This window comes from Pecten maximus, chromosome 4 (assembly GCF_902652985.1).
Source record: "Pecten maximus chromosome 4, xPecMax1.1, whole genome shotgun sequence".
In the NCBI taxonomy this organism is placed as follows: domain Eukaryota; kingdom Metazoa; phylum Mollusca; class Bivalvia; order Pectinida; family Pectinidae; genus Pecten; species Pecten maximus.
In genome coordinates, this window is record NC_047018.1 from 9417726 (window position 1) to 9706083 (window position 288358).

The window sequence follows — 288358 nt, forward strand, 5'->3', positions numbered from 1 at the left end:
ACACTTGCATTATGACAATTTTTATTGATGTCGCCATAACGTGTGAAACAAATTCGAAAAGAGACAATCAATATACAAAGTAATAGTAGCACAATAAAGAATCAAACTAAGATATAAGTCAAGGATTCTCCTTAAACACAAACATTTATTTGGTGATAAAAGTTCGACCTGTTAATGAAGATAAACTAGATATATAATGTTTAGACTCTGTGAGCATGACTTTGAACTAGTCCATAGTCGAATAAATATCATACAAAGAGTTTGTAAAATTGGTAAAGATTTAGAAAACGGAAAGCACATTTTTTATCAATGTCCCTAATTTAATAAACAGTTTCCACTTATATTGTTACATCGTTATGCAGATATGTAACCATATTGTCATCAAATTATTTGTGTAATTAGAATTGTGCAATAAAGATTTTAAGGTGAACTTTATCTTATTACTTTATTTATTTGAAGGTGCTGTTCACTTTTCCTGGTGTTGTCTGTTGTAAACTCGTTTGGGTCACATCCAATACTTGTTTTGCAACATCCAAGTGTTTGTATTCTTTGATTGAAATTTTACGCCTGTTTAATCTATACAAAGACCTGTATTTATATTTTGAAATTTGTTAGATTAAAAGTAGGCAACTATGCGCCTACGTTGTACAGATGTTAACACATCGTGAATACATTTCATCCATGCAATATTGAGCAATGAATGAAATATGTGTGTAATATATATAAACATATACAAAGCATGCAACTCGAGGAAAACTACGTAAGTAAAACGGAATACAAAGTGTTTTAAATGTATAACCAGCACGCGATCAGGGAAAACAGTCCAGGTAACCATGATTAAACAACAATACCTACATTGTTTTTTTCTCTTCGTCAGAGTCGTCGTGACGTGTGCTACCCGTGGGCCTGAGAAATGATGTCACAAGCCACAGGAGGTCCAAACCTCGGGAGGTCCAGTCCAGTCATTCTAAGCATTTTACTTACACAATCTGACGTTATTTAGGCCACATTATCAAAACATTGTTTAGTTCTGGGTAAAAACTGCATATACTAAACAAACTCTACATTAAGGTATACTTGTTACAATACTTTATGCACATTCTATATACATATGATTTTGCAAGATGAAAGCTTATTATATATATGAATATACGTTAAATATAGATAAATAGACATAAATGTCTTTACTTTAATTAATATATGGTTATTTCATTGGAATTAGTCATGATTAAAACAGTAAGGGATTGTACATATGATTGTATATAGGTAAATTAACCATATATATCTCACTCAATCATTATACAATCATATAGTTTTTTTTAAATATATAATCATCACATATTTGACCTAATAAGGGCGCCTGCCTTAATAAGGGCGCCCCTACCTTTTTTCAAGGAAATAAATCTTTGACTGAGTGTCAAAATGGTGTTCAAAAGTAATAATTCATGTGAAATGTTTTGCTACTTATGTGTTCAGTTTTCTTCAGCAAATTAAGTAACTGGAACACATGTTTTCGCCACATTTTGTGTATTCCTACAGGCTACAGATGACATGTCCGTGCAAAGTGCACCCAAAACTAACACACATACAAATAATAACTTACCATCTTTATTTGAAGATAAAGTAAAAGACTTCATTCTTGTTGATAAATAACTTTCGTTCAGAACAGAAAGCTAGTAAAAGACATTGTAAATCAATTATTAGGTCAAAGAAAACGATGTCTGATATGATCTGGGAAATCACCTGTTTCTATAAATAGAACACAAAAGAGTTCCATTTGAACATAAATGGTGGAACACACGTTCTCTGGTCTAAAGATCAGCTGGCATGGTTTACAAGTTTACAGGAGTATTCAAGTGATGTTTAAGCTTAATATATGATAATGAATAGATATCTTCATCTGGAATATTTTTATGACTGAATATTTTACCGTTTCCACAACCTTGGGTATTCTGCTATAAGGTATAATCTGTTTCATAAAACTTCAGAATAACTAATCTTAATAAGGGCGCCCCCACTGTCAATTACCCGCGCCCTGCGCCCTTATTAGGTCAAATAGGTATTTTATAATTTTGCAAATCTCCGTATTCTATAGATATATAATTAATAGTAGTTTTTATGTCTTGAAGAATTATTCATAGCCTATGATATGGTCGAAAAACATATGAACATTTATTTATTTATTTATTTTTCATATTTCAATTCATTTCCCGAACCATGTATAGATAATACTCACTAAGCTGAATGCGGCTAGGCACTAAAGTTTTTGACAACCATATTTCATTACATCAATATATATAGAGTTGGTCTTAATATAATGATGGGGAAAATACAGTTCGTCTTAATATACTGATGGGAAAAACGGTGTTTCTATAAATAGGTTACCGAACTAGACTATGTAACGAATTCTACTTTCGATTTTGATCCCGCTTACATCGAGAATCACTACAGATCTGCATGTATAAACCTATAATCGATATACATTGTATCTGTGTTTTAAACAATAGGAAATACTTTCACATATGGAATAAACTTTTGATATTCTATATGTACACTGTATTCTTTTTTTCGAACAAGTACCTAAAAACCTAGTTATAAGCATACACACATGTAAAAGTACACAAACTTTCGATTTCTATATTGTCAACAGTTATCATTTCATGGAAAAATTGGCATAGATTCTTCCATGGAAGGAATATTGTTCCTAAAAATTAACTGTAAAAAATAATTGTTTCCATAAATAGAATTCACGGAAAATATCAATAGACTCGCATGTATCAAAGGATATGTATAATATGCACTTCCCTAAATATAGACATCGGAAAATTAGACAATCTAAATAGAAAGTAAATATACCTATATATAATTAATGGAAAATCCCTTCATTGTAAAGTTGGGAATGACGCCAAACGTTAATGCTATAGATAATTTTTTACATCTACGACAATTATTCCAGGATTTTCATCAAATGTAGTGATGGGGGCAATTATACACTTACATAGAAGCGGTAACGTTTAACGGGATTTGGTTATCTTCCACTAAATGGGCATCGTTACGAACAACTTTAGACAAAATGTACATTCTCTATCCCATTACATATGTCTGCCAAGCTGTAAATACGTTGAAGAAATATTGACGTATTTCCATTCCCTGTCAAACTCTGAATTCTGGATTGTTTCAATGTTCGAGTAAACTACCTATGCGAAACCACATAATAACTGTTTGGCCTTGATACACCCTCCATGTAGCTAATAAAAACTTCTGTTTGTGTCTCTTAAATGAAACAATAGTCATTTACCTCATACAACCTCGATTTGGAAAACTATAGAGAGTCGCACTGAGCATAGTTATACTAGTGGAAAAATACAGATCATAGGTCTTTTTCTGCTATCTACTTCATACACTGCTACTATAACACAGCAAAATGTTTATTACAGTCATAACCATATTCTATAAATACATTTCATATACTGCGGTCAATCGACTGACATCCACTCTGTTCTGCTGACTACACTAATCATATATAGTAACTTCACTTAACGAAATCAGATTTTGGATAAGAACCTACATATTTTCAGTCTGTGTACAGTTAAAGCGACGTTTTTAAGCATATTGACAGGACAATTAACGTTTTTATAAATAGATTTCACGGAATGGTAAAAAAAACAGTAGACTTACGGTTTACAACGAGCTTTTACGCCAAGGATAATGGCACATATTACACAATGCATTAAGACTAAGTAACCCAATCACAACCAAACCTAACCCAATCACAACCAAACGTTTAATTGGGATATGACAAAATGTCAATATAACTACTTCCTTAATGATAGGAAAAGTGATATGGGTCATTTCTCAGCATTCCTAAAATATATTTCAGTAGTAACGATAAATACATACTTAAATGGTTTTCGGAAATGATATCCATAATCGTATATCTGAATTACAAATAAACGTGGTTGCCATATTATCATTTATAGATAATCAAACAATACTTTGTTTCCAAAAATAGAATTCAAAGAAATCTGAACGTTATATTTTGTATTATTGAAGATAAGGATATTAACCGGCTACCACGTGATAAATGAATATATATAATATATAGTATAGTGATTGAAATATACGAAGAGCAAGGTTCCATGTGTTCTATAATACTTTGTAAAGCACATGTTTTAAAGCACAAAATTGTTAAGTTGTTAATCTTTTGAACATGAACTAATTTAGCTACTCTGCTAAAAGCTTATAAAGCATGCATCTGGCAAAACCTTTATACAATGTGATGAATGTATATTTAGAATGCAGATATGGAATTTTACTTGGAATGAAGTTACCTGAGTATATATTTACCGGGAAAATGTTCAGCTATTTGCTTGCAATCTGCCAGAATATGAATCACTGATCATGCTTAATTTGTATTGTCACAGGGAAATGCTATGTCAGACTCGCCTGACTATGGTTTGAGATTCAGAAGAAATCCCAGTACAGTCTAAGGGAGGTCACTAGGTAAATTTAACCCCCGTATTTACTCCAATGTTTAAATTACTCTTATCGGTACGATCTGAAGGCTGTTCCTCGTGCCCGGGAATCTATTTTAAGAAATGATGTCACATTTTTTTCAGTAAGGTCACGATTTTTCACACCTTTATCTTAAGTTATTTTCATGTAAAGTTTCAGCTTTGTCTTTTATACATGGTTGATGCAGACCAATGACAATGGCCAATAAATCTCGCCAGCAATACTGTCACGAAGTAAATTAAACAAATTTCGCATGATGGATGGTATCTAGTTCATACCTGTACAGCTGACGTATATCACTTTAAGGGACATCCTTTCTGTCCCTACTGAGCTTTTTTTTGCGCTTTTATTATTTTACCAATCACTGCCTTGTTTACAAGCTTTATCTTCTAATTGCTATGCATGTTTTTTTTTAAAACAAAGACCAGGTTTATTAAGATAAATCAGGATGTTGGTTCAGAACCGTCATGATTGATGAATGGCGAGCTATATCTACCTTGATAAATAGATATCACGTTTATTCTAAGAGACCCATTGCTGAGAAATAGACGAACTCCTTTGTTATTTACCGGATATTGGCATGTTTAAGTTTGATATAAATATATAGTGTTTCGTGTCAAGGTATAAATATAAGGCTTGGCCGATATTGTAGTATCTATATACATGTGGTCCTTTTATTGTGTTAATGAGTCAAGATACTGGTTTAATTACCAAAAACACAGTTTAACATCAGACTAAAGTCTTTCACATATAAGTCACACTCATTATTGCACCGTTGGGTAATGTGCATTATTAGTAACTTCTTTTGTAACTTGTCGGACTATTTACCCTGTGGCTTAGATAATATTAGATTGCAATCAAGTGTCTGTGATATCATCAAACCCATATAAGTATGCTAAGATTCTGTGATATCATCAAACGCATAGAAGTATATCAAGATTCTCAATCTATAAGATTCAGCCCGTAAATATGACGATTATACCGAAATCTAATATATTTTTAGATTTCTGTATTAAAAAGTTTGATGCATGAAAATGTATGTTAAACTTAAACAAAAGTTGCTAATTCTGTGTCAGATCACAATTAGTTAGTTAATTAATTAAGCCGTTTTGAACAATTATATTAAAGAAGCTAATTGAATATCTTTGACATGATGAATTCTAAGTGGTCACATCATGCCAGCGAACGTTGATTCTATTATTATAAATTGCCTCATCTCATTGGTGCCTGGTTAAGACGTCATCAGTATAAATAGTCCATGCAACGTCCACTCAACTACAGACACGTTACAATCAACTTGTCTATTTATTATATATAATTCGACGTAAAATTAATTTTCAAATATATAATTTATATATTATAATCATCGTGATAATTTAACCATGAAATATTTGTAAGCGAGCATATTTGTATTTAAGTGAACTCTTTCAAAGGGGGATAACTCGTCCGTTACTCTAGTAGATAGACACAAATTCACCACACCAATCATATGAGATGCAAATAGTGTTATTGTTTATCTCTTGACGACCTGTTTTACGTATCTATTTACATGTTCTTGTCTTGTTTACGTTTAATTATGTTTATATTTTCAAGATTGATAACCGTTCTACGTAAATGATATCATTCAAGATTGATAACCTTTCTATGTTAATGCAATCTTTGAAAATGTAAAATAGATACGAGGGTAAACATAAAACTATTGGTATGATTTCATTGATTTCAATTCAACATATCCACACTGATGCTGTCGTGAAATGACCTACATCAGAACCCTATAAAAACTGCTTAGTGGAGCTTAATAGAATATGTTATAACAGTTCTTCAGTTAACACGTTATAGATATTGAAACTATACAGCAGTCTCGTCTTTAACCGATCACAAACTGTATCACCGACACCGTTACCTAATAATATACATTGTTCTTTTGTAACAGCCTATCACAGACACTTTCACACTATAACAACTTGTGGCCTTACCTATACAAACATACAATGTTGTACTATAGGAACTATACAATATAACATACAATATTATACTATAGGAACTATACAATATAACATGCAATGTTATACTGTTATACTATAGCAGCTCATGACCTTATATATACAATATAACATACAATGTTATACTATAGCAGTTAATGACCTTATATATACAATATAACATACAATGTTATACTTTAACAGCTGATGGCCTTACCTATACCATATAACATACAATGTTATACTTTAACAGCTGATGGCCTTACCTATACCATATAACATACAATGTTATACTATAGCAGCTCATGACCTTATATATACAATATAACATACAATGTTATACTATAGCAGTTAATGACCTTATCTTTACAATATAACATACAATGTTATACTTTAACAACTGATGGCCTTACCTATACCATATAACATACAATGTTATACTTTAGCAGCTGATGGCCTTACCTATACCATATAACATACAATGTTATGCTTTAGCAGCCCCGTGACCTGATCTATACCATATAACATACAATGTTATACTATAGCAGCCCCGTGATCTGATCTATACCATATAACATACAATGTTATACTATAGCAGATGATGGCCTTACCTATACCATATAACATACATCAATGGTATACTATAGCAGCCCCGTGACCTGATCTATACCATATAACATACAATGGTATACTATAGCAGCCCCGTGATCTGATCTATACCATATAACATACATCAATGGTATACTATAGCAGCCCCGTGACCTGATCTATACCATATAACATACATCAATGGTATACTATAGCAGCCCCGTGACCTGATCTATACCATATAACATACATCAATGGTATACTATAGCAGCCCCGTGACCTGATCTATACCATATAACATACATCAATGGTATACTATAGCAGATGATGGCCTTACCTATACCATATAACATACATCAATGGTATACTATAGCAGCCCCGTGACCTGATCTATACCATATAACATACATCAATGGTATACTATAGCAGATGATGGCCTTACCTATACCATATAACATACATCAATGGTATACTATAGCAGCCCCGTGATCTGATCTATACCATATAACATACAATGGTATACTATAGCAGCCCCGTGATCTGATCTATACCATATAACATACAATGGTATACTATAGCAGCCCCGTGATCTGATCTATACCATATAACATACAATGGTATACTATAGCAGCCCCGTGATCTGATCTATACCATATAACATACATCAATGGTACACTATAGCAGCCCCGTGACCTGATCTATACTGTCACACTATCGTATATATACGTGGCCTTGATTATCAGATAATATCCTCGTGGTATGACCTATTACTAACACATTATACCAGCTACGTTAACTACCATACCAGGACTTGCAAACTTGTGACCAAAAGGCGTTACTTTACAGATGAACGTTGCACCGCTTTTAACTTTCTAGAACAAAACTTTCAAATATGCTTTGGGTAACATGTACCTAATAATTTAGTTATAATCTGATATTAGAGTTACACCAGGCTGGTAGTCCTTATACACTATCTATGCAACGACCTACAGACAGGGATAGTTTAACTAGTGACAAAAATTCAATCATTACACTGTCTTCTTTGGAAAGTTACTGTCCTATAATTACCACAGAATTGCAAATTGAACAACGCGCGTTACCGCATTGTGATTGTCTGCAATCGTGTGAGAATTATAGGACAACTTTTCAGAGGAGGCAGTTAAATACTTACGATGCCACTTCAAATTAAAGTTTTTCTGATATGCAACCGTTACAGTATTATTACTTTCCAAATCCAAGTTTCGTGCTGTCTACGGGACCTGTTCTTATAACGTCACAGCTACAGACGAGTTTAACATCAATTTACCTTCAAAATTTTAACAAAGTAAAAAAGATATATACATATATATAGTGACGATAGCCAAAACGACATTATTTAGTGATGATGCAAGGAACATTGTTCTTTATATCAATACACTAATGGGAATCATATACGAATTATGGTCTGATAACCTCTTATAAGCTGAAATAGCTAGTAATCGAATAAACATAACTTGACAAGTATTCACTATGTCCCCGCTTTCATTTGTCTTCGATTCATTAGAATAAGCTGCTTATTTGATATGTCTACTCAGACTATATGCATTGTTATCCGCATCGACAGCTGGAATTATGACAAAACGTGTTTTCCGTCAACTTATATCTATGACAGCAAAGGCAGTTTACAACTAGGCTGTATGATAACATGATTTCCATTTCCCAACTGTAAATTTTCGATTTCTAGAAAGTGACATTCCTGCTTCCCTTACCTACGTTGTTTACGTGTGAGAAGGTGACGTAGCCCAGATTAAACCTAGATTTGTATGGCGTGTGTCGTTGATGAAGTAGGAGACGCTCATCCAATGGAACAGCTGGTCTTAGTCTTCCTGTACCTTATCAGGGGTCGTCTCCGTGCAAATCTATATTTTCGTTCATATCTTGAACTCGTTTTATCAGTTTTGAGTCAGAATTAGAGTTTCAATTGAACGGCTATATTCTCTGTTGTTTTTTACACTAAAATGCATTATGTCATATAGTAGAGAAAAAAATATAAAGCTGAATATGAATGATTATACATTTATTGAAAATACATGTATATTACATCTGAATAACACACGTTAGCATGCATGTAAATCTTTTTAATGTCATAATTTGATATACTTTTCAAGCAAGAGGACTTCGCACTTATATCTTATACATTACTAGTAAGAATATTATACCTCTGAATAATATAACAATACACTGGCATATAAGCAGCCGAATTTCAGAGAAGTAAAATGTCACCAACTTAAAGACCGCACATCTTTTAGTATAAAGTGTAAACTTCCGACATTTTTACTTTACTTTATCACGAAGTCTTGCATCACATAAGTAAACACTTTGCTATGACATAGCAGTTTTTAGCAGTTGCTATGGAGTTCAACTTTATGTTCCACGATATCTTCGTATTCACGTATTCTTTGCCGCTGCATTGACATCATAACTGTCGAGGAGTTCTGCTTCGTGTTCCAACGAAGCATGACAAGGCCATGACGTAATACTTCCTGGGGCACATATAGCTTCGTCTGGTACGATGTCTATCCTGGCCGGAGTGCCGCTTGACCACAATGACCTAGATCTGGTGTCCAGTGTGTCATCGCCGTGATGTCTGATTTCATAAAGATGATGACTCTAGGAAAGCCCTCTGAAAAAAACCAACATTAAGTATTAGTTTGTAAAGTTCAGTATGATTGCGTCAGATACGCGATAGTTCTGATGTAACTGTATATTTAACACAGAATCTTTCCGAAGGACCGATTGATAATGGTTCAGTTGTATGGGACAAGGTTCTCTCTGAAGTCTGTAATGAGTCATAACTTTCGCGTGTTAGGATCTACTTCAGGTGATCCTTACTTTTGGTCTTACCTGTTATTTACAGGGTTGATGACAACTGTCAATCTGGTGTATGGATATCAATGTATTGTACTACGTCATGCTTCAAGCACCAGTTGCAAAATCGCTCGATGGTCAGCCACTCACATTCTTCTTTGACTTCCTTTGGGTACTGCAATCATACATTAAGATTTCATTGCAATTTACTAGTTGATATGTTTTGTACTTTATTGGTAGTATCTTCCCTGAATTTTACCTCAGCTCAAGCTGTTTGCTTATATTATTTTGTGTAATGCCTTTTTTTGGAATGAAATTTTATAAATTCTTTTTTTGCGACTGTTGATGAAAACAGTGTATAAAGTCATGTTCTGTCGATTTGCCGTCACAAATTAGCATATCAGAGATGCTTACCTTAACAAGGAGACAGGAAAAATCAGCGTCATGTGGCTGTTGTCGTGAGGTCTTCTTCCTCTCTCTCAAGGATACATCACTTTGTAGCACTTTGTTCAAAGCATGGGCGTTACCGACCTGTAAAAGAATGAGCTTTGCATATAAACTATGTCATAATTGTCCAGAAATGTTTACAAAGTGGAATATTTAAAACTATGTATCATGGTTAAATTGATGAACAAATTTCATGTGTATCTGATGCAATATCCTCCTAATCATATTTCATTGCGCCAGCGTGCGTACCTTCAGAACTGTGACGTCATTCTCCCAACAGTGAGCTTCTATAAGCGTGTGCTCTATGTCAATTGTGACGTCGTGGCCCGGTCCGGAATCGGGTAGGACGCATAGCATTACCTGATCTGGGCACCTGCAATAACAATAACAACAACACATTCAGCCGATAGTGCAAATAGATTCATCATCATTTAACCTTTTTACGTTTGTATAAATGTATACGATGTTTTAATCCTATTGAATATACAAAACATATATTGTTTGTAAATATGTAATCAAAATACGTATATATGTATATATTCACATTCCCTTTTTTGCACTTTATACATTTCATTATCATCAACATAAACAAATCTTACCTTTGTAACATTTCAGCACAGTTATAAACACCAGTGGTCAGTCTAAGGTCAACATGAGCGTCCTGTAGTAACTTTTCCAGTGACCGACTTACTTCATGCAGAACCCTAAAACAAATCAAAAGGGTTAAGTAATCCACCAAAAAAATCAACAACTACTAGCTTCTGGAATGAACCAGACAGCCTGGCATACAGCCATTACTAAGGTACAGTACGAATCTATTTTTAGATTTACTTCTGCGCATGTATGCAATGACATGTGATTTTAGGTTCGGGAGTTAAATATCCTTCGATACAGAATCAAAGGTTAATTAATTACCTTTATTGACCAAACGTCAAACCATTTCTACAGAATTAACAAGTTAGTTAATAACACGATAATATATTGCATCATAAAATCTTCTTACAAATTTGGGGCAATATATCATATAGTTTATATTTAAATGAAATGTCACTTACTGTTCACTCAGGGCCCCAGTATCCTCTGGGTATTCGTCCGGTAAAGTCATTCTTTGAAAACGATAGGAAAATAACTGTCTTTTGCCACAATATATGAATTCTAGCTTCGGCAATTCAAGATACGTCCGCTCAGATCGCAATCGGAGTGAAGAATGCAGAACACAGTCACGAGCTTGGTGTTGTCTGGTGCGGTGGGAATTCCCCCAGCAACAACGAATCTCATTGGCTGATACACATATAGTCGTGACCTCAACGTAGAATTTACCTGGTTAGCCAGGGACTACCTGGTTTCTTATGTAATATATAATCATATTTCTTATATAAATCTTTTGTGATATGCAGTTCAATCAAATGTTATATTAATTATATTCATATTTACCATAATATTCATTTCTTTACAAGAATGCACAATCAATTTGGAGCATAGAATAATCGCGATCCATATTATTTAACCGACATTTCAAACCTTACCTTATTTGATACTAAAATAGGTAGGGGACTTCCCATATAAGTATATAACCTGTTTGAGTCATGTATATTTTTCCCTTCTTTGGGTATATCTCCATTAGCTGTATTACATAGGTACAAATATAGAAGGAAACCATACACCCTTTAATAAATTACTGTCTGTATATATATAGGCATTACAATGTCTATCCAGAAGGTAGAAGAACCTTCGAATGTTCACATAAAGATATAGATACTATATCTCAGTGCAATCCTCATAACTTGCTACACAAACTAACAATTGTACCAATCTATACAAAGTAAGATGATAAAAGTAAGATTGCATACGGATGCTAGCTAAGCTGAGTTATCCATTAAGTTGTTTATGTTTTAATTGGATTGAAATGCTTCATTATACATTACAATGCAACATTCTCCGATACTGACGCATGTTCCTAGTTATAACTTATATCTAGTCATGACTCCTCTAGATGCTGACTGACCTGACTGACCTTCACAGAACCTGATGGTGGAACGTATTCCACTACAACTAAATTTGGTTACCTATCACCGAAACAGTTCCAATTTTGTTAAGCTCTCTGCACGATCAGTTCTAGGAAATCTTAATTAGGGAAGGCAAAATGTTGAAGCAGTTTATCCTGAAAAATGCATGATAACGAGATCTGACCATAAGATGTTCAGCAGGATTGCTGGAGATCAAACAACAAGAAAACACGAGAAACTCGACCAAGCACTTGTTAGGGCTTAGTAACAAATTGAAATATACGATAACACAGAATACATTTCGAATATTAAACAAGTTAGTACTGAAAAACTTCATCTGAAAATTCAGCTGATTTACCCAAGAGTTCGTATATGGTTTTATAACTATATTTTCATAAATTGGGTCAGGGACATATAATAATATATGCCCCTGATTGGGCCAGGGACATACAATAATATATGTCCCTGATTGGGTCAGCGATATATAATAATATATGTCCCTGATTGGGCCAGGGATATATAATAATATATGTCCCTGATTGGGCCAGGGATATATAATAATATATGTCCCTGATTGGGCCAGAGACATATAATAATATATGTCCCTGATTGGGCCAGAGACATATAATAATATATGTCCCTGATTGGGCCAGAGACATATAATAATATATGTCCCTGATTGGGCCAGAGACATATAATAATATATGTCCCTGATTGGGCCAGAGACATATAATAATATGTGTCCCTGATTGGGCCAGGGATATAAAATAATGTATGTCCCTGATTGGGCCAGGGACATACAATAATATATGTCCCTGATTGGGCGTTACCTATATCCTGGCCTGGTGGTTTGTTCCATTTTAAGCGTTTTGACTGTAATTGACTTTGACGCGGTAAAGTAAATATAATGTGACACTTATCATCTCTTAGTGTTAACGATTCGAACAAAGATTGCTACAGTAGGACAGTCATTTCGCACTTGATTTGTTTAACATTCTGTAGTTTACAAGACTGAAGATGTACTGACAAGTCAGTATTTTGGTAAATAACACTAATTTCAAGTTATGGAGTGATTGATCAATGACATGTGTAGCGTTGAAACATACTGTATATACATCCGAAAGCTACTACTAGTAGTGACCCCAATTATTAGTATCACTCATTTTAGTTAAAATTTAGCACAGACGTACATAGTGTATGTACGTCGCTGGATTTAGAAATCGGACAGGCAAATTACAGCATCTCATTGAAAATACGAGGTATCTTTTAATAGATTTCATAGTCACGAGAATCACGTTCAATGACATAAACTCTGAGTATGCATACATCAATCATATACATTCGAACTTTAAAAGGCCTCATTGTAAAGCTCCATGTTTAGAAGAACCTGCATTGGTAAAAAATCCACAAAACGCGTGAAAACAACCTTATAAACCAAACTCCAATCAATCAAACCTGTTGTACCCCAATGTCCTATAAAAGATATGCCTTATGAAATGCACCCCACTAAGACAACCCTGGAGGTGAGGGTAACCACGCACGCTATGGGATGGAACTGTTCCATATATGCACGACTTCACACAGCTGGTGTCACGAGTGCCCAGGTCGATATCTAGAACGTCCTATGGCTAGTTATGGCGTTCAGCTGATATGGAGGATTTACAATGATATAATCTAATTTCAGCGAGCTCAGAGGAGACAGGTTGCATGGACTTCATATTCAGGAATTGAACAAAGATATTCATATGATCAATATTACTTTTAAACATCGCGGAAAATATTTCTAGGTGACATGTAATTACATATGGTCGTTTGAACTTTTCCATTCGTTCACTATGCTACGATAGAGAATGTGATATTATATACGTTAATTTGGAAAAAGGCGAATGCTTAGTTTTGACACGTAGTGCTACTGCACTTTTGATGTCACACTTATATAACCGACATCGTTATAAGGTGCTATGGCCTAGTAACACACATCAACGCTGATTATATACTAGATAAGTGTCGCAATTCTCACAATGTTAAACACATATAGCAAACAACCTAACTCAAGTCCGAAATGAGTACGAATTTAGCGATTCTTCCAGCTTCGTAAATTTGTATTATTTTGGTCATATAACTTTTCAAGTGAAATGAGTAACAAAGGAACCCGTTTTAAAGTAAACTATAGATTAACATTGTGATTTCTATATAGTCACTACGATATCATGAAGGTCGTGCCGATTTATGTACTTAAAGATTAATCTTTATAACTGTAATTATAGGTAACTAATTGTCTCACCTGTCCCACTTTCACAGTATAGACAGTTTTAAGACAAATTCTAAAATTCACTAATTTTTCAGTTGTTCTTTCAAAGACAACCAAAGAAATGTCCAGTTGATATTACGGAAGCACTCAATATACAGTATAGAAATGTATAAGTGTGCATTACAAATTCTCTCAAATTATCAAATTTCACCAATATGTCTGTAAAGGATATTGTATTGGCTATACACTAATTTGTAAATCAATTGGAGAAACAAATAAAGATTTTATAGCAATTTCTCAAAATCTAAAGGTTTTACCCAAAAAATATAGCAAACAAACCATGAAACCTGTATGGTGTTTTGGTGTGTTCTAGGTTTGGTTGAAATACCATTGTTACATTATGAAAACTAAACACAAAACTATAAAGTCAAAACATTCCCAGCATCCCTGACTTCCAGAGTCACTGGACCATCAGTGCTGTGTGATATTACATAATGAAGAGACTTTTGAGATGTCCATTATACGCGATATTACCACCAAGTTTGATCAATGTTGGACTATATTTTTGAGCAAAAAACACCTTAAAGTGAAATGTTGACGACGACTTCGCCGGAAAAGTAACACCATAGTCTTGCTTCACGACTTCGTCGCAGCGAGACAAAAAACAATATATGTTTCACATAAAAGATTAGGTTTAATCATATGAATATACAAATGTTTAATTACAGCTTGATGGTGTTGCCTTAGATTGATCATATATGATGTCTAAGGACATTGCATAATACATAGGCTAAGTATGAAAGATGATGTAAATGAGTTGATCATAACAAAGGCGGTGTACCATATTTTGCTTTACCGATCATATATAGTAATGACGTCTGAGGGATCAGAAACCTACCAGGCCCCGTTAAAGACCAAGTCCTAGTTTCGTGGTACGTAAGGTCTCCCCAGTACATATCGATTCGTGCCATTTTCGAGGTCGACTAGTAGGACGCGGACAATAGGTCCTGGCAACACTCGTGTGACCTGGGAACACTCGATAAGGTTAACCACACGACCAGTATTGGTAGCGCATTACTAACCCGACTAAAACTGATAAACTGGTAAATACATGTCACTACAAATCATTTATTGATACACATGATGATTTCTGTAATTAGGAGAAAAAACCGATACAAATACACTACTACACTTAATGACAAAATTACGTAATATCATCATGCAATACACTCAGGGAGAGCGTGCATATCAATGTATTTAACAGTTCGCTATTACGTAAACTGTTTCGGCGAAAAGACGGATGGGCATTGGTGATTCACATGCGTCATCAACAAAACCACAAATGTAAAGGATATGTGTATATATATTTTTTTATAATAACTCAATTTGTTAATATCATAAATATGCTGGGAACTTTCTATCTGACGAGAGGGTAAACTGATAGAATGTACAACAAATGAACTCGATATACGTTGACTATACCCACACCTTCCTGTTCCATTAAGAACTCCTCACGAGGGTCATCATATAGGACGTGCTATTTGCATGTTATACAGAACGTTACACGCCTAGTCATGCACAGCTGACGTTACAGGTGAAGGTTTGTAACGATCTAGTCCAAGATCTAGTATCTCTATGGGCAGCTGAAACACATGATTACAAAATAATCAAAACATCAACTTAACATGTGTAAACGATACATTATTTTACACCATATAAACATTACATAATTATTATATAGATGATTTTGGGTCTTTAATGTTAGGAGAGAAAATTAGGGTTTCGGGAACGGTGGCAGGATTTTACTTTATAACTATGAGAAATTTAATTTAATGAAGCAAAATATTGGCGTTTTAATGATTTATATATCCGTCACCACCGGTGGTACCATACACATTGTACCACCTACTCGTCACCACCGGTGGTACCATACACATTGTACCACCTACTCGTCACCACAGGTGGTACATACACATTGGACCACCTACTCGTCACCACCGGCGGTATCATACACACTGTACCACCTACTCGTCACCACCGGTGGTACCATACACATTGTACCACTACTCGTCACCACCGGTGGTACCATACACATTGTACCACCTACTCGTCACCATAGGTGGTACCATACACATTGGACCACCTACTCGTCACCACCGGCGGTATCATACACACTGTACCATCTACTCGTCACCACCGGCGGTACTATACACATTGTACCACCTACTCGTCACCACCGGTGGTACCATACACACTGTACCACCTACTCGTCACCACCGGCGGTACTATACACATTGTACACCCTACTGGTCACCACCGATGGTACTATATATAGTGTACCACTTCTCGTCACCACCGGTGGTACCATACACATTGTACCACTACTCGTCACCACCGGCGGTACAATATACACATTGTACACCCTACTAGTCACCACCGGTGGTACTATATATAGTGTACCACTTCTCGTCACCACCGGTGGTACCATACACATTGTACCACCTACTCGTCACCACCGGCGGTACAACATACACAGTGTACACCCTACCTGTCACCACCGGTGGTACCATACACACTGTACCACCTACTCGTCACCACACGTGGTACCATACACATTGTACCACTACTCGTCACCACCGCGGTACAATATACACGTTGTACACCCTACTTGTCACCACCGGTGGTACCATACACATTGTACCACCTACTCGTCACCACCGGCGGTACAACATACACAGTGTACACCCTACTTGTCACCACCGGTGTTACTATACAGAGTGTACCACCTACTCGTCACCACCGGTGGTACTATATACACATTGTACCACTACTCGTCACCACCGCGGTACAATATACACATTGTACACCCAACTTGTCACCACCGGTGGTACCATACACATTGTACCACCTACTCGTCACCACCGGCGGTGCAATATACACATGGTACACCCTACTTGTCACCACCGGTGGTACCATGTATATTGTACCACCTACTCGTCACCACCGATGGTACCGTACACATTGTACCACCTAATTGTTACCACCGGTGGTACCATACACATTGTACCACCTAACCGCCACCACCGGTGGTACCATACACATTGTACCACCTACTCGTCACCACCGGTGGTACCATATACATTGTACTACCTACCCGTCACCACCGGTGGTACCATACACATTGTACCACCTACTCGTCACCACCGGTGGTACCATATACATTGTACTACCTACTCGTCACCACCGGTGGTACCATACATATTGTACCACCTACTCGTCACCACCGGTGGTACCATTTACATTTTCCTATCTTATGCGTCAGGAACCTATGGTTCGATGATAAACATTGACAGAAATTTCCAAACACAATACAAGATGATTTGGTCGAGTATAGTATTTCTATTTTATTGAAAAAGTTTACCCAGTGGGTCGAGATTACGTTGGCCTGTCCTCACGGGAGGAACAAATGTATACAGATTTTGGGCGTGGCTTAGACCTTAAGCGGATTTAACCTTCCGGAATATCTGGTCTACTTCGCATTGTATTTCCCCAAAGGTGTCCATTCCAATCTATACCTCGTTCATATTTCGTCCTTATTTTATCAAACTGTATCTGTTACTATATTCCGCTGTCCTCTCTTCAAGGTAGGAGACGATTCTATACCCTATACAGCGTATACAGCGATCTATATTTAGCTTAATAAAATGTACACTACTGACTCCGTGTTTTCTGCACCAATGGTTAATTCCACTCTGGAAAGATTTACCAAAAATAGTCGGCTGATTCTCAAACCGACAACCAGGAACACACAAGTGAAGTCGTTAGGTAATCAGTAGTGGAATTATTCTGAATGATAATTGACATATCTAACATATATAATTACACTAACCTGATTACCTCTAGGTTGTATTTCATCCATACAACACATGATCAGAATACTGCAGTAAACAAATGACCATTGTTATCAAACAATAGTGCTGATAAAGACCTATAAGGTATTGTTTTACCTTTAATGTTTCATTTTTAATATTTACATCCGTAAACATATTTTCCACTGGTACACCTTTGTGTGCATATTAGTTTAAATCTTAGATACAATTGAACAAGTCCGGAAACATATGTTACTGTATTCGACATTCCTATTTTACAGTGGTATAGTATAGTGGACTACAATGTAATTGTATTACTTGTTAATCTCAACAGCATAACTAATTAGAATTATCTCTGAACGCTTCGCAATGACAGACGACAAAGTTAAGAATTAAATATCTTTAAGGCAGGACAATTCTGACCCATTATACAAATAACCACTTTATTTACAGTCGATAACTACGAAAGTTGCATGGTTAATGCCAGTCTGAAAATCCCGATTAGAGTCAATAAACAACAGAACTCCGGGACACTGAATTCGTGAAGTGTTCAGAGATCATGAATCTGTCTTTATAAGTGTGTGTATAATATTTGGCCTATATTTGCATAAACTTGGACATTACCTCTGAATAGAAAACATATCATTCAGTCAAAACATTATTATTTACAGAATTATATTCAAACAAAACAACAGGTAAACGGGCCTTAACGGCCACCTGATTTATATACAACACGTTCAGTAAATCTCACTAGAATTTGTTTTCCGTGATGGTTTGATCAACAATGGGTAACACTTTATCATTATAGTCGGCAATCCATTGAAACTAGCCTAATCTATATTAATTTTGGTGTTTCAGACCAAATGCAGTAACATTATGGAGATGAAAGGGGAGCAGCGTTTTAAAGCACAGGGGCAGACCAGAGACATATACGCCACTGGAGTACAGGACATCCAACTCTTTCGGCTCATTTGACCTAACAAATCAGTTATACATAAAATATGTACATAGTAAGGCACTGAACAGACGATATAATAAGTGAACCAGCTAAGTTACAAGCAGTCCCTGGTGATAACGATGCGAGTAAAGATAGGAGTCAGCGGCTGATGTTGAAGATTGTCCGATCGACATGGTCAATAATTAATATAGTTTCCCCTATTAAAAACAACACATGGTCATTATATGTATAGGTGAAATTGAAGGACTTTGTAAGGTCTCTGTTACCTGCTCTTATAAACTATTCAATACAATCAGCATGGTATGTCGCCCAAGAGAGGAGTATAGTTCGTTCCTATGAGATTCTGTTGGAAGAACTCTTCACGAAACTCAACAAAGATGTCGATCAGAAAATCAATAATTCAACTATGTTATGGATTATAGATAATAGTATACCCTAGTTTTACTCATAAACACATCGAACCACACAGACTTGGCCCGAATTTCCAACCCACGGTTCATTATATGGAATTCGTGTCAAATCCCTGTGTATCGAACATGTTTGATGAACAACTTGTTTTTAATTTACGTCATTATTAATACGTTACATGTGACGGTAGTATGACAGCCCTGTATTAACTACTTCCGTTTTGGTATCAAGTGACCGACTTATCAGTTAGGAACTTTGAAGTTCCTCCGAGTACGGCTTGTGCTTGTCACCGACGGCTGCTGGATGGACCTTGGACTCGCGTGGGTCAGTCATATGCTCGCGGACAACGTGTATCTCCCAGCAATGACTCAGAACCAGGCTAATTCTAAGCAAAGTCAGTTTACAGAAAATGTACACACTTCCAGAAAGTTGTTCAAGCGTTTTTGACCGTTCTCTTTTAAAAATATCCAGTTATATACGGTACATTTTAACATACTAATTTCCATGTCGCGCTACCTCCCTTATCATAATATTTAATGTTTTAATGTTCGCCCGACGTCCGGTGTAAGATTGCGGTTTGAGCACTATGCCTATTTATATTTTTTCAATACGTCGACAATAAAACACAAACACAAAATCTTCTATTTTCAAACTTTTATTCGACACACTTAATAATGTAATGAAATTCCATAAACATAATGAAATATTACATTCCTTCATGGTATTTATTTACAGCAAAATGGTAAAACATGACTATGTACATTGATATTATTTTCATCTCAGAGCAGCAGACAAAATAGATTAATATCATTACTTCGTCAATCTTCATTATAAATTTATTTACCAATGGACAAGAATTTCGATACTAATTACCAACATAATTTATTTTTATTCATTTACACAGAAAAACAAATATATTGTCAAATATGCTTTATATTTATACTTTATCAGTTTTTTCTTCAGTTCAATGTTACATTAAGGACTTAATGTCAGTATTTTGTAGATGACCAGTATAGGATGCTACACAACCTCCTCATCTCCGATAACTCTGCATTATTGTTCTTTAAAGAGTCTTTGCTGCATACGATCGCTGTAGTCGGGCAGGTGCCCTATATATCCGCTCGGCCGTGTTTATTTGTGTAAACAGACCCGGTATGTTGCTAAGTCGGGTACTATTGTAATATACTGCCGGTATGTCACGATCATTGTATATAAATACCTGTGTTCCTGGTGGAAACTCTTAAGAACACTTGTATATAAACAACTGACACACGTGTCTTCCTCATTTTCGTTTCACTATCCCGGCCTCCATGCCCATTCCGCAATTATTTTACTTGATACACACAATCACATGATACATAATGTTTCAGGAACACTCCAGGTATAGGTGATGTTGTTCCGAATTACATATTTCTTTTAGTTTTTTTGTGATTTTCTTTTTTTCATTTTTGTGTATTGTCTTCTTTTGTCTTTTTAACTTTTTTCTCTCTTTTTTTTTCTCACACATTTTGTCATAGTAAAACAATTACATAACAGTGATGTCCCAATTTATGAAATATCCCACGAACTCAAAGTGTCATGAAATGCACCACTTCCATGAAGAACACCGGTGGTTCGACAGGGTCCTTAGTATGAGATATTCAACGTCATGGTACATCACCGGCCCCGCCAGCACAAGCGCTCAGACGTCTTGTCTTGTTGACCCTAAAACAATAATGAGAACGTGTGTAAGTTAACATTATTCTGATGTTGTAAAGTACCATAACTGTTCGAAATTTTACTGGGATTTCATTACCAAAGCAACTGTAATAAGATTTCGGTTAGTTTATATCGACGAGGCAGCAATCTAAAGTAAACAAGACAAACGGCTTTTGCAAAATGGACAAAATCTGTTAGGGTTATGGTGAAAGAGTCTGTCATATTGACATGGCTGCCATTCACGATTGTGGCTTTAAATTGATTGAGCATCCGTCTCATTCACCTGATCTCGCTCCATCAGACTTTCATCTACAAAACCGAAAACAGCTTCTTCAGGAACCCTAACCCTAACCTAACCCTCTTAACCCTAACCCTAGCATGCAGTGGATGTCTTTCTGAACAGCCAAGAAAAGGAGTTCTATAAAAGTGGCATTGAGGCCCTTAAACAACGCTGGCAAAGGCGTATGACATTGAGGCCCCTAAGCACCACTGGCAAAAGTGTATAGATAGTGAAGGGGATTATGTTGAAAAATAATAAATTAAGCCCAGCAAAATTCAAATCCTTCAATATAAGGTTCACAACTTATCAGTCAGCCCTCGTATGTATACACATTAACTTTCACACACTATCGCTACATCACAGTTGTCTCCCGTCGCAACGATTTCGTGCATGTTGTGCAATACCGTTTCAGATGGCAAGGTGTATGTATACATACATGGTGTGCCATTTGTAAATAAAATGCAAAGTAAATTGATTGGTCTGTACATTGGACTTTGCTCGAAATGTTAGCGATAAGATTCCTAGCAACACTTACTTTTGGGTTCCAGTCGTAAGGGTGTGGTTGGGGGACCAGTCTATAAGGGGATCTCGGTGACATGCCAAGGATCCACCTTCATCGCCTGTCTGTGACTATCCATAAACAACACCTCGTCCGAACTTATATTGTTCCTTGATTTCTGTAAATATAAATAAATCTCACAAATAACAACTGTATGAATACAGTTTCACATTTGTATTGTTTTGTAAATATCACGTGTTTACCGTTCCTGCTCTATCACACACACAGTGATTATCGTTAAATGGTATATTTCCCTTGACTTGAAATGAAACCTACATTAATGAGTGGCGCGTGCAACGTTAAATGATTAAATACATGCCAGAAACTGACCTGGCTGGGGATCAATAAATGTACCATGTTTTATTTATTAATTGATTAATTAATGTATTTATGTATCTATTTATTAAACAGGTTTTACGTCCGCTATTATGGCCTTGCGGCCATTCAGCTGACGTTAATATACAATGTGTTGTGATGATTTATATATATATATTATATAGTGTCAACTTACCTCCACTAACACACAGTTATAGTCGTTTTCACGGTTGTAACGTTTGTTCGATAATTTGCAAATCATCTTTCCAAGGTTTTTTGAATTGTTGACCTATAAACAACAAAAGAACCATTTATTACACAATGCAACTTTACCTTACAAGATTCAATCACCAAATCTCCACATTAAATCATACACACGAACCAACAAGACCCTAGAAACACTGACTTATCCAAGAAGAACGAAATAGTTGTAGGATGGAGTTGTCATCATTTCTACAGTAAACCATGTATACTAGTGCGTTGTGGTACTTACCCTCACGATCCGTATGCGATGTTCCCGACAGTATGCCTCCAATAATATTCTTTCTATGCTCATCATAGCATCATCAGTGGACTGCTCAGGGAATACACAGTACACAAATCTGTCCGCCTTCCTGTTTAACAAAAAAGGAAATAAATACAAATTACATTCCAAATTAATCTTCCTCGTAAAAATATGTGACTTTAATAACTTTGATAAACTGAAGTTTATATTTGAGGTTATTAAAGTGCTAGTTAGGGAAGAATCTTACCCTTGCATTTGTTTGGCACACTCATAACCACCAATGGTTGTTCTTCCTTCTTTCACTGCCTGTTGTAAGGCTTCTTTGAATGCAAAACCTGTTTTCGCCATATTTCTGTAAGAAAAAGTATAAATTGATATCTTAGTGTTGTCAGGTATATTGGTTAAGCATCACTAATCGATATTAGTATAAATTTGGAGTTTTACACATAATACTTTAATTGCTAATACATCGTATCAATGGTGAAATGCAACAATGATAGCTGTTAAAATACAAAATAATTGATTATAATATACCTATATGTATAGAGGGGACAAGAGGTCAATCACATGACAACGTGGTATACATGCATTATGTGTGTACGTAAGGAAGACTCGCATACTTCTCATGAGCATACTATTGGGGAGCCATATGCTGAATAGCAATCAACCTAGTACAACACGTATAGCCGTAATATTATTTCATAGCCATTGCTGGCTATGAACTCTGATACCAACATGATAACACCCTGTGATCTGATGCAAGCTTTAGGTACACGTCTACAAACACTAACTTACCTTGTCTGCTCTGTATTCTCGTTAATATCTGTTAATGTCATCCTTTTTCTTCGTTTTTTCAATATTTTACCAAATTCTGGCTTCTTTTGACAATTAAACTCCACGTTTTGGAAAGAGCCGGTAACGTTTCCGTGCTTGCTTACTAAGCGAGGATGAGTAATGTGTCAGCAAATTCCTTACCGAGATCTTTACTGAGTGGCGGGCGGGTCGACAAGTAGAATCGAGCTTCCCGATTGGCTCGACACGGGTTGAAAGTTCAAAAGTCATGTTATTATAACAACGGGGTCGCTAATGGCGGCCAACCGGTTAGCCACGACGATAGTGCTACGTTGGCGATTATGAGCGTTGGCTGTTTGTGTATTAAATCAATAATTCCGATTCAAATTATTGAGGACTGTGCATTTGCAAATAACAACAGCTGGTAATGGAAAACAAGCATTTCATCTCGTTAACTGAGCATTCGTTTTTTTTCAATTTAGGTGTTTCCCCTTATTTCTTAATATAGATATTTCGTCATGAAAAACCAAGAATCTAATGGTAACGAGGGTATTGCACCATCATCGAGAATAATGTGTAATGGGCCACGTGTGTCCCTATTACCGGGAAACGGTGTCGGCTCCGTAAGGTAAAGACATGTTAAAACACGCTGGAAAACTGAAGTTCATTCACGTGAATCTGACTTTCATTCACAGTGTAGTATACTATAGCTTCATGAAAAATGAACCCCGTAACAATGAACAAAATTCAAAACAATCAGCATTCCAATTATAGTATATTATAAAACTAGTAAAGTTGTCATTATTGCATTATTATCAGATTATATAGATCATTATTATTACGTGATAATAATACACCCTATTGCAGATCACCTGTCTATAACGACCGATCGAAGGTATAATATATGGCACATACAAGCTCTAGAGATTACATGTCTACAACACAAGCCCTCGAAATCAATTGTCTACAACACATATAGCATAGTACATAACTCCGGTAATCATAACTACTAATTCAAGATATAGAGATCACCTGTTCATAACAACCATAGGTACATATACAAGCCCTCGATATCAGATGTAAGCTCAGAGATCACCTGTTAGCCCTAGAGATCACGTGTAGGCCGTAGAGATCACCTGTTTATAACAACCACAGGTACGTATACAAGCCCTAGAGATCACGTGTAGGCCGTAGAGATCACCTGTTTGTAACAACCACATGTACATATACAAGCCCTCGAGATCACCTGTTTATAACAACCACAGGTACATATACAAGCCCTAGAGAGCACCTGTTTATAACAACCACAGGTACATATACAAGCCCTAGAGATCACGTGTACGCCCTCGAGATCACCTGTTTATAACAACCACAGGTACATATACAAGCCCTCGAGATCACATGTCAGCCCTAGAGGTCACCTGTTTATAACAACCACAGGTACATATACAAGCCCTCGAGATCACCTGTTTATAACCACAGGTACATATACAAGCCCTCGAGATCACCTGTTTATAACAACCATATGTACATATACAAGCCCTCCAGATCACCTGTTTATAACAACCACAGGTACATATACAAGTCCTCAAGATCACCTGTTTATAACAACCACAGGTACATTACAAATCCAGAGATATATCACCTACAACTACATTTACGAGTGAGACATCGCCTTATACAGATTACATATAATCATAATGCCAATTAAAAAATAAAAAAAAACAGGTATATATACTGTATAACAATAATAATAATGGCATTGCAAAATTACTGCAGCGATCCTCTCATACTAGTATACAATTTATAAACAAGAAGCTCAGATGGCCTGTAAGGCTCACCTAGATATTTCACTAATCATGGCAAAATACTCTCATTTAAGACATCTCACCTAGATATTTCACTAATCATGGCAAAATACTCTCATTTAAGATATCTCACCTAGATATTTCACTAATCATGGCAAAATACTCTCATTTAAGACATCTCACCTAGATATTTCACTAATCATGGCAAAATACTCTCATTTAAGACATCTCACAAACAGTTTCCTACCTTAGAGCTGCCTTTCCCGGGTCAAACCAAATCCTGTCATTCCTAAAGAAGAAGGATTTTGTTATATTTCCTATACAGTATTCAAACAACATTGGATCCCTTTGCCCAATAATGCTCCTGATCAAATTCCATTCAATCGCTAAGAACTATGAATGTTATGTTACTTAAAAATGTTAATCTGAACTTTGCATTAGACAATATAGAGCAAATCCTATTTACTGGACATCTGTAATTTCTAGCTTTCTGTGATATCTTAATCCTCTAGAACATTTATTATAATTAAGTAATTGTCTAAAATTTCTGTTATATTCAAATAAAGGTCTAACATATTTATTAAATTCAAATTAATGTCGAACATTGTATTAATATCAGCATGAATTATAATCAATTCGTAGTATAAAGTTTTTAAAACAATCAGTTAATAGTCTACAGCTTTTATTAATTAGACTAACATAGAATCATAATTATCACGTGTTGTAATTGATCTGCTTACTACAGGTAAAGCTAAGGCTTTTATTATCGAGGAAATATATGAATGACTGTCGAATAAGTGTGGCCATTCGTACTGGTTAACACCGTTCATTCATAAAAATACTCTGCAAAGGAATGTCATACTGACATAGTATTGCACAATATTTAAACGTGGTAGTCTATTGGACTTTCCAAAAGGTGTGGCAAGTATACAAAAGGGCCCGGATACAAAACACATCCGGGGTTTAACCACGGTGGCCACAGACTCGTATAACACTACAAAGATATGTATATCTGATGTTAATATCATATATCAGTTATGATTGTCTAAGGCGATAGGTATTAACATTAAATCATAAGTAATAGGTGGCCGAACGTAATATATATATATTGATGAGTATATGGTAGCTTTTTAATTAGTCCGTTTGCAATCGGTGTGTTAGACATAATTACCGAGAAAACAGTTTATATATAAAATTAATCAACCAGCATGCAAAGCCGACTAGAACAAAACAATAACTGAACACGCCTATACCTGATAAATAATGGTAACCACTTACCTCCATCAATCCTTCGGTGTGTGCAGACTATACAGTGGGACCTGCTTTAGTTGAAAACCGGGTCAATCGACATGATAATTCGTGGTCACCACTTTTCCTGTTACAGGTTCTAAAGTAAAGGGAACACCAAATATACAGTACAGATTTATATTTACAAACTGTTTCAATTCTCTGTCATGTTGATCTGGGGTTTCTGAATATTTTCTTCGTATATGATCGGTGTTGACATTAACTCATTTCGATATTTACTTAGAAAGTAAACACCAGTGCCATCTGACCATTTTAGTTGGATGCTCAACGTAATTTTTTGCTTTCTCTTTACATCTAGAAAAAATATACCATCACCGATTCTCCGATCTACGATATGCAACACTTCGATTTCCACAATACACGACTTCTAACGGGATAACTTACCACACATGCAGAATTTCAACTTGTGCTGTCAGCATCGAAGCGGCAGGGTGACCAACAAGGCAAGCAAAATTATTTACATCTTTTCTGAACAAATCTACTTTTAAAATGATATGCATGGGCCGAGGGACTGTTTCGGTGACTTAACAGTCTAAAATATTTAATTCCTTGCTGAATGTGCAAACACCCGTAGACAGTGTCAATACGTATACCTATGCTGAATTCGCCATGCATGCGAAGCATTTTCTTAAAATATATCTGTATTACATGTTTGTAGAGTATTACTTCCGCATCTCAGGTGAGGCAGTAATTAAGAGTTGTACGATATAATTCAAGTAATGGTTTTATGTTAATGTCGCTTTTAGCAGTAAAATATTATTTTTATCCAGAAGAATAGGTGAGGTTACTGGTTTTACGGTTTAGGAGAGCAATTGGGTTTCGATACTTACATGTAAATGTGTTAAGTAATCTGATGTAAGTCGGTTGACTAATTAGTCGTTTTTGTAATACAAAATTGTACGTAATTTCTAGCACACCTTTTACCGAATCTATTACGATTAATTTTTGAATCAACATCCTCCTCGACGGAGACTTGGGAGATTTTGTAGGCCTTGTCCACTAGATTATAGTTGTAAGATGGTTGGGGCTCATCTTCCAAAATGTTAGGGTCTCCTCAGTATGTTGATTAACTCGGACTTCGTAGAAATAACTCTGTGTTAACGTGTAGTTATTTGCTACACACGACACAAAATAAATCGTATCTTCTAATAAGTTTATCTTTCTTCGTTGTGTATGGAAGGGTTTGTAAATCAAACGGAGTGGTTCAGTCAAAACGCCATGCTTACAGTACGTATCTACATAGCCCGAGTTTTCCTACACCAGACATGGTGACAGGGCCAGAGAAAACTCGGGCTAGTATCTACACTAACCTAGCCCGAGTTTCCTCTGGCCCTGACACCAGACATGGTGTCGGAGCCAGAGGAAACTCGGACTACACTAACCAAGTGGTATTTGTACTTAGGTGCAGTATTGGTTTACACTAACCCAGTGGTTGTACCTGGGTTCAGTATTGGTACTTTGAGTTCAGTATTGGCCGTCTTCATCGTGTTGGGTTTTTATCCTACATTAGATGGCTATTTCTCGAGATGATTGATCCTAATGTTACTGCCGAAGTAATATGATACAGGCAGTCCGATGATACTTTCATTAAACATTTAATTGTGCCGTCACAGGACAGAACATAACTAGGAAAGCGAGTTTAAATCAGTTTATTAATCATTTGGATATAAATGTCTCTTTTACATATGCATACCTTTATCACACAAAGCATTTTTTTTTTCTCCTTATGACAATAGCAAGAGTTCCGTAAGGGGTATTGGCGCCTACCATGGATGATCGACATCAGTCAAATGAAAGACTGATCTTTTCTCTTCTTTTCCCTTCTTTCACTCTTCCTTCAAAGCATGTAATAACTGAATATAACACTATATAGCAGTAGCAACCTGCACTTGTCAAAACCTAAGATGACCACACTCTTTGTCATCCATTTATTTAGTTCTTTTAATCAGGCTTGCATGCACAACTGTAGACCAAGTGGAACCTCTTTATGAGAGAGACCCACTATGGCGTACTATAATAATGCAGATTAAATTGTCAAAATTCAAGATGGTTGCCTGATGGCCATGTTGTTGTCAGGTTGGTCCTATACAGGATTATGCATAACCCGGGATCAAGGGGAACCTACATATGAAATTTGAGAACTAGTGGTAACAAACTTCAATTGTCAAAATCCAAGATGGCCACCTGTCAGCCATACTGTGTTCCGATTGGTCCCAAAATGCAATATGCACAACTATGGACCAAGGGAAACCTACATATTAAATTTGAGAAAAATCACTTAAGCACTTTCTGAACAATAGCAATAATAATCTTCAATTGTCAAAATCCAAGATGGCTGCCTCTCGGCAATGTTGGGTTTCCGATCCATCATGAAATACAATATTCACAACTAGGGACCAAGGAAAAACCACATATGAAATTTGATAAAGATCCTCCATCTGTGCTTTCTGAGAAATAGCAATAATAAAACTTCAATGGTCAAAATCCAAGATGGCCACCTGTTAGCCATGCTGTTTTCTGATTGGTCCCAAAATGCAATTTGTTCAACTAGAGACCAAGGGGAACCTACATATGGAATTCGAGAAAGATCCCTTCAGTACTTTCTGAGAAATAGCGATAACAAGAATTATTTACGGAGGGACGGACGGAGGGATGGACATACAGAGGGAAGAATGGATGGACAACGGACGCAGGGCAATTTGATCATGGTAGGCTAAAAACAAACCAGCATAGCAGGAAAGCTTGGGATCATAAACTTGAGTGACTTAAAACCATTTCTGTGGAAAGTTTCAATATCCCTTCTATTCTATCAAACTTCTCCATTTCCTAAACCTCTCTCTCCTTTTTTCTCTGTCTCTCTCTCTCTCTCTCTCTTTCTCTGTCTCTCTCTCTCTTTCTCTGTCTCTCTCTCTGGTCTTCAAAAATTGTACAATATCATTGAATGTTTAAATTAACTATTGTCCCTTCCAAAAACTAAATTATATGGCAAATTGTTAGGAGGAAAACAATTCCAAGGTATACAATGATAACTGAAAACTCTTTTCCAACCCTGGTTTTCACATTGACGATGGAACATACTTGCGTGCAATTATATGTAAATGAATATACATATATCATGATTACATTTTATTTATGCTACAATTAACATATGAAGAATTATGAACAATTAGGAAACAAAATTTTACATCAATCTAATTTCCTAAATAGCTGCATACAGATCGGAATTAAAACAAAACCCTCCAAAATGTGATATATAAAAACATAGATACAAAATGTGATAATGATGAGCACCATGGATTGACAGTAAAACAAAAGGAAATGGCAAGCTTTAGGTACATATTCTACAAACATTTATACATGTACTTCAAATAGAACAGCTTGACCTTTGAACCTTCTAATAGACAATTTGTAAATAAAATATTCCCATAATTAGATTTGGCAACATAAAAATGTCTCCCTGATTTAATCAACATCCATCATTTCACAGGAATATACATGTACATTAGTACTATAGAATTTATTTCATTCAAAATAAATCAATAACAATTCATAAGCTTTTTGATATACACTTAAACTTAATACCCTGATAAAATAGTTAAGTTACAAGTCATTAATCTCATACAAACTGTTTTATATGGCCTCTCATATCGAGGAATTAATCTGTGAAGAATTCTGTGTAACAGTGCTCTGATGCTCAGAAAGTCGATTCACAGTAATTGGGTAACATACTACACACTGAACAGTGTATTTTAACATTTATTTTAAAAAGAGTTCTTAAATATATTTTCTAAGTACTCTTCTTACTAGGTTTTTAATACAAGTATTCAAAAAAAAAATTAGCTGATTTAATTTGTTGGTATTGTCAGTGTAAACAATAATCCTGGTACGGCTGAATATCTCCTAAATGTTTGCTGTTTAGGACAACTTTATGTTATGTGAGGGGGAGGATAAACACCAAATTGATACTGATCAAAAACAAAACACCGGAAATATAAATAGATAAATAGATATTAAACATTTACGAAACTTAATAGAATCAATGATACAATCTATAGCTACATGATGTAGAAATGCTATCAATACACACAGCCAATATTTGGAATTCACACAATTTAATGCAAAAATTAATTCAAAGTTGGGTAAATCACTAACATCAGCCAATGATATACAAGGTAAAGACTTAATACATGTTATACAAAACGGGTCAAAAATACATGTCAATTTTAAATCTCTTGGAGAATAAGAATCAATAACAAGCATCTCGTTATGACAGTAAATCATCATTCTAGCATATCGTATACATATTCATAATTATATGTTGACATTCAATCAATTAAACATATATTAAACAGTTGGGTTTCTTTGTAAATCAAAAGCTAAAAAGACATATAAACCTTTGAATCTGTGTCAAATTTAAATATTGTGCTGATTTTCAGCAAAGAAAATCTGTAATACCAGAAGCCCTTAACTATAAATTAATAAGATAAAATATATGATATTATGAAAACAAGGTAAAACAACGACAGGTAGTACATAGTCCCCAACCAGGGAACCCTTTATGTACCTGTTCTCAAATAGGACAAGAACTAGTGCTGGCCTGAGAACTACCTTGGGGTGTACCTACCTACAGTGGGGTGTACCTACCTACAGTGGTGTGTACCTACCTACAGTGGGGTGTACCTACCTACAGTGGGGTGTACCTACCTATCTAATTAAAATCCAGATGGTCATTCGCACTACGTTACATGAACATCTAACAACATCCCATAAGGGGTCACATCAGGATGACCTTTTGGATTAGCCAATCAAATGACTACTTCCAGAATCTTGGAAGTGAATTTTGTATGTCCGAATTAACATGACTAGAGTGCATAGCATGCATAATATGTCAATTTGTTTCAAGTCATTTCATTCCACAAAGCATATAGCTATATACATGCTTGGTGTACATAGGTACCTAACACAGGACGTACCCTTTCTGCGGGTGTACCAATGGTATGTACCTATCAAGGCGTACCTACCCACCTCGGGGTGTACCTACCTACTCCAGTGCATAATCGTGGGGTCTACCTACCTACCCAGGGTCAACCTACCTAATCTGGGGTGAAGCTACCTTCTGCGGGGTGTACAGCTAGCAGAGATATACAAAATTACAAATGTTTCTATAAAGTATTTCACCCAAATCAAACACAAGCTACTTTTTAAGAAATGGTTAAAATATCATAAATTAAGCAACTTTCCATTTTATCAATTAACAAGATGTACCACTGTACTGTATTTGGGTAATGTAAACATGTGAATCTCTCAGTTATATTCAGTACAACTTACCAGGTGTAAGTAAAGAACAGATCACCGTTTCAGTGATTGGTTTAATATTTTGGAAACGTGTTTGATAGTGTAACAAAGTCGATAATACCATTCCTATTGATAGAGCTGATCTGTGGTAAAACACCTACCGTCCTTATTTACAAATATCACTTCACTTTCAGTAGAATTTTACCTAGATGTGTACCATATTTATTCTAAATACCCTGGGGGTTTGGTATTTCTCAAAGACAGGTGCTTTAAAAAAAAAAAAAATTTCGAAGTCTGTAAGGTCAATTCTGGATATCGTTGGTAAATCAGTGTAAACACTGGTACCTGGGTAAAAGTGTTAAGATTCTTCAAATCCTGAAATAGCTTTTTGTCAAAATTTAACATTAACTTAAAAGTTTTCAAAAATACTCAATTCAGTATTAATTAGAGGTGACTATCGAGACCAATGAAGCTATCAAGATAGTATTGTGATCATAGTCCAGGGAGGTGATAGTCCAGGGAGGTGATAGTCCAGGGAGGTGGAGGTGATAGTCCAGGGAGGTGATAGTCCAGGGAGGTGATAGTCCAGGGAGGTGATAGTCCAGGGAGGTGGAGGTGATAGTCCAGGGAGGTGATAGTCCAGGGAGGTGATAGTCCAGGGAGGTGATAGTCCAGGGAGGTGGAGGTGATAGTCCAGGGAGGTGATAGTCCAGGGAGGTGATAGTCCAGGGGTGATAGTCCAGGGAGGTGGAGGTGATAGTCCAGGGAGGTGATAGTCCAGGGAGGTGATAGTCCAGGGAGGTGATAGTCCAGGGAGGTGATAGTCCAGGGGGGTGTTAGTCCAGGGAGGTGATAGTCCAGGGAGGTGGAGGTGATAGTCCAGGGAGGTGATAGTCCAGGGAGGTGATAGTCCAGGGAGGTGATAGTCCAGGGAGGTGATAGTCCAGGGAGGTGGAGGTGATAGTCCAGGGAGGTGATAGTCCAGGGAGGTGATAGTCCAGGGAGGTGATAGTCCAGGGAGGTGGAGGTGATAGTCCAGGGAGGTGATAGTCCAGGGAGGTGATAGTCCAGGGGTGATAGTCCAGGGAGGTGGAGGTGATAGTCCAGGGAGGTGATAGTCCAGGGAGGTGATAGTCCAGGGAGGTGATAGTCCAGGGGGGTGATAGTCCAGGGAGGTGATAGTCCAGGGAGGTGATAGTCCAGGGAGTTGATAGTCCAGGGAGGTGATAGTCCAGGGAGTTGATAGTCCAGGGAGGTGATAGTCCAGGGGGGTGATAGTCCAGGGAGGTGATAGTCCAGGGAGGTGATAGTCCAGGGAGGTGATAGTCCAGGGAGGTGGAGGTGATAGTCCAGGGAGGTGATAGTCCAGGGAGGTGATAGTCCAGGGAGGTGATAGTCCAGGGAGGTGATAGTCCAGGGAGGTGATAGTCCAGGGAGTTGATAGTCCAGGGAGGTGATAGTCCAGGGAGGTGATAGTCCAGGGAGGTGATAGTCCAGGGAGTGATAGTCCAGGGAGGTGATAGTCCAGGGAGGTGATAGTCCAGGGAGGTGATAGTCCAGGGAGTTGATAGTCCAGGGAGGTGATAGTCCAGGGAGTTGATAGTCCAGGGAGGTGATAGTCCAGGGAGGTGGAGGTGATAGTCCAGGGAGGTGATAGTCCAGGGAGTTGATAGTCCAGGGAGGTGATAGTCCAGGGAGGTGATAGTCCAGGGAGTTGATAGTCCAGGGAGGTGATAGTCCAGGGAGGTGATAGTCCAGGGAGGTGATAGTCCAGGGAGTTGATAGTCCAGGGAGGTGATAGTCCAGGGAGGTGATAGTCCAGGGAGGTGATAGTCCAGGGAGTTGATAGTCCAGGGAGGTGATAGTCCAGGGAGGTGATAGTCCAGGGAGTTGATAGTCCAGGGAGGTGATAGTCCAGGGAGGTGATAGTCCAGGGAGGTGATAGTCCAGGAGGTGATAGTCCAGGGAGGTGAGTATTGAGTTTTTCATGTCAGCTAAAAATGAAGCCGAAAACATATTGTGGCATTAATTGTTGCACGGACATGTATTTCTGAAAACTTTCATACATGCAGGTAGACATTTCTGTATCCCTGATGTACTACATTACATTTTGTTTTCTTTAAGACATTCTTTTCAAACAATACCAGTTTGGTTTGTTTTGTTTGTTTTTGTTTAACGTCCTATTAACAGCCAGGGTCAAACAATACCAAGATTAGGTTGTTTTTTTAAAGAGGGTGTTTATCATAAAGGGCATTTACTAGAATAAATACGGTAACATCCTTACAACAGGTGTGTTTAAGACAAATGGCCAACTTACCACCATACAATAGTACATATGTTACAATCTAAATTACAAGATCACATCACCAAATTAATGGTTTTATAGATTCACAAGCAATTCCACTCCAATTCATTCCAGCTTTTCTACAATTAGAATTGAAAAGACTAAAAACACAAAAAGGAACACATGCTGGGTCAATCCTGACACATTACTATACAGAGGTAATGCTACAATACACAAATTGTTTATAAAATGTCCACTATTCTTAAAGCTAATGTCAGGATTGTGAAAGCTTGGCGGCTACACCTGACTGACTGGCTTCAAGCAGAGATGATGGTTTTGCCTGAAAAATAAAGTCAAGTATTTTAACAAATTATTACTAGGTTTTAATCTGTGATGGGCACCGAAAGTTTGGAAAACAAATTTTTTTTTCTTGAACTAAGCCAAATAACAAATAAATAAAAAGGATGAAACAGGTTTTTCACAGCTCCAAAATATGTCTCCCTGCTCAAAATATGTAAACTCAGCTCCAAATTTGGTCGCGGCTCAAAATATATCAACTCATCTCCAAACAACTCAAAAGGAAGAAATACACAGGCCAACCGAAGGCTGCATCAGATGATGGAAACTTAAGCAGGGATATTTCTAGTTCATACCTCAACAGTGGATGGTATCCCACTAGGGACAGTAACCAGGGAGGCCTCGCCACTTATACTGATGGGAGAAGAGATTTTTACTGAGCTACTCCCTGTTTCATCCTCAGTCTTTCGTTTCCTCTGAAATTACAAAACGAATAATAGCATTAGGTGATTTCTTTCAATATTGAAACAAAATAACATCACAATTTCATTAGAATGCATGTAATCATCTATTTCAGGTAGAGTGAGAACAGGAAAAGCATTGCGTATTAGTGTGTGTAATTTCACAAAACAACAGCGAAAATTGAAGTAATAGAAATTCGTCAAAATGAAAACCATACTTTGAGCATCTCACTGTACATCATAATGTCTCCTTTAATCCAGATTTAATCTCTTTTGTTGTAATGTTTGGTGTGTAATGTTTGGTGATATGTTTGGTGATGGTGTTGTGTTTGGTGATGGTGTTGTGTTTGGTGTTGTGTTTGGTGATGGTGCAATGTTTGGTGATGGTGTAATGTTTGGTGATGGTGTTGTGTTTGGTGATGGTGTTGTGTTTGGTGATGGTGTAATGTTTGGTGATGGTGTAATGTTTGGTGATGGTGTAATGTTTGGTGTTGTGTTGTGTTGTGTGTTGTGTTTGGTGTTGTGTTGGTGATGGTGTAGTGTTTGGTGATGGTGTTGTGTTTGGTGATGGTGTTGTGTTTGGTGATGGTGTTATGTTTGATGATGGTGTTATGTTTAGTGATGTGTAATGTTTGGTGATGGTGTTGTGTTTGGTGATGGTGTAATGTTTGGTGATGTGTAATGTTTGGAGATGGTGTTATGTTTAGTGATGGTGTAATGTTTGGTGATGGTGCTGTGTTTGGTGATGGTGTAATGTTTGGTGATGGTGTAATGTTTGGTGATGGTGTAATGTTTGGTGATGGTGTTGTGTTTGGTGATGGTGTTGTGTTTGGTGATGGTGTTGTGTTTGGTGATGTGTAATGTTTGGTGATGTGTAATGTTTGGTGATGGTGTAGTGTTTGGTGTTGGTGTTGTGTTTGGTGATGTGTAATGTTTGGTGATGGTGTAATGTTTGGTGATGGTGCATGTTTTGGTGTGGGTTGTCATGTTTGTGTGATGGGTGTGGTGGGTTGGTGGTGATGGTTTTGTTGGTTGTGTTTGTGATGGTGTAATGTTGGTGATGGTGTTTGGTTTGGTGATGGTGTTGTGTTTGGTGATGGGTGTTTGGTGTAATGTTTGGTGATGGTGTAATGTTTGGTGATGGTGTAATGTTTGGTGATGGTGTAGTGTTTGGTGATGGTGTTGTGTTTGGTGATGTGTAATGTTTGGTGATGGTGTAATGTTTGGTGATGGTGTAATGTTTGGTGATGGTGTAATGTTTGGTGATGGTGTTGTGTTTGGTGATGGTGTAATGTTTGGTGATGGTGTAATGTGTTTGGTGATGGTGTAATGTTTGGTGATGGTGTTGTGTTTGGTGATGGTGTAGTGTTTGGGGATGTGGGTATGCGTGGTGGTGATTGGGGGATGGTGTAATGTTGGGGTGATGGTGTTGTGTTTGGTGTGGTGGGAATGTTGGTGTTGGGGCGTGGGTTTGGTGAGGTGCTGGTTGGGGGGTGTGGGTGACTGGTGTTGGGGGGTGGTGGTGTGGGTTAGGGGGTGTGGTGGTAGTGTGGGTGTGTGGTGTGTGGTTGGTGTAGTGTTTGGTGATGGGTGTGTGGTTGGTGTAGTGGGTTGGGAGATGGTTTGGTGAGGGCGGTGCGATGTTTGGGGGTGTAGTTGGTGCTGGTGTGGTGTTGTGTTGGGTGGGTGGTTGTGATGGTGTGTTGTGTTGGTGATGGTGTGCTGTTGGGTGAAGGTGGTGGGTATTGGTGGTGTGGTTTGGTGAGGTGTGGATGGTTGGTGTAGTTTGGTGATGGTGCTGGTTGGTGTGGGTGTGTGTTTGGTGTGGGTTGTGGGTTTGGTGATGGTGTTGGTGTGTGTTTGGTGATGGGGTAGTGTTGGGTGTTGGTGTGTGGTTTGGTGTGGTGTATGTTGGTGACTGCGTGTAATCGTTTGGTGATGGTGCTGTTGGTGTGGTGCTGTGATGTTTGGGTGGTGTTGGTGTTTGGGATGGTTGTGTTTGGTGATGGTGTATGTTTGGTGATGGTGTAATGTTTGGTGATGGTGTTATGTTTGGTGATGGTGTTGTGTTTGGTGGTGATGTGTAATGTTTGGTGATGGTGTAGTGTTTGGTGATGGTGTAGTGTTTGGTGATGGTGTAATGTTTGGTGATGGTGTATGTTTGGTGATGGTGTAATGTTTGGTGATGGTGTAATGTTTGGTGATGGTGTATGTTTGGTGATGGTGTAGTGTTTGGTGATGGGGTTGTGTTTGGTGATGGTGTTGTGTTTGGTGATGGTGTTGTGTTTGGTGATGGTGTAATGTTTGGTGATGGTGTTGTGTTTGGTGATGGTGTTGTGTTTGGTGATGGTGTTGTGTTTGGTGATGGTGTTTGGTGATGGTGTAGTGTTTGGTGATGGTGTAATGTTTGGTGATGGTGTTGTGTTTGGTGTGGTGTAATGTTTGGTGATGGTGTAATGTTTGGTGATGGTGTAATGTTTGGTGATGGTGTAATGTTTGGTGATGTGGAATGTTTGGTGGTGGTGTTGTGTTTGGTGGGTTGATGTTTGGTGATGGTGTGGTTGGTATGGTGTGTTGTTGTGATGGTGTTAGGTTTGGTGATGGTGTGTTGTAGGTGGTGTGTTGGGTGTGTCGATGTTGTTGTGAGGGTGGTGTAATGTTGGTGTTGGTGGTATGTTTGGTGATGGGTTTGTGATGGTGTTGTGTTTGGGTGATGGGTGTTTTGTGTTTGGTGATGTGTTAGTGTTTGGTGATGGTGGTGTATGGGGGTATTGTTTGGTGGGGGTGTATTTGGTGTTGTAATGTTTGGTGAGGTGTACTGTTTTGGTTGGGGGTTGGGTTTGGTGATGGTGTAATTTTTGGGTGTGTGTTGTTTTTGGTTGGTTTGTTTGTTTTTTTGGTGTGGTGTTGTTTGGTGGTGTTGTTTTTGGTGTTTTTGGGTTTGTGTGTGTTTGTGGTTTGTGTTTGGGTGTTGATGTGGTGCGGTGGTTGGTGTGGTGTGTTTTGGTGTGGTGTTGTGTGGTGTTGTTTGGTGTGGTGTTGTATGGTGTGGTGTTGTGTGGTTTGGTTTGGTGTGGTGTTTGGTTGGGGGGTGGGTGTTGGTTTGGTGTGGTGTCATGGTTTGGGGGTGGTGTCTGTTTGGTGTGGTGTTTGTTTGGTGCTGGGGGTTGCTTGGTGGGTGTTGTGTTTGGTGCTGGGGTTTGTTTTGGTTTGGTGGTGTGTTTGGGTGTTGTGTTGGTGTTTGGTGGGGGTTTGTTTGGTGTTGTGTTGTTTGGTGTGGTGTGGTATGGTGTTGTTTGGTGTGGTGTGTTGTGTTTTGGTGTGGTGTTGTGTTTGGTTTTTTTGTGTTTGGTGTGGTGTTTGTGTTTGGTGTGGTGTTGTGTTTGGTTGGTTTTGTTGGTGTTGTGTTTGGTGTGGTGTCTGTTGGTTGTATGTTTGGTGATGTGTGTGTGTGTTTGGTGATGGGATAGTTTGGTGATGGTGGTAATGTTTGGGTGGATGGTGTTAGGTGTTTTGGTGATGGTGTAATGTTGGGTGATGGTGCTATGTTTGGTGATGGTGTTGTGTGTTGGCTGATGTGTATGTTGGTGATGGTGTTGTGTTTGGTGATGGTGTAATGTTTGGTGATGGTGTAATGTTTGGTGATGGTGTAATGTTTGGTGATGGTGTTGTGTTTGGTAAGTTATGTTTGGTGATGGGGGTTGTGTATATTGAAGCTGCTATTTTAAACAATAGAAACTATTTTTATATAGCAGCAGCTATACTTCAAATTGATCAAAATAACAAAATAGCTCTATTTTCTATGATATATCTCTTACTTACCTTCTGTAACATTCTCTGAGCATACTTTATATACATTGTATTCTAATTAGATTTCGCTTGTCTAATTTTATTTTGAAACATTTTATTGCTGTGTATGTCACTGTAAATATGATGATACCTGTCTTGAAACGTCCATCGGTGTTGGCTCGACTGATGATGTGGCATGGCCGTTGGCCAATTTTGTAGGTGTCACTCTATCGTATGATCGTCGATGCATACCGTCAATCCCTGTTAGGTACCATGTCCCTGGAAAAAGGGTGTCGATAGGTCCTACTGGTACATATGGTGCTGTGTTAGGAAAGAAACAAAACTATTTTAATTATCTGTCAGGAGTAAAATCTGTACACATTTTCTTAACAGATATTTCATCAAAGATTCAACAAACTTCTCAAAATCAGAAAACTTTACAAGTAAAAACTTAAGAGTGATTGGCAGAAGGTCAGTGGCTCAATGTAAATAGGAAAATCATGGCTTATAAAAAGCAGGAATAAAACTTGTGTTATTTCAAAACACAGCAAATTTCAGACCTGAATGGTATTTCTGTGTATGTTAGCAGTCTAAGGGAGATAATTTGCAATTTTTGCAATCAGAGATTCTCTCTTACAATACATTTATGTTTCTGCTTGGTTGCCAGTGATTTTTGTAATAACTTGGATTCAAACAAACTCATATTTGCCATGACTTTATTTACTTCATCAATCATTCTTAAAAATAAACAATAATCATTATAGTAATACTACAATTGTGAGTCTGTGTAGGTAAATTACACTATATGTTAAACTATTTTTCTGGTCTTCCAGTCACACCTTAGGGTTGATATACACCCTGTATATAAAATGAGAAATGTTATAGAACCAAGGATACCAACCAGCATGTTAGTCTCAATATTAACTTGATCAACCAATTACTAAAATATTAACTTGATCAACCAATTACTAAAATATTAACTTGATCAACCAATTACTAAAATATTAACTTGATCAACCAATTACTAAAATATTAACTTGATCAACCAATTACTAAAAGTCAACAAAAGAACTCTGCAGGGTTTCAAATTGGTAAAACAATATAACCATTTTGAATATTAGATTGACAAATTCCCTCCATTCACAATGATTTCATGGAAATCCATATTGATAGATAGGTGGACATTGATAAAAGGTGCGTCAACCAGTCCATGATTTCATGATTTCATGATATTAACTTTCTGTCTTAATTTGATAATAAAGTGAAAAACAGGACCAGTAAATTTATCTTAAATATCATTATCAATGATAAACAGTACCAGTTCTACACTGTGCACCAGAGTGTGTATAATCACCTTCAGTCATATATATACCTGTTGTCCATTTATCAACCTTAATTAAGAAACCTATTTCTACGATTCTTCTAACTATAACAGAAAACCCCAACAAATCAGGGATGTTAAATTTCATTTTGAAGATACTAGACTATGGCTTTAATACTTTCTCAAATGTCTATCTCACCAAAGTTTTTTATTAATATTTTTTTAATTGCAGCAGATCGGACAGAAACTGAACAGCTCTACAGATCAGTGTAGAACAGTCTAAGGGAGATAATTTAATAAAGGACTCGAGCACAGTTATATCCCTTATATAATAGACAGTATACAAAATAAATATGATGGTTTACCTTTTTTAATCTGTTGTCCTTCTTACAATTTTTACTTTTCATTTGTCACATTAATATTCTCATTGTCATCTGAATAAATATCTAAAGTATGAAGCCTCTTTGTGGTCTTTTATTAAGAGTATACTGAGGCAATTTACAATGTAAAAACAAAACATATATTTCCCCTGCAACTGCATACATGTAACTCACTGGAATTTTTTTCTTCAAGACTGCTTACTAAAATTAAATAGATATGAGAGTTTTAAGAAATATGGCCTGTTTTCATTATATTATTATCTTTTTTGTTTTTATTTCTGCAGACCTTTATTATGTGTATCCTCTCGAAGCTTCATGATGCGGTCAAATTCCTCGGGAGAGCTCTTCTGTCTGATCTCCAAACGAGACTTAACATCACTGAGACAAGAATACAGTGTCGGTAGACCTGATGCTTGGGATGTATCCTCGGTGATGCGCAGGGAGAACATTGAGGCCGCTAACCCAGAGCCATACGAGAACAAAACTATTCTCTGACCAGCCAGCTGTTCAATGGTGTGACTGCAAGGCAAAAAAAAAAATCACAAATAATACAACATAGTGTAGACAATCTTTACATGGTTGTAACTATAATATATTTTCTACAAATTCTTTTAATAATTACTAACTAATCATACTATAACTCTAAACAGAGGGCAAACAAAGTGACTTTGGGGGATTTGAACACTGTGTAATATGCATACTCAGTTTACTAGAAGACGCAAGAGCAGAAGTAGGTATGTTCATTATCGGCTAAACAGGAACCAGACACATATAACAGACCTCAATACAGAGATAGCCTGACTATATACATATACCCACCTCACTAGATGAGACACCATTACTCTGTCTCAATACAGAGATAGTCTGGTTATATATATATATTCACCTCACTAGATGAGACACCATTTCTCTGTCTCAATATAGAGATAGTCTGGCTATATATACATATACTCACCTCACTAGATGAGACACCAGTTCTCTGTCTCAATACAGAGATAGTCTGGTTATATATACATATACTCAACTCACTAGATGAGACACAGCTCTCTGTCTCAACACAGAGATAGTCTGGCAATATACGTATACTCACCTCACTAGAGGAGACACCATTTCTCTGTCTCAATACAGAGATAGTCTGGCTATATACATATACTCACCTCACTAGATGAGACACCATTTCTCTGTCTCAATACAGAGATAGTCTGGCTATATATACTGTATTTGACCTAATAAGGGCGCAGGGCGCGGGTAATTGACAGTGGGGGCGCCCTTATTAAGATTAGTTATTCTGAAGTTTTATGAAACAGACTATACCTTATAGCAGAATATCCAAGGTTGTGGAAACGGTAAAATATTCAGTCATAAAAATATTCCAGATGAAGATATCTATTCATTATCATATTTATATTAAGCTTAAACATCACTTGAATACTCATGTAAACTTGTAAACCATGCCAGCTGATCTTTAGACCCGAGAACGTGTGCTCCACCATTTATGTTCAAATGGAACTCTTTTGTGTTCTATTTATAGAAACAGGTGATTTACCAGATCATATCAGACATCGTTTTCTTTGACCTAATAATTGATTTACAATGTCTTTTACTAGCTTTCTGTTCTGAACAAAAGCTATTTATCAACAAGAATGAAGTCTTTACTTTATCTTCAAATAAAGATGGTAAGTTATTATTTGTATGTGTGTTTAGTTTTGGGTGCTCTTTGCACTGACATGTCATCTTTAGCCTGTAGGAATACACAAAATGTGGCAAAAACATGTGTTCCAGTTACTTAATTTGCTGAAGAAAATTGAACAGATAAAGTAGCAAAATATTTCACATGAATTATTACTTTTGAACATCATTTTGACACCATTTTGACACTCAGTCAAAGATTTATTTCCTTGAAAAAAGGTAGGGGCGCCCTTATTAGGTCAAATACGGTATATACTCACCTCACTAGATGAGACACAGCTCTCTGTCTCAATACAGAGATAGTCTGGCTATATACATATACTCACCTCACTAGATGAGACACCATTTCTCTGTCTCAATACAGAGATAGTCTGGTTATATATACATATACTCACCTCACTAGATGAGACAAAGCTCTCTGTCTCAATACAGAGATAGTCTGGCTATGTACATATACTCACCTCACTAGATGAGACACCATTTCTCTGTCTCAATACAGAGATAGTCTGGTTATATACATATACTCACCTCACTAGATGAGACACCAGACCTTGGCCTCAATACAAAGGGAGCCTAGGCCTGTTACAACAAGAGACTTACATCACTAGATGAGACACCAGGCCTCAATAAAGACTTACCTCACTAGATGAGACACCAGGCCTCCATATAGGGAAGGTGTATACATGTTTCCGACTTGATTACTGAGTAGTGTGGACTGACGTGTCTTTTCTTCAAAGAGTGGTTTACTGGCAGCCATGAACCCCTTCTCTACCTCTTTGTCGAAGTAGCACTGGTCTAGACGTATATCTCTGTAAACAGTACATCTGTGCCATGGAGAATCAAGCATTCAACGAGGGATTATATAACACAATTACACATCATGAAGGCAGAATAGCTCTGCTGAGATATATCTGGGCAGCTCAATACATCTTGAGTCACTATTTGCTATTAGGTGCTGCTATTTGGATTTCATTATTTGTGTTTCATAAACAATGTGAGAATTCTATGAGATTCTATGAGACTTTGATCCATTGTCACTTGCTAAACAGGACGTTTTCTCATTATTCAATATCAATTATGTTCAGTTTCTGTTTATCAATCCAATTTATTTACTTTTAACATGCTACTGGCTTTACACCCCACCGTATGCTGATTTCCGTCCCACCTTATGTTGATTTCCGTCCCACCTTATGTTGATTTCCATCCCACCTTATGTTGATTTCCGTCCCACCTTATGTTGATTTCCACCCCATCTTATGTTAATTTCCACCCCATCTTATGTTAATTTCCACCCCATCTTATGTTAATTTCCATCCCACCTTATGTTGATTTCAACCCTACCCTTGTTGATTTCAACCCCACCTTATGTTGATTTCAACCCCACCTTATGTTGATTTCCACCCCACCTTATGTTGATTTCCGTCCCACCTTATGTTGATTTCCACCCCATCTTATGTTAATTTCCACCCCATCTTATGTTAATTTCCACCCCATCTTATGTTAATTTCCATCCCACCTTATGTTGATTTCAACCCTACCCTTGTTGATTTCAACCCCACCTTATGTTGATTTCCACCCCACCTTATGTTGATTTCCACCCCACCTTATGTTGATTTCCACACCACCTTATGTTTGATTTCCACCCCACCTTATGTTGATTTCCATCCCACCTTATGTTTGATTTCCACCCCACCTTATGATGATTTCCATCCCACCTGATGATGATTTCAACATCACCCTTGTTGATTTCAACCCACACCTTATGTTGATTTCAACCCCAGTTTATGTTGATTTCCACCCCACCTATGCTGATTTCCATCCCACCTTATGTTGATTTTCACCCCACCTTATGTTGATTTCCATCCCACCTTATGTTGATTTCCATCCCACCTTGTGTTAATTTCCACCCCACCTTATGTTGATTTCAACCCAGCCTTATGTTGATTTCCATCCCACCTTGTGTTAATTTCCATCCCACTTTATGTTGATTTCAACCCAGCCTTACGTTGATTTCAACCCACACCTTATGTTTGATTCCAACCCACACCTTATGTTGATTTCAACCCTGCCTTATGTTGATTTCAACCCCACCTTATGTTGATTTCCACCCCATTTTATGTTGATTTCAACCCCACCTTATGTTGATTTCCATCCCAACTTATGTTGATTTCCACCCCACCTTATGTTGATTTCCATCCCACCTTATGTTGATTTCAACCCCACTTAATGTTGATTTCCATTCCACCTTATGTTGATTTCAACCCCACCTTATGTTGATTTCCATCCCAACTTATGTTGATTTCAACCCCACCTTATGTTGATTTCCATCCCAACTTATGTTGATTTCCATCCCACCTTATGTTGATTTCAACCCCACCTTATGTTGATTTCCATCCCACCTTATGTTGATTTCCATCCCACCTTATGTTGATTTCAACCCCACCTTATGTTGATTTCCATCCCAACTTATGTTGATTTCCATCCCACTTTATGTTGATTTCAACCCCACTTTATGTTGATTTCCACCCCATTTTATGTTGATTTTAATCCCACCATATTTTGATTTCCACCCCACCTTATGTTGATTTCCACCCCACCTTATGTTGATTTCAACCCCACTTTGTTTGATTTCCATCCCACCTTATGTTGATTTCAACCCCACCTTATGTTGATTTCCATCCCACCTTATGTTGATTTCCATCCCACCTTATGTTGATTTCAACCCCACCTTATGTTGATTTCCATCCCACCTTATGTTGATTTCAACCCCACCTTATGTTGATTTCCATCCCAACTTATGTTGATTTCCATCCCACCTTATGTTGATTTCAACCCCACCTTATGTTGATTTCCATCCCACCTTATGTTGATTTCCATCCCACCTTATGTTGATTTCAACCCCACCTTATGTTGATTTCCATCCCACCTTATGTTGATTTCAACCCCACCTTATGTTGATTTCCATCCCACCTTATGTTGATTTCCATCCCACCTTATGTTGATTTCAACCCCACCTTATGTTGATTTCCATCCCAACTTATGTTGATTTCCATCCCACTTTATGTTGATTTCAACCCCATTTTATGTTGATTTTAATCCCACCATATTTTGATTTCCACCCCACCTTATGTTGATTTCCACCCCACCTTATGTTGATTTCAACCCCACTTTGTTTGATTTCCATCCCACCTTATGTTGATTTCAACCCCACCTATGTTGATTTCCATCCCACTTTATGTAGATTTCCATCCCACCTTATGTTGATTTCAACCCCATCTTATGTTGATTTCAACCCCACCTTATGTTGATTTCCATCCCACCTGATGTTGATTTCCACCCCATCTGATGTTGATTTCCATCCCACCTTGTGCTGATTTTCACCCCATCTTATGTTAATTTCCACTCCACCTTATGTTGATTTCCATCCCACCTTATGTTGATTTCCATCCCACCTTATGTTGATTTCCATCCCACCTTATGTTGATTTTGCAACCCACCTTATGTTGATTTCCACCCCACCTTATGTTAATTTCCACCCAACCTTATGTTTGATTTCAACCCAACCTTATGTTAATTTCCACCCCACCTGATGTTGATTTCCACCCCACCTTATGTTAATTTCCACCCCACCTTATGCTGATTTCCACCCCACCTTATGTTGATTTCCACCCCACCTTATGTTTGATTTCCACCCTACCTTATGTTGATTTCAACCCCACCTTATGTTGATTTCAACCCCACCTTATGTTGATTTCAATTCCACCATATTTTGATTTCCACCCCACCTTATGTTGATTTCCATCCCACCTTATGTTGATTTCCATCCCACCTTATGTTGATTTCCATCCCACCTGATGTTGATTTCCATCCCACCTGATGATGATTTCAACCCAGCCTTATGTTGATTTCCATCCCACCTTATGTTGATTTCCACCCCACCTTATGTTGATTTCCATCCCACCTGATGTTGATTTCCATCCCACCTGATGATGATTTCAACCCAGCCTGATGTTGATTTCCATCCCACCTTATGTTGATTTCCATCCCACCTTATGTTGATTTCCATCCCACCTGATGTTGATTTCCATCCCACCTGATGATGATTTCAACCCAGCCTTATGTTGATTTCCATCCCCAGCAGATGGGTTTAAATAGTATGTCGGTTATGTATGTGAAGAAATCCATGTCTGTTTATTATAAAATTATCCAATATAGTGAATGAGGAGACAGGCAAATGTCAACCTAATCTATCTATCTATCTATCAGTTTTCATTATATCATAACTCACTCAAAGACTTGTTCAATTTCCTCAAAAGAACACTAACAAAAAAAAAATTCTTTTCCCATAGGGTTCACAGCCAGAACTATTTCAAACAATATTTTTCTGGTTTTCTCTTCTGGAGTAATGTCCCTTGATACATCTAACAGATTGGAATTTGTGATAAGGTCCTTACCCTCAGATCGTGTGTGTGTATGTGTTCAGGTGCGGGTGCATGTGCGTGTGTCTGAGAGTGGTCAAGCATGTATAGGTGTTCATTTTGATATGAGGCTGTATATCCAACATTGGCCGTGCACTAATCATTGTACAATGTGTTCTCTGTACCTACATGTATGTATAAAATCTAAAGGGAATAAAGTCTCACACATCTGTGTGATTACATCAGTCTCATATTTTCCTACTAAAAGATCTATATCCACTCTTTTGTTATCTGTGTCATAAATCAAAAACTAATTACATTTTTGTATTCCAAAATTATCTTAAGTGTAAAGTATATACAAACAACAGCATTTTAAATAGTGATAAGTAAGTTGGTTACATGCCTTTTTTGCACAAAATACTCACCTGAAATCTTCCAAACCTGCATAGCGGCCCTGAAAGTCTGGGGTTTTGTCGGTAAGAAAATCATTGGCCATGAGTCTGGCAAATGATTTCTGGACAAGCTTACAGTAGGGAGAATGAAACAGTACTCCATCAGCCATATCTATCAAACTGCTTCCTTCTGGAGAAAGAAGATTTTAATTTTTATTGGAAGTGTATCATCTTAAATGGTTTTCATTTCTTTTAAAGACATAGGATCTACGATATCAACGTGGAAAATAAAAGTTTTCATGGAAACATCTTCTAAGGAGAATAAATGAATAAAGAAATATTTTACAATGTTTTGTTTTCAATGTCATAATTATAATTAATGAGATATTGACGACTGTTTTCCACCAACACATTATTATCATACTGACATCCAACAATAACATTTCTCACATAGTAATCATGGTCAAAGAAAGTTTCAAATGCTTTTTCATCATACACATTATCTAGTTATAAAATATAAAACAGGCAATACCAACAATCAAAGACACTATCAATGACCAAAGACACTACCAACAATCAAAGACACTATCAATGAACTACAAAACCAAAGACACTACAAACAACCAAAGACACTACCAAAAACCAAAGACACTACCAACAACCAAAGACACTACCAAAAACCAAAGACACTACCAACAACCAAAGATACTACCAACAACCAAAGACACTACCAACAACCAAAGACACTACCAACAACCAAAGACACTACCAAAAACCAAAGACACTACCAACAACCAAAGACACTACCAACAACCAAAGACACTACCAACAACCAAAGACACTACCAACAACCAAAGACACTACCAAAAACCAAAGACACTATCAATGAGCAAAGACACTACCAATGACCAAAGACACTACCAACAACCAAAGACACTTTTTTAATGACCAAAGACACTATCAATGACCAAAGACACTACCAATGACCAAAGACAGTTCAACAACCAAAGACACTATCAATGACCAAAGACACTATCAATGACCAAAGACACTATCAATGACCAAAGACACTATCAATGACCAAAGACACTATCAATGATGTTTGACATTTTTTTCATTTTCAAAATATGTGACAGCTAGAAGTAAAGAAAATTGTCAGTGAAATTAAGTACAATTATTCCTAATTTGCCGAAATGACATTAATGTGTTAAATAGCTGAGATTTCAACACCAAAGATGCCTTTACCGATGCAACATTTTAAGCTGCTATCTTTGCTTAATGCTGAATGAATTAAATCATATTTACTAATGTCAGCCTTCTTGGTGAGAAATCAGACCTACTTTATAATCCTCCGGTTATTGATCAGCCTTTACCATATATACTTTATATACACTCCACTTCAGCACACTGCCTATACAACATTTGTAACGCTTTATGAATTTACATTAACATGAAATCAAAATTAACTAAAAATGACTTTTGCATAGTACAATGTATTTGAAATTGTAGATATCTTATTTGAAAGCTTATATATTTCCTAATAAGTTTTTTTTTTGATTTTGGAGCACATAGGTGAAATAATTAATGATATTGGCAGAGATTTCTCACCTTTGAATCCCTCTGCCTCTGCCTTCCTAGAGTAGCGTTCATAGCACATGTCCAGGGCATGCTGGTAACATTGTACCGAGAGTTTACCGTCCACCACTGGGTACTCTGACGCCAGGTCAGGCTTGTAGAAGTCGTACACATGCTGCATATGAATTCCCCGTGCACCTGTCAAAAAACAGCACTTTAATGTAAGAACTAGGATTACAACACCTATTAAACACCGCCTGTCAAACAAATAATACTTATACTATACATTTGTTCTGTATAATCAATTAGACCGGATCTGAGGAACAATAAATTCCTGATATCTTATAACAGTAATATTTCATTATGTTTGATATTCAAATATTGCTGTCAAGATGCAGTAATAATGTATTAAGTGACCTCACAATAAAATGATAGTAACGACATGTGGAATCACAAGTGGTGTAAAGTTGATGCAATAAAAAGAAGAAACATATTTTTTACTTGCTATCTATTATTTCAAGCCGCAATTTAAAATAACTTATTCAAAGACATAAGTACATATTTTCAATTATGTGTAAATCACTATAAAATGCTTGGATTATGAAAACCTAGTTTGTTGTTAAGTAAAACTTAGTTATATTGAAGTATTTAGCTTACAATAGACCAATGTCAGGTAATCTGACAATAAGTCCATGTTTGGTATTTCGACAATAAGCCTATGTCTGGTATTTTGACAATAAGCCCATGTCTGGCAATCTGACAATAAACTAATGTCTGACAATCCAACAATAAGTCCATGTCTGGTCATCTGACAATAAGCCCATGTCTGTCATCTGACAATAAGCCCATGTCTGTCATCTGACAATAAGCCCATGTCTGTCATCTGACAATAAGCCCATGTCTGGTCATCTGACAATAAGCCCATGTCTGGTAATCCGACAATAAGCCCATGTCTGGTAATCCCACAATAAGCCCATGTCTGGTAATCCCACAATAAGCCCATGTCTGGTAATCCGACAATAAGCCCATGTCTGGTAATCCGACAATAAGCCCATGTCTGGTAATATGACAATGAGCCCATGTCTAGTATTCCGATAATAAGTCCATGTCTGGTAATCAGACAATAAGTCCATGTCTGGTAATCCGACAATAAGCCCATGTCTGGTAATATGACAATAAACCCATATCTGGTAATATATCAACATATGTCTATTCTTTTTCAGTAAATATGGTAATAAATATCACTTCCTTGTCCTGTAATAAGCCCACCCTCACTTTAAGTCAAAGATACAGGATAAACATGATACAGACCGTACATACAGTACATACCTAATATTACAGGATAAATATGGTATACACAGTACATAAAGTTACAGGATAAGTATGGTATAGACCGTACATAATATTACAGGATAAATATGGTATAGACCGTACATAATATTACAGGATAAATATGGTATAGACCGTACATAATGTTACAGGATAAATATGGTATAGACCGTACGTAATGTTACAGGATAAATATGGTATAGACCGTACATAATGTTACAGGATAAATATGGTATAGACCGTACATAAAGTATATACCCAATTTTACAGGATAAATATGGTATAGACCATACATAAAGTTACAGGATAAATTTGGTATAGACCGTACATAAAGTTACAGGATAAATATGGTATACACTGTATACTCAAAGTTACAGGATAAATATGGTATAGACCGTACATAATATTACAGGATAAATATGGTATAGACCGTACATAATGTTACAGGATAAATATGGTATAGACCGTACATAATGTTACAGGATAAATATGGTATAGACTGTACATAACGTTACAGGATAAATATGGTATAGACTGTACATAACGTTACAGGATAAATATGGTATAGACCGTATATAATGTTACAGGATAAATATGGTATAGACCGTATATAATGTTACAGGATAAATATGGTATAGACCGTACATAATGTAACAGGATAAATATGGTATACACTGTATACTCAAAGTTACAGTATAAATATGGTATACACTGTACATAATGTTACAGGATAAGTATGGTATAGACTGTACATAATGTTACAGGATAAATATGGTATAGACCGTATATAATGTTACAGGATAAATATGGTATAGACTGTATAGTTACAGTATAAATATGGTATAGACCGTACATAATATTACAGGATAAATATGGTATAGACCATACATAATATTACAGGTCCAGGATAAATATGGTATAGACCGTACATAATGTTACAGGATAAATATGGTATAGACCGTACATAATGTTACAGGATAAATATGGTATAGACCGTACATAATGTTACAGGATAAATATGGTATAGACCGTACATAACGTTACAGGATAAATATGGTATAGACCGTACATAACGTTACAAGATAAATATGGTATACACTGTACATAATATTACAGGATAAATATGGTATAGACGGTACATAATGTTACAGGATAAATATGGTATAGACGGTACATAATGTTACAGGATAAATATGGTATAGACCGTACATAATATTATAGGATAAATATGGTATAGACCGTACATAATGTTACAGGATAAATATGGTATAGACCATACATAATGTTACAGGATAAATATGGTATAGACCGTACATAATGTTACAGGATAAATATGGTATAGACCGTACATAATGTTACAGGATGAATATGGTATAGACCGTACATAATATTACAGGATAAATATGGTATAGACCGTACATAATGTTACAGGATAAATATGGTATACACTGTACATAAAGTTACAGTATAAATATGGTATAGACCGTACATAACGTTACAGGATAAATATGGTATACACTGTATACTCAAAGTTACAGGATAAATATGGTATAGACCGTACATAATGTTACAGGATAAATATGGTATAGACCATACATAATATTACAGGATAAATATGGTATAGACCGTACATAATGTTACAGGATAAATATGGTATAGACCATACATAATGTTACAGGATAAATATGGTATAGACCGTACATAATGTTACAGGATAAATATGGTATAGACCGTACATAATGTTACAGGATGAATATGGTATAGACCGTACATAATGTTACAGGATGAATATGGTATAGACCGTACATAATATTACAGGATAAATATGGTATAGACCGTACATAATGTTACAGGATAAATATGGTATACACTGTACATAAAGTTACAGTATAAATATGGTATAGACCGTACATAACGTTACAGGATAAATATGGTATACACTGTATACTAAAGTTACAGGATAAATATGGTATAGACCGTACATAATGTTACAGGATAAATATGGTATAGACCGTACATAATGTTACAGGATAAATATGATATAGACCGTACATAATGTTACAGGATGAATATGGTATAGACCGTACATAATGTTACAGGATAAATATGGTATAGACCGTACATAATGTTACAGGATAAATATGGTATAGACCGTACATAATGTTACAGGATGAATATGGTATAGACCGTACATAATGTTACAGGATAAATATGGTATACACTGTATACTCAAAGTTACAGGATAAATATGGTATAGACCGTACATAATGTTACAGGATAAATATGGTAGAGACCGTACATAATGTAACAGGATAAATATGGTATACACTGTATACTCAAAGTTACAGGATAAATATGGTATAGACCGTACATAATGTTACAGGATAAATATGGTAGAGACCGTACATAATGTAACAGGATAAATATGGTATACACTGTATACTCAAAGTTACAGTATAAATATGGTATACACTGTACATAATGTTACAGGATAAGTATGGTATACACTGTACATAATGTTACAGGATAAGTATGGTATACATTGTACATAAAATTACAGTATAAATATGGTATACACTGTACATAATGTTACAGGATAAGTATGGTATACATTGTTCATTACGTTACAATATAAATATGGTATACACTGTTCATTAACTTACAATATAAATATGGTATACACTGTACGTACAGTACATACTTTATTAAGTATTATTTCATCATTTATTTTAAAACATTCCATTAATCATTATTATTGCTGATATTGTGCTTTTTTATCTATACAGACATTGTGGGCATGTCAATCTATTGATAGGCAGCTGGCTGATAAAAATCTTATCACTAAAATCTGTAAGGTATCATATAAATGTAAAACTAATGCATTGTGTATTTCCATTCTTATTTATTTTAGTATACTAGAGCCATACTATAATTATTGATATGTTTTAAGATATATACTCTGGATTTTAATACCATTATCCAATGACCCTTGTTGACACGAACCAGTGGATGTGATTACAAGTGGCCACATGTTTCCCTATCAGCTGTTATCAAGCAATCTTTGATCCCTGATCATGACTCAGTTTTAAACAGTGCATACATTGATAGCAACATCACTATCCATCACCAATGCATGTAAACAGACTATATTCTGTGACATCCAAGGTCAACTAGCAAGAGGGATAGGGGTGGGGTCATTTAGATTCATGATATAGCATAGTAGGGGAAATGAAAATATTCTTACATTATATACCTGAAAAAATATAAATTAATTTAATAGCTAAGGTCACAGGAGGACCTGTATCTAGGACACCAACAGATAGGGTCATGGGAGGACTTTAACCAAGATATTATACACGAGAGATTCCAAAACATGTCAAAATATTTGATTGATTGACCATAAAGGGACCTTCAGACAAAATATCAACATCCTTCCAGTATTGTGATGAAAACTGCAAACAACCCTAACCTAATTTGTGGCAGACAGATGAAGGATGAGTAGTAACACTATGTATCCTACCACTTTATGGTAAAAGGCATACGGTACATACAGTTTTCAAAAAATAATCATGATAAAAGTAACTTCAGAAAGTGTCACCATAACCTATCACCGGACCATTGAAACAGAAAGTGTCACCATAACCTATCACCGGACCATTGAAACAGAAAGTGTCACCATAACCTATCACCGGACCATTGAAACAGAAAGTGTCACCATAACCTATCACCGGACCATTGAAACAGAAAGTGTCACCATAACCTGTCACTGGACCATTGAAACAGAAAGTGTCACCATAACCTGTCACTGGATCATTGAAACAGAAAGTGTCACCATAACCTATCACTGGACCATTGAAACAGAAAGTGTCACCATAACCTATCACTGGACCATTGAAACAGAAAGTGTCACCATAACCTATCACCGGACCATTGAAACAGAAAGTGTCACCATAGCCTATCACCGGACCATTGAAACAGAAAGTGTCACCATAACCTATCACCGGACCATTGAAACAGAAAGTGTCACCATAACCTATCACCGGACCATTGAAACAGAAAGTGTCACCATAACCTGTCACCGGACCATTGAAACAGAAAGTGTCACCATAACCTGTCACCGGACCATTGAAACAGAAAGTGTCACCATAACCTGTCACTGGACCATTGAAACAGAAAGTGTCACCATAACCTGTCACTGGACCATTGAAACAGAAAGTGTCACCATAACCTGTCACTGGACCATTGAAACAGAAAGTGTCACCATAACCTATCACCGGACCATTGAAACAGAAAGTGTCACCATAACCTGTCACCGGACCATTGAAACAGAAAGTGTCACCATAACCTGTCACTGGACCATTGAAACAGAAAGTGTCACCATAACCTATCACCGGACCATTGAAACAGAAAGTGTCACCATAACCTATCACCGGACCATTGAAACAGAAAGTGTCACCATAACCTATCACCGGACCATTGAAACAGAAAGTGTCACCATAACCTATCACCGGACCATTGAAACAGAAAGTGTCACCATAACCTATCACTGGACCATTGAAACAGAAAGTGTCACCATAACCTATCACTGGACCATTGAAACAGAAAGTGTCACCATAACCTATCACCGGACCATTGAAACAGAAAGTGTCACCATAACCTATCACCGGACCATTGAAACAGAAAGTGTCACCATAACTTATCACTGGACCATTGAAACAGAAAGTGTCATCATAATCTATCACTGGACCATTGAAACAGAAAGTGTCACCATAACCTATCACCGGACCATTGAAACAAAAAGTGTCACCATAACCTATCACCGGACCATTGAAACAGAAAGTGTCACCATAACCTATCACCGGACCATTGAAACAGAAAGTGTCACCATAACCTATCACCGGACCATTGAAACAGAAAGTGTCACCATAACCTATCACTGGACCATTGAAACAGAAAGTGTCACCATAACCTATCACCGGACCATTGAAACAGAAAGTGTCACCATAACCTATCACCGGACCATTGAAACAGAAAGTGTCACCATAACCTATCACCGGACCATTGAAACAGAAAGTGTCATCATAATCTATCACTGGACCATTGAAACAGAAAGTGTCACCATAACCTATCACCGGACCATTGAAACAGAAAGTGTCACCATAACCTATCACTGGACCATTGAAACAGAAAGTGTCACCATAACCTATCACTGGACCATCGAAACAATCAACAATAGATTAAAGTATAAAACAACAACAACAATTAGTTGACACTTGTTGGTATGTAGTTGTAGCCCATGAGAACAAATGGCACTGTAACCACAAGGAAGTGTTTTAGCCATGATCCTAACATTAGGATTACTCACATTTTCATGTCAGAAACAGCCACTTCACAACTACTCATACCGCAAGGTCTGTGTTACATTGTTAAACCTCAGGAAAACATGATCAGGTCGTGATTAAGTTGTGTGGACAGGGCGCTTGGTTCAGTGTGTTTACATGTACATCCTGCCCTTGTTTTGGTCTCGGCTTTCCTATCCACTTTGTCATTAAATTAGGATCATGTAACTTTTATCATGGATCATGATATCGATAGCATCAATAAATCAAACATCAAATGCATATAAATAGTTAATTCAATGGGAAATGATATTTTAAGAAAGAAAAAAAAAAAGAATACATTGCAATATCTGTTAAAAATTGGTAAATATATATTTTTCATATAATTTTTTGTTAATACAATTTAAAAAAAATACATTCTGTGCTAATATTTATCATATATACAAAACAAACTATTTTGAAAAGTTTTGGAAAATCATCAATTTTCCTTTGGTACCTGGATATGAGAGACTAGTGTATATACTTCTCAATACTTGACCGATATTCAGATATTCACAGGAAGGACACTGATTAACTATGAATACATGCAGGTATCAAAGTCCACTCCGTTCCCTTGCTGGCGCATATCGTGTTACTAACCTATTAAACCCTTAATGTTTGAAGTATCCTACCGGGGTTAAAGAGTGCTGACCAATGAGTCTATATACACATATTATAGGTATGAATCTATCCCGGGGATGTATAGGTACAAATCTACCCCAGAGATGTATAGGTACAAATCTACCGCAGGGATATATAGGTGCAAATCAACCCCAGGGATGTATAGGTATAAATCTACCCCAGGGATGTATAGGTATAAATCTACCCCAGGGATATAAAGGTACAAATCTACCCCAGGGATATATATAGGTATGAATCTACCCCAGGGATGTATAGGTACAAATCTACCCCAGGGATGTATATATAGGTATAAATCTACCCCAGGGATGTATAGGTACAAATCTACCCCAGGGATATATATAGGTATGAATCTACCCCAGGGATGTATAGGTACAAATCTACCCCAGGGATGTATATATAGGTATAAATCTACCCCAGGGATGTATAGGTACAAATCTACCCCAGGGATATATATAGGTATGAATCTACCTGAGGGATGTATAGGTACAAATCTACCCCAGGAATATATAGGTACAAATCTACCCCAGGGATGTATAGGTATAAATCAACCCCAGGGATGTATAGGTACAAATCTACCCCAGGGATGTATGGGTATAAATCTACCCCAGGGATGTATAGGTATAAATCAACCCCAGGGATGTATGGGTATAAATCTACCCCATGGATGAATGGGTATAAATCTACCCTGGGGATATATAGGTGCAAATCTACCCCAGGGATGTATAGGTACAAATCTACCCCAGGGATATATAGGTATAAATCTACCCAAGGGTTGTATAGGTATAAATCTACATGGGAATATATACATTTTGTAGGTATAAATCTATTCCGGGGATAGACTTGAATCAACTCCATAAGTCTTGATACCCTTACTTTATGTTGCAGTGAAGACAACAAGAGGCCCAATGGCTTTTATGGTCACCTAATTTTAAAAATATTTCAGTTAATTTGACCCTTTTTGGCTCTGCTCATGAGCCCCTGGGGGTCAGTCAGGGCCTACATGTGCATACCTTCAAGCTTTCATCCCATGCTGATAATGTAAATAAAGTTAAAATGAATTCCAATAGAAATCAAACAAATGATTGTCAAAATTGTGATTTCCCTATATAAACTATAGTAACTTTACCCCCTCCCCAAAGGCAAACGTGAGTTTGGGTCATGAAATTCGCAATTTTGGTAAAGGTCCTTAAGACCTTTCTATCTGTGAAAAGAAATTGATTCTACTATAACTGGGAGTAGAGAAGAAGATTTTTGAAATTTTAGTAAATTTGACCCTTTTTGGCCCCACCCTTCAGACCCCTGGGGGGTGGGGGAACATATAATTCACAATTTTGCTCGACCTTTGGCCATGGAAGCTTCCTGCCAAATTCCATTGAATTTGGTTCAACAGTTTTAGAGAAGAAGTCGAAAATGTCAATTGTTTACGGACGCACCACACACACCGATCGATGGACGAAGGACGACTACAGACAAAAGGTGATAAAATTAGGTCAATTGAGACTTTTCTCAGGTGACCTGAAAATTAAAGCATACCAAAGGCTGCAGAGAAAGTTTGTAATACCTATGAATGACTTCTTTGTATTTCATGTAAAACTTTTAAGCCTCAGAAAACATTGAAAGCATAACCCCCCCCCCCCTAAATATAGATAGTTGTCATGTAGCCTGTGACTGGTTAACAACAAAAGTTTAAGTACAAACCCTCTAACCTGTAAATCTACATGTACACCTCAGTTGGATACCCCAGGGTTGGACTTTGACCATTTAGTACCAAGACAGCTATATATAATAGTAAACTAAACTTGAATCCCCATTATAACCTGATCGTTGCCAAATATGTCAGTGAAGGACTGTCATGTATATACAGTCCAAAGGTTTGGTTACATCCAGTTAAGTTCAAAGTCCTGGTAGGGTACAGGATTGTGTATACACAGACATGGCCCCTCAATACTATAAGTGGACAATGAAAGCCAGTTCATATTGAAAATCAATTGGCCTGTCAATGTAATGAAGTGTATGCAATCTTGGGGAATCATCTCTCTATTCTCAAGTACCACCTCTCTTGAAATTAAGCCAGGATAACTGTTTGTAGTGTTATGATTATACTTATATATAGACTTGTAAAGAATCAGGCAACCAAAACAATCGTAGACATGTGACATTGTATACATCTCAGTATTACCCCTACGGATACATATGGAACCAACCAGGCCTACACTGGCTTCACAGACTTAATTTTACATAGAGCCATTTATTGACATTATACAATTTCACAAATTCAGTTTTAATATATAAAGTTGCATCTTTGGCCACATCGGGTGATTTTCACTGGGGACGAGGATAAATAATTTGCTAAAATTTACATTTAAGCTTGTTATACAATTATTTCAAAGACTTCATATTCACCAAAGATATATATTATGATTTTAATACAGTATGTTACTAAACAGGGTTGGGGGCTATGGACCATATAGAACAGGGTTGGGGGTCATGGACCATATAGAACAGGGACCAGGGTCGGGGGCTAAGGACCATATAGAACAGGGAACAGGGTTGGGGGTCTGGACCATATAGAACAGGGACCAGGGTTGGGGGCTATGGACCATATAGAACAGGGACCAGGGTTGGGGGTAAGGACCAGGGTTGGGGGCTATGGACCATATAGAACAGGGACCAGTGTTGGGGGCTATGGACCATATAGAACAGGGACCAGGGGTGGGTGTATGGACCATATAGAAAAGGGACCAGGGTTGGGGGCTATGGACCATATAGAATAGGGACCAGGGTTGGGGGTAAGGACCATATAGAACAGGGACCAGGGTTGGGGGTATGGACCATATAGAACAGGGACCAGGGTTGGGGGTAAGGACCATATAGAACAGGGACCAGGGTTGGGGGCTATGGACCATATAGAACAGGGACCAGTGTTGGGGGCTATGGACCATATAGAACAGGGACCAGGGTTGGGGGTATGGACCATATAGAACAGGGAAAAGGGTTGGGGGTAAGGACCATATAGTACAGGGTTGGGGTAAGGACCATATAGAACAGGGTTGGGGGTAAGGACCATATAGAACAGGGACCAGGGTTGGGGGCTATGGACCATATAGAACAGGGACCAGGGTTGGGGGCTATGGACCATATAGAACAGGGAAAAGGGTTGGGGGTAAGGACCATATAGAACAGGGACCAGGGTTGGGGGTCTGGACCATATAGAACAGGGTTGGGGGTATGGACCATATAGAACAGGGTTGGGGTAAGGACCATATAGAACAGGGTTGGGAGTAAGGACCATATAGAACAGGGACCAGGGTTGGGGGCTATGGACCATATAGAATAGGGACCAGGGTTGGGGGTAAGGACCATATAGAACAGGGACCAGGGTTGGGGGTATGGACCATATAGAACAGGGACCAGGGTTGGGGGTAAGGACCATATAGAACAGGGACCAGGGTTGGGGGCTATGGACCATATAGAACAGGGACCAGTGTTGGGGGCTATGGACCATATAGAACAGGGACCAGGGTTGGGGGTATGGACCATATAGAACAGGGAAAAGGGTTGGGGGTAAGGACCATATAGAACAGGGTTGGGGTAAGGACCATATAGAACAGGGTTGGGGGTAAGGACCATATAGAACAGGGACCAGGGTTGGGGGCTATGGACCATATAGAACAGGGACCAGGGTTGGGGGCTATGGACCATATAGAACAGGGAAAAGGGTTGGGGGTAAGGACCATATAGAACAGGGACCAGGGTTGGGGGTCTGGACCATATAGAACAGGGTTGGGGGTATGGACCATATAGAACAGGGTTGGGGTAAGGACCATATAGAACAGGGTTGGGAGTAAGGACCATATAGAACAGGGACCAGGGTTGGGGGCTATGGACCATATAGAACAGGGACCAGGGTTGGGGGCTAACAACCATATAGAACAGGGACCAGGGTTGGGGGTCTGGACCATATAGAACAGGGACCAGGGTTTGGGGTCTGGACCATATAGAACAGGGACCAGGGTTGGGGGTAAGGACCATATAGAACAGGGTTGGTGATATAAGGACCATATAGAACAGGGACCAGGGTTGGGGGCTATGGACCATATAGAACAGGGACCAGGGTTGGGGGTATGGACCATATAGAACAGGGACCAGGGTTGGGGCAATGGACCATATAGAACAGGGAACAGGGTTGGGGGTCTGGACCATATATAACAGGGACCAGGGTTGGGGGCTATGGACCATATAGAACAGGGACCAGGGTTGGAAGCTATGGATCATATAGAACAGGGACCAGGGTTGGGGCAATGGACCATATAGAACAGGGAACAGGGACCAGGGTTGAGGCTATGGATCATATGCAGATCTGAAATTGAAATGATCTGCAGCATTTGATAAATTCAACACAGACTCACTGTTATTTACAGGAATTTACAGATATCTTCTATCTTCTTGACAAACTGGAAAAGAGGTCACAGTAAAGCTTAGTATTCAACTTTACCACAAGTCTTTGTGCCTTGAACAATAATTCTGTTGAAACCCATATATATAGAGTCTGGTATTGAATCTTATCAAGTCTATAAAGCCTGGTAATGAATTTCAATCCATTGATGATCTCCCATGTCAGTCCAGTATGATGGTATTACCTGGAATTATTTTCTCGAGGAATGTCCATCTTCATTACAATTAAATGACACAAAAAATAAGATTGAGTTTTATCTGTCCTCCAATTTCTTTATTACAATCAAGTATAAGACTTCACTAGGGAGGGCAACCACAAGGGCATATATCCAGAGCATGTCAAGTTAAGAGCTCTGTCCCAGGACACCACCATGACGGCTAGCACAGGACCATCTCAGTTTTCTGAGGAACTCGAAATCACCTGCATAGGAATCAAACCATATACCTGGGTAAGGGATCTCCACATGAGGTTATCAGAGCCTGATGCTCTGCTGACCGAGTTATTGCAGGTTGTTCAGGGTAAAAATACATTACAATGTGTGATTGATTACTTACGTCTATCAAATACCAGAGGCGCATAATTTCCGAGAAGCATGGCTACTGCTCCCGCCCCTCCAGTACAACGTGCATTCCCTGTCGCATATACGGCAATATCTCCCGCAACTACAAGGGCATAACGTCCTGAAATACAATAAAATCATACTAGTCCGACACATTTATAGGAATGATCTTAGAAGGTTTTAATCCAAGACCAAAGTGTGCCCCTTATTTCAACTTGCCAATGTACAAGGATAGATCCCCCTGCATTTAACCTGGGCTCCTCTAATAAATAATAAGATCAAGATCCGACTGCCATTGATACAAATGTACTGCACTCATATCTTACTGTACATTGTATACTTCGCTGCATAAAACTTGATTCAGTTATATATTAACTTTCGTTAATTGATCAAAAGGAAAGATAATGATGGATCTACTGTAACAGTGACCTTGATTATTAACATCAACTTGTTTCAGGAATCCTCATATTACAGTCCCAAATAAAGCTACTGGAGTGATGATAATGATTATTAGTACATCATGAGTACCGACTTCCCATTGGCTTGATTTGTTTTTTTTATTGTTTCAATGCCCTTTTCGACAGCTATATAGTCATTTAAGGACAGCCTCCCCTGTGTGAGAGATGTATATGATGAGTACTAGTATGTTGGTGTGTCCTATAAAACAAGGTACCGACCATGATTAATTATGTGAGATCAATCAGTTATCTACCTCTATATGTTTGTTTTTTGATATTATTTGTTATGTTTATCTCAGATTCCTTATCCATGTATAATATTTAGTTATTTGGCTTGTTTAGAAAAGGATACATGTGTATGTCATGTTAAGTCCGTACAGCTGAACAGAATTTTTAACTCTGAGTACCTTGGTACAAGTTTAAAAAAAAAAAAAAAGTGCGGTTATTTCTAACGTGGAGTGTGTAGACCAAATTTCAGAGTACTTCATATCCCATTTCACCTCTAGTTTGTCAATACTGTACATCTGTGCCTGTATCAGGTGGACCAGTTGTTTTTTAGAAAGAAGAGAAATGACTGACACTGACAGGCCTTCCAATGGTGAAATTCTGTTCAATATTGAAATTAGTAAAATATAAGTGTGTTGTACTGAACTACCTTCTTTTGAGGGCACTGTGGTCTGATAGTGTCGTCTCTAGATAGAATAGTATCCTTGCCTCCCACTCGGTTACGTATACCATGCCATCCCTTATAACAACACCATCAGATCATAGTACATTAAAAAAAGGCAATGATCTATAAATAGTAACAGTAACCTAATTGACAACATGAAAATGAACTTGTTCCAGATCCAGATATTATTAGAAAATGAAGCTACAACTGATCATGATAGAATGTTAACAAATGTATGTATCTATATATAGAAACAGACAGTGATCTCTTAAAGGCTTTGTCATTGGAGCTTAATGAAAGTGCTGTATATGCAATACACCTTAATACAATATGGGGTTATCTGAAACAGAGCACACTTTTTCAGAACTGTATTATATCTTAAATCCTCTTACCATCCCATGAACTAGACTCAATCCAGTTGATGGCATTGAAGAGAGCTGCAGTACCACCATAACAAGCGTTTGTTGTGTCTATTCCTTCCAAATCCGTGTTCTCACTCTCCTCGAACAATTGCATCAGAACAGACTTCACGCTCTTTGATTTGTCAACAATTGTTTCTGTACCTACTTCCAGGCGACCAATATTTTCGTATGATATGTGACCCTCGAGTTTGTGCATCAAACGTTCCACGACGGTGAGACAGAGCGAGTTAATGTCCTCCCGATCAGTACAGAATCCCATTTTGTCCTGGCCAAGACCAATGGTGTACTTGCCTGTGGAGACACCATCATATTGTTCTAATTCTGCCTGATCAACATACTGGGACGGAAAGTAAACGTCAATGGCAACAATGCCAACATCCTTGGGAAAGTGTTTATCATTATCATCCATATTAGCTGGTCCAGGCATCGCTATCTGTTAAGTTTTCCTAGAAAATTCAAGAAATGAGAGTGATATACAGTTCATAGTAAAAGAAAAATATTCTTATATTTAACTTATAAACAAAACAATAACATGTTTATAATTAATTGGCTATCTGCAGACTTAATTAGTAATCATGTAAAGAAATACTCACTTTTTTATAATATGTACTGGTCTACAGCATGTACATATACCTGTATGACTAGAGGAAAGAGAAACCTACTGATATACTGGTATCTATTTTTAACACAGAAGAAAGAGTAGGTAACATCTATAAATAGAATGTCATACAAATATATATCATCATGACCATGTGTAAGAGATTAATTTCTATAAGTGGCATTATCTGTGTATTCAAATCAGACAGTCTGATTGATCCATTAGCACATGATAACATTCCACCAGGTAAATATATATTAATAGATCTTTGATGAATGAGTATGTATACTAAACATCTAGCTAGAGTACTGTATCATGTAGCCCGAGGTTCCTCTGATCACGACCCTAGCACCATGTCTGGTGTAGGACATGACATGGTGTCAGGGTCAGAGGAAACTCAGGCTATGTATCGTGGAATGTTTTGTATAAACATACAAATAATCACTTAATGATCAGGTCAATGTTCCCCACCATGACATGATGTTTAGTATAAAACATACAGATTTGATCACTAATAATGAAGCAAGTATACATGACATGGTGAGTTAATTGAGTTCCAGGGATTTGGAACAGCAGGTCTTTAAAAATACAGTGTTTCTTTTTAGAATCATATAAACAAGAACTGTGAAAATAGATACAAAAGCTGAAATACTAAGACAGTTCCTTGAATATCTTGAAAGCATAGAAGGAACCACCCTTCAAATTTTATGTTACACAGTATTGGAAACAAAAACAAAATTTAACTTTGAACGCAGATTTCACCAGAATACTAACGAAAATGTACATTCTGTTGTGTATTTAATCTACAAAATGTTTCTAGGATAAATATCCAACGCGGTAGAAAAATCTGATAATGAAATCAGTGAACTGTAAAAAACAACATCCAGTATAGGATGTACTGTACTGATATGTGTAATAGAAGTTAAGGGATGGGTTGTATTCATATCTGATGAAAAACCTGATCCATATTTAGTCTACACTGTATGCCGATTCCTAAATTACAATATGGAAGGTCTGTGAAATTAACTTGTCTAATTGACTTTATCAAGGGCAAAATAGTTTAAGATAAAAAATATATATATAAACTACTACTGTGTAGTAAATATCCGACCTAACACTTTAACTCATCACAAAAACCTAGGACACTAGACCTGCTTTTGTTGTACGGGACAAGGATGTCAATAGGGACCCTTAAAATATAAACATCCTCATTAAATTGCTACCCAGCACTTATATAAACCTCCATCATCTATAATAATTTAACACAACATCAATGACAACAGTAGTATCCTGATTACAACATCAACTAGGGACAACAGTAGTATCCCAATTATACAACATCAACTAGGGACAACAGTAGTATCCCAATTATACAACATCAACTAGGGACAACAGTAGTATCCCAATTATACAACATCAACTACGGACAACAGTAGTATCCTCATTATAAAACATCAACTAGGGACAACAGTAGTATCCTGATTACAACATCAACTAGGGACAACAGTAGTATCCCGATTACAACATCAACTAGGGACAACAGTAGTATCCTCATTATACAACATCAACTAGGGACAACAGTAGTATCCTGATTACAACATCAACTAGGGACAACAGTAGTATCCTCATTATACAACATCAACTAGGGACAACAGTAGTATCCTCATTATACAACATCAACTAAGAACAGTAGTATCCTGATTACAACATCAACTAGGGACAACAGTAGTATCCTCATTATACAACATCAACTAAGGACAACAGTAGTATCCTGATTAAACAACATCAACTAGGGACAACAGTGGTATCCTGATTAAACAACATCAACTAGGGACAACAGTGGTATCCTGATTATACAACATAACTAGGGACAACAGTAGTATCCCGATTACAACATCAACTAGGGACAACAGTAGTATCCCAATTATACAACATCAACTAGGGACAACAGTAGTATCCTCATTATACAACATCAACTAGGGACAACAGTAGTATCCCAATTATACAACATCAACTAGGGACAACAGTAGTATCCTCATTATACAACATCAACTAGGGACAACAGTAGTATCCTCATTATACAACATCAACTATGACAACAGTAGTATCCTCATTATACAACATCAACTAGGGACAACAGTAGTATCCTGATTATACAACATCAACTATGGACAACAGTAGTATCCTGATTATACAACATCAACTATGGACAACAGTAGTATCCCAATTATACAACATCAACTATGGACAACAGTAGTATCCTCATTATACAACATCAACTAGGGACAACAGTAGTATCCTCATTATACAACATCAACTATGGACAACAGTAGTATCCTGATTATACAACATCAACTATGGACAACAGTAGTATCCCAATTATACAACATCAACTATGGACAACAGTAGTATCCCAATTATACAACATCAACTAGGGACAACAGTAGTATCCTCATTATACAACATCAACTAGGGACAACAGTAGTATCCCAATTATACAACATCAACTAGGGACAACAGTAGTATCCTCATTATACAACATCAACTAGGGACAACAGTAGTATCCCAATTATACAACATCAACTAGGGACAACAGTAGTATCCCAATTATACAACATCAACTAGGGACAACAGTAGTATCCTCATTATACAACATCAACTAGGGACAACAGTAGTATCCCGATTACAACATCAACTAGGGACAACAGTAGTATCCTCATTATACAACATCAACTAGGGACAACAGTAGTATCCTGATTATACAACATCAACTATGGACAACAGTAGTATCCCAATTATACAACATCAACTATGGACAACAGTAGTATCCCAATTATACAACATCAACTAGGGACAACAGTAGTATCCTCATTATACAACATCAACTAGGGACAACAGTAGTATCCCGATTACACAACATCAACTACGGACAACAGTAGTATCCTGATTATGCAACATCAACTAGGGACAACAGTAGTATCCCGATTACACAACATCAACTACGGACAACAGTAGTATCCCGATTACACAACATCAACTACGGACAACAGTAGTATCCTCATTATACAACATCAACTAGGGACAACAGTAGTATCATGATTATACAACATCAACTAGGGACAACAGTAGTATCCTCATTATACAACATCAACTAGGGACAACAGTAGTATCCTCATTATACAACATCAACTAGGGACAACAGTAGTATCCTGATTATACAACATCAACTAGGGACAACAGTAGTATCCTCATTATACAACATCAACTAGGGACAACAGTAGTATCCTCATTATACAACATCAACTAGGGACAACAGTAGTATCCTCATTATACAACATCAACTAGGGACAACAGTAGTATCCTGATTATACAACATCAACTAGGGACAACAGTAGTATCCTCATTATACAACATCAACTAGGGACAACAGTAGTATCCTCATTATACAACATCAACTAGGGACAACAGTAGTATCCTGATTAAACAACATCAACTAGGGACAACAGTAGTATCCTCATTATACAACATCAACTAGGGACAACAGTAGTATCCTCATTATACAACATCAACTAGGGACAACAGTAGTATCCTCATTATACAACATCAACTAGGGACAACAGTAGTATCCTGATTAAACAACATCAACTAGGGACAACAGTAGTATCCTCAATATACAACATCAACTAGGGACAACAGTGGTATCCTCATTATACAACATCAACTAGGGACAACAGTAGTATCCTCATTATACAACATCAACTAGGGACAACAGTAGTATCCTGATTACAACATCAACTAGGGACAACAGTAGTATCCCAATTATACAACATCAACTAGGGACAACAGTAGTATCCTCATTATACAACATCAACTAGGGACAACAGTAGTATCCCGATTACACAACATCAACTACGGACAACAGTAGTATCCTGATTATGCAACATCAACTAGGGACAACAGTAGTATCCCGATTACACAACATCAACTACGGACAACAGTAGTATCCCGATTACACAACATCAACTACGGACAACAGTAGTATCCTCATTATACAACATCAACTAGGGACAACAGTAGTATCATGATTATACAACATCAACTAGGGACAACAGTAGTATCCTCATTATACAACATCAACTAGGGACAACAGTAGTATCCTCATTATACAACATCAACTAGGGACAACAGTAGTATCCTGATTATACAACATCAACTAGGGACAACAGTAGTATCCTCATTATACAACATCAACTAGGGACAACAGTAGTATCCTCATTATACAACATCAACTAGGGACAACAGTAGTATCCTGATTAAACAACATCAACTAGGGACAACAGTAGTATCCTCATTATACAACATCAACTAGGGACAACAGTAGTATCCTCATTATACAACATCAACTAGGGACAACAGTAGTATCCTCATTATACAACATCAACTAGGGACAACAGTAGTATCCTGATTAAACAACATCAACTAGGGACAACAGTAGTATCCTCATTATACAACATCAACTAGGGACAACAGTAGTATCCTCATTATACAACATCAACTAGGGACAACAGTAGTATCCTGATTAAACAACGACTGACAATGGAGCATCAACCATACAATATTATTACAAGTGCACTGAAATATAAACATCATATTATTTCAAAGAAGCTAAAAATAATTACACAACACAAATCAGATATTGAATATTAAGTATCACACAACCACATACAATATAAACAGTGATATAATAAGATTACTAAGCCAGGCGTGTACCATCACACAAAAATCAAAATCCAAGACACGACAACACTAACTCCGACAATGAAAGTGTTAATAATCCACGTCCATTACACATAAACTCTAGACATATACAACACAACTGAGGGAATCTCACCATTGTGTGGCATCCACTGAGGGACTGAAATATTCAATATTATATACATACTATGCATGATGAAAAATGGCAATCATTCTAGCTATATACCATAAAATTTCTCGACAATAAACAACACAACAGCTGTCTTTCTAGAATAACATTTTCAAGACACAATAATATAAGTACTGGTATGAATAGTAATTCGACCTACCATTTGATGTGTATAATATGAATTGCTATTCGACCTACCATTAGAGGTATCTAATAGGAATTGCTATTCGACCTACCTTTAAAATTTGAAGTATCTAATATGAATTGCTATTTGACCTACCATTACAGGTATCTTATTATGACAAGCCTCCAGATGTAGATATACAGTGTAGCCTTCCACAGCATCAAGCTTGGCTTATTGCTGTCATCTTTCTATTGGTTGTATTACTGCTGGTTAGGCTAGAAATGGCACCTAAATATGTATCACACAAAATAACGTAAACTGTCTCATTATGTATGACAGTATTATGTATAGCCATAAACTGGAATGTGGCCAGTCTGAAGTTGGTTACAGTGAATACCTGGTACCTTATAACTATACACCTGTATATACGTAACAGTCAATGTGTGTAACAGGCTAGTTTAGCGAGCCATAATGAGATGTAACATATGTGTGAATGTAATTAACATTTGACATTGTTGACATCTGGTGATGTATAAAAACATACACATTATATATTTTGTAAATATTAAAATCTATATACATAGAAATCTATCCAATCCAACCCATGATAATTTTGACATTTTGTCATCTGACCTATATCAATAATCTTATTATACACATTATTCCCTTTCTCTGCTATCAATATTAAAATGTTGCTTTTTTTACCACTACAAGGTAAACTCACACAGCAGGAAACCTTATATAACTGCTTGAAATTGGATTATGTGTAAGTGATAATTAAGCCAAAATATATCCAAGTTAAAACTGTCTGAATGTTATTTTTGAGAAATATCTAAATTTACTACAAACATTTATATATTTTAGTGTTTCATATCTTCAGTTGATCCTTTTGAAATGCTGCACTATATATACTTTTTTGTTTTAACATATCATTATAAAGTCTACATCAGTAGATCAATGTTTATAGGTGTTATATATAACAACGATAATGGTGGGCTGGTCAAAGGGACTTCCATGGCCAGCTGTTAAGGAATGAGAAAACTTGGCAGGGTCAAGGACTCAGCAATGACAAATTAAGGAACCTTCACTAGCTAGGCCAATGACACTCAACAGGGCAGTGGGAAGTCAGCACGGCTAATGATACTCGACTGTGTAGTGGAAAGTCAGCAGGGCCAATGATACTCGACTGTGTAGTGGGAAGTCAGCAGGGCCAATGATACTCAACTGTGTAGTGGAAAGTCAGCAGGGCCAATGATACTCAACTGGACAGTGGAAAGTCAGCACGGCCAATGATACTCGACTGGGCAGTGGAAAGTGAGCAGGGCCAATGATACTCGACTGGGCAGTGGAAAGTGAGCAGGGCCAATGATACTCGACTGGGCAGTGGAAAGTCAGCAGGGCCAATGATACTCAACTGGGCAGTGGAAAGTCAGCAGGGCCAATGATACTCAACTGGGCAGTGGGAAGTCAGCACGGCCAATGATACTCAACTGGGCAGTGGGAAGTCAGCAGGGCCAATGATACTCAACTGGACAGAGGAAAGTCAGCAGGGCCAATGATACTCAACTGGGCAGTGGAAAGTCAGCAGGGCCAATGATACTCAACTGGGCAGAGGAAAGTCAGCAGGGCCAATGATACTCAACTAGGCAGTGGAAAGTCAGCAGGGCCAATGATACTCAACTGGGCAGTGGAAAGACAGCAGGGCCAATGATACTCAACTGGACAGAGGAAAGTCAGCAGGGCCAATGACACTCAACTGGGCAGTGGAAAGTCAGCAGGGCCAATGACACTCGACTGGACAGAGGAAAGTCAGCAGGGCCAATGATACTCGACTGTGTAGTGAAAAGTCAGCACGGCCAATGACACTCAACTGGACAGAGGAAAGTCAGCAGGGCCAATGATACTCGACTGTGTAGTGAAAAGTCAGCACGGCCAATGACACTCAACTGGACAGAGGAAAGTCAGCAGGGCCAATGATACTCGACTGGACAGAGGAAAGTCAGCAGGGCCAATGACACTCAACTGGGCAGTGGAAAGTCAGCACGGCCAATGACACTCAACTGGACAGAGGAAAGTCAGCAGGGCCAATGACACTCAACTGGGCAGTGGAAAGTCAGCACGGCCAATGACACTCAACTGGACAGAGGAAAGTCAGCAGGGCCAATGATACTCGACTGGACAGAGGAAAGTCAGCAGGGCCAATGATACTCAACTGGACAGAGGAAAGTCAGCAGGGCCAATGATACTCGACTGGACAGAGGAAAGTCAGCACGGCCAATGATACTCAACTGGGCAGTGAAAAGTCAGCAGGGCCAATGATACTCGACTGGACAGAGGAAAGTCAGCAGGGCCAATGACACTCGACTGGACAGAGGAAAGTCAGCACGGCCAATGATACTCGACTGGGCAGTGAAAAGTCAGCAGGGTCAATGACACTCAACTAGGCAGTGAAAAGTCAGCACGGCCAATGATACTCAACTGGGCAGTGGAAAGTCAGCAGGGCCAATGATACTCAACTGGGCAGAGGAAAGTCAGCAGGGCCAATGATACTCAACTGTGTAGAGGAAAGTCAGCAGGGCCAATGATACTCGACTGGGCAGAGGAAAGTCGGCAGGGCCAATGATTCTCGAATGTGTAGTAGAAAGTCAGCAGGGCCAATGATACTCAACTGGGCAGAGGAAAGTCAGCAGGGCCAATGATACTCAACTGGGCAGAGGAAAGTCAGCACGGCCAATGACACTCAACTGTGTAGTGAAAAGTCAGCACGGCCAATGACACTCGACTGTGTAGTAGAAAGTCAGCACGGCCAATGACACTCAACTGTGTAGTGAAAAGTCAGCAGGGCCAATGATACTCGACTGGGCAGTGGAAAGTCAGCATGGCCAATGACACTCAACTGGGCAGAGGAAAGTCAGCAGGGCCAATGACACTCAACTGTGTAGTGAAAAGTCAGCACGGCCAATGATACTCGACTGGGCAGTGAAAAGTCAGCAGGGCCAATGACACTCAACTGTGTAGTGGAAAGTCAGCATGGTCAATGATACTTAACTGGGCAGTGGAAAGTCAGCAGGGCCAATGATACTCGACTGGGCAGAGGAAAGTCAGCAGGGCCAATGATACTCAACTAGGCAGAGGAAAGTCAGCAGGGCCAATGATACTCGACTGGGCAGAGGAAAGTCAGCAGGGCCAATGATACTCAACTAGGCAGAGGAAAGTCAGCAGGGCCAATGACACTCAACTGGGCAGTGGGAAGTCAGCAGGGCCAATGACACTCAACTGGGCAGTGGAAAGTCAGCAGGGCCAATGATACTCAACTGGGCAGTGGAAAGTCAGCACAGCCAATATGACACTCAACTGGGCAGTGAAAAGTCAGCAGGGCCAATATGACACTCAACTGTGTAGTGGAAAGTCAGCACGGATGAGCAAACTCCATAAGACTAAGGAAACTCAACAGGGCAGATTTAGAGGAAACTCCATAGGACTGAGGAAACTCCATAAGACTGAGGAAACTCCATAAGACTGAGGAAACTCTATAGGACTGAGGAAACTCTATAGGACTGAGGAAACTCCATAAGACTGAGGAATCTCCATAGGACTGAGGAAACTTCAAAGGCCAGAGGAAACTCTATAGGACTGAGGAAACTTCAAAGGCCAGAGGAAACTCTATAGGACTGAGGAAACTCAACAGGCCAGATTTAGAGGAAACTCTATAGGACTGAGGAAACTTCAAAGGCCAGAGGAAACTCCATAGGACTGAGGAAACTTCAAAGGCCAGAGGAAACTCTATAGGACTGAGGAAACTCAACAGGCCAGATTTAGAGGAAACTCTATAGGACTGAGGAAACTCCACATGCCAGAGGAAACTCTATAGGACTGAGGAAACTCCATAGGACTGAGGAAACTCCATAGGACTGAGGAAACTCCATAGGACTGAGGAAACTCTATAGGACTGAGGAAACTCTATAGGACTGAGGAAACTCTATAGGACTGAGGAAACTCCATAGGACTGAGGAAACTCCATAGGACTGAGGAAACTCCACATGCCAGAGGAAACTCCAAAGGCCAGAGGAAACTTCAAAGGCCAGAGGAAACTTCAAAGGCCAGAGGAAACTTCAAAGGCCAGAGGAAACTTCAAATGGCAAAGGAAACTCCAAAGGCCAGAGGAAACTTCAAAGGCCAGAGGAAACTCATCAAGGCCAAACATACTCCATAGAAACGGAGGAAACTCCATAGGGCTGAAGAAACTACAAATGGCAGAGGAAACTCTACAGGGCAGAAAACTTCATAGGGCAGAGGAAACTTCACAGGGCTGAGGAAACTCCATAGGACTGAGGAAACTCCATAGGACTGAAGAAACTACAAATGGCAGCGGAAACTCTACAGGGCAGAAAACTTCATAGGGCTGAGGAAACTTCACAAGACTGAGGAAACTCCATAGGTCTGAAGAAACTCCAAAGAGTTGAGAAAAATCCACAGACTGAGAAAAATCCAACTTTGCAAAGAATTAATTCATAGTTGTTTATGAACTAATTAGCAGCAGATAAATATTATTATATAAATTTTAACTATTTCTGAGTCAGATTTTGTTTTTGTCTTGGTGAGAGTGTACTTAAAAATAAGTAATTTTGTAGCTTAAAATGCACAACTATCTTCTGTGATCATCTTGGTCAGCCATCTTGAAAAGACCTTTCCCTAATGTTGATGGGTATACATACATGACAGTGATTTTAGCAGCAATGGGAGTAAAATCTGATGAAAAGATATTAAGGGGTCAAGTATCAATGTTAACATTATATTCTACACTAGGGATGTCAGGTACGTATATATATATATACATAGAGTGTATAGACAGGGGGTCACCTAGCCGGCCATACCTGTGCATGTGGTACTTCAGTTTCTATTACATGTATTTATTAAGACAATGTGTGTTTACCATCTCAGTACAAGATTTATAACTGTAGCTTACCTAACCTTGTGTTCTTATTTTTGTAACATTGTAAGATGCACAAAGCTACATTTCCTGTCATTTGCACTCCCTAGCCATTTAAAACGACTTTACATAATGATATACATGTACAGTCAAACCTGTAATAGCGGACACCCTTAAGGACAATGTATAATTATTAGCAAACCATAAAATTGTCAAACCATAAAGTCATCAATGTCCCCCTCTTAAGTCTTCTGTTTATGCACAGTTAAGTGTGTGTCTGCCCAACTCTGATGACAAATTTACAAATAGGAGGGTGATAGGTTTGTTTGTCAGACAATATCTTGTTAAAAAGGGATCTCAGAGAGGCTTTGGTACCCACCATCAAATTTACAGTTAGGAGGGTGATAGGTTTGTTTGTCAGACAGTCTCTTGATAAACATGAGATCCTAGAAAGACCTTAGAACCAACCATCAAATTACATTTTTTGGATCAACCTGACCCCTCCCACACTCCCCAATGAAATAAAACAAAAAATCCTACTAGGCCTATATACATATTTCATAAAATATTCCCGATACTCAGGAATAATATTTTAGTGAAAAAGACACTTTTAATTAAAAGAGGCTGAGTTGATAAGTAAGAAATATATTCATTTTAAATATTGATATTAATAATTTGCATTTTTCTGAGTAATAAAATACAGTGATAATGCATGTGTTGTTTCCTACTTTTCAGAATTAATTTCAGCTTTTGTATCACAAAACAAAACAAGAATTCCACAGAAGTGGATATGTCGCCTGCACAGAAAGTTGGGAGATTACAAGAGTTATTGCAGGGAAACAGATTTGATATTTATAGTAACACAAATTTTCTATTTTTAGTAACAGTGACCTTGACCATTGACATCTGACCCTGAAAGGCAATCCCAAGCAAGCACTTGTGGGAAGGAAGATCTGCACGAAGTAGTTTAAGTTTCATTGGCCACTGGAACTTCAGTTATCACACATGCCTGGAAACAATTATTTCATCTTTATAAGTAACAGTGACCTTTGACCTTCAAAACTAAAAAGTAATCTCAAGCAAGCACTTGCGATAAGGAAAAACACCATTTACTTTGAGTTTGATCGGCCAAAGGGATCTTGGGTAATCGCATGGAAACCTCTGTGCAGACGACGTCAACACTGGCGCTGTATAGGTAGTGATACCTACCGTATTTGACCTAATAGGGCACCTGCCCTAATAAGGGCGCCCCTACCTTTTTTCAAGGAAATAAAGCTACTTTATGTGTTCAATTTTCTTCAGCAAATTAAGTAACTGGAACACAAGTTTTCGCCACATTTTGTCTATTCCTACAGATGACATGTCCGTGCAAAGAGCACCTGAAACTAAACACACATGCAGATAATAACTTACCATCTTTATTTGAAGATAAAGTAAAAGACCTCATTCTTGTTGATAAATAGCTTTTGTTCAGAACAGAAAGCTAGTAAAAGACATTGTAAATCAATTATTAGGTCAAAGAAAACGATGTCTGATATGATCTGGGAAATCACCTGTGTCGAAAAATAGAACACAAAAGAGTTCCATTTGAACATAAATAGTGGAACACACGTTCTCTGGTCAAAAGATCAGCTGGCATGGTTTACAAGTTTACAGGAATATTCAAGTGATGTTTATGCTTAATATATGATAATGAATAGATATCTTCATCTGGAATATTTTTATGATTGAATATTTTACCGTTTCCATAGCCTTGGGTATTCTGCTATAAGGTATAGTCTGTTTCATAAACTTCAGAAAAACTAATTATTATCTTAATAAGGGCGCCCCCACTGCCAATTACCCGTGCCCTGTGCCCTTATTAGGTCAAATACGGTATATATATATGTCGCCTGCCTTTTGCCGGCAAAACAAAAATGAAAATAAGGAATAATATTTGCTACAAAAGAATAATAAACAAAACAAGTTAGATATTCCTAAAAAATTATCGTCAATCAAAAACTGGAGGAAAATGTGTATTTATGAAAGTATACAGAAAATTCCCAAAAATAATATCTAGGTCTGACGGACCAAGTTTCTATGCAAATTAGTCCCAGAATGCAACGGCAGGTTATCAGTTAACACAAATGGCTGAACACTGAAAGCGTGGACCTGCCAAAACACAGCCAGATTCCGCCAAAAAAGAAACATAAACGGGAGTGAACGTGGAATCGGCAAAACGTCAGGATTTTCTTAGATAAAGAATTGATCTGTGCGGACTTAGCAAGAGAAGAAAAGGGAATAGACTTGAATTCCAATTTTGCAGGACATCTATTTGATTGTTGGTTATCTTTTTCTGTATTCCTTAAACATTGTCAACTTCACCAATCTGAATTTTATCTATGCTTTGTTGTAAACATATTGCTATACAAGTATTTAGGTATTTAGCTGTATGTTTGTGTATATTGATCAGTTATTACGAGAATATTTGGCTCATATGTTCAAATGAAAGCATTATTAGGCAAGTTCACATATACTTGATATGCAAACAAACGGCCATGTGTGTAGTTATGTGTAGTGTATGTTGTTGAAGCCTTGTTCTTGCGATAAAAAAATAAATATGGCAAGTTATTTTTATACACTGATGTCGCAAAGATTCCCCGGTCAAGTGTCCAGTCCAATGGTCATTTTAAAGTTAGGAAAGCGTGAATGAGCATCTTAGACTACCATTAATAAATGTTTGCAACTAGAACATTAGGTTATTAGGGAATATGTAGCTTAAGAAATCCTTGTTGTTCTTTTGAAGAAATAGTGACAACAGGGATTCTAGGATTTTCCAACTTCCAAAAAACAGCAATTTTGGATGAAATCAATGAAAAAATGAAATTGTTCATACAAAAGTTGTTTTAAATATGCAAAATAGGCACAGTTATCACTCCAATATTCCAAATCCAATATTTTATGTTTTATTTGGGGTACACTCAATCGTAAAATATTAAAGATCAATGTTTTGCAGAGTTGAGACCGTCTATACTCTAGACTAGATCTAGAGTTCCCAACCTGTGTAAGTCTTTGATACCAGTGTCCAGCTCCTGGTATATATCCCCCATCAAACATACACTGTCAGTGAGAAATGAATAACTCCAGTAATGATGAATCGTTTATGAGTAAAAACAATGACAAACCTCTATTATTAGAGGTGAATTTATGAACTATATGTACTTTATATTGTATTACTTGGCCATTATGAAACACTCTGAAGCAGGTACACACAAAACTTCTTGCAGTGTAATATAACTTAATATTTCTCATATGAAACTGTACTGCCACTTCCAACAACAGGCATTAAATTAGGAGTAGGTTTGTTTCATTCTTAATATTTTGTAAATTGTCTAACCAAGTCAGAACATTTTTTTTTACCAAGATTGTATCACTTAACACAGATAGATTAAACTGCTATATGCTTTTAAAACCATACAATACAGGTTAGTAATTTTGATATTTACTTTGTGTTTTTGGCAACTACGGGTAAGACTTCAAGGCTTGACAAACAGTGAAGATATCTGATAATAAATATTCAAAATCACAATACTAGTATTGTTAATACCCTCTTCCACAACACAGAACTATGAACAGAGGCTTTCACACGTTCCTTTGATCCAGAATGAAATTTCTAATTAAAGGGGTTGGACCCTAGTGTATTTCTTTTTCATTTTAGGTCATATATATAGGAACCTATAGCCACTGAGCGACTACTATAACCGGGGGTATCCATTTCTCTTGAGCAAAATAACAGATACTATCCAAACAAGTTATCTAGTTTTCGATATTTGACTGACCCACTTACACTACTGATTATGTAAAAAAAAAAAATGCTAGCCACCTGTTATCGGCGAGTCCGTGAAATTCACCAAATGCGTGGACTCGGCGTGGCGACACCGTGTTTCCTGTTCGCTCAGTCCAACATATTTCACAATGGTATTGGGTGTAGTGTTACCTTCTTACAGTACAAAATTGAATATTCTTGTGAACGATCGTCTCAAAGGCATCATACGTGACGTAAAAGTTATTTAAATGCCACAGTCATTATCCTATCCAAGGGCAAACACGAGGCATACATGTACACTGTGTTTATTATTTCATCAGTCGATATCACGTTATTACTTCAAATGCGTCATTAGCTACAAACGTTTGAATGATATAGAAAGCATAGCCAATCAGCGCTAACCTTTCAACATTGAATACATCTTTGTTAGCCAGGATATCATTGGTTTATAAGTTCTCGTTTCCCGCGTAATGCGACAAGGTAATTTATAGTCAGAACTCCATGTGCCTTTTCTTCACAGTAAAAATTAAGTTTTATGAGTTTAGAAGATATCTCGATGAAATATTCCTATACATATAGCCCGAGTTTTCTCTGGCCCTGTCACCATCCTACACCAGACATGGTGACAGGGCCAGAGAAAACCCGGGCTACTATACATATAGACTTTGATTGATTAAATTAAAATTTGTCATACACAAACCGCTGATAGATGAATATCTGTCGAAATTGCACGTGCAGTCAGATAATAATAGACTTTCGCATATACCAAAAGGTCCCGATAATCCTCAAGTGTCAGTCGATTTACAAGCATATCCAGCGAATACGGGCTATTTCGAGACGCATATTGTAGATATCTTCTTTAAACCTTTACGCCGCACCACGAATCAACGGTTCTGAGATTTTTTTTATCAATTTTGCATGATCATTATAGTTAGAATCTTTCATTAAAAATGTCTCGAAATAGTTATTAAGTCGAAATCATAACTTTCTAATACGAAAATCAAAACGATTTTTTTTTCTGCATGGCCCTTATGCTCTTCCGTAGCGTACGGTACAAATCCGACGTGCATGGATTCGAGAGACGGATTGAAGAGTTAGTTTCGGGATGGCGGGTTAGTTTACGGACATAGATGTCCATGTTAGTTATAGAACGAGTTTTTTTTTACCAATTATTCTTCCAATGAAAAACATTTCGTTAGCGACGCTGTAATATAAATTCAACAGAACTGTGTTGTCCGTGAACTCGTCATCATCGTTAACAATGATCAGAGACCTATATATTAGGTTTCTCATCAAATAATGGCTCATTTTACTTACACGGGGAAGTATCTAGGTCCACATCATCATTCGAACTACTTAATGTGACCCAAATTAGGTCATAGAAAATAATTACACTTAATATTTTATCCTATGTTAAAAGCAAACATTTTGTTAAACTGAAAAAGGATATATGCGTGTGTTATACGTTGACGACCGATTGACATAGCACCTTTAAAAAGAGACAGACTCACATGGAGTTATACCTGGCGAAAAGTACCCAAAATGGGACGCCTTATCCTTAAGTTCAATATCAAAATAACACATTTCAGTACACAATTTCAGTCTTCGTGCATGGATACAATTATATGCAATTGCGTTTCCAAAATGGATAGGCTGCATCGAATATTTGAAAACTGCCTCATTTGACTGAATTCTAGTCACGTTATCATAAATATATGTAAAATTATATCGAAACGATAAAAACAAGACAGCTTCTTCAGCTGGACCTCTCGCGACATGCATGCGACGTGCAAGGAGATTTACACCAATGCACGAAAACTGGTTGGTCCCGTTCTCATACGTATACAGTAACGGGTTGTATTCAAAATATATGTTTGTAACTCCAGAATCATTATTCCGTCGACCTGGTATCGTAAAATGTTGTTGATAGCTTCTTCAAGTTTGATTTTTCCGTATATTCAAATAAATATTGCACGAAGAGCAACTGTCCAACTGCCTTCTCACGAATTCGAACATACACCTTATACTGTTATAGATATATTGTAGGACCTACTACTGTGGTAGGAACACATATTTATTTACCGTCAACTTTATGTATCCACAGCTACATATCACCACAGTTAATTCGTAAATATGTGTGTGTTTTTCTTAGGGCTTTATTGAAAAAATATATTTCAGTTAAATGTTTATAGAAATTATGACAGTTAATTTATTACTAGCGCGAGTTGTTAATAGCCGTTCCCATCAACAATCTGTTGACGTATATCTAGGTCACGATGACTTAATTTCGGCTTGTTTGTCAGTTATTTACTGCGCTTTGGCATACTTAGGGTGCGATTATCTAATCACTCCCTAATGTTTCTAAGTTAGTAAGTAAATAAAAGCTTATGATATGTGCCTTGTTATTTAAATTGTTATCTTCAAGTTATCTTGGTAATCTAGCTAGGATGAACCTACTTCAGCATGCTGAACTGGCGGTCAATGATGCCGTACAAAGCTAAGTCAGGGTTAATAACTTATCTCAGCATATCATTGCACCATATAATGTCATCTTTGAAATAAATGTTATTAGATCCTTAACATGCTAGTTTCTTTTCATGAGTATGTATTACCAAAGTTATCTCCCATTTTAAATTGTCTAATAAGTTGTGTTATTAGTGAACCAATCTTTATGATGGGGACTCTGTAAGAAAGATGTATAGTTGATTAGAATGTACCATTTATAGACATGTATTTATATAATGACTTTTTTATAATCTAAAATAATGACAAAGGACATTGTTTTATTCTATCATACAGAGTAATTTGTTTTCTTTGCTGCCTACTACTGTTTAGCTTTGTTGAACAAAACACACAAACAAAATAAACCAATCTACACTTCATTATAACATGTTTGTATTAGTTTAACCTTTAGTCCACGGGAGAGTTCCGAAATCTCCGCATCACAACTGCGCATACGGAGTAGTGCGTACAAGGCTCGGATTAGTATTGCTGTTTGACCTTTGAACTGCATTTGACAAAGGGAGTATAAAGCCCGAACTAGCTCGCGCACCGCACATATGTAATCACAGTCCATCATCCCAACACTGGGAAACTGGACTTACCATGGATTTTAACACAGCGACAGTTTTTCTAGCCATTGTGGCGGGGAGTTTTGCAGGTATTTTAAATGTTTATATCAGAAGAAGAATCACCATTGTATTTTATTAACATCAACCAGATTTAGTAAAGCATGCTGTTTCTATTTTTGTTATTTTAGTATAATATAAAAACAATTTATCCTTTCGTAAAATATGTGTTAGGTTCATTTGATTAAATACTAAGTGGTTTCTACAGGTACACTACAGATAAATTTATAATAATTTAATAAAAATAGTTTTCCTATTTCATCTGTATAATTGCCTGTCGGAAATGTAAATAACGTAATTAATAAATTTGAAAACCTCTCATTGTAATTTAACCCTACATTAGTGTGATTTATATAGTCTATGAAGGTTACAAAATTAAACGGACGTAATAGTTTACACAACCGATTTCTGTGTCATTAAATTAAATGCGCACTTCACCGCAATGCTGAATACGCGTAACTGATGGCTAAACAAAACAAGCGCACGTGTATATAGTGCATTAAGTCCAGAGTTCAACTGACACACCGAATGTTTATAACAAGTGAAAAAGTAGAGAAATGATGTCAGCAGGACGGAGCTGTTTACAGGCTGAGAAGGAGCGGTGTCTAATATCAGCTTCAGTACCACAAACTCAAAACGAGGCTTCAAAAACAAAAACTTTATTTTTTGTGAATTCAATTGAAGTCAAACTACTTTATTTCAACCTAAAGAAATCGGGTCAATACGGTTTTTTTTATAGAATCCACTGGAAAAGTTAAATCCCATTCTATTGTAATTAGACTGATGTCCGAGTTATGATGTTATCGATAATCCAGATATATATGTCATTCCGTGATCGCGCGCATGTAACATGCATGTCTTTTACACTTTATATATATATAAGCCTAATAGAAACTTTCATAATCACAGTCTTGGTGTCGTTGAAAGCGTGTTTTAAGCTTGTTGTTGACACTTTCACTCCCTTGGGGCGTCTCACTCCACTTAAGGGGGTGAATGCTTACTTTCTCTTACCTTGTTTACCCTCTTATGTATCTAATATGGATGTTATGTTGATGCAAGGAAGTGTTGACATAACTGAACTTTCCTCGTGACGTCATTGTATTGTCGCTGTGGCGTCATTGTATCGTTGGCGTGACGGCATGCAATTATTCAGAACACGTAGAGAGCACGTGTATCTTGTTTCAAACCTAGGGTGAGATAAGTAGGGTGAGATCAGAAATCTCACAGGGGTGAAATAGTGGATATCCCTGTCCATACATAGTAAGTGGATACATTGTATACAAATACTGCACTAGAATCCTTTACAGCATACAGATATCCTAAATAATACTCTAGCTCCTTTGCAGAACACAAATATCCTAAATAATACTCTAGCTCCATATACAGTATAAAAAAATCTTAAGTGATACTCTAGATCTACCTCCTAATACAGTATAAAAAAACAAATATTACTATAGCGCCTTATACCTTATATAAAAATCCTAAATGATACGCTAGCTCCTTATACAGTATATAGAAATCCTAAATAATACTCTAGCTCCTTATACCGTATATAAAAGTCCTAAATGATACTCTGGCTCCTTATACCGTATATACAATTCTGAATTACATTTTAGCTCCTTATACCGAATACAAATCTTTATCATATTCTAGCTCCTTATACAGTATAAAAACAAATTTGATTCTTGATTCTTTATTTTGCCGAGAGCCTCATGGCTCATAAACCTTATTATACTTTTGCTCCTTATACCGTATGTTAAAATACTTATTATATTCTAGCTCCCTATACAGTATAAAACAAACTTTATTATACTCCGGCTCCTTATACCGTATGTTAAAATACTTATCATATTCTAGCTCCTTATAACTATGTTAGAATTTTTATTTCCTGCGTCAGAGATGTCGCTTGCATATTCAAAATATCCGGAAATTTTCATTTGCATCTAAATAATTTTTCTTTTTCCTTTTTTTTATTCTAAAGAAGATGTTTCTACACAAAGTGATTGTGGTTGTTTTGTTGTAGGTCCTGTTACGACTGTTACGCCTGTTTCCAGTGGATCGTGTGCCAGAGAGTGTACAGGTAAGTCGGGTGACCATGCTGTAACTGGTTTTTTTTCCCCTTCAAAACTGCTGAATTACACATATTGATATACAGTGTAGGATAATCAAATAATACAGAACTACTTGGTGGTGACATATCTCAATATATGCCTGATATATTTACACGATTGTAAAGGGTGGACTCCACACTATTGTTTCCCTACCAGTGAAACCTCCCCGTCCGTCTTGTACACACGTATGTACGTAACGCCAAAGTTTGTCGACACTCTAGTGTCTTCATTCCATGACTGATTTTGGCCTTATACTTCACACAATGATGAAGGACCACAGTATCTTAAACAAGTTCCAGTTTCAGGGGTTCTGGGTCAAGGTCCTCCCCCTTTCAAACCCAATGCAACTCAAACGTGCAAATGCTTGTTTTTTTATGAGAAACAATCAAAGCAGAACCACAAAATGAAGAAACTAATAAACAAGAGATTTTGATTGTGAATGTTACATGAAGATGGTGTTTTGAATATCACGGATTGATCTTGTGTTTTGAATGTCACGAATTGGTGTTTCCCTTGGTCTCCTGTTGATTTTACAAGGTCAAACTAAGGACGTCCACGGGATGTACTCATGTTTGTGTCACGCTGTGTTCGTGAGCAAATTATTTTCACGATGTTGACCAACGAACATATAAATCACGTTAGTAGCGTATAAAGTGGTATAATACCAATTTCTGTACCATTAGTATGTCTCATAGCGATTAAATTCTAATGTTGGAGAATATACAACAATACCAGATTCATACCTTGACCAGCTCGGTATGGCGCCTCTTCATCGACCCATTTATGTCATTGATTACATATCTATATCAGTAAATACTACAAATACACACGGATAAGATTAGCAGGTCATCTGCCTGTTCCCCATCCTTGATCCAATTGATAGCCAAGTCAAATACATGGACTTGTTGTACCGATTAAATATTTAGGGTTTCCAGGATTCAATTCGGAAATAAGTCCAATAGTAAAATTAAATATTTCGGATCATCTCCCATGGTAACTTCCGGTTAACAGAATGTTTCCGTGTGTTAATGGGCTTTTACGTTTCTATAATTCGAATCAAGTTACTCCGAGTTTACTGTACGTTCCACACCACCGTCGGATAACCTTGGTCAATTGCACTACGCTACGTTACATAAGTGTAGCTATTCGACAATGGTCCAGAGTTGTCTCCCAAATACACGGACTTTCTCTAATGGTTATACTGACGCCCTAGTGTACCATCTACACGGCTTGGTCATGACTGACCACTGACCTGTGATGATGCGGCAATGGACACATGCATGAATTGCCTCTATACCTAATATATATATAGAGTCGTATCATTCGATGGAGTGGTAACTCCAATAACTAATGCCCAAATTATTATAAAACTTATTTTCCTGATATCTAAAGTGGGGTAGATCTATACGAATGGCCTGTCTGGCGTTTAATTTTAACAACTCGAAAAAGAATCTGGTCACCAAAGATCTCTAACCAATAGATCAGTGACTTAGAACCTGGTCACCAAAGAACTCTAACCAATAGAACAGTGACTTAGAACCTGGTCACCAAAGATCTCTAACCAATAGATCAGTAACTTAGAACCTGGTCACCAAAGAACTCTAACCAATAGATCAGTAACTTAGAACCTGGTCACCAAAGATCTCTAACCAATAGATCAGTAACTTAGAACCTGGTCACCAAAGAACTCTAACCAATAGATCAGTAACTTAGAATCTGGTCACCAAAGATCTCTAACCAATAGATCAGTGACTTAGAACCTGGTCACCAAAGAACTCTAACCAATAGAACAGTGACTTAGAACCTGGTCACCAAAGATCTCTAACCAATAGATCAGTAACTTAGAACCTGGTCACCAAAGAACTCTAACCAATAGATCAGTAACTTAGAACCTGGTCACCAAAGATCTCTAACCAATAGATCAGTAACTTAGAACCTGGTCATCAAAGAACTCTAACCAATAGATCAGTAACTTAGAACCTGGTCACCAAAGATCTCTAACCAATAGAACAGTAACTTAGAACCTGGTCACCAAAGATCTCTAACCAATAGATCAGTGACTTAGAACCTGGTCACCAAAGATCTCTAACCAATAGAGCAGTGACTTAGAACCTGGTCACCAAAGAACTCTAACCGATACAGCAGTTACTTTGGCCATTCATAAAATATTCCAACTACCAACATCTAATTTTAACCGCCCGAAAGAAAATCCTGTCGCTCAGAAATAGTCAGTCAGTTAGTCAGTCAGTCAGTCAGTCAGTTAGTTAGTTAGTTAGTTAGTCAGTCAATTAGTTAACTAGTCAGTTAGTCAGTCAGATTTGAACCATGTGATGTAATAACGTGTGTGAAGATGTTGCGGTCACGTTCTCAAGGTTTCAGTCGATCACAAATACTTTTTCAATGTATCCTTGAGTACCACTTCATAAGATTTCTGCCATGTCATCATTATGGATAGGTTTATCGTCGGATGGATACACTAATCTATCCAGATATATAATATCTCATCTCGCGACCTTCGTCTTTAACTCTAAAATGTCCAAACGCAAGCTCGAGATGTGAACCTAGTGTAAATATCAGACAAAATACGACGACGGTGATGTCATAGCAACTATATTTTGTCTTCTTTTGGCCACATTAACTCGAAAAAAGGATGTCTGTCAATAGACGACGTACAGGTGTATATACCATAGTAACGCAAACGTGCCCTATCCGGGCCTCAAACTCACGATCTACGGCACCAATGCACCACATCTACGTTTTTATATGTATGTCTATAGAAATAGTGACCTAATTTTTGTGTCGCCTGCAACTGAAAGCAGGTCTGTCGACGTCAGCTTCTGAGGTTTCCGTGCGATACCTCAAGTTCCCTTGTGCCAATCAAACTCAAACTTCATGCAGATAATTTTTTTACCAAAAGTGCTTGCTTGGGATTGTTCTTTTAACTGATCCAAAGGTCAAAGGTCAAGGTCACTGTTACTATAAATAGAAAATGTGTTACTAAAAATAGATATTTGTTTACTTTTGATAACTTAAGTTCCGTTTGGCCCCTCAAAATCAATTTTCATGAAGTTGTCTTTACCACAAGTGCTTGCAAAGGGGAGTTTGTATACTGGTCCAAGGTCAAAGGTCGATGTCACTGTCGCGATAACTCTTGTTATATAGGCCTATCACCCTGCGCAGGCGACACATCCTCTTCCGTGGAATTTTTGTTAGATCAGAAGGCTCAAAGCAGCAGACGTAATGTCTCTATATGAAATCATGCAAAATCAAAACGTTTGATCGACTCCAAGAATATAGCCGCCATAGTTCTTGTTTGTTTGTTTCCTTTTAATGTAATTTTCTACAGCAAAAATTCAAGTCATGCTTCAATCATACTAAATCTGTTTGTAATTGTGGTCACTGGTATGCGTATTGTATTTGACTCATAGAATGGCATACGTCTTAAACAAAGCGTTAGCGAAACGTTAACCTGTCTCCAAAATGAAGTTTTACTGGTGAAATAGACGTCCATCACAAGTCAGCTCAAGTTCATCCTATTAGCGTATCAGAAAATATTCTTTTACGATCCGCTGAGCTTTTGAGTAAAGTAATTCGCTATGGAGACTGTTTCTCAACCGGGCTGTCTCACACAAGCATGACCGTAGTGTCATATTCTATATAGCTGACACACTGTTATAAATCATGGAAATAGTCCAATTTATTGATTTCACAACAATTATGAACCTTTTTTCCCCCATCTCTTCTTGGCTCGAATGAAAGCATATAAACACTTATGTAGGTTCATGTAACAGCTCAGAAAGAAACTCTTTAGCATTACATACCATTTGACTCCTTTTTCAATATTCTACCACATGATTCAATGCATGTCAAAATTCGCGCATACCAAAAAACTTTTTTTTTTTCGTATTATTATTATTATTATTTTTATCTTCACGGGGACATAGAATCTACACGGCTTCATTTCCGCCGAAGAAAGTTGAAGAAAAAGTTTCATAATCATTGTAAAATCAACTTCGAAATATAATACCGCGGACTTCGAGATATAATTCTGTGGTCATTAAGCATGAACCTTTTTAGGGTTATCTCCCCTTGGTTACGGAGGAAAATGGCGGCAGATGTGATTTAGAAATATAAGACCGTCTAGCCTGCAGGCTGAATATTACCTTGATATATATTATAATGCGTGTCTGTACTGTACTGATAAACTTTTAATTGTGTCTTTAATTTTGATATCAGTAGAGACGTTCTGAAGTTATTTTAGAGGTCAGGCCTACTGAATGCATCTTCAACTTAGCCAGGAACTCTACCTGGCATGTTAATGCAAATGGGTCTGTGTTAAAATTGGAGGATTTCTCTGGTTCAATTGATAGGTCCAATTTTGCATTAGGTTTAAGGTTCAGTCCTTATTGGAGATGAGGCGCTTTCATGAGGAATTTATTAGGTGTAACGTGTATGTCATCTAGGTTGAGGCTAGCAAGAAGTTCCCTGTGTGATGTGGGGTTATAGAGCAAAATGTCGCTATTTAAAGCCCCAGCTTGACCGGCAGAATATTTTTTAGCTTTCCTAGCTTCCTATTACAGATTTGGTATCGTTTAGAGTCGAACTTGCCTACTCCTAGTGAATGCTAAAGGAAAAGTTTGACTTGTGGACAAATACTTTTTGAAAGATCTAAAACTGGAGATACTTGCAGGGGCAGTTTTTTTTCCTCAGTAAGCTTATTATAACCATGATATTACAGGCATGATTGTGTCCTTGATCAAGACAATTTAAATATAGATTCTACCCAATTTTTCCTGGAAATCATACTTGGACCTCTCATATGGTAGTCAATTAGACTTATTAAGGTACAAGCAGCTTAAGGTTGACTCCGGCCATGACCCTGCATGGACTATCGGCTAACCTGAGGCTAGCAAACGAAATCAAGCAGATGCATTAATTGAAACAATGACTTCTGTTGCATGTACGTGTTATAAGACGTTACAAAACACAAGCTATCACTTCAGTTAAATCAGTGATGTCTGATGTCTACCCTGATCTTCAAGATTTGAGGTTTGGAAGCTACGTATATAGCTGTCTTATGGATGTGAGTTTTTAAGTAGCACTCAATAATTTCTATAGATATTAGATAAGGGATAGGACCGCCATTTGCGTATAAATGTGGTACATATCTTCCATGATTTAAGAAGACCCTGATTTTAAGTCCTTTAGACTAAGGTGCATCAACGTGACCTTGTTGTTCAAGGTTCTATTTACCTTATGTTTGATTATCACTGATTAAAGCCATCTGATTAGATTGTGAGATAACTGTTATCTAAGTCCCTATTCATGATTATTATAGGAATTGTTCAACATGTTAGGTGGGTAGTCTAAGATATTATCTACATCTAAGATATTTGGATTACGTTGTGAACTCATCTTACTTAGCTGTATTCTAATGAAATGATAAAACTAAAATTTTAATGTTTATATATTTTATAACCCAGCTCCCAGTATATTTTGTGAAAAAATATGCTTATTTTATTATTTCATTAAAGATATGAAGTTTACAAGTACACAATAATTGAAATAGATTTATTACCAGTATACTGTGGTTTTGTGGGAATATTATACTGTACATTAAAGCGAAATCTAAACTCTCTTGCACAGTATCTTTTTCAAAATATGAACAGCATCATTTTCTGTTTAAAGTAGAGTGTCCCAGTGCTCTGTTCTATATTTATAAGGATCTATTTGTCAGGCTTTTCTCTCTTTATTTTCCAGTTTGGCTATGGTGAAGAGTTGTATATAGATACAGTGAAAGAAATATATTCACTTTAAGTTAACTTTGCAGATTGCTCTAAATGCAGCTTTATTTTTATTAAATTATGTGGCTTTGTATCAAATTTCAATGCCAGTACCTATTGGTTAAAAAGCAGGGATTTTACCAATTACATAAAGTCATAACCAGGATACTGTTTGTGTTATCTGCAATGTTTCTTAAAGGTCCCTCAATCTAATTGTCTTCAAATGAATATTAAGCAGAAAACAAATTTAATGGGGAAATGGCATTAAAAGTGCATGTGTGAAATGTGCTACTAATGAAATAAAATTAACTAAATTTCAGAAAGCAGCAAGTTTTTGTACCAGCCAGGGACAGTGTATGAGTTCCGTTATGAGGGTAAGACGTCTACTGGTATACATGGGGCGTCTGAGGACAATGCAGGTTTAAGGATTACTGCAAGTGCCTTAATAGGGGTCATATCCAAGTGTGAATTTACATTAGAGGTAAGTTTTGTACATTTGATGATTTGATGATAGGGATATACTCCCAGTTTTACTTCAAATATTCCATATTGACAGGATATTTTTGCTGATTTTGTATCAAATGGACTACAATAAGGATTGATTGGTGAATTAGTAATTATCATGTATAATTAGAGCTTTCATGTAGTAAAAGTTATTTGTAATGATATATGACCCTGGTTGTTAATAGGATGTTTCACAAAATAAACCAAACCAATATTGATTATAACCAAAGGCCAGACCTTATTATTTACATGGTACATGTGCAATTGGCTATGAAGTTCAGTTAAAGACCTATCTCAGTGTGAACATTTCTTGCTTTCATCAATGGTTTTAACATTCTTTTGGAAAAATTGATTTATGATCAAGGGTGAAACTAACATTTACTTTTGTTGTACCAAAGAAATGATTGTGTGTGATGATGGAATCATTTTGATAATCTAATGTTACTTTTCCCTGAATTTCAATGACTTTTATTTTTGTACATAATTTGCTAAAGTGATATGTAGTCAGAAAACATATTTTACTTCTTATTTGATATCAAATAGCTCAATATAACTGCCTTTCAACTTTAATAAATTATTTGGTATTTATTCAGCTATCCAATACAATTTTATATGGAGCCGATCCTGATAGATCAGTTCGACTCAGAAGACACAGTGATTCCCGAGAATTCAAGACAGCATTACAAAGTAACCCTCTCAGGTTTTCCTTCCAAGATGGTGTCATAGATCAACTATGTCCTAGTGATGATGAACCAACGTGGGTATTGAACATTAAAAGAGGAATCTTGTCTGCATTTCAAAATGGAATGGAATCTCTTGACGGCCAACATGAAGTTTCTGAGGTAAACATCACAGAAATGAGGAAAGTCAAATACCTTTTTCATCCTGCCACATTTATTCCTTGCCAAAATGGCTTCATTCTTGTTATTGAGTTCTACATAGATTAGATTCCTGATCAGACAATAAGGGAGCTCACTATACTATAGCTGTCATGTTATCGAGTTCTGATTAATTTCCTGGTGGTCAGGCATCTGCATTTTCCTGATTGTTACAATTTTTAATCAAGTATCCAGATAATTATATTAATGCTGGTTACATTAATGAGACTTTAGTGTTGATTGGTGTGGAGAAGGAGATGCAAATTATAAGCACATAATTGTCAATTTTCTAGTTTTTGTAATCGTGGCTATTTGCATTTACTGAAAATTTTACTGTTAAATCTCATTTTCAGCACTATAACTGCACAAATATAATTTCTTGTACTAGTATATGATTCTTACATTGTTCAGACTGATGTGACAGGGACATGCCCCACCACGTATAAAATGATCCAAGATGGTTGGAAAACAAGAACAGTGAAGAAAACTAAAGATATGAGTGCATGCACAGAACGGCATGGCTTTGACAGTTCAGCTCACTCAATGCTTTACAGAGTTCCATCAGTAAGTATCTTTATGCAGAATTCAAAGATAAAAATTGACTCAAGATTTAAGATTTAAGGATTTATTTCTTCAATTTTTAGCCCACCATCATCAGATGGTGGGCTATTCAAATCGCCCTGCGTCCGTGGTCCGTCGTCCGTCCGTCCGTCCGTCCCTCCGTCCGTCCGTCCGTCCGTCCGTCCCTCCGTCCCTCCGTCCGTAAACAATTCTTGTTATCGCTATTTCTCAGAAAGTACTGAAGGGATCTTTCTCAAATTTCATATTTAGGTTCCCCTTGGTGCCTAGTTATGCATATTGCATTTTGAGACCAATCTGAAAACAACATGGCCGACAGGCAGCCATCTTGGATTTTGACAATTGAAGTTTGTTATCGCTATATTTCAGAAACTTATAAGGGGATCTTTCTGAAATTTCATATGTAGGTCCGCCTCAGTGCCTAGTTATGCATATTGTATTTTGAGACTAATCGGAAAACAACATGGCCGACAGGCAGCCATCTTGGATTTTGACAATTGAAGTTTGTTATCGCTATTTCTGAGAAAGCACTGAAGGGATCTTTCTCAAATTTCATATTTAGGTTCCCCTTGGTGCCTAGTTATGCATATTGCATTTTGAGACCAATCTGAAAACAACATGGCCGACAGGCAGCCATCTTGGATTTTGACAATTGAACTTTGTTATCGCTATTTCTCAGAAACTAATAAGGGGATCTTTCTGAAATTTCATATGTAGGTCCGCCTCAGTGCCTAGTTATGCATATTGCATTTTGAGACTAATCGGAAAACAACATGGCCGACAGGCAGCCATCTTGGATTTTGACAATTGAAGTTTGTTATCGCTATTTCTGAGAAAGCACTGAAGGGATCTTTCTGAAATATCATATAAAGGTTCCTCTTGGTGCCTTGTTATGCATATTGCATTTTGAGACCAATTGGAAAACAACATGGCCGACAGGCAGCCATCTTGGATTTTGACAATTGAAGTTTGTCACGCTATTTCTCAGAAACTAATGAAGGGATCTTTCTGAAATTTCATATGTAGGTTCCTCTCAGTGACTAGTTATGCACATTGAATTTTGAGACTAATCGGTAACAACATGGCCGACAGGCAGCCATCTTGGATTTTGACAATTGAAGTTTGTTATTGCTATTTCTCAGAAACTTATGAAGGGATCTTTCTGAAATTTCATATAAAGGTTCCTCTTGGTGCCTAGTTATGCATATTGCATTTTGAGACCAATTGGAAAACAATATGGCCGACAGGCAGCCATCTTGTATTTTGACAATTGAAGTTTGTTATAGCTATTTCTCAGAAACTTATGAAGGGATCTTTCTGAAATTTCAATTGTAGGTTTCCCTCGGTGCCTAGTTATGCATATTGCATTTTGAGACTATTCGGAAAACAACACGGCCGACAGGCAGTCATCTTGGATTTTGACAATTGAAGTTTGTTATCGCTATTTCTCAGAAAGTACTGAAGGGATCTTTCTCAAATTTCATATGTAGATTTCCCTCAGTGCCTAGTTATGCATATTGCATTTTGAGACTAATCGGTAACAACATGGCCGACAGGCAGCCATCTTGGATTTTGACAATTGAAGTTTGTTATCGCTATTTCTCAGAAACTTATGAAGGGATCTTTCTGAAATTTCATATAAAGGTTCCTCTTGGTGCCTAGTTATGCATATTGCATTTTGAGACCAATTGGAAAACAATATGGCCGACAGGCAGCCATCTTGGATTTTGACAATTGAAGTTTGTTATAGCTATTTCTCAGAAACTTATGAAGGGATCTTTCTGAAATTTCAATTGTAGGTTTCCCTCGGTGCCTAGTTATGCATATTGCATTTTGAGACTATTCGGAAAACAACATGGCCGACAGGCAGTCATCTTGGATTTTGACAATTGAAGTTTGTTATCGCTATTTCTCAGAAAGTACTGAAGGGATCTTTCTCAAATTTCATATGTAGGTTTCCCTCAGTGCGTAGTTATGCATATTGCATTTTGAGACCAATCGAAAAACAACATGGCCGACAGGCAGCCATCTTGGATTTTGACAATTGAAGATTGTTATCGCTATTTATCAGAAATTGCTGAAAGGATCTTTCTGAATTTCATTTGTAGGTTGCCCTCTGTGTCTAGTTATGCATATTGGATTTTGAGACCAGTCAGAAAACAACCTGGCTGACAGGCAGCCATCTTGTATTTTGAAAATTGAAGTTTGTTATCGCTATTGTACAGAAGGTACTGAAGGGATTTTTCTCAAATTTCATATGTAGGTTCCCCTTGGTCCCTGGTATTGCATTTTGGGACCAATCGGAAAACAACATGGCCGACAGACAGCCATTATTGCTAAATCTTAAATTTTATATATAGGTTGCCCTTGTTTGAAAAGTACTAGAGGGCTGTTTCTGAATTTACACAGATTAGTAAGACTTAGAGGAAGGGAAAAGTAGAGAAAAGATCAATCTGACATGGAACCTATAAAGATCATTCAATGGTGGGCGCCAAGATCCCTCTGGGATCTCTTGTTGTTATCTTGTTTCAAAAACAAATAAAAATGAAAGGATAACTTTCCTTTATATTGTGTTTTTCATGAACTGTTATGGTACAATGTACATGTACTCACAAGTTACAAATATATTCAATAATTAGTATATAATTTGCTGATTTATAATACAGCTGTTACAAGCTGTAACATAATTTAAAAAATGAACTCATTAACTCCCTAAAAGGTACCCAGTCTCACAACACTGTACAGACTTTATTTTGTTGAGAAGTCAATTTAGACAAGACTGACTTAATGACCTTGCTATCACCATTTTTCAAAGTGTTCCACAGATTAAGAATCAGACAGTATAGATGTATCAAATCAACATTATTGAGAAGCACATCTACAAGATTACAGGTCACCCCATAAAAAATCTAGTGAAGTTGTTCCCTATATAGTAAGGACCCTTTCTGACCACATACATAAATTATATTATCTCCCATTAAAACAACTTTAATTTTTGACATAGGCATGAATTCACAATAATTTAAACTAAAAATTTATGAAGAACCTACCCAAATGGCTTGGGCCCATGCCATTAGGGAAATTCACGATAGGCCACACTAAGAGAGGACATTTCCTTCAACTAGACCTTGGACTAATCAAAACTAAACAATAATCTCTTTAATGATTCCTTTATATTGTACAGTATACAAAGGCCAACTTAAAGAACTTTTACCTTAAAAAGATACCTATATTTTACTGATTCAGAACTTAGCAATGACACTCACAATCTGTTGTACCTTTTTAACTATGCTTTGTCCTGAATAAGCCCACTGTATGGGCGAAACTAGTCGACAATGAATAGATGAACCATCAAGGTCTCCTTTACCTGTTGTGATTGATCCCTACTCTTATACATAGTTTTCTTACTTCAATCACCCTGCATACTGTTGGGAATCCAGCCTAGGGACTTAGGAACCCAGAATTTCACCAATACATTATGTCATACCTCTCCGGCGTTGACTCTACCTCCACATTTACTTTATATTTTAAAGATTTGGTGGTACATCTCCCTGAATAATTCTATTATCAGCCAAATATGATTAGGAAATTTGTAGAGTCATGTAAACAGGTAGCTTACATGTTTAAATACTTATCGATTGATGATGAAAAATATTGTTTTCAGAGCATACAGAGTTTACCGTTGATGAAAAGCACACATGAATGTGACCAGGAATTTATTGTTCAAGAGAAAATTTTAAAACGTAGCATCTGTCATGAAATACATCTGTTCCGTCCCTTTTCTAAAGAAGACAATGGAGCTACGACAGAAGTAATGCAGAAACTGATATTTGTGTCCAGTGAGAGTCGCTCAGTTTCACAAGGTGAGGGACCTTTCTGAGGAGTACAATATTTTGGTCTGAATAGATATCCAGTATGAAGTATTTCATGCAAAATGCTAAATTCTTATGAAATCATTAATGTTTTATGCAAAATGTGTATTTAAACAAGAAATAATTGACATGGACATGTAATTTATGCTAAATATCTGAAGAAGTTGAAAGATATTTATAATGATTTTCCTTCTTTTTATATCAAAATATACTTCATTAAAAATGATGAAATCATAAGAATTTGAATTTTGTCATACAGCCAAGAATTATTGTCATAAATACATATACTTTAAACAGCTGATGTCAGTAGGAGGGAAAGCATCTTATTTGAGCATGAAGGCGGGGAGCGAGGGACAACAGTAAATTATCAGTCTGCCTTATCCAAACTCAATGAACTGTGTACCTCCACACAGACAGATATCCGCCCAGACACTCCGAGAGCATTCTCAGAACTGGTGTACGAACTCAAGAAGCTGGACTCCCTCTCTCTTAACTCTGTTTTCAGACAAGTCAGTGACCCAAGCTTCTGTCCCAACAACTCTGAGCGTGTCAAGTGAGTTAAGTAAAAACTTGCAGAAATATGTATATTGCTTGTAATACAAATACAAATACTTTGATGTTTCTATCAAAATTGTGACAGCTGAAGAAAATACTTGATGTTTTCCATGACTTTACACATAATATTTATTGCTATTTTCGAAAGATCTTGTTATTTTTAGATAATTTTTACCATTTTTTTTTTATGATTTTGAGACATTGGCTTGTGCTTGTTGTTACAGAAAGTTTTACCTGGATGCCATCCCCATGGTTGGTACTGGAGCTGCAGTGAGTCAGATAACGGAGAGGATCATGAATAACGACATCTCTGTTACCTTTGTAGAAATGTGGCTAGCATCCCTTTCTTTTGTGCAACATCCAACCAAGGAAATGCTTTCAGAAGTGATGGTAAGAATTGAAGCAGTCACTTTATTGTTCATCAGTTATGAATGAAAATACACACAAACATTCAATTGATAACAGATGTATCCCAGTTTTTGTGACCCGTTACAAGAAAGATCAAAGTTATACGTGATACTTTTGATAGTAAAGAAGGAATGTCAGTTGTTAATTGCTGAGGTTGATAATGCCTCATTTTGGTTGTGTAATATAGATTTTTCATATGAAACTTTTCATTTGGCTTTCTTTGTGATTTTAATGCTAAGTATGAAAATACTATCATAAGATAGGAAAATACAGTTTTATTAGCTCACCTGGCCCGAAGGGCCGGTGAGCTTATGCCATGGTGCAGCGTCCGTCGTCCGTCGTCCGTCAACTTTTTCTTTAAATTGCTACTAGTCCTAAAGTATTGAAGGGATTTTCACAAAATTTGGTCAGAAACATCCTTGGGGGAAGGGGAACAGAGTTTGTATACATTTTTACTCTGAACCCCCAGGAGCCTGAGGGGCGGGGCCAAATAGGGGAAATAGGGTTAATCCTTTAAATCGCTACTAGTCATAAAGTTATGAATGAATTTGAACCAAATATGGTCAGGAACATCCTTGGCAGAAAGGGAACAGAGTTTGTATACATTTTTACTCTGAACCCCCAGGAGCCTGAGGGGCGGGGCCAAATAGGGGAAATAGGGTTAATCCTTTAAATCGCTACTAGTCATAAAGTTATGAATGAATTTGAACCAAATTTGGTCAGGAACATCCTTGGCAGAAAGGGAACAGAGTTTGTATAAATTTTTACTCTGAACCCCCAGGGACCTGAGGGGCGTGGCCAAATAGGGGAAATAGGGTTACTCCTTTAAATCGCTACTAGTCATAAAGTTATAAATGAATTTGAACCAAATTTGGTCAGGAACATCCTTGGCAGAAGGTGAACAGAGTTTGTATAAATTTTTACTCTGAACCCCCAGGGGCCTGAGGGGTGGGGCCAAATAGGGGAAATAGGGTTACTCCTTTAAATCGCTACTAGTCATAAAGTTATGAATGAATTTGAACCAAATTTGGTCAGGAACATCCTTGGCAGAAGGTGAACAGAGTTTGTATAAATTTTTACTCTGAACCCCCAGGGACCTGAGGGGCGGGGCCAAATAGGGGAAATAGGGTTACTCCTTTAAATCGCTACTAGTCATAAAGTTATAAATGAATTTGAACCAAATTTGGTCAGGAACATCCTTGGCAGAAGGTGAACAGAGTTTGTATAAATTTTTACTCTGAACCCCCCAGGGGCCTGAGGGGCGGGGCCAAATAGGGGAAATAGGGTTACTCCTTTAAATCGCTACTAGTCATAAAGTTATGAATGAATTTGAACCAAATTTGGTCAGGAACATCCTTGGCAGAAGGTGAACAGAGTTTGTATAAATTTTTACTCTGAACCCCCCAGGGGCCTGAGGGGCGGGGCCAAATAGGGGAAATAGGGTTACTCCTTTAAATCGCTACTAGTCATAAAGTTATGAATGAATTTGAACCAAATTTGGTCAGTAACATCCTTGGCAGAAAGGAAACAGAATAATATACTTTTTTACTCTGAACCCCCAGGGGCCTGAGGGGCGGGGCCAAATAGGGGAAATAGGGTTACTCCTTTAAATCGCTACTATTCATAAAGTTGTTAATGAATTTGAACCAAATTTGGTCAGGAACATCCTTGGGGAAGAGGAACAGAGATTGTTTAAATCTTTATTCTCAACCCCCAGGGTCCCGAGGGGTGGGGCCAAATAGGGGAAATAGGGTTACTCCTTTAAATCGCTACTAGTACTAAAGTATTGAATAGCTTTTCACCAAATTTGGTCAGGAACATCCTTGAGGGGAGGGGGAACAGAGTTTATATGAATTTTTACTCTGTACCCCTAGGGGCCTAAGGGGCGGGGCCAAGTAGGGGAAATAGAGATTAGTCTTTTAATTGCTACTAGTCATAAAGTTTTAAATGGATTTTAACCAAATATGGTCAGGAATATTCAAGGGGAACCGAGTTGGTATAAATTTTTACTCTGAATCCCCAGGGGACTGAGGAGTGGGGTCCGATAGGGAAAATAGGGGTTAATCCTTTAAATCGCTATTAATTATTAAGTTACGAATGGATTTTAACTAAATTTGGTCAGGAACATCCAGAGAGGAAGGGGGGAAAGAGTTTGTATAAATATTGAGGGGCCTGAGGGGCGAGGCCAAATAGGGGAAATAGAGATTAGTCTTTAAATTGCTATTTGCCATAAAGTTTTAAATGGATTTTAACCAAATTTGGTCAAGAACATCCTTGGGAGAAGAAGAACCGAGTTTGGATAAATTTTTACTCTGACCCCCAAGGGACCTGAAGGGAGGGGCCAAATAGGGGAAATAGAGATTTGAGTTTTAAATGGATTTGAACCCAATTTGGTCAGAAACATCCATGGTGATGGGGAACAGATTTTGCATAAATGGTTACTGTGACCCTCAATCCCATAACTATGTATAGTATCGCTGGGCATTAAGGGATAAACACAATTCTTATGTAAAAATAGGCCAAAGGGTTTTCCCCACCCTAAGGGACTTAGTTTCTTTAAACACCATTATGGTGTTAAAATAATCCATATGATCTTTCAGAGAGTACATTTTTAGCCCACCATCATCAGATGGTGGGCTATTCAAATCGCCCTGCGTCCGTGGTCCGTCGTCCGTCCGTCCGTCCGTAAACAATTCTTGTTATCGCTAATCCTCAGAAAGTACTGAAGGGATCTTTCTCAAATTTCATCTGTAGGTTCCCCTTGGTGCCTAGTTATGCATATTGCATTTTGGGACCGATCGGAAAACAACATGGCCGACAGGCAGCCATCTTGGATTTTGACCATTGAAGTTTGTTATCGCTATTTCTGAGAAAGTACTGAAGGGATCTTCCTCAAATTTCATATGTAGGTTCCCCTTGGTGCTTAGTTATGCATATTGCATTTTAGGACCAATCGGAAAACAACATGGCCGACAGGCAGCCATCTTGGATTTTGACCATTGAAGTTTGTTATCGCTATTTCTGAGAAAGTACTGAAGGGATATTTCTCAAATTTCATACGTGGGTTTCCCTTGGTGCCTAGTTATGCATATTGCATTTTGGGACCGATCGGAAAACAACATGGCCGACAGGCAGCCATCTTGGATTTTGACCATTAAAGTTTGTTATCGCTATTTCTGAGAAAGTACTGAAGGGATCTTTCTCCAATTTCATATGTAGGTTCCCCTTGGCGCCTAGTTATGCATATTGCATTTTGAGACCAATCAGAAAACAACATGGCCGTCAGGCAGCCATCTTGGATTTTGACAATTGAAGTTTGTTATCGCTAATTCTCAGAAAGCACTGAAGGGATCTTCCTGAAATTTCATATGTAGGTTCCCCTTGGTGCCTAGTTATGCATATTGTATTTTGAGACTAATCAGAAAAAAACATGGCCGACAGGCAACCATCTTGGATTTCGAAAATTGAAACTGGTTATCGCTATTTCTAAGAAACTAATGAAGGGATCTTCCTGAAATTTCATATGTAGGTTCCCCTTGGTGCCTAGTTATGCATATTGTATTTTGAGACTAATCAGAAAACAACATGGCCGACAGGCAGCCATCTTGGATTTCGAAAATTGAAACTGGTTATCGCTATTTCTAAGAAACTAATGAAGGGATCTTCCTGAAATTTCATATGTAGGTTCCCCCATGTGCCTTGTTATGCATATTGCATTTTGAGACCAATTGGAAAATAACATGGCCGACAGGCAGCCATCTTGGATTTTGACAATTGAAGTTTGTTATCGCTATTTCTCAGAAAGTAATGAAGGAATCTTTCTCAAATTCCATATATAGGTTCCCCTTGGTGCCTAAATCTTAAATTTTGTATATAGGTTTCCCTTGTTTGAAAAGTACTAGAGGTTTCTTCTGAATTTACACAGATTAGTAAGACTTAGAAGAAGAGAAAAGTAGAGAAAAGATCAATCTGACATGGAACCTATGAAGAACATTCAATGGTGGGCGCCAAGATCCCTCTGGGATCTCTTGTTGTATATGTATTAACAAATTGAACATGAACATTATTTTGACATTTGGTCAAATCCAACCAGGTGAGCGATACAGGCCCCATGGGCCTCTTGTTTTAATTCATTATAGAGTAGAACTAAGAATTTCCTTAAATCAAAATAAATCTGATGTATTAACTACTGGATATGTACAGAGACTACTGGACATGCCGAATGGTGACAAGGTGATCCTCCCAGTGTCTGCCTTGGTTCACAGCTACTGTAGAGACAACACCCAGTGTGCTGATGATGCTGAGGTTGATGACATAATGACATGGCTGGAAAACAAAATAGGAGACAACTGTCAATACTCAGACAACACTTACATGCAGGTAACACTTGGAAGAAATGTGTGTACAGTTATGATGTTAAAGATGAACATCTTATATGTATTTATGTTTGGGTTACTATCATGGCTTAAATTGGGATGTAAAAGTAATCTAAAAAAAAACAAAGAACTAAACAATATACTTGGTATAGTCCCAAGGAGCTGTGTAGCAATACTATTATTCATGAATTTAACATTTCTCATTGTGCATTGTGCATCCTCAAGTTTTCTGTTACTGGAATTTAGCCATCACCTCATTTTGGTAAACTTTTTTGTTGCCAGTATAAGGCAGATATTATACTGATATTAAGATCTCCTGTACCTCCCATTTGTCGCCTATTTTCATCAGGATGGGAGCAGAACATATTACCTATTTCATATGCATTGTTTAGCTAATTAAGTGATATTTTCGAAGACTACATCACATAAAAATTGATCAGATGGATTAAGGTATATGATGTTGGTGAATCACTTATAAATAAATTTGAAAAAAAATGTGTGGAAAAAACTGTTACAATACAAAACTAAGATTGATATGGTAGTATTACTGTTGACTAGGTATGGAACATAACCACAATGTTTTGATTATTCAGGTACTCCTGTCTCTGCGAGCTGTAGGTAACATTGGCATTTCTCAGAGAATCATCCCCAACCTCAGTCAATGTTTTAAGTCCATCCAGGCGACCATGGAGATGAGACTAGCTGCTGTAGAGGCGTTCAGGAGATTCCCATGTAATGCCGATGTAAGTTACAAATAATATAAATCTGAAAATTTAATGTTTTTATTTTGAGACATCAACTGAAAATATAACTAATTACTAGGTACATAAAAGGTATTGAGTTACCTGAAGTAGGAGAATTAGATTTGAAAATCCAGTAACTATGCTGTTCAAATTCTAGTCAAAACAACCAGGTAATTTGTACTACCTAGTTACGTTTTTGTTTCTCTTATGGAAACCTATATTCACATTAAATGTCAGAGGTATTACTGTAACTTTGGTTCCAATCCAAGGATTGTACCATTGTATAAATCTCTCTAGAATTGCAGGCCATTTACAATATCTGATTGTTCATATTAATTATTGTGTCCAGTTCGGGGTGTAAATTGCTCTTGTTTCAGAGGAGTCATTAAGAATGCTCTGTAATAATCTGTTAGATTTGTGAATAATTGTCTAATTGTAACTTGTTACAGAGGAGTGAACTTATGATGCTTTACAAAGATAGCAGTGAGGATTCAGAGATCAGAATTGCAGCTTATCTTGAGGTGATGAAGTGTGCCAGTTCAGAAGTCATCAATGAGGTCAAGGAGGTACTTGCCGCAGAGGAAGTGAACCAGGTTGGTTTAACATTCAGATTGACTACAGGGAATTACTATGATACTGTTTGTTTTATATCAAAATTAGTGAGATTAACTGTTTTAACTGGAGAGGTAAAGTAGGCAGTTTTAATAGTGCCAATTGATTTATTTGTAGTATTATGATAAACAGTGTATTGTAATGAACTACCGTTTCAGGTTGGTAGTTTTGTGTGGACACATCTTACCAACTTGATGGAAACATCTGATCCTACCAAACAAGACATCCGGGCCATCTTGGAAGATGAGGTCCTTCAGAGGGAGTTTGATATGGACAGAAGAAAGTTCTCACGAAACTATGAGGCTTCATATTTCTCTGAGAAATTCAATATAGGGGGATCAATGGAGAGCAATCTAGTCTGGTCACCAAAGTCCTTTGTTCCTCGGTCATTGATGGCAAATTTAACAGTGGACCTGTTCGGCCACTCCTATAACTTGTTAGAAGTCGGAGGTAGGGCTGAAGGTCTGGAACATCTCCTGGAAGCATACTTTGGTCCGTCTGGTCATCTTCGTAAAAACAAAGCTTCGTCTCCAGCCCCTGAAATGCCAACCAACAAAGCTTTAAACATGAACAAACTTAACAGAATGGGCAACACTGTAAGTAATGCATGATTTATAGTGTCACAATCTTAATACTTTGATTATTTGATTCATTTGAAGAACTTTAATCCAAGAATCAATGACAGAAAAAACCATCAAATTTAAATGTGTTTTTGTGAAGAAATATGTAGAAATGTACCTGAATTATTCTTCATTAGTCTGTTCATCAATATTTAGACACAGTGCCTTTGAGATAATATATTTAAAGGATGTAATTTGAATATGTTGGGTCCAGTTCTTTTACAAAACAGATGATTTGTGATGGAATATTTTATTGGATTCACAAGATAGAATTTTCTGTTTCTACAGCTGGACTCTGACGAGGACCTCCAGGGCTCAATGTACATGCGTGTGTTTGGAAATGAAGTGAAGTACCTCAACTTGAAGAAGGTCCAAGGCTCTGATAACAACTTGAACAACTTTGACTTTGATGCAATTTTTGCCAAACTGATCCGTGATGGGTCTGTGTCCTACACCTACAGTAACATGTTTCTTGACAGCTCCATCATCATCCCAACATTGATTGGTTTCCCACTCAACCTGACCGTCAATGGCACACTGACCACAGGACTGACCGGCACAGGAAAGATTGACCTCCGCAAGCCAAAATCCCTCATGTTGATGAATGGAAACATAGAGCCAAGGTAGATTGTGAAGGTTAATGATGCTGTATGGGAGTCCTTTATATTATACAAATTTGGTGAATTAGGTGTTCATTGTTCATTTCACATTCATATATGAATTTAAGAGTTTATGCTCTTGGTACACTGCTAAATCAAATAAATCTAATGTTTTCTTTGAGGAAATATTTGTAGATAGTATGGCCAAACTAGCTGGTAATTGAATATTTCAGTCCTATCTCAGAAACACAAAGAAAGCTTAGAAATTTGTTTGATGTGTTCCAGTGGAGCTGTTGCCATCTCTGCAATGATGAGTGTAGATGCCTTTGTCACAAAGGGAGGGATGAAAATGGTGTCAACCTTACACACGAGCACGGCCATCAGAGGGAAACTGGAGCTCTCCAACAACAAAGATTTCACATTGGAACTAGATTTCCCCCGCAAAAAGTCTGAGGTTATCAACATGGAGTGAGTGGATTACTTAGATATTGTTCTTGTTTCATTCATTTTCTCAAATGTACATTCTTCATCTAGGATTGGTGATGGCTTTATAAGTCTTTGGCAATAACATATGGTTGTGGCTTGGTCGCATTTATCATAACTTGAGAAGATTTGTCATAGCCTGGGACTCTTGAGTTACTGCTAATTTAACCCATGGCATACTGTATATGACCTATTGAGAGTGTATTCTGACTTTGTATGTGAAAGTATTAAAACATTACAATACACTTAGCTTTCTTCAAAATTTTAATGATCCAAATTTACACAAATTAAAAAATCCCACAGACAACACTTTATATTGTCATGTAGGCCTATGGTTGTGATAGATTCAGAATTATCTTGGCCTAATCAGTCCAGGACTGGTGTAGTCAATGTAACCGTTGTTTTGTCTATATCAGTAGTCTCCGATTCTGTCTTATTTCCTCAGTCCTTTGAGTCAGTGAACAGTACACATCTCTTTAACAAAGATCATGAAGCCAGTCCAACAATTTCTTTTCATTTTGACCTTGACACATTTCTTGCTGAATGACTTTCACATGCTATTTTTGTCTAGTCAGTATTTTTAGCATCAAAAGATTTGTCAGTAAAGATTCTGTAGTCTGTTTTAGATTCTCCTCGCTTTCCGTTGTACTGGAGGCCACCTGGTACCTGTTATAGCTTTAACTTGAAGTTTGTTTCATAAAACTTCATAATAATAATAAGTACCCTTGATTAGGCAACCAAGTCAATTACCCATGCCCTGTGCCCTTATTAGCATATATGGTGTATTGTAAGTTAAGCTTACAACTCCTAAACTGGGGGATTGGAGGGCTCTATCTCCTACAAGAATTTGTCACTGGAGCAGGAACTTGTTTGTGTCTCTCCATTCTTTCACACTTAAGCTTGCTCGAGCTCTGTCCCCTGCTTTGTACTTCATACATGGGCCATGTGTTCACCTAGGTGAGGTGATGTGTCGTGTATCCAAAGCAGGTGACTTTGACTTACATTTTGGCCTTTTGTCTGCATCTTGTGGGTGCTGTAATGAGCTGGATTGTCTTGTTTGTTATTGTAACCTGTGGTTATTGAGCTATTTCCATAGAAACCCTTTACTGTTTTAGGTCATCATTCTTTATGGTGCAGGGAGACCAGGAGAAGGTACAGAACATGTTGGACAACAATGTTGCTACAATGTCCTTCTGTACAGGAAACACACTGGCCCGCATATCTGGCCTGAACACCTGTATCAAGGCCAAGTTCCCCAACACCTCCGATGATGCTCCACTCTTTCCCTTCAATGGACCAGTCTCTGTCAGTGTTAAGACTACAAACCAGGACCTACCCAATGGATACCAGTTTCAGTTGAAAAGAACAGTTGTATGTACAAAATATTTTAACACAATACACTAAATCACCTCTCAAATGAATAATTGCATTTGTTGTTTCCCTTTTCCATTTATTTTTATTTTTAGTGAGAATATTAGTTTTGCTAAATTTGTCATGTGAAGAGAGGTTCATCTTTAGCAGAAGAAATCATGTTCAGATTTCTTTTTCATTTAAACTTTTTTATTTAATAAGTTTAAATATTATAAAAGTCTTAAATTGCACATGACACCCTTTCCAGTTTTTCAGGCTGTTGATATAGTTCTTGGTTTTAAAGTTAGATGTAAAAAATCTACAGAGATCATTTGCGTTTGCAGACTGATGAACAAACAATGTTTCTGATCTCATATGATACTCCGGGGTCTGTCAGAGACCGAGCTGTTGGTTTTAACCTGGACATCCACCATACTGATAGGACCATGGAGATGAACCTGTTGTCACCATGGAAGAAAGCCAGGTTTACAGGTAACAGGCATTGTACCATTTTTAATGTCTTCAGAAGGTTTTTTGGAAGTTTTATAATATTATATATAAAAATTATGCTTAATAGATTGATAATGGTGTCAGATTTGTAGATCTAGTTTTCTAAAATGACACCAGTTTTTTCTCCTGTTAAGTTACCTTTAACATAAAAGTATGTACAGGAGGGCTTTTATATAATGTAACCTTCTGTTTGTGTTGCAAAATGTAGCTTTGGTGTCCACTTTAACACTAGAAATTACATTTAGATCAGTTTCTCAGTAAGTATAACTACTACAACAACCATATTTGGTATACAGTAAGAAGTGAATAACTCAAATCAGGATATCTATTTTAGATATTTATCAGTGTTTGGATGGCAAAACACATAATTCTGCAGGAACCTTGTTAATGTCTTTTCACCATTTGAAGGTAACCTTGTGAATACTGAATCTTTGAAGAAGATTGAAGGTAGCCTGGTTGTGGATACTACCAGGACTTACAATGCTGTCTTTGAAGTGAAGCGAATGGTGAAGAAAAGAGTTATCAATTATACACCCAGAGTTCTGATCACCATTCCCAGCAAAGACAGCATCAGCTTGACAGGAGAAGTAGCTTATGTGAAGCAGACATCTTTGACCGGAGATTTGGTGTTAACAGGAGCTCATGCAGAACCTGTCCATATGAATGGTAAGTCAACAAACTATTGTTCAGAACCTTGTGAATAATGACTTTAAATATGAACTTATTTACAGACAGTCCTAGAGTGCTGGAATTAATATTAAACAGAAACATATCAACATGTGGCTATAGGATCTATTTCAATGATAATAAAATCTTATATTTAACACTATAACATAACACTGGTGAATATAATGTCCAGTGAGATATGAGGAAACTTGTCTTTTTAGGTGCCCTCATCAGCTCTGGAAAGCGTAAGAAGATGGAATGGAATGTCCTGCTCGGAGATGTCAAGAAATTTGCTGCTCTCGTTGACGTACCCTTCATAATAACGGGAAGCAATGTGAAATTGAGTCCAGTCATTTCGGCTACTATTCCAGGTTACCATGACTACAACAGTACAGGAACCTTGGAATATCGCAAAAACAAAATGATGAAGACAGACATTACTATTAACGGTTTCACGGAGGATCCTATCACATTCAACTGTAAGGTCAAATTCTGATAATTTTAATTAGAAAATTGGAAATATTACATAGGTGTAACTTTTGAAAGCTTTGTTCCAAAAAGAGGTAAACCACATCAAGCTAGTCTGACAAGGTGTTTATCTCATAATGCAGTCATTTTTGTAGGAGACAGCTTGATTTTTTTTCCAGTGTATTCTGTTTATCCATCTGAGAACACAATTCAACTATCAAGTAATCCAACTAACTTCATATCTAACTTACTTATGATCCACTTGACATATATTACAACTGGCTTAATGTGTGACTGTTTGGAAGGAATAAAATTGCATGGGTGATATAATTTCTACTGTATTGGTACCTAAATGTCAGTAGAATTTATAAGGGGTGGTGTGATTACTGAAAATTTTCAGTGATGTGTTCAATCTATTTTGATGATCATTCATGGACACAATAAAGATTGCTACAACATTTGACATAACTATTGATTAAACATTTTTCACTTTGACAAATCATCTACTAGGCTACTTGTTTATTGTCGTTGCTATTTGAGGTTATATTTGCATCTTTTCATCTTTTTCAGCGATAGTAAAATTCTCACAGGCTGAAAAGGGTATAAAAGTCAAATTTAGCCACGAGGAGAACAAGAATTACGAGGGAGAGGTGAAGCTAATGGTTAGACAAATGAAATCAAAATCAACTCAGTACCTTGGACAGGTCATCCTGAAAACTCCAACCAAGTTTCTGGCACAGGTCAAGTCACGCTTGGTCCACAAAGTTGATGCATCAGTTAAATTTGAGCTCACCGTTGATAAAATCACGAAAGTCCCCATCAAAATCAAAGGTATTGTTTACTAGGATATGAAAACACATTTCTATTGGTTAGCAATTGAGAAATTTTCATGTCAGTCAATGAAATTTTAAATTGATGTACTCAATTTCATTCTCTGTGGATTCATTACACCAAAACATAATAAATATATGGTAAACCTCCAGTCAACTTGAACATGCGGATAGTTTCGAACACATATTTCTTTCAATCAAATCAATAATTTTTCTAGCTAGTGTTGGTTAGAACTCTGGTTGTTTTTATAACCGACACTATTTTGTAAATTCCCAACTTGTCAAATGAAAAATGTTAAGTAAGATTTTTTTCTGCAAACTCCATTGAAAGCTCGCAATGATTGTCCCTTGTAAAATGACAAGACTTTGATCAAAAGACACGTTTAGGTTAATGGGTTGTATGTGTGATCATTGCAGTACGTCTGTGACAGAAAAAAAAAGTATATATGCCACATATTTTAGCTTTAATTCTGTTTTTTACATTGCAAAATACAGTACGAACAAGACAGCCGTTGGCAACTTTAGGTCCCAACAATGTAAAAATAACATGCAATATCGGTACTCCCGCTGTATGGCAAACTAAGAAATTATCTGTGTATTGTCAAATATAGTGTTAACTAAGCATTTTGATTATCTAATTGCGACTGGACATCTCGGCTGCCCTGTCAAGCTAAATGAGCTAGTGATAAGCATTAATGTTCAGTCAAAACAATCCACAGGTGTCCCAATTAGCGATTGATAATTTTGCAGGTATCAAATAAGTTTGGTAGATAATGCAACTGGGCAATTTAAAAGCAGAATGTTGATGTTCTAATGTAATTTTACCAACCTATATAACCTATTTTTACAGTAGCACTTTCGTAAATGTAACAGGTTATGTAGACTATGTTTTCAATGTATTAAACGGACCATTCATTACAATAATATATCAATAGTTTCTAACTTGTCACCATGGGTAGACTCAACATTTACGTCTCTAGCCTAATACAAGTAGGTTATTTGTAAGTCTAACTTTTGTGTCACAGAAAAAATGTGTATAACTTTTGTGTCACAGAAAAAATGTGTACTATTTTGGGGTCTACAGCTATACAGTGGCGAGTGACTGTCGTTTTACTTTTACAGATGTGCCATTGTTCTGGCCGTCGTTGTTACATATCAGATTTACATTGAATGTTTGTGTCTTGATATACTCTTTGCCGAGATTTTTGCCGATATTGACTTGGAGAGCTCGAACTCGCACTTATGTTCTGAAGCATAATTTTGTATAATTCGAACAGGTTCATCAATATTTAATTTGTTTGAATTGACTGAAGGTTTACCATATAATCAGAATTTTCACTATGAATTAGAAAGGTATATGAAGCTCAAGAAATACTCTTTTTATTATAGGTTTGGTGACAAAAATGACAAAGAAGCAGTTAAGAACATTTTACAAAGTATCAGGCACGCTACACTGGTCCAAAGAAAACTGATGGTAGAGTGAAATTTGATGTTGACAAGCGCCAAAATGCTATTTTCACGAACATTAAGCTTTCCTATAATTTCTTGAAGCTGATACAGGGAGCAAAGGACCAGTTGGACTTCAATGGAAAAGTTGTCCGCTCGTTAAAGGCAGTCCGGTCATATGAGTTAGCTACGTAAGTATTGAAAGTAATGGTCATTTGGAAAAAAATGTTGCTTTGATTTGCTAGACCAGGTATCCACCGGTTATTTCCTGGAACAAAATAATATAGTGTGTGTTACATTGCTTTGATTTGCTAGATCAGGTATGCACCTGTAAATTTCTTGAACAAAATAGCATGGTAAGCATTATGGGAAATACCTCAATAGATATACCTTAGTACTTGTATTAGTGAGTCTCTAGCTATGAGAAAGACATCAATGGAATATGTTCCCTAATTAATGCCCTGTCCCTTTCTAAATACAACTACTATTAGGGCATTTAAATGTGATCTGGACCTGTTTAGACTAGACTCATTAAACTATTGGTAGATTGGAATTTTAATTGTAATTTGTTCAGGCATCAAACTGTTGATCTATGGCAAAAAATCACCTTAAGAATTTCTCTTCACACTGCTAGCAAGTGTGATCTATTACACAATTTTGAAATACTATGTTTTGTTATCATTGAAACTCTGACACTCTGTGACTAAGTTACTGCAATTGTACATATTTTAGCGGTAATGTTATTTTAGTGCTTTTCGTACTTTCGTGCTTTTCGTCACTAAATTGTGATTGAGCTAACTACACTTCTATTAACTTTTTATATATAAAATAATTTTGGGCATGACATTTCGTCAATGTGGTAATCTTTTAAAATTTGGAAATGTGCGAAATTTGGGTCCGCCAAATAACGTATGTTTACAGTGTATTACTTTCATTTTCAGAAATTTCAAATCGAGTCGATTTGGTATTTACAACAACAAGATGAACATGAAGGGATCTTACCGACCTGGAAAACTTGCCGATGCTGTGCTGGTGTTTGATTATGGCAGGAATTATCTCAACAAAGACAACAAGAGAAGGGTCGCCTTCAACGCACAAACTAACTATAGGATTCGCAATGCTAATGTAGCAGTGGCTTACTCTTTCAGCTGTAATTATCCTTGGAAGGTAAATACAATTCTTTTTAGGAATCAGGGGCCCTGAGGGGTGGGGACCAAACAGGGGAAATATGAACCAAATTGGTTTAGAGGCTAGCGGGAGTCGGTAGGGAACATGTATGGCTTTGGCAATACCCAGTAAGCTTGCTTGCTATTGATATACTGACATTGGTCTCTGAAGCTATCTCTATCTCTATATCTCTGATAGCTATGCATGTTAACATTTCTTTAACAATAAAAACAACAAAACTTAGACTTTAAATGAATAAACATTTTGAAAATGTGTCATATGTTTCTTGTTTCAGTCTTTGCTCGTCACATTAGATGGTAACCATGTCCATGATGAAGAGAAGGTCAACTCCACTATGACATTAACACATAACACCAAACAGATGTTTGATGCAGCGATAATGTACAATGATGACAGCAATAAAGGAATTCCAAGCTACTCAGGGGAGATAGCAATGAACGTTGATGGTCGACCAATAGGTATAACTGCCAGAGTATCTGAAACCAGAGATCGGGAATATCAAGGTACTGTCAGTGTTCAACATGAAAAGAAAAAGATTACAACTTTAACAACTACCTACAGAGCACAAAGTGAGAGGGAGAAATCCTATGAGGTGGCGTCATCGTTGGAACTGTATGATGGCAAGCGAACTGAGGTGACGGCCATTTACACTCATCCCTCCAACACATCTCACAGAATAAACACTGGTATCCAGTGGTATGATGGAACATCCTTTACCAGCCAGGGGGCACTCAATCTGGACAAAGGAAGCCCGTTGGCAAGCCTGGCTTTTGCATTTGGATCCAACAACTACGCCATGTCTTTGAGTGGTGAGAACAAGCCTGGGTATCGACGTGTAGCCAGTAACATCCAGTACCCAAGCAGACGCATCGTCGTGGAGATGGGAGCTGGGATGAAGGCAAACAAGTACATGGTACTGGGAGATGTTCAGTGGGATGCAGACAACCATGCTGATAGTAGGGTCAAAGTTGAAGGCACATACAGGAATGAAGGTGTGCAGAACTTCGAGACTGGTGTACTTGTTCAAGTACCAGATCATCTGTATTCTGCATTCATTCGTCATTTGAGTACGACCAAATACAACACTGCTGTAGAATTTGCATGGGCCCCAACTAAAAAGATTGAAGCAGAATTTGAGTTTGAGGATAGCCTTCGTAAGTATCGCAGAGATATCAAAGCTATGGCTGGATTTTCAACTCCATTTGAAAAATTTGAAGAGATGAAAACGACATGGACTTACAACACAAACAAGAGACAGGTTTCGTCTTCACTTGCCTTCAAATATGCAAGAGGAAAAACACTGTCTCTATCAGTCACAGCAAAGAAACCAGTCACCATCAACTCAGTCAACCTAAAACTTATCCTAGGAACAGCTCACCCAAGAATTGGAGAGGCTTCTCTGACTGTTTCCCACCTACTCTCCAAGGACATGACCCATCACACAGCAGAGAGTACATTGGAATGGGGATCCGGACAACGTGCCTATATAGAAACAACATCTGACTACTCCTTGAGGAGGAAAACACGATCCTACAGGCGTGACATCGGGTTTGTTTCCAACATACCCACATGGGAGCTAGTCAAGCTCAACATCACCCATTTGGATGATTTCAGACAGTTTGACTCAAAGGCTGTCTATAACAGGAACAATGAAATCTATCACTACCATACGATTCATGATTTCACAATTACTGGCGGTCAGATACAAAACTCTGGCACTTTCAACATAACATCGCCTAAGGATAGTCTGCATTTGGTTTGGTCTCATGAAAACACTGATAGGAATATTGACAGTAGTGCAACCGTCTCCTGGAACAATGGCCAAAGGTTCTCCACATCTTTGTATGGAGACATCCAATACTCCCCTACAAAGCGGATCACAGGACGTTTTGATGCTGAAATACCTTCAACCCAAATTAATCGTATAAGAGCCAGGTTTGAACATGCTGATCGTCCAGGGAAGATTAATACAAGTGGTCACATCCATGCTGATGGAGAGAACATCATAACTGTGGAAGCCAACTATGGCAGACAGCTTGGTAGCGTTGATTATGACATGATGGCGACAAGTGTGTACATGTCACATGATTTTACCACCACTCTGAATACCAGACATGCAGTAATGCCATACACCGGACAACTGGAAATTGAATGGGAGCCGGAACAGAAAATTAACGTGGATGGAAACATGAATTTGATTCCTGATATGAGGAAATTTGATGGCACTATGACCTTAACCTCTCCCTTCAAATATGCTAGACACGTAATTGTTGAGGCCTCTCACAAATTGGAAGGATTAGAATGGGTAGCAGCCACTGATGTTGAATTTGCACCCCAGAGAAAGTTTACATCAGAGGTGAGGTACCGTGTGGATGAGCTTATCAAGTTAGGACGATTTACTCTGACTACACCTATTGCTGAGATTTCAAGATTAGACACTGGAATACAGTTTAGTGGACATCCACAGGACTTTGCTGCAGTCGGTAGTCTTGAAGTCATACCATGGGTACCAAGACATGAACTTTCCACCAACTGGTTGTTGAACGAGTTACAGCTAAAAGGAGACTTTAATTTTAAAAGTCCTGCCTATAGCTATGCAAATGCTCAAGTTTCCAGTTCTATGGTAGGTACATCTAGGACGAGTAATGTAGCCTTGGAGTATATAGACCAGCAAAGCATGCGACCTCAGAAGATGACCCTAGTGTCAGACTACACAATTCAGGATAACATCATTGATGGAACCATCAATTTTGTCTGTCCCTACACCCAACCCATCATTGTTCAATTCACACAGACTGGAGACTTCCACGATTTCAACCAGAGGTCTACAATTAGATACAATAGAAATAAAGAGATTGTTTCTAACTTGGAATTTGGTGACAATCCAAACATTTTTGGAAAGTTGACTTTGAATACCCCATACAGAGGAACAGAAAATGTTGAGGTAGGTTTTGTCCATGATGGAACGGAATGGCAGAAGTTTAAGACCGAGGCTGTGTATGGTACAAATGGCAAGAAGATCGTAATGGAAGCTGGACTGAATGTCTTGGATGCCCTCAATGGAAAAGTTGCAATAAGGAGTCCTTTCCCAGCTTTACAGATAGCACAAATGTCTTTCAGTCATGATTCGGATCGTACTACACTTACTACCCATGGAGACATGATCTTCAATGAATATGTAGTTGAAGAGGACTTGAGTCTTCGTCATGATTCAACTGTTACAATAGGATCATTCAGTGTAAGGTCACCTATACCTCGTGCAGAAGAACTCCGATTTACCTTCAGCAAAGATGGAATTCCTACCAAATTCATGGTTCATGGAGAAGCATTTAGAAATTCAGACAAAGTGGAAGTTGATATCAATTTTGAACACAATGATAGAACCACCTCTGGTACCATTTCAGGCAGAACAAACTTGAATGATATTGAAGATGTGACCTTGACATTCAGTAGAGAAGGACAGCTCACTGACTTTACTGCAGAGAATTCAATCAGGTACGGAGAACATAAAGTAGATTCCTTGGTGGGATTTTCCCACAATGACCATGTGACAACCGGTAGGATCGTGAGTCGAGGCTTCATTACTCTGTTTATTGAAAGCAATGATGAGGATGTCACTGTATCGTTTTCAAGGAAAGGATCTTTGTTGAACTTCCAAAATCAGGGAATGGTGATGATTGGCCAAAGAAAGTATGAAAGTAGGGTTGAATTTGCTCACAACCAAGAGGAAACAACAGGTAAATGGATTATCCCCATCCCTAAAGGAGACAGCATTGAAATAGCAACTGTTACCTTCAGTAGGCAGGGTCAACTCAATGATATAGCAGCTCATGGAAAAGTTGTATATGAACAGAAGAAAGTGGAAATTAGATCAAGCTTTGCCCTGACTGATGACGATAATATAAACGGCAGATTTAACCTAGAGAGTAGTTTCCCTGATGTGAAACCCCTGAGGTTGAGTTTCTCCAAAGAAGGTTCCCTTCCATCAAACTTCAGGACACAAGGCCTATACATGTATGACCAGCAATCATTTGAGTCTGAAGCTGTGCTATCTATGGATGATAATTCTCTGACAAGCAAATTTCAGATGACTAGCAATGCTCCAGGCGTTAAAGATATTACAGTCACTTTGACAAAGCAGGGTACACTAGCTGAAGGTGTTCAGTCGGAGTTACTTTTCGTGATGGGTGAGGATGGCAGGATAGGATCCAAATTAGAATATTCTCATTCGGAGTCGAGAACCACAGGGAAATTTGAATATGAAGGGTTTAAGTCAATAGCACTATCCTTCTCAAGAGCTGGAGTATTGTTGGATTTACATCTACAAGCTATGGGAAAGTTTGATCAGCATAGCCTTCAGTCTGAATGGCTTTTCCAGCATGGTGATACTGAAACAAGAGGAAAATTAAGCACAAGCAATACCTTCTTACAGAAAAAGTCAATGGAAATTGTTTTCTACAGGACAGGCACTTTGGAAAATTTAAAAGCAGGTGGAAAATTTGTATGTGATGATGATAGCTTTGATGCAACAATTGGATTTTCCCATGATGAAACAACCACAATGGGTTTGTTTAATACCACAAGTACATTGGAGCAAGTGAAAGACCTGAGAGTTTCCATCACTAGAACAGCTAATCGCAGGGTCGACTCTGTTACAGGAGAAGCTGTGTATGGAACACTCTCTTATACTGCAAATTTGGACAAAAAAACAACTGGAGATGATATTTTAGTGACCGGAACTATTACCAATCCTCACACGGAAGACATCACATTTACCATTGATCATAATTCCCGCAGAAAAGGATTCACTTCAACCCTTACTGGAAACATGGGAGATAGCAATAGTCTCCTGTCTACGGCAGAGTTCACTCACAGGGGCAATGTTCTGACATTTGTTGGGAAAAACGTACTCATAGTCGATGGCGAAAATACTTGGACTGAGAAATATACACTCAACCATAAAGGAGAGCCTACAGATTTCAAAACAAAGGCTGTTTATGTTTATAATAATAAGGAGTTTGATGCAACGTTAACCGTGAGGGCTCCTTCTGTAGACAATGCTGTTTTGGAACTTGTAGCTACCACACCCTTTGATGATTACAGGAATTTATTATTAACATTTGGAAACGTGAAAAATGGTCCAACCCACAGCAGCTCTCTTGACATAACCTATGGCAGTAACACCATATCAGCAACTTCTACTGTTGATATTGAATCTCCTCAGAAAACAGTAAATGTGCAGTTCACTTCTCCATATGAAGGTGCAGAATCTGGCAGCTTAGGGATCACTCACAGAGGAGAAAGCATGAGTGACTTTGAGACCATTGCTATTCTTACTGCCTCAAGTTTGACTACACCAGCTCGGGGTGAAGTAATGTTGAACTACAACACATTAACTGATATTGAAGCCTCGACCAAGCTCATTTATGAGGACTTGAACAGACAGGCAGACTTTATGCTTCAGCTCCAGGATATGCAGTTTGCTACTCGTGTCAATCTCCAATCTCAGGCAAAGTCCATTAACCTAGAATCTAGTGGAAACTTACACATTTCCCCTGTGCAAAATTCACAAACTGATCATGATATAGACATTCAGTTTAAAGCAAAACTGTTAACTCCTTTTGAACACATCAGAAATGCAGATTTGCAGTATGTCAAGATTGATTCAATGCAGAGTGACCATAAATCTGGGATGGAAAATATTCTTGTCAGACACAATGATTTGACTTACTATAGGAAATTATCGACATTTGAATACCAGAATGGCCTTATCAACCAGTCTGTGTCAGAGTTCAGTGATGCCATAGCCTGGGGATATAGCTACAAAATACTTTTTGATCTTCCACTGACATCTCTCAACTTTGAATCAACAGCAAGTTCCGATTTGACATCTCCAGACAGTAGCTATCGGATGGTGGGCAATGCTGTTGTAGAGAGGAATGGTGACATCATTGAGTCAGTTGAAACAGATCTTCAGGGTATTCACTCGTCTCGCACTGTTGCATTGAGAGGGGGCTGGACCAAGAAGTTCCCTGTATTGCCAAACCATATGGAGGTCAGCTGGGATGAAAACAAGGGACAAAAAGCTGGATATAATATTAAGTGGGGAAAAGTAAACCGGCTGGTGAAGTTTATGTCTCCCGTAAGGTCGATGGAACTGAGAGGTAGACTTGTTGAGAAACAACCAACAAAGATCCGTGAGTACGAGTTATTCTGGGATGCAGAAAAAGACAGAAACCAACGAGCTAGTGTAAGGATGGAAACAGCACCTGACCAGCGGAAAACTGTCCGATTGGGGCTCAACATTCCTACAAATAATGGAATAAAAGTAAGATTGAATAGAGTATTTTATTGAATTCTATATGATCAAGCAGTGAGCTAAACTGATAATTGATTTACAGAAACTGAATTGAATGATTTAACAATATAAATATTAAAATATATAATATTGTACATGTGAAATTTTGCGATTTCCGAATTGAGTTTCTCCTGGTATTTGTTTACATATTTTGGATTATTTCCAATTCATTAACTGTAGTAACTAGTTTAATGGTCTTTTTAACATACTAAACATAATTTTTCAGGAGTTTTCTGTGGTGAGTGAGTTTGCTCGACAAGACAATGGTCACTATAACAGTAGAACAGAGCTGTCTTACTCCACCGACCCTTCCAAGACCATAGTACTGACCTCTAGGTATGATGACCTGTCCCGAGGAGATACTAATAACTGCAGCTTGACCATCGGTCTTAGTCATGCCCACTCTCACATGGATGTTTCAGCTACTAGTCACATCGGGTCTGGTCCCACAAGGCGGTCAGCTGGTATAAGTCTGTCAACGTCTACCACACAGAGACAAATTAGGAACCTGTTCCTGATGGGGGAGATTGACACACTGCGCAAACACATGAGCGTCATGGTAAGGCTACAAGCAGGAATAATTATTTAAAGACCAGCCAATGTTTAAATGAAGTTACACTTCAAAAGTAAAAAGTAATCTGTCACATATGATACTCGATTGATAACATTGCCAGTGTTGTTTTCACTTTCTCTGTCCAAGATTCCCGTTTCTTTTTACTGTCGTGATCGTTTGTGTGCTTGGCATCAAAGGCAGTATACAAAGCCATATACAAACGTTGAATCAACCATGATTGACATGCTTCAAAACCATGTGTCCTCAGCTTAATTGGTTTTAATTACTCTGTAATTGTTAATTTATCATGGTAGTGTCACCCTTGCAGTTAGTAAAGTATGAGAATTTTGTTACGGTCTGTGAGCAGGTCGTTAACTGACCAATGCCCCACATATATTCCTTCCACTAGCCAGCAAGTGTTATCTGTCTTAGGCATAAGTATATCTAACAAGGTGAATTGGGGCTTTATACAGGGTTATCAGGACAGGTCCCTAGAAATCGGGAGTATTTTTTATCAAAATGATTGGGGGACGGAGCAGGGAGTCTGAAATCAGGAATGTTGGCAATGCAAGCATGTTGTTATTTGTGAACTTGCATTTTAATGTCATATGATGTTAGTTGAATTCAGCTAAGATCAGTAGCATTGTTAGGTCATTAGATTTGGCATGTATTACTAAACAGTTTCATTTGTGCCCATAGGCAATCGGTCCTACCAAGTCTGTTGGATTGACTGGGGAAGTCAGGGATTCACCTTACAGACTCGCTCTCCGTAGTACACATGATGCAGAAAACTTGATCGATGCTGAAGTGTCCTATGATGAGCAGAATAAAGCCCTGAACATGCAGATGAAATATGATTCAGGTGAGAATCAAGTGTTGTAGTTATACAGATGTTTGAATAAAGTCTGACTAGGAATCTAAAGTCTACATCATAAATCAATTAACAAAATATTCTCATCAAAGATATGATATCTATAACACCACATGAGTTGATTGTGCCATTTCACACCATGTAACTTGAAATTTCCTTTTAGCTTTCACAAGGACTATATGGAGATACTTAATTCTCAAGAGTACAATAATACAATTCCCAGTACTCCCTACTGTTTAGAATCCTATTGGAAAGTTTTATCATGGTTGTTGTCGTAAACTTATTTGAAAATATTCTATTCCCTGTGCGATATGAAGTCGGACGTGGTTGATACTTGTTGATATGTACAATGATTCTGTTGTCACCACCCTCTCATTAGAGCTTGTGAGATTTGTCATGATGAAGCAAAAGATGCTTAATAGTTTTGTTAATGTTTTGCCCTTGTTTAATTGATTTTGTGTATGACTTTATTATGTTGGTATTGTTTGTTGTTATTGTCTGATAATCACTGGTTTATTTGGACTAAATGATACACATGTCTTCAAGAGACAAAGTCACAAGAGCACCTTTATGTCCGATTCATTTCTCTTGTTGATTACAAACAAATGTGTTTTCAATATATCTAATATAGAGGTAAAATTTTCACAATAATACATGTACATTACAGATGTTTCTCTCACTGTATGTGATACATATATGTAGCATCTACAGTTCCACATAAATCAATTGAAAGAATCATGTCTATAGCAACAAGATTTCATATAATATAGTTGGATCATTGGATAATGACAAAAATACAGTTTTGGAATACATTTGTTCTTCGATCTAATTTTGTGCAGAAGACATGATTTTTTTTGTTGAATATTAAGAACCTGATGTTTAAAAATAGTCCTTAGAATTCTTGCCTCTTGTGATGCAGTTCTGTAGTGTAATACTTGTTTTACAATATGCTTTGGTTTAAAATGAACACTTGTGTTATTCAGAACATCCAAACAATGTGCTGCACCTGATGACCCAGTATCCAAACAACATGGACTTCTCTGCAGAGATGTATCGTACTGGTGACTTCCCCAGGGTGTCCGAATCCCTGATCAAACTACATCTAAAGAGCTCTCGTCTGCTCCACACGAAAGTCCAGTGGAGACCAGAAATGGTGTCTGATCTCATGGTGGGTGGTACATTTATGATAACAAAATATTTGTCTTGCTTGTGTTAATCCTACAAATAACTTTTTGTCTTTTTGTCTTGATTTAATCTTTTTGTCTTTAAATGAACCAGTTTTTATGCCTCCAGTATACACCAGCATACCATCATTAAAGTTCTGTCGGGTTGGCACATTTATGCTGTCATATTCATTCATGACAAAAAGCTACTGGTACAGTAAGTTCTTTCTTTGAATATTAACGGTTCTAAAATGTAAATAAAATTATAAGGTTTTACTCTGATCTATTTCCTGTTAGGGTTACATTGCTAACACACTCCAGAAGTATGGAAATGAAGTGAACACAGTGCTAGCTGAAATGTCCCAGCAGATGGGAGATGAGCTGGAAGGCCGATACAACTCTCTTAGCAATGAGATCACAGTGGAACTAGAACCTGTTGCTCAACAGTATGCTGAAGAAATTGAGGCAATGAATGTACAACTGCGCAAGATAAAACAGAATATGAACAAGATGTACCGAAACAACAACCTGTATCTGCGTGATATGAACGAACAACTAGAAGGCAGTATTCATACATTCCTGTGAGTTGTGTACCTGTGCCACCATCTTACCTGACCTTACTCTAAATTTCCATCTGTTTTTTATAAATAATTCGATTATTTTGACAAAGTCTGATATACTGACATTGGCAAAGTTTCCTGAGAAATGTAAACTGCTCTAGGTAGAGATTGAACCAATCACCTCATATCATCAGCTAATGTAGCAGTAGTGTAATGCTCTACTGAATAACTATTGTAGCACCTAATTTGGATACAATTTGTCTTGTTGAAATCAAGAATACAAACTCAGTCCCAGCTAGCATATCCTTGAATGTTGATTTGCCTTATTTAATTGCAGTGTTAAGTACGGTCAGGCAGTTTCCTCATTCGGGCAGTCTGTAGGAAACATGAGACAGAGAATGTCAGAAATCACCAACGAAATCCAGACCTTCCCCTTTGAGGAAAAGTACAATGAAAAGGTCAATGAGATGATCGCTAGTTTGGAGGTTAGTAGAATCATGACAATACTTAACACTAAATGGTACTTCCATGCGTGTGGTTGAAATGGTTCAGCTGGTTGAACCTGAAAGAAGTCAGAATAGCTTGTCAAGGCAAAGCTCCATATGCTGTTTTAAGTATCTTTTCAGTCATTATCTTAGATTTTGCCTCACAGTTTCTCCCTAATGAAGAAAAAATGAAAGTTTGGAAAGATTCAGAATGACTGAGTTATTATTTCTTTAACATTTTATATGTTTGCTATGTTTAGACCTCTTGATTGAAGCCTTTGCTTGTTAGATGATCTCAGAATTAAACATCACAACCAAAAATTACCATACATTAATGTCAACATTACAGGAGTACAGAACACAGCTTGAGAACACTCTCAACAGTGAGAAGGAAGTGATGGTAACCAAGGTAACAGAGGCTCTTGAACAGTTGAGGGAATTTCTGATCAGGATGACCGATGAATTCAGTCTAGCAGTCTCACAAACATTGGATGAAATAGTTCAACACCCTGATGTACAGAATACTAAGCGTCATTTGGAACAAATGTTGACATACATTCCTGATTCCCCCGACCTGCCAGAAATTGACTATCAGGCATATCTAAACAAGGTCCATAAGACAATCAAGTCAAATCTCCGCAGCATCAAATTAGCAGAGCATTATGCTGATCTTGTACAGGGAACTCAGAGTGCTGTCAGTGACCAGATCACTGAACTCCTACAGGACGAGGATTTAGCAAATGCCAAACACCTGATAGAAGAACTGTATGCCCAGGTATGGAATAAAGAACATACAGATGTATATTTCTGTTTATATATAGCTCAGATACAGAAAGATATTGTGTTTAGTATAGATTTGTAAAAAATATAAGATTCAGTATGAAAATACAGCAGATTAGATTGAAAAATTAGAACTAAATGTATGACAATTTTTGAAAGCAAATAATGTTTCAATGTTGTTTGTTAAATTATATGGCTGCCATAAATTGATTTCTATATGCCCATCAAATTTTACTGGAGTATAATTATGTAATTGTTTTTTGACCAGTCTCATTGTGAAAGGATAAGAAGCTGTATTCAACATTTGACACATCTATCTTTTCATAGCTTGCATCCATTGCCGAAAATTGGCAACTGACATTCAACATTCGTGAAATTGCCACTGACATTTATGAATCAAGCAGAGAATTCATCACTGAAGATATTGGAAAACTGAAGCTTCTCAACTGGCATAGGAACCGCTTTGTTGTCTTCGATCCTGAGAATGGAAATATAGAGTTTGAAGTGTACTTACCATCACCAACTGCTGCACTAGACAGAATTCCAAAATTCAGCATCAAGAAATATGTTGCCCGTTTTAATAGAGCTTGGGAGAAATATGCAGTCCAGCTGCGTGACTTGTCGTTCTGGGATGTCTACTACAAATACATGCCATCCTGTAATCCCAGAGATTGGATACCACCATTCAAAGGTGAAATCTTGTATACATCTACAGTTCTGTCAAAGTTACAATAACTTAGTGTAATGACAGTTCAAAATTTAGGTTGAGCTTTGAAATTTTATCTTTGATATATTAAGTTTTAAATAAATGAAAAAAATAAAAACATGAAAGCTTTAACTGTAATTTAATTGAAAAATGATTAGATTTTAAGGGTTTCTGAATTGATGTATTTCAGCATACGCCATTATTGCTGGAAACCGTCATTACATAACCTTCGACAACAAGAAATTTGACTTTGCGGGAATGTGCAGCTATATTCTCGCACATGATTACCATGACAAAAACTTCACAGTGGTTGTGAATTTCAACCGTAACAGACAATCACCTGCCATTCGTTCAATGTTGGTGATGACTGGAGGAAAGAATATAGAAATATTCAGTTCTGGGGTAAGTATCATCATGCTACCACTATACACTATAAATATTTAATTTCTTTCACTGGATCATAAGCTTTGCAATTGAATCCATTTGTAGTTGGTTAGAGCACCTGCCATGTAACATAGGGAGAAAATCTTTTGAGGTGCATGGATCGGCGCTCCCAACACTTGGCGGTTTATGTTCCTGGTAAAACTAGAACCAGATTGGTCTATGCTGCTGTGGTTGTGTCCTTGGGCAAACTACTTTGCCCTTATTGCTCTGGATAGCATGCACTCACATGTGTTTAGCGAGGTAGCCACCAGTTACTACTTCAAGGAGAACTTTCCTAATAATGACCCTGACTTTTCATGGGGCTATAAACCCAACAAACTACAGATTCGCATCTTAATAATGTGTTGTTTTTAAAGCTTTGGAGAAGTGCTGCTGTAAAATCTTTAGGAACTCTGGCACTCCTTTTTTGTATTGTTTGAAAACCTTCTCATCATGTGTGTTATCATTTTTTTGTAGATCCATGTTGATGGCCGACCTTCTGAACTGCCATTCCTCCATGATGAGTTGTCCGTGGAACGCGATGGAAATCATGTAAAACTGAATACTGGCAGAGGCCTAGAAGTCATCGGTAAATGATAACTGACCTCCCAGAATGGAAGTTTCTTATTGATACATCAGTAGAATATACACACTACTTGGGCCTGCATGCATATTCTGATATCCAAATTAGTGTTTTCTTACATTACCCTGGGAAATAAGTAATACAAAAAAATGTATCCCACAAGTAGTTGTAGTGTACAATACTTAAAAATGTAAAATTATCATTGACGCCAGCCATCTGTGTGGAAGGTTACAGTACTGTATTGAGATGGAGTAAGCACATGAAATAAATTGATGTTATTAATAAAGTGCTTTATAATAAAAATTTTTGGAATTGTAATACACTGACTGTTATTTTTTACAGGTGACGTGGAACATGAGCACTTTGTTGTGGGTATAAGTGGATGGTACTTCGGTAAGGTAGCAGGCCTGCTTGGTACCTACGACAATGAACACTTCGATGACATGATGACGAGTGACGGTACAATTACTGATGACGTTGACGAACTCAGCCAGTCCTGGCAAGTAAATAAACGGTGCAGAGTGCCAGGTAACATCATTGACCAGGAAACATTTGATGAGCAGTCTACAGGATATGCTAAATGTGCTGCTCTCTTCAAAGAATCCAGTTCTCCTCTGAGACCATGCTTTAAACAGGTAAATTATATTTGATCAGTTCACGATGCTAAGTAAAAAAAAGAACCACTTACACTGATATTCCCAGCGATTATTGAGCCAAACATTCGACTGAATACATTGGAAAATGCAAATGTAAATAAGTTCAAGGTTTTATAATAAATAGTGTAGCTTTGATGTTCCTAGTTGTTTAAATGTTCTGTGTAAGTTTGTTTTTTTTAATATTTGAATGTGTGTTTTTGTTTTTTCCTGTAATTAATGTATTTGAAATACAAGCATGAAAATAAAACAGGATTGAAGATATGTAGATAGCTACTGCTATTCATAGTCGCAATGAAAATCTACAGGGTGATTTGAAATAAAAACATCAAGATCAGAGTCATTATCAAATTTTTAACTTTTGATAGCTATATACGAAAAGGTGCAAAATTAATGGAACAACCGGTGATCCCTGCTAATGCACCATGTCATTGTTTACCGTGTCATTCTGCAGTTTGTCTTTTTTCTGGTGTATTAATACATTCTGAATTTAATGATGTTTTGTGTGGAAAATCAGCATGTAAAACGATGTTTTCATTACTGTATTCTAGTGTTTTCGTGGTCACATGTTTGTTGTTTTCACTTGGTATGTTCATATAAAGAATCATATTTGGACTGTAAATGAATATTCGTCAAAATTTAGCGGTTTAGATTTTATCGAGTAAGTTTCAGGTAATATCTTATCAGTACTTGTAAATCCTGGTGATTATGATAGAATTTAGAGTGAATTTTGCATATAGATATAAACTTGGTATATGATTCATTTTTTCAGGTTGACACAGAGTATTATATGCATATGTGCATGTCTGGTGTCCAGAGAGGCGAGCTTGTGTGTGATGTAGCATCTGTGTATGTGAAGGCTTGTCAAACACGTGGCGTTAGAATGTGGCTACCACAACAGTGCAGTAAGTATTTCTATAGATTTTACTCATCAATGGAATGAATATATTCATTACATGGAAGATAATTAAAACGATATAAAAGTGTACATGTTTTTTTTATGAAATGGGACATAATTAAATTACAAGTTTGAAAAAGGATTGCTTAATGAAACAATGTGAATACTTTACAGTACTAAAACATTGAAATGGTCAAATTAAAACTCTGTTATCAATTGATTATAATTAGTCACGTAGATTAATTTAGTGAAATTGAAATGAAAATCATTCTGTTGGAAAAAACATTCAAGATTAAAAAAAAACCTGTTACAGTCCAGTGCGAGACCCCCAACTCAGATAGATACAACGCAGGGGAGACCATCAAGATGAACCCAGCCAGTGATGACTACCAGGTTCCTCAGTCAGGTGATGTTGTGTTTGTTGTGGAAAGTCGACAGTGTAACAGTGAAGCCACAAGAAACCTTGGCAAGCTTGTGTACAAGATTGATCAGGGCCTCACCCAATCAGGTAACACAATAGTTCATTAATACTTTCATTTCAGATGCAACACATTGGTTTGTCAATTGTATACTGCCATTTTGTTACTCTATGGCCATCACTGCTACCTTATGCAAATTTCTCATTTTCAAACTTATGAATTGTGATTATTAATGCAAACTGACACATACATTGATATCCATCACTTGTTAACCTCAATACCTGAAAAACACATCAAAACAGCAGAACATCATTACTTGATTTGTTTAGTGCATTCAGTAATACAGTAGTCAAGTAGATGAATATGATACAGTACCAGTATTAATTTGAAAGGTAGAGTTACCTGTAATTATTACATAATAATCAGCACTGCATTAATAAATCTTAACTTTTCTGGTTTAAGCATTTCAAACACAAAACAATTGAAAAGTGTTTCGCGAAAAATTGAATTAAAGAATTAAAATTTAAGATTCAAAATGAGCATGTTTCAGATTTGACATGTTCTGTAAAATTAGCAAAAAGACTTATTCAATTAAGTGTCCTGTTAAGTTCATAGGATAATGCTCAGTTGAGTCAGTTTTGTTTTGTCAGGAATGTCTGGAAATAGGTATGGTTTGATCAGTTATGGTCAGAGAGGAGCCAGCAGCCACACAATTGAGGGTGCATTCTTCAATGATGCGACCAAATTCACCAAAGGGGTTGAAACTTTAACACACAACGATGAATCTTCAAATTCCCATGATGCCATCCTGAGTGCCACCAACTACCCATTCAGAACAGGTGTGTCCAAGACTATTATCCTGGTACAGTGTGACGAATGTCCAGAGGTCAGTGCCTCTGTACATGATCATCTGCAGCATGTCCTCCGTACAAGAGACATCACTCTACACATCCTTCGTGACCAAGAATTTAGATTGGACAACAACCGTATTCCTAAACACAAGATCCTTGGTAAGTCTATTTTTTCTTTGTACATTTAATCAATTTTACATGAGGATACTGTTACTCCATCAGACTGGTAAGCTCTGTTGAACTGCATAGCTGTTAATGATTTTACCCTTCACTGGGTAAAGGGGTTGGGGTATATTGGGAGTAATCTCTTTGTGACTGTGTCTATAAGCCTTTCCACACAAAGATTTTGAACTCCTCAACAGGTGATTTTATATTTTCACGTTAGTGTCATAACATCAAGTTCTATGCCTGATTTTGGTGGTCATTGGTCAAAAGGTCATTCTTGACCACTTCTGAAATCCAAAGCTTTGGTACAAGATATCTGTTACCTCTCAATCAATTAAGTAATTCCTATTAACACCATATCACTATAATGTTGAGTTCTACACATGATTAGATTTTGGTGTTCATTGTGAAAATGATAAATCCCACAATTCATATACCACGTAAATTTTTAACTGATGAGGGGAAAACCGAGGTATATCAATGTAAGCCCGTGCTCACTTTTCCTTTATCTAAAACCTTAATCACTGTTTTCACTGATATTTTAATATCTGTAGAGCTTGTTATACATATAAATTTTAGGTTAGGCACTTTATCAATCATGTTTGTTGGAAATATCAAAATTAGATATATAATAGCTGATAATTACTCTCTGTAATCAATAGCATCATTATATATGTACATGTATGTTCTAACTTTGATATTTCCTCTTCCAGGGTACAAACTTTATAACAGTTACTTTGACTATTGTAGGAGTGGACAGCTCAATGAAGTATATGCTGGACCAGAGTCATGCTGATCTCTATGACGACATGTCCCTTCCCTCTGACAGCTGCTCTGCTCTATCCCTCCATTCTAATGGTACCATCTTTGATTCCACTGGATTTACCAGCCGCCGACTGAAGGACAGGAGGATATTTTCACAGATTATTGTAGACCGTGTTGCTGCCACGGCTGTTCCTCACGAGTGTCAAGTTTGCCAATGTGTATCTGACCACACTGGGGCAGCCATGTCCATCTGTAGGAAGTGTGCCAACAGTTTCTTTGATGTAAGTCATAAAAGTATGGAACAAGAAATAGCAGTAATGTTTTCATTGTCCATTTTTACTTGCCATTTTCCCTTTTGCATGCATCGTTCCTTTGATTCAAACCGAGGTCACCTTAATCTCGAAGCAGTGCATGACTTAGCAGGTTTCCTCAACCTCCGATTTGTGCATCACATATGATACAATTGAATTTAGACAAGATTCTAGATTAAATAAAGTATTAAAGGCAATGTTGAGTTAAAATGAGCTTTAAGTTTAATATCTAGGCTCAGGTAGCACACCACAGTAAGTCAGCCTGGCCATGGGCAATTTTTTTGTTAAGCAAATAACTCCTGTATTATGATATGCATAAAAAATGAAAAAATAAATGTACACTATAATTGGTATATTCAGTATGAAGTAGTACATACAGGCTTCACATCTATTAAAACAAAAATCAATAAATTGGTTCCGGATTTTAAATATCCGGATTTTCCGAACGTGTGTTTACACAGGAAATTTAGTTTTGCCTACAGCGCAAAATGGAAGCCCACAGAAAAGGTAAGATAGCGGAAAAACTTAATTTACAACATATGTCCAAACAAGATTAATTCTGTCTTTGGGATAGAGATATCTAATTTTAAATAGGTTTCAGAAAAAAAATTGTGTAGAGAATTGTGCCATTTTGGGTCAAATATCATAATATTTAGCAATTTTTGAGAATTTGTTAAGCTGTTACCATGGTATTCACAGCTCTAAAAATCACAGAAAATATCAGTTTACTTATCCTTCAGAGCTCTATTAAAATTGCAAATGTTGTACAGATTTCAAATATATATACTTTATTAGAGGTTATATGTAAGGTTAACTGGCAATGTTTACATATCTAAAACATGTGCCATATTTTTCAGAATTTGGCATTTTTACTGTACACTGCTACCTCATATGTATCTTCAGCGACGAAGATTGCTCATCAACATTTCAATTAATTTTTTTTAGCAATGCTAGGAATCTGAACTTTTAAAGTTAAGCAGTTTCTCAAAAGTGATATTCTAACCAAACCTGGAGTATAGTTGTATTGTAGTATGGAGATCTCAACACATTCTATAGATTATGTGAATTTTAATTATTTGGTGTGAAAAATATGAAATATTTAAAACATTCACTCCTGACGTAGTATCATGAATGGCTCAAATAATGTTTACCTTAATGAGACAGCAAACGTTGTTAAAGAACATGTTACTAACAGTTTAATGCCAATGTAACACTATAATTATCATATTTACCCTTAAGGGTCGGACACATATTGGGGCCCATTCTGACATGCATAATTCTTATCAACTTCATTAATCCAGTAGTAATGTAATTCTGTGTTGCCTTGTAGTATCTGCCTCAAATGTGGAGCAACCTTAAACACCCTCAAACTCTCAGGGACGAGTTCGAAGAACAATTAAAGGTAATAAGATTTTTTTTCCCCAATAGATCTCCAGAAGAGTATGAAGAATTATAGGATATGTAATTTTCAGTTTAATTGGTACCAATTCTAAGAAAGCAGGCATGTACATTTACCAGCTGATGAGTAAGGGCTGTTCCAGTAAAATATCTAGTCAATGTTTGTCAAACAGTGAACACCCATAGAACAAATTTAATTAGTACTATATAATACTCAGTAAGATGCATTTTCTCAGCACACCACTGAATTGAGTTTTGTTTTGTGGAGCCCTCCTGTTGGATATTTATTTTACTGGAATAGCCAAAGTTTCTTTTTACTGGAATAGCCAAAGAGAAACTATGTAATATTGAAGTGATTCTTTAAAATGAAAATATAGGCCAATGAAAAGCTTTCCAGGACCATAACATTTTGATTTCTTATTTAGAAGAGAAAAAAAGGAGAAGCAAAAATATAATGAATATAAGACAATTTGCAATTATCAAATTTTTGTTTCTGTATACAGGACTACCTAGGAGATGGGATGGACGTGTTCTCCAGATAAGAGTCCTTTCATCTCAACATGTCTTTCACTTCTCATCATCAATGATTCCATTGAGTATCAATGCATCGTCGAATTAACACTTTACCATGCAAATATTCTTCTTTTTTAAATAGTTTTAATTTTTTGTATCATTATCAAAAGTGATTTCCTGTGTTCGTACTTTTCATGTTGAGCATTATCAAGATGTTATGTAACAAAGTTGCCTGTATTATTAGGTTAATGTCGGTGTTTACCAGAAAATACCATCTATCCTGACATTATAGCTTTATATTAGAATAAGGATAATTCTAAATGCAGAATAACTGGAAAAATTTTCTTAGAGACTTTGTGAATTGAATTGTGCATGTCTTTTTCCTATCAATTTCGAGTCCTTCTCTGTCATTTTTCACCAGAGAAGGACAGATGGTGAAGGACACAATGTACGAAGGCCTCATCTTGTTGGACAATATTATCTTAATAAAAATCATTATGTTTTCTATCAATATAACTTTTCCAATTTTCCAATCAGTCATGAGAACCATCACTTGTTATCAAACATTGTAATGTTTGTTTTATAATTATCATAAAAGAATATGAAAATAAAAAATATTGTAATATCCATGTCGTATATTTATTTCTGTTTTTATTAATAAAGGTTTCAATGCCAATAATGTGATTATTTTTTATTTTCGTGTAAAAAAAATTAAATTAGTTGAACACAATTTGAATGAATATATCGATCCCTGAACAAGAAATCACAAAATGCAGACTATCATTATGGTTGAACTCAACTTTATTATGCAACAATGATCAAACAAGTTATAAAACAAACCCTTCTTGTTGGCCTTTGTGGAAGTACACAGGGAGGACACCAGCAAGGCAGAAAGACGATGACAAACCTTTCCATGCCCGCCTAGTTTGTCAAATGGCTATAACAACTGGTTACGTCTCGTCCATGATGTACTGACACTGTCCAAATTGACCAAAATGAGAGCACATATAATTCCTGATTTGGAGAAGACTGCATCCCATTTATTTGAACCAGTGTATACTCGCTGCATGTACTATCACATGAAGTGACAATACAGTAATACTTCTGAGAGGAAATGTTCCTTTACAAGACTATCCAAGCAAGTGACTTGCTGGGTGTATGACATCCAGCAATGAAGGAGTCTTTCTGCTGTTAGGAATTGAATTTCAGATACATTTTACTGATATGACATCACGTTACAGCATCAAAGTACTTCTGATGCTGGTGCTTCAGAACCTGAAACAGAAAGTATGTAGCAGTGAACATTACATATTGCACTCACTAATATCAAATACTGGATAATGAAAGCACTTTAATTTGATCTTGTATCAAAATTTTGCATTTTACTTGAAAGTCTAACACACATTATATCTTTGATATCTTGGTATATGGCTCAAGGGGCCTTGACCTTTGACTCTGAAAATCAATAGAGGTTATCTTCTTACCGATGGAAGCAAGTAGGTGAACTTAAATTATCCTCCATGGTAAAGGTTTTTTTAAGAGTAAAACAAGAGTATAGGTAGAAGGGATAATTGCTCTCCAAAAACAACAATTATGGAGGCTTTTCCTGTCTGTGAATTTTGTATTTTGCCATATTGATAACACATTGGTAAAAAAAGGGTTAAAATGGAAAGAGGAAAGAATTTTACTTTAACATAGCTTTACATACATGTGTTTGTGTCTGATACATACTTGGGCTTGAACTATAAAATTAAGGGCATATTTCACTTAGTTTGATCATACTTAATGGACATATGTTGGCTATAAGTTTCATCAGTATCTGATTCAAAATACAATAATGGTCCAGACACAAAATTCAAACAAAAGGAAATAACCCAAGGGGTTGTAGGCCCTGTCTTTGGTACACTTCACATCATTTAAGCATGACCCATGTTATACCAAGCAAAGTTTTACACAATTTTAACAAAGGGCAATAACTATAGATAAGGGGTTATTGGTTTTGAATCTAGTACACTACACATCACCTTAGTGTAACTGATGTACACACCAAGTATCATAGTCCTTGCCAGTGTTTTATATTCTAGACACAAATAGGACAGATGGTCGGACAAAGCGGCAATATAATGCCCCCCTGAATAGGAGCATACAAACTAACCTTTACAGAGATTTCAGGTAAGGATATCCTCCAAGGTACGGTTTTCTTAGGATTGTTATGACAGCAAAATTCTAAACCATTTTATATTATCACAAAGTGTTGTTTGACCCTAATGAATATAGATAAGGTTTATCCGTGTATAAGGGAGAAGAATCGTGTTTGATTATCCTCCATAGTGTAGTTTTCTCCAAATTTTGTTATTCTAACAGACAGCTGTGATCTTTTGATGCTGTGTCTCCCCCTCGTGACAAAGAGGGGGTAATGTCATGCTATGTCTGTATACTGAAATATACATTTTACACCGTACCTGATTACCCCAGCTGGTCCAGTCAGGGGTGAGATTTCTAGCAAACAGTTCCAGGCAATGAGGCTTTAGTGGAAGGTAGTCCTTCATCACCTCTGTAAATATTTAAACAATGTTTTTAACCTCTGATAAACACTCTAACATTGTCACTACAATGTTTATGGCATAACAATATCACAATTTAAACTTTACAAGTTCATAAACGGCTTGTTCTCTTTAAACAGCCTATGGTTACAAAAACCTTAACCATCACCCCGGAAAGGCAGTTTTTAGCAGAAGAACATAGCCAGAACTAGTCTATGACCTTTCAGTTTGATCAGCATCGTTAGGAAACTAGAGTATGTGTGCAGAACCAATCATTATATATATGGCATATTAACTAAAACAAGAATCCAAGCTTCAATTGGTATAACAGTAACTATAACTTTTGACCTTCAGACCTAATAACCAAGCCAGTTTGGATTGTGAGAAAATTTTACTATGGATTAAAAAGTGAAGATTTGAAGCTTGCCTTGTAGTGGAGGTTTGACAGAATGGAGGCAGCAGGGTACGCTGACTATACACTGACTCTTAGGGATTGGGGAGATTCCCTTTTGTTGTAAAAATGTCTCAACATCAACATCATCAGTTTTTGTCTCAACTGTTGGTTTCCTACATCTGCCAATAATGAGAACTTCGTAAGGTTTTCTGTGTGGGGAGTCAAAGGCGTAGACCATCTCGCCTTCTTTTGTGACCTTGATAAATGAAATACATATGTATACAATTCTTTATGTAAATGAGAAAATGAGCAAAAGCTCAAATTTATTCCTATGTATTACTAGCTAATTTCGAGTCAAATGGTAAGATTTCCACTGCCAAGACTATCACGAGATGTCATTGTGACATCTTTTTTTTATGTCACTGTAGTATTACTACACATCTAATGATAATGATGTGAATGACATGACAAAACGAGCACATTACTAGTATGTGATAATAAGCGTTCTTATTAATGTAGAATATCCATACTACACATTGAATAGTGACAGAAAAATTACCTTAACCCAATGCCATTCAGCCACAAACTGAACTGACCATCCAGGGAACAGTGTATCTTTAATGAAATGAATATGCTGCCATCTGTTGGTCACCCATACAACCACAAGAGAGTTATCTGTCCCTAGTCTTGGAATAGGAATGTCTAATAAATCTTCGTTACTAATACTGTTGTATCTGAAGAATACAAAGAATAAATTTGTTTGCATGATACCAGCTAGACGAAACAGTATATGACAAAATGTGTATATATACTGATCATATTGAGATACATTTTTTCAATGTCGGCAAGTATCTTAAATTAATCTTTACCCAATAAAATTGGTGTTTATTCATCAGCAATAAAACCTCATCATAGTATATGAAACTCAAACATCCTAAGAAGTACTTGCATACAAAATAAGGCACTTGTCAGTGATCTAGTGGGAAGACCAAGCCTGTACAGGAAACAAATAGTCGTAACCCTGTAGGTAGTGATGACCTTGACAAAGCCTGCACAGGAAACAATAGGCCATAATCCTGTAGGTAGTGATGACCTTGACAATGCCTGCACAGGAAACAATGGGCTATAACCCTGTAGGTAGTGATGACCTTGACAAAGCCTGTACAGGAAACAATAGGCCATAATCCTGTAGGTAGTGATGACCTTGACAATGCCTGCACAGGAAACAATGGGCTATAACCCTGTAGGTAGTGATGACCTTGACAATGCCTGCACAGGAAACAATGGGCTATAACCCTGTAGGTAGTGATGACCTTGACAAAGCCTGCACAGGCAACAATAGGCCATAACCCTGTACGTAGTGATGACCTTGACAAAGCCTGTACAGGAAACAAAGGGCCATAACCCTGTAGGTAGTGATGACCTTGACAAAGCCTGCACAGGAAACAATAGGCCATAACCCTGTACGTAGTGATGACCTTGACAAAGCCTGTACAGGAAACAAAGGGCCATAACCCTGTATGTGGTGAGGACCGGAACAAAGCTGACATTAGAAACAAACGGACATATTTCTGTATTAAGTGATGACCTTGACAAATCCTACTTAAGTTTCATGAAGTTATCTTAAATGGTTTTGGAGTAATGCTTAAGAAACGGGAGTCCGCAGGACACATAGGCGGACAGACAGAGACCCAATTTATTAGCTCCTGCAAACACATTTCTCAGGGAGTAACAAAAGGAAGAAACTCTGTAATTTGGTGATGAGAGTTACAGTAGATATCTGAAACTATTTAGGGTGCCAATTCAATAATGGTAAGTAGATTAAAGTATATGTATTCATTGAAACATGGAAGCTTACATACAGACAATGACACTGAGGCCAATGGATTGATGATTTCTATGTATACATTATGTGACACAAAACATCTCACAGTTTAGAAACTGATTTAAATATCATATATTAGTTTCTATCCATCACAGTTATCAAAGTTGTAAAATATCTTGTATTGACTTTTACTCACTTTTTCAGTCTTTTGACAGATTTATTTTGCCATGGAGGGTCCATCACAATCATATCAAAACAGGGAAATTCTGAAACAAGCATTGCATATAAATGTTTATAGAGTATATTTGAAGTAAGTAAATAAGGCCTGGAACCTAAACTTCATACCTACAAACTCACGACTTTATACGACAGATTTACAAATAAAACAATGAATCTAGAAAACTTTCTTTATAAACATACAAATTAAGCAAATGATTCACAACAATTATAAACCAGCTCATGTAATACTGTCAATAAATTTTAAAGTAAGCTTCCACTCAGTCTGATTGAAAATGTCTTTCTGTTCAACAACCAAAATCAAACTTCAATTTAAGGTCAAATTTTTTTCCTCTTGAGTGCATCAATTCGGTGCATTTTAAGTTTTGTTGACAAAACAAAAATTACTTTACATGTTAGATCATATCTCTAATACCTTTTCAATCCTATCTTGATACCCTGTTACTAGTAATACAATGTACCTTGTAACCTTGGCATTTGTGAGAATGTCACATCTACAAGTTTATGATACATAAAAAAGTGTCAATGTATTTTCCCTCTTTTAGCTTGAATTATCAGAATCGTATTTCTCAATAACACACAAAGTCTTGTAGATAAATCATGGCAGTTAAACAACATTTTACTGTACAGTGGTTACCTGTGTTTGTCTCCAGCAAGCCGAGACAGCTGATGTCTGACAAGAGGAAGGAACACCTTGGTGGCAGAAGGTAAAGTTCATCGTCCAGGCTGACTACAGCAGGGTCAGCACCATGGTAATGGACAGGTCTGTTGATAATGCTGCTCACCATAACAGAATCTGGAATTTTTTTTATCACAATTTTTAACAAGGAAAAATTTAATTCACTTCAATTTTACTCTGGCAAAAATATGTGATACATTGTACATGTACATATACTTCCATAATTGAAAGAAAATTATGAAATATCTTTGCTTGTATTATTGTAAATTAACTGAATAATGTGTCACAAAATACAGAACTATGTACATGTATGTATTATGTAAAGTCAGATAACATGATTGGGCCAGACTATACTCTCATCACAATGTTTATCGACCTCGAAAGTCAAAATTATTTTTCTCCGTTAAGTTACCATTGTTCTTTAATGCTATCCCCTTGAGGTGAAGGCTGCTGGTAATGTCAGTCTGGTAACAAGATTCTTGTAGATGATCATCAGTCTGTTCAACTGATTTCATTGCTGACCGCGCCTTCAGATTGTTGTCTAAATCTTGTAAATTCTTTTCAGTAGGGAAATAGCCAGCCTCCTTTCCCAATTCTAGTAATGTATTCACGGCTGTTAGAACTTGATCTTTGATTTGATTGTGATAATCGGCAGCTTTCAGTTCACCCCAATTCAACTCAGCTTTCCGTTTCTTCTTCAAAAATATATTTAGATATTAATGATTACAATACATATTTTTCCATTCTAGGTTTGTTTTTTGTTTTTGTATAAAAAACAGTTTCATTTTTTGGGAAGATGTTTGATACATAATTTTTTCATTTTCTGTACATTAAAAAAAAGAAATGATGGGAAAGGCATGAAAACATCATGGGTTTTATTCATTTGAAATCTTAATGTTAGTTACTTATCAAACACTATTTCTATTGTTCAAAACATCTGAATACCTTTCGTTTTCTTTGTACACTTGATTCCCCTTCTTCTGTTGTCCTTTCTTTTGTAGCTGCAAACTGACTGTCCATCATAAAAGGACTCTTTATATGAAAAAGGTCAGCTTGGAATTGAAATGTCAGGTCTCTGCCAGATGACTGTGCACTCTCCTGACTGTAAATCTTATCTAAGTACTGTTTGTGGTCTAAAACCCAACCAAACTCAGATCTGCAGATAACGGCCATATCCGATCATCTATCCATAATCATGTACATGTGGTTATCTCCTAGGAACAAAGCAAATCACACACATCAAATGTAATATTATGTAATGTGAAGCAAGGGCATTAGAGTAATTTTACAAATTAGACAGTGCTCTATATAGATGTTGTATATTATTATCAGTTACTCCTATCACATAAGAAGCCGCTGGTTGGCTCTTTTTCTATCGGATATTATTTTGCCGACTGCGACCGAGGTTACACGGCGCCTGTCAAAAGTATCTCGCCGTGTAAAACCTCTAACATTGTTGGAGTATATTATCAGTATGCTGTTTGCATCCTAAAAAGTGCTGTACCAGTCTCTGTTAACGATGTTTATCTGAGAAAGAGAATACAAAAAAAAAATTGTATGTTCATTAAAAAAAAAATGTCCAATCGAATGACAGACCTACGCTTGAGAACTTGTAAGAGTCATTTCCCCATCAGTACTCATTACATATTAGATGTAGCCAGGAACCATGTTATAAGTTGGGCTGTGACACCATGATTATTATATTTATGCCAATTAGCTATCAATTAATGAGTGGTGTTGATCAGTAATTGGCAAAAAAAATTTTTAATGAAAATTTGAGAATTTTTTTTCTTTCTAAACGCTTTTATTCAGTATAGTTTATATTACTGATATTATATCTCTACATATAAATCATTTTAAATTAACTTGCAGCACCCAATATTAACTCTTCATCTCGACTCCAATCTTACTGAAATTAAACTTTAATTGTCTTAAATTTCACATTAACATTTTAGCATACATTTAGTACTCACACTTTATTTAACCAGCACATATTTGAGAAATTTAACACAAAGTTGACTAGCCAACGAACGTTTGGTCTGAATGGCAACGTTCATGCACAGGCAACTGGGTCGTCTGTGTCAAGACACATCTGGAGCAAGTCTACATGGGTTAGTCACACACGTACCTATATGTCTGATTAACTTACACAACTTCTTGGTGTGTAATGAAAATCTAAGAATTCAGAGAGGTTTTCTTCTTTTTTTTCTTTTTTTTTTGGTGAAAGTTACAATATCATTGTATTAGTGTTTATCTACGTATTTCTCAAATCTTACTCGGCACAAGTGTATACTGAAGCATCTTAATTACTTTTTGTGAACGTGCTGAACTTATTTATTTTTAGTCCTATCTATTTGACATCATATTTTCTTTCTTTAAAGCAAAAATATCACTGTACAGTGTACTTATAATATCAGCTGAATATTGCTATTCTGCTTACTCCTATAACATAAGAGGCCGCTGGTCGGCTCTTTTTCTATCGGATATGATTTCGCCGACTGCGACACGGCGCCTGTCAAAAGTATCTCGCCGTGTAAAACCTCTAACATTGTTGGAGTACTATTCTGCTATGGTATATTTCATTATCAATTTGTTCACAACATGATCACGTTTGACATCTATCAATAAGAATATAAATCAATAAACAAATCCCTGTGGTACTGATGTGTGACAGGACCAGTTTGTGATTCAAGTTTTTGTGGTAACTGTTGACAGTTCTGTCTTCAAAATTGCCTATATACTCACAACAAATCATCGCCATCGAATGCACGTGTACTTTTGGTTTGACCGGTTGTAAACAACTCATTCTAATATAACACCGGCTCTCATACATTTCCGGATTACAATATTTGGCCCGGATTCGTTAGTTATTGTAAATATCCGGACATAAAATGTTTGACGTTTATCAAAATAATTTGCATTTTATATCTTTATATACATTTGGCTGGCAGAAGATGAATGACACTTGATTTATTATAGTAAAAGAACAATGTACATCTATGTACTGTAACATCAATAAATAGTTATTTATTAGTGCTTATTTATCAATATTAATCTTGTTCTCTTCATCGATATAAATAAATGATTATTAATATTAGAAAATTATTAATTGCATAAGTAAATGAATAAATGTCTGTTTTTATTCCACAACAGCATAACTTTTGATGTATTTTGCTACTTCTTCAATAAACTCCCTCTATATGTATAAAGATATCTTCCCTCACCTCAATCAGGCCAACTCAATACATTTGATGATAGTTGTTAAAAGCAAATTCAATTTTATCTATATTATATTACACATCTGAAAGCTGTTACATCAAACAGCTATCAATATTGTATTATAATACAATGTATATAATTTCTTGAACTTTTCTACTTGAAATCATCTTGATCAGCTATATTTTTTATGTCCTTTGCAAAATAGTATAGAAGAATGTCATAGAAACATCCATTTTATGAAGGGTTAAATGTCACTTGTAGCGAACGTTGTTTCACATGTAGCACATGGACTTCCAAAGATATAGCAAAAGAAATCCCGAAAGCTCCTACGTGAAATAGAAACAGCGATATGCTCCAGTAATAATTGTAAAGCTTTTTTTTTATTTATGGATGTGAAATGTCAAATATAGGTCATATTGATATATTACGTGACACTGTCATTCCTCAGATTCTGAAGATCCTAAATGAAGTGTTATATAGTAGATATGATACGGAAGCCATTTTTGCCACCCAAAGGTCAAAAAGACAAAACATAGGCAGTAGAGTTTACTTTTTGTTGTATGCAACAATTTTTTATCTCAAGATGTACCCCCACATAAACTTTTACAGGTAACAGTACGTGTATAGGAGAATGAATCCTAAGATAATTAATCCATAGACAGATGAATGGCTACAGACATCATACATACTATAAAACACCGTCCAATCCTCCACACTTCAATGTGGGATTATAATACATGATAAATTAACAAAACAAACAATGACAATTTCATCTTGAAAGTTTTATTATCACAGGGAAAAGGACGGAATGCATATTCTACAAATATAAATAAATGAATGTATCCATTGATAATCATGAATATTTAACAGTTCAATATCAATTTACTATTGATATAGTATCTTATTTTGGTCATTAATCCTTTCACAATAACAATGAGCTCTAACTTATCTGCCAACCACCTTTCAAAGCCAATGTTTATCCTGAGCCATTCTCTGATCACTAATGCCTGTAGCTTTGTACCACATTTGATCATTTTATGTCTGACATAATCATCTAATTAGCACTCTCGTTTGTTGATATCAGAGTCCTGATGATTACTGACAAGAAACTCATAAAAGCTCTCCAGTCTTTAACATATTTGTATACATGTACACCAAGTGGCAGTTACATTTCGGGGTTCTATTTCCTATCAGGTGGCTGTCTCCTCCAGAGCTTCCAATTCTGAACTATCACATGGTTGGTTTGCCAGCCATTTGATTTTGAAGTAAAGTGTTGTAGTCCTCAATAGATGTGGACACTTTCCGACTGACCGGACGGAAGTCACACTCCATGGTTTTAGCTGCAATGACTAGTACCACAGTTAAGGAAACAATAATAATAGAAAACATGCTGATATAATGATGACAATCCCTACAGTTGTATCTTATTCTATTTCTATGATGTATCTTAAGCTGATATGATGATGACAAGCCCTGTAGTTGTATCTTATTCTATAATGTATCTTAAGCTAATATAATAATGACAAGGCCTACACTTGTATCTTATTCTATGATGTATCTTAAGCTGATATAATAATGACAAGGCCTACACTTGTATCTTATTCTATGATGTATCTTAAGCTGATATAATAATGACAAGGCCTACACTTGTATCTTATTCTATGATGTATCTTAAGCTGATATAATGATGACAAGGCCTACACTTGTGTCTTATTCTATTTCTATGATTTATCTAAGAAAGCACTGCACAGCTATTTGGCTTTACCAACGAAACTAATGTTTACATTGCTGCCAACTTTAGACTAGTGTGTAGGAATACATTGTTAACGGTACACAAGGTCAGGCTCCAATTCAGCACACATACGCTTTTTTAATATTGATCAAAAAAAAATTTATTAGCTATGATGCAAATCAAAAGAATACGTGAATTGAAAATGTGAATTTTAAAATTTCTCAAAGAAATGGAAAAAGATATGATGTTATTGTGTAACTATATTCTGTATTGTTCCTGTAGTTGACTGCCTTTCCTATCAAATTAGAATTGGGCTGTTTTGAAATTCCATCAAATGTCAGGCTGTTCCACCAGTGTGTATAACTGCATTTTTTTTACACGCGTCGTGTTGAAATATTTGTAAAAGGAAAGAAAAAAGAAAATGCAGTTTACACAAAAATATGTCAAACACATATATACACAATTTCTGAAAATTGAATTATATAAGCCATAAAAAATAGTAATTTTCTCAAAATCCCAGGAATGGTATAATTGAAAAGGATACAGTCTTTCATGACAAAGTTATTCTGTTCGTGATGTTGCCACTTTCGCTCCAGGTTTTCCAGCTTAAATTAAAATAGATATTAATTAAGTGAATTTTTGTCTTGAAACCTTAACAGTTGAATTAAAAATGAATCTTTATTTTTTCAGTAAACTCATATACCGGTACATTGTATGCAAATAAACCATTTAACATATACTAATTCCAAACAAAGTTATTTACATTATTTTGTGTATCAGTGGGTTGTATTCTTAATCAATTGAACTGAAAAAACATAACTACGTATAGGAAAGATATTTAACAGTGTAGTATACAGAATCCGGAGATAAACATTTGATACACTCAATTTTACTATTTGGAAAATCCATATTTACCTGGTTGAAGGTCTCATTGTCCTTCAGGTGAGATTTCAGTCCTTCATACTTTGCTGTTAGATGCTGCATTGTTTTCTTGAAGGTGTCTCTGCGTTTTTGTAAAACTATCCTGTCCTCCATCAGTTTCTGAAAATAATCATTCAAAACGATGTTACCTTACAATAACATTCATTTTTACCTAACCGAATACATGTACATGTATACATGTATAAACTTCCTTTTTTACCAGCAATAGGTGAATAAAGAAATAATCTCCATACAATGTACACTATGTTGAACACCTACAATATTCTCTCTGATACCACTGACAGTATCAATGACTCAAAGAACCTATGTTTATTGAAGATCCTTGACCATTTCCTAAAAATCAAAACTGTTCATTTTGATAACTTTAATGTGGGTAACAAAAGGGGGTTGGAGAGGACCCTACATCCTTGCAAGGAATTCAGTTTCATAGCGACTGTCCTGGGTTGGATACCTTAACATGTCAGTACTCCAGACTAAATGTCCCGTACAGCCAATGGATCCCTGTATAAAGCTACTGGCCAGGTAACATGTCAGTACTCCAGACTAAATGTCCCGTACAGCCGATGGATCCCTGTATAAAGCTACTGGCCAGGTAACATGTCAGTACTCCAGACTAAATGTCCTATACAGCTGATGGATCCCTGTATAAAGCTACTGGCCAGGTAACATGTCAGTACTCCAGACTAAATGTCCCGTACAGCCGATGGATCCCTGTATAAAGCTACTGGCTATGTAACATGTCAGTACTCCAGACTAAATGTCCTGTACAGCCAATGGATCCCTGTATAAAGCTACTGGCTAGGTAACATGTCAGTACTCCAGACTAAATGTCCTGTACAGCCGATGGATCCCTGTATAAAGCTACTGGCTATGTAACATGTCAGTACTCCAGACTAAATGTCCTATACAGCCGATGGATCCCTGTATAAAGCTACTGGCTATGTAACATGTCAGTACTCCAGACTAAATGTCCTGTACAGCCGATGGATCCCTGTATAAAGCTACTGGCCAGGTAACATGTCAGTACTCCAGACTAAATGTCCCGTACAGCCGATGGATCCCTGTATAAAGCTACTGGCCAGGTAACATGTCAGTACTCCAGACTAAATGTCCGGTACAGCCGATGGATCCCTGTATAAAGCTACTGGCCAGGTAACATGTCAGTACTCCAGACTAAATGTCCCGTACAGCCGATGGATCCCTGTATAAAGCTACAGGCCAGGTAACATGTCAGTACTCCAGACTAAATGTCCCGTACAGCCGATGGATCCCTGTATAAAGCTACTGGCCAGGTAACATGTCAGTACTCCAGACTAAATGTCCTATACAGCCGATGGATCCCTGTATAAAGCTACTGGCCAGGTAACATGTCAGTACTCCAGACTAAATGTCCTATACAGCCGATGGATCCCTGTATAAAGCTACTGGCCAGGTAACATGTCAGTACTCCAGACTAAATGTCCCGTACAGCCGATGGATCCCTGTATAAAAGCTACTGGCTATGCGTTTTCAGTTAATCAGCAGAACTAATTTTGGGTTTAACAAACTTGGTCTGTGACCTTCAATATGAGTCAAAAGTTATTAAATTCTTTTCATATACATTGCAGCACTTGGTGCCAACGCTCTACTGTTTACATACCAAATGTCATACATTGTTGAACCTGTTAGGTAAAATAGTTTATGAACATAATGATTGTGGCTGAAAATACCTTCTTTTTTTCTTCAGAATTTCTTCGGAGTGTGTCAAGGTCAGAATAAACTTCTAATTCTTTGTCCATGGTGGCAATCTTTTCTGCCAATACAACCAACTCTGAGTTGATCTTGTCCTCAAGCTGCTCCACTTTTTGTAGGTCCTGCTGTAGCTTGTCACTCTCTACAATCATTATATAAATAGCAGTGAACCTGTGACTTACACAAACATGTATATGGCCGTGAACCTGTGACTTACTCACACACACAAACATGTATATGGCAGTGAACCTGTGACTCACACACACAAACATGTATATGGCAGTGAACCTGTGACTTACTCACACACACAAACATGTATATGGCAGTGAACCTGTGACTTACTCACACACAAACATGTATATGGCAGTGAACCTGTGACTTACTCACACACAAACATGTATATGACAGTGAACCTGTGACTTACTCACACACACAAACATGTATATGGCAGTGAACCTGTGACTTACTCACACACAAACATGTATATGGCAGTGAACCTGTGACTTACTCACACACACAAACATGTATATGGCAGTAAACCTATGACTTACTCACACACAAACATGTATATGGCAGTGAACCTGTGACTTACTCACACACAAACATGTATATGGCAGTGAACCTGTGACTTACTCACACACAAACATGTATATGGCAGTGAACCTGTGACTTACTCACACACAAACATGTATATGGCCGTCAACCTGTGACTTACTCACACACAAACATGTATATGGCCGTCAACCTGTGACTTACTCACACACAAACATGTATATGGCAGTGAACCTGTGACTTACTCACACACAAACATGTATATGGCAGTGAACCTGTGACTTACTCACACACAAACATGTATATGGCCGTCAACCTGTGACTTACTCACACACAAACATGTATATGGCCGTCAACCTGTGACTTACTCACACACAAACATGTATATGGCAGTGAACCTGTGACTTACTCACACACAAACATGTATATGGCAGTGAACCTGTGACTTACTCACACACACAAACATGTATATGGCAGTGAACCTGTGACTTACTCACACACAAACATGTATATGGCAGTGAACCTGTGACTTACTCACACACAAACATGTATATGGCAGTGAACCTGTGACTTACTCACACACAAACATGTATATGGCAGTGAACCTGTGACTTACTCACACACAAACATGTATATGGCAGTAAACCTGTAACTCACACACAAACATGTATATGGCAGTGAACCTGTGACTTACTCACACACAAACATGTATATGGCAGTGAACCTGTGACTAACTCACACACAAACATGTATATGGCAGTGAACCTGTGACTTACTCACACACACAAACATGTATATGGCAGTGAACCTGTGACTTACTCACACACACAAACATGTATATGGCAGTGAACCTGTGACTTACTCACACACACAAACATGTATATGGCAGTAAACCTGTGACTTACTCACACACACAAACATGTATATGGCAGTGAACCTGTGACTTACTCACACACACAAACATGTATATGGCAGTAAACCTGTGACTTACTCACACACAAACATGTATATGGCAGTGAACCTGTGACTTACTCACACACACAAACATGTATATGGCAGTAAACCTGTGACTTACTCACACACACAAACATGTATATGACAGTGAACCTGTGACTTACTCACACACAAACATGTATATGGCAGTGAACCTGTGACTTACACACAAACATGTATATGGCAGTGAACCTGTGACTTACTCACACACAAACATGTATATGGCAGTGAACCTGTGACTTACTCACACACACAAACATGTATATGGCAGTGAACCTGTGACTTACTCACACACACAAACATGTATATGGCAGTGAACCTGTGACTAACTCACACACAAACATGTATATGGCAGTGAACCTGTGACTAACTCACACACAAACATGTATATGGCAGTGAACCTGTGACTTACTCACACACAAACATGTATATGGCAGTGAACCTGTGACTCACACACAAACATGTATATGGCAGTGAACCTGTGACTTACTCACACACAAACATGTATATGGCTGTGAACCTGTGACTTACTCACACACACAAACATGTATATGGCCGTGAAACCTGTGACTTACTCACACAAACATGTATATGGCAGTGAACCTGTGACTCACACACAAACATGTATATGGCAGTGAACCTGTGACTCACACACAAACATGTATATGGCAGTGAACCTGTGACTTACTCACACACACAAACATGTATATGGCAGTAAACCTGTGACTTACTCACACACAAACATGTATATAGCAGTCAACCTGTGACTTACTCACACACAAACATGTATATAGCAGTCAACCTGTGACTTACTCACACACAAACATGTATATGACAGTGAACCTGTGACCTTTTTACACACAATTAAACAAGAAACCCACCAACAGACAAAACAAGGGTTTAGGGAAATTTAGGTGCACGAACCCATGATGAGGAATTAAAACTTTTTAAAGTCAATTTTTTTTTATCAAAATATAATTTGTATAATCATTTTTTCTAAATATTATCAGAGCCTTAAAATTATAATGATCTGTTCATCTAATTTAATATCTCAGGTTTTTAAGCTGATTTTTGAAACAGGAAAACTATATGTCAGATTGCCAGAATTCTTCCAGAAAATCAAAAATATTCCAGTTCAGAGAAATATTTACATGTACATGAAAATTGTATGCTTTGGATTTTTTCCTTCAGACAACTTAAACATAAATGGACAATGTAGATAGACATAATAAAGGACATCACTGTCAACACAATGGTAACAACCAACCTGCTGCTAGACCTAGAGTTGTAGTTTCTGACTTCTTCATTTCTCCTGTCTTAAAGTCCAAGTCTTGTTTCATTGAAGTAAGTTCTTGTTGACTTGGTAAATGTGAAAATCGACTCATGTTCTGATGGAGCAAAATAATGGGAAAATCAACATAACTCTTCGTTAGAAGTCAGAAAAGTTTCAGAACTATTTTTCTATTCAATCTCATTCTATAGGATCACTGAACGTACAATACATAGCCAAATATGAAATACTTTTACCACTCACTGGACTAAAAGTCTGAATTCTACAAACTACCTAGTATAAACTAAAATACACTTATTGAAATAATATGTTCCATTATACCAAAATGTACTTATCTAATATTGATAATCATATCTATCCAAATATAAGATAAAATTTTCCACTTACTCGGCTAATATGTTCCAAGATACTGACGACATTCTGTTCCAGCTGAGTAATTCTTTGCTGAAAGATATAGATTGTATTTGTTACAGTTTAATTCAAAGTGGAAAGATAGGATAAAATAAGCCAGTGTAGCATTAATATGACAGTGACTAAAAATCAATTAAGATAAATTAAAATACAACTATCCAAATACATTTTTATATCATATCTACAATGTACCTTGTATTCTATTTTAATAGATAGAAAAAACAATAAGATTCTATGTACTTTTTAATTTAAGTATGTTTTGAAAGACCCTTTATAAGATGTTAATAGTATAAATCTGTACAAAGTACATGTACAGTGGAACTTCGTTAACTCGAACTCGATGGGACCACGAGAAAACTTGGAGTTATCCGAGTGTTCGAATTAAGCGAGTTGTCATTTTTGGTGCAAAGTTTGGTCAATATTTGTCAACATTATATAATCATTATAACTCCGCTCTGTCACTCATCAGTTAAGTGTAAAGACTGGTCAATACATGTAAATGTATATGTAATATTTCGTTCTGTCACTCGTAGTTTGGTGTAGTTTTGCCGATATACAGTCTCGATAAAGTTAAGTTGGCTTAGTCACTTCAATAACGATCTGATGTACATGTCATGTTTGCAAACGGAATAACGATAAAATGGAATTCAACCGAAATTGGGACCAAATTTTCACTTCATATTATCCGAGTTTTTCAAGTTTTCCGAATTCGAGTTTTCCGAGTTTTTTTACTAGGATAAAGAGAGAATTCGGCCGGGACTGACGAAGTACTTCGAGTTAAGCGGGTTATTCGAGTTTTCCGAGTTCGAGTTAACGAAGTTCCACTGTAGTTAAAAGAAACACGAGCAGAGCCCTTGTTTTACTCAATATAAACCTACCGCTTCTTGTGTTTTAGATTCTTCAAAAGTATTGAGGAAATCTGAAATCGAATAATACTAAAATAAATTTCAGGACTATTTGCCAAAGGAGTAAGTGAGTATTCTCCATTAATATTAAACATAATCAATCAGCATTTAATTATTGTTGCCAGATAATCTGAAGAAAACAATACATGTATTTAATTATCATTGTCATCAATGTTTATTTCAGAGACCCCACTAGGTTACAATCAATAGAAATCCATTCCTTGTGTTCACTTTTGCCACATCTCACTTTCTTGAGAACAGTTTGTATCAATAGTTTCTATTGTTACATTATAAGTTTGTTTATTTTGATTTTAGGGGGTTTAGCGTCCTTGCAACAGCCAGGGTCATATGAAGACGGTCAGTCGACAAGGAGACACCTACAGCCAGGGTCATATGAAGACGGTCAGTCGACAAGGAGACACCCTTAGAGGAAAACAAAGCACAGGAAGCCAAAGCAATGAATAAAAGGGCTCTCCAATATCACCTGGACAGAAGACCATGGGGAAACCACCTTAACCTAGGTGGTCACCTTAAAACATTCAGTGACATACAGCAGGCATATTCTTCCCCCATTCCAGCACAGGTTAATATCATAAGTACAATGATTCACTAAATACATGGATGTGAAATGAGCAATAAATTTCTATTTCAAAAACTGAACTCAGAATGTGTACAGATTATCCTTCTAGTAAGAACAACATGTGATAAGTCAGAAGACTGAATTACATTATCCCAAGTGTTATACAGTAAAGCTCACACTCCAATGGTTTAAGTAAACATATCTTTAAAATTTTACTCAACTTACAGTTTATTACAAAATGAAATGGAATGTTTTTTTTAGAATAGTCAGGACTATGAGGTCATACCAGACTTACAATCTTTTAGCCTCCATGCAACACCAAAATATACAACTATTTTTATCGGTTATACATTGTACTTACCATCCATTGTTTCCTCTCGCTTCTTCAGTTCTTTGTATTTCTGATTTCTTTCACCTACAACAGTGTTCCATTATCGTAAAATTTGACTAACTATGGGAAACATTGTATGAATCGATATTGTATTTATCCTGTCCATCACGAAAATTATTGAAGGACAATGAACTAGTATTTGTTAGCAATAGACATGGCTGTGTCTATTATCAGACATGGGCTTATTATTTCTCTATTATCAGACATGGGCTTATTGCTTCTCTATTATCAGGCATGGGCTTATTGCTTCTCTATTATCAGGCATGGGCTTATTGCTTCTCTATTATCAGACATGGGCTTATTGCTTCTCTATTATCAGGCATGGGCTTATTGCTTCTCTATTATCAGACATGGGCTTATTACTTCTCTATTATCAGGCATGGGCTTATTACTTCTCTATTATCAGGCATGGGCTTATTGCTTCTCTATTATCAGACATGGGCTTATTACTTCTCTATTATCAGGCATGGGCTTATTACTTCTATATTATCAGGCATGGGCTTATTGCTTCTCTATCATCAGACATGGACTTATTGCTTCTCTATCATCAGACATGGGCTTATTGCTTCTCTATTATCAGACATGAGCTTATTGCTTCTCTATTATCAGACATGGGCTTATTGCCTCTAAATTGACATACCCTGGTTTTCCTCTATATCAATATCAAGCTGTCTACTTTCTTCTTGCATCTGTTCAATCTTCTCTCTGATCTCCTTTGTTCTACAAACAAAATATTATTGACAGTATGATGATTATAGCACATAGCCACATGCTCTACTAAATATGTCATTCTCATTATCACTAGACAACAATGCAGCTGTTAAAACTCTTCACCAACAAACAGGCTAAACTTTGCCATAGTTCAAGAGCACACAGATACTCTGGTAAATCCATACCAGATACCAAAGATAAGATCACAATCGACCCGACAATGTATTTCTTAGACTGAGGAATATTAATGTATACATACTGTCTCTACACTGACTGAGGAATATTAATGTGTACATACTGTCTCTCTACACTGACTGAGGAATATTAATGTATACATACTGTCTCTACACTGACTGAGGAATATTAATGTATACATACTGTCTCTACACTGACTGAGGAATATTAATGTATACATACTGTCTCTACACTGACTGAGGAATATTAATGTATACATACTGTCTCTACACTGACTGAGGAATATTAATGTATACATACTGTCTCTCTACACTGGCTATCTCCTGGTTGTCCTCCTTCACCTGTTTCAGTAGGCGCTCTCGTTCCTCAGCTGGTGACATTGTTGTCTTTGTCTCCTCTATAAGGCTGTCTCTCTTAGACTCCAACTCATTCAGCTGCTCATAAAGTCTCACTTGAAACAAAATGATATATATAAACCTTTTGTGACATGTGTAAAACATTAAACCAAAAACAACACACAAAACTATATACTTTTCATTGAAGTTAAACTGTTACAGTAAACACCTGTCAAAAACTTCTATTTTAGAACATAGACTGGAATCAATAGATGGTCTCTAAAATCTACAATGAAATACAAACATCAAAAGAATATTTCTTTCTAAACAGAAAAAAATTTATCTTGTAAAATTTAAAACTCAAACCATGAGGACAAATTTATACCTACCAGCTTCCTGTTTGACTTGTGATAAAGACAATTCCTGTAAAACCAAATCAATATCCAGTTATATTACAGCCTAACAACACATAACCTTACATTTATATTACAGCCTAACAAATGTAACCTTACATTTATATTACAGCCTAACAACACATAACCTTACATTTATATTACAACCTAACAAACACATAATACCTTACATTTATATTACAACCTAACAAAACATAATACCTTACATTTATATTACAGCCTAACAAAACATAACCTTACATTTATATTACAACCTAACAAAACATAACCTTACATTTATATTACAACCTAACAAAACATAACCTTACATTTATATTACAGCCTAACAAAACATAATACCTTACATTTATATTACAACCTAACAAAACATAATAACTTACATTTATATTACAACCTAACAAAACATAACCATTACATTTATAATTATCAAACCTACAAAACATAACTTACATTTAATTACAACCAACAAAACATCAACCGTACTTATATTACCACCGAACAAAACATAACCGTTACATTTATATTACACCTAACAAAACATAAATACCTTACATTTATATTACAACCTAAAAAACATATACCTTACATTTATTTACAACCTAACAAAACATAACCTTACATGTATATTACAACCTAACAAAACATAAACTCTTACATTTATATTACAACCTAACAAAAACATAATACTTACATTTATATTAGACAACCTAACAAAACAATAATAACTTACATTTATATTACAACCTAACAAAACATATCTTACATTTATATTACAACCTAACAAAACATAACCCGTACATTTATATTACAACCTAACAAGACAAATAACCATACCTTACATTTATAGACAGAGCCTAACAAAACAGATACCTGACATTAGATTACAAACGCTAACAAAAAATAATATATCTTGACATTTATATTACAGCCTAACAAACACTAATAACTTACATTTATATTAACAACGCTAACAAAACATAATACCTTAACAGTTATATTACAAACCTAACAAAACATAATACCTTACATTTATATTACAACCTAACAAAACATAATACCTTACATTTATATTACAACCTAACAAAACATAACCTTACATTTATATTACAACCTAACAAAACATAACCTTACATTTATATTACAACCTAACAAAACATAATACCTTACATTTATATTACAACCTAACAAAACATAATAACTTACATTTATATTACAACCTAACAAAACATAACCTTACATTTATATTACAACCTAACAAAACATAATACCTTACATTTATATTACAACCTAACAAAACATAATAACTTACATTTATATTACAACCTAACAAAACATAATCTTACATTTATATTACAACCTAACAAAACATAACCTTACATTTATATTACAGCCTAACAAAACATAATATCTTACATTTATATTACAACCTAACAAAACATAACCTTACATTTATATTACAACCTAACAAAACATAACCTTACATTTATATTACAACCTAACAAAACATAATAACTTACATTTATATTACAACCTAACAAAACATAACTTACATTTATATTACAACCTAACAAAACATAACCTTACATTTATATTACAGCCTAACAAAACATAATACCTTACATTTATATTACAACCTAACAAAACATAATACCTTACATTTATATTACAACCTAACAAAACATAACCTTACATTTATATTACAGCCTAACAAAACATAACTTACATTTATATTACAACCTAACAAAACATAACTTACATTTATATTACAACCTAACAAAACATAACTTACATTTATATTACAACCTAACAAAACATAACAACTTACATTTATATTACAGCCTAACAAAACATAACTTACATTTATATTACAACCTAACAAAACATAACCTTACATTTATATTACACCTAACAAAACATAATACCTTACATTTATATTACAACCTAACAAAACATAATCCTTACATTATATTACAGCCTAACAAAACATAATACTTACATTTATATTACACCTAACAAAACATATACCTTACATTTATATTACACCTAACAAAACATAATACTTACATTTAATATTACAGCCTAACAAAACATAACCTTACATTTATATTACAACCTAACAAAACATAATACCTTACATTTATATTACAACCTAACAAAACATAACCTTACATTTATATTACAGCCTAACAAAACATAACCTTACATTTATATTACAACCTAACAAAACATAACCTTACATTTATATTACAGCCTAACAAAACATAATACCTTACATTTATATTACAACCTAACAAACATAACCTTACATTTATATTACAACCTAACAAAACATAACCTTACATTTATATTACAACCTAACAAAACATAATACCTTACATTTATATTACAACCTAACAAAACATAACCTTACATTTATATTACAGCCTAACAAAACATAATAACTTACATTTATATTACAGCCTAACAAAACATAACTTACATTTATATTACAACCTAACAAAACATAACCTTACATTTATATTACAGCCTAACAAAACATAATACCTTACATTTATATTACAGCCTAACAAAACATAACCTTACATTTATATTACAACCTAACAAAACATAATAACTTACATTTATATTACAACCTAACAAAACATAACCTTACATTTATATTACAGCCTAACAAAACATAACCTTACATTTATATTACAACCTAACAAAACATAATACCTTACATTTATATTACAGCCTAACAAAACATAATACCTTACATTTATATTACAACCTAACAAAACATAACCTTACATTTATATTACAGCCTAACAAAACATAACCTTACATTTATATTACAACCTAACAAAACATAATACCTTACATTTATATTACAACCTAACAAAACATAACCTTACATTTATATTACAGCCTAACAAAACATAACTTACATTTATATTACAACCTAAAAACATAACACGATTATATAACAGACCGAACAAAACAATAATACCTTACATGAATAAACCAAAAAACATAACCTACATTTATATACAACCTAACAAAACATAAGACCTTACATTATATACAGCCTACAAAACATAATCCTTACATTTATTTACAACCTAACAAAACATAACCTTACATTTATATTTACAACTCTAACAAACCATAATAGCCTGTACATTTATATTACAACCTAACAAAAACATAAACCTTACATTATATTACAACCTAACCAAAACATACTAACCTACATTTATATTACAAACCCTAACAAAACATAACCTTACATTTAATGTACACCTAAAAAACATAATATACCTTACATTATATACAAACCTAACAAAACATAATACCTTACATTTATATTACAGCCCCTAACAAAACATAGCACCTTACATTATATTACAACCTAACAAAACATAATACCTTACATTTATATTACAACCTAACAAAACATAACAACTTACATTTATATTACAACCTAACAAAACATAACCTTACATTTATAGTACAACCTAACAAAACATAACAACTTACATTTATAAGGCACTGGCTCAGTAAATAATGATTTGAAATTCCAAATAAAATTATCATCATATCTAAATGATAAAATTCTAGTTAAAATTGTTTTCACTCACAGAAACAGAAAGTATAAATGTATTCAATTAAAGCTATAACTTTCTGAATAAAAACAGAACAAAAATTTTGTATTTCAATGTAATATTGTTCATAATACTGTTAAGATAAAATGCCATGTAAAAGTGAACCATGTAACAAATATCAGAAACATGATATATAATTTGGAAAATTCTGACACAAACCTCTTGTTGTGTGTCGATTTTGGAGTTGAGAACGTCCAGTTCCTGTTGCCCTTTCTCCAGTTGTCGTAACATATGTTCATTCATGTCCTTCAGCTTCACATACTTCTCCCTCATCTCGGGGTTCTAGGGAACAAATGTTTGTTATTAATGGCACATTCAGGAAAGAACACATTTTGAAATGAAAACTGAAATCTGCTTTTGCCTGTTTGGAAATCTGATTACCCTCAAACCATATAGAAATTAACATTAATCTTAGCCGGTCATTTGATCTTTAGCCTACCATATGATCGTTAGCCTACCATATGATCATTAGCCTACCATATGATCGTCATGCCTACCATATCATTAACAAGATTGTCTGCCATCCTCTTTTCCTGGTCCAATTCCTGCTCAAGCTGCTGAATAGCCTCCTCCTTACTATTAATAGAATAATAAAATGGTATAAATTAGAATACAGACTCCTGTAGTGTGTGTACACAAAATGTCTTCATTGCTGTCATTTAAATGTGAAGTAAGAATGATCTTGAATTTCTATCTAAAACAGACATAGGATTATTATCCAAGGGCATATTTCTCATTTGTTTACTCTCCTGTGTACAATTATATTTATAACAGGTCCCTACACTACTGTATACAGATATCTAACAGGTCCCTACATTACTGTATACAGATATATAACAGGTCCCTACACTACTGTATACAGATATATAACAGGTCCCTACCCTGTATACAGATATATAACAGGTCCCTACACTACTGTATACAGATATATAACAGGTCCCTACACTACTGCATACAGATAAATAACAGGTCCCTACACTACTGTATACAGATATATAACAGGTCCCTACCCTGTATACAGATATATAACAGGTCCCTACACTACTGTGTACAGATATATAACAGGTCCCTACACTACTGTGTACAGATATCTAACAGGTCCCTACACTACTGTATTCAGATATATAACAGGTCCCTACACTACTGTATACAGATATATAACAGGTCCCTACCCTGTATACAGATATATAACAGGTCCCTACCCTGTATACAGATATATAACAGGTCCCTACATTACTGTATACAGATATCTAACAGGTCCCTACACTACTGTATACAGATATATAACAGGTCCCTACATTACTGTATACAGATATTTAACATGTCCCTACACTACTGTATACAGATATATAACATGTCCCTACACTACTGTATACAGATCTATAACAGGTCCCTACACTACTGTATACAGATATATAACAGGTCCCTACACTACTGTATACAGATATCTAACAGGTCCCTACAACACTGTATACAGATATATAACAGGTCCCTACATTACTGTATACAGATATATAACAGGTCACTACATTACTGTATACAGATATATAACAGGTCCCTACACTACTGTGTACAGATATATAACAGGTCCCTACACTACTGTATACAGATATATAACAGGTCCCTACACTACTGTATACAGATATATAACAGGTCCTTACACTACTGTATACAGATATATAACAGGTCCCTACACTACTGTATACAGATATATAACAGGTCCTTACACTACTGTATACAGATATATAACAGGTCCCTACACTACTGCATACAGATATATAACAGGTCCCTACACTACTGTATACAGATATATAACATGTCCCTACACTACTGTATACAGATATATAACAGGTCCCTACACTACTGTATACAGATATATAACAGGTCCCTACATTACTGAATACATATATATATAATAGGTCACTACATTACTGTATACAGATATTTAACAGGTCCATACACTGCTGTATACAGATATATAACAGGTCACTACACTACTGTATACAAATATATAACAGGTCCCTACACTACTGTATGCAAATATATAACAGGTACCTACACTACTGTATACAGATGTATATAAGATCACTACACAATTTCATTGGCTAAAATACTAGTGTTGGCTGGGTTTTTTTTATAAATACTCACGCCTTCTTCACTTCAAATAATTCCTCTATCTTTTTTGTTTCCCTCTCATTACCATTCTTCAGCTGAAAACAATAATAAACATCAGGAAGCATTTTATGTTTTTGTTATTTAAAGACATATAGGTATTAATAATGTAAAATACATTGTATTGATAGAGAATAAACCATTAGTTTCATAATAACATTGCATCAACAGAAATAAATTAAATAATCAGAAACAAACGTGAACATGTTATTTATGTTGTATATATTAATCTTATTAAACTTACATCATTAAGGTCAAATTCCACATCCTGTATATCTTCATCTGTTGTTAACTTGTCAACCAACTGTAACAAAAAAACGTTAATAGAGTACAGTATATGATGACAGCTATGATTTTGCTTGCAGTAAATGGGGATATTGTTCCCTCAGAGAGATAGTGTTCACTCAGAGAGACAGTGTTCCCTCATGGAGATAGTGTTCACTAAGAGAGAGAGTGTTCCCTCAGGGAGATAGTGTTCACTCCGGGAGATAGTGTTCACTCAGGGAGATAGTGTTCCCTCAGAGAGATAGTGTTCCCTCAGTGAGATATTGTTCCCTCAGGGAGATAGTGTTCACTCAGGGAGATAAGTGTTCCCTCATGGAGATAGTGTTCACTAAGAGAGATAGTGTTCCCTCAGGGAGATAGTGTTCACTCAGAGAGATAGTGTTCCCTCAGGGAGATAGTGTTCCTTCAGGGAGATAATGTTCCCTCAGAGAGATAGTGTTCACTCAGGGAGATAGTGTTCCCTCGTGGAAATATTGTTCACTCAGAGAGATAGTATTCACTCAAGAGAAAAAGTGTTCCCTTAGGAAGACAGTGTTCACTCAAGAGAGATAATGTTCCCTCAAAGAGATAGTGTTCTCTCAGGGTGATAGTGATCCCTCAGGGAGATAGTGTTCACTCAGTTAGATAGTGTTCACTCAGTGAGATAGTGTTCACTCAGGGAGATAGTGTTCCTTCAGGGAGATAGTGTTCCCTCAAGGAGATAGTGTTCCCTCAGGGAGATAGTGTTCACTAAGAGAGATAGTGTTCCCTTAGATAGTGTTCACTCAGGGAGATAGTGTTCACTCAGAGAGATAGTGTTCACTCAGGGAGATAGTGTTCACTCAGGGAGATAGTGTTCTCTCAGGGAGATAGTGTTCACTCAGAGAGATAGTGTACCCTCAGGGAGATAGTGTTCACTCAGAGAGATAGTGTTCCCTCAGGGAGATAGTGTTCACTAAGAGAGATAGTGTTCCCTTAGAGAGATAGTGTTCACTCAGGGAGATAGTGTTCCCTCAGGGAGATAGTGTTCCTTCAGTGAGATAGTGTTCCCTCAGGGAAATAGTGTTCCCTCAGGGAGATAGTGTTCCCTCAGTGAGATAGTGTTCACTCAGGGAGATAGTGTTCTCTCAGGGAGGTAGTGTTCACTCAGAGAGATAGTGTTCACTCAGGGAGATAGTGTTCACTCAGGGAGATAGTGTTCTCTCAGGGAGATAGTGTTCTCTCAGGGAGATAGTGTACCCTCAGGGAGATAGTGTTCACTCAGAGAGATAGTGTTCCCTCATGGAGATAGTGTTCACTCAGAGAGACAGTGTTCACTCAGGGAGATAGTGTTCACTCAGAGAGACAGTGTTCCCTCAGGGAGATAGTGTTCCCTCAGGGAGATAGTGTTCACTCAGAGAGATAGTGTTCCCTCATGGAGATAGTGTTCACTCAGAGAGACAGTGTTCCCTCAGGGAGATAGTGTTCACTCAGAGAGACAGTGTTCCCTCAGGGAGATAGTGTTCACTCAGAGAGACAGTGTTCCCTCATGGAGATAGTGTTCACTCAGAGAGATAGTGTTCCCTCAGGGAGATAGTGTTCACTCAGGGAGATAGTGTTCCTTCAGGGAGATAGTGTTCCCTCAGGGAGATAGTGTTCCCTCAGGGAGATAGTGTTCCCTCAGAGAGATAGTGTTCCCTCAGGGAGATAGTGTTCCCTCAGGGAGATAGTGTTCCCTCAGGGAGATAGTGTTCACTCAGGGAGATAGTGTTCACTCAGGGAGATAGTGTTCACTCAGGGAGATAGTGTTCTCTCAGGGAGATAGTGTACCCTCAGGGAGATAGTGTTCACCTCAGGAGAGATAGTGTTCACTCAGAAGATAGTGTTCATGGAGATAGTGTTCACTCAGAGAGACAGTGTTCACTCAGGGAGATAGTGTTCACTCAGAGAGACAGTGTTCCCTCAGGGAGATAGTGTTCCCTCAGGGAGATAGTGTTCACTCAGAGAGATAGTGTTCCCTCATGGAGATAGTGTTCACTCAGAGAGACAGTGTTCCCTCAGGGAGATAGTGTTCACTCAGAGAGACAGTGTTCCCTCAGGGAGATAGTGTTCACTCAGAGAGACAGTGTTCCCTCATGGAGAAAGTGTTCACTCATGGAGATAGTGTTCACTCAGGGAGATAGTGTTCCATCAGAGAGATAGTGTTCCCTCATGGAGATAGTGTTGACTCAGAGAGATAGTGTTCACTCAGAGAGATAGTGTTACCTCAGAGAGATAGTGTTCACTCAAAGAGATAGTGTTCCCTCAGAGAGATAGTGTTCACTCAGAGAGATAGTGTTCCCTCAGAGAGATAGTGTTCACTAAGGGAGATAGTGTTCACTAAGCGAGATAGTGTTCCCTCAGGGAAATATTGTTCACTCAGAGAGATAGTGTTCACTCAGAGAGATAGTGTTCCCTCAGAGAGATAATGTTCCCTCAGGGAGATAATGTTCCCTGGGGGATATAGTGTTCCCTCAGAGAGATAGTGTTCCCTCAGGGAGATAGTGTTCCCTCAGAGAGATAGTGTTCCCTCAGAGAGATAGTGTTACCTCAGAGAGATAGTGTTCACTCAGGGAGATAGTGTTCCCTTAGAGAGATGGTGTTCCCTTAGAGAGATAGTGTTCACTCAGAAGGATAGTGTTCCCTCAGGGAGATAGTGTTCCCTCAGAGAGATAGTGTTCACTCAGGGAGATAGTGTTCACTCAGTGAGATAGTGTTCACTCAGAGAGATAGTGTTCACTCAGGGAGATAGTGTTCACTCAGGGAGATAGTGTTCCCTCAGGGAAATATTGTTCACTCAGAGAGATAGTGTTCACTCAGAGAGATAGTGTTCCCTCAGGGAGATAATGTTCCCTCAGGGATATAGTGTTCCCTCAGAGAGATAGTGTTCCCTCAGGGAGATAGTGTTCCCTCAGAGAGATAGTGTTCCCTCAGAGAGATAGTGTTCACTCAGGGAGATAGTGTTCACTAAGAGAGATAGTGTTCACTCAGAGAGATAGTGTTCACTCAGAGAGATAGTGTTCCCTCAGAGAGATGGTGTTCCCTCAGAGAGATAGTGTTCACTCAGGGAGATAGTGTTCCCTCAGAGAGATAGTGTTCCCTCAGGGAGATAATGTTCCCTCGGGGATATAGTGTTCCCTCAGAGAAATAGTGATTCCCTCAGAGAGATAGTGTTCCATAAGGGAGATAGTGTTCCCTCAGAGAGATAGTGTTCCCTCAGGGAGATTGTGTTCCCTAAGAGAGTTAGCTAACATATGAACTACATACTCTGTGTTAGGTGTTTTTTAGTTTTAGACTTACTGTATTGTAATCACCCAATTCTCCTTGTAGATCTCTGATCTCAATGGCAAGCTGCTCAGCTCTGTAAGAAAATGACAACTGATTTTACTTTCTTTTCTGTTAAATCTATGTTCCAAATCAGCTCAATCAAACTGTATTACATTAACTTGTACTAGATCATATTGTTACTAACAGCAGGTACTTTCCAGCCAATATACATTTTTACATTTCACTTGCCTTGGATAACATTAGACATGCTGATTTGACTGTAAACAAGAAGAAAAGTCTGCCCACCTTTTTTCATATGTGAGATATGTAGAATTTTCATCCTGCGTACTATCAATCTCCTTGTTCAATCTGGCATTCTCTGCATTTAGTTCATTGATCTTACTCCTGAAAACAATATTTTAACAGATGTTAGATAGTGAATGAAGCTTACATATCATGTTACATGTAAATATAGATGAGCCAGGAATAAGACATACATACATTGATTCTACAACAGTAACTGTATTATTCAAAATGTTTGCTCTAATTAACACCATGCTGATGTTGTCTTGTAACACTCTTCGCTGTTGTATAGATCTGTCCTTGCTTTGAGAGGACAATTATCAGGAATATCCACATCTGAATTGTCTGATGGGTGGACTGAAGCGGTATGTACAGTGGTACCTGATAAGTCCTAAGAAGTAGGTTCTATCTTGTACTTGTCTCTGTGGCCCTGAACCTGGAATGACAACCCAACAGTCACATTTAATATACACAAATCTTACATTACAAATGGTTTCATTTTTTCTTGTACAGATCAACACATCACCTATATTGATTGATTGAATGCATCCGTTCTGAAACATACATACTGCATTGTAAAAAAATTGTTCTACATTCATTACATTATTACAATTTTTGATCAGATGTCAAATAAAGTATTTTGTAGAGGTTTTTTCATTAATGTATTGGCTTTGAGATTTAAAATTTCCAATTAAAGATTTATTCTCAAATAGTATCTACTCATTCAAGTTTGTTTACTCATGGCAATGCGACTCTCGATGAGGACTCTGAATTACCTTTTACGCCAGTCTTCATGCCTCCAAGACCTTGTTGTGTCATAGGTCTGTCCACAACCTTTACCTGGGCATTCAAAGCTGTATACAGATAAAACAAAAATACATCATCATTTACAGTAAGGTCATGTCTACCAAGGTAGCTTCCTATTATCACACTATTATTTACATTTCATTAAATTAATTCCATACAATTCAAAAATAACTTTTGATTTGTTTATAAAAGAATTGAGGTATCATTTAATGTATAATACCTTTCAATTTTTTTTAATATTATTTTGTCCATTAATTTTTAAAGAATAACTAATTTTACTTTATTGTTTTCCTTTCCAAAGAATGATTGGATATCCAATGATGTAGAAATGATTGGATATCCAATGATGTAGAAATGATTGGATATCCAATGATGTAGAAATGATTGGATATCCAATGATGTAGAAATGATTGGATATCCAATGATGTAGAAATGATTGGATATCCAATGATGTAGTAATGATTGAGTAACCAATGATGTAGAAATGATTGGATATCCAATGATGTAGAAATGACTGGGTATCAAATGATTTAGAAATGATTTGGTATCCAATGATGTAGAAATGATTGGGTATCCAATGATGTAGAAATGATTGGGTATCCAATGATGTAGTAATGATTGAGTAACCAATGATGTAGAAATGATTGGTTATCCAATGATGTAGAAATGATTTGGTATCCAATGATATAGAAATGATTGGGTATCCAATGATGTAGAAATGATTGGGTATCCAATGATGTAGAAATGATTGGATATCCAGTGATGTAGAAATGATTGGGTATCCAATGATGTAGAAATGATTGGGTATCCAATGATGTAGAGATGATTTTGTATCCAATGATGTAGAAATGATTTGGTATCCAATGATGTAGAAATGATTTGGTATCCAATGATGTAGAAATGATTGGGTATCCAATGATGTAGAAATGATTTGGTATCCAATGATGTAGAAATGATTGGGTATCTAATGATGTAGAAATGATTGGGTATCCAATGATGTAGAAATGATTTGGTATCCAATGATGTAGAAATGATTGCGTATCCAATGATGTTGATACTCACCTACTCCACCTCCCAAAGAACCCCCTCGGGTACCTGGACGTGCAGTGCCAGGATTCTGTGAAAAAACAAATCAGGTTTTTTCAGAGTGTTTGTGTCTTTAAGATAATTAGGCTGACAAAACTATAAGGATACTAACATACATGTACTTACCATTAAAGTACATGAAGGAAGTATTGTAGAATAATAAATTAATGACATATGTGTTATTAATGTTATCAGATTTGCAGTATAAGTTATTTACCATTGCTGTGGTCAGTCTTGAAGCAGTTCCAGGTTGTATCCCAGCAGCTACATAATAAGATTATTAAATTAATAAAATGATATGATTTATCATAATATGATGTGCATGATAATATTGATATATAGGTAACCCAATTGGCAGTAAAACAACCTCACAAGATATGTCATGCACAGTTGATATGCCAAAACATTTGGATTTTTTTTCATTGATGGATAAAATTCAATATCGAAGTTACCCAGTATACATATTTAGACAGATAATTTCTAGGCATAATTCTATGTAGTTTTTAATCCAATACCTGTTCCCATTGCTCCCCTGGCCCCTGTTTTGGGGCGGCCCCCACTTGCAGTTGGTACTCTGTTCCTGTGAATAAAATTCAAATGTATAAAACTTTGCACATTGGTATGAAATGTACAGCGATTTATGTTACACATTTCATTTGTTATGGCAATTATAAACGGCGCGTGGACTTAACATGACAAGTGATGGTCCATAGAGTGATCATATTTTATATATTAAATTTTGTCGCTAAGGTAAACGCCCGACCAAGAAATAATTAAAATATTTCATATAGTCCATGGTTTCAAAACTTGTCCACTTATATAAACATATACAGAATATGGAAATATCTAGCAATATTTTGTTTCAAACGAAAGATCATAATTGCTTACATTTTCCTTCTATTACACACAACTTTTGTGCAAATTGATGAAAGTGTCCCTCGTCAAAATATGTGCGCGATGCACTGTGGGATACCGGTAGTATTAGAAGCGAGTAGATAAAAGCATTTAGAGTAACCTCCCTTCAACTAGGCCTAAATCAGTGACTACAATGATGGATCTCTTATTAAAAATTAGCCCGATTAATCTTTTTTATTTTGTGTTCTCAGTAAGAGTATAGTGTATCAAAAATGATGGAAGATTTGAAATGGATACCACTCTGTAAACTCAGACGAGAACAACGTCAAAATTTACTTTTTAAAGTATATAGAGTACTGTCAGACCATCAATTAAAGTACCCAGTTGCAACACAGATATATATATAAATTCATTCGTACCATCGGCTATAAAAGACAGGAATGTGTTACCACCAAATGTAGTTAACAGCAGGGACAACCGAACAATTTAAAGCTGCCCTCGCGGCTAAAAGTATAGGCCTAAATTTCACTTAGAAACGTGTCATTAAAGCCGAGATACCATTTAAAAAATAGTTTGCATATGATATGGCATTCGAAAGTATCAAATAACACAATACTTAAGAGAAAAAATTAACTCAAGGGCAAATATCTTATTTTAAATTAACATTGAGTAGTCTAATATATTTTACACTTAAGGTAAAAAAAACACGTTTGCCTTTATGTAGCAATCTTTTAAACTAAGAATTAAGAATGTTTTATCATACCTAACGTTAAGAAATATTTACATATGGACAAAACGTTTTGCCATTATGTGACTGATTATATTTTCATACTTATGGTCAAATGATATGACTTTAGGGCAATTCTTTTGTCATTATGTAAAACGGCAGTTTACTGGTCATTTAAACGATTTAACCTTAAAACGTTTTCGCCTTTAAGGTCAAATCTTTTCCATATTTATTGCAGCTAGTCAAAACAACTTAGAATTACACTAATAAAGAATGAACTTTATATAGGCCTTAAACATACCAGTTTATTAACACTTGTGTTTTGGCAGTTCTTCAGCGATCTAAATATGAGAATTTCACTGGTGTCGCCGGCTTTTAACAGTGAGTGTTTTGGGTTTTTTTTTTTTACGAAATAGAGGAAAAGTATTTTTCAAAGTAACAGTACAGAAAAAACATGCAATTCACCAATTGTCCACCTTTGTGATAAAATAATAGAACACGCCTTAAAATTTTAGTTGCAAGATTATTTCACGATTTTACATGAACATGAATTATAAATACCGTAAAAATATGAAAATACCACTGGCATAGATCATAACAAAATAAACAATAGACTAGCTTGATCTAGTTGAAACATTAAAAATTATAACCGGAGATTATATATATGAAAATATAAATTAAGAAACACTTGTTAAAACATATAAGCGCTTAATTTATAGTTCATATATGTACGTCACTGATTATGAGCACATACATGTATGCACACACTAACTCACGCACGCTTACTGCCTGTATATTATTAGTGCATTGTACATTATGTGTTTTAGTTTGACTGAAACAGTAAGAACATTTAGTAGTACACATCCAGCGAAAGGTACAGTTGAGTGTAGACTAAAGGTTACATAAATTGCACTCCGTTTGGAATCTAGGTAAACTTGTATGAATAACACCATCAGTATAACAAATAACCAAACAAAATTCCAATTATGCTATACCTATTTTTGTTGTTATGTTATTTTTTATTTTGTTATTTAATTTTTTTAATCGGGTACAGTAATAAAACGACACCCACCCCATGATCGTTATGTTATTATTTCATATTGTTTTGCTAGAGATCGAGTGGGGATTTGTAATGTTGCAATCTACCACAAATTCAACTCATTTGCGTACGTGTACGTCCCTGGCCATGGTGCAATATAGAATGTAATTAACATAATTAAATATCTTTTCGATTTGAAGACGCTTAACGTCCCCTCTTCTTCAAAAGAACGTTCTGGATAATTCATATATAGTTTTTATTATTTTTTGGTTTAATATTTAATCTGGGACATACATAGATATACTGAAAAAAAATGTGTTCTAACACTAAACAAGTTGTCACGGAGAAATGTTGTATGGAACGCATATATTCAGTTAATTGAACCTATCTTCAATTATTTGAAGATAGGTGCAATTCAATTGAAGATAGGTCCAATTATTTGTACCTATCTTTCATTATTTAAAGATAGATAAATTGAATTGAACCTATCTCTAATTGAATTAAACCTATCTCTAATTAAATTAAACCTATCTCTAATTGAATTGCACCTATCTCTAATTGAATTGCACCTATCTCTAATTGAATTGAACCTATCTCTAATTGAATTAAACCTATCTTCAAATACAACATAATCTTAATTAAATTAAACCTATCTTCAATTCAATTGGACCTATCTTTAAATCAATTGCACCTATCATTAATTCAATTGAACCTATCTTTAATTCGTCCCTTTTCCCTATTTGTTCGTAATTGAAGATAGGTTCAACTTAATTAGAGATAGGTTCAATTCAATTAGAGATAGGTACAATTCAATTAGAGATAGGTTCAATTCAGTTGAAGATATGTTCAATTATTCTTATTTAAACTTATCTTTAATAGAATTGTACCTTTTTGAGCTTCAATTGAATTGAACATATAATATCTTTAATTGAATTGTACCTATCTCTAATTGAATTGAATCTATCTCTGATTGAATTAAACCTATCTTTAATTGAATTGAACCTATCTTCAATTATTTGAAGATAGGTTCAGAGCATAAACCTAATAATTAATAATTTATACCTTAAATAATTTAGTTATGTAGTGAATCGATATTGCTCAATGAATAAAGGAAACATAAGTATCTTGCCATAATCGCATGAACTTGCTCGACAGTATAGGAGTTACCTCCCATTAAACGTTTAGAAAATTGATAATTCATTAACCAATCAGAAATCCGTTTACTTTGGCAGTGTTGCTAGATATAAACAAAAATGGCGGATACAGGTGTGTACTTCAAATTTTTAAATTGTGTTTTTCCATATTTTCAAGGATTTGACTATGCCTATGTAATATCCTTCATAATATTTGTATGCAACATGTTGTTTATTTAGATATGAAAACTAGTTCACGTATATTCAAGGCATAGAGATGCTGAATAATTTGCACAGAAATTGTGTCGACAAGAATAGACCTGACATTCCATAACGTGATTACTGTAATGAAACCTGAAATATCATCGTTATTAGATGTAGGATTAATAATCAAAATTTGATATTCTAAAATAAAATGGCAATAAATTTCAGTGCTGTATACAGAGATATTCTGATAATTTACTCTTTCAAACACGTCTCACTGATTGACAAGTATACATTGTATAAAAAGTGGTTACTGTACTTTAGAGGAGACGACAAGTTGTTTACAATGTTCAATGTGTGAATGAAGTCATAATCAATTATTTTTGGAATGCTATTTGATTTACAGATATTGCAACACCAACAAAAACTAAAAAGACTAAAAAGGCCAGACCGAAGTCTTCAAAGCCTGTCGGAGATGAGGAAGCGATTCCTCTTGGTAGGAATTCATGCAAATGCAACATTCATGATCATTTTCGCTTTAGTTCCCGGACCTCAGAACTCTAAACATCTACTAATAACTAATTTAGCACCAGACCATCCATTCTACTACCCATGTTCACCCCTAATTGCGAACCTATTTATTTAATTTAACAGGTTTTACGTCCACTATTATGGCCTTTTAAGCTTGCGGCCTTTCAGCTGACGAGCATTGCCAAATTCAATATCAGTAGTATATATATATAGTCACCCAAATGTAATCAAATTCAGTGGGAATACGGTAATAATGTAACTGGAGCGAGGCAAACCCAGTTTGTAATATACAAACTGCACCCGGCTTGCCACCTATATCGTCCGCCAATCCAGGATGTTTGGGTTTGCTTGTTGGTGTATACGTACGTGAAGGAAGACTTGACTCCAAGTAACAATTAACAATTTTATTAACTGTTACAGTAACAATAAGTAGAATACAGAATTACAAAATTGGCCCAATGTTCATGTAGCACAGTGTTTGTTTGCTATATTATATATTATATAATATATATGCAATCCATTGTGTTAATCCGCTCTCCGCATTGTTGGTGCTTAGAATCTTAATTAAAAATAATAATTAGTAAATTGAAATTTTCTTATTTTTAGCTGATATGGACACCAAATCCAAGTTTGACCAGCTCCTACAACAGGCTGTCGGCCAAGCTACAGAGTAAGTAAACATAAATAACTATCTATGGTTATCATATTAACATGGCAGATATATTTAATTATAATATTAAATATCACAAACATCTTTTTCACACTTCTCCATAACTTTTTTTCTATTAAAACTAGAATATAGTAGTCCAAACATTGCTCTATATATACCTTATCATCCTTCAGAATTGTTAAAAGGTTCATCCTGGACTAGTATTGGAAGTTAATGTTAAAACAGAAATACAATATATTCAATTTGCTTTACATTTTTTAGGGGTGCAAAGACAAAAAAGAAAAAGAAGACAAAGCAAACTGATGAATCGGTGGTATGTATGATACTATTATGTACATCAATAAAGTTAATAAAACAATGTTATACTCTCCTGAAACTGTAGCTATCCACTGAATGTTATACTGTCCTGAAACTGTAGCTGTCCGCTGTTGTTTATACTTTCTATATAATTTCTCTGCTGTTGTTTTGATGTTGTGTACCTGTATAAAAGGTTTCGGCCATATAATCCATCAAGAGAGAATTGTTAGACAAATCAGGAGTTTCACCATTGTAAGTCAATATATATCTTGCATCTTCAAAGTATTGAGTAATTTCAATTAAAAGCATGTATCCCAATTTACTAGAATATTTGAATGTGTAATATCATTTTAATGTCTAATATAAGAATATAAAAAAAGTATAGAAATTATTTTTGTATGAAAATAAGCATGTCCCTTACTGTATAGGTTGAAGTTATCACCTAAGTAACACAGCACTAGTCAGCAGGTGTTTACAGTATTGGTTTAGTATCTCTGAGTGGTTTATAGATATGGATAAATCAGGGATATTTATTGGTTGTTGACAAAGCTTTAGAGGCCAGGAGGTCAAATTACTTGGTGGTAATATTGTATGTCTGTTTACAATAAATATGCTACACAATAGGGTGATGATATTAAGGCTGTGGTATTAGAGGAAGTGAAAGCATTAGAAATGAGTTATGTAAATCCTGTTCAGGTCCTGTAGTATAGAGGGCAGTTACTAATGTCTGTTGTTGGATCATATGGTGGTTAATTCTCACTACTTTTATTACTTCATTTCACCAGAGAGTTTTGTTAATTTTTAATGCAGGTTGAAGTATGGGCAACCTTGGATTTATAAGTCTGTAATTCAGGATTCCAAAGGAAAGTCACTATTGGTTTTATAACAAAATTCAACTGACAGAATGTTTTCACTCTTACTAACAAATCTATTTTATAGCTCTTTTTCAATTTTGACAACAGGTTATACTCATACATGGGATGAGTTCCTGTTTCATGACACCAAAGTCAAGGTCAAGGTCACTATTAATGTTTATAGGAATTTGTCAACTGTTTAGATTATAATGAAAATGACTGGATACAAAGTGTATTGGGGATATACTGAATGAGTACATACTTAATGATCTGGGACCCAAGTCTATGGCCAGGATACTGTTACTAATCATAGAAAATTGTCAACCAGCTAAGCATCATTGCACTAGCTACCCCACTTTATCTATCAGGCCTTACCCAAAGGTCAGTTATGAGAAGGTCTTTATCAACTTTGTGTTTACTATTCATAGAAATATGACAAGTGACAAAACAACTTTTATGTGGATCTGGGTGTATCCTGTTCATTTTCTTGTTCAGTAAATAGTTTATTTTCTTTAGCTGGAGTCTCTAAGGAAAGGGGAAGGTCTACAGAAAGATGAGGATGCTGCTATCAAAGCTAACACCTACGATCCGGAAAATAGTCCGAAGAATGAGAAAAGTAACAAACAAAAACAGAAATTGAAGGATATGGGTAGGTATATCACCGAGAAACAATAAATCATGGCTGATGGCTTTGAACTGTCAAAATAGATAATGAAAAAATCATTTCAAACATATTTTTAGACTGATTCTTTTTCTGTTTACAGAGGGGAGAGACAATGAAGGCTTTGAAATCCTGGATGAAACAAAGAAAACTAAGAAGAAGAAAAAGAAGTATGGAATATTTAAAGTTATTTCTTCAATATTTTGAAGTTTTTGTGATAATTTTTCCCCGTTGCGACAAAGTTGGAATTTTATTTTTCAACAAGTTTTTATAAACTTCATGCACTTGTTAGATATGAGGGTTTCTGAATATGAGATGACTACATGTGTCATTTTCCAGTAGTAAATTACCTTTTGGTGTATGACATTTATAACATTACCTCCTCAATGCTTCATAATTGTCATCAAGAAAGTAAAGTGTAGTTCAGACAACAAACAGGATATACAGATATTGTAGCAGCAATGTCCTGTTTACTGTGATGTTGTTTATGTTCCTTTAGGGATGACTCTGGCTTAGCCTCACCTAAAGAAAAGTCAGTGACTATCCTAGAATTGGATCCCTCAGCACCTGTAGAGAAAAAGAAAAAGAAGAAAAAGCCTCCAGATACTGAGGAGGATGTTGTAGCTACTGAAGAGGAACCTCCTACACCCACCAAGACAAAGAAAAAGAAGAAGAAGGCAACTGATGAGGATCGTCCTATGTCACCTGAGTCAGAACCAGCTTCACCAAAGCCTGCTAAACGAAAAAAGAAAAAGAAGACAGATGGTGGTCAGGATGAAGAAGAACAGCCACTCTCTCCAGCTGAATCTGAACCTACTTCACCAAAAGCTGGAAAGAAGAAGAAAAAGAAAAAAGGACAGGAAACAGAAGAAGAAGAAGGTGCTATGTCTCCAGCTGAGACAGGCTCACCTAAACCAGAAAAGAAAAAGAAGAAAAAAGCCAAGAAGGAAACTGAAGAGGAGGAAGCAATGCTTTCACCTCCAATGAGTGATGAAGAACAAGCATCGCCCAGTAAAGGAAAGAAGAAAAAGAAAAAGAAGAAAAAGGAAGAAGGAGAGGAAGGAGAGGAAGGAGAAGAAGTTCAGGTAATATAGAACATTTACTATCAATTCAAAAACAAATAAGGCAATGATAAAAAATGTATCACATTGAACACGTTTATATTTTATCGGAGTAAACGTCCTATTTGAAGCTAAATTGTATTATGGTGAAGTATAGCATAGTAATATAAGGAAAATAAAAGCTTAGACTACTGTAGGATAATGTCTGAGGTAGAATGAATATTGGCCATTAGGTTGAGTGTATGTACACATTGGGTATCTTATTGAATGTTAAAGGATGCTGAGGGAGAGGATGCAGATGATGAGGAAACACAGGTGAAGGAAGTCAAGAGAGTGAAGAAGAAGGCACCTGGTAGGTTTTGAATACTAGCACTTTTAAAACTTCATATCGATATAGATTGATGTTACATTTTTTGTGATAGTTTTTTTCATCGGAGTGTGATGATGTAATGGATAACATATTAACTTGTCAATGACATAATTCTATTCACACTTTTTGTCATCACTGTAGCACCTTCTTTTTTAATAGAATTTGATAAAATTTCACACAATATTGAGTATGAGAACACCTTGAATTAATTCATATTTCAGGTGCCATATGGTTACTTTTGATTTCTATAGGAAATCTTATCACTAGAATTTTCATTCCTAGACATCTTTTTATTGCAGATTATACAATGCAATTTTCTGTAACTGAATGTTGTGTTTGTGAGTGGATTTGTATTATTTGGGGTAACCACATTTTTCTTTGGATATTGAAGGAAAATAGTTTACCAGACATAGAATCATTTAAACTGTGATCAGGGGAGGTTTATCTAGTGAGACAAAATGTTAGTCATAATTATGTATACTATCTAGTGAGACAAATGTTAGTCATAATTATGTATACTATCCATTGTAATGGGATACAGATGCTGAAATATTGTCTGACATTTTTTACTTATCAAGCTGTGATAGAAGAGACAGAGGAGCAGCGTTTGGGGAGAGAGGCGATAGAGGACGAAGGTCAGATACTGGCCGTCACAGTTCACCGAACAGACAAGCTTAAAAATGACTTCCACATCTTACATCCCATGGTGCGTGTTCACATTGTTAATGAGGAGACTGGGCAGAACCTCACCAAACAAAAGAAGTAAGTCCTCTCTCTTTTCTCATTAGGTTGTGTCTAGTCAAAATGTATCTGTGATTGTGTTAGTGTACATTAAAGTAGTGTTTTATGATTTTCAATGCAAATACTTAAGTTGTCTCGTGTATCAGCTACACTATTATGATTTCAATGATTTAGTGATTCAATTTTTTTGCATGTTTACAGGGACCGAGCAGTGTCTGCTTATTTTGAAACGCAGAACGAAAATATCACCCAAATCGTGCCAATTATGACTCAGCCTTTTGACTTCAAACAAAAAAAGTAAGATGGATATGCATTGATGAACTCCATATAAGCCGAACTTTCTCATTATAAACTCCATATCAACTGAACACTCTCGTGATAAACTCTATATCAGTTGAATACTCTCATGATAAAATCCACATCAGCTCAACACTTGTGATAAACTCCATACTAGCTGAAAACTTGTGATAAAGTCAATATCAGCTGAGCACTCATGATAAACTCCACATCAGCTGAACACTCTTGTGATAAACTCCAATCAGCCGAACATTTGTGTGATAAGCTCTATTTCATTTGAACACTTTCAATTCGTAAAACTTTATTTTAATTTTTTACAGATCTGTGCTTCCAGTTTGGGAAGAATTGCTGGTCTTCAATGAAAACTTCAATTATTTTATCCAGGACTACCCCAAAGTCATAATATTTTTTGAGGTAGGTAATATTGGAAACCCTCTAAACAAATACTATGATTCTTTACTCTGATGTCATAGTCCATTAATAATTCTGTAGTGCTCTATCGTATCGTTAGCATTGTTGTTTTTTGTATCACAGCACTTGTTTCAAGGTCATTATAATTTCTTTATATTGTATAATAAGTGTCAAAGTGTTGATAACAGAGAAATGAGAGATTACTTGGTTGTAAGCAGGTTCCTTTACAATTGTAGTAGATTATTTCAGTTACCACAGGTTGTGTTTGTAGAATATTGCTTTTGACCTTATACAATTGTGTTTCCCTAGCTATTGGACTTTGTGAGCATGAGCACGGCAAGTCGACAGTACGAACAGAGTAAAAGTGAGGGTGGCTGGCATAGAATTGCCTGGGCTTTTCTCAAGGTATAAAAATGTCTATCAACAGTTATTGTTGGTGTATCAGCCATCAGTGATATATAACCATTTTGTTTTAATTATTAAAATATTAGTAATGAAGACTTTCATATATGGCCAGAATACCATTATGATAATAGTTCAAAATGAAGTTTGACATTAAAATGAAGATTTTCAAAATTGTTTAGTTGATTAGGACTTATAAATTCTATTTTAAATCTGTTTGGAGATATAAAATGAAAATATCATTTGCTAGTCGTTAATTGCTCACTTGTATAACAGATGTACTGTAAAATCCTGCTTCACATGACAATAAATGTAGTATGTTGTTTAGACTGCTGACTTTTAAAATGTTTTATACAATCTAACAAATATTCTACTTTATCCTCCTTCCTGATTAGTTGAAAGGCGTCAACAACAAACTGAATGCAGGCTCCAAGGTTCGCCTCCAATTGTTTGAGCCTGTGTACAAATTCCGGGCTAAGCCTGGCCAAGTGGAGGTAAATTGTTTAGTTTGTATGTCCCTGTCATTGGAGGCATCATTGAGTATGAGCTTTTCTGATTCGTTCATGTGTCTTTATGTGTGTCTTTATGTGTGTCTGTACATGTGTCTGTACATGTGTCTATACATGTGCCTGTACATGTGTCTGTACATGTGTCTGTACATGTGTCTATACATGTGTTTGTACATATGTCTGTACGTGTATCTGTACATGTGTCTGTACATGTGTCTGTACATGTGTCTGTACCTGTGTTTGTACATGTGTCTGTACGTGTGTCTTTATGTATGTCTGTACATGTGTCTGTACATGTATCTGTACATATGTACATGTGTCTGTACATGTGTCTGTACATATGTACATGTGTCTGTACATGTGTCTATACATGTGTCTGTACATGTGTCTGTACATGTGTCTGTATGTGTGTCTATACATGTGTCTGTACATGAGTCTATACGTGTGTCTGTACATGTGTACATGTGTCTGTACATGTGTCTGTACGTGTGTCTGTACATGTGTCTGTACATGTGTCTGTACGTGTGTCTGTACATGTGTACATGTGTCTGTACATGTGTACATGTGTCTGTACGTGTGTCTGTACGTGTGTCTGTACGTGTGTCTGTACATGTGTCTGTACATGTGTCTGTACGTGTGTCTGTACATGTGTACATGTGTCTGTACATGTGTACATGTGTCTGTACATGTGTACATGTGTCTATACGTGTGTCTGTACGTGTGTCTGTACATGTGTCTGTACATGTGTCTGTACGTGTGTCTGTACATGTATCTATACATGTGTCTGTACATGTGTCTATACATGTGTCTGTACATGTGTCTATACATGTGTCTGTACGTGTGTCTGTACGTGTGTCTGTACATGTGTCTGTACATGTGTACATGTGTCTGTACATGTGTCTACGTGTGTACATGTGTCTGTATGTGTGTCTATACATGTGTACATGTTTCTGTACATATGTACATGTGTCTGTACATGTGTCTGTACATGTGTCTGTACGTGTGTCTGTACATGTATCTATACATGTGTCTGTACATGTGTCTATACGTGTGTCTGTACATGTGTCTGTACATGTGTCTGTACATGTGTCTGTACCTGTGTTTGTACATGTGTTTGTACATGAGTCTATACGTGTGTCTGTACATGTGTACATGTGTCTGTACATGTGTTTGTACATGTGTCTGTACATGTGTCTGTACATGTGTCTATACATGTGTCTGTACATGTGTCTGTACATGTGTGCTAACAGAATAAATGTACCTCAACAGATGTAACACTAGATATTCCTTACCTAAGTTTGGGAACTTGGAGGTTTCTTGGAGATATATGATTATGGCTCAGTGAACATCAGCTTCCATATCTATGCCATTTTCGTCATGGCTGCGCTGAAGTCGTGAAGCAAGAGTGTTACTTTTCCAGGCATGATAGTGACATCATTATTGTCAAAAAAATCTTCAAAGTTTTATGTTTATATACATTGTTCACTACAGAAAGTTTAAGTCCATCTTTAACCAAACTTGGTGTATAGTTGGTGACATAGTGGAAATCTCAATACACCCTTCATTTACAGCATTATATATACTTGTATATATATATCTTCCATAGTCTCTGGAAGTTAAGGCTGCTGCGAGTCCGGACTGTAAAGTTTTGTGTTCAACACAGTTTCTCAAAAAGCATCTATGTTTTTCCAACCAAACCTGGAATGTTTTGTAGTTTGGACATCTCAACAAACTCTACAGATTACATGAATATTGTTGAATCTTTTACCAAAAAAAATTAGATTTTGGGAAATGATTTAAAAGTCATAACAGTTTCTCTAATAGAATTGCAAATTTGTTTATAATCAAATTTGAATAAATTGTAGAAGGTATAGGATGAATTTTCTCCTCTCTTTCCATATTTATGTGAATTTTGAGAATTAGTGATTTTGCAAAATTTTATATTTGTATTGCAATGCAGCATTATTACACCTGTCTGTAACATGAACAGGTTGCTTCCATACTACCATGTGAAGGTTTATTTGGTTCTTTTAGGGAAAAAACTGTCGTGAATAATGAAGTTAATTTGCTTTAAGCTTACTATGCTGAAAAAGTGGGACAGACAAAATAGTTAATTGCCATTAATTCTTGTCTAACTACAGGGTTTTTTTACGGACAGGAATGTATGGATAATCATTCTCACTACAATTTGGCCTCTTTGTATAATGTATTTGTTTTCTACTAGTTGTGGCAGTGGTGGCAGACTCAGGGCCGACGTCCATATCCTTCTACTCTTTATGTGACCCTGAAGGGCATCACACCACCTGATGTCGTGGAACCAGCCATGCGGTCCATGTTCGCCACTCAAAAGGTAACTGATAAAGTAGACTGCCTATCCATTCAATGCTGTATTCATCTGTGGTTAATAGTTAACAATAATTGCAAAAAAAAACCACCTGATATTTGTATTATGTGCATACATTCCATACTTTTTGGAGACCCAACAAGGGAGATCGGTGACTATTTTAAGGGAGTTTTGCCTAAAATTAGGGAGATTTGTGTGTGACATGAATATGAACATTTTTTTCTCAATTTTAGAGCAAGGAATTCATTTTGAAAGCTTTAAAATAAAGAATATTGATGTTTTTGATGATGTAAATCATAATATTTGAAAAATTGCAATAAGAATACATTCTAATAATATAAAATTATCATTATTATTATTTTTTAATGTAACACATCACGTCAGGTGGTATGGCATGTATGTATGTGACAGAGGGTTAACTTATCGTTGAATTGTGTGACAGATTGTTAAGTGACTGTTACATTGTTTGACAGAGGGTTAACTTATTGTTGAATTGTGTGACATATTGTTAACTGACTGTTATATTATGTGACGGAGGGTTAACTTATTGTTGAATTGTGTGACAGAGGGTTAACTTATTGTTACATTGTGTGACAGAGGGTTAACTTATTGTTACATTGTGTGACAGAGGGTTAACTGACTGTTACATTGTGTGACAGAGGGTTAAATGACTGTTATATTATGTGACAGAGGGTTAACTGATTGTTACATTGTGTGACAGAGGGTTAACTTATTGTTGAATTGTGTGACGGAGGGTTAACTGACTGTTACATTGTGTGACGGAGGGTTAACTTATTGTTACATTGTGTGACAGGGGGTTAACTTATTGTTACATTGTGTGACGGAGGGTTAACTGACTGTTAAATTGTGTGACAGAGGGTTAACTTATTGTTACATTGTGTGACGGAGGGTTAACTGACTATTAAATTGTGTGACAGAGGGTTAACTTATTGTTGAATTGTGTGACGGAGGGTTGACTGACTGCTACATTATGTGACGGAGGGTTAACTTATTGTTGAATTGTGTGACAGAGGGTTAACTGACTGCTACATTATGTGACAGAGGGTTAACTTATTGTTAAATTGTGTGACAGAGGGTTAACTTATTGTTAAATTGTGTGACAGGGTTAACTTATTGTTGAATTGTGTGACAGAGGGTTAACTTATTGTTGAATTGTGTGACAGAGGGTTAACTTATTGTTACATTGTGTGAGAGGGGGTTAACTTATTGTTACATTGTGTGACGGAGGGTTAACTGACTGTTAAATTGTGTGACAGAGGGTTAACTTATTGTTACATTGTGTGACGGAGGGTTAACTGACTATTAAATTGTGTGACAGAGGGTTAACTTATTGTTGAATTGTGTGACGGAGGGTTGACTGACTGCTACATTATGTGACGGAGGGTTAACTTATTGTTGAATTGTGTGACAGAGGGTTAACTGACTGCTACATTATGTGACAGAGGGTTAACTTATTGTTAAATTGTGTGACAGAGGGTTAACTGACTGTTACATTGTGTGACAGAGGGTTAACTTATTGTTGAATTGTGTGACAGAGGATTGACTGACTGCTACATTATGTGATGGAGGGTTAACTTATTGTTGAATTGTGTGACAGAGGGTTGACTGACTGCTACATTATGTGACGGAGGGTTAACTTATTGTTAAATTGTGTGACAGAGGGTTAACTGTTGTATATTTTTTACTTTGTATAGAAGTGACATAAAACATGGCATACTCAAAAATTATTGGCTTTAACTCATGTTCTGCAATCATCTTGTGATGTAGGAAGTGGGAAGCAAGACATACGCAGATCTTAAGAAGAGTACTAACTGGTCCGATGCTAGGTAAGTCCATGTTTACTTTGTTGTTAGAGACCCGTACAGTGTATATTATATATATATACAGAAATCTATCTTACTGTTATATGTTCTAGGGGTAGTTATCCAAGAGTTAGTGTTTAACTGTCCATCAGGCAATCTGTCCACACTTTCATTTTCAGAGGTTATTTCAGAATCCAGAGTCTAAAATTCCTGAAATTTCACATGATTATACACAATAAGAAGAGTGATTTAATTTAATTTCAATGTCACAGTTATTGTTTTAAAAAACAAATGTGATCAGGATATTTACTGGGGTATTGGAAAAATATGCACACATACAGCTCTTGCTGACCGGTTATTGTTCTACTCACACAAAAATTTGTCTGATTTTTTTTTTTTTATAATTTTCAGTGTTATTTTTATGACTTCTGATAGTTACACATGGATTTAGATCTTTTTATTTTGTATTCCATTTTTGTGTGTACCATAAGACAACTGGTTGAGGTAAAAGCTTGAATTCCATTTTTGTGTGTACCATAAGACAATATGGTCGAGGTAAAAGCTTGAATTCCATTTTTGTGTGTACCATAAGACAATATGGTCGAGGTAAAAGCTTGAATTCCATTTTTGTGTGTACCATAAGACAATATGGTCAAGGTAAAAGCTTGAATTACAATTTCTCACTATCACTGCACTGTTGATGGTATATGCTGAATGTACTCTGCTTTTTATTTCCTCAGGAGAAAGAGGTAGGTTTTCATCCTACATGTGATTATGACATGTTCCTTTCCCTGCATATATAATCATTTCAGACTTTTGTAGTGGAATGTTGCTAGTGCTAGACCTCAGAGAATAGCCATATTATTGATCAGTTTTTCCTGTTGAAGTTAAAAATGATACTGATAGGCACCAAAGTGTGAATCCCATTTTGTGTCTCACAGGTAACAAAAACCAATACCAAGTTAACCTTTTTAACGTTTTTTTTCACCAGTGAAGATTTGAAATGTCACACTTGAGCACATTCCTGACTGCCATCCCTAAATAAACTGTGATATAGTTTACCACCGGTATATACTGTAAATGTCTTTATTGTTGTACTATGTTCATCTTAATTTTTACGAGTCATCATACACCATGCATTATATCAGAAGAAATTATAGTCTGACATCAGACTGGTTAAATTACATGTATTACTGCCAAAGAAACATTATCCTTTTTGCGGTGGTGTAAAGGATTTCCCTTTTTTCCTGACAGCTGATGCTGCTGAATTATAATTGCACTACTTGCTGTAGGTATTGTCCATGCTCCAATTCTTCATTGCGCTAATCTATTTAAATTTGGCTGTTTGCTAAAGTTTGATTGAGTATGTTTACAGTATAATGATTTGGATTGAGTAAAACTTTCAGTATATTTTAAGTCCAGCATACCATCTTTGTCAGTACCCAGTAAACTATTAATACAACAAACTAGATAGTTTCAGTAAAACAACACAAATTTCATGCTCACAAAAATAAAGACATTTACAGTAAAACAAATTTAGTGAATTCAACTCCAGAGCTCTTTTCTACTACATGTACTTGCTATTTTTTTATGATAGTGCCTTTCTTGTCTATCAACCTTTAACGATAATATAACAACTATAATATTGTTCATTTTAATTATCATATGACAGTACGTGTACAGGTTTATCATTTTAATGTCAATTCTTCTGTTTAGTGTTATATATTATATGACAGTACATGTATATGATTTAATGCCAATTCTTGTGTTTAGAAACTGTAGACTGGTGTTAGAGAATATTGTAGTGACAGGTAGTTTGTTACTGAATCATAAAGTACATAGATACAGTGTTGATGCTGTTGTTACTATTGCTGACAGTTTGTTTCTATGTAGAAGTTATATAGACCTATTACTGTATGGTATTACAAATGATGACACATTTCTATGTAGAAGTTATGTAGACCTATTACTGTATGGTATTACAAATGATGACACATTTCTATGTAGAAGTTATATAGACCTATTACTGTATGGTATTACAAGTGATGACACATTTCTATGTAGAAGTTATATAGACCTATTACTGTATGGTATTACAAATGATCACACATTTCTATGTAGAAGTTATATAGACCTATTATAATTACTGTATGGTATTACAAATGATGACACATTTCTATGTAGAAGTTATATAGACCTATTACTTTATGGTATTACAAATGATCACCCAACAAAACACAGCTGCTATCTTGATATTTTATTACTACTTGCTTTCAGAAAAAAACTATTTATTAAACATTTTTTATAAATGTTTAGTTTTCAAGCTCATTTTAGTTAGTTTTTTTTAGCAATTCCTAAATAGCTTTCTACTGGAGTGACACCAAAACATAGTAGGCTATAGCTAGGTACACTGTTGGAATCTTTAAATCAGATGTTTTAATACTATCTCAACATACACTTTTTCTCTCAAATACAGGTAGCACTGATTAGTAAATCTGTCTGTTTGTGTCCATCCGTCTGTCCACAAATTCTACTTCTGGCTATAATTTACGCATTTATAGACCGATTTACATGAAACATGGTCAAGATTTTAAATTCACAAAAATGTACTCTCAAGTAAAACGTCCCAAGTCAAATGTCAAGGTCATCAGGTTTAAAGGCCAAATTTTGCAACTTCTCACTGATGAACATTTTGTTATGACATGATGAACCAAAGCTATTCAGAATTAAACAAGAGGTATACTGACCAAAGGTCAAGGTTATTTAGTCAGAGATCACAATCACTGAGCTAAAAGTCAAGGTCAAATTTTGTAGATTTTCACTAATGGCTGTGACACTATGTAGAATTGTTGCTTGGATTTTAACAAGGGATCAACTGATCAAATGTCAAGGTCACATGGTCAAAGGTCTACCTTACAGGGTCAAAGGTCAAGGACATCTTTGTATTGTATTGAACACTTAATATCAAGGTCACTGGGTCAAAGATCAAAGTCATGTTTTATCTTTTTACTGATGAACATTTTTGTTATGACACTATGAAACCATGTTGGTTGGATTTTAACAGGAGTGAACTGATGACAGGTCAAGGTCACCAGGAGCAAATGTCAAGGTCAAGTTTTGTATTTTTTCATTGACAAACATTTTGTTATGACATGATGAAGGAAAGATGTTCATAATTAAACAAGAAATCAACTGGCCAAAGGTCAAGGTCACAGGGACAAGAGTTTCAAGGTCAAGGTCAATCAAAGGTCAAAGTCACTGGGTTAAAAGCCAGATTTGTATCTTTTCCCTGATGAGCTTTTATTATGACACTTTTGAAGCAATGTTGGTCAGACTTAAACAAAGAGTCAACTGACCAAATGTTAAGGTCTCTTAATCAAGGGTCATGACAAAGTTTTGCATCCTTTCATTGATGAACATTAGTCAGAAATAAGAAATGAATCAACTAATTTGATATTAAGGTAATTTAGTCAATGTCTTGGTCAGATTTTGTATCTTTTAGTGATGGTCAGAAATAAACGAGTAAACTGACCAAAGGTCAAGGTCATGGGTCTGAATGGTCAAGGTCAGTGTCAGGTTTAGTATTTTTCACTAATGAACATTTTATTTTGTAATGCCACTTTGAGGCTAAATAGTCTGTGTTAAGGATAAGTCAACTGACCAAAGATCTAGCTTTACGGCAAAGGTCTTCTTTATAACTATGGGGGATATAACGATGTCAATTTCTTTTTCTTAAAGGCTTGAAGTCGTGATGTAGAGCTCTGTTTAAGATAGTGACATACTAGTAATATAGATTTTAAGGTATATCATGTTGTAAAAAGTGTATACTTTTTGTGTTTTCCAAATTTGAGTTCTCCAACCTTTTTTTACTAGAATAAACAGAGAATTTGGCTGGGACTGACGAAGTAAGAGTTAAGCGGGGTATTCAAGTTTTCCCAGTTAGAGTTTAACAAATTCTACTGTATATTGTTTTTGTATGGCTATCATGTTATAAAAAGTGTAGATTTGTATCTTTGTATGGTATCATGTTATAAAAAGTGTAGATTTGTATCTTTGTATGGTATCATGTTATAAAAAGTGTAGATTTTTGACAGTGTATCATGTTATTAAAAGTGTAGATTTTTCTTTGTATGGTATTATGTTATAAAAAGTGTAGATTTTTGACAGTGTATCATGTTATAAAAAGTGTAGATTTTTGACAGTGTATCATGTTAAAAAATGTGTAGATTTTTGACAGTGTATCATGTTATAAAAAGTGTAGATTTTTGACAGTGTATCATGTTATAAAAAGTGTAGATTTGTATCTTTGTATGGTATTATTTTATAAAAAATGTAGATTTTTGACAGTGTATCATGTTATAAAAAGTGTAGATTTTTGACAGTGTATCATGTTAAAAAATGTGTAGATTTTTGACAGTGTATCATGTTATAAAAAGTGTAGATTTTTGACAGTGTATCATGTTATAAAAAGTGTAGATTTGTATCTTTGTATGGTATTATTTTATAAAAAATGTAGATTTTTGACAGTGTATCATGTTATAAAAAGTGTAGATTTGTATCTTTGTATGGTATTATGTTATAAAAAGTGTAGATTTTTGACAGTGTATCATGTTATATAAAGTGTAGATTTTTGACAGTGTATCGTGTTATAAAAAGTGTAGATTTTTGACAGTGTATCATGTTATATAAAGTGTAAATTTTTGACAGTGTATCATGTTATATAAAGTGTAGATTCCTATCTTTGTATGATATCATGAAGAGGTGTTACCTTGAACATGCATGTTGTTCCTATTGTTTATCTGTATGCATGAAGCATGATGCTTTATAATTATGGAGCAGTAAAACCTCAATGATCATGTATCATATTCAATATACATCAAATATCTGAGCAAGAACTGTTAGATCATGAAAATCATGAAAGTCAGGAATACTACTGCATGAGCTAGTCCTAGGCTATAGATGCGCCCCATAATCTGGCCTTAGGCCATGTGACCTATAAATCTGGCCTAAGGTGATGTGACCTATAAATTTGGCCTTAGGCCATGTGACCTATAAATATGGCCTTAGGCCATGTGACCTATAAATCTGGCCTTAGGCCATATGACCTATAAATCTGGCCTTAGGCCATATGACCTATAAATCTGGCCTTAGGCCATGTGACCTATAAATCTGGCCTAAGGCCATGTGACCTATAAATCTGGCCTTAGGCCATGTGACCTATAAATATGGCCTTAGGCCATGTGACCTATAAATATGGCCTTAGGCCATGTGACCTATAAATCTGGCCTTAGGCCATATGACCTATAAATCTGGCCTAAGGCCATATGACCAATAAATCTGGCCTTAGGCCATGTGACCTATAAATATGGCCTTAGGCCATGTGACCTATAAATATGGCCTTAGGCCATGTGACCTATAAATCTGGCCTAAGGCCATATGACCAATAAATCTGGCCTTAGGCCATGTGACCTATAAATCTGGCCTTAGGCCATGTGACCTATAAATCTGGCCTTAGGCCATGTGACCTATAAATCTGGCCTAAGGTCATGTGACCTATAAATCTGGCCTTAGGCCATGTGACCTATAAATCTGGCCTAAGGCCATGTGACCTATAAATCTAAAATTGACATCTTTAGTGTTCCATTTTCTTTACACATATATACGTAATGAGTAACCTTTAAAGAGATTTTGTTCCTAGGGAAGAGTGTTGCTTAGGTTAAGCCATAAATTCAACAATGTTATCTTTTTTTCAAGTTTGGGCGATATCAATAAAGAAGTCATGCCTATTGAAATGATTTTAATATATACAGTTAGTAATACAATCACTACACAATTAAAATTTTAATATTTTGTTGAGAATTAGTGAATTTGTGTAAATATAAGATTTTAATAATGATGTTGTTTTCCTAGAGACAACCCTTTTAGAATGTACTTTAAAATCATTTGTATTAATAATTAAATGGAATCATGGATTCATGGAGAACATAGGCAAAAATGGCAAGGTACTTGTAATTGATATGAAAATGTTTTTTTTTAATTATAAACAGAGAAATAGAAAAAAGGACACTTTCATCATGGACAAGGTTGGTTGGACAGATGTGTCGAATCCCGAACAGGATGAAGTTAACACTACAGGCTGGTAGGAAGGGATGTTATGTGGTGAAATTCTCACATGATGGAAGGTTAGTATAGAGGTGATTGTACCTTTATGTCTGTCAGAAATCCTGATATAAAAATGTAATACCAAATTGATTGAATTATAGAGTTGGGTGCTGTTCCCTTTCTGTATTTTGTTTTTGTCTATTCTGGCTTTTCCCTTCTGGTTTCCCACACTTTCCACTCCCCTAGAAGAACAAATCAACTGTGTGATGAAGGCTGATATTCATGATTTAGGATATTCTGTATCTGTTACTAAACTCATACATAAAAGGACTGTTCACCTTATATGTTTTGTACACTAATTCAGAGTGGTAAGTACTATATACCGAGGTTTACAGTAGACTGAACACTGTACATGTACTCTAATTCAGTGTGGTAAGTACTATATACCGAGGTTTACAGTAGACTGAACACTGTACATGTACTCTAATTCAGTGTGGTAAGTACTATATACCGAGGTTTACAGTCAACTGAACACTGTACATGTACACTAATTCAGTGTGGTAGGTACTATATACCGAGGTTTACAGTAGACTGAACACTGTACGTGTACTCTAATTCAGTGTGGTAAGTACTATATTCCGAGGTTTACAGTCAACTGAACACTGTACATGGACTCTAATTCAGTGTGGTAAGTACTATTCACCGAGGTTTAATTCAGTGTGGTAAGTACTATATACCAAGGTTTACAGTAGACTGAACACTGTACGTGTACTCTAATTCAGTGTGGTAAGTACTATATACCGAGGTTTACAGTAAACTGAACACTGTATATGTACTCTAATTCAGAGTGGTAGGTACTATATACCGAGGTTTACAGTCAACTGAACACTCTACATGGACTCTAATTCAGTGTGGTAAGTACTATTCACCGAGGTTTACAGTCAACTGAACACTGTATATGTACTCTAATTCAGTGTGGTAAGTACTATATACCGAGGTTTACAGTCAACTGAACACTGTACATGTACTCTAATTCAGTGTGGAAAGTACTATATACCGAGGTTTACAGTCAACTGAACACTGTACATGTACACTAATTCAGTGTGGTAAGTACTATATACCGAGGTTTACAGTAGACTGAACACTGTATATGGACTCTAATTCAGTGTGGTAAGTACTATATACCGAGGTTTACAGTAAACTGAACACTGTACATGTACACTAATTCAGTGTGGTAAGTACTATATACCAAGGTTTACAGTAAACTGAACACTGTACATGTACTCTAATTCAGTGTGGTAAGTACTATATACCGAGGTTTACAGTCAACTGAACACTGTACATGTACTCTAATTCAGTGTGGTAAGTACTATATACCGAGGTTTACAGTTAACTCACAAGTACCTAACAAGTATTTATGTGGTTAGTATATCATAAGATAATACTTCAAGGTTTCTTTCAGGACAAATTCTGAATGTTTACGTCTTTACATTATGATAGACTTTGTATGTTTTTTTGTATTTCAGAAGTTTAGCATGTGCTTGTCATGACAGGGAGAACTATCCAATTCTAGTCTATGAGGTTTGTATACTTTTACTGGTGATTAATTTCAATTGGAAAACATCAGAGCATCTATTACCTGGTAGTGACATAAACAAAAAGTAAACCTTAAACTGAATGTTTCTATACTGGGTAGTTAGATGTATATGTCTGAAAGCCACAAACATGGTTTAAAACAAATACATGTATTGGATGTTATAGCCCCCATCTTAATTATCATTTCAGATCCCATCTGGTCAGCTACTCGGCAAGTTTAGGGGTCATTTTGGCATTGTTTATGACCTTTCTTGGTCTAAGAAGGATGACTACATATGTTCGGCATCATCAGATGGTACTGTCAGGTGGGTAGTGTAATTAGATGATTATTTAAAAGGTGATACACGTCAGGTGACATACAACAGGTTACACAAGGCAGGTGACATACAACAGGTGACACACGACAGGTGACATACTACAGGTGACACACGACAGGTGACGTACAACAGGTGACACACGACAGGTGACATACTACAGGTGACACACATTAGGTGACATACTACAGGTGATACACGACAGGTGACATACAACAGGTGACACACGACAGGTGACATACAACAGGTGACACACGACAGGTGACGTACTACAGGTGACACACGACAGGTGACGTACAACAGGTGACACGCGTCAGGTGACATACAACAGGTAACACACGACAGGTGACATACAACAGGTGACATACAACAGGTTACACACATCAGGTGACATACAACAGGTGACATGTCAGGTGACATACAACAGGTGACACACGACAGGTGACATACAATAGGTGACACACATTAGGTGACATACTACAGGTAACACACATCAGGTGACGTACAACAGGTGACACGCGTCAGGTGACATACAACAGGTGACACACGACAGGTGACATACAACAGGTGACACACATTAGGTGACATACAACAGGTGACATACAACAGGTGACACACATCAGGTGACATACAACAGGTGACGCACGTCAGGTGACATACAACAGGTGACACATGGCAGGTGACACATGTCAGGTGACATAAAACAGGTGACACACGTCAGGTGACATACAACAGGTGACACACGTCAGGTGACACACGTCAGGTGACACACGTCAGGTGACATACAACAGGTGACACACGTCAGGTGACATACAACAGGTGACATACAACAGGTGACATACTACCATTTTTGGTTATGATAGCATTAATAGGTCCTTCATTTGTGGACATCAGACTGGTGTAGTACTATACTCAAAATATAAGCAACAATAGAATTTTTTAAAAGACGACAGGCGCCATGGATCAAGGAACAAGTGAGAGAAAGAAGGGAGACAACTTCTTAATATTTATATGTTTTTAAAGGGGGAGTTATCTCCCTTCAACCAAAATGGTTATTATTCTAACACAAGTGTAGATGTGATTAGCTGACATTAACTCCTGTCTTTGTGTAAAATAAGTGTGTCTGTGTGAGCATACTTACAAGGTTGGTACAGTTTCTCTGTATACCTAGCTTTGTATGGACCAAATAAAATTTCTATCTGTGTTAATTAGGGCTTTGGATCAATTCTAGAACAATTTTTGAAAAAGAAACACATCATCAAAAACATTTTCTCATGCTATTTTTAATCTAGTTTCAACTGACTTGGAATAAAAGGTCAAAGTTACAGTAATAGCAAATTTTGAAATATTTTTGAGTAAATTTTTTTCCTATGAGCATAAAAAGCACATGATTATTTGATGTGACTTTAAACAAACATTGAAGAGATGGTCATAAGGAATAGCATGGATAAAAGTTTTCAGTGTTGATACTGAATTTATTATTTTGGAAATATATTCCCACTTATATGTCCATGTAAAATTTTGACAAAAACAGCTTTTTCTGCATTTCAAATATCAAGGGCACTTTCACTTTTAAAAAAGCAGTTTATTTGAACTTCTCTCTGTTTTGTCTATCAGGGTGTGGAATCTGGAGAACTTTGATACCTCAGAAAAGTTACTACCTCACCCAGGCTTTGTGTACACAGCACAGTTCCATCCTCGTGTGGATAACATCATTACCACAGGTGGCTACGACCAGGTAGTGCGGATCTGGGATGTGGACGTGGACAGTGTCCATGGACAGGTAGGTCTCATTTTAATTGTGTTTGGCCAATACACATCTTTTGTATCTTAATACAATAAGACTTTTCACTATCGGGTTAAAGGTCAAAACTATCCTGGACTATTTACTTGATATTGATTTGGAAAGTTGATGAGAAAGTTGATGAGAGCTCTGACTTGTTTCCTGACTATGTAATAGGATTTGGCTTGTTTTCAGTTAAAACAAGAGATTGAGAACCACAAGGGACATGTTAACTCTATATGTTTTGATGATGACGGTCAGAAACTTTACACAGCTGACAGTGTTGGTGATATCAAAGTCTGGAATGTGTACGTGACGGAAAAAGTCAGCCAGAAAGGTTGGTTACTTTTTGTACATTTCAAACTTTGTCATTTTTCATTATGTCTTATTTCATTTTTCTTTATTTCTCATTTCATTTTTCGTTATGTTTCATGTCATTTTTCTTTATGTCATTTCATTTTTCATCATGTCTTGTTTTTCATTATGATCATATGAATTATTTTTAAAAGATTATTCCTCCAAAACCTCTCCATTATATTGTAAGTTCTTGTGTATTCAGATCAATTCTGTTTGATGACATATGACTCCCCTCACTGATATGTATTGTTTGGATTTAACAGGTCATTCTGGTAAGCCTCTGACCTCTAAGACTCGATCTTGTGGTCCATGTACTCCAACTTTCTTTGTAGATTAGGAATTAAAATGGAATGCTATAGCCTGCAACATCTTATCACCATATATATATCTGGGATAGATTTTCACTACTAACACAGGAAACCTAACATCTTAATGCCACATATTCAATGGTATACAAGCTACCAGAATAACTGATATGTACTCCACAGCTTCCTGGTATGTTTGTCTTTGTGTTCAGCGAAAATCGATATGTTAAACGTTGTGACTCTTTTTCTATAGTTACTAATGATTAACGGTCTCCTCTTCTACTATATAGACTGACAGTAATTGATTTTTTAACGGATCTGTTTTCTTTTCAGTTGAAGAGAAATCCCATTTACAAATCTAAAAATCTCGCATTATATATTTAACAAATTATACCCTACAAAATAGAGGATATAGAATGTTTCCTCTTGAATATCATTATGTTTAACAGAATGCATCTAAATGATATTTAACGAGAAACTTTCCATTTTCTTTGATCATAATAAATATATCAAAATACATATATGTCAACACTTTTATAATATATCATTATCTTTTTAATGTCAACAACACTGTTGTATGTTTGTAATATTTAAATGTTGACAACACCAAATCATAATGTCAAGAACACTATTGTATGTATGTAATATTCAAATGTCAACAACACTATAATAATGTCAACACTATATTGTATGTTTGTAATATTCAAATGTCAACAACACTATAATAATGTCAACACTATATTGTATGTTTGTAATATTCAAATGTCAACAACACCAAATCATAATGTCAACAACACTATATTATAATGTCAACAATACCATATTATAATGTCAACAACACTCTATTATAATGTCAACAACACTATATCATAATGTCAACAACACTATATTTTTTAATATATAAATGTTGACAAATTAAACCCCTTTATGTGTCTGTTTCTTATGTCTGTTCTATATTATTTATTCAAAAGGACAAGTTAATGATGTCATAATCGCATGTCGTCATACTGTAATAAAAACGTGACGTCATAATATACATTATGTTCTCAAAACTGGCATATACACTCTGTATACCTGACCTGGAGGTGTTACTGTACTGCTTCTGTTTCAGGATTCCTGCGAGACTGGACACATTTCCAGGACCTTTCAGATCCTGAAATGAAGGTAGATATGAAAATAAGTTAATCTCTGATATATCATAGCTATTCGTGTCCAGTACTTTTTTGGAAATAAATTTATCTCCGATATACCATAGCTATACCGGTATATTTTTTTTATAAATGTAAAGAAAAGTGTGAATGATATATACTGAATTAGTTTAAGCCAATGCTTGTTATACACAGTAACACTATTCACAATAGAATGTTTAACTACATGACAACTGACATCCTCTCCATTCCCTGAGATGTATAGCCCCCTGATTGATAAATATCACCAAATATAAAGGGTACATTTCTTGGATGTCCCAATTTCATACTTTGGGTTAAATTTCACTGAACATACTGGGCCTTACTTCCCCCCGTATATCCCAGTATTAATCTACGATTTGTGTTACAGGATGTTCCCATCATACAGGCCTTTATCTCCCCCCATATATCCCAGTATTAATCTACGATTTGTGTTACAGGATGTTCCCATCATACAGGCCTTTATCTCCCCCCGTATATCCCAGTATTAATCTACGATTTGTGTTACAGGATGTTCCCATCATACAGGCCTTTTACCTCCCCCGTATATCCCAGTATTAATCTACGATTTGTGTTACAGGATGTTCCCATCATACAGGCCTTTTACCTCCCCCGTATATCCCAGTATTAATCTACGATTTGTGTTACAGGATGTTCCCATCATACAGGCCTTTACTTCCCCCGTATATCCCAGTATTAATCTACGATTTGTGTTACAGGATGTTCCCATCATACAGGCCTTTTACCTCCCCCGTATATCCCAGTATTAATCTACGATTTGTGTTACAGGATGTTCCCATCATACAGGCCTTTTACCTCCCCCGTATATCCCAGTATTAATCTACGATTTGTGTTACAGGATGTTCCCATCATACAGGTCTTTACCTCCCCCCCGTATATCCCAGTATTAATCTACGATTTGTGTTACAGGATGTTCCCATCATACAGGCCTTTTACCTCCCCCGTATATCCCAGTATTAATCTACGATTTGTGTTACAGGATGTTCCCATCATACAGGTCTTTACCTCCCCCCGTATATCCCAGTATTAATCTACGATTTGTGTTACAGGATGTTCCCATCATACAGGCCTTTACCTCCCCCCGTATATCCCAGTATTAATCTACGATTTGTGTTACAGGATGTTCCCATCATACAGGCCTTTTACCTCCCCCGTATATCCCAGTATTAATCTACGATTTGTGTTACAGGATGTTCCCATCATACAGGTCTTTACCCCCCCCCCGTATATCCCAGTATTAATCTACGATTTGTGTTACAGGATGTTCCCATCATACAGGTCTTTACCTCCCCCCCGTATATCCCAGTATTAATCTACGATTTGTGTTACAGGATGTTCCCATCATACAGGCCTTTTACCTCCCCCGTATATCCCAGTATTAATCTACGATTTGTGTTACAGGATGTTCCCATCATACAGGCCTTTACTTCCCCCGTATATCCCAGTATTAATCTACGATTTGTGTTACAGGATGTTCCCATCATACAGGTCTTTACCTCCCCCCCGTATATCCCAGTATTAATCTACGATTTGTGTTACAGGATGTTCCCATCATACAGGCCTTTTACCTCCCCCGTATATCCCAGTATTAATCTACGATTTGTGTTACAGGATGTTCCCATCATACAGGCCTTTTACCTCCCCCGTATATCCCAGTATTAATCTACGATTTGTGTTACAGGATGTTCCCATCATACAGGTCTTTACCTCCCCCCGTATATCCCAGTATTAATCTACGATTTGTGTTACAGGATGTTCCCATCATACAGGTCTTTACCTCCCCCCGTATATCCCAGTATTAATCTACGATTTGTGTTACAGGATGTTCCCATCATACAGGTCTTTACCTCCCCCCGTATATCCCAGTATTAATCTACGATTTGTGTTACAGGATGTTCCCATCATACAGGTCTTTACCTCCCCCCGTATATCCCAGTATTAATCTACGATTTGTGTTACAGGATGTTCCCATCATACAGGCCTTTACCTCCCCCCGTATATCCCAGTATTAATCTACGATTTGTGTTACAGGATGTTCCCATCATACAGGTCTTTACCTCCCCCGTATATCCCAGTATTAATCTACGATTTGTGTTACAGGATGTTCCCATCATACAGGCCTTTACTTCCCCCGTATATCCCAGTATTAATCTACGATTTGTGTTACAGGATGTTCCCATCATACAGGCCTTTACTTCCCCCGTATATCCCAGTATTAATCTACGATTTGTGTTACAGGATGTTCCCATCATACAGGCCTTTACCTCCCCCGTATATCCCAGTATTAATCTACGATTTGTGTTACAGGATGTTCCCATCATACAGGCCTTTACTTCCCCCGTATATCCCAGTATTAATCTACGATTTGTGTTACAGGATGTTCCCATCATACAGGCCTTTACTTCCCCCGTATATCCCAGTATTAATCTACGATTTGTGTTACAGGATGTTCCCATCATACAGGCCTTTACTTCCCCCGTATATCCCAGTATTAATCTACGATTTGTGTTACAGGATGTTCCCATCATACAGGTCTTTACCTCCCCCCGTATATCCCAGTATTAATCTACGATTTGTGTTACAGGATGTTCCCATCATACAGGCCTTTACTTCCCCCTGTATATCCCAGTATTAATCTACGATTTGTGTTACAGGATGTTCCCATCATACAGGCCTTTACCTCCCCCGTATATCCCAGTATTAATCTACGATTTGTGTTACAGGATGTTCCCATCATACAGGCCTTTACCTCCCCCGTATATCCCAGTATTAATCTACGATTTGTGTTACAGGATGTTCCCATCATACAGGCCTTTACTCCCCCGTATATCCCAGTATTAATCTACGATTTGTGTTACAGGATGTTCCCATCATACAGGTCTTTACCTCCCCCCGTATATCCCAGTATTAATCTACGATTTGTGTTACAGGATGTTCCCATCATACAGGCCTTTACTTCCCCCGTATATCCCAGTATTAATCTACGATTTGTGTTACAGGATGTTCCCATCATACAGGCCTTTTACCTCCCCCCGTATATCCCAGTATTAATCTACGATTTGTGTTACAGGATGTTCCCATCAACTATATCCAGCTCCACCACAGTGGGCGTCGCCTCCTGGTACATTGTCGCGACAACATCATCAGGATGATTGACCTACGCATGTATGTATCTTGTTTGTTGTATTTGATAATGAGATACAGATATCACTACAGAATGTCAAACATATTGATATTTTAGCCCATCATCAGATGGTGGGCTATTCAAATTGACCTGCGTCTGTCGTCTGTCTTCTGCCACCCTATTCCATCTGTTGTTAGTCTGTCAATAAACAATCCTTGTTACCTCTATTTCTTAAAAAGTACCAAAGGGATTTTTCTCAAACTTCACATGTAGGTTCTACTTGTCCTTTGAAATCAGTTTATTAAGAAAGAAGAAAGAAGGGAAAAGTAGAGAGAAGATCAGTCTTTCAGAATCAATAAAGATAATTCAATGGTTGGCATCACGTTCACACTGGGAAGTCTTGTACTTTTTTTATTACTGTTCTTTGCCAGGGGGGTGTTTTATACCGTGTGTACATATATTTTGATTATTGTGTTGTTACTATTTTGATGATATATTTTGTTTTCACTATCTATTAATTTATTGTGACCCGTCATTGTGATGTTGATGACCTGTTTATTTCAAAGACAACGGGTGATGCAGAAGTACATTGGAGCATTGAACTTTCGGGAACAGATTCGGAGTACTATCACACCGTGTGGATCCTTTGTGTTCTCTGGAAGTGAAGATAACTACGCATATGCTTGGAACACAGACACTGGTTAGTCAGCCATTATCAACATGCTGCTAACACATTAACTTACAGTTTTCTTGATAGAACTCATCTTTAAGTAACAAATGATGTAAATCATACCTTTATGTACATCTTCAAAGAAAAAACAAACCAATTTAATTATTAAGATTATATAAAGTTTATTCCATTCTATCATTATTTGCTTCCTTTCTCAAACCGATTTCCATAATTTGTGATTCATAATTTGAATCTTACTTATCATACTGACTTGTGATGTAGCTGCCCAGCCCTCAGAGTAATTAGAGTATTACTTTGTGTTACAGGGGACCAAGTGGCTATGTACTCTGAGCTGAACTACCGTCACCCTGTGACAGACATCGACTACCATCCCCGTGACCACATGTTCGCCACGTGTTCTCTAGGGGACAACCAGGCCATTATAGTATATGACTATGATCCACATGGTGAGTCACAATCAAGATGACCAGTAATAAGATAATTTATGTTGCGGTGATAGTATCAAGTTTATGTGTAGAATTGCTTTCACTCTCTGCTTATTGTGTGGTAGCCAGAATGGTCCTCAGTCCTTTGGAAGTGTAAGTAGATATCACAGTCTATAAAATCTTAACTTAAACAGCAGCATACGTCTGAGATGCTGTTTCATTATTCTCCATTCAGGTATGAGAAGTAAACAAAAGAAGTGTGCAAAGGAAATCAAATTTTTCGTATTATTTAGCTGTGCCCTCTCTAGCTGTCTGATGTTTTAGTGAAAAGCTGTGTTGAACAAGATGTTTAAATCCCTTTTTCTTCCTAATCAAGTTGCCCAGATGGATGCAGGACTAACCCCGAGACAGATCATACCAGATCCTAAAGAGGAACTAGACACCATGCCAGTCTCTACCATGGCGTAAGTATAGGAGCTGTTGTATATAAACTGTAATTACTGTTGTCATGACCTACTGATATAATGAAAAGTCGGCCATCGTTATATACTGATATGTGTGTTAGAGAGTCGGCCATCGTTATATACTGATACGTGTGTTGGAGAGTCGGCCATCGTTATATACTGATACGTGTGTTAGGTTGTTTGATACCTACTTGTATGATAAAGAGACGGCCATCGTTATATACCGATACGTGTGTTGGAGAGTCGGCCATCGTTATATACTGATACGTGTGTTAGAGAGTCGGCCATCGTTATATACTGATACGTGTGTTAGAGAGTCGGCCATCATTATATACTGATACGTGTGTTAGAGAGTCGGCCATCGTTATATACTGATACGTGTGTTAGGTTGTTTGATACCTACTTGTATGATAAAGAGTCGATCATCGTTATATACCGATACATGTTTATATACTGATACGTATGTTTATATACTGATACGTGTGTTATTTTGATTGAAACAGCACCACCAGGCAAGATGAAACACTTATGTCTTCCAATGTCCTGAATAAAGATCAGTTTGAGGCCCACAGCACGGCCAGGCTACAGAAAGTGATGAAAAAACTCAATGCTGCAACGGTAGTATAATATTGACATCTCTACTCTGGTTATGTTTTATATATATGCTTCTATATAAAATACTGCAGTCAGGGGTATTAAATTAGACTTTTGTATACAATCCTGGTTAGTTTAGTAAAGGAGGTATTTAATTAGACTTATGTATACAATCCTGGTTAGTTTAGTATGGGAGGTATTTAATTAGACTTTTGTATACAATCCTGGTTAGTTTAGTAAAGGAGGTATTAAATTAAACTTATGTATACAATCCTGGTTAGTTTAGTGTGGGGGGTATTTAATTAGACTTTTGTGTACAATCCTAGTTAGTTTCGTGCGGGAGGTATTAAATTAGACTTTTGTGTACAATCCTGGCTAGTTTCGTGCGGGAGGTATTAAATTAAACTTATGTATACAATCCTGGTTAGTTTAGTATGGGAGGTATTAATTTAGACTTTTGTGAACAATCCTGGTTAGTTTGGTGTGGGAGGTATTTAATTAGACTTTAGTGTACAATCCGGGTTAGTTTCGTGTGGGAGGTATTTAATTAGACTTTAGTGTACAATCCTGGTTAGTTTAGAGTGGGAGGTATTTAATTAGACTTTTGTGTACAATCCGGGTTCGTTTAGAGTGGGAGGTATTTAATTAGACTTTTGTGTACAATCCGGGTTCGTTTAGAGTGGGAGGTATTTAATTAGACTTTTGTATACAATCTCGGTTAGTTTAGAGTGGGAGGTATTTAATTAGACTTTAGTGTACAATCCTGGTTAGTTTAGAGTGGGAGGTATTTAATTAGACTTTTGTGTACAATCCGGGTTCGTTTAGAGTGGGAGGTATTTAATTAGACTTTTGTGTACAATCCGGGTTCGTTTAGAGTGGGAGGTATTTAATTAGACTTTTGTATACAATCTCGGTTAGTTTAGAGTGGGAGGTATTTAATTAGACTTTTGTGTACAATCCGGGTTCGTTTAGAGTGGGAGGTATTTAATTAGACTTTTGTATACAATCCGGGTTAGTTTAGTATGGGAGGTATTTAATTAGACTTATGTATACAATCCCGGCTAGTTTAGTATGGGAGGTATAAATTTAGACTTTTGTGAACAATCCTGGTTAGTTTAGTATGGGAGGTATTTAATTAGACTTATGTATACAATCCTGGTTAGTTTAGTATGGGAGGTATTTAATTAGACTTTTGTGAACAATCCTGGTTAGTTTCGTGTGGGAGGTATTTAATTAGACTTTAGTGTACAATCCTGGTTAGTTTAGTATGGGAGGTATTTAATTAGACTTTTGTGAACAATCCTGGTTAGTTTAGTATGGGAGGTATTTAATTAGACTTATGTATACAATCCTGGTTAGTTTAGTGTGGGAGGTATTTAATTAGACTTTTGTGTACAATCCCGGTTAGTTTCGTGCGGGAGGTATTTAATTAGACTTTAGTGTACAATCCTGGTTAGTTTAGTGTGGGAGGTATTTAATTAGACTTTTGTGTACAATCCCGTTTAGTTTAGTATGGGAGGTATTTAATTAGACTTTTGTGTACAATCCCGGTTAGTTTCGTGCGGGAGGTATTTAATTAGACTTTTGTGTACAATCCCGGTTAGTTTCGTGCGGGAGGTATTTAATTAGACTTTTGTGTACAATCCCTGTTAGTTTCGTGCGGGAGGTATTTAATTAGACTTTTGTGTACAATCCCTGTTAGTTTCGTACGGGAGGTATTTAATTAGACTTTTGTGTACAATCCCTGTTAGTTTCGTGCGGGAGGTATTTAATTAGACTTTTGTGTACAATCCCTGTTAGTTTCGTACGGGAGGTATTATTTGTTGTCTCTATTTCAGTCCCAGATGATGTCCGGACCCTTGGATCTCCCTGGAGTGCCGGTCTCCTCGCCACGACTAGCACACACAGGATTCCTTTCCCTTGACCAGACTATGACACCTAGGACTCTGGTAGGTTAACTTTTTCAATCTATTCCTTTATCTGAATTACACCTAAAAATATATTACTTAATGATGATCTATTTCTTACCTTTAAATCATTCAAACCTGTTCAATATAATTTGAATAAAAACCTGTATCACCCTGTCTATCTTTGGCTAGCCTGCCCCTCCAGTAACAATAATCAGTTTGTTGTAGTATACAATATATAACATATAAGTGTACCCTTGATTGTCTATCCCAGACTACTGGTCCCCAGGCATTCAGTCCACATGCACCCCGGACAATGACCAGCGTCATGCAGCAACAACAATTTAGCTCGCAGAAAATGTACATGAAATCATCAGATTCAGATTGGCGACCTGGCTTCCATGAAGGTAAAACTTGTCCACATGCTTTTATGTAATACTGTGAACAGTTATAATGTAACAATGAAGAAGACCTGTTTGCAGATTATAAATTACACAGTAATATTACATTAGTACACTGTCACAAAATTTTTCCTTTTTTTATAATTCTTAATTACTGAAAAAAATAAACTGATTTTGAACATTGAGAAGAAAATTAATTACCATTATAAATTATAACCTTACTTTTGGATGTGATTGGACACATCAGTATGTATGTGTTTCTTAATGGAAAATTTTACTTTCGAGTTATAATTATAAAGCAATGTCAATACAGTAAAGACATTCATGTATTTCATATATGTTTTGTATTGAATTCTTGTAAATATCACCCATACTTTATTTAAGTTGGACGCTCTGGAGCCAGGAGTTCTAGTCCGACATTCATTGGAAGACCTCCTCAGATAGCTCTAACGGTAGGTTCAGTTGTCTCCCTTTAATCCAAAGAAACTGCGCAAAAATTTTACAGCTCTCCACTAAATGTGTAGCCCATGCAATAGCTAGTACTCAACATCATTTGGCTTCTAATGATTAGTAGGTATCTCATTTAACATTACATATAATATACAATCATAATTATAGCTTATTGGTTTTAAGGAATAAATATTAGTTGAGAAACTTCTTTTAAATTCTGGTATGCTTTCCTATGGGGAATTTAAGGCCAAGTAATATTGCTAAAACTGGGTCCCTGGGCATGTTAGTGTCCTCAACATTCCAGTATTAGGTTCAGAAGCCTAACTACAGAGTTTAATCAGAACAAGAATGATTACAATATTTGAAAATTTCTGATTCTTTGAATTTAGGCATTTGAAAGTATTTTTATTTCAGTTATTCTGGTCTATGGGTTAATTTCCTATATCATTAATACAGGTAAATGGTCTTTGTAGTTCTTGTTATCATATCTTATTTCACACAATTTCATTCTACTGTAATGAATTGCTTGTTTATATAATATTTGTAAATATTTAGTATGTTGTTATAATACTTGGACCGATATTATGCTCCACATTAACAGAAATTGTTATGTAGTTGTAGGCACAGGGCAATAAAGCCCAGTTCAGCTTCCAGGCCCCAGCAGGCAAGGCAGTACCAGGCTATGGAGTTGTAAGTATACACTTCTGCCAAATAGATTAGCTTTATGTGGCAGATCAATTTTCTTGGCAAGGTGATGAATCAAATGCTTAGATGCAAATTCAAAACTACTATGACACATTGACAATATTTATTGTCATTTTGATCAGGTGAAGGCATTGTACGACTACCGGGCCCAGAGATCAGACGAGCTGACCATATTTAAGAATGATGTGATCACTGTCCTGTATAAAGACAACGAAAACTGGTGGATGGGAGAACTACCTGATGGACAGCAGGGATTCTTCCCGGCCAACTACGTCTTGGCAGAAGGTAGAGACTTCCGTGATGACAGGAACTTAAAAATAAAATGTCTTCTTTATCAATCTGTGTATTGTTTACACTGCTCTTAATCTAGTGTGCATTTCAATACAGGTTTGTGTTCAGTAGATAGGACCGGTGATGTAGGTTTGTGTTCAGTAGATATTACTGGTGATGTAGGTTTGTGTTCAGTAGATAGGACCGGTGATGTAGGTTTGTGTTCAGTAAATATTACTGGTGATGTAGGTTTGTGTTCAGTAAATACGACCGGTGATGTAGGTTTGTGTTCAGTAGATATTACTGGTGATGTAGGTTTGTGTTCAGTAAATATTACTGGTGATGTAGGTTTGTGTTCAGTAAATACGACCGGTGATGTAGGTTTGTGTTCAGTAAATATTACTGGTGATGTAGGTTTGTGTTCAGTAGATAGGACCGGTGATGTAGGTTTGTGTTCAGTAGATAGGACCGGTGATGTAGTTTGTGTTCAGTAAATATGACCAGTGATGTAGGTTTGTGTTCAGTAGATAGGACCGGTGATGTAGTTTGTGTTCAGTAGATAGGACCGGTGATGTAATTTGTGTTCAGTAAATATGACCAGTGATGTACAACACTGACAGGAACGATGATATATATGTAAACCTATGTTATTTATTTTCTACTCTATTTCCACAGAAGGAGATGACCGACAGTTTGACACTCTTCCTTCACCAGATCGGAGTAAGGGCAAGAAGGTAATGATCAACCTTAAATAGTCTAAGTGTCTAAGTGTGGTATAGACTAGAATACTGGGTGTGGTGTAGACTAGAATACTGGGTGTGGTATAGACTAGAATACTGGGTGTGATGTAGACTAGAATACTGGGTGTGGTATAGACTAGAATACTGGGTGTGGTGTAGACTAGAATACTGGGTGTGGTATAGACTAGAATACTGGGTGTGATGTAGACTAGAATACTAGGTGTGGTATAGACTAGAATACTGGGTGTGGTGTAGACTAGAATACTGGGTGTGGTATAGACTAGAATACTGGGTGTGGTATAGACTAGAATACTGGGTGTGGTATAGACTAGAATACTGGGTGTGGTATAGACTAGAATACTGGGTGTGGTATAGACTAGAATACTGGGTGTGATGTAGACTAGAATACTGAGTGTGGTATAGACTAGAATGTTAGGTGTGGTGTAGACTAGAATACTGGGTGTGGTGTAGACTAGAATGTTAGGTGTGGTGTAGACTAGAATGTTAGGTGTGGTATAGACTAGAATGTTAGGTGTGGTATAGACTAGAATGTTACTGGGTGTGATGTAGACTAGAATACTGGGTGTGGTGTAGACTAGAATACTGGGTGTGGTATAGACTAGAATACTGGGTGTGGTATAGACTAGAATGTTGGGTGTGGTATAGACTAGAATACTGGGTGTGGTATAGACTAGAATGTTGGGTGTGGTATAGACTAGAATGTTGGGTGTGGTATAGACTAGAATGTTAGGTGTGGTGTAGACTAGAATGTTAGGTGTGGTATAGACTAGAATACTGGGTGTGGTATAGACTAGAATACTGGGTGTGGTATAGACTAGAATGTTGGGTGTGGTATAGACTAGAATACTGGGTGTGGTATAGACTAGAATGCTGGGTGTGGTATAGACTAGAATGTTAGGTGTGGTGTAGACTAGAATGTTAGGTGTGGTATAGACTAGAATACTGGGTGTGGTATAGACTAGAATACTGGGTGTGGTATAGACTAGAATGTTAGGTGTGGTGTAGACTAGAATACTGGGTGTGGTATAGACTAGAATGTTGGGTGTGGTATAGACTAGAATACTGGGTGTGGTATAGACTAGAATACTGGGTGTGGTATAGACTAGAATACTGGGTGTGGTATAGACTAGAATACTGGGTGTGGTATAGACTAGAATGTTAGGTGTGGTGTAGACTAGAATACTGGGTGTGGTATAGACTAGAATACTGGGTGTGGTATAGACTAGAATACTGGGTGTGGTATAGACTAGAATACTAAATTGAAGTTGGATAAAAACACCAAAAGAGAACTTTATGTTTTATCAGCTTGTATAATTGTAACCAGGAATCTTCACTTGTTGGTATTTACTTCCCACTGAGGCTAAGGAAGCCTCCATAGACTTCTTTATAAATATCTGGTAAGATGTTAATGATCATCAGTAATTTGAAATCATTTGATGAGGATAACTGACAACAGAATTGTTCACTATCAAATTATATGAAATAGATTAAATTTGCTGCTTTAAGGAAACCTTTAAGATGTAAATTTGATGTTTTTATGTCAATAACAGGTGACAGCTGTGACAACGAAATCTGGGGAGTTAAAGTTCCTCTCTGGGACAGAGGAATCTGACGATGACATCCTGGAAGGAAGGAAGAAAGGGTAGGTGTCAGTCAAATTACCTATCAGAGAACTTAACAAAATTGTATCAATTTATACTCATGCTGCACATATCTTTAAATTACACTTTCGCCCTGAATGACTAATTGTCATAAAACACAATACAAAAATCAAATCAAATCCATATAACACAAACTGAACCATGTTTAGGGTCATGAACTCTATAAGTTGTCAGTACCTGCCAGAATATGAATTGTAACACACAGCTAAACCTATAAAGCAGGAAAGCATTCATTAAACCAGTTGACAGCTGTTCAAATACAGTTCATCAAAATGGTAAGATAATGATGACTGAAAACTCGGTACACAAACAAAAGATGTTGTTAAAGATGTATAGAAGAAGTTGTTAAGGCCGTATCCTAGGTGTTGTTAGGATTGTTGAGGATTGAGGATTACATATTAGAGTTATTGAGGATGTGCCTAGTCTTTGAGGATGTATCTAGTCTTTGAGGATGTGTCTAGTCTTTGAGGATGTGTCTAGTCTTTGAGGATGTGTCTAGTCTTTGAGGATATATCTAGTCTTTGAGGATGTGTCTAGACTTCGAGGATGTGTCTAGTCTTTGAGGATGTATCTAGTCTTTGAGGATGTGTCTAGTCTTTGAGAATATATCTTGTCTTTGAGGATGTGTCTAGTCTTCGAGGATGTGTCTAGTCTTCGAGGATGTGTCTAGTCTTTGAGGATGTATCTAGTCTTTGAGGATGTGTCTAGTCTTTAAGGATGTTTCTTGTCTTTGAGGATGTATCTAGTCTTTGAGGATGTGTCTAGTCTTTAAGGATGTTTCTAGTCTTTGAGGATGTGTCTAGTCTTTAAGGATATATCTAGTCTTTGAGGATGTGTCTAGTCTTTGAGGATGTGTCTAGTCTTTGAGGATATATCTAGTCTTTGAGGATGTGTCTAGTCTTTGAGAATATATCTAGTCTTTGAGGATGTGTCTAGTCTTTGAGGATGTGTCTAGTCTTTGAGGATGTGTCTAGTCTTTGAGGATGTGTCTAGTCTTTGAGGATGTGTCTAGTCTTCGAGGATGTGTCTAGTCTTTGAGGATGTGTCTTGTCTTTGAGGATGTGTCTAGTCTTTGAGGATGTGTCTAGACTTTGAGGATGTATCTTAAAAGTTATTGACATTGAATTCTGATTTTTGTAAGTATGTAATGTTGCTTGAAGATATATCAGGTCTCCAGTCCACAACTCTCAATGTCCAAGGGAAAGTGACTACAGAATTATGTATATATTGACAGTAATACAATATTGTAGTCATTTTGTATATATTGACAGTAATACAATATTGTAGTCATTTTGTATATATTGACAGTAATACAATATTGTAGTCATTTTGTATTCCTTATTATTAACTTATATGGCCAAGGCTGTGTCAGTTTGATAAATAAAATAATTATAGAATCATTTGATTTTTCATCTTTTGATTATGATTTCCAATAGTGAGGTTTGAAAACTGTTTCAGCCACTGGTACTCTAGTTTTAAGTGAGTCTCTGTTTTACTATTCAGCCTCACCTGAGAGGGGTATTGTCATCATTATTTTAGTTTTATGCCCCATGACACTTGGAGTTTTTACTCATCTCTTTGTAGACCTTGTGAATGCAGGCATGAACTGAGTTGTGCCATTTTGTACTGTTATTTCTTATTAATCGAGGGGTAATTTTGTGTATCGCATGACTTTTTAGCAATATTTCGTCACCACAGATAGGTGTTAGAAAAGACTTACATATACAGTAAAGATGCATTTCTTTTATTCAGATTCTGGCACTTAAACATTGAGTTAGTGTGTTTGTGATGTTTGTTTAACTTTGGAGAAAAATATTCACAAAACCAACAGATATAAGTATCTGTGCAACAGGTTTTTGTTAATGTTTTCAGTTTTCAAAGTTATGTTTCAAGGTGGTTTGATAGAATCTTGATCATGTAAATGTACACTTTGATAGCTACACTACTCTTGATCATGTAAATGTACACTTTGATAGCTACACTACTCTTCATCATGTAAATGTACACTTTGATAGCTACACTACTCTTCATCATGTAAATGTACACTTTGATAGCTACACTACTCTTCATCATGTAAATGTACACTTTGATAGCTACACTACTCTTCATCATGTAAATGTACACTTTGATAGCTACACTACTCTTCATCATGTAAATGTACACTTTAATAGCTACACTACTCTTCATCAACTCCTGTATATATTATTGATCTGGTGTTGTACACTCCTTTAAACAATATGGTTTTATTTCCTCTGCTGTCAGTATCTCCGTATTCATCAAAGGTAGACTAACAATAAATATTCACTGCTGATCAAAGTACTTTACTTGACATTTTACAGTACTTTCCAGTCTTTGTCACTTAGTTTCAATTTTAAGTCTTTGTTTTTAAAAAGCTGACATTTTATGTGTGTTTAATTATTAAAAAACTTGTTACTGCATACTTAATAATTGAAATTCTCAGCTTTAGCGACAAATTCATTGTATAAAATCCTTTGTTAAATTGTTTTTGATGTTTTAGTAGTTATTGTCCATGTGGTTATATATGATTTTAATTCATCAATTATCAATATTTAAAATGTGTGGATGTATTCAACACATTTTTCTCATCAGTAATATGGATTGCATGATTTGCAGCTGCTTTTTTTAGACTTACATGTGATTGTGACTGACACAGACTAGACCCTATCTGTAACATACTGTCTGTGACACTGACCAGACTCCTTGACATACTGTCTGTGACACTGACCAGACTCCTTGACATACTGTCTGTGACACTGACCAGACTCCTTGACATACTGTCTGTGACACTGACCAGACTCTTGACATACTGTCTGTGACACTGACCAGACTCTTTGACATACTGTCTGTGACACTGACCAGACTCCTTGACATACTGTCTGTGACACTGACCAGACTCCTTGACATACTATCTGTGACACTGACCAGACTCTATGACATACTGTCTGTGACACTGACCAGACTCTATGACATACTGTCTGTGACACTGACCAGACTCCTTGACATACTGTCTGTGACACTGACCAGACTCTATGACATACTGTCTGTGACACTGACCAGACTCTAACATACTGTCTGTGACACTGACCAGACTCTAACATACTGTCTGTGACACTGACCAGACTCCTATGACATACTGTCTGTGACACTGACCAGACTCCTTGACATACTGTCTGTGACACTGACCAGACTCCTTGACATACTGTCTGTGACACTGACCAGACTCTATGACATACTGTCTGTGACACTGACCAGACTCTATGACATACTGTCTGTGACACTGACCAGACTCTATGACATACTGTCTGTGACACTGACCAGACTCTATGACATACTGTCTGTGACACTGACCAGACTCTATGACATACTGTCTGTGACACTGACCAGACTCTAACATACTGTCTGTGACACTGACCAGACTCTATGACATACCGTCTGTGACACTGACCAGACTCTATGACATACTGTCTGTGACACTGACCAGACTCCTATGACATACTGTCTGTGACACTGACCAGACTCCTTGACATACTGTCTGTGACACTGACCAGACTCTTGACATACTGTCTGTGACACTGACCAGACTCTTGACATACTGTCTGTGACACTGACCAGACTCCTTGACATACTGTCTGTGACACTGACCAGACTCTTGACATACTGTCTGTGACACTGACCAGACTCTTGACATACTGTCTGTGACACTGACCAGACTCCTTGACATACTGTCTGTGACACTGACTCTATGACATACTGTCTGTGACACTAACCAGACTCCTTGACATACTATCTGTGACACTGACCAGACTCCTTGACATACCGTCTGTGACACTGACCAGACTCTATGACATACTGTCTGTGACACTGACCAGACTCTATGACATACTGTCTGTGACACTGACCAGACTCCTTGACATACTGTCTGTGACACTGACCAGACTCCTATGACATACTGTCTGTGACACTGACCAGACTCTTGACATACTGTCTGTGACACTGACCAGACTCCTTGACATACTGTCTGTGACACTGACCAGACTCTAACATACTGTCTGTGACACTGACCAGACTCTATGACATACTGTCTGTGACACTGACCAGACTCTATGACATACTGTCTGTGACACTGACCAGACTCCTTGACATACTGTCTGTGACACTGACCAGACTCCTTGACATGCTGTCTGTGACACTGACCAGACTCCTTGACTTGTTGTCTGTGACACTGACCAGACTCTATGACATACTGTCTGTGACACTGACCAGACTCTTTGACATACTGTCTGTGACACTGACCAGACTCCTTGACATGCTGTCTGTGACACTGACCAGACTCTATGACATACCGTCTGTGACACTGACCAGACTCTATGACATACTGTCTGTGACACTGACCAGACTCCTTGACATGTTGTCTGTGACACTGACCAGACTCTATGACATGTTGTCTGTGACACTGACCAGACTCTAACATACTGTCTGTGACACTGACCAGACTCTAACATACTGTCTGTGACACTGACCAGACTCTAACATACTGTCTGTGACACTGACCAGACTCTAACATGTTGTCTGTGACACTGACCAGACTCTTTGACATACTATCTGTGACACTGACCAGACTCTTTGACATACTGTCTGTGACACTGACCAGACTCCTTGACATACTATCTGTGACACTGACCAGACTCAAACATACTGTCTGTGACACTGACCAGACTCCTTGACATGCTGTCTGTGACACTGACCAGACTCTTGACATACTGTCTGTGACACTGACCAGACTCCTATGACATACTGTCTGTGACACTGACCAGACTCTAACATACTGTCTGTGACACTGACCAGACTCTATGACATACTGTCTGTGACACTGACCAGACTCTATGACATACTGTCTGTGACACTGACCAGACTCTATGACATACTGTCTGTGACACTGACCAGACTCCTTGACATACTGTCTGTGACACTGACCAGACTCTATGACATACTGTCTGTGACACTGACCAGACTCTTGACATACTGTCTGTGACACTGACCAGACTCTATGACATACTGTCTGTGACACTGACCAGACTCTATGACATACTGTCTGTGACACTGACCAGACTCTATGACATACTGTCTGTGACACTGACCAGACTCCTATGACATACTGTCTGTGACACTGACCAGACTCTATGACATACTGTCTGTGACACTGACCAGACTCCTTGACATACTGTCTGTGACACTGACCAGACTCTATGACATACTGTCTGTGACACTGACCAGACTCCTTGACATACTGTCTGTGACACTGACCAGACTCTAACATAGTATCTGTGACACTGACCAGACTCTATGACATACTGTCTGTGACACTGACCAGACTCTTTGACATTCTATCTGTGACACTGACCAGACTCTTTGACATTCTATCTGTGATACTGACGTGTCGACCAGACTCTTTGACATTCTATCTGTGACACTGACCAGACTCTTTGACATTCTATCTGTGATACTGACCAGACTCTTTGACATTCTATCTGTGACACTGACCAGACTCTATGACATTCTATCTGTGATACTGACCAGACTCCTTGACATTCTATCTGTGACACTGACAAGACTCCTTGACATGCTGTCTGTGACACTGACCAGACTCAAACATAGTATCTGTGACACTGACCAGACTCTTTGACATACTGTCTGTGATACTGACCAGACTCCTTGACATGCTGTCTGTGATACTGACCAGACTCCTTGACATACTATCTGTGACACTGACCAGACTCCTTGACATACTGTCTGTGACACTGACCAGACTCTTTGACATACTGTCTGTGACACTGACCAGACTCCTTGACATGCTGTCTGTGACACTGACCAGACTCCTTGACATACTATCTGTGACACTGACCAGACTCTATGACATACCGTCTGTGACACTGACCAGACTCTTTGACATACTGTCTGTGACACTGACCAGACTCCTTGACATACTGTCTGTGACACTGACCAGACTCTATGACATACCGTCTGTGACACTGACCAGACTCTATGACATACTGTCTGTGACACTGACCAGACTCCTTGACATGTTGTCTGTGACACTGACCAGACTCTATGACATACTGTCTGTGACACTGACCAGACTCTAACATACTGTCTGTGACACTGACCAGACTCTAACATACTGTCTGTGACACTGACCAGACTCTAACATACTGTCTGTGACACTGACCAGACTCTAACATGTTGTCTGTGACACTGACCAGACTCTTTGACATACTCTCTGTGACACTGACCAGACTCTTTGACATACTGTCTGTGACACTGACCAGACTCCTTGACATACTATCTGTGACACTGACCAGACTCAAACATACTGTCTGTGACACTGACCAGACTCTATGACATACTGTCTGTGACACTGACCAGACTCTTTGACATACTGTCTGTGATACTGACCAGACTCCTTGACATGTTGTCTGTGACACTGACCAGGCTCTAACATACTGTCTGTGACACTGACCAGACTCTTTGACATACTATCTGTGACACTGACCAGACTCTTTGACATACTGTCTGTATCACTGACCAGACTCCTTGACATACTGTCTGTGACACTGACCAGACTCCTTGACCTGTTGTCTGTGACACTGACCAGACTCTTTGACATACTGTCTGTGACACTGACCAGACTCCTTGACATGTTGTCTGTGACACTGACCAGACTCTATGACATACTATCTGTGACACTGACCAGACTCTATGACATAACGTCTGTGACACTGACCAGACTCCTTGACCTGTTGTCTGTGACACTGACCAGACTCTATGACATACTGTCTGTGACACTGACCAGACTCTAACATACTGTCTGTGACACTGACCAGACTCCTTGACATACTGTCTGTGACACTGACCAGACTCCTTGACATACTGTCTGTGACACTGACCAGACTCCTTAACATACTGTCTGTGACACTGACCAGACTCTAACATACTGTCTGTGACACTGACCAGACTCCTTGACATACTGTCTGTGACACTGACCAGACTCTATGACATACTGTCTGTGACACTGACCAGACTCTTGACATACTGTCTGTGACACTGACCAGACTCTAACATACTGTCTGTGACACTGACCAGACTCCTTGACATACTGTCTGTGACACTGACCAGACTCTATGACATACTGTCTGTGACACTGACCAGACTCTATGACATACTGTCTGTGACACTGACCAGACTCTATGACATACTGTCTGTGACACTGACCAGACTCTATGACATACTGTCTGTGACACTGACCAGACTCTATGACATACTGTCTGTGACACTGACCAGACTCCTTGACATACTGTCTGTGACACTGACCAGACTCCTTGACATACTGTCTGTGACACTGACCAGACTCTATGACATACTGTCTGTGACACTGACCAGACTCTAACATACTGTCTGTGACACTGACCAGACTCTAACATACCGTCTGTGACACTGACCAGACTCTATGACATACCGTCTGTGACACTGACCAGACTCTATGACATACTGTCTGTGACACTGACCAGACTCTAACATACTGTCTGTGACACTGACCAGACTCTATGACATACTGTCTGTGACACTGACCAGACTCCTTGACATACTGTCTGTGACACTGACCAGACTCTAACATAGTATCTGTGACACTGACCAGACTCCTTGACATACTGTCTGTGACACTGACCAGACTCTATGACATACTGTCTGTGACACTGACCAGACTCTAACATACTGTCTGTGACACTGACCAGACTCCTTGACATACTGTCTGTGACACTGACCAGACTCTAACATACTGTCTGTGACACTGACCAGACTCCTTGACATGCTGTCTGTGACACTGACCAGACTCTATGACATACTGTCTGTGACACTGACCAGACTCTATGACATACTGTCTGTGACACTGACCAGACTCCTTGACATACTGTCTGTGACACTGACCAGACTCCTTGACATACTGTCTGTGACACTGACCAGACTCTATGACATACTGTCTGTGACACTGACCAGACTCTTGACATACTGTCTGTGACACTGACCAGACTCCTTGACATACTGTCTGTGACACTGACCAGACTCTTGACATACTGTCTGTGACACTGACCAGACTCTATGACATACTGTCTGTGACACTGACCAGACTCTATGACATACTGTCTGTGACACTGACCAGACTCCTTGACATACTGTCTGTGACACTGACCAGACTCCTTGACATACTGTCTGTGACACTGACCAGACTCCTTGACATGTTGTCTGTGACACTGACCAGACTCTTGACATACTGTCTGTGACACTGACCAGACTCCTTGACATACTGTCTGTGACACTGACCAGACTCTAACATACTGTCTGTGACACTGACCAGACTCCTTGACATACTGTCTGTGACACTGACCAGACTCTATGACATACTGTCTGTGACACTGACCAGACTCCTTGACATACTGTCTGTGACACTGACCAGACTCTATGACATACTGTCTGTGACACTGACCAGACTCCTTGACATACTGTCTGTGACACTGACCAGACTCCTTGACATACTGTCTGTGACACTGACCAGACTCCTTGACATACCGTCTGTGACACTGACCAGACTCTATGACATACTGTCTGTGACACTGACCAGACTCCTTGACATACTGTCTGTGACACTGACCAGACTCTAACATACTGTCTGTGACACTGACCAGACTCCTTGACATACTGTCTGTGACACTGACCAGACTCCTTGACATGCTGTCTGTGACACTGACCAGACTCCTTGACATACTGTCTGTGACACTGACCAGACTCTATGACATACTGTCTGTGACACTGACCAGACTCCTTGACATACTGTCTGTGACACTGACCAGACTCCTTGACATACTGTCTGTGACACTGACCAGACTCTTGACATGCTCTCTGTGACACTGACCAGACTCTATGACATACTGTCTGTGACACTGACCAGACTCCTTGACATACTGTCTGTGACACTGACCAGACTCCTTGACATACTGTCTGTGACACTGACCAGACTCTATGACATACTGTCTGTGACAACTGACCAGACTCCTGACATGCTTGTCTGTGACACTGACCAGACTCCTTGGACATGCTGTCTGGACCACTGACCAGACTCCTTGACATACCTTCTGTGACACTGACCAGACTCTTGACTACTGTCTGTGACACTGACCAGACTCCTTGACATACTGTCTGTGACACTGACCAGACTCCTGACATACTGTCTGTGACACTGACAAGACTCTTGACATACTGTCTGTGACACTGACCAGACTCTATGACATACTGTCTGTGACACTGACCAGCCTCTAACATACTGTCTGTGACACTGACCAGACTCTAACATACCGTCTGTGACACTGACCAGACTCTATGACATACTGTCTGTGACACTGACCAGACTCTATGACATACTGTCTGTGACACTGACCAGACTCTAACATACTGTCTGTGACACTGACCAGACTCTATGACATACTCTCTGTGATACTGACCAGACTCTTGACATACTGTCTGTGACACTGACCAGACTCCTTGACATACTGTCTGTGACACTGATCAGACTCCTTGACATACTGTCTGTGACACTGACCAGACTCCTTGACATACTGTCTGTGACACTGACCAGACTCTATGACATACTGTCTGTGACACTGACCAGACTCCTTGACATACTATCTGTGACACTGACCAGACTCTATGACATACTGTCTGTGACACTGACCAGACTCTATGACATGCTGTCTGTGACACTGACCAGACTCTTGACATGCTCTCTGTGACACTGACCAGACTCTATGACATACTGTCTGTGACACTGACCAGACTCCTTGACATACTATCTGTGACACTGACCAGACTCTATGACATACTGTCTGTGACACTGACCAGACTCTATGACATGCTGTCTGTGACACTGACCAGACTCCTTGACATGCTGTCTGTGACACTGACCAGACTCTAACATAGTATCTGTGACACTGACCAGACTCCTTGACATACTGTCTGTGACACTGACCAGACTCCTTGACATACTGTCTGTGACACTGACCAGACTCTTGACATACTGTCTGTGACACTGACCAGACTCCTTGACATACTGTCTGTGACACTGACCAGACTCCTTGACATACTGTCTGTGACACTGACCAGACTCTATGACATACTGTCTGTGACACTGACCAGACTCCTTGACATACTGTCTGTGACACTGACCAGACTCCTATGACATACTGTCTGTGACACTGACCAGACTCCTTGAACATACTGTCTGTGACACTGACCAGACTCTATGACATACTGTCTGTGACACTGACCAGACTCTGACATACTGTCTGTGACACTGACCAGACTCTATGACATACTGTCTGTGACACTGACCAGACTCTATGACATACTGTCTGTGACACTGACCAGACTCCTTGACATACTGTCTGTGACACTGACCAGACTCCTGACATACTGTCTGTGACACTGACCAGACTCCTTGACATACTGTCTGTGACACTGACCAGACTCTTTGACATACTGTCTGTGACACTGACCAGACTCTTGACATACTGTCTGTGACACTGACCAGACTCTATGACATACTGTCTGTGACACTGACCAGACTCCTTGACATACTGTCTGTGACACTGACCAGACTCTATGACATACTGTCTGTGACACTGACCAGACTCCTTGACATGCTGTCTGTGACACTGACCAGACTCCTTGACATACTGTCTGTGACACTGACCAGACTCCTTGACATACTGTCTGTGACACTGACCAGACTCCTTGACATACTGTCTGTGACACTGACCAGACTCCTTGACATACTGTCTGTGACACTGACCAGACTCTAACATACTGTCTGTGACACTGACCAGACTCTATGACATACTGTCTGTGACACTGACCAGACTCCTTGACATACTGTCTGTGACACTGACCAGACTCCTTGACATACTGTCTGTGACACTGACCAGACTCTATACATACTGTCTGTGACACTGACCAGACTCTATGACATACTGTCTGTGACACTGACCAGACTCCTTGACATACTGTCTGTGACACTGACCAGACTCCTTGACATACTGTCTGTGACACTGACCAGACTCTATGACATACTGTCTGTGACACTGACCAGACTCCTTGACATGTTGTCTGTGACACTGACCAGACTCTTGACATACTGTCTGTGACACTGACCAGACTCCTTGACATACTGTCTGTGACACTGACCAGACTCTTGACATACTGTCTGTGACACTGACCAGACTCCTTGACATACTGTCTGTGACACTGACCAGACTCCTTGACATACTGTCTGTGACACTGACCAGACTCCTTGACATACTGTCTGTGACACTGACCAGACTCCTTGACATGTTGTCTGTGACACTGACCAGACTCTTGACATACTGTCTGTGACACTGACCAGACTCCTTGACATACTGTCTGTGACACTGACCAGACTCCTTGACATACTGTCTGTGACACTGACCAGACTCTATGACATACTGTCTGTGACACTGACCAGACTCTAACATACTGTCTGTGACACTGACCAGACTCTATGACATACTGTCTGTGACACTGACCAGACTCCTTGACATACTGTCTGTGACACTGACCAGACTCTATGACATACTGTCTGTGACACTGACCAGACTCTTGACATACTGTCTGTGACACTGACCAGACTCTATGACATACTGTCTGTGACACTGACCAGACTCCTTGACATGCTGTCTGTGACACTGACCAGACTCCTTGACATACTGTCTGTGACACTGACCAGACTCCTTGACATACTGTCTGTGACACTGACCAGACTCTATGACATACTGTCTGTGACACTGACCAGACTCCTTGACATACTGTCTGTGACACTGATCAGATTCTGTAACACTGATAATTTAATCACAGATATATGTGTCTGACAAAAGCTGGTAATTAGACATAAGACTGGACAATTCTGACAATACCAAAATTTATTTTTTCTTTGTTATTTTACATAAACAGATAACATTGCTCACTATATACAGTAATATCTCATCTGTATTCCTCTTACTACATGTCTACGTGTCTAATATAGCCATCACTGTATGACAGTGTCTTATGTAGGCATCATTGTATTACAGTGTCTAATGTAGCCATCACTGTATGACAGTGTCTTATGTAGCCATCACTGTATGACAGTGTCATAATGTAGCCATCACTGTATGTCAGTGTCATATGTAGCCATCACTGTATGTCAGTGTCATATGTAGGCATCACTGTATGACAGTGTCATATGTAGCCATCACTGTATGACAGTGTCTAATGTAGCCATCATTGTATGACAGTGTCATATGTAGGCATCACTGTATGAGTGTCATATGTAGCCATCATTGTATTACAGTGTCATATGTAGGCATCACTGTATGACAGTGTCATATGTAGGCATCACTGTATGACAGTGTCTAATGTAGCCATCACTGTATGTCAGTGTCATATGTAGGCATCACTGTATGACAGTGTCATATGTAGCCATCACTGTATGACAGTGTCTAATGTAGCCATCATTGTATGACAGTGTCATATGTAGGCATCACTGTATGAGTGTCATATGTAGCCATCATTGTATGACAGTGTCATATGTAGTCATCACTGTATGACAGTGTCATATGTAGTCATCACTGTATGACAGTGTCATATGTAGGCATCACTGTATGACAGTGTCATATGTATCCATCACTGTATGACAGTGTCATATGTAGTCATCACTGTATGACAGTGTCATATGTAGGCATCACTGTATGAGTGTCATATGTAGCCATCATTGTATGACAGTGTCATATGTAGTCATCACTGTATGACAGTGTCATATGTAGCCATCACTGTATGACAGTGTCATATGTAGGCATCACTGTATGACAGTGTCATATGTAGGCATCACTGTATGACAGTGTCATATGTATCCATCACTGTATGACAGTGTCATATGTATCCATCACTGTATGTCAGTGTCATATGTAGTCATCACTGTATGACAGTGTCATATGTAGCCATCACTGTATGACATTGTCATATGTAGCCATCACTGTATGGCAGTGTCATATGTAGGCATCACTGTATGACATTGTCATATGTAGCCATCACTGTATGACATTGTCATATGTAGCCATCACTGTATGGCAGTGTCATATGTAGGCATCACTGTATGACAGTGTCATATGTAGGCATCACTGTATGACAGTGTCATATGTAGGCATCACTGTATGACAGTGTCATATGTAGGCATCACTGTATGACAGTGTCATATGTAGGCATCACTGTATGACAGTGTCATATGTAGGCATCACTGTATGACAGTGTCACATGTATCCATCACTGTATGACAGTGTCATATTTAGGCATCACTGTATGACAGTGTCATATGTAGGCATCACTGTATGACAGTGTCATATGTATCCATCACTGTATGACAGTGTCATATTTAGGCATCACTGTGTTAGTGTCAGCTTTTTTGGTAAGAATTATATTAATAGTTTTTTTCTATTTTTCAATTAGTTTAACTTACTGTTTTAAAGAAATGTCATTGTACTTTTATCAGAGTGTTGCAACATCTGGTTGTAAACCTGTCACAGTGTCAAGTAGGGACATTGTATGGAGTAAAAGAACAGTTTCATAGGCTGATCAAAAGATAATACACAGTTAATAATTAATAGGTTTCTTGGCAGATTAGATAAAGTTTTAGGGGGAAACAGGAGTGCCATTTACTTCATAAAACACTATTTTGATGATGGTGGCAACAGGCATTCATGTGAGTAGGTTCTGCATCACTACACATATCAATACACAGGGTATTTATTTAGGTACCTTTGGAAATACTTAGCTTCTCCAAGAACTTTTCTTATTTCCCCTGGGAGAGGTGACATCAATTTCTGAAGAATTTGTTGCCTTTATGCCACGCCTTTGTGATCTTCCTCATTAATATATTATATGGATATATCTATGTGTGATCTAAATTATGACTTTCATGGTCTGGAAAAATTATTCAAGCATACTTCTGGGACAAATATTTTTGAAAAAAGTTAAATATATTCATGAGAAATATTAACGAGCTTTCAAAATGAAAGTAAAATTGTATAGGGTTTGATTTAATGAATGTTGGACATTCCCTTAAGGACAAATTAAAAATTGTTATAGGTAAAAAAAAAAGAAAAGATTGTTGGAATTTGTTGGGGCCTTAACTCTTTCTTAACTTATAGAAATAATACATACCGTTAATTCATGTGTATTTGCTGGGGGATTGCATGTGGGTAACAGAATGTAGCATTTCTTCGCATTTTGTAAAAATATTTCCAGTGGTATTCATCAGTGTAACATTAAATACACTATAAGTTAACTGCTATTACAGTTAAAGTTCCTTAAAGGTAGTGAACAATTATACTGTTATAAATATGACATTTCAATCATCTGAATGAGAAATAAAGTGATAAAATGTAATACTGTTATGCTTTCATGAATCTAACATACATGTACACACTAGTACACATTAGGTACACACTAGGTACACACTAGGTACACACAAGGTACACACTAGGTACACACACTAGGTACACACTAGGTACACACACTAGGTACACACTAGGTACACAAGGTACTCATTAGGTACATACTAGGTACACACAAGGTACTCATTAGGTACATACTAGGTACACACACAAGGTACTCATTAGGTACATACTAGGTACACACACTAGGTACACACAAGGTACTCATTAGGTACATACTAGGTACAAACACTAGGTACACACAAGGTACTCATTAGGTACATACTAGGTACACACACTAGGTACACAAGGTACTCATTAGGTACACACACTAGGTACACACACTAGGTACACACTTAGGTACACACACTAGGTACACACAAGGTACTCATTAGGTACATACTAGGTACACACACTAGGTACACAACACATTAGGTACACACACTAGGTACACACAAGGTACACACACTAGGTACACAACACACTAGGTACACTAGGTACACACAAGGTACTCATTAGGTACACACACTAGGTACACACTAGGTACACCAGTCACGGTACAACTGGTACATACATAGGTACACATAAACACTAGGTACACACTAGGTGCACACTGGTACACACTAGGTACACACACTAGGTACACACACTAGGTACACACACTAGGTACACACTAGGTACACACTAGGTACACACTAGGTACACACACTAGGTACACACTAGGTACACACACTAGATACACACTAGATACACACACTAGGTACACACTAGGTACACACACTAGATACACACTAGATACACACACTAGGTACACACTAGGTACACAGACTAGATACACACTAGGTACACACACTAGATACACACTAGGTACACACACTAGGTACATACTAGATACACTAGGTACACAAGGTACTCATTATGTACACACTCGGTACACACTATGTACGCACTCGCTACACACAAGGTTCACACCAGGTACACACTATGTACACACTCACTACACACTAGGTACACACTGGGTACTCATTAGGTACACGCCAGGTACACACTAGGTACACACTGGGTATACACAATGTACACACTAGGTACACACTTGCTACACACTAGGTACACACTGGGTACACACTCGCTACACACTAGGATCACACTCGGTACACACTAGGTACACACTAGGTACTCATTAGGTACACACACTAGGTACACACACTAGGTACACAAGGTACTCATTAGGTACACACTGGGTATACACTAGATACACATTAGGTTCACACTAGATACACACTAGGTACACACTCGGTACACATTAGGTACACACTCGGTACACATTAGGTACACATTAGGTACACACTCGGTACACACTAGGGTTAGGTACACACTAGGTACACACTAGGTACACACTCGCTACACACTAGGTACACACTAGGTACACACTCGGTACACATAAGGTACACACACTAGGTACACAAGGTACTCATCAGGTACACACGCTAGGTACACACGCTAGGTACACACAAGGTACACACAAGGTACTCATTAGGTGCATACTAGGTACACACACTAGGTACACAACACATTAGGTACACACACTAGGTACATACAAGGTACACATGAAGTACACATGAGGTACACACTAGGTGCACACTGGTACACACTAGGTACACACACTAGGTACACACTAGGTACACAACACACTAGGTTCACACTCGGAACACACTAGGTACACACTGGGTACAACACTAGATACACACTAGGTACACACACTAGATACACACTAGGTACACACACTAGGTACACACTAGGTACACACACTAGATACACACTAGGTACACACACTAGATACACACTAGGTACACACACTAGATACACACTAGGTACACACACTAGGTACATACTAGATACACTAGGTACACAAGGTACTCATTATGTACACACTCGGTACACACTATGTACGCACTCGCTACACACAAGGTTCACACCAGGTACACACTATGTACACACTCACTACACACTAGGTACACACTGGGTACTCATTAGGTACACGCCAGATACACACTAGGTACACACTGGGTATACACAATGTACACACTAGGTACACACTTGCTACACACTAGGTACACACTGGGTGCACACTCGCTACACACTAGGATCACACTCGGTACACACTAGGTACACACTAGGTACACACTAGGTACTCATTAGGTACACACACTAGGTACACACACTAGGTACACAAGGTACTCATTAGGTACACACTGGGTATACACTAGATACACATTAGGTAAACACACTAGATACACTAGGTACACACTAGGTACATACAAGGTACACATGAGGTACACACTAGGTACACAACACACTAGGTGCACACTAGGTACACAACACACTAGGTACACACTAGGTACACACTAGGTACACACTAGGTACACACTCAGTACACACAAGGTACACACATTAGGTACATACACTAGGTACACACAAGGTACGCATTAGGTACACACTAGGTACACACACTAGGTACACACACTAGGTACATACACTAGGTACACACTAGGGTTAGGTATGCACTAGGTACACACTAGGTACATACAAGGTACATACAAGGTACACACAAGGTACACACAAGGTACACATTAAGTACACACTAGGTACACACAAGGTACACACAAAGTACACACAAGGTACACATTAGGTACACACTTGGTACATACACTAGGTACACACTAGGGTTAGGTATGCACTAGGTACACACTAGGTACATACAAGGTACACACAAGGTACACACAAGGTACACACTAGGTACACACAAGGTACACACAAGGTACACACAAGGTACACACTAGGTACACACTCGGTACACACTAGGTACACACTCGGTACACACACTAGGTTCACACCAGGAGATGAAACACAAACCATGTGTACACATCTATGTAAAAGAAAACACAGATAGAGTATTTAGGGTGCATATACCCAAAAATCTCACCCCTTATCCAAACATCCCCATGTGATGGATGAGAGGAATTCTCTGTAATGAAAGCCCAAAGGCCAGGTATGGCTTTGGCTGTTTTGGGCATATTTTGATTTTTTTTGTTGGAGGTTATTGTCTAATGACATGACTCGGGCGCGGATCAAGGAATCGTGAAGAATGAATGGGGGGTGAGATTTTAGATAGCGTGGGCATTGGGGGGGGGTGGGAGGGGTTGGGGTTGGAGATGATTTTTGCGTGGATTTTTTTTAAGCGGGGGGGGGGGGGGGGTGTGTTGGGATGGTTTTTTTGGTGTTTTGGAGTTGAAAAGGGGCATCCCCCTTGTCTTTGTGGCTATGAAAAAGTAGTTCCTTTATGAATCATACCTTTTAACAGTTGAACCATATTTTTTGTGTGACCATGAAAGGTATTGCATTGCAAGTGTATTTACTAATATTTTGTAGGTACATGTGAGCTCATTTTGTCATATATATATAAACATAGATATGTATTACAGTGCTTCTCCAAATAGCCCACAAAAAACATCTTCAGATTAATGTTAGGAAACTGTTTAGCCTGCTAGGTATACACAGGAAACTACTATAATATCTTTAACTTATAAAATCCTAAAATATGTGTTTATATTGTTTTACATAGTAAATAGCTATTTAAGAACATTTTATCTAAAAAATCAAAATGGCACACATGAAAACTTACAAACTATATTTTTAGATCTGTGAACAAGCTGTACAGCTGGATGTGAATATGTCAGAACAAGATTTGAGAATACAGAAAACAGGAGATAGCTATCTCTGTAAATGTGGAGCTGTATTATCTTGTTATATCTGTTACATGTACAGTGGATCCTCCGCCTCACTAACCAAAGGTTCACATTAAATTACACCAGCTGTACAGTGGTAGTATCATCATATTGTACACATGGTTTCTAGAAACTACTTCCTGTAGTATTGGTTTATCTAACATCTGTCATCTCCTGTGTCATCTTGTGTCATCTTGTGTTATCTCATATGTCATCTCCTGTGTCATCTCATATGTCATCTCCTGTGTCATCTCATGTCACCTCCTGTGTCATCTCATGTCATCTCCTGTGTCATCTCATGTCATCTTGTGTTATCTCATATGTCATCTCCTGTGTCATCTCATATGTCATCTCCTGTGTCATCTCATGTCATCTTCATGTGTCATCTCTGGTACCATTTCATGTCGTCTCGTGTGTTATCTCATATGTCATCTCTTGTGTCATCTCTTGTGTTATCTCATATGTCATCTCCTGTGTCATCTCATGTCATCTCATGTGTCATCTCATGTGTCATCTCTTGTGTTATCTCATATGTCATCTCCTGTGTCATCTCATATGTCACCTCCTGTGTCACCTCTTGTCACCTCCTGTGTCATCTCATGTCGTCGTCTGTGCTATACTGTCACTAGGTCTGGTCCTCACCTTTTATCAATATTCAGAATGTCTTCCTCAATAATAGTATTTCCCTACATGTATTTATTTTCTGGCTTTACAGTAGTTTTATATGGTGACATTTAGAGAATCATTCTTTAACACAGAATTGATATAACACATACTTGTATATATGTGATGCCAATTAGACTAATATAAGGAGAAATGATTAACAAGTGATTTGTGATTCTGTCAGAAGTAGAGATGAACATGGATAACCGATACAATTGACACCTGTTTAAATGTACCCATACAATATCTCTTTCAATTGATAATTCTAATGTAAACACCCTGTTCTGTGTAAAAAGAATGATTTTGAATTCTGTCAGAAGTTGCTGATGTAAACAATGACATGAGAAAACGACAGGGACACTGAATCTTGGTACTAATTAGGCAGACTATTTCGTAGATGGGAGTAAGTTAGTACGAAGCACTTTGTCACATCAATAATAGCTACCCAACAGTGAAAAATTCATAAAACTTTTATGATAATATCGTGTTTTCTATCAGTCAGGTGATAGATGAAATACAACTGTAGTCTTTAATGTTAGGTATGTGTACATATATTTTATCTTTTAACTGATTTTTATGACATCTGTACATGTATGTTAGAAGTGGATATCATATAAGATTATTGGGGACTTCTAGTGAAAGGTACCAAGTGGGAACAGGATTTGTGGTAGCCAGGGAAAACAGGATTAGTGGTGACCAGATATAGTGGGGAACAGGATTAGTGGTGGCTAGTGGAAACAGGATTAGTGGTGACCAGATATAGTGGATAACAGTATTAATGGTGGCCAGATAAAGTGGAGAACAGTATTAGTGGTGGCCAGATATAGTGGGGAACAGGATTAGTGGTGACTAGTGGGAACAGGATTAGTGGTGACCAGATATAGTGGATAACAGTATTAATGGTGGCCAGATATAGTGGGGAACAGGATTAGTGGTGACCAGATAGAGTGGGGAACAGGATTAGTGGTGACCAGATATAGTGGATAACAGTATTAATGGTGGCCAGATATAGTGGGGAACAGGATTAGTGGTGACCAGATATAGTGGGGAACAGGATTAGTGGTGACTAGTGGGAAACAGATAAGTGGTAGCCAGTAGGAAGCTGGATTAGTGGTGACCAGATATAGTGGGGAACAGAATTAGTGGTGACCAGATATCGTGGGGAACAGGACTAGTGGTGACCAGATATAGTGGGGAACAGGACTAGTGGTGACCAGATATAGTGGGGAACAGGATTAGTGGTGACTAGTGGGAAACAGATAACTGGTAGCCAGTAGGAAGCTGGATTAGTGGTGGCCAGATATAGTGGGGAACAGGATTAGTGGTGACCAGATATAGTGGGGAACAGAACTAGTGGTGACCAGATATAGTGGGGAACAGGATTAGTGGTGAGTAGTGGGAAACAGGTAACTGGTAGCCAGTAGGAAGCTGGATTAGTGGTGGCCAGATATAGTGGGGAACAGGACTAGTGGTTTAATCAGGAAGATCCCCATTGGGCTGAGAGACAAGTTTAGTAATTAGCCATCTAATAACACAATACAGAATCTTTTGGATAAGACAATAAGATAAACAAGGGGTGTTGTTATTCTTGGTTCTGACAGGGGAGACCAATCTTGGGGAAGTGGGTACAGTATTACTTGAGTGAAATTCTTTTGCACTAATGCTTACCTATCAAGATGAGTGTTGGAAGCCATCTGGGCCTCTTGTGAAAAGACCAGTGAACAAAAGGAATGTTCATGTTCATTCTGTTGCTGTGACAATTGATGATCTGAACAATTCAATGGTAAAGATTCCCTTGAGAGATAATCCTTTACCAGTGGGTTTTATTCTCATTCATTTCTTACTACATTTGTATGTACATGTAGTAGTGAAGACCACAAAAAATATTCAAATAAATGACAATGACATTCACTTACAGTTAAAGAAGTTGAATATCTATTCAAAACTACAACTTCAAAAGATTTATCTTACCAGAAAGCATATAGGGTGACAATATTTCAGTGTATGTAGCTGTGGTGGAAACAGGGACAGAGCTTTATCATCCAACTCTGTAGGTCCATTGAAATAACTCATTCTCAATGAAAAAAATGTTAAATTTTCCTCCCAATTTCCTACTCTAAAATTCAAAGTTTAGATGTTTATTAAAAACAATTAAAAACAATGTACAAAATGAAATGTTCCCTTCCAATTACTATTTTAATAGAAAAAAATTTAGTAAGGTAAAAATCTGTCCAACGACAGACAGCAGAACTAGGCAAAGTTCAATTGCATAATTGTGAAAACCATCATGTTATGATGTCTGTCAGAAAATAGCTGGCATGTCAATAATTTTGTCCCAATTTGGCCCTTAGGTCCGACTCCCGAACCCCCCTGTTAAAGCCCTGGGGGATAAACTATTCCAGAAACATAATTCAACAATATCTAGTTACAGAACAGTTATGAGAGCTTGCCTGAATGAAATCTTTCTCAAAAACAAATACGATTATTAGTGTGTAATAGTAGACGGTGAAATAATGAAAAAACAAATACGATTATTAGTGTGTAATAGTAGACAGTGAAATAATGAAAAAACAAATACGATTATTAGTGTGTAATAGTAGACGGTGAAATAATGAAAAAACAAATACGATTATTAGTGTGTAATAGTAGACAGTGAAATAATGAAAAAACAAATACGATTATTAGTGTGTAATAGTAGACGGTGAAATAATGAAAAAACAAATACGATTATTAGTGTGTAATAGTAGACGGTGAAATAATGAAAAAACAAATACGATTATTAGTGTGTAATAGTAGACGGTGAAATAATGAAAAAACAAATACGATTATTAGTGTGTAATAGTAGACAGTGAAATAATGAAAAAACAAATACGATTATTAGTGTGTAATAGTAGACAGTGAAATAATGAAGTATTTCATATAACTAAAGACTCTAGTGTCCGTTGATACACGTTCAGGGCTTTAAGTAAACCACTTCTATTGATTGATATTAAAAATGATAATTCCTTTGAAATTGTTTGATTATTATTAAGTGTCCCATTCTCATTAAGGGAGATGTATTAGTAACAGGTCTTTTTGATTATTAAGTGTCCCTTTCAGATTAGGGGAGATTTTGATTATTAAGTGTGCCCTTCAGATTAAGGGAGATGTATTAGTAACAGGTCTTTTTGATTATTAAGTGTCCCTTTCAGATTAGGGGAGATTTATTATATAATTAGCAACAGGTCTTTTTGATTATTAAGTGTCCCTTCTCATTAAGGGAGAAATATTGTATGAGTACCAAATAAATGGAAACAATTGAACAATTACATAAGCATCACCCACAGGAAATGTGCAGTGTACTGTAAACAGGTAGTTGTAACCTTCATTTTCAGGTCAGAGGTCAATTGGGTCCAAACATAGTGAGCGACTTAAGTAAGGGAGAAGGGGAGACATGTTTTTGTTCCAAAAAGTAAATCTCTTAAGTTTTCAACTAAATTTTATATCAAAAATATCACTTATGATGGCTGAAATCAAATGTATGTTATAAAATATCCTAATGATATCCCCTTCTACCTTGGAGAGTACCTTTGGCATCCATTTTCCCTTGAGAACAGATATGCTAAGTTGTATACTATGCTTTCAGACATGTCAATGGCACTGTTTCAGCAGCTCATAGATGTCACTGGGCATCCTGTTGATATAACATTTAGTGTGTTCACCCTGACCATCCTGTTGATATAACATTTAGTGTGTTCACTCTGACCATCCTGTGTGTTCACCCTGACCATCCTGTGTGTTCACCCTGACCATCCTGTTGATATAACATTTAGTGTGTTCACCCTGACCATCCTGTGTGTTCATCCTGACCATCCTGTTGATATAACATTTAGTGTGTTCACCCTGACCATCCTGTGTGTTCACCCTGACCATCCTGTTGATATAACATTTAGTGTGTTCACCCTGACCATCCTGTTGATATAACATTTAGTGTGTTCACCCTGACCATCCTGTTGATATAACATTTAGTGTGTTCACCCTGACCATCCTGTGTGTTCACCCTGACCATCCTGTGTGTTCACCCTGACCATCCTGTGTGTTCATCCTGACCATCCTGTTCACCCTGACCATCCTGTTGATATAACATTTAGTGTGTTCATCCTGACCATCCTGTTGATATAACATTTAGTGTGTTCACCCTGACCATCCTGTTGATATAACATTTAGTGTGTTCACCCTGACCATCCTGTTCACCCTGACCATCCTGTTGATATAACATTTAGTGTGTTCACCCTGACCATCCTGTTGATATAACATTTAGTGTGTTCACCCTGACCATCCTGTGTGTTCACCCTGACCATCCTGTGTGTTCATCCTGACCATCCTGTTCACCCTGACCATCCTGTTGATATAACATTTAGTGTGTTCACCCTGACCATCCTGTTGATATAACATTTAGTGTGTTCACCCTGACCATCCTGTGTGTTCACCCTGACCATCCTGTGTGTTCATCCTGACCATCCTGTTCACCCTGACCATCCTGTTGATATAACATTTAGTGTGTTCACCCTGATCATCCTGTTGATATAACATTTAGTGTGTTCACCCTGACCATCCTGAGGCCCATCAGCTCACGATTCCTGTTACTTGGTATGTTGACCATGGTTTAGGTTTTTTTTTTTTCATTCCTGTAATTTGGTATAATATAAAGGTCATTGTGTGCTGGGAGACATGTAACATTAGTGTGTTTTTGTCTGGAGTCATCATGTAAAAGGCATATTTCATTACAATATGGGTTTGACCATGTGTTGGGGAGATTGGTGTTCTATTTGTGTGTGCTGTCATGGGTTTCTGTGTCAGGAGAAATCTGCTGTGTCCTACAATAAAGTAGTACCATACAGGTAAAGAATACAATAGGCAGTGTCATTCCATCACCACACAAATGTGTTTCAATAAAATATCACATTGTCTATTATAACATCATAAAGATAGCATCATAAAGATAGCATCATAAAGAGATATTTAGATACAATAGGAAAGCAAATGTACAGCATGATGGTTACTACATTATGTATACAATAACATTACTCTCAACATGACCGTTACTACATTATGTATACAATAACACTACTCTCAACATGATGGTTACTACATTATGTATACAATAACACTATACTCTCAACATGATGGTTACTACATTATGTATACAATAACATTACTCTCAACATGACCGTTACTTCATTATGTATATAATAACATTACTCTCAACATGACCGTTACTACATTATGTACACAATAACACTACTCTCAACATGATGGTTACTTCATTATGTACACAATAACACTATACTCTCAACATGATGGTTACTTCATTATGTACACAATAACACTATACTCTCAACATGATGGTTACTACATTATGTACACAATAACACTACTCTCAACATGATGGTTACTACATTATGTATACAATAACACTACTCTCAACATGATGGTTACTACATTATGTATACAATAACATTACTCTCAACATGACCGTTACTTCATTATGTATATAATAACACTATACTCTCAACATGATGGTTACTTCATTATGTACACAATAACACTATACTCTCAACATGACGGTTACTTCATTATGTATACAATAACACTATACTCTCAACATGACGGTTTACTTCATTATGTACACAATAACACTATACTCTCAACATGACGGTTACTTCATTATGTACACAATAACACTATACTCTCAACATGACGGTTACTTCATTATGTATACAATAACACTATACTCTCAACATGACGGTTACTACATTATGTACACAATAACACTATACTCTCAACAAGACGGTTACTACATTATGTATACAATAACACTATACTCTCAACATGACGGTTACTTCATTATGTATACAATAACACTATACTCTCAACATGACGGTTACTTCAATATGTACACAATAACACTATACTCTCAACATGAGGGTTACTACATTATATTTACCATTGTATGGCACTGCCCCTATATAACCCTACCAATTCAGTTGCGAGTTCACCAGCCTATGAACTGCCAACAGGAAGTGATCTCTGCTACTGGTAAGCGCGGGAAATTTGAATTTGAAAATTTCAAAACAAAAATTGCATGACAAATAAGAAATCGCAGATGGTAAATATAAGAATTGAACGGCTTTCATTTGGCATTCATAGTCGCGCTTCATGTTGAATTTGCCTCTGTCCAGTTGGCATTCATATTGACTAAGAATGCCAACTGAAAGCCGTTCAATGCTTAAATGTACACAATAACACTACTCTCAACATGACGGTTACTACATTATGTATACAATAACACTACTCTCAACATGACGGTTACTACATTATGTATACAATAACACTATACTCTCAACATGATGGTTACTTCATTATGTACACAATAACACTACTCTCAACATGATGGTTACTTCATTATGTATACAATAACACTATACTCTCAACATGATGGTTACTACATTATGTACACAATAACACTACTCTCAACATGACGGTTACTACATTATGTATACAATAACACTACTCTCAACATGACGGTAACTACATTATGTATACAATAACACTACTCTCAACATGACGGTTACTACATTATGTACACAATAACACTACTCTCAACATGATGGTTACTACATTATGTATACAATAACACTACTCTCAACATGACGGTTACTACATTATGTACACAATAACACTACTCTCAACATGATGGTTACTACATTATGTATACAATAACACTATACTCTCAACAAGACCGTTACTACATTATGTATACAATAACACTATACTCTCAACATGACGGTTACTACATTATGTATACAATAACACTATACTCTCAACATGATGGTTACTACATTATGTATACAATAACACTATACTCTCAACATGACATTTACTTCATTATGTACACAATAACACTACTCTCAACATGACAGTTACTACATTATATATACAATAACACTATGCTCTCAACATGACGGTTGCTACATTATGTATACAATAACACTACTCTCAACATGACGGTTACTACATTATGTACACAATAACACTACTCTCAACATGATGGTTACTACATTATGTATACAATAACACTACTCTCAACATGACGGTTACTACATTATGTACACAATAACACTACTCTCAACATGATGGTTACTACATTATGTATACAATAACACTATACTCTCAACAAGACCGTTACTACATTATGTATACAATAACACTATACTCTCAACAAGACAGTTACTACATTATGTATACAATAACACTATACTCTCAACATGACATTTACTTCATTATGTACACAATAAGACTACTCTCAACATCTATTCTCATAGTGTTTCCCTAGTTTGACTTGTGGGTGATAACTTCATTGTTTAAGTTTAGCTATCATCTCTAGGTTTTCATTACTGTTGTCATTAACAACAAGTTGTGATTCTTTCAGAAGAATGGTATAGAAAACAACAAGAATTTTTTTAATTTTAGTCTCTCAGACTCAAGTTCAACCCTTCAATATGCATTTTAAGTTACCATAACTGTTACTTTGAAAGATCTTAAGTAGAATTATTTCCCTTTTACAGCAATTTACACATAAAACTAATCTGATTTTGTGATTTTGTTTCAATCTGATTTTGTGATGTTGTTTCAGACAAACAGATTTTGTGATGTTGTTTCAGACAATCTGATTTTGTGATGTTGTTTCAGACAAACTGAATTTCTGATGTCGTTTAAGACAAACAGATTTTGTGATGTTGTTTCAGACAAACAGATTTTGTGATGTCGTTTCAGACAAACTGAATTTGTGATGTTTTATTATCATTCAATACTTTCACCATTGGTTGGCACAGAGTAAAAATGTAAATACAATTAAGACGTTGTAAGGAGTCTGAAGGAGTCTGACATAAGTCTCCTTGTGTCAGGGTTTGGTCCCAATGGTCCTACAGTACCAAAGTATTCACACCAATGTGGAAACAGTGTCATATTAATTTTGATAATTTTTGTTTTGTAGAAAAAATGGTAAAAAGAAGAGAGGATCCAAAGATAATGTCATGAGTGATACTGCATCAGTGGACAGTAAAGCCAGTAAAGGCAGCAAAGGTAGTCGGAAGGGCACCAAGAAACCCCCTGTCATTCCAAATGAATCAACAGCATGAGCTGTGCCATTGGTGATCCTCCACCCCAAAGTGCTGTGATATTTTTGTTATACCACGTTAGAACAATAAGACTGAACAGTGATTCTTGAACTTGAACACTTGAACTTGATTCAGTCCAAGGCCAAAAAGTTGTTGTGGTATTTGTTAATTGATTTCTTGAAAGTAATTGATATTAGATTGATTAGTTATAAATCAAATAATCGTAAGAGAAATTGAATTTAAAAGAGTTTGAACTGAGTTTTCAGTATATACCTGCATAATCATGATTGCCAGTTGATTAAGGGCTCGAAGTGGTAGATGACCTGACGGAAATCGTATCTGAAAAAAGTGTTTTAGTTTATGTGCTGCTAGAATAACAATACCTTACTACGGCTAGTTTGGTAGAAATGTTTTTGCCCGATTAAAATAACTTTATATTAGCAGTACAACAATATGGTGGCCTTGTACTTCCCATTGTAGAATGGTGCTTACCAGTATAGACCAATGACAAAAAAACATTTCTATATTTTTATTGATTTATTTTCAAAATAGTCATGGACACATTGATTGTTCATCCATCCATGATGTTTTGTACAAGTACATATTCGTATACATCCGTCCATCAGAAATTTTCTGACCATTTGTAGAGATAATTAATAGTCACTATTTTTGTGAAGTGATTACAATTTTACAAGTTAAATTAAATCTCAAATGAGGCCAGATCTGTTATCATTTTGTTCTCTACAACTTAATGGTGAAAATGACGTAAATCTCAAGTTACCAGAGGAGACACATCTGTATGACATTATTATTGGTATTCAAAGTTGTTGTAGTTCTTGTTGTGGTATTGTAATGTGCTGTTATTGTTTACAGGGGGTAATTTGAAGTTTTGCTACAATTGCTTATTAAATTAAATTAAGACTTTCATTTAATGAGAATCTCATGCCCTGATAGAATATTTAGTAGTAACAGATTGCTGTATTTTATATGTTGATTGGTGTCATTAATATTACTCCAGATGTGCATATATTGGCACACTAACTTAATATTGAATTTTAATTGATTGGCAAAATTGTGAATTGACTCACCCACAATATCTGCATTAAAAACAACAAGCTTAAAAAGTAATTAGTAAAAAGATAATTATGTGTGATACTTTCAGCAGGAAATATTCAGAAATAAGATTCAATGACTGAAATTAAAATGTTTACAGCATCAAGTGCCATATACTGGTGGTAGATGTAAATCTGCCCCTGATTCAGTAAAAGTTATCCTGACACTAACAGGTGTTATCTGACAGATTACTGGAGTTATCCCGACACTAACAGGTGTTGTCTGACAGATTACTGGAGTTATCCCGACACTAACAGGTGTTGTCTGACAGATTACTGGAGTTATCCCGACACTAACAGGTGTTGTCTGACAGATTACTGGAGTTATCCAGACACTAACAGGTGTTATCTGACAGATTACTGGAGTTATCCCGACACTAACAGGTGTTATCTGACAGATTACTGGAGTTATCCAGACACTAACAGGTGTTGTCTGACAGATTACTAGAGTTGTCCCGACACTAACAGGTGTTATCTGACAGATTACTGGAGTTATCCCGACACTAACAGGTGTTATCTGACAGATTACTGGAGTTATCAAAGGGCACTAACAGGTGTTATCTGACAGATTACTGGAGTTATCCCGACACTAACAGGTGTTATCTGACAGATTACTGGAGCTATCACAGGGCACTAACAGGTGTTATCTGACAGATTACTAGAGTTATCCCGACACTAACAGGTGTCATCTGACAGATTACTGGAGTTATCCAGACACTAACAGGTGTTGTCTGACAGATTACTGGAGTTATCCCGACACTAACAGGTGTCATCTGACAGATTACTGGAGTTATCCCGACACTAACAGGTGTTATCTGACAGATTACTGGAGTTATCCAGACACTAACAGGTGTTGTCTGACAGATTACTGGAGTTATCCAGACACTAACAGGTGTTATCTGACAGATTACTGGAGTTATCCCGACACTAACAGGTGTTATCTGACAGATTACTGGAGTTATCCAGACACTAACAGGTGTTGTCTGACAGATTACTAGAGTTATCCCGACACTAACAGGTGTTATCTGACAGATTACTGGAGTTATCCCGACACTAACAGGTGTTATCTGACAGATTACTGGAGTTATCAAAGGGCACTAACAGGTGTTATCTGACAGATTACTGGAGTTATCCCGACACTAACAGGTGTTATCTGACAGATTACTGGAGTTATCCCGACACTAACAGGTGTTATCTCACAGATTACTGGAGCTATCACAGGGCACTAACAGGTGTTATCTGACAGATTACTAGAGTTATCCCGACACTAACAGGTGTTGTCTGACAGATTACTGGAGTTATCCAGACACTAACAGGTGTTGTCTGACAGATTACTGGAGTTATCCAGACACTAACAGGTGTTATCTGACAGATTACTGGAGTTATCCCGACACTAACAGGTGTTATCTGACAGATTACTGGAGTTATCCAGACACTAACAGGTGTTATCTGACAGATTACTGGAGTTATCCCGACACTAACAGGTGTTATCTGACAGATTACTGGAGTTATCACAGGGCACTAACAGGTGTTATCTGACAGATTACTGGAGTTATCCCGACACTAACAGGTGTTATCTGACAGATTACTGGAGTTATCCCGACACTAACAGGTGTTATCTGACAGATTACTGGAGTTATCCCGACACTAACAGGTGTTATCTGACAGATTACTGGAGTTATCCCGACACTAACAGGTGTTATCTGACAGATTACTGGAGTTATCCCGACACGAACAGGTGTTATCTGACAGATTACTGGAGTAAGTAATAAGATAATCACCACAATAAGATTAAGTTAAAAAGTGATCCATGTTGGAGCTATCTAGTTTTGTCTTCCAATCTTTTTCAGACTCGATGACCTCTGAGCCTTATTACCTACTTGGCTGCAGTCATATCAAATATACATTGTCTTTATTATAGTGTCGCCATGTAATAATTACATTATATGAAAATGTACAGGACTTTTGACGCCACCTTCGTGTTATATTAACATTCTGCTACTAACTTATTTCACGGTTGAGCAGTTCATCCCTTGTTTTCAGCACCCTAGAATTAAAGCTTCTCCCCAAAACTCCATAAACTGAACATATTTAATAAAACATCAAAAGAAAACCTGGTTCCACTCTTATGCTTCCAGAATTAAAGACATGAATTATAAGTGAGTTAGAAAGTCAATACCACACAACACAAGTCCCTTGTCAAATAACAAATATTCTCGGAAATTGGAAGTTGACAATACGTGCTGCATGCATTATTTAAGCCATATTTAGGGGGAATCAAGCAAGCATGCAGTCAATTAGCAGACAAACATAAACTGATGTAGCTGGAGTTTTATAGAACCTAGTCTCCATTAGTAGATTTGTACGATGACAATAGCACACCACTATAAATTATATGGTAACCACAACTGTATGTCTTTGAATTGTCAGTAATGTGTTGTTTGAGATGTGTTACACATAATTTGATTTGTATTAACGTGATCAGTTTGTTATGTATTGGTATGGTTTAATCTTTGCTTGGTCACCTTTACCTGACAATAGACAGTAACATTTCACTCCCATCACTGATCACCATATAATTAATCCTATTGGTCTGAACATAACCACAGAGATCATTCTTTACAACTAGTATCTCCGTATTTTTTCTGTCATCGCGCCAGTGCCATTATATGAAATCTCACCTGATCCATTGCCTCAGTGAGGTTTCTAATTTAGACTGATCTTTTGTCTCAGATTTTTATTTTTAACTGACATTTCGCCTCAGCCAGATTTCTACTCTCACCTTCAGATAACCAGCTTTGTTTTTATTTTCATTTTTTTTTTATTTTTCAGAAGTTATAATATGACTAATTTAAAACAATAAAATACAGATGTGTTAAAATGGTTTTAGAGTACAACTGTTTATCAATATACCAGTGTAAGGAATCAACATGGCAGCTTTATTCTTCTGTCAGTACTGGTCACCTACAAACCACTTTATTGAGATTAATTTTATGTTATTACTAGAATTACAAAGGACGATAGTTATTTGTTGGTCTTCTCTTGATTAATTAGAATTTTTTAATTGAAAAAATTAAATTCCTTATCTGATTAACCTATCTATGGTAATGTTGAAGACTTCAAATGGATGTCATGCACATTCAGACCATATGCAGCTTAGGATATTGGCTGGTTGATACCAAATATGCATTTCAGCCATAGATAAGATCTGTACCAGTGTGAGTCTCGTAACATTGGCTATTTGTCTGTTCCGTGTGACAAGTTCAGACCATTAAGTTAGATTCGTTGGGTACTGTTTGTTGACACGCATGCCTGTGATTTTGAGCCAAGTTCTATTTTTCTACAAGATTAGCCTTTGCAAATATTTGTACATAAATCCATGAAATGCATCCTTCAAATGAAAATGTCACAATGTAGACCCTCTCATCTGTCAACATAAGGACCCTGCCCACCCCTGACAATTCCATTGCCATAACCTCAATCAATGGCTAGCAGGGTCCAATCTGGCTGCAGGGGTGAGCAAAGCCTAATAGAAGTATGACTACATTAACTACAGTGGTTGACCAGTGGGTTGCATTTCCTGTGATAGAATGATGATAAAATGCCAAGCTTATTGACATAAATATCAATGGCAGTTTTGCAGGCAGGGTATCCAGTATTTGTATTGTTATGTGGTTAGGACGTAAACCATTAATTATTCATTGTTTGCGGGCAGTATCTGGTTGTATAACCATCCTGGGAAGCTGGTCACTGTCTCCTGTCAGGGGTTGGGATACCAGCTCTCAATTAATTTTTCATTCAAACTGAGAGACTCATTTCAATCATACTGTGGATTTTTCAATCATGCTTGAAATTGATGTTTCATATTTATATTCTATTATTATTTTTATATTAGGCTAGAATATACACATTTTTTCAATTGCTAATTAAAAACAGAATATTCTGATTATTTATACTTTATTGCTAATTAAAAACTGGTACTATTTTACACCCGGCGCCCAGTTGTTCAAAAGGTGATTAGGCTTATCGCAATATTGAAATCCTGATAAAATAATTTCTGGTAGAACTATCTTGACAAAATGCTACGATACTATCACACTCCTCAGTCCCTTCCTACCTGACCATTTTAAGGAATACACACACACAGGTTTTGAAGTAAAGGAGAAATGAGATTTTCACTAATCAAGTGATTAAGCTAATCACCTTATGAACAACTGGGCCCAGCCTGTAAAATTGCCTCCATCTTTGATTTTATAATCATGTTTCTCCTCTGTTGATGTAATATTGTCATTGTCATCTATCTTTATGAAATAAGATACTATTTCGTTATTTGTTGAATTGAGAGTTTTTGATATCTTTTATGATAACTTGTGTTAATGCCATCAGGCAGTATAGCTGTTATCATCTAATGGCCGTCCAGTGTACCAACAGAACTCTACTATATTTTGTCTGATTTTTAGCCCACCATCTGATGTTAGTGGGCTATTCAAATCATTCGTCTGTCCGTCCCTCTGTAAAAAAATTCTTGTTATTGCTCTTTCTCAGAAAGTACCAAAGGGATCTTTCTCAAAAAATGGTGGGCTCCAAGATCCCTCTGGGATCCCTTGTCAATAAGTACTCATGTAAACTTGTTAAAAGAAGACAAATTGAGAAAAACGTATTTTGATACATTTTGATTCCTTCATTGGAAAACGACATTTTACTGGTGAAGGATAAGGATTTATTTATCAGATATTTGCCAATAACAGATCCTTTAACATGTAGTCAACCATGCATGGATGGGCTGTATGTCATGCATCAGTAGTCAGTGTCCATTTCCTCTGTCCTAAGAATGATATAGTTTGATTGAGAGTTGTGTCCCCATGAAATATTTAATGTTGACCAGAGATTAGGATCTGTTGGGCGTACCTGTCAGTGCCTATCTGTCAGGGGTGGTACTACCCACCTGTCTAACTTTGTCACCATGGATCATTGAACCTTTTCAGGGAATTATAAATGTTTTATTGGCTTTTGTATTGCGGATAGTTTTTATCATATCAGTTTGTTAATAGCCAAGACCAATTTTTGAAAACGCATAAATATTTAAACAGCGTCATTGAGGTTTGGACATTTTAGAAATGTTGACTTTTGTAAGTTTTAGAGTTTAAAAAGCTTTTCAGTTTTTATGTCCCTTTAATTCTTCATTAATGAAGGAAGAAACTCATTTTGTAACGGAATCCGTCCAGAATAGGTAATTTGTTATCTGGAGTAATTATTGCATGCAGTTGATAAGGAGACACTTTGTGGAGACTGGTCATTGTCCCTATAAGATGCTAAAATCATCCTTTGGTCGTGTAAAGCAATGTAAATCGTCCTTTGGTCGTGTAAAGCAATGTAAATCGTTCTTTGGTCGTGTAAAACAACGTAAATCGTCCTTTGGTCGTGTAAAACAATGTAAATCGTCCTTTGGTCGTGTAAAACAATGTAAATCATCCTTTGGTCGTGTAAAACAACGTAAATCGTCCTTTGGTCGTGTAAAACAACGTAAATCGTCCTTTGGTCGTGTAAAACAATGTAAATCATCCTTTGGTCGTGTAAAGCAATGTAAATCGTCCTTTGGCCGTGTAAAGCAATGTAAATCGTCCTTTGGTCGTGTAAAACAATGTAAATCATCCTTTGGTCGTGTAAAACAACGTAAATCGTCCTTTGGTCGTGTAAAACAATGTAAATCGTCCTTTGGTCGTGTAAAACAATGTAAATCGTCCTTTGGTCGTGTAAAACAACGTAAATCGTCCTTTGGTCGTGTAAAACAACGTAAATCGTCCTTTGGTCGTGTAAAACAACGTAAATCGTCCTTTGTTCCAGTGGGACCAGGTTCTTAAGTTTGAAACTCTGATTAAATAATGTTTTATTATCACTCAGTGTCATTTTACTGTCGATGTTAACAAGTGAATTCATTATTTTGTAATTTTGTGTATTATGTTGTTGATGTAAACAAGTGAATTTATATTCTGTAATTTTGTGTATTATACTGTTGATGTAAACAAGTGAATTTATATTCTGTAATTTTGTGTATTATACTGTTGATGTAAACAAGTGAATTCATTATTGCGTATTTGTGTGTTTATGTCAATTTACTTTATTTATTTATGAACATTACCATTAGATATTTTCAGCATTAATCAACATATTTAAATGCAGACTTCATGTTACATAATGACCATTTGTAAATACTCTTTTGTACATTTGTATATTAGAACTTGGTATATCTATGCCCTTGTATATTGCTTTGTAAATACTTTTTAGTCCGTTGGAAGCTTAGTGCTAATTTTGTACAAGAGTCCAAATGAAATTGCAAACATAGATTTATAATTATTTTCAATAAAATGGTTATCAAATGATTTGTGAGGGTATTCTTTTGTATTTTATCAATCATTTTTGACATTAGATTCCACATACATTTGACTGACAAATGAAAATTCCACATACATAAACAAATAAAATGTCCACATACATGTGACAGACAAGTGAAAATTCCAAATACATGTGACAGATAAGTGAAAATTCTACATGTGGCAGACAAGTAAAAATTCCACATGTGAGAGACACTTGAAAATTCCACATGTTACAGACACGTGAAAATTCCACATGTGACAGCAAGTTAAAATTCCAAATACATGTGACAGACAAATGAAAATTCGACAAACATGTTACAGACATGTGAAAATTCTACATACATGTGACAGACAAATGAAAATTCCACATGTGACAGAAAAGTACAAATTCCAAATGTGTCAGACAAGTAAAAATTCAAAATGTAACAGACAAGTGCAAATTCCACACATGACAGCAAGTTAAAATTCCAAATACATGTGACAGATAAGTGAAAATTCCACATACATGTGACAGATAAGTGAAAATTCCACATGTGACAGACAAGTAAAAATTCCACATACATGTGACAGGCGAATGAAAATTCCAAATACATGTGACAGACAAGTTAGAATTCCACATGTGACAGACAAGTGAAAAAATTCCACATGTGACAGACGAATGAAAATTCCACATGTGACAGACAAGTAAAAATTCCACATACATGTGACAGACGAATGAAAATTCCACATGTGACAGACAAGTAAAAATTCCACATACATGTGACAGACGAATGAAAATTCCACATGTGACAGACAAGTAAAAATTCCACATACATGTGACAGGCGAATGAAAATTCCACATACATGTGACAGACAAGTAAGAATTCCACATGTGACAGCAAGTTAAAATTCCAAATACATGTGACAGACAAGTAAGAATTCCACATGTGACAGACAAATAAACATAGAGGTATGAATGAATGAATTTTAATCAATGCGTACTAGAAAAGTCCTAGAATCAAACCAATATTTTGAGACATAAGGGCTGGAAAATTGATATGGTAATTATATTTATGGATTTTGGAGTTTATATTTGATATCTTATTATAATCCCAAACCTACCCTAATCCTTTATAATAATACAGGAAATGGTTTCACCTCTAAGAAACCTACCCACTACCTTTCAAACCATATTTTGAGTTTGACAATGCCAGCGTATGGAGATTATGTATTAGAGTAATACGAGTTGTGTAATTTACTGGTGTAATGGTTTCCTGTGTGATAATTCTCCACACCTGATTAATGGCTGAACTGCCATTTCTCTTCTCTAAACATGAAAGTCATCATTGAAACGAACCATTTCTCTATAGTTTGAATATTGATAAATTAATTTCCCATGCATATCAATAAGTGTTTCGTTATGAATAATATATGGTGTGGATTTAATATGGTATCCACAAAGGACATCCATGATAAAGTTGGTTTTTACAATAGTACCCGATAGTTTTTATCATCGTCCTTTTTAAACATAAAAGAATAATTGATGTTGGGTACATAATGGGATTGATCAGTCTGACAAGCAGGGTCTTGTTTGTGTGTTGTTACATTACTAGGGAGACATTTCACCAAAATCTACATCAGATTACTGTCCTCCAGTCTAAACATTTCTTGTTATTGATACTTCTAATGATGTCACGGGTAGATTTCTCTCACATTTTATATACACTTTGGGTCCTTGCTCAATTATCACTGTGTGGATATCGAGAATAAAACAATAATTAGGAGGCCATCAATGGAGAGGTTGGTTCCAGATATGTGATGGAACAATATAACTTACCTCGACAGTATTGCTGTCTGGTTGCCGTTTAGTTTAAAAGCTATAGTTACTGGTATTTTTCAGTGTATGCAACAAAGATCTTTCTTTAATCTTGTAATCACATGTTCTCCATTTCTCAGTGGTGCAGTCACGAAGAACACTATGGCTTCCAGAGTATTATATGTCATTGTAAGGCTAAGGTCATGATTAATAACATTTATGTTCTCTCTCAATAATGATTAGTAAATAGTATCATGATATAGTTAAGGTCAAGATCACGATAGTTAACACTGCTTAACACTATTAGGTGATGTTTGTTTGGACAGATTTCATGTGCTTGATAGGTGTGAGGTCAAGGTCACATGAAGAGTCAAGGTCACATGAAGAGTCAAGACAATAAAGGTATTGATAATATTGTGAAGTAATGCTGTTGAGATTAGCGATAAGTGTAAGATCAAGGTCAAATGGTTAAAACCTGGTCAACGTTTTGTCACAAAACTGATGAAGCATATTTTTGGGAGTTACATACAGTGTAAAGGTCAACCGTGAAGATCACGTAGGTCAAATGCAACATATCTACCTTAATTGATATTAAAACATGATGAAGTAACATCATTGGATTTACTGCTTATTGATACCTGGTCAATGTGTTACGATAGATTCCTACACTCATTAGAGTCCGTTATCCTATACTCTCTACCAGGGGTAGTAGTCAGTATGTGTTTTATAGATTGACTTACCGTGTGTATTGATGCTGGTCTCAAAGTCAAATTCTTTACTTTTCCATTGAAAAAATATATCGCAACAAATTTACATCATAAAGACACAATCAGGATAGCAAACACAATTGACAGCTCTTCTGTAGTAGTTGTATGTTACCTTGTGTAGTAGTTGTATGTTACCTTGTGTAGTAGTTGTATGTTACCTTGTGTAGTAGTTGTGTGTTACCTTGTGTAGTAGTTGTATGTTACCTTGTGTAGTAGTTGTATGTTACCCTTGTGTAGTAGTTGTATGTTACCTTGTGTAGTAGTTGTATGTTACCTTGTGTAGTAGTTGTATGTTACCTTGTGTAGTAGTTGTATGTTACCCTTGTGTAGTAGTTGTATGTTACCTTGTGTAGTAGTTGTATGTTACCTTGTGTAGTAGTTGTATGTTACCTTGTGTAGTAGTTGTATGTTACATTGTGTAGTAGTATATGTTACCTTGTGTAGTAGTTGTATGTTACCTTGTGTAGTAGTTGTATGTTACCTTGTGTAGTAGTTGTATGTTACCTTGTGTAGTAGTTGTATGTTACCTTGTGTAGTAGTTGTATGTTACCTTGTGTAGTAGTTGTATGTTACCTTGTGTAGTAGTTGTATGTTACCTGTGTATGTAGTGTTATGTACCTTGTGTAGTAGTTTGTATGTTACCTTGTGTAGTAGTTGTATGTTACCTTGTGTAGTAGTTGTATGTTACCTTGTGTAGTAGTTGTATGTTACCTTGTGGTAGTTGTGTGTTACCTTGTGTAGTAGTTGTATGTTACCTTGTGTAGTAGTATATGTTACCTTGTGTAGTAGTTGTATGTTACCTTGTGTAGTAGTTGTGTGTTACCTTGTGTAGTAGTTGTATGTTACCTTGTGTAGTAGTATACATTGTATGTTACCTTGTGTAGTAGTTGTATGTTACCTTGTGTAGTAGTATACATTGTATGTTACCTTGTGTAGAAGTTGTATGTTACCTTGTGTAGTAGTTGTAGTAGTAGTATATGTAACCTACTGTAGTAGTTGTATGTTACCTTGTGTAGTAGTTGTGTGTTACCTTGTGTAGTAGTTGTATGTTACCTTGTGTAGTAGTTGTATGTTACCTTGTGTAGTAGTTGTATGTTACCCTTGTGTAGTAGTTGTATGTTACCCTCTGTAGTAGTTGTATGTTACCTTGTGTAGTAGTTGTATGTTACCTTGTGTAGTAGTTGTATGTTACCTTGTGTAGTAGTTGTGTGTTACCTTGTGTAGTAGTTGTATGTTACCTTGTGTAGTAGTTGTGTGTTACCTTGTGTAGTAGTTGTGTGTTACCTTGTGTAGTAGTTGTGTGTTACCTTGTGTAGTAGTTGTATATTACCTTGTCTAGTAGTATATGTTACCTTGTGTAGTAGTTGTATGTTACCTTGTGTAGTAGTTGTATGTTACCTTGTGTAGTAGTTGTGTGTTACCTTGTGTAGTAGTTGTATGTTACCTTGTGTAGTAGTATATGTTACCTTGTGTAGTAGTTGTATGTTACCTTGTGTAGTAGTTGTGTGTTACCTTGTGTAGTAGTTGTATGTTACCTTGTGTAGTAGTATACATTGTATGTTACCTTGTGTAGTAGTTGTATGTTATCTTGTGTAGTAGTTGTATGTTACCTTGTGTAGTAGTTGTAGTAGTAGTATATGTAACCTACTGTAGTAGTTGTATGTTACCTTGTGTAGTAGTTGTATGTTACCTTGTGTAGTAGTTGTATGTTACCTTGTGTGGTAGTATACATTGTATGTTACCTTGTGTAGAAGTTGTATATTACCTTGTGTAGTAGTTGTAGTAGTAGTATATGTAACCTACTGTAGTAGTTGTATGTTACCTTGTGTAGTAGTTGTATGTTACCTTGTGTAGTAGTTGTATGTTACCTTGTGTGGTAGTTGTATGTTATCTTGTGTAGTAGTTGTATGTTACCTTGTGTAGTAGTTGTATGTTACCTTGTGTAGTAGTTGTGTGTTACCTTGTGTAGTAGTATATGTTACCTTGTGTAGTAGTTGTATGTTACCTTGTGTAGTAGTTGTATGTTACCTTGTGTAGTAGTTGTATGTTACCTTGTGTAGTAGTTGTATGTTACCTTGTGTAGTAGTTGTATGTTACCTTGTGTAGTAGTTGTATGTTACCTTGTGTAGTAGTTGTATGTTACCTTGTGTAGTAGTTGTGTGTTACCTTGAGTATGCTACCTTCTGTTGTAGCAGTACCTTATGTTATGTGATTCCTCTGACCTCTCTTTAATTTGTTGTATCGCCCTTTTCTTATCAAAAGATAGTGGAGTTACCTATCAACGTTTTACTGATATTTCAACGTAAAAACTAAGGTTCCTGAATAAGCGGACGATATCAATATCTATGTACTTGTTATATGCCTCCTCCTTGCGATACCAACCCGAACATGACCAATAGTAACGAAGTAACTGATTTTGAATTGTTGCGTGTACTTATAAGTCCGGATCAGTCAAATCCAACTGAGATTCGTCAAGTGAAACCTCAGTCTACATTCATCTAAAACACTCTAACACGAAGTACGTTACCATAGGGAGACGACAGGTTGATGGCTTCTAAATCGTGTAAATGGTATCCAACATGGTACAACTGATCAAACATAGCAATGGAATGCAATCGCCCGTGTCATCGATCTCGTACACTCACGTGCACAACGATTAATTAGCAAATATCATGTCAGGTACGGGATCAATCAGGGCAAAGGTAGCAATTAGCGAGTCACATCTCAGGACTAACACCAGTGACTGAAACAGGTGTAACACGGACAGGTTTGTTTGTTTCCCGCCGTAAGGCTTTGGTATCGTACCACATTGTGGTAGACTGGCGGTAATGTTAAGGTTATATGTTAATTCAAAACGTCACTCCAATAAAGCGCGTGGCATATAAAATTATTAAACTTGTGAATAAATGCCATAATTATCTTAGGGTTTAGAAAACCAAAGCGTTTGCGTAAAAGTTAGAACGTTTGTCTGAGAACAGGAACGTATGTCTGAGAACAGGAACGTTTGTCTGAGAACAGGAATGTTTGTCTGTAAGCTAGAATGTTTGACTGAGAGCTAGAACGATTGTCTGAGAACTAGATCGTTTGTCTGAGAACAGGAACGTTTGTCTGAGAACAAGAACGTTTGTCTGTAAGCTAGAACGTTTGCCTGAGAACTAGAACGATTGTCTGAGAACAGGAATGTTTGACTGAGAGCTAGAACGTTTGTCTGAGAGCTAGAACGTTTGTCTGAGAGCTAGATCGTTTGTCTGAGAACTAGAACGATTGTCTGAGAGCTAGATCGTTTGTCTGAGAACAGGAACGTTTGTCTGAGAACTAGAACGTTTGTCTGAGAGCTAGAACGTTTGTCTGAGAACAGGAACGTTTGTCTGAGAACAGGAACGTTTGCCTGAGAACTAGAACGATTGTCTGAGTACAGGAACATTTGTCTGAGAACAGGAATGTTTGTCTGAGAAGAGGAATGTTTGACTGATAACTAGAACATTTGTCTGAGAAGAGGAATGTTTGTCTGAAAACTAGAACGTTTGTCTGAGAGCTAGAACGTTTGTCTGAGAACAGGAACGTTGTCTGAGAACTAGAACGATTGTCTGAGAACAGGAACGTTTGTCTGAGAACTAGAACGTTTGTCTGAGAGCTAGAACGTTTGTCTGAGAGCTAGAACGTTTGTCTGAGAGCTAGAACGTTTGTCTGAGAAGAGGAATGTTTGACTGAGAGCTAGAACGATTGTCTGAGAAGAGGAACGTTTGTCTGAGAGCTAGAACGTTTGTCTGAGAAAAGGAATGTATGTCTGAGAACAAGAACGTTTGTCTGAGAACAGGAACGTATGTCTGAGAACAGGAACGTTTGTCTGAGAACAGGAATGTTTGTCTGTAAGCTAGAATGTTTGACTGAGAGCTAGAACGATTGTCTGAGAACTACATCGTTTGTCCGAGAACAGGAACGTTTGTCTGAGAACAAGAACGTTTGTCTGTAAGCTAGAACGTTTGTCTGAGAACTAGAACGATTGTCTAAGAACAGGAATGTTTGACTGAGAGCTAGAACGTTTGTCTGAGAACAGGAACGTTTGTCTGAGAACTAGAACGTTTGTCTGAGAGCTAGAACGTTTGTCTGAGAATTAGAACGTTTGTCTGAGAACTAGAACGTTTGTCTGAGAGCTAGATCGTTTGTCTGAGAACAGGAACGTTTGTCTGAGAGCTAGATCGTTTGTCTGAGAACAGGAATGTTTGACTGAGAGCTAGAACGTTTGTCTGAGAAGAGGAATGTTTGACTGATAACTAGAACATTTGTCTGAGAAGAGGAATGTTTGTCTGAAAACTAAAACGCTTGTCTGAGAGCTAGAACGTTTGTCTGAGAACACGAACGTTTGTCTGAGAACTAGAACGATTGTCTGAGAACAGGAACGTTTGTCTGAGAACTAGAACGTTTGTCTGAGAGCTAGAACGTTTGTCTGAGAGCTAGAACGTTTGTCTGAGAGCTAGAACGTTTGTCTGAGAAGAGGAATGTTTGACTGAGAGCTAGAACGATTGTCTGAGAAGAGGAACGTTTGTCTGAGAGCTAGAACGTTTGTCTGAGAAAAGGAATGTTTGTCTGAGAACAAGAACGTTTGTCTGAGAACTAGAACGTTTGTCTGAGAGCTAGAACGTTTGTCTGAGAGCTAGAACATTTGTCTGAGAACTAGAACGTTTGTCTGAGAACAGGAACGTTTGTCTGAGAACAGGAACGTTTGTCTGAGAACTAGAACGTTTGTCTGAGAACAGGAACGTTTGTCTGAGAACAGGAACGTTTGTCTGAGAACAGGAACGTTTGTCTGAGAGCTAGAACGTCTGTCTGAGAACTAGAACTTTTTTTCTGAGAACTAGAAAGTTTGACTGAGAGCAGGAACGTTTTTCTGAGAACTAGAACGTTGTATGGGAATCAGAATCGAAGAATGACATAAACGTTGGTATAAATACACATATCCTTTTTGGAAACTGTATCCATTTTCCATATCACCGTTCACCTGCGAGCTATACCATGTACAAGACGTTTGCCGCCGATATGTATCCGATAGTCTACATATCACGTGACAACACCGATTGTACGTGCTCGTGATTATCATAAGGAGAGGACTGCCTGGCCAATAGTATCAGACCGGATATATAATCTAACGCAGAAAGTTTTACGTAAACTGTAAAATACCAACATTCAAGTAAGTACTGGTTTGGGTGATGGCGCTGTGGCAGTCGGCATCTTCGCGGTCAATACCCAGCAGTGGAAAAGATGCAATCATACTATAGACGAATGAAACTCGAAAATATGGATTCCTTGAAACTGATTTTGTTATTTAGATATGATATCGATATCTTGGAGATCAACACTGTGTAGAGTGGAAGTGATCGGCCTAATCGGTGAGGACAACGTTAATACAATGTACTAGGTTTGTCACAGGTTCTAGAGATAATATCTGTAATGGCTCTGAATTAACAAATTACTTATGATCGTAGAAAACCTTTATGTCAATATAACTTCCAACTAGACGCTCCAGCTACTCGCGAAGAGAGTTGACACTATCAAATGTCCTTCTTGAGCAGAACGGAAAAGAGCGAAATCTTCCCTTAACAAAAGTATGGCATCTCCCGCATGTAAAACTGACATAGATGTACGCAAGTTCTCTATCAAAGCTTAAGACAGAATACGTCGTTTTCTCTCTCTTAAAGTTAACCTCAGTACAGGTTCTATATAATAAATCCGACATCATTAATATCTCAAATTGTGCCATTTTTGGCTTGTCATTTCTAACTGAACATTGTCGCGCCAGAAAAAAAAATCCATCAAAAAATTGCAAATTCAATAAAATACTTGTATTGATCCGTAGAACGTTCTTACGATAGGAAATGTATACAGGAAGTGCTCTGTGTGTGGCACCATTCTATAGAATGCCCTACATCGTGAAATGCATCATCACCAGATCTTCCAAGGCCTAATGCGAGGAACACCCTGGGGTACACAACAAAGGGGTCGATAGCTGATGCTGATTCAGATTACTCCAGACACTGGAAATACGGGTAGACCTGAAACAGCTGATCGTCCTTTAAATGTAGCAACTGTTTGATCGAGTAAAGGTTATACCATAGTGATTGTATCGCGTATACGTGATCCACTCCATATAGTTTACATTATATTCCAAATCGCAAATGAAGAATCAAAGAGCTTTATCTTTATTATCGACTGTGGGGTTTGACATTATACTCAAAGACAGGATAAGATGGCGGGAGTGTTAAGATGCTAAGACATCTTTGTCTACCTTGAAACATTATCCATATCTCCATAGTTACTGATTATACATGATGCTCCTGTAGTCATAAAGCTAAATCTGTGGTTATTGTCAAGGACGTAAAGGTTAACAGTACAAGTGCTGGGCGTTCTTTAATGGCGACATTAGGTCGTATACATTGTCATGTCAGTAATATAGTATATCTTGGACTCGTTAGTAGGGGCCAAACGCGTGGGGATCCAGAGGGGGAAGTAAGGAGGAAAGGACCCATATATTGTTAACATAGAGAAGACAATATGTTTTGACCTCATAGTTTAATGATATTAATACAAAAGAACATCGAACGTGCGCTGTGGGAGCGACCACGCCAAAGGCGAAGTATTGAAAACATTTTTTTTCCAGCTATTCAATGAAACGTCAAACCCGTACGTTTAATGTTCGACGTGCATTTGGCTACTAATACATTACACCACGTGAAGCTAAAATATTGAAATTGAAATGTTAAGATTGAATACGAACAAGGAATGATTATTCGGACCATCAAATGAGTACAAGATCATTCGCATATACGCACAACATATGACATGTTTGTTTGCAAAGCTCTGGCATCTATATCGACCATAGACACCAAAAAAAGACAGTTTAATCCTTAAATGTTTGCATTTTTAAGGAGTCAAACTATATGTGTGCCATCGCCATGACAAGCAGCAGCTCGCAATGCCTTCAAACAAAGTGACGTGAATTCGTCTCACGCTGTAAAATGTTATTGCCGTGCGGAAGACCATGAATAGTCTTACCTCCAGATTACTGTAACCACTCCAATAAAGGCGCGTTCTTACGTGATATGCCTTCTCCTTATCTCCGACTGGAACGTTCTATATCTATATATTAGGATCTTTTCCTTATCACCTTGTTCATATCCCAGAAACTTCAATCTCTCTTTTAGTCTGCTGTGATGTAGATCTTTGCTGACAAGTATTGGTCTCTGAAGCTCAAAAGACATGTCCCGAAAGCTCCATCTATGGTGCCGTTCAAATTCAAATTCTTTTATTCTATATTATTCCTTATTATATAAGGGGGGAAAGAACAAGCAATTAATGGTTTTTTTCTCATATCAGTTACATCATATACAAACTCTACGGCTTTAACGCCTGACTAGTTTCCAAAATTACGTTTATATATACAGTGTATCTACCCTGTTTTTCACTCTCATGGCTTGATAAACTGGACACATGATGGAATTCCTCCTCAGCGCTTACCTGTCCGAGACACATGATTTGCATTTGCGGAATTTGAAGTTACTGGTGATTTTTTTATCTTCAATATATTCAATTTAACTTTATTACCTTTTACATCCAAATATAACACACCATGGATCAAACTGCAAACAATGTAACCAAATAGACAAACAAACAAATATAATATACCAGGGATGTGTATTAGACATAATATATAAAATCGTTCCGAATCAAATCACGTCCGAAGAGCCAGCGCGCTAACCATCGTGAACATCCTCCTCATTTTCTCTGCATGTTGATTGGGTAACTAAGAAGGATCGATACATTCTGAATTGTTAGAAGAAAACTTCATGGCAAACCTTATGTAATTTTGTAATATAATGACACTGTATCCAACCATCTCGGTAAGTAATCGGTATGGTTCTAAAATTGAGAATACAGCAACAGATGTTACTTTGTCAATATATATGGGATAGATTGGTGTATACAGGGGCAACGGGCAACACACGTGAGATTTAGGTTTAAATTTAAATTTTGTAGTAGGTAAAGTATTTCTGAATTAATGAATATAACTGCAATACCCAGTTGTTACCAGGAGATGCCGTTGATATGTGGAAAACCAGGAGGGAAGTTTAATTCTCACATAGTTCACCGACTTATCTCCAGATTTAGACATAAGAGATTTCTCTGTCAACTCCTAGGGCATGACAGATTGCACGCGCTAACCTTCTGAACCGGAAGTACTTATGGAACTACTTTTTGAGTGACGTCAGTATGATTTCTGCGGTGTTATTTAATGTTAAATATGCGTAAGAGACACACACTTTTATGAAATGACGATATATACTGTTGTTAAAATCAGAATAGTTTAACTGATATCTTATTTTAGTGTCTGTTTTAATAGATATTGTGAATTATTTTTAGAAATATGTTTTCTGGTGTATTAAATAAAAAAGTAGTTCCATAAGTACTTCCAGTTCAGAAGGTTGGGGAAACCCAAGGTAGGGAAAGATTATATTAGTCAAAATCGAGATATGCGCTCTTTTACTAGTTTAGTAAAGATATTTAGATCATTAGGGAAAACATACACGAACGTAATCTGAACTGGTACCGTTATGCCTACCAATCTGGACATGTCGTGTAGAGTTACGACAAACATCTGGTGGATAAACACCAAAAGAGCATATCATCTAACAACTTCTGGGAGATCAACACCAGAAGAGTGTACCATCTAACAACCTCTGAAGGATAAACACCAGAAGAGTGTACCATCTAACAACCTCTGGGAGATAAACACCAGAAAAGTGTACCATCTAACAACCTCTGGGAGATAAACACCAAAAAAGCAAATCATCTAACAACTTCTGGGAAATCAACACCAGAGAAGCGAACAATCTGGCAACCTCTGAAGGATAAACACCAGAAGATCGTACCATCTAACAACCTCTGGGAGATAAACATCAGAAGATCGTACCGTCTAACAACCTCTGTGAGATAAACACCAGAAGAGTGTACCGTCTAACAACCTCTGTGAGATAAACACCAGAAGAGTGTACCGTCTAACAACCTCTGTGAGATAAACACCAGAAGATCGTACCGTCTATCAACCTCTGTGAGATAAACACCAGAAGAGTGTACCGTCTAACAACCTCTGGGAGATAAACACCAGAAAAGTGTACCGTCTAACAACCTCTGGGAGATAAACATCAGAAGAGTGTACCATCTAACAACCTCTGGGAGATAAACACCAGAAGATCGTACCATCTAACAACCGCTGGGAGATAAACACCAGAAGATCGTACCATCTAACAACCTCTGGGAGATAAACACCAGAAGATCGTACCATCTAGCAACCTCTGGGAGATAAACACCAGAAGAGTGTACCGTCTAACAACCTCTGGGAGATAAACACCAGATGATCGTACCGTCTAACAACTTCTGGGAGATAAACACCAGAAGATCGTACCGTCTAACAACCTCTGGGAGATAAACACCAGAAGATCGTACCATCTAACAACCTCTGGGAGATAAACACCAGAAGATCGTACCATCTAACAACCTCTGGGAGATAAACACCAGAAGAGCGTACCATCTAACAACCTCTGGGAGATAAACACCAGAAGATCGTACCGTCTAACAACCTCTGTGAGATAAACATCAGAAGATCGTACCGTCTAACAACCTCTGTGAGATAAACATCAGAAGATCGTACCGTCTAACAACCTCTAGGAGATAAACACCAGAAGATCGTACCGTCTAACAACCTCTGGGAGATAAACACCAGAAGATCGTACCGTCTAACAACTTCTGGGAGATAAACATCAGTAGATCGTACCGTCTAACAACCTCTGGGAGATAAACATCAGAAGAGCGTACCATCTAACAACCTCTGGGAGATAAACACCAGAAGATCGTACCGTCTAACAACCTCTGGGAGATAAACATCAGAATATCGTACAGTCTAACAACCTCTGGGAGATAAACACCAGAAGATCGTACCATCTAACAACCTCTGGGAGATAAACATCAGAAGATCGTACCATCTAACAACCTCTGGGAGATAAAAATCAGAAGATCGTACCGTCTAACAACCTCTGGGAGATAAACATCAGAAGATCGTACCATCTAACAACCTCTGGGAGATAAACATCAGAATATCGTACCATCTAACAACCTCTGGGAGATAAACACCAGAAGATCGTACCATCTAACAACCTCTGGGAGATAAATACCAGAAGATCGTACCGTCTAACAACCTCTGGGAGATAAACACCAGAAGATCGTACCATCTAACAACCTCTGGGAGATAAACACCAGAAGATCGTACCGTCTAACAACCTCTAGGAGATAAACATCAGTAGATCGTACCGTCTAACAACCTCTGGGAGATAAACACCAGAAGATCGTACCGTCTAACAACCTCTAGGAGATAAACATCAGTAGAGTGCACCATCTAACAACCTCTGGGAGATAAACACCAGAAGATCGTACCGTCTAACAACCTCTGGGAGATAAACACCAGAAGAGCGTATCGTCTAACAACCTCTGGGAGATAAACATCAGAAGATCGTACCGTCTAACAACCTCTGTGAGATAAACACCAGAAGAGTGTACCGTCTAACAACCTCTGGGAGATAAACACCAGAAGAGTGGACCGTCTAACAACCTCTGGGAGATAAACACCAGATGATCGTACCGTCTAACAACCTCTAGGAGATAAACACCAGAAGAGCGTATCGTCTAACAACCTCTGGGAGATAAACATCAGAAGATCGTACCGTCTAACAACCTCTGGGAGATAAACACCAGAAGAGTGTACCGTCTAACAACCTCTGGGAGATAAACATCAGTAGATCGTACCGTCTAACAACCTCTGGGAGATAAACATCAGAAGATCGTACCGTCTAACAACCTCTGGGAGATAAACATCAGAAGATCGTACCGTCTAACAACCTCTGGGAGATAAACATCAGAAGAGTGTACCATCTAACAACCTCTGGGAGATAAACATCAGAATAGTGGACCGTCTTAACAACCTCTGTCCACTTTTCGCGGACGTTATTTGGCCAAGTTATGACCCCTTAGTTAACGAAAATGTCATTTTTGTGATAAGTTGCTTTTCCACTCAATAACTGAAGGATATATTATCCACTTCTATTCAAACTTTATACATATGTACAAGTTCAATATCATTGATAACGTCAGATCTAATTGTTCCAACCAGAAGAGTTCACGTAAACATGTTTATACCCTCATTAAAGGGGGAAAGCGGGGATATAAACTCTACGAATTAGCTTGTTGACGTTGTGGTGAATTGTGTTGAGGCTAATGTGTATTGTGTTGACGCTAAGGTGCAGTGTAATGATATTGTGGTGTAATGTGTTGATGTTGTGGTGTATTGTGTTGATGTTGTGGTGTAGTGTGTTGACGTTGTGGTGTATTGTGTTGACGCTGTGGTGTATTGTGTTGATGTTGTGGTGTATTGTGTTGACGCTGTGGTGTATTGTGTTGACGCTAAGGTGTATTGTGTTGACGCTGTGGTGTATTGTGTTGACGCTAAGGTGTATTGTGTTGATGTTGTGGTGTATTGTGTTGGCGCTAAGGTGTATTGTGTTGATGTTGTGGTGTAGTGTGTTGATGTTTATGGTGTATTGTGTTGATGTTGTGGTGTATTGTGTTGTGGTGTATTGTGTTGTGGTGTATTGTGTTGTGTTGTGGTGTATTGTGTTGTGGTGTATTGTGTTGATGTTGGTCGGCGTATTGGTGGCTGTTGGATGATTGTGTGAGTGTGAGTGTAGTTTGTGATTTGTGGGTATTGTGTATGATGTTATGTGGTGTAGCGTGTGATGTTGTTGTGTATGGTGATGTTGTGGTGTAATGGTTGAGGTTGTGGTGTGGTATGTGTGTGGTGTATTGGTGGTGGTGTATTGTAGTTGATGTTTGGGTGTTGTGTTGCCGATATGGTTTTTTTAGGTGTTGGATGTGTGGGTTATTGTGTTGTACATATGGTTGTAGGTGTGTGTGTTGTGGCTGTAGTGGTCTGTGGTGTATTGTGTTGATGTTGTGGTGTATTGTGTTGTGGTGTATTGTGTTGATGTTGTGGTGTATTGTGTTGATGTTGTGGTGTATTGTGTTGATGTTGTGGTGTATTGTGTTGATGTTGTGGTGTATTGTGTTGATGTTGTGGTGTATTGTGTTGATGTTGTGGTGTATTGTGTTGTGGTGTAGTGTGTTGACGCTACGATGTTTTGTGTTGACGCTACGATGTTTTGTGTTGACGCTACGATGTATTGTGTTGACGCTACGATGTATTGTGTTGATGATCTGGTGTAACTGTTTGGTTTGGGGTTGTGTATCTGTGCTAACATTTTTTGTTGTTTTGGTATCAACATAATTGTCACTGAACGCATACATCATTTTCCTATGAATTCAATGAAGATATGACCCGTGCTTGATACGAATGGTGAAATGACTATTTTTGATATATAGACAGTGTTGGGGGTTTTTAATTTCAGTTGTTGGCGCTAAAATTAGGAGATAAAAAATCATTGAATTATAGAAAAATAAGTTTGTTAATACTGTTACCTATAATGATACCAACACACTGATTAGGATGAGTTGTAGATGTTCTAGTATGACGTATTGCTACTGGGAGATTATCTAACCATTATTATAGTACTGGTCACACGAAACATTTTATGTTTCAGGTTTCGGGGCAGTTTGATCTACAGAGATTGTCAATCAGGCACGTCAAGGAACGTGGGTTCGGCGCGTGCATCTTTTGTGATAAATACATATCATTATGATATCTTTGAAGTTGACGGACTTGTTACAGTAAGATGACCGTCGTTTTCATGGTGTCTTCTAAATGACTCTTGTTGTTTCTGAATAATTCTGGAATGATTCCCATCGAGATGAATTCTCTGGGGAAACTAAGAATATCACATACATGGTTCTAAACCTGCCACTCAATTGGACATATACTTTACTTATATAACACAAATCCTTCCATGTCTTCTAGCTTGGCGGCGTTTGTATTGAGCGTCGTGATCGATAGTACGGTTTACCGATGACAACAAAGATTGTTCCAGCTACACTGATCGCGTGAACCACAGCAATACAGGTAATTAGAAAATGTACAGGTGACATCAATAGTTCCGCTAACTGGTGGAGTGACATTATCATGGCTATCATAAATCTCTTTCTTTAAAACAATTGAAGCTAGCTTAGTATGAAAACGAATATCTCTATGAAAAGGGAATGTCTTTTAGATAATGTTTCATATCTTATCTGATCAATCGTAGTCAACATGTAACCTGTAATAACCCCGTCAAACATTAACATCGGTAGAGTGTTCCTCTAGCAGTAAGATAACCAATCATTCGTGTGTTCCATCAAAGAGCTTGGAAACTGAGAGACAGGTATGGTGTAACACGTTAACAGTTCCCTTTAATTGTCAGCTGGAAGCAACTTCTTCACGTCTATAATCCTTGTCCAAAAAAGCATTGCTCTGGGATTGTCAGTATTATATCATAATCACTTCGAGATACTGGGAAGGCCAAACTGGCATAATCATTATAGTGAAGGGGTAGGGACTCAACGTCATAATCATTACAGTGAAGGGGTAGGGACCCAATGTCATAATTATTATAGTGAAGGGGTAGGGACCCAACGTCATAATTATTATAGTGAAGGGGTAGGGACCCAACGTCATAAGTATTACAGTGAAGGGGTAGGGACCCAACGTCATAATTATTACAGTGAAGGGGTAGGGACCCAACGTCATAATTATTATAGTGAAGGGGTAGGGACTCACCGTCATAATCATTACAGTGAAGGGGTAGGGACCCAACGTCATAATTATTATAGTGAATGGGTAGGGACCCAACGTCATAATTATTATAGTGAATGGGTAGGGACCCAACGTCATAATTATTATAGTGAATGGGTAGGGACCCAACGTCATAATTATTATAGTGAAGGGGTAGGGACCCAACGTCATAATCATTACAGTGAAGGGGTAGGGACCCAACGTCATAATCATTACAGTGAAGGGGTAGGGACCCAACGTCATAATTATTATAGTGAAGGGGTAGGGACCCAACGTCATAATCATTACAGTGAAGGGGTAGGGACCCAACGTCATAATCATTATAGTGAAGGGGTAGGGACCCAACGTCATAATTATTATAGTGAATGGGTAGGGACCCAACGTCATAATCATTACAGTGAAGGGGTAGGGACCCAACGTCATAATTATTATAGTGAATGGGTAGGGACCCAACGTCATAATCATTACAGTGAAGGGGTAGGGACTCAACGTCATAATCATTACAGTGAAGGGATAGGGACCCAACGTCATAATTATTATAGTGAATGGGTAGGGACCCAACGTCATAATTATTACAGTGAAGGGGTAGGGACCCAACGTCATAATTATTACAGTGAAGGGATAGGGACCCAACGTCATAATTATTACAGTGAAGGGGTAGGGACTCAACGTCATAATTATTATAGTGAAGGGGTAGGGACCCAACGTCATAATTATTATAGTGAAGGGGTAGGGACCCAACGTCATAATTATTATAGTGAAGGGGTAGGGACCCAACGTCATAATTATTACAGTGAAGGGGTAGGGACTCAACGTCATAATTATTATAGTGAAGGGGTAGGGACTCAACGTCATAATTATTATAGTGAATGGGTAGGGACCCAACGTCATAATTATTATAGTGAAGGGGTAGGGACCCAACGTCATAATCATTACAGTGAAGGGGTAGGGACTCAACGTCATAATCATTACAGTGAAGGGGTAGGGACTCAACGTCATAATCATTACAGTGAAGGGGTAGGGACTCAATGTCATAATCATTACAGTGAAGGGGTAGGGACCCTACGTCATAATTATTATAGTGAATGGGTAGGGACCCAACGTCATAATTATTATAGTGAATGGGTAAGGACCCAACGTCATAATTATTACAGTGAAGGGGTAGGGACCCAACGTCATAATTATTACAGTGAAGTGGTAGGGACCCAACGTCATAATTATTATAGTAAAGGGGTAGGGACCCAATGTCATAATCATTACAGTGAAGTGGTAGGGACCAAATAGCATAATCATTACAGTGAAGGGGTAGGGACCCAACGTCATAATTATTACAGTGAAGGGGTAGGGACTCAACGTCATAATTATTATAGTGAAGGGGTAGGGACCCAACGTCATAATTATTATAGTGAAGGGGTAGGGACCCAATGTCATAATCATTACAGTGAAGTGGTAGGGACCAAATAGCATAATCATTACAGTGAAGGGGTAGGGACCCAACGTCATAATTATTATAGTGAATGGGTAGGGACCCAACGTCATAATTATTACAGTGAAGGGGTAGGGACCCAACGTCATAATTATTACAGTGAAGTGGTAGGGACCCAACGTCATAATTATTATAGTAAAGGGGTAGGGACCCAATGTCATAATCATTACAGTGAAGTGGTAGGGACCAAATAGCATAATCATTACAGTGAAGGGGTAGGGACCCAACGTCATAATTATTACAGTGAAGGGGTAGGGACTCAACGTCATAATTATTATAGTGAAGGGGTAGGGACCCAACGTCATAATTATTATAGTAAAGGGGTAGGGACCCAATGTCATAATCATTACAGTGAAGTGGTAGGGACCAAATAGCATAATCATTACAGTGAAGGGGTAGGGACCCAACGTCATAATTATTATAGTGAAGGGGTAGGGACTCAACGTCATAATCATTACAGTGAAGGGGTAGGGACCAAATGTCATAATCATTATAGTGAAGGGGTAGGGACCCAACGTCATAATTATTATAGTGAAGGGGTAGGGACCCTACGTCATAATTATTATAGTGAAGGGGTAGGGACTCAACGTCATAATTATTATAGTAAAGGGGTAGGGACCCAACGTCATAATTGTTATAGTGAATGGGTAGGGACCCAACGTCATAATTATTATAGTGAAGGGGTAGGGACCCAACGTCATAATTATTACAGTGAAGGGGTAGGGACCTAACGTCATAATCATTACAGTGAAGGGGTAGGGACCCAACGTCATAATCATTACAGTGAAGGGGTAGGGACCCAACGTCATAATTATTACAGTGAAGGGGTAGGGACCCAACGTCATAATTATTATAGTAAAGGGGTAGGGACCCAACGTCATAATTATTACAGTGAAGGGGTAGGGACCCAACGTCATAATTATTACAGTGAAGGGGTAGGGACCCAACGTCATAATTATTATAGTAAAGGGGTAGGGACTCAACGTCATAATTATTACAGTGAAGGGGTAGGGACCCAACGTCATAATTATTATAGTAAAGGGGTAGGGACCCAACGTCATAATCATTACAGTGAATGGGTAGGGACCCAACGTCATAATCATTACAGTGAAGGGGTAGGGACTCAACGTCAAAATTATTATAGTGAAGGGGTAGGGACCCAACGTCATAATCATTATAGTGAAGGGGTAGGGACCCAACGTCATAATCATTACAGTGAAGGGGTAGGGACTCAATGTCATAATCATTACAGTGAAGGGGTAGGGACCCTACGTCATAATTATTATAGTGAATGGGTAGGGACCCAACGTCATAATTATTATAGTGAATGGGTAGGGACCCAACGTCATAATTATTACAGTGAAGGGGTAGGGACCCAACGTCATAATTATTACAGTGAAGTGGTAGGGACCCAACGTCATAATTATTATAGTAAAGGGGTAGGGACCCAATGTCATAATCATTACAGTGAAGTGGTAGGGACCAAATAGCATAATCATTACAGTGAAGGGATAGGGACCCAACGTCATAATTATTACAGTGAAGGGGTAGGGACTCAACGTCATAATTATTATAGTGAAGGGGTAGGGACCCAACGTCATAATTATTATAGTAAAGGGGTAGGGACCCAATGTCATAATCATTACAGTGAAGTGGTAGGGACCAAATAGCATAATCATTACAGTGAAGGGGTAGGGACCCAACGTCATAATTATTATAGTGAATGGGTAGGGACCCAACGTCATAATTATTACAGTGAAGGGGTAGGGACCCAACGTCATAATTATTACAGTGAAGTGGTAGGGACCCAACGTCATAATTATTATAGTAAAGGGGTAGGGACCCAATGTCATAATCATTACAGTGAAGTGGTAGGGACCAAATAGCATAATCATTACAGTGAAGGGGTAGGGACCCAACGTCATAATTATTACAGTGAAGGGGTAGGGACTCAACGTCATAATTATTATAGTGAAGGGGTAGGGACCCAACGTCATAATTATTATAGTAAAGGGGTAGGGACCCAATGTCATAATCATTACAGTGAAGTGGTAGGGACCAAATAGCATAATCATTACAGTGAAGGGGTAGGGACCCTACGTCATAATTATTATAGTGAAGGGGTAGGGACTCAACGTCATAATCATTACAGTGAAGGGGTAGGGACCAAATGTCATAATCATTATAGTGAAGGGGTAGGGACCCAACGTCATAATTATTATAGTGAAGGGGTAGGGACCCTACGTCATAATTATTATAGTGAAGGGGTAGGGACTCAACGTCATAATTATTATAGTAAAGGGGTAGGGACCCAACGTCATAATTGTTATAGTGAATGGGTAGGGACCCAACGTCATAATTATTATAGTGAAGGGGTAGGGACCCAACGTCATAATTATTACAGTGAAGGGGTAGGGACCCAACGTCATAATCATTACAGTGAAGGGGTAGGGACCCAACGTCATAATCATTACAGTGAAGGGGTAGGGACCCAACGTCATAATTATTACAGTGAAGGGGTAGGGACCCAACGTCATAATTATTATAGTAAAGGGGTAGGGACCCAACGTCATAATTATTACAGTGAAGGGGTAGGGACCCAACGTCATAATTATTACAGTGAAGGGGTAGGGACCCAACGTCATAATTATTATAGTAAAGGGGTAGGGACTCAACGTCATAATTATTACAGTGAAGGGGTAGGGACCCAACGTCATAATTATTATAGTAAAGGGGTAGGGACCCAACGTCATAATCATTACAGTGAATGGGTAGGGACCCAACGTCATAATCATTACAGTGAAGGGGTAGGGACTCAACGTCAAAATTATTATAGTGAAGGGGTAGGGACCCAACGTCATAATCATTATAGTGAAGGGGTAGGGACCCAACGTCATAATTATTATAGTGAAGGGGTAGGGACCCAACGTCATAATTATTATAGTGAAGGGGTAGGGACCCAACGTCATAATCATTACAGTGAATGGGTAGGGACCCAACGTCATAATCATTACAGTGAAGGGGTAGGGACCCAACGTCATAATTATTATAGTGAAGGGATAGGGACCAGATGTCATAATTATTATAGTGAAGGGGTAGGGACCAGATGTCATAATCATTACAGTGAAGGGGTAGGGACCCAACGTCATAATTATTATAGTGAAGGGGTAGGGACCCAACGTCATAATCATTACAGTGAAGGGGTAGGGACCCAACGTCATAATTATTATAGTGAAGGGGTAGGGACCCAACGTCATAATTATTATAGTGAAGGGGTAGGGACCCAACGTCATAATCATTACAGTGAATGGGTAGGGACTCAACGTCATAATTATTATAGTGAATGGGTAGGGACCCAACGTCATAATTATTATAGTAAAGGGGTAGGGACCCAACGTCATAATCATTACAGTGAAGGGGTAGGGCCCCTATGTCATAATTATTATAGTGAAGGGGTAGGGACCCAACGTCATAATTATTATAGTGAATGGGTAGGGACCCAATGTCATAATTATTATAGTGAATGGGTAGGGACCCAACGTCATAATCATTACAGTGAAGGGATAGGGACCCAACGTCATAATCATTACAGTGAAGGGGTAGGGACCCACCGTCATAATCATTACAGTGAAGGGGTAGGGACCCAACGTCATAATCATTACAGTGAAGGGGTAGGGACTCAACGTCATAATCATTACAGTGAATGGGTAGGGACCAGATGTCATAATCATTATAGTAAAGGGGTAGGGACCCAACGTCGTAATTATTACAGTGAAGGAAAAGGACAAAATTTCATAATTATTTTCGTGAAGGGGTAATGTCATAATCACTAGAGTGAAAGGAAATGGACCAAATGTCATAATCATTAGAGTGAAATGGTAGAGGCCAAATGTCATGAAAATTAAAGTGAAGGGGTAAGGACAAAATGGCTCAATCATTAGAGTTAAGAGGCCGGACCAACATCTCTAGTGAGACCACTTTTGTCTATACAATGTATATTGTATTATCAATAAGGCACTCTGCATTTTTGGCCGAAGGAATTCATAAAATGAATTTTATCTTTATAATTATACCAGTGCACGTCGGATTTGTTTTAATGTCGTTACCACGCTGAAAAATTGTGTAGTAATTTTAGTTCATCCTTTTACAGCTTTAATGTCACATATTCAAATAATTGTCGGTCGGCTGAAGCCGGGCGATTTATTTGTTGTTTACTTGCATATAATGGGGAAAGGGAGCGGTTTGTTTGTTTGTATGTTGATATATGCATTGTTTTCACGAGTTTGATATAAATTGAACCATTTATATTCTTGCTGTTGTTTTTATATAAAAAAAACACAGTTGTAAATCTGAGGTAAAATCGCAAATTATGGCGAGATAATAATTTGTTTTTAATTAATGGATAACGATCTGTCCCTTTAGTCTAAACTAACCGATAACAAATACACTGTACCAGAAACATTACATTCCTTCTTTTTAACGAGATGTTTCCAAACATGTTTGCAATACAAGTTCTTATTGAGTATTTTTGCCTTATCTTTTTCATCAAGATTGTCATTATATTACATTTCTGATCATATCTCTATATATCCAATACTAGTCATTTATAATGCCGGAGAGCAGCGTAGGCAGGGTATGAATATTCGTTCTATCTCTACATATGATAATGTGCCAAAACTTCTCAGGAACAGTATTGATTTATAGTTACAAATATTGTTACCAGGTTAATAAATGACTTAGTCTATATGAATGACTCATCGTTTTTCTTTTCAAGTTGCACATGTTGACTTCTTAAATCTTTCCGACCGATTTGATGCTTTAGCATCAAGGTTTTCTTGTTAGATTATTTATTCTATATACGACACCTATGTAAGATGGCCAACCCCAAATCTCCTACCGACAGAGACAAATATCCGCTAGCTGTCTTTTCTCTTTTTATCAACTGACATCACTAATCAAGTATCTACAACTGGTGTAGTGTATCAAGCATTGCGTATTTAAATGAAATTGGGATTGTACTCTGATGTCACGTGATACGAACTAAACACGTTTCAATGACTAAACACTTTACACCTGATAATTATTCTCGAAGTCGCATGATATTGCTGTAATTTGGGGGAATATTCAATTTTTTTTATTCGATTTGTTATCTGGCCTGGTAATCATTTGGCTCGTCGATAAACGACCGCTGGCCTATCAACGCAAATATGTATCAATACCTACATGTATGTCTCACTTTTTATAATTAATAGATCTCCTTACACCACCACCATTTATCCGTTCTCGGTTGAAAACCCAAGGTGTTGCTAGGCTACCTGATCTTACATTAAATCATACGTTTATTAGGATGGCAACGTGTGCTTTTAGGTGGTTACAATGGACATGATTATTTCTGGAAGGTTCACATGACACCGTATAGTCAGTCAATTGTTGCACTATTTATTGAAAGGGATGACTCTGTATGCATTTGTTTATTAGGGTTACCATGACTACGTTGGTTGCTACAGATAGTACTTTTCGTCGATATTGGATGACTAGTATATGTACACATATTGTCGATTTCATCATTGTTTTATTAAAGTATGGGCTTTATGCAGACATAATATATTGATCTACTTGTATTCGTTTTGTTAATCATATCTGAGTTCACATTTGTCGACATGATTGACAGTTTATGTCACGCTATAGTACTAACAGATCTGCTTCGTCAAATATAAATATATTACGGACATTATTTATAACGCCATGATGCAAATATTGTTAATTAACACTACCGAACAATTCCTTGTTATTATGGAATTAAGTCCTAATGCCAAAACATCCAGTTCTAAGTATTGTCCTACACCTCCGAGTTAAAGTGTATTGTTCCGGTCGCTGTAGTATATTTTATTTCCAGGTCTACGTACGTATCATAATGTTATACTATTCTGATTACACTTTAACCTTCAACAGCTTTACTTCATTCATTTTTACGCTGAACAATCATTTTTTGGTTTCTCCCACTTTCCACAGTTTCATATTTATTGCATGTTTAAATGTACCATTCGTATGGATGCCTTTGGTACACGAAGATATATATTTTACACGTGATGGATGCCTTTGGTACACGAAGATATATATTTTACACGTGATGGATGACTTTTGTACACCATGAAATATATTTCACACGCGAATCTGTTTGCTAGCCTTATGTGCGTAAAATTTCGCAAAATTTTATCAGTGAAAGCATTTTATGCGTCGAAATCGAAAAAGTTTTAATCAGCAGTGAAATTGATGTCAGTTTTACAGGTAATACTGTGTAAGTTTATTTTAGTGTAATATATTGTAAAACCACAAAAGTTCTCGAGAGTGTTTAATATTGAGTAGACGAGTATTGATAGATGATTAAATACTGAGTTGAAATCCACGGTATACCTAGGTTGGTAGATCTGACGGCGACTGTATAGTTGAGCCGTATGATGGAAAGCTGTAGAAGTGATTGCTGCAACGCTATGTACTAGAATGGTAGGACTGTATAGGCATCGATTGTACTTGTCAACGAACCGTGACCACTGCTGCTAAGTCCAGGCTTCAGTAACCCCAGGGATCGTGTCATGGCACCATTTCCACACTCACAACTCATATTCCATGCATCCCCAGCTTTTTAAATACCATTGCTTACTATTGGATATGTTTCCACTTTGATTGTCTATGTGGCGACTTCCCATTGGCGTTTTGTGAACTGGTGACACCGTTCATGTGGCCATCACTGATTGGCTCTATACAGGATACGTCGTACCGAGCTAATTAAGGTCATGGTTTCAATCATTTCCAGAGGCGATGGAGGGTGGTATATAATTGTATCATAAAATAGTCAAACAAGTGTTTTCAATATACGGCCATCATCAATAAAGACATCTGCTATGATAATGGAATCATTAGTGAATGTAGATCTATTTACAATCGAAGTGTCGACCTTCACATACATGCTCTATCTAATGTGTGAACACCAATAGTACTGATGTTGGTATAACAATGGTACTGATGTTGGTATAACAATGGTACTGATGTTTGTATAACAATAGTACTGATGTTGGTATGACAATGGTACTGATGTTGGTATTAACAATGGTACTGATGTTGGTATTAACAATGGTACTGATGTTGGTATAACAATGGTACTGATGTTGGTATTAACAATGGTACTGATGTTGGTATAACAATGGTACTGATGTTGGTATTAACAATGGTACTGATGTTGGTATAACAATGGTACTGATGTTGGTATAACAATAGTACTGATGTTGGTATTAACAATAGTACTGATGTTGGTATAACAATGGTATTGATGTTGGTATAACAATGGTACTGATGTTGGTATTAACAATGGTACTGATATTGGTATAACAATGGTACTGATGTTGGTATTAACAATAGTAATGATGTTGGTATTAACAATGGTACTGATGTTGGTATTAACAATAGTACTGATGTTGGTATTAACAATGGTACTGATGTTGGTATTAACAATGGTACTGATGTTGGTATAACAATGGTATTGATGTTGGTATAACAATGGTACTGACGTTGGTATAACAATGGTACTGATGTTGGTATAACAATGGTACTGATGTTGGTATAACAATGGTACTGATGTTGGTATAACAATGGTACTGATGTTGGTATAACAATAGTACTGATGTTGGTATAACCATGGTACTGATGTTGGTATAACAATGGTACTGATGTTGGTATAACAATGGTACTGATGTTGGTATAACAATGGTACTGATGTTGGTATTAACAATGGTACTGATGTTGGTATAACAATGGTACTGATGTTGGTATAACAATGGTACTGATGTTGGTATAACAATGGTACTGATGTTGGTATAACAATGGTACTGATGTTGGTATAACAATGGTACTGACGTTGGTATAACAATGGTACTGATGTTGGTATAACAATGGTACTGATGTTGGTATTAACAATAGTACTGATGTTGGTATAACAATGGTACTGATGTTGGTATTAACAATGGTACTGATGTTGGTATTAACAATGGTACTGATGTTGGTATAACAATGGTACTGATGTTGGTATTAACAATGGTACTGATGTTGGTATAACAATAGTACTGATGTTGGTATAACAATGGTACTGATGTTGGTATTAACAATGGTACTGATGTTGGTATTAACAATGGTACTGATGTTGGTATAACAATAGTACTGATGTTGGTATAACAATGGTACTGATGTTGGTATAACAATGGTACTGATGTTGGTATAACAACAGTACTGATGTTGGTATAACAATGGTACTGATGTTGGTATAACAATGGTACTGATGTTGGTATAACAATGGTACTGATGTTGGTATGACCATGGTACTGATGTTGGTATAACAATGGTACTGATGTTGGTATTAACAATGGTACTGATGTTGGTATTAACAATGGTATTGATGTTGGTATAACAATAATACTGATGTTGGTATAACAACAGTACTGATGTTGGTATAACAATAATACTGATGTTGGTATAACAATAGTACTGATGTTGGTATAACAATGGTACTGATGTTGGTATAACAATGGTACTGATGTTGGTATAACAATGGTACTGATGTTGGTATAACAATGGTACTGATGTTGGTATTAACAATGGTACTGATGTTGGTATAACAATGGTACTGATGTTGGTATAACAATAGTACTGATGTTGGTATAACAATAGTACTGATGTTGGTATAACAATGGTACTGATGTTGGTATAACAATAGTACTGATGTTGGTATAACAATTGTACTGATGTTGGTATTAACAATGGTACTGATGTTGGTATTAACAATGGTATTGATGTTAGTATAACAATAATACTGATGTTGGTATAACAATAGTACTGATGTTGGTATAACAATGGTACTGATGTTGGTATTAACAATAGTACTGATGTTGGTATAACAATGGTACTGATGTTGGTATAACAATAGTACTGATGTTGGTATAACAATAGTACTGATGTTGGTATAACAATGGTACTGATGTTGGTATAACAATAGTACTGATGTTGGTATAACAATAGTATTGATGTTGGTATAACAATGGTACTGATGTTGGTATAACAATGGTACTGATGTTGGTATAACAATAGTACTGATGTTGGTATAACAATGGTACTGATGTTGGTATAACAATGGTACTGATGTTGGTATAACAATAGTACTGATGTTGGTATAACAATGGTACTGATGTTGGTATAACAATGGTACTGATGTTGGTATAACAATGGTACTGATGTTGGTATAACAATGGTACTGATGTTGGTATAACAATGGTACTGATGTTGGTATAACAATGGTACTGATGTTGGTATAACAATGGTACTGATGTTGGTATTAACAATGGTACTGATGTTGGTATAACAATGGTACTGATGTTGGTATTAACAATGGTACTGATGTTGGTATAACAATAGTACTGATGTTGGTATAACAATGGTACTGATGTTGGTATAACAATAGTACTGATGTTGGTATAACAATGGTACTGATGTTGGTATTAACAATGGTACTGATGTTGGTATTAACAATGGTACTGATGTTGGTATAACAATGGTACTGATGTTGGTATTAACAATGGTACTGATGTTGGTATTAACAATAGTACTGATGTTGGTATAACAATGGTACTGATGTTGGTATTAACAATGGTACTGATGTTGGTATAACAATGGTACTGATGTTGGTATTAACAATGGTACTGATGTTGGTATAACAATGGTACTGATGTTGGTATAACAATAGTACTGATGTTGGTATCAACAATATTACTGATGTTGGTATAACAATGGTACTGATGTTGGTATAACAATGGTACTGATGTTGGTATAACAATGGTACTGATGTTGGTATGACCATGGTACTGATGTTGGTATTAACAATGGTACTGATGTTGTTTTCATCCGTTGTACTGATGATGATATGGCCATTGGTAGTATCGGGGATACGATTAATTGTACCAAATGTTTTTCACTATAGAAAGATGAAGTGTAAGCTCTTTCCAAGTTGATACAGTTACGATAATTGTCCCAACACAGTAGCCCTAAGCCTGGTCATAAAACTCCCGTATAATACGGTCTGCTCAATTTGTTTTTGTATATCTCGCTAAATGACGGTTTTCATGGCATCGTTGATCAGAGCCATTTTACACACACCTTACACCGGCTGCCATTATTCAGATACATATGTCTGACACGAACAACATCCGAATGGATATTGACTGTTAGAACCGTTAATCGAGGACAAAACAGGAAACAGAGATATATTTTTCATAACCTGAGCATGAATATAATGACGGAAACCCATTGTTTATAATCATACCTTATATAGGAAATTACAGGGCGAAACATTTATTGAGGATGAATGACAGGTAAAACAAACCAATACCAAGACAATAAATTATCGAATGTCTAATTTATAATTGATGACAAATTTGTTTAAATTAATGTTAATATTTGACCAGACACGAGTCTGTTATTGATTACTCTGTCTAACGACGTAATTAATGACCAACAATACGTCATTATTAATGACCGTGTATTGTATATAGTCATCATTATACTGTATACAGACTTAAACCGAGTGGTTATCGAGGATACGTACATGTAATAGGAAACGATATCATAGAAAGTGATTATCGAGGACACGTACATGTAATACTAAATGATAGAAAGTGGTTATACGGACATGTAATACTAAATGATAGAAAGTGGTTATCGAGGACACGTACATGTAATACTAAATGATAGAAAGTGGTTATCGACGATACGTACATGTAATAGTAAACGATATCATAGAAAGTGGTTATCGAGGACACGTACATGTAATACTAAATTATAGAAAGTGGTTATCGACGATACGTACATGTAATACTAAATGATAGTAAGTGGTTATACGGACATGTAATACTTAATGATAGTAAGTGGTTATCGAGGATACGTACATGTAATACTAAATGATAGAAAGTGGTGTGGCGCCATGCCGGTTTTATGCTGTCAGTATATAACACTCTTAATCATGGTTTATGATAGATGCCTTAGTGTATGTTTCAACTTGCAGTGCAAAGAATCTGTTGACATTTCATCTGCATACTTTCACGCCAACTACTGTATATCACATTTGTTTAATCATTGCAGTAAGGATATCACTTCATTTCAAATTGATAACGATATTTCATTGTTAGAAAAATCTAATAAGTCGTATAGCTAAATTCAGTAAAGCCAAAAAGTTTTTAACCTGTATATAAGAGACCACAAAAGTAGCAAAGCAAAAAATTGAAGTCACAAAAAAAACCAAAATAATTCATCTTAGAACTTTCACTGTACATTTTTTATCACTTTAATTTTTCGTATGCTCAAATTATTTCATACTGTTATTGGAGGCATAATCTGGTGTATGGTATACATAGAGTGGTAATGTGGCTGGTTGTGTCACTATCTGGTGTATGGTATACATAGAGTGGTAATGTGGTTAGTTGTGCCACTATCTGGTGTACGGTATACATAGAGTGGTAATGTGACTAGTTGTGTCACTATCTGGTGTATGGTATACATAGAGTGGTAATGTGACTAGTTGTGTCACTATCTGGTGTATGGTATACATAGAGTGGTAATGTGGTTAGTTGTGTCACTATCTGGTGTATGGTATACATAGAGTGGTAATGTGACTAGTTGAGTCACTATCTGGTGTATGGTATACATAGAGTGGTAATGTGGTTAGTTGTGTCACTATCTGGTGTATGGTATACATAGAGTGGTAATGTTGTTAGTTGTGTCACTATCTGGTGTATGGTATACATAGAGTGGTAATGTGGTTAGTTGTGTCACTATCTGGTGTATGGTATACATAGAGTGGTAATGTGACTAGTTGAGTCACTATCTGGTGTATGGTATACATAGAGTGGTAATGTGGTTAGTTGTGTCACTATCTGGTGTATGGTATACATAGAGTGGTAATGTGGTTAGTTGTGTCACTATCTGGTATATGGTATACATAGAGTGGTAATGTGACTAGTTGAGTCACTATCTGGTGTATGGTATACATAGAGTGGTAATGTGACTAGGTGTGTCACTATCTGGTATATGGTATACATAGAGTGGTAATGTGACTAGTTGTGTCACTATCTGGCGTATGGTATACATAGAGTGGTAATGTGGTTAGCTAGCTGTCACACTATCTGGTGTATAGTATACATAGAGTGGTAATGTGACTAGTTGTGTCACTATCTGGTGTATGGTATACATAGAGTGGTAATGTGGCTAGTTGTGTCACTATCTGGTGTATGGTATACATAGAGTGGTAATGTGACTAGTTGAGTCATTATCTGGTGTATGGTATACATAGAGTGGTAATGTGGTTAGCTGAGTCACTATCTGGTGTATGGTATACATAGAGTGGTAATGTGACTAGTTGAGTCACTATCTGGTGTATGGTATACATAGAGTGGTAATGTGACTAGTTGTGTCACTATCTGGTGTATGGTAAACATAGAGTGGTAATGTGACTAGTTGAGTCACTATCTGGTGTATGGTATACACAGAGTGGTAATGTGGTTAGTTGTGTCACTATCTGGTGTATGGTATACATAGAGTGGTAATGTGGTTAGTTGTGTCATTATCTGGCGTATGGTATACATAGAGTGGTAATGTGGTTAGCTAGCTGTCACACTATCTGGTGTATGGTATACATAGAGTGGTAATGTGGTTAGTTGTGTCACTATCTGGTGTATGGTATACATATAGTGGTAATGTGACTAGTTGAGTCACTACCTGGTGTATGGTATACATAGAGTGGTAATGTGACTAGTTAAGTCACTATCTGGTGTATGGTATACATAGAGTGGTAATGTGGTTAGCTGTTAAACTATCTGGTGTATGGTATACATAGAGTGGTAATGTGGCTAGTTGAGTCACTATCTGGTGTATGGTATACATAGAGTGGTAATGTGACTAGTTGTGTCACTATCTGATGTATGGTGTACATATAGTGGTAATGTGACTAGTTGTGTCACTATCTGGTGTATGGTATACATATAGTGGTAATGTGGCTAGTTGTGTCACTATCTGGTGTATGGTATACATAGAGTGGTAATGTGACTAGTTGTGTCACTATCTGGTGTATGGTATACATAGAGTGGTAATGTGGTTAGTTGTGTCACTATCTGGTGTATGGTATACATAGAGTGGTAATGTGACTAGTTGAGTCACTATCTGGTGTATGGTATACATAGAGTGGTAATGTGACTATTTGAGTCACTATCTGGTGTATGGTATACATAGAGTGGTAATGTGGCTGGTTGAGTCACTATCTGGTGTATGGTATACATAGAGTGGTAATGTGGTTAGTTGTCACACTATCTGGTGTATGGTATACATAGAGTGGTAATGTGACTAGTTGTGTCACTATCTGGTGTATGGTATACATAGAGTGGTAATGTGACTAGTTGTCACACTATCTGGTGTATGGTATACATAGAGTGGTAATGTGACTAGTGGTGTCACTATCAGGTGTATGGTATACATAGAGTAGTAATGTGGTTAGTTGAGTCACTATCTGGTGTATGGTATACATAGAGTGGTAATGTGACTAGTTGTGTCACTATCTGGTGTATGGTATACATAGAGCGGTAATGTGGCTAGTTGAGTCACTATCTGGTGTATGGTATACATAGAGTGGTAATGTGACTAGTTGTGTCACTATGTGGTGTATGGTATACATAGAGTGGTAATGTGGTTAGCTGTCACACTATCTGGTGTATGGTATACATAGAGTGGTAATGTGACTAGTTGTGTCACTATCTGGTGTATGGTATACATAGAGCGGTAATGTGGCTAGTTGAGTCACTATCTGGTGTATGGTATACATAGAGTGGTAATGTGGTTAGCTGTCACACTATCTGGTGTATGGTATACATAGAGTGGTAATGTGGTTAGCTGTCACACTATCTGGTGTATGGTATACATAGAGCGGTAATGTGACTAGTTGTGTCACTATGTGGTGTATGGTATACATAGAGTGGTAATGTGGTTAGCTGTCACACTATCTGGTGTATGGTATACATAGAGTGGTAATGTGACTAGTTGTGTCACTATCTGGTGTATGGTATACATAGAGCGGTAATGTGGCTAGTTGAGTCACTATCTGGTGTATGGTATACATAGAGTGGTAATGTGACTAGTTGTGTCACTATGTGGTGTATGGTATACATAGAGTGGTAATGTGGTTAGCTGTCACACTATCTGGTGTATGGTATACATAGAGTGGTAATGTGACTAGTTGTGTCACTATCTGGTGTATGGTATACATAGAGTGGTAATGTGACTAGTTGTGTCACTATCTGGTGTATGGTATACATAGAGTGGTAATGTGGTTAGCTGTCACACTATCTGGTGTATGGTATACATAGAGTGGTAATGTGGTTAGGTGTGTCACTATCTGGTGTATGGTATACATAGAGTGGTAATGTGGTTAGCTGTCACACTATCTGGTGTATGGTATACATAGAGTGGTAATGTGGCTAGTTGTGTCACTATCTGGTGTATGGTATACATAGAGTGGTAATGTGGCTGGTTGAGTCACTATCTGGTGTATGGTATACATAGAGTGGTAATGTGGTTAGTTGTGTCACTATCTGGTGTATGGTATACATAGAGTGGTAATGTGGCTAGTTGTGTCACTATCTGGTGTATGGTATACATAGAGTGGTAATGTGGTTAGTTGTGTCACTATCTGGTGTATGGTATACATAGAGTGGTAATGTGGTTAGTTGTGTCACTATCTGGTGTATGGTATACATAGAGTGGTAATGTGGTTAGTTGTGTCACTATCTGGTGTATGGTATACATAGAGTGGTAATGTGACTAGTTGTGTCACTATCTGGTGTATGGTATACATAGAGTGGTAATGTGGCTGGTTGAGTCACTATCTGGTGTATGGTATACATAGAGTGGTAATGTGGTTAGTTGTGTCACTATCTGGTGTATGGTATACATAGAGTGGTAATGTGGTTAGTTGAGTCACTATCTGGTGTATGGTATACATAGAGTGGTAATGTGGTTAGTTGTGTCACTATCTGGTGTATGGTATACATAGAGTGGTAATGTGGTTAGTTGTGTCACTATCTGGTGTATGGTATACATAGAGTGGTAATGTGGTTAGTTGAGTCACTATCTGGTGTATGGTATACATAGAGTGGTAATGTGGTTAGTTGAGTCACTATCTGGTGTATGGTATACATAGAGTGGTAATGTGTTTAGTTGTGTCACTATCTGGTGTATGGTATACATAGAGTGGTAATGTGGTTAGGTGTGTCACTATCTGGTGTATGGTATACATAGAGTGGTAATGTGGCTGGTTGAGTCACTATCTGGTGTATGGTATACATAGAGTGGTAATGTGGTTAGTTGTGTCACTATCTGGTGTATGGTATACATAGAGTGGTAATGTGGTTAGTTGAGTCACTATCTGGTGTATGGTATACATAGAGTGGTAATGTGGTTAGTTGTGTCACTATCTGGTGTATGGTATACATAGAGTGGTAATGTGGTTAGTTGTGTCACTATCTGGTGTATGGTATACATAGAGTGGAAATGTGGTTAGTTGAGTCACTATCTGGTGTATGGTATACATAGAGTGGTAATGTGGTTAGTTGAGTCACTATCTGGTGTATGGTATACATAGAGTGGTAATGTGGTTAGTTGTGTCACTATCTGGTGTATGGTATACATAGAGTGGTAATGTGGTTAGTTGTGTCACTATCTGGTGTATGGTATACATATAGTGGTAATGTGGTTAGTTGAGTCACTATCTGGTGTATGGTATACATAGAGTGGTAATGTGGTTAGTTGTGTCACTATCATGTGTATGGTATACATAGAGTGGTAATGTGGTTAGTTGTGTCACAATCTGGTGTATGGTATACATAGAGTAGTAATGTGGCTAGTTGTGTCACAATCTGGTGTATGGTATACATAGAGTAGTAATGTGGCTAGTTGTGTCACTATCTGGTGTATGGTATACATAGAGTGGTAATGTGGTTAGCTGAGTCACTATCTGGTGTATGGTATACATAGAGTGGTAATGTGGCTAGTTGTGTCACTATCTGGTGTATGGTATACATAGAGTGGTAATGTGGCTAGTTGTGTGACTATCTGGTGTATGGTATACATAGAGTGGTAATGTGACTAGTTGTGTCACTATCTGGTGTATGGTATACATAGAGTGGTAATGTGGTTAGTTGTGTCACTATCTGGTGTATGGTATACATAGAGTGGTAATGTGACTAGTTGTGTCACTATCTGGTGTATGGTATACATAGAGTGGTAATGTGGTTAGTTGTGTCACTATCTGGTGTATGGTATACATAGAGTGGTAATGTGGTTAGTTGTGTCACTATCAGGTGTATGGTATACATAGAGTGGTACTGTGGCTAGTTGTGTCACTATCTGGTGTATGGTATACATAGAGTGGTAATGTGACTAGTTGTGTCACTATCTGGTGTATGGTATACATAGAGTGGTAATGTGGTTAGTTGTGTCACTATCTGGTGTATGGTATACATAGAGTGGTAATGTGGTTAGTTGTCACACTATCTGGTGTATGGTATACATAGAGTGGTAATGTGGTTAGTTGTGTCACTATCTGGTGTATGGTATACATAGAGTGGTAATGTGGTTAGTTGAGTCACTATCTGGTGTATGGTATACATAGAGTGGTAATGTGACTAGTTGTGTCACTATCTGGTGTATGGTATACATAGAGTGGTAATGTGACTAGTTGTGTCACTATCTGGTGTATGGTATACATAGAGTGGTAATGTGGTTAGTTGTGTCACTATCTGGTGTATGGTATACATAGAGTGGTAATGTGGTTAGTTGTGTCACTATCTGGTGTATGGTATACATAGAGTGGTAATGTGGTTAGTTGAGTCACTATCTGGTGTATGGTATACATAGAGTGGTAATGTGACTAGTTGTGTCACTATCTGGTGTATGGTATACATAGAGTAGTAATGTGGCTAGTTGTGTCACTATCTGGTGTATGGTATACATAGAGTGGTAATGTTGTTAGTTGAGTCACTATCTGGTGTATGGTATACATAGAGTGGTAATGTGGTTAGTTGTGTCACTATCTGGTGTATGGTATACATAGAGTGGTAATGTGGTTAGTTGAGTCACTATCTGGTGTATGGTATACATAGAGTGGTAATGTGACTAGTTGTGTCACTATCTGGTGTATGGTATACATAGAGTAGTAATGTGGCTAGTTGAGTCACTATCTGGTGTATGGTATACATAGAGTGGTAATGTGACTAGTTGTGTCACTATCAGGTGTATGGTATACATAGAGTAGTAATGTGGCTAGTTGAGTCACTATCTGGTGTATGGTATACATAGAGTGGTAATGTGACTAGTTGAGTCACTATCTGGTGTACGGTATACATAGAGTGGTAATGTGGCTAGTTGAGTCACTATCTGGTGTATGGTATACATAGAGTAGTAATGTGGCTGAAATCTAAAATGAGCCAAACAACAGAGAAAACCGACATAATAACGTAACAATAATTCTAACTCAAAAACAACAGAGAATACCGACATAATAACGTAACAATAATTCTAACTCAAAAACAACAGAGAATAACGACATAATAACGTAACCATCACTACTAAAGAACAACAGTGAATACCGACATATCAACAAAACCATCACTCTAATTCAAAATCAACCGAGAATACCGACATAATAACGTAACCATCATTCTAACTTAAAATCAACCGAGAATACCGACATAATAACGAAGCCATAGTCCTTACTCAAGTCGACACAACGAGGACTAACTTGAACAAAATACATAGATTTGCATGTAGACCGTTGGAAATGTATTTGGTCATTATTTCACAGGAAAAAAATACCAGTCGATATTAAACATTGAAATTAAGCGTTGTTTGTGTCAAAACTTAGCTCAACATCAGCTTAACGTGTGTCTTTCTCGCGTATGCTAAAGGATGTAGATTCTAGGCTTATCCATAAACCTCAAACCTGTTCCGGATCGTCTCTTGTCCCAAACATGTTCCACAATCATATCAAGATGATACATGAAAATACAAAACAGATTATATTATAGATAAGATATTAAACAAACAATACTATAAACAAACTATACTATAAACTATACTATAAACAAAATTTACTATAAACAGACTATACTATAAACGAACTATACTATAAACAGACAATACTATAAATAAACCATAAACTAAACTTTAAACAAACTATACTATAAACAAAATATACTATAAACAAACTATACTATAAACAAAATATACTATAAACAAAATATACTATAAACGAACTATACTATAAAAAACTATACTTTAAACAAACTATACTATATACTATAAACAATTTTTACTATAAACAAATCACTAAAAAACAATTTTTACTATAAACAAACTATAAACTAAACTATAAACAAACTATACTATAAACAAAATATACTATAAACAAAATATACTCTTAACAATCTATACTCTAAACAAATCAATAAAACAAACTATACTTTAAACAAACTATTCTTTAAACAAATTATACTATATACTATAAATTTTTTTACTATAAACAAATCACTAAAAACAATTTATACTATACACGAACTATACTATAAACAAACTATACTATCAATAAACTATGTTACATACAAAAAGTATTACAAACAAAGTATACATATTTAAAGTAAAGTAACCAGCAAATGTTTCACGACACAGCTTGTTCCTTACTCAGCTACTGTCTATGTTTTGCTAATCAAATGATAGTTTTATCACAATCAGACATTGATATAACATTACATTTCAAAGCGTCCAACGGCAGCTAAGTTTCAAAATTCTGACTTCGAATGATTAGTAAATTCTTCTCAGCGTTGAGAACTGACAATACTGTTTTGGTACCCAGAGTGAAGGCTAACTGGTGGTGGATAAATCCCTTATGATATTTACGTATTTGGAGGAGCCATTTAAGGACCCTGTAAATGAGTTTTATCCCATTGTTCTCCCCGAAAATATCACATCTTATGTACAGGTTGTTCTCAACCCATGTCGACAGGAAGTGTTATGCTATGTCGAGATTTACATCCAATGCTTCATTATTTTCACTGAAAGTATCCGTTAAAATGTATCTATCCATATCTTAAAATATGGCATCATATACAAGTTCAATAAATCATTACTTTAATATATCTAATACTTTATACTAACTTTACACAGCAGTTATGCTATTTATCAAATACATACAGATATGGCATTTCTGTGAAGGCGCATTCTATTGGAAATAATTATACAAAAATAATCTACTAGTAGGTCATAAAACGGGCCATTTAGAACATGATTTTACAGGTATTCTTACTAAATTTTATCTACTGTATCGCCATTTAGAACATGATTTTAAAGGTATTCTAACTAAATTTGTATATATCTGTATCGCCATTTAAAACATGATTTTACAGGTATTCTAACTAAATTTGAATCTATCTGTATCGCCATAACTATAACATTAGATTAACGTCGTACTTTGCTTTGTTACATATGACGAAGCAAACAACGACTCGTACATACATCAATATGTTAATTGATTGGGGATAACGTCGAACCTACTCCAATTTTACAATTTAAACTATATGACACAGTATAACAGACTTTTCGCTAACGGATGTCCTGGACTTGATACCAACAATATTTCTATACTGGAGAATACTTACTCTGTACCGACTCTTAAGACGTTTTTTTTTTTTTTTTTTTTATCAAACTAATGCATTGTATTTATATTTCATATTAATACAAACAACAAGCAGGGGTAAGCTCAGAACAGGGAACGAACAGTTTATCTGGACAGGGGCCAGAACAGGGAATGAACATTTTATCTGTACAGGGGTCAGAACAGGGAATGAACATTTTATCTGTACAGAGGTCAGCTCAGAACAGGGAACGAACATTTTATCTGTACAGGGGCCAGAACAGGGAATGAACATTTTATCTGTACAGAAGTCAGCTCAGAACCCCTAGGGAATGAACATTTTATCTGTACAGGGGTCAGAACAGGGAAGGAACATTTTATATGTACAGGGGTCAGAACAGGGAATGAACAGTTTTTCTGTACAGTTGCCCTGGCAATGAACAATCAGCTGACATATCTATTTTATCCTCACGTTATTTTTCATGTTATTATTGTATATCTGATAGCCAGAATTCTTTTTTAACTGAAAAACAGTTTTTATAGAGTTCACATGTTGCCCAATATTTTTATCTAAGATCAGAATAATAAAATTATTGTAAAAAATGAAATGAAACAATAAGTTAAATTCAGTAAATAGGAGTTTTTTGTAATACAAAGCGATTATAGCTAGGCGTTATCAGGTATGGATATCTCTATATAATAATTGTGGGCATCACAGTGTATTCATTCGAACGTTAATGCAATTTTAGATTGGTGGTATATATCCATTTCATCGTACCCAATCAAGGACGCACTTATCATTCAAATATATTCTAATTCCACTACATACATTTACAATGGTCTCTAACCAAACTAATATATACAATTCCACACCACCATTTGATACCTATTAAAATAACAACAGATTGACGCATGCCTTTTATTGACAATGTGAAATAAATGATAATTAAACTGATAGATAATAGGCATTTTATCTAATGTGTGTGCGGGTTTTGGATTAGAATCTCCTCACACATTGTAACTATTTCTCGTTACACGGAAGGCTATGCAGGGAACGTATTGTTTTCATATCATCTTTTTATATATATTTCAGATGAATTATTGAGTGTCTGTGGTAAATACTTCACTGTTTTCAATATAAAAGAATATCAATCAAAATGGATAAAAAGATGATAAACAAAACTTCTTTTTCAATCGAAATATCAATTTCCCCACAAATAGGCCTCATTAATTTAGCAAATGCATTTTACACCGTTTCATCCTTTTTGATTATCTATGTTAGACCGTGCTGACAACTCTCTGTGTTTGTATTTTTCAAAAAGCTTCAACAAGCCGTTCGATTGATGGGACGGGAAGCATGGATGGTTATGGTGAAGTGATGGCGGCGGTAATATCGACGACGTGCGCTTGCATGCAAGTGTTAAATATTTCACGCGCTCAATTTTACCTGGGACAAAATCATTATTATTATATCAAGCGACAGGAATCAGCCGAACGGGATAGGCTCGTCACCTGAAGAGGGAATTACCTTTCCATGAAGGGGAATGCTTAAAATTGACGACAGGCTGCTGACTGGGACATTCAGAGAGCAGACGACACACGGTGCGCGTGCAGTTGTTCCAAAATCAGCTGTCGTCTGCTAACGTACCCATCATAGAATAATCATCAGGATTTGATAATAGAACTGGCTGTGTCAACCAGAACTTGTAGAGGAATTCTGGCCACGGGACATTTAATGCTGAACACAGTGTGACAGTGAGGCTTAAGCTTGGATCAGTAACGAGGGAGGCGCTACTGCAGCAGGTGCTTCTGTCTAGGTAAGCCTCGCAGCAGCCGCTACATTTAAATAACAGTTAATCATAGTGTTATATGGCTCTAGTTTCACCACGCGAGCCAACAATCAATTTCGACCCTATGGGGTAATTGATGTTTCCGTTCAGCTTTAATCTAGTACGGACGGCATAGGACTTCCTTTATTTCACATTTACCGGAAATTTTTATCACATTTCACCCGTTTGGTTTCAATATTATAGTTCACAAAACTAAAATGGTTATCATCAGCATCAATTGTAGGTCGTTAGTGGTTTGAGGACACCAGATAAAACACACTCATTTTAGATGATGGATAAATTATTGGTTTTTGTTTTATGCTCTTTTCTTTTTTATAAAATATTGTTTATCAAATAAACATTTGGGGAAAAATAGCAAGTGGAACTGGAATATTAAACAGGAAACCCTTTGTACCTTATGTTTTTATACAGTTTATCAATAGGATTTAATGGAGATAATCAAATTGGGCATCAGGTTATGCCTGTACATGCCTCCTCTCCCTAACACAATGCTTATATAAACTCTATAAAGTGATAGTTCTACAATAAAATAAGTAAAATAAATACAACAATTTTCTTAGTACAGTGATTAATAAACTAATTTTGGTTTAAAATATAAACCTGCAACATCATGAAATATATTATATATTCGGAGAGAGAAAAAACATCTCATTTAATGATATTCAGTAATAAAATTTTGTTGTGTAATCAACCTTAAAATCCTTTTGTTGACTTTTAAAAACTGTTTGGTTTATTGCTAGACTAAAGCTGTCGCTGTCTGTGCATTACCATAAAACATGTTAAACGTCGTATCATACTTTATCTTCAATTTGTAATTTGTATATATATTAAATAAAGCATTCACCAAATTGTCATAAGGTAAGAGATAATAGGATATCCAAAAAATCTATTTCATTTTAACGTGACAGATCGACAAGACTTAAGTGCGGTTAAAATCATTGAATGCACTCAGATGTATTATGAGAATTAAAATTATAACTCTGTTCTCCCGTGTACTGGATGAAATCGATACCGTCCCAATAGTGATCTCGCGCGTATCAGGGATATAGACAAAGGCGGTACTGCGAGTTTTCAGTCGCCCTATGATCGATAAAAGACAAAAGTTTGTCATCGATTTTGTTTTTAAAAATCTGCTTTGCCATTGTATTCATTTCCGACGATATATTGAAACAACACCCGAACAATACGACAGAGTAAAAACCAGCAGCCATGTCAGTGAAATAGAGGCGACCATGTAGTGTATCGGATAACCCGCGAAACGATATCTCCTGCAAGTATTGATTGGTGAGCTGTCCATTCAACAAAATTATACACACGTAATATTGTCAGCGAGTAAAACATTGTCAATATATCTATACCTTCATCATAATGTCACCGAGTAAAACGTCATAATACCTCTCTATACCCTTCATCATAATGTCACCGAGTAAAATATTATCAATATCTGTCTATACCCTTCATCATAATGTCACCGAGTAAAACGTCATAATACCTCTCTATAACCCTTCATCATAATGTCAGCGAGTAAAACATTGTCAATATATCTATACCCTTCATCATAATGTAACCGAGTAAAACGTAATACCTCTCTGTACCTTTCATCATAATGTCACCGAGTAAAACGTCATAATACCTCTATACCCTTCGTCGTACGTGGATTCTACACCAGACGTCCACGAATTTTTACAACATTATTATATAGTTTATTTAAGCGATGAAATATTAACTCGATGATAATAACTAGATAATTGTGGGTTATCATCAATGGATTATTCTATAATAACACTTAAACATTTACATACTTTTGATACAGTGTCGTTAAGGGCTCACATTAACGATTTTTAAACCCAAATCGTTCTTTACGAAAATAATATTATAGCAGGTTGTAACACATACACCATGTATTTCAATACAAGCTTTTTACCATGTACATTTGCAATGTCATACAACTGTTTAGGATAATTGCCAGTCTAACCACTCAGCACGATTTTAATATTGTAATAAGCATAAGTCATTAAGATATTATAAAGGACCATGCTATCGTCCCTCCTACACCTATTTGACTATTCCAAGACGTCATTCCTCCAGGATATCTGTAGAATGTGACATTCAATATTTCCCAGTAGTGCAGGCCAAGCTTATCACGTTCTCGCATGCGTTTACCGTCATAGCCACATTTTACCTAGAGTGTCTGTCGGAGCGTGTAGAGGGCGTTACACAGTCTCTCTGTGGGGCAGTATGTCGCGTGTCTGTGCCTAAGCTTGTTTGAATGGCGATGGTGTGGAAGTACAGTAAATTGTCCCGATAGGAACTGATGATTGCTCGTCAACATCATTCATTTGCACGCAATGATATCAAAGCACGTACAGAGTGCACCGTCAGTAATAGAAGGACATTACTGAGAATAGCGGCTCTAGTTTATGATACCGTTAAGTTAGTATTCAGTATCATCTCATTGTCATCCAAGGCATTGGCCCTTGCTAACAGGAAACTGCTACCTCGGAACAACAATTTTGACACTGTCCTCTTTATACCCATGAAATCATGAAATCCTTGACCAACCAGTTAAGAACAAATAAGAAGATTTGAATATAAAAGCGCGGTTCACATTGGCACTTATTTTCTCAAAGTAGAACTGGATTCAGCGAGGTTTCCGTTACACTTGTCTACTTCAAAGTGCCATTGTGTTTTCATTTCTTTCATGTCGAAATGTATCTTTACCATGACAGGTTTTCAAGAGCATTTCAGTATTTGAGAACAGTTAGGGTCCCTGATGTTGTCTGACGGTTTACAATTAATGATGCCCTTTATGTTGTCCGGCTCCAACAGTAAGCAATGTCCCTGATGTTGTCCGGCTCCTACAGTAAGCAATGTCCCTGACGTTGTTCGAAGCCTACATTTAGGAATGTTCCTAATGTTGGCGATGTCATTGATGTTGAGTGACGCCTACAATTGGCGATGTCATTGACGTTGTTTGACGCCTACAGTTAGCAATATTCCTGAGGTGATCTGACGTATACAGGTGGCAATGTCCTTGATTTTGTCAGACGCATGTCGTTAGTTACGTCCCTTATGTTGTCTGAAGCCTACCGTTAGTTACGTCCTTACGTTATCTGAAGCCTACCGTTAACAGTAGGACCTGGCTACTACCCTGGTCTGATGTAACAGTAGACAGTAGGACCTGGCTACTACCCTGGTCTGATGTAACAGTAGACAGTGGGGCATGGCTACCTACCCTGGTCTGATGTAACAGTAGACAGTAGGACCTGGCTACTACCCTGGTCTGATGTAACAGTAGACAGTGGGGCATGGCTACCTACCCTGGTCTGATGTAACAGTAGACAGTGGGGCATGGCTACCTACCCTGGTCTGATGTAACAGTAGACAGTGGGGCATGGCTACCTACCCTGGTCTGATGTAACAGTAGACAGTGGGGCATGGCTACCTACCCTGGTCTGATGTAACAGTAGACAGTGGGGCATGGCTACCTACCCTGGTCTGATGTAACAGTAGACAGTAGGACCTGGCTACTACCCTGGTCTGATGTAACAGTAGACAGTGGGGCATGGCTACCTACCCTGGTCTGATGTAACAGTAGACAGTGGGGCATGGCTACCTACCCTGGTCTGATGTAACAGTAGACAGTAGGACCTGGCTACTACCCTGGTCTGATGTAACAGTAGACAGTGGGGCATGGCTACCTACCCTGGTCTGATGTAACAGTAGACAGTAGGACCTGGTTATCTACCCTGGTCTGATGTAACAGTAGACAGTGGGGCATGGCTACCTACCCTGGTCTGATGTAACAGTAGACAGTAGGACCTGGCTACTACCCTGGTCTGATGTAACAGTAGACAGTGGGGCATGGCTACCTACCCTGGTCTGATGTAACAGTAGACAGTAGGACCTGGCTACTACCCTGGTCTGATGTAACAGTAGGACCTGGTTATCTACCCTGGTCTGATGTAACAGTAGATAGTAGGACCTGGTTATCTACCCTGGTCTGATGTGACAGTAGACAGTAGGACCTGGTTATCTACCCTGGTCTGATGTAACAGTAGACAGTAGGACCTGATTATCTACCATGGTCTGATGTAACAGTAGACTGTAGGACCTGGTTATCTACCATGGTCTGATGTAACAGTAGACAGTAGGACCTGGTTATCTACCCTGGTCTGATGTAACAGTAGACAGTAGGACCTGGTTATCTACCCTGGTCTGATGTAACAGTAGACAGTAGGACCTGGTTATCTACCCTGGTCTGATGTAACAGTAGACAGTAGGACCTGGTTATCTACCCTGGTCTGATGTAACCGTAGACAGTAGGACTTGGTTATCTACCCTGGTCTGATGTAACCGTAGACAGTAGGACCTGGTTATCTACCCTGGTCTGATGTAACAGTAGACAGTAGGACCTGGTTATCTACCCTGGTCTGATGTAACAGTAGACAGTAGGACCTGGTTATCTACCCTGGTCTGATGTAACAGTAGACAGTAGGACCTGGTTATCTACCCTGGTCTGATGTAACAGTAGACAGTAGGACCTGGTTATCTACCCTGGTCTGATGTAACAGTAGACAGTGGGGCATGGCTACCTACCCTGGTCTGATGTAACAGTAGACAGTAGGACCTGGTTATCTACCCTGGTCTGATGTAACCGTAGACAGTAGGACCTGGTTATCTACCCTGGTCTGATGTAACAGTAGACAGTAGGACCTGGTTGTCTACCCTGGTCTGATGTAACAGTAGACAGTAGGACCTGGTTATCTACCCTGGTCTGATGTAACAGTAGACAGTAGGACCTGGTTATCTACCCTGGTCTGATGTAACAGTAGACAGTAGGACCTGGTTATCTACCCTGGTCTGATGTAACAGTAGACAGTAGGACCTGGTTATCTACCCTGGTCTGATGTAACAGTAGACAGTAGGACCTGGTTATCTACCCTGGTCTGATGTAACAGTAGACTGTAGGACCTGGTTATCTACCCTGGTCTGATGTAACAGTAGACAGTAGGACCTGGTTATCTACCCTGGTCTGATGTAACAGTAGACAGTAGGACCTGGTTATCTACCCTGGTCTGATGTAACAATAGACTTTAGGACCTGGTTATCTACCCTGGTCTGATGTAACAGTAGACAGTAGGACCTGGTTATCTACCCTGGTCTGATGTAACAGTAGACTGTAGGACCTGGTTATCTACCCTGGTCTGATGTAACAGTAGACAGTGGGGCATGGCTACCTACCCTGGTCTGATGTAACAGTAGACTGTAGGACCTGGTTATCTACCCTGGTCTGATGTAACAGTAGACAGTAGGACCTGGTTATCTACCCTGGTCTGATGTAACAGTAGACAGTAGGACCTGGTTATCTACCCTGGTCTGATGTAACAGTAGACAGTAGGACCTGGTTATCTACCCTGGTCTGATGTAACAGTAGGACCTGGTTATCTACCCTGGTCTGATGTAACAGTAGGACCTGGTTGTCTACCCTGGTCTGATGTAACAGTAGACAGTAGGACCTGGTTATCTACCCTGGTCTGATGTAACCGTAGACAGTAGGATCTGGTTATCTACCCTGGTCTGATGTGACAGTAGACAGTAGGACCTGGTTATCTACCCTGGTCTGATGTAACAGTAGACAGTAGGACCTGGTTATCTACCCTGGTCTGATGTAACAGTAGACAGTAGGACCTGGTTATCTACCCTGGTCTGATGTAACAGTAGACAGTAGGACCTGGTTATCTACCCTGGTCTGATGTAACAGTACACAGTAGGACCTGGTTATCTACCCTGGTCTGATGTAACAGTAGACAGTAGGACCTGGTTATCTACCCTGGTCTGATGTAACAGTAGACAGTAGGACCTGTTATCTACCCTGGTCTGATGTAACAGTAGACAGTAGGACCTGGTTATCTACCCTGGTCTGATGTAACAGTAGACAGTAGGACCTGGTTATCTACCCTGGTCTGATGTAACAGTAGACAGTAGGACCTGGTTATCTACCCTGGTCTGATGTAACAGTAGACAGTAGGACCTGGTTATCTACCCTGGTCTGATGTAACAGTAGACAGTGGGGCATGGCTACCTACCCTGGTCTGATGTAACAGTAGACAGTAGGACCTGGTTATCTACCCTGGTCTGATGTAACAGTAGACAGTAGGACCTGGTTATCTACCCTGGTCTGATGTAACAGTAGACAGTAGGACCTGGTTACTACCCTGGTCTGATGTAACAGTAGACAGTAGGACCTGGATACCTACTCTGGTGCGATAAAAGTATCTAAGAGATGTTAGGATCCGTTTCACTTCTTGACTTACTCGTGCAAGTTTACGGGAAAATCTTGTATATCGACTGTTGTGATCAATACGTTAGGAACAGCCACCCGGACAATGGAATTATCTGAAGTTATATTATTTAGAAATATTTAAGTGCTTATGCAACGTTTAATACTTATAGTGTTATATATTTTATTCAGTGAATGGAGCACTTACATCCACATCGTTACATTTCTGAATGTAGTATTAATGATGCAATCGTACCACACTACCATGTAAATGTGTGATAAAATATAACAACGATACAAGCCAACAAACATGATGTTAGCACAATTCAAAACAAATATAAGAGTAAAACTCAGTAGGGTAAGACAGAGTAGAGTAAGACAAAATAGAGCAAGACACAATAGAGTAAAACTCAGTAGAGTAAGACACAGTAGGGTAAGACACACAGTAGAGTAAGACACAGTAGGGTAAGACACACAGTAGAGTAAGACACAGAAGAATAAGACTCAGTAGGGTAAGACACAGTAGAGTAAGACAGTAGAGTAAGACACAGTAGAGTAAGACACAGTAGAGTAAAACTCAGTAGGGTAAGACAGAGTAGGGTAAGACACACAGTAGAGTAAGACACCGTAGGGTAAGACACACAGTAGAGTAAGACAGTAGAGTAAGACAGTAGAGTAAGACAGTAGAGTAAGACACAGTAGAGTAAGACACAGTAGAGTAAAACTCAATAGAGTAAGACACAGTAGGGTAAGACGCACAGTAGAGTAAGACACAGTAGGGTAAGACACACAGTAGAGTAAGACACAGAAGAATAAGACTCAGTAGGGTAAGACACAGTAGAGTAAGACAGTAGAGTAAGACAAAATAGAGCAAGACACAATAGAGTAAAACACAGTAGAGTAAGACACACAGTAGAGTAAGACACAGAAGAATAAGACTCAGTAGGGTAAGACACAGTAGAGTAAGACATAGTTGTAAGACACAGTAGAGTAAGACACAGTAGGGTAAGACACAGTAGGGTAAGACACAGTAGAGTAAGACATAGTTGTAAGACACAGTAGAGTAAGACACAGTAGGGTAAGACACAGTAGGGTAAGACACAGTAGGGTAAGACACAGTAGAGTAAGACATAGTTGTAAGACACAGTAGAGTAAGACACAGTAGGGTAAGACACACAGTAGAGTAAGACACAGAAGAATAAGACTCAGTAGGGTAAGACACAGTAGAGTAAGACATAGTTGTAAGACACAGTAGAGTAAGACACAGAAGAATAAGACTCAGTAGGGTAAGAAATAGTAGGGTAAGACTCTGTAGAGTAATACACAGTAGGGTAAGACACAGTAGAGTAAGACACAGTAGAGTAAGACACAGTATGGTTAGACACAACAGGTAAGACTTAGTAAAGTAAGACACAGTAGATTAAGACACAGAAGAGCAAGACACAGTAGAGTAAGACACAGTACATTAATACACAACAGGTAAGACACAGTAGAGTAAGAAACAGTAGAGTAAAACACAGTAGAGTAAGACACAGTAGAGCGAGACACAGTAGAGTAAGATACAATAGAGTAAGACTCAGTAGGGTAAAACACAGTAGAGTGAGACACAATAGAGTAAGACACAGTAAAGTAAGACACAATAGAGTAAAACACAGTAGGGTAAAACACAGCAGAGTGAGACACAGTAGGGTAAGACACAGTAGAATAAGACTCAGTAGAGTAATACACAGTAAAGCCAAATGAATAATTCTGAGCTATAAAGCCTTTCGTCCTTTACAGTAAGATATCAAAAACTCAATTAATGTCAGAAGAATGGAGGTGCAAAAGACCTAAAATTTCAAAAAACATAATCTTCAATAATAGATTCCCAAAGAACGCTAAATGTATATTCCGTAATTTAATTAAAACGAGGCAAGCATGTTACAATAAACCCCGGCGACTGAAAACCCACCAGCAGTGTCTACCACCCGCAATCTCAAAGGATTTAAAAGCATACTAGTATGGGTTGTATAATCCAGGTTTCGTTCAGTATAAAGTGTTTTGGAGGTACACATACTGGTACTAGACATTGTAATTCGTTAATAAAGAATTATATTGTATTGTATAGTATTGTCAATGTGTGTAGTTAATGTCGGAACCAAAAAGAGAATGTCCTGTGACCTATCGATACATATCAGAGTTATACGTTATAGACTGTATGGTATAGCTGGGATGCCGTTGGATATTGTACAGGTAGTTGATATCAGCTGTTGTAGTGAACATTACTTTGAGCCGTTTATCCCAGAACTTATTGGATCTTTGATCTCTCATGTATCCTTTACATATCGTATATACCTTCTAAATATATATACAAAGTCGAGTGTACAGTGCACCTGTTCATTTCATAATTAAAAAGTAATGGCCTAATTACTGTTTTTCGCTGTAACTTCGTCGTCCTATATACCATAATGTCGTCCTATATACCATAATGTCGTCCTATATACCATAATGTCGTCCTATATACCATACTGTCGTCCTATATACCATACTGTCGTCCTATATACCATTATGTCGTCCTATATACCATACTGTCGTCCTATATACCATAATGTCGTCCTATATACCATACTGTCGTCATATATACCATACTGTCGTCTTATATACCATAATGTCGTCCTATATACCATCATGTCGTCCTATATACCATAATGTCGTCCTATATACCATACTGTCATCCTATATACCATACTGTCGTCCTATATACCATAATGTCGTCCTATAAACCATAATGTCGTCCTATTTACCATACTGTCGTCCTATATACCATACTGTTGTCCTATATACCATAATGTCGTCCTATATACCATAATGTCGTCCTATAAACCATAATGTCGTCCTATTTACCATACTGTCGTCCTATATACCATAATGTCGTCCTATATACCATACTGTCGTCCTATATACCATAATGTCGTCCTATATACCATACTGTCGTCCTATATACCATAATGTCGTCCTATATACCATACTGTCGTCATATATACCATACTGTCGTCTTATATACCATAATGTCGTCCTATATACCATACTGTCGTCCTATATACCATAATGTCGTCCTATATACCATACTGTCGTCCTATATACCATAATGTCGTCCTATATACCATACTGTCGTCCTATATACCATAATGTCGTCCTATATACCATACTGTCGTCCTATATACCATAATGTCGTCCTATATACCATAATGTCGTCCTATATACCATACTGTCGTCCTATATACCATAATGCCGTCTTATATACCATACTGTCGTCCTATATACCATAATGTCGTCCTACATACCATAATGTCGTCCTATATACCATACTGTTTTCCTATATACCATACTGTCGTCCTATATACCACAATGTCGTCCTATATACCATAATGTCGTCCTATATACCATAAAGTTGTCCTATATACCACAATGTCGTCCTATCTACCATAATGTCGTCCTATATACCATAATGTCTACAGTAGGCATCCCATACTACAAATCATGCGTCATCTTGTCAAAGGCCCTTTGAACTCTATACTTTTGTAATCGTAATAAAACAAAACATCGATTAGTTTCACACAGGATCTTAATTCGTCTAATTGAACGATTCGTCCCAGAGACACCATGCTATCAGATACAGTCACTACAAACATACTCTATTCTACGCTGTTTATTAATCATTCAAAAGTCCCCATAAAAATCCTTTCTGATCGGAGACTAAAACATATTGTAACTGACACTTTGTCATCGATCTAAACTTTGTCTCATGTTTATGAAGACGTTTATGCAAATTATTCATGAAGCCGGTACTGCTGTGATGCGGACGTTTTGCTGTGTTCAACCAGGCGCGACTCCACCTCTACACTCTTACTAATTGTATTCGATGGTTTGATAGATAGTTCCGCTACTGTTTCTCCACTTCGATTTTTCCGAAGTAATAAATCAACCGCGACGATACAATTCAAATTTGTCATAGGAAACTTCCATTAATTATTAATCGTACACTTATAGATCTGTTCATAAACACCTTGGAATCGATGATCCTGGTACGATGGGTTGGGACGTGCCCAGTGGGGTACTTCTGTCCTCAAATAGTCTGTCGTTCTGTACTTTACTACAGGCCTAATCAGGATGACGACCTACCTGTACGTGCATGCATTCACTACAGATCTTTAAAGCACCTCTTTGTGATTTAATTAACTTCCGGTGCAATACAAGTTTTTAACATCACAATTGATATCGTGTGAATGACGACTTCGTTTGAATACGGATATGTTTGTATTTCCACAGGCCATTCCAAGAAAGAAGTCGACATCAAGCTGTTCTGCGCATGCATCTTATTTGGCACTTGTGGAATAATCATGTTAAAACAAAGGATTATACACCGGTGCCAAGTAACTAGTGGCGCTATTACGTCTAGTGGACGACATATCGAGGACAAATTACGAGTAGTTCCGGACTTTAACGAGTCAGCAGGACAAGATATCGTCACCACAACCTGTATCAAATGAACATCTCCGTCGAATATTGATTGTTACGTCTGTTTGATATAGAAAAGCCATATATGTTGTCAGGTGAGTGGGACATCATGAGGACACTGGGCCAGGGAGAACCAGATCGATAGATATACTTATCTATACACAATCGAAATGGAGATATACGATATCCAAGCCAGGAGAAACCCAGTAGCCGATGGCTCTGCATCATTGTAAGGCTAATTAGATGTGAAAGGTCAGTCAGTACATTGTTATACACATGCTTAGCCCGGTAGTTCAACAGAACAAGTACGTGCTATGTTTCCTTTTCAAAGCTGTATTAAAATTTATTGAACATTGCTTCATGCCAGGAATATTGGTGATAGATAGAGAAGGCCGGGAGGATGGGAAAAACGTACAAGAACATGTATGAATAGTTGTCGGTTTGGTAGTCTAGTTTACGAGAAATACACCGATTGAGATATGATATAAACGTGTCTTGTTTATAATAGATGTTGTATGTTATATTGGTTAAATAATGGTATTCGAAAATGTAAAGTTGCGGTGAAAACAGGAAACTTCAAGCTATGATATAGTAGAGCGGTAAATCGTGACGAGATTTCAATACCTAATGGTTGTTAGGGGTTAAGGTAAGGTATACAGGTAACTTAAGATTTCAATACCTATTGGTTGTTAGGGGTTAGGAAGGTATACAGGTAACTTAAGATTTCAATACCTATTGGTTGTTAGGGGTTAGGTAAGGTATACAGGTAACTTAAGATTTCAATACCTAATGGTTGTTAGGGGTTAGGTAAGGTATACAGGTAGCTAGTGAAATGCGCGGACGCTGACAGGGATACCGGTAGTAATAACCGAGAATGATAGGAAAAGTTTGGAATGTTGTGATATCATTATGTTGTTGATATAAGTATAACATTAAATAATAATGAAGGAATGTCCAGTTAAGGTAGGATTGGATACCAGTGTTGGATACTGTATATTGTATAAAATTCTGATTCATAAATATATATGTCCAACGTCTACCCATAATAAGCTCTTCAATAGTTATTGCTATCAAGTTGGATTCTCCTTTCAATCTGAACTTGAAATAAAGGAGGGAACATCGAGTATAGAATTGTACATATGCATATAATGGTACAGGTGTATATATGTATAATGGTACAGGTGTGTAGGTATAATGGTACACGTGTGTGTATAGTTATAATGGTACAGGTGTGTATAGGTATAATGGTACAGGTATGTAGGTATAATGGTACAGGTGTGTATAGGTATAATGGTACAGGTATGTAGGTATAATGGTACAGGTGTGTAGGTATAATGGTACAGGTGTGTATAGGTATAATGGTACAGGTGTGTATAGGTATAATGGTACAGGTGTACATACAGGTGTGTATAGGTATAATGGTACAGGTATGTAGGTATAATGGTACAGGTGTGTAGGTATAATGGTACAGGTTTGTATAGGTATAATGGTACAGGTATGTATATGTATAATGGTACAGGTATGTAGGTATAATGGTACAGGTGTGTAGGTATAATGGTACAGGTGTGTATAGGTATAATGGTACAGGTGTGTATAGGTATAATGGTACAGGTGTACATACAGGTGTGTATAGGTATAATGGTACAGGTGTACATACAGGTGTGTGTAGGTATAATGGTACAGGTGTGTATAGGTATAATGGTACAGGTGTACATACAGGTGTGTGTAGGTATAATGGTACACGTGTGTATAGTTATAATGGTACAGGTGTGTATAGTTATAATGGTACAGGTGTGTGTAGGTATAATGGTACAGGTGTATATAGGTATAATGGTACAGGTGTGTATAGATATAGTGGTACAGGTGTGTAGGTATAATGGTACAGGTATGTAGGTATAATGGTACAGGTGTATATAGGTATAATGGTACAGGTATGTATATATATAATGGTACAGGTGTATATATGATATAATTATACAGGTGTGTGTAGGTATAATGGTACAGGTGTGTATAGGTATAATGGTACAGGTGTGTATAGGTATAATGGTACAGGTGTGTAGGTATAATGGTACAGGTGTATATAGGTATAATGGTACAGGTATGTATAGATATAATGGTACAGGTATGTAGGTATAATGGTACAGGTGTGTATAGTTATAATGGTATAGGTGTGTGTAGGTATCATGGTACAGGTGTATATAGGTATAATGGTACAGGTATGTATAGATATAATGGTACAGGTATGTAGGTATAATGGTACAGGTATGTATAGATATAATGGTACAGGTATGTAGGTATAATGGTACAGATATGTATAGATATAATGGTACAGGTTTGTATAGGTATAATGGTACAGGTGTATATAGGTATAATGGTACAGGTGTGTATAGTTATAATGGTACAGGTGTGTATAGGTATAATGGTACAGGTGTATATAGTTATAATGGTACAGGTGTGTATAGGTATAATGGTACAGGTGTATATAGATATAATGGTACAGGTGTGTGTAGGTATAATGGTACAGGTGTATATAGGTATAATGGTACAGGTATGTATAGATATAATGGTACAGGTGTGTATAGGTATAATGGTACAGGTATGTAGGTATAATGGTACAGGTGTGTATAGGTATAATGGTACAGGTGTATATAGGTATAATGGTACAGGTGTATATAGGTATAATGGTACAGGTGTGTGTAGGTATAATGGTACAGGTGTGTGTAGGTATAATGGTACAGGTATGTATAGATATAATGGTACAGGTATGTAGGTATAATGGTACAGGTGTGTATAGTTATAATGGTACAGGTGTGTGTAGGTATAATGGTACAGGTGTATATAGGTATAATGGTACAGGTATGTATAGATATAATGGTACAGGTATGTAGGTATAATGGTACAGGTATGTATAGTTATAATGGTACAGGTGTGTGTAGGTATAATGGTACAGGTGTATGTAGGTATAATGGTACAGGTATGTATAGATATAATGGTACAGGTATGTAGGTATAATGGTACAGGTATGTATAGATATAATGGTACAGGTGTGTATAGGTATAATGGTACAGGTATGTATAGATATAATGGTACAGGTGTGTATATGTATAATGGTACAGGTGTGTAGGTATAATGGTACAGGTGTGTATAGGTATAATGGTACAGGTGTGTATAGGTATAATGGTACAGGTATGTATAGGTATAATGGTACAGGTGTGTATAGATATAATGGTACAGGTGTGTATAGGTATAATGGTACAGGTATGTATAGGTATAATGGTACAGGTGTGTATAGGTATAATGGTACAGGTATGTATAGATATAATGGTACAGGTGTGTATATGTATAATGGTACAGGTATGTAGGTATAATGGTACAGGTGTGTAGGTATAATGGTACAGGTGTGTATAGGTATAATGGTACAGGTGTGTATAGATATAATGGTACAGGTGTGTGTAGGTATAATGGTACAGGTGTGTGTAGGTATAATGGTACAGGTGTGTATAGATATAATGGTACAGGTATGTATAGATATAATGGTACAGGTGTGTGTAGGTATAATGGTACAGGTGTGTGTAGGTATAATGGTACAGGTGTGTAGGTATAATGGTACAGGTGTGTGTAGGTATAATGGTACAGGTGTGTGTAGGTATAATGGTACAGGTGTGTAGGTATAATGGTACAGGTGTGTATAGGTATAATGGTACAGGTGTGTGTAGGTATAATGGTACAGGTGTGTGTAGGTATAATGGTACAGGTATGTGTAGGTATAATGGTACATGTGTATATGTATAATGGTACAGGTGTGTATAGGTATAATGGTACAGGTGTGTGTAGGTATAATGGTACAGGTATGTAGGTATAATGGTACATGTGTGTAGGTATAATGGTACATGTGTGTATAGGTATAATGGTACAGGTGTGTTTATTTATAATGGTACAGGTGTGTAGGTATAATGGTACAGGTGTGTATAGGTATAACGGTACAGGTGTGTGTAGGTATAATGGTACAGGTGTGTTTATTTATAATGGTACAGGTGTGTATAGGTATAATGGTACATGTGTGTAGGTATAATGGTACAGGTGTGTAGGTATAATGGTACATGTGTGTAGGTATAATGGTACATGTGTGTATAGGTATAATGGTACAGGTATGTATAGATATAATGGTACAGGTGTGTGTAGGTATAATGGTACAGGTGTGTATAGGTATAATGGTACAGGTGTGTAGGTATAATGGTACAGGTGTGTATAGGTATAATGGTACAGGTGTGTATAGGTATAATGGTACAGGTGTGTATAGGTATAATGGTACAGGTGTGTATAGATATAATGGTACAGGTGTGTAGGTATAATGGTACAGGTGTGTATAGGTATAATGGTACAGGTGTGTATAGGTATAATGGTACAGGTGTGTACTGTATAGGTATAATGGTACAGGTGTGTATAGGTATAATGGTACAGGTGTGTATAGGTATAATGGTACAGGTGTGTACTGTATAGGTATAATGGTACAGGTGTGTATAGGTATAATGGTACAGGTGTGTATAGGTATAATGGTACAGGTGTGTACTGTATAGGTATAATGGTACAGGTGTGTATAGGTATAATGGTACAGGTGTGTATAGGTATAATGGTACAGGTGTGTAGGTATAATGGTACAGGTGTGTAGGTATAATGGTACAGGTGTGTAGGTATAATGGTACATGTGTATAGTTATAATGGTACAGGTGTGTATAGATATAGTGGTACAGGTATGTATAGATATAATGGTACAGGTGTGTATAGATATAATGGTACAGGTGTGTGTAGATATAATTGTACAGGTATGTATAGGTATAACGGTACAGGTGTGTGTAGATATAATGGTACAGGTGTGTATAGGTATAATGGTACAGGTGTGTATATGTATAATGGTACAGGTGTGTGTAGATATAATGGTACAGGTATGTATAGATATAATGGTACAGGTGTGTATAGATATAATGGTACAGGTGTGTGTAGATATAATGGTACATGTGTGTAGGTATAATGGTACAGGTGTGTATATGTATAATGGTACAGGTGTATATAGATATAATGGTACAGGTTTGTATAGGTATTACGGTACAGGTTTGTATAGGTATGTATAATGATACAGGTATGTATAGATATAATGGTACGGGTATGTATAGATGTAATGGTACAGGTGTATATATGATATAATTATACAGGTGTGTATAGGTATAATGGTACAGGTATGTATAGATATAATGGTACAGGTATGTATAGTTGTAATGGTACAGGTGTGTAAAGGTATAATGGTACAGGTATGTATAGATATAATGATACAGGTGTATATAACTATACAGGTGTGTATATAGCTTAAAATGACTTAAGGATACTGGTAATTACAATATAACAAACAGGTGAGTTTACATCATGGTGGAAACACTTGCCTACAGATGAGAAGGGAATTCGGTTCTAGCTTGATTAAAACATGATTTAACTATGGTCCATTAATATAATTAGAATATAACAACAATCTAAACTGTCGTTTCAGCGTTAATCCCCCTTCATGATGCCATGTTTTATTGATATTCTCGGAATACAGATTATTAAAAAAATAAATAGATAAAATGAAAAAACCGTCAGGTCCATTACCGGTATCACTGTTAGATACGGTCATTATGTCGTGAAATTAAAAGTCTACAATCATTTCAAGCTGTCAATGACCTTTAGACAGTTTGAATGATTATCTACAGTGGTACCAGGTAAATCACTTGTGATAGAAGGAAATGATACGTAATATTAAGATTTGTTGTCTCGATTGACAAAGTATGGCCTCGAATATCATACCTGAGTCTTGTCTTTCACTAATACATCAGTATGTGTAGAAGTCAAACACAATTTAACTGTTGACATTATAACGTAATAGCTAATTCTTAAATTGTTAGACTGTATTTATCAGATATCTTACAGATAAAGCGTATAGTTCTGTAACAACTACAGACTAGTGTAGCGGAAAGGCACTAGACCATACAGGTATATTATACTGAAGCAGTAAATGGCCTGACTCAAAGAACGAGATCATTAACGTGATTTAATGAAATGCAAAAACATGGAAAATGAATCAACTTCATACATTTGTAAAGTGGAATTTACACAAGGAAACCTTTTGATTTGCCAAAGTGTGGTACATTTTTTAAATGATATATATTTTTGAAGT

General features: G+C 37.1%; 7 protein-coding genes and 1 long non-coding RNA gene across 13 annotated transcripts; 2 read left to right on the top strand and 6 right to left on the bottom strand.

Annotated features, from left to right (window-relative positions):
* Positions 1-9124: 9124 nt before the first annotated feature.
* On the bottom strand, positions 9125-24234 carry LOC117324875. Its single transcript, XM_033880703.1, has 11 exons — positions 24024-24234; positions 23476-23580; positions 23217-23337; positions 22920-23012; positions 22430-22526; positions 11435-11699; positions 10979-11083; positions 10629-10752; positions 10347-10463; positions 9969-10107; positions 9125-9747 (listed from the first exon to the last, which is right to left on the bottom strand). The coding sequence occupies exons 1-10, from the start codon at positions 24062-24064 to the stop codon at positions 9997-9999; spliced, it is 1179 nt and encodes a 392-aa protein (XP_033736594.1). The 5' UTR covers positions 24065-24234; the 3' UTR covers positions 9125-9747; positions 9969-9996.
* Positions 24235-28769: 4535 nt separating this feature from the next.
* LOC117325165 lies at positions 28770-31920 on the bottom strand. Its single transcript, XR_004532155.1, has 2 exons — positions 31841-31920; positions 28770-31780 (listed from the first exon to the last, which is right to left on the bottom strand). It is a non-coding gene; the product is annotated as an uncharacterized LOC117325165 (long non-coding RNA).
* A 1003-nt stretch (positions 31921-32923) lies between these two features.
* LOC117324877 (uncharacterized PPE family protein PPE24-like) lies at positions 32924-34420 on the bottom strand. Its single transcript, XM_033880704.1, has one exon. It carries the CDS (start codon positions 34418-34420, stop codon positions 32924-32926), a length of 1497 nt encoding a protein of 498 aa, XP_033736595.1.
* Positions 34421-34742: 322 nt separating this feature from the next.
* Positions 34743-77664, bottom strand: LOC117325166 (hydroxymethylglutaryl-CoA synthase 1-like). 3 transcript variants are annotated; one of them, XM_033881153.1, is made up of 10 exons: positions 77390-77664; positions 62922-63397; positions 61397-61522; positions 49071-49235; positions 47496-47652; positions 43291-43461; positions 41250-41482; positions 39414-39583; positions 35369-35488; positions 34743-35055 (listed from the first exon to the last, which is right to left on the bottom strand). In XM_033881153.1, exons 2-10 carry the CDS (start codon positions 63376-63378, stop codon positions 34990-34992), a joined length of 1665 nt encoding a protein of 554 aa, XP_033737044.1. In that variant the 5' UTR covers positions 63379-63397; positions 77390-77664; the 3' UTR covers positions 34743-34989. The 3 variants fall into 3 exon arrangements, with proteins under 3 accessions (XP_033737044.1, XP_033737042.1, XP_033737043.1); XM_033881151.1 differs by having other exon boundaries at positions 43291-43476; XM_033881152.1 differs by lacking the exon at positions 77390-77664 and adding an exon at positions 68754-68868 and having other exon boundaries at positions 43291-43476.
* Positions 77665-80244: 2580 nt separating this feature from the next.
* On the top strand, positions 80245-128123 carry LOC117325169. Its single transcript, XM_033881156.1, is given in 39 exon segments — positions 80245-80492; positions 82484-82540; positions 88675-88835; positions 89452-89700; positions 90148-90300; positions 93980-94178; positions 94485-94740; positions 94967-95132; positions 99354-99530; positions 100120-100269; positions 100719-100862; positions 101040-101477; positions 101790-102124; positions 102386-102568; positions 103699-103954; positions 104278-104425; positions 104852-105109; positions 105331-105588; positions 106148-106408; positions 107797-107874; positions 107876-108044; positions 108795-109020; positions 109316-115369; positions 115626-115958; positions 116652-116814; positions 117807-117991; positions 118284-118567; positions 118884-119031; positions 119381-119806; positions 120139-120502; positions 120708-120919; positions 121418-121529; positions 121866-122158; positions 122949-123081; positions 123388-123582; positions 124144-124503; positions 125260-125555; positions 126916-126987; positions 127487-128123. Coding segments are annotated over 39 exon segments (14046 nt in total). The 5' UTR covers positions 80245-80437; the 3' UTR covers positions 127526-128123.
* LOC117325167 (N(6)-adenine-specific DNA methyltransferase METTL4-like) lies at positions 127880-135975 on the bottom strand. 2 transcript variants are annotated; one of them, XM_033881155.1, is made up of 9 exons: positions 135920-135975; positions 134120-134388; positions 133587-133866; positions 133133-133291; positions 132455-132524; positions 130993-131167; positions 130467-130689; positions 129959-130050; positions 127880-128771 (listed from the first exon to the last, which is right to left on the bottom strand). In XM_033881155.1, exons 2-9 carry the CDS (start codon positions 134345-134347, stop codon positions 128727-128729), a joined length of 1272 nt encoding a protein of 423 aa, XP_033737046.1. In that variant the 5' UTR covers positions 134348-134388; positions 135920-135975; the 3' UTR covers positions 127880-128726. The 2 variants fall into 2 exon arrangements, with proteins under 2 accessions (XP_033737046.1, XP_033737045.1); XM_033881154.1 differs by having other exon boundaries at positions 133587-133869; positions 135920-135973.
* A 1179-nt stretch (positions 135976-137154) lies between these two features.
* Positions 137155-160112, bottom strand: LOC117325170 (intraflagellar transport protein 74 homolog). Its single transcript, XM_033881157.1, has 23 exons — positions 160028-160112; positions 159655-159719; positions 159357-159403; positions 159116-159170; positions 158023-158100; positions 157628-157682; positions 157250-157348; positions 156977-157037; positions 153639-153698; positions 153371-153432; positions 151720-151798; positions 151382-151504; positions 147552-147585; positions 147128-147278; positions 146562-146641; positions 145892-145945; positions 144924-144964; positions 144022-144078; positions 143611-143731; positions 140777-140940; positions 139041-139166; positions 138670-138730; positions 137155-137742 (listed from the first exon to the last, which is right to left on the bottom strand). Coding segments are annotated over exons 1-23 (1794 nt in total). The 5' UTR covers positions 160030-160112; the 3' UTR covers positions 137155-137623.
* Positions 160113-162973: 2861 nt separating this feature from the next.
* On the top strand, positions 162974-231894 carry LOC117325171 (jouberin-like). Of its 3 annotated transcripts, XM_033881158.1 has the most exons (40): positions 162974-163026; positions 163504-163593; positions 164235-164298; positions 164560-164611; positions 165966-166098; positions 166214-166280; positions 166610-167195; positions 167448-167523; positions 168120-168303; positions 168484-168579; positions 168900-168993; positions 169300-169395; positions 169788-169886; positions 172126-172251; positions 174034-174092; positions 174809-174817; positions 180116-180250; positions 181697-181751; positions 181956-182071; positions 183698-183863; positions 184059-184200; positions 184484-184492; positions 185637-185689; positions 188804-188898; positions 189424-189557; positions 189854-189994; positions 190350-190437; positions 190941-191055; positions 192870-192980; positions 193213-193345; positions 193724-193791; positions 194411-194479; positions 194617-194779; positions 195440-195498; positions 197076-197167; positions 224279-226024; positions 226069-226196; positions 226619-226702; positions 226873-226914; positions 227043-231894. In XM_033881158.1, exons 1-36 carry the CDS (start codon positions 163014-163016, stop codon positions 224421-224423), a joined length of 3933 nt encoding a protein of 1310 aa, XP_033737049.1. In that variant the 5' UTR covers positions 162974-163013; the 3' UTR covers positions 224424-226024; positions 226069-226196; positions 226619-226702; positions 226873-226914; positions 227043-231894. The 3 variants fall into 3 exon arrangements, with proteins under 3 accessions (XP_033737049.1, XP_033737051.1, XP_033737052.1); XM_033881160.1 differs by lacking the exon at positions 184484-184492 and having other exon boundaries at positions 224279-226196; XM_033881161.1 differs by lacking the exons at positions 174809-174817; positions 184484-184492 and having other exon boundaries at positions 224279-226196.
* The last annotated feature ends 56464 nt before the right edge of the window (positions 231895-288358 follow it).

Bases quoted from the DNA above. Each gene is read 5' to 3' on its own strand.
- LOC117324877 (XM_033880704.1), bottom strand. From the start codon at position 34,420: ATGAAAAACTCAATACTCACCTCCCTGGACTATCACCTCCTGGACTAT.
- LOC117324875 (XM_033880703.1), bottom strand. From the start codon at position 24,064: ATGACATTAACAGATATTAACGAGAATACAGAGCAGACAAG. The intron at 22,527-22,919 runs GTAAGTTGACAC...TTATATTTACAG, and splicing joins ATAACTGTGTGTTAGTGGAG to AAATCAAGGAACAATATAAG. The intron at 10,464-10,628 runs GTACGCACGCTG...ATTCTTTTACAG, and splicing joins ATGACGTCACAGTTCTGAAG to GTCGGTAACGCCCATGCTTT.
- LOC117325171 (XM_033881158.1), top strand. The intron at 164,299-164,559 runs GTAAGTAAACAT...TACATTTTTTAG, and splicing joins GCTGTCGGCCAAGCTACAGA to GGGTGCAAAGACAAAAAAGA. The intron at 193,792-194,410 runs GTAGGTTCAGTT...ATGTAGTTGTAG, and splicing joins CTCCTCAGATAGCTCTAACG to GCACAGGGCAATAAAGCCCA.
- LOC117325167 (XM_033881154.1), bottom strand. From the start codon at position 134,347: ATGGCCGTTATCTGCAGATCTGAGTTTGGTTGGGTTTTAGACCACAAA. The intron at 132,525-133,132 runs GTAACCACTGTA...TGCTTGTTTCAG, and splicing joins CTTGCTGGAGACAAACACAG to AATTTCCCTGTTTTGATATG. The intron at 131,168-132,454 runs GTGAGTAAAAGT...TGTATTCTTCAG, and splicing joins TCTGTCAAAAGACTGAAAAA to ATACAACAGTATTAGTAACG.
- LOC117325166 (XM_033881151.1), bottom strand. From the start codon at position 63,378: ATGCCTGGACCAGCTAATATGGATGATAATGATAAACACTTTCCCAAG. The intron at 39,584-41,249 runs GTCTGCAGAAAT...TTCCTAACACAG, and splicing joins AGAGGATACACATAATAAAG to CACCATATGTACCAGTAGGA. The intron at 35,489-39,413 runs GTATCATCATAT...TTGTAATTTCAG, and splicing joins CGATGGACGTTTCAAGACAG to AGGAAACGAAAGACTGAGGA.
- LOC117325170 (XM_033881157.1), bottom strand. The intron at 146,642-147,127 runs GTATGTATACAT...TTTTGTTTGTAG, and splicing joins ATAGCCAGTGTAGAGAGACA to AACAAAGGAGATCAGAGAGA. The intron at 144,965-145,891 runs GTAAGTACAATG...ATTCGATTTCAG, and splicing joins GCGAGAGGAAACAATGGATG to ATTTCCTCAATACTTTTGAA.